This window comes from Bacillus rossius, chromosome 11 (assembly GCF_032445375.1).
Source record: "Bacillus rossius redtenbacheri isolate Brsri chromosome 11, Brsri_v3, whole genome shotgun sequence".
Classification (NCBI taxonomy): domain Eukaryota; kingdom Metazoa; phylum Arthropoda; class Insecta; order Phasmatodea; family Bacillidae; genus Bacillus; species Bacillus rossius.
The window spans coordinates 6,464,355-6,752,712 of NC_086338.1; the positions used below are offsets into that span (position 1 = coordinate 6,464,355).

Genomic DNA, 288,358 nt, shown 5'->3' on the forward strand with positions numbered 1-288,358 from the left:
GACTCGCTCGCTCACCGCCTACCGGCCCATCTCGCTGCTGCCTATGTTGTCAAATGTGGCGGAGAGGATCCTTCTTGGCCGTTTGCGAATTCTGGCCGACCAGCTTCAGCTCTTGCCGCCGACTCAGTTTAAATTTCGCCAGCGCCACTCGGCCCTTCACCCGGTCGTTGTGGTGGTGGATGACATCACTGCTGCCTTCAACCGTCGCGAGCATTCGGTCCTTGTTCTGTTGGACTTGTCCAGGGCCTTTGATTGCATCCACCACCAATTCCTGCTTTCAAAACTCCGCTCATTTGGCATCCCGGAGTCTTTCTTGGCTGCCCTGGACAGTTTTCTCGCAGATCGCACTTTCCGTGTCAGGGTGGACTCGTCTCTGTCCACTGTGCGCGGGGCGGGGGCTGGGACTCCTCAAGGTGCTCTGCTCAGCCCTCTGCTTTTCAGCTTGTTTATTGCCGATCTTCCCACTCCTCCATCTGCTCGGGTGCTGCAGTATGCGGATGACACCGCCCTCTTGTTGTCTGGCCGCGATGCTCAGTCCTTGGGCGCCAGGACCCAGAACAGTCTCCGCGTGCTGAGCAGCTACCTTCAGTCCTGGGGCATGCTGCCTAACCCCAGGAAAACGGTCGCCATGTTCTTCACCAAGCGCCGCTCCAGGCCGCCCGCCCCTCTGTCTCTGCTGGGCACTGTTCTTCCCTGGGCTGCCACAGCCAAGTATCTGGGCGTTCATCTCGATCCCGCCCTGATGTGGACCAGTCACGTGGCGCAGATGTCTCAACGGGCCCGCACTGCGATGCGCGCCCTGCAGCCCGTCCTATCACACCGCTGCCCGCTGCCGCTGGAGCTGCAGGTCCGCCTTTGGCAGACCCTCGTGCTGCCGATCCTCTTGTACGCGGTGGGCGTCTGGGCTTACGTGCCAGCCTTTACCTCTCGCCCAGCCCGGTCGACGTACAACTGGTGCCTGCGCCGCCTGGTCCGCTGCCCCCACCGCACGGCCGTTTCCCGCCTGTACGAGATGGCCGGTGTGGACACGCCCGCCTCCATCATGCTGCGGATTGCCGACTCTTTCTTTCGTCGGGCCGGATGCCACTTGAACCTGGTCATCAACGCCCTGGCAGACTACGACCCGTTTGCTGCCCACCCTCACCGGCGGATCAAGGACTACGTCCTCCACGAGCCCCCGTAATGATGGGGCCGTACACCTGGCTGATCATCGGTTCCTTTTGGCCCACACTGAGGACCCTTCTTGTATATGTATATATCTTTTTGTTTTTCTATGTGTAACATGTAATCTGTTTTTATAATGTATTTTGTGTATTGCTGCTTACTTTGTTATTAAACTCCATATTTGCTTAATATTTATATTGTAATTGTTACTGTTTGCTGCACACAAGCCTTCTGCTGTGCGCTAGGTTTTTTTTAGTAATAAATACTTTTCCTAGCATTAAGAGTTGATGTATTGTATGTTTATGTATTGCTGTGTTATGTTTAAGTTATTAGTCTGTAAGCGTGTTAAAGCGCAGTGCCGCTGGGACACGCTGTCTCTTTGGCTGATCGGGCTAAATATGTCTGTAAATTATTAGCTGATAGTAAAAAAAAAAAACTTGGGAGTTCGCTCTAGACTCTCGTCCCCTGGAGTGGCCTTGGGAGCTCGCTCTAGACTCTGTTCCCCTGGAACGGCCCTTGGGAGTCTGCTCTAGGATTCCTACCTCCCCACCCCCTTGGAGGGGCCTTTGGGAGATCGCTTTAGGGCTCCGACTAACACCCCTTGCTCGTTCCTTACCTGACCCCTCCCTTCCATAGCCCCTCCCAGCATAGGGCACTACCCCCCTGCAGGAGCTGTTCGGCAACAACGTGTGAGCTCACCACACAAGAGTCTAGTGGCAGCACCGCTATTTCCTGCAACTGGCTGCAAATATCGCACCGCTCACGCTCGTTCCGGGGCCGGCGGCGTGCTCGGACGTTCAGCGAGAACAATGATGTTAATGCAGGATCTGACACTATACTGAAGTATTTTCAATTTAGTTTACTAAGCTTCATCAAACACCGACCAGTGTGGTGAAATTGTTTTCTAAAGTTTTATTTTAATAAATTGAATAATATTTTATAAATACTTTAAACCATTGTGGACGGTTGATTTGGTTAGGATAGCTACATTAAAGATACTCTGAAATCATGTAAACGTTTTCCTAGCCCTGGATAGCTACATATTAAAAAAGTTATTTGCTAAGAAACCATAAAATGATTTTACAGTATTTTTAATGTAGCTATACATACCTCATATAACCAACCATCCACAATGTTTAAAAGTATTTATAATGTAGCTAACCTATCCTAATCGACCCTAAAATTTAATGCCACACCGGTTTATACAATGAGATAGAACGGAAAAAAAGCGAGTATGAACTTCGGGTGTGGCTCTCTCGTCTGTGAAATGAAGGCTTCCCATAGCTTAACACTTAATGTAACAACTAGAAAAAAACATTGGTACATGATGAAACATTTAGTAAAAAGCACGCACACTAAACAGTCTGTGTAGCTTTTTTTTTTATACTGGAGAGAAAAAACGCGCGCGTAAAAATAAAAAACATCCAGGGGGTAGGCGCTCCCGATCGGCCAACTTCGGAAAGGCTCGGCATTTGTAGCCAGTTGCAGTAAGTAGTGGTGCTGCCGCTAGACTCTTGTGCACACCACACCCAGGAGGTCTTTCACCCCACCTCACACCACTCCAGCACTGGACGCTGTTGCCGGGACACGTTAATTTATAATTATGTTTCGCGGTGCATCACATGTAATCCTGAACTCCCCACTTCTCTCGCTTGGTCTCACCAGTCGCTGCTCTCCGACCCGGGCCTCCGTGCACGTCCGCCTCATCTCATCGCCAGATGCCTACTGCCCCTCTCCACGCGTGTCGTCCCTCTTTCGCCCGTCCTTCCCCCACTCTGTGACACGCGCAGCGCTTGGAGCGATTCTGGGTGTTGGCCTCGGCTTCGTCGCCCGGTGGACAATGTTATTTAAATATTTGACATATTTATGAAAAACATACAATTGTTACCACAAACGGAATATTACATAAATAACATTAAACATATTACATATAGGTATGTTCTTGTTCCGTCGTAACATTTTTAATACACAATTAAACACAATAGCACTTAACACACTGCATGGGGCAGGCGTGGGTCAGGAGTTGGCATAGCATAACGGTCTTTATGAGCAGGGGAGACAACTGAGTCGACGTCAATTTTAAATACTGGTGTTTATTTTCAGTTGTTAAAAACTAGCATAAACGAGGCTGCAAACACATGACTGCTTAATCTGTTGGCGACCACTTCAACTATTTGATAGTTTATGTCACAATCTATTATAGCATCCAAGAGGTTAAGGCAATGCTCGAAGTTTGTTCAATATTTTCAATGGAACTATAAAAAATTTCTGCAATCCAGATGTTAAAGTTGAGTGAGGAGTTGTAGTATCAATTTTAATTATTAACATTAAAAATACCGCACAATCAATGCCTAACCTCTTACATCTATGGTTGAGCCAACAAATCATTTCAACCTGACAAAAGTAACAACCTTAATCCTTCTCGAACAGCCCTCGCTGGGAATCCGGGCCGAGAGGCATGCATGCCTGTCAGGGCAGGGCTCTGGGGGCATGTACGGTAGCTTTAAGTCTAGATTTAAATAATAATAATAATAATAAAAATAAATAATAATAATAATAATAATAATAATAAAATAAATGAAAAATAATAAAAAATAAAAAAACTGGACGAGGGCATCTCTCTGCTCGAACAATAATAGAATAGGACGACCTTCATTTATTAATTTCACTTTCTATTTTTCAGGTTTAGAAGACAACAGCCTGGGGGCTAGCTACAGCAATACTGGTTTAGCCTAACTTTACCGAACTATATTGGAACGCAATAGTTCGGTCCTTCAGGCGGCCAGTGGTTTACTAATCTATGTAATTTCTTTTACCGTATCACCAACACGACCACACGATGATATGCCTGTGCGAGTGACGGCCTGAACTACCTGTTGTTACATGCAATAATGGGCTAACTACCCTAGCATGTTTCTGTGTTCCCAGGGGTTCGTAGGAGCGGCTTGCACAGCTTTACACTACACGCCACACTCGAATTTAACTAGGTCACTTGAAATTACAGCACACCGACAAGCCTCTATTGCACACCAACACGACACTACTTCACGCCAGTTAGCCGATCTAGCTGGCGGGGAGCTTCTTTCCCCCGCCGAATTAGGTACACGTAACTTTTCTAGCATTACACAACCTACCAGCGCACACACAGGCCCGTGTGCCAAACTTATCCCACAAGACACGCGCCCCGCCCGTTGATCCAAGTGATTCTACAAAAGTGTGGGGTGCACCTGATTTACAATTCACTAAGCGAGTTATAGAAACTTCGGTTTCTGGTCTCGCACACACTAACTGCCCCGGATGGCAATATGATGGATCGGCGGCTTCTCGAACATTGTTGTCGCTGGTTGCCACAGATTGAAAATATGTATTAATTTGCATGCTTTACGATCATGTTGCACCAGTATTTATTGGTTAAACTTTAGAATATTTAATATTAGATCATTGGTCAATTGATTGATATGCAGAATAGTACGTTCAGAGATTAAAAAGTATACAGGTGGAGAATTAGCCATCAGACTGTTACATTTTTATTTCATAAATCACCAACTACAGTTACATTTGATCAAGCTATGCGGCCATCTTTTTCCAACTGGCCTCAAGTCCACAATGCGGCCAATGTTACAGACTTAAATATCCCACACTCATCCACATAACCATTTGGAAGAAGAATAGGTATATAAACCAATACTAAAAAGAGAGTACAAATACACTAGAGAACACAAACCAGTCACTCCCGCCTACATTACAAAGAGTACAACAAACGAATACATTGTTGCCAACAAATGTCCTACACTGCAGATAACACACTATACATCAGTAACCTTCTTTGGTACTCTGTCTCTCATCGGGTACCTACGATCCTTAACAGTGCTGTTGCCGAGTGAAGACGCCTCTACAGGAAATCCTTTGAATTGCTCGTCCTCCATTCTGCCTGCATATGACGTACTGCTGTTTCCTAAAACCTGTTGGTCCGTACCGCTGTCACTGTCAAGCACACTCTTCCCCCTTCCTATTTCACGACTCTCACTGACCATTGTAGCTGGACTGAACCGCTTGAAGAAGGCACTACCATTCGCACCAGTAACTATCCCTGGTGTCACACGCTTTACTTTCCCAACAGTATCACGTCCCTTGGCAGTGACTGACTCTGAGGGAGTTCTTGTTACCCTGAGGCGCTACTGCAGCCCAAGTACTCGTGTCACTGTCTACGCCGTGCTGGTCGAAGGGTGGCACAAATGTCTGAAATGGGGAAAATAATCTGATCTGATCCAGATGACGATGGAAAACACCTCCTCCAATACCATTTACCCTGTATGTGAGCGGACCCAGTTGGTCAACTATGATGCCTCAGTCCCACTTGTTCTCTCCGCGCCCATAGACTCGAAAAGTCACTGCACTGCCAGGCGCAAAAGTGTCCGACCTGCACCGAGGTGAAGAAGCCGGAGGTGGTTGGTGGGTAGCAACCGTGGCTGCTACGGAAGGCGTAACCAGGGAGAGTCTATTTCGCAATACCCTGCCAAACATCAAACTGCTGGGACACTCTCCAGTAACAGCATTAGGTGTCGTCCGGTAGCTCAGAAGGAACCTAGGGAGTGCCACCTCCATTGACACCCCAGAGTGGAGAATGGCTTTGATCTTCTGCTTGAACGTCTTGACCATGTTCTCAGCTTGCCCGTTGGTTGCTGGGTGGTATGGTGGGGAAAATGTGTGTCTTATGGCATTCTGACGGCAGAAATGTTGAAACTCTTCCGATGCAAACTGGGGGCCATTATCCGATACAAGCCGCTCCGGGAGGCCATGCGTTGCAAACCACCCACGCAATTTGTTGATAACGGCTGTGCTGCTAGTACTTGTGAGTTCACACACTTCAGGCCACTTAGAGTAGCTGTCCACTAACACCAAGAAGTTCTTTCCCAGGAAGGGACCAGCAATGTCCACATGTACTCTATGCCACAGCTTGCCAGGCCATACCCATGGCAGAAGGATAGACTTATCAGGCATAGACTTCTCCCGCAAACACGACTCACATGATGTTGTGACCTTTTCCAATGTATCATTTAACTTCGTCCACCAAACGTAAGACCGTGCTAGAGCTTTCATTTTACACACACCAAAATGGCTGGAATGCAATTCCTGCAAAATTTTACTCTGTAGAGACAACGGCACGACCACTCTGTGGCCCCACATCAGCACTCCCTGCTCGAGAGTCAATTCCAGCCCTCTTGTGTAAAATGGTTTCAAAGCCTCTTCAACCTCTGACGGCCAGCCATCACGAACGCACAACAATTTTTTGCTCAAAAACTGGTCACGCTCTGTAGCAATCCTAATGGCTTGTGCCGTCACTGGTAAAAACTCAGCCTTTGCAACGTGCAGATATGAAAACTCTTCTGAAACCTCTACCCGGTGCAACGGCAGCCTGGAAAGGGCATCTGCATTGGAGTTTGCTGAACGTCTCACATACTGTACCTCATAGTCAATTCCTTGCAACAAAACAGCCCAGCGCTGTAGGCGATTTGCAGCTAATTGAGGAATGCCACAATGTTTGCCAAATATGTGCGTTAGGGGCTGGTGATCGGTAACCAGGCAGAACTTCCACCCATACACATACTGGAAGAATTTCTTGATGCCAAAAACAATTGCTAAGGCTTCCTTATCTAACTGCGAATAGTTCTTCTCGGCTTCTGACAATGTACGAGAAGCAAACGCAATTGGCTTCTCCGAGCCATCCAGATACACATGACTGATCACCGCCCCGAGGCCATATGGGGAAGCATCACACGCCATCTTGATTGGCAACTCAGGGTCATAGTGGGCCAGTACAGTAGATGAAACAATTAAATTCTTAAGCTGCTTGAAGGCAATATCGCACTGCGAGGTCCAACTCCAACGACATCCTTTCTTCAAAAGCCCATGCAAGGGTGCGAGGATTGTAGAGAGGTTAGGTAAGAACCGAGCATAATAGTTTACCAACCCCAGCCATGCACGCAGCTGCTTAAGGTCTTGCGGAACTGGTGCACCCACAACTGCACTGACCTTATCGCCGCAAGTATGTAGCCCCTCTTTGTCAATAGTGTGCCCCAAAAATGTTACTGAAGGCTGAAGGATTTTACACTTCTTCATATTTACCTTGAGACCATATTTGTCTAGACGCTAGAATACTGTACCCAGATTTTTCCAGTGCTGCTCCCTTGTCGGACCAGTAACTAGAACGTCATCTTGAAAGAAAACCACTCCGTCTAGGCCCTGAAGGACCTGCTCCATTGTACGCTGAAAAATGGCCGGACAGGACACAATTCCGAATGGTAGTCTGCTGTATCTGAAAAGACCCCTGTGTGTATTGATTGTGCACAATTATTGAGATGCCTCATCTAACTTTAACTGCTGGAATGCCTGAGACAAATCGACTGTAGAAAATTCCTCACCACCCTTCAACTTTGCAAACAGCTCTTCCACCCTGGGTAGTGGGTAATACTCTGCTACTAATACAGGATTTACAGTTATTTTAAAATCAGCACATATGTGTACACTGCCATCACTTTTTGCCACTGGCACAATCGGTGTAGCCCATTTACTGAATATTACGGGGTGCAGAATGTGCAGCCCTAACAGTCTGTCTAGCTCCGTGTCCACCTTGCTTTTTAGTGCGAACGCAAGGGTCCTGGCAGGCAAAAACACAGAAGGGACATTTTCCTTTAGTCGTAAGGAGACCTGCCCACCAGTAAATGTTCCCAGACCCTCATCAAAAAACAGTGGATATCGCCTTACCAAGCTGTTTAACAACTCCCACTTTTGCTTCTCTGATGTCTCGATATGATACAAGTGCGGTCGTGGTAAATGTAAAGCATCATACCAGTCTCTCCCTAGCAAGGGTGGACCACCATTTGGTACTATAAAAAGATCTAATTCTGCAGTCTCAGGCTGTCCCTTTACTTTCACAGGCACCCTCAACGTACCACACGGACTCATCACCTCATTTGTATAAGACTTCAATCTGATATTGGTAGGCCTCAAGGGATGGGTTGCAAACAATTGTTTGTAAGTATGTTCTGATATAGCGGATATAGCAGCACCGCTGTCCACTTCCATGTCTAATTGTACTTCCCCAACCAAAACAGGTATTACCCATGGCTTTGGTTTTGTTCCAGTCGATATACAAAACACTGATGTGAACTCACTTTCCCACCGATCTACGAGGCCAACTTGGTTCTCTGCACCATCATGTACCACAAAGTTGTGTGCTCTCGACTCACCCTTCTTTGACATCGCTTGATTTGGACACATACGCTGCAAATGACCCAGCTGTTTACAATTGTTGCACCTATAACTCTTAAATTTACAGTCTTTCACCACATGGTTAGCCCTACCACAGCAAAAGCATTTCATTGTTCCTAACCCTTTTTCATCTACCTTCCTGGGCCTAAACTTGACTACATTTACGGCCTCGGTCACTGGAGGCGTCTGACAAGGTACCTCACTAACCTTCAAATCTGCCACACCTAAAGATGCATTATCCATAGCCGCTTCATACGCAGCTGCAAGTGCTACAGCATTCTCAAACGTGATGTCTTCTGATTCCAAGTATAACATATGTGTTATATGTTTATCTCTAACCCCGACCACAAATTGGTCACGCAAAGCCGAGTCTAAAAACGTCCCAAAATTACAATACCTGGTTAATTTCCGTAACCCAACCACAAAGTCAGAAATTGTTTCACTATCTTGTTGCACACGCTTGTGGAAATTGTGCTGTTCAGCTATGACCGATGGCTTGGGAGAATAATGATCACTCAACAACTTCAAAAGTTCCCTGTAACTCACGTCCTGAGGTTTCTTTGGTTCGCACAAATTCCGTAAGACTTTGTATGTTTCTTTGCCTAATGACGATATCAAAATTGCGCGCCGCTTCCCTTAGTCCTCTTCTTTATCACTGACGCCATTGGCAATAAAACACTGTTCCAGCCGCTCAGCGTACGATTCCCACGAATCCTCTCTGCAAACAAAATTTTCCACTTTGAAACCTCCCATTTTAACAACGCTGAATAAACGGATTATTCTTTCCGGTACAACATCCCATCCTCGTCGCCACGTGTTACATTTTTATTTCATAAATCACCAACTACAGTTACATTTGATCAAGCTATGCAGCCATCTTTTTCCAACTGGCCTCAAGTCCACAATGCGGCCAATGTTACAGACTTAAATATCCCACAAGACATGAATCCATTTTCCCCTCCAATTTATTCTTTTTTTCACATACAAATATGGTGGACCTTTGTTTACATTCATTTAAACTGTTTTGGCCTGCATTCATTAACGACTTTCGTTAAGCTGTTTTTGAAGAAAATTAGATTAATATATTATTTATTAATAAGTTTATATATTAAAAGTCCAAAAAGAGTTTTCATAATACAAATGTAATTATATGAGTTGCATTTTTCTTAATTTAACCTCCAATACTGGTACAGGTGAAACGTTTGTAAACAAAATTGGCGCCCCGTTGTTATGTGTTGTACACTGTAACCCACCCACCATTTTGTTTCTTCACCCTCTTCTGATAGAATCAGACCTTATGCTCCATCTGTACTTTTCACATATCTTTGAGTACATCTAGCTACAAGTTTTTCAATATTTTATTGTAAATATATACATTAAATATATTCTGAATTTAATTACAGCTTTTAAATACAACAATTACACCTGTATTTTAATGTAACATTAATAAACCACGCCCGCATGATATTGTTTGAATCTTGTTCCTACATATTTAAAAAATATTTAATATCAGGAGAGGATATATCTTAAATATGTTTCTACATTTCTAATTGTTTGCGCCAGTCTGAACGTACAGATTTGCACGTTTACGCTTGGAGCGCTAAACTCAATAGCAGTATTGTACGATGTCATTGCTGGTCAATATTTACGTTTTCTATTCTATGGGCTAGCGTTTAGTGGCAATGGAGTCAGTTGGGTTGTGTCAGATTTGTTTGTTGTGACAATTTGTGAATTAAATGGGAATTCATCATGTCCCAATGGAAACGAGTGAAGGATAGGGAAAAATATGGAATAGGTGAAACTTTCTTGATTTGTGTCTTTATTATTTGTATGCTTTTTTGTCTGGTTGCTATTTCGTTTTATTGGATAAGCAATTCCTTAAAGAAGGGTTAAGTAATCGTTGACAGACGAATATTTAAAAACGTTTATTTGTCTAAAATTGCCTGTCTTTTAATTAGTAAGCGGTTTTAAAGGATTTGGTTAATTGTTCCATATTTTGTATCCAGTTTATATGAAAGTTTTATAATGCACTTTTTCAAGAGAATATATAAATGGGTTATGGTAGTTTCGCATCAAACATACTAACCTTAAATTTAGTTTATATTTTTGTGTTGAAATACTATTGGATACACAGAACAATTTCTCCCCGGAAATATTAACCTTGAAAGATTTTTAAGATTATTTTCAAAATCATATATATTTTTGTAATTATCACGATCATCATCACAGGCACAATCAATTACTTTTCTTTGATTTAAAATTTTATTTTTAAAATACAAGCGGATATGCAAAAAGGAAAAATTACCATGATTTAATTACAGTGTTGACGTCATACAAACTCTTAGTAATTTTTATGATTGTTTGTAATAATTTGTAGGCCTATATTAAGGAATATACAAGTGGGAAGGCTCTGAAAGTCATTGGGAAGTTGAGGGGATATCCCACAAAAGGGTCAAGTAAACTACATAATACTATACTTCACTATTGGTTGGTGAGATAGTGGGGGAATGACATTGTGGGATTTGACCAATGATAACAAACTTGACTGGAGGACTGAAGGAAAATATAGCATCTAGTATTGGTAACAAGGAAAGTCAAAATAGGTCTGTGAAAATAAATACGAATATAGTGTGAGTTTTGGAGCAAAAGTAGTGGTCGTGGTGAGAGTAGGAGTGATGTAATAAGTGAAATGGAATATTTTTGTAAAGTGAAAAAAGAAGTAGGCCTACACAATAAATATTTAGTAGGTAGTATTAGTTTATTGGCAAATGTGGTAATGAGTGTAGTAATCACGATAGAAGAGCAAGATCGTGTTTATTTGTATGGAATTAATATAATGTTAGAGAAATACTTAATGTGTGGTTGTGATTGCAGTAGTGGCCAGGAAAGCAGTAGTTAGTATTTAGCTATATACAATAAATTAAATGGAAGAATGGCAATTTTTCTGCAGTGAATTAATATAAATAAGAGATAGTAAAGATTATTGCCATAAAACAAAGAAATTTACGGGTTTTTATGACTTATAAATATTTTTGTTTTATTTGCATTTCGTTTGATGTGTTTGGTGAGAGGTGTGGTGTGTTTGTTTCATTTGCGATGTTAGGTGAAATATTTCATTTGTTAGGTGAATTATAAAATTTATTAGTGAAGTAATAAAAAGGCTTGTTTTCCTATATGTTAGTTTTGCAATTTGCCGAAGTGATAAATATAAGGTGTAAGTTTTGGTGAGGGTAGAGCAGCTAATAAAAAAATATGTATATGTTGACATCGCAGTATGGTAGGGATATTGATGACTTTGTAAACAAGGCTGTGCTAAAGTAATTAGGACCAGTACAAGCGTGGGAATGGGCATTTTGGGCGGGGAAGATTCACTTGCTTGTTTTGCACAAGATATTGTCGAGAAAATAAAATCAGAGTAGGTACGTGATGTGTTCTATACTAGAATAGAGCAGGTGTCAGTCTGACACCTGGAAGCTGCGAGGGAACACGTCCATCCAGCTCTCTTCAGGTCTAGAGCGGCCATAAAAATTTCTCTAGATTTTTTAAGGGCGAGACACGGCGTCATAGGTGGCAGCGTCATGATTGGGTTGTTTGCTGATAAATGAGAGCTGTCATGTAGCGGAAGGAGTTATTGCTAAGGCTGTAACATCTCGAAAGATGGTTGGGTGCTGCACACAGAGCAGATTTTCTGTTTCTGAAAACTTTGTTTGGAAACTGTGTTTCATGTATGCACCATTAAGTGCAGAGATTTGCTGCTATAGTTTTTCCAGTCATCCTAGTTGGAATGGTCAGTATTACAAACTTAACACTTAATGTAAGATTAATATTTTGTGGTAGATAGATATAAATTTTCCACCTTATTGATGCAGAAACCTTTCACATCAAATATGTTTCCATTTAAATTTAAAAAAAATTGCTTGAAAATAAATGGCACTATTTTTGTTGTATAAACTTCAACAAAAGAAAACTTATTCCTATAACTTTTAAACCTATTTTCCACAATTACTAATTTATGCTCGGCATGTGTTGCTATGCCTCTTTCAATTTTTTTGTAATTGGTTTGAAGTAGTCACATATGTACAAAGCATCTCTCTCTATCTCTTATCTGTCTATATATGTCCCTCTATAAGTCTTTATATTTTCTCAATATATAAAAATCTCGCTATATCTCTAATAGATCTCTAGCCATATCGCTCCATATCATACTATATTGCCCAGGAATCTTTTTTTTTTTGTGTGGTGGGGGGGGGGGGGGGGGGGTGTATGAATTTTTTTTTATGAAGGAACACCGGTTTCAAAAATAAAGAGGGGGGCCCGGGGGTCCTCTCCCGGGAAAATTTGGATTTCTAGGTGAAAATTGGTGCTATTTAAGAAGTTTTTGCATCTAATTATTGAATATACTGCTGGTAGAAAAAAGAAGAATAATCCTGAAAACATGAGTTTTAGTCCTTTTCACTCTTATAAAAATACATTTTAAAAAGAAAAAAAACAGAAACAGAAGTTTTGATCTGCCCTTAGCTCATTCTTAAATTATTTTTGTAAACAGACACCATTCTGATGTCTGGGGCAGTTTTCTAATTGTTTGGTTTCTTCTGAAGTTCTTCCAGCATTGAGTGCCGGCAGGCGGGGCCCTTAATATCTTTGTCCAGCTCCAGGTTGAACAAAATGGAGGAGAGAGCCATCTCCTTGTTGCACCCCAGTTTTTTATCTTGACTATTCGTGACAGTTCTCTGCTGGTCTTGACCTTGGATGTGGTGTTTTGAGGATCTGTTCGATGAAGGTTGTGTGTGTTTGGTCCGCAGCTCGTTCTCAAATCACTGAGAACTGAGGAGAGAGTTTGGTGGTTGTTGAGTCTCAAGCGTTCTTCAAATCTACGAATACCACAGCTATGTTTGTGCTCCTCACCTGTTTCAGTTGTGGAATGGTTTCTGGGTTGAAGGTCTGCTTGATGCAATGGTGCCTGCCCTTGCACTGTCTCTCCGCAGTGTCCTTCAGCGTCCTAGAGAGCACTTTGTAGAGCTGCTGGCAGCTGTGACATCCTGTCGGTTGCAGCGGCCGTCCTGTCATGTGGCGTCCTGCGTGTCTGACAGGGTCCAGTTAGGCCCTCCGCCGGCCTTCAAGACCTCTGGAGTGCTGCCCTGCTCTCCGGGCGACGTGTTCTGCCATCGCATGCCGGATCAGCTGATATTAAATTTGTTCTATCTTCATTAAATATTTCAGATTTTTTTTTTTCAAAATATTTTCTTGCATATCTTCTTATGAATTAACATGTACCTAATTGTTTTATTTTTTATTTTTAGAATTTTTATCTTTAAAGAAATGCATATTTTAACTGAAATTTTTTAATCCATTCAATCTTTGAGCTAGCAGACTTGCTAATGGGTGAAATTAAAATTTTTTTCCCTTATTTTTTATCATTAAATAATGTATAAAAACAGAATAAAAGGAAACTGTTTTAATGTAGTGGAGATTAAAGGATTATATGTGAGTTACCAGCGATTTGTGAAATCCAAAAGAGGAGTGTTTGATCCACGTGTGCTGCTATGGCAGCACAGCCCCTGTTGCTGTGAGCTGTAATGAGGATGTCCTGTCCACGCGTGGAGCCAGTAATGTGTGCATGTCACACCCATCCCCTGTCCGCCTCGCCACTCTTGGTCCACACAAAAGTGAAAGAATGATAGTCACAAATTAATTGCTAGGTGGGGGATTCACTTTTGTACTAAATGAAATTTGAAATAACATTTCAACACCTTTCTTACTTTATCCCAAAATTTTTGTAAAGATTAAAAAAAAAAAGCATAAAAACATTACAGTGAAATACAAGTTCAAACATTTTATAGGATGCTGAAGAAATATGGCATGCATATAAAAGGTTAGCAATAAAGTATTGTAACTGCTAATCAGAATTTTAATGCATTGTGTGAAAGTGCATAGATAACATTTTGTTTTTTAATTTGTTTTGAAAATAATTTGTGCAGACTGTCATTCACAAAACACATTTTTAGTCGATTCCTAATTATTTGTCCGTTGGCCGGTGACTTCCAGCTTTATTGCTGCAATGTTTTTTTTTGGTGAGTGGCAGTTCACATAGCCGTGGGTTCGGCGTCAACTAAACAATTGCAATCTCCCAAAGGCACACACGTTACCGTGCGATCGCAGCAGGCACGGGTGCGCTTGGCACGATCGTTACTGGATCGCATATCCAAAATAACACATCTGTAATTGCCATGCAGATAACTTTTCTAATCCATATTGCACTCTGTCAAAATGCTGCTGTTCCGTACTGGAACACAGCAATGCGTTGGGGTTGGGAATTCCAGGGCCACAGGTTTAGTGTTAAAACTAAAACCTCCTGGAAGACCACGAAGCTATCGAATGCTAAAAAAATGTCAATGCAGTGAGACGGGTATGACCCTGCTGGGAATTAAATCCGGAAAGAGGTAGGAACGCTTTCCTTGGCACAACAGGAAGGGAGTGGAATGGGTTGGATGAAGAGATGATAGGGGTGAAAGATACAAAGGATCTGAGGAGAATGCTAAAAGGGGGGAGGGGGAAGTGAGTGAAAATGGATGACTCCTTGCCACCGGGTGAAAGCCCAATTGCAAGCGTAATATTCAATTAAAAAATCACCTTGGTGGGAGGCAAGTGTTCCGACCACTCAACCACCGTGGCTCCCAATCTTGTCATCATTTATTCAACATTTATGTTATATTCAATCAGGTACTTACGTATTAATGCCACCGCAGCTACCTTTACATATTGTGGATGGTTGGTTGGGTTAGTATAGCTACATTAAAAAAAAACTATAAAAAATTTTTCATGGTTGCTGAGGAATTACCAATTTAAGATGTGGCTATCCTGACCCAACCAAAAGTTCACATGATTTCACAGTATTTTTAATGTTGCTATACTAACCCAACAAACCGTCCACAATATTTAAAGGTAGCTGCGGTGGCGTTAATAAATAAGTACCTTTAATCAATATTTGTTATGAGATTTTTATACTGTGGCATTGTGTAGTGTTTAAATAACAAAAAATAATTTAAGCAGCTCTAATCTGATACAAAAAATATAGGTAGTAATGAAAAATCTGGGTCAAGTTTGTTAATGGGCACTACTATCTGACCAAAGGGGTAGAAATGGGTAGGTTTTTTGAAAAACAGAAAAAGAGTATTACCAAAAACATTCGTCTAAATACATTTTTTATACCACCAACCATAACTGCAAGGGATGGAAAAAAAAAAGGGTTTGGAAACAAAAAAATTCATGATTCCCTTTGTAGATACATCTTTAAATCCTTTCAAATTGTTTGTAAATCTTATTATTTTTATCCAAAACTTTTGTCTCAAAATTTCTTGTTAAGATGAACCATTGTTGTCAAGGGGTATAAAATTAAAAACACAGGGGTAGAATTAAAAAAAGAATCATAATTTCCATACCATGAACTTGATAAAATCTGTTGTAATTTATTGTAAAACCATTAATTATTATCCACAACTTTTGTCTAAAATAATTATTATCACTAACCATTACTGCAAGGAGTGAAAAAAACAAGGGTTGGAGGACAAAAAAATTAATATCTCCCGTTGTAAGCACACAATCAAATCTGTTAAAATTATTTGTAAATCTTATAATTTTTATCTAAAACTTTTGTCTGAAACAATTATTGATACAACTAACCATTGCTTCAAAGGGTAAAAAGAGGTGTGAAAATAGAAAAATATATTCATAACTACCTTAGTAATCACATCATCAAATCCGTTTTGATTGTTTGTTAATGATACAATCTTTATCTAAAACTTTTGTCTGAAACAGTTTTTGATACAACTAACCATTGCTGCAAATGGTGAAAAGAGGTGTGAAAATAGAAAAATATATTCATAACTACTAGTAATCACACCATCAAATCCGTTTTGATTGTATGTTAATCTTACAATCATTATCTAAAACTATTGTTTGAAACAATTTTTGATTAATTGAGCCATTGCTGCAGGGGGTTAAACAAAACAGCGGTAGAGAAAAATTAGAATTTCCATACCATTTAACTATTCGATTTCTTCTTATTTATAGAAAAAGCATAAATTATTATCTACAACTTTTGTCTGAAATAATTTTATAAATTACTGCAAGGGATGGAATAAACTGGGATTGAATGACAAAAAAATTTATAACTGCCTACACTATCAAATTAGTTCAAATTGTTTAAACCCTACAAATATTATCTAAAACTTTTGTCTAAAACAATTTCTTGTACAACCAAGCATTGCAAATATAAAAATACAAAATAAATTTGTAACTCCTTTAGTAGGTACACCATCATAGCCAATCAAAATGTTTGTAAATCTTAGAAGTTTTATCCAAAATGTTTGTCTGAAACAATTTTTGATAAAACAAACCCTTATTGCAAAGGGTTGAAAAAACCTGGTGTTGGAATAAGAAAACAAATAAAACTTCCCTACCTTGTACACTATTGAATCCATTTTTATATTTGTTTTACTTGCTAAATATTGTCTAAAACTTTTGTTAAAATAAATTTTTATGTAACTTATCATTACTGCCAGGGGTGGTAAAAACAAGGTTTAGAAGTAAAAAAAAAACTTATTTTTATAGATTTACTGTCAAATCAGTTATATTTTATTGTATAAATCCTAAACTTTGGCGGAAACAATTTTTGATGAAACGAATTATTACCGCAAAAACAGGGGTTGAAACTTAAAAAAAATGCATTTAACTTCCTTAGTATCAAATTCATTCAAATTTAATTTAATCCTTCCTAATATTATCTGAAACCTTGGTGTACAGAAATTTTTTATATGACCACATTATTAGTGCAAAGAATTATAAATAGTTACAAAAAAAAATATTCAATAACTACCTTTGATGGCATAATATGAAATTTGTTCAAAAAATTTTTGCTTCATGGTAAATGAGAAAATGTTAAATCAATCATTTTGTAATATTGGAGGACATAAAGATGTTATGTACATTAAGTTCTTAAAAAATTCCATAAGTTTATAGAAGTTTCAGAAATATTTCCAGAAGAAATATGTTCTGTTTAAGAAATCTACCTACACCTATAGGCTGTGCGAAAAAATATTTTTTTTTTTATCCGCTGGGTACATATACATGTGTATTGAAACTACTTGTACTGTAAGAGAGTGTTGGAGGTGTCGTGGCATGCCTGCTTGCAGCGATACACAACTTCAGCGAGGATGCGACACAGAGGCTCAAGCTGACGGTGGGAGAGGCGGTCCACATCCTGGAGGAGAATGGGGACTGGTACTTCGGTTACCTGGCGACCAACCGCTCGCTGCGCGGGATATTCCCCAAGAGCTACGTCCACCTGTTGGACGTCGTCGTCGACAGATCTGGGTAACTGACGCGGTCGCTGCTTCCCGGGTTCTTGAATGTTGGTTATGTTTGTGATTTGAGGTGATGGTTTCACTTGGGCTTATTGAGGAAGTATCATCAATTATTTTGCCTCTTTATTGTATGTTTTTACATCATGATTTTAAATAAATTTATTGTTACCTACCGTATTTAATTGTTTATGAAAGTTTTTTTTTTCTCCTGCAAAAACCATTATTTAAACGGGTTTTATCAACTTAAAGGCAAATTTTAATGTCAGTCTTAGCATGTACTGAAAGAATGAAATCATGTGGTATACCAATTTGGCTTAATCACTCATAGATGTAGCCTTCATGTTGAAACTTTTTATTTTTAGAGCATCATTCATTTAATCAATAAAAATTAAGTTTTTCCAAAACCATTGAAACCCAAGTTTTTCAGGGCTCTGAGAAAAACTAGTTTTTATTAATTAATGATTGCAACAATTAATGGAAAAACTCTTACATTAAATTATAAATTTTTTGAATATTTACTGATGTCTAGGAAAGTTTTTAAGCCATTTCTTAAATCTATTTTATTTTACTTAGTAATTTATTCTCCAATATTTTAATTCCCCTGAATAAAACTAGTTGGCATGTAAGTACATAGTGGTTTTACATGCCTGTTTTAAATATGAACATTTTTGAGGATAAAACTAAGTCAAATCGTATATAAATACATATTGAAACTCTTTTGTGTATTAGATACACGAAACCCTGCTATTGCATTAAGTTTTGTACCTTGAAACCAAACTTTATAAAAGAAAGCCTTCTAAAATTAAACCCATGAGCAATGCCAAACACAGTAATTTTTTTTTCTTCAGGTGTTTAGAAATTCTGTACAGGTTTGTCCTATCTTACAAACTCTGTGTTTTATAGAAACATGCTTTGACATAAGTTTTTGAAATAAAATATATATACATATGTTTTCACATCGCTGATGACATGCAATCAAAACGTTTTGTAGAGATCGTAGCAAACCATTCTGTAGCTACATATGTGTAAACAAAAAAAAAAAGAATTAAGTACGGTATTTAAGTAAAATATATAAATTTACTGGCATGAGTGTACATTTAGAACTCTAGAATGTAAAAAAAAATATTATAGCACCTAGTATGTACAGAATTTGTTAGATAAATTTGTTGGTGGTGTCATGGTCGCAATCTCTCTGAATTGGTGCAGGTTACACTTAGAAGGTAAAATGTAATAATTCTGGCTCTCTGGTTATAGCATTGGACACATATTATTATGTTTTGTAGAAATATTACTGGTGTCAAATTGTGACATTTTTCATTCTCAGTTTTGATAGCTGACAAGAATTTTTATAACACCAGGATGTAATTTAAAGAACTGTCATTCTATCAAACATGGAAGTTTTCTAATGTTGTAGAAAACAAGTGGGGGAAAAAAAACTAGCTGTATTTGCCGGTCAGAGTATTTGCAAATAAAAAAAATCTGAATTATGTATGATTTCGTAGTTGAATTATTAATTTTTTTTCGTTTGGTTATAATTTTTAGTAGTGATTAATGTTAATCATACCAGTAAACTTTTGATAGGTATGTATAAGCAGCTCCTCTGAGTCAGAATAATTGTGTTTTGTTGCAGGCCCATAGAGGTGGTGTCGACGAAGCAGCCGTCGGTGGTGCAAGAAATAACCTCGGTGCTGCGTGAATGGGGTCAGATCTGGAAGCATCTTTATGTCGTGAGTTTATGGCTGTTCTTTCGCTTATTTGTAATGGACAGTCGTACATCTACTAGTTTCTTTGCTTACTTTTTGATGGACTGTTGTACATATACTACTGATTCTTAGTGAATTATTGTGATTTTTTTTAATTTTATTTCAGACGCACAATGAAAATTTTGAAACAATCAAAAATAGAATCTATGAACTTATTGGGTACCGGAGCAAGATCCTCTCTGGCACACTGCCAATCGATGAGCTCAAAGAGATTAAACGTTTAGTAACTTCAAAAATAGACATGGGAAACAAGTAAGTATCTGAGCAAATTAATTTTTGGTATGTTTTCTTTTTACAAGTATAGCGACGAAAGTTATTAATTGTGAATTTCTCTCCTTGAACAGGAATTGCATTTTGTTCTAGTTTCTGTTTTGAGTTTGTTTATGGTTTTTGTGAATGTGTTTTTTTTTGGGAAATGAGTCTTCAAAAACCTTGCTCTTTGTTTAAAATTTACATGTTAAATCAGGGTGATCACCTGACCGGGAAAAACCGCGGAAATTTTGAATTAGCCAGAAATTTTTTTGGTGTTGGGAAAGCCATGAGAAACCTGTGAATTTTTAAAGTCATCAGGAATTATTTGTTTGCCGAGCAAGTTGAAAAGAGTTAAGTTGAAAAACTGCTTGTCATGCCTACGAACTGCATTACTTATGCCATTTTCAAGCACACTTATGTTTTCATAACTTGACGTGTTATGAAGGTTAATTAAAGTAATACGTGGTAGGTTTTAGTTATTTTATATCAGGCATTATAATCATAATGTTTACATCCTTGTCCAACAGATTAACGCTGTACAATATATTGTACTGAATATATATATATATAATAATAATATGCGAACCTGGTTGAGTCACGCCCTACACACACACACAGTATTGAATAGCTGCGGTGGAGCTGGGTCAGAACGAACGGGGAACGAAACGTCCCGTCCAGGGCTGGCTGCTCGGCGATTGCCCAGCGTCCCGACGGCCGACACTCTCGGCACTGGGTGTCGGCGAGACTTGACACCGCTCCTCGTGGCGATAACAGAGGTGACCGCCGCTGTCTTGCCCTTGCTCCTGTTCTAACCTTTGAGGAGAGTGTGCCATCGGCAGTGTCTTGCAGTTTCATGGCTTGCTGTCGTTGCACGTATTGTTGCGACAGACTCCTTGCAGGTGTTTTGCATCTTGTGGCGATGGTTGTGGCATAAGTCCCTCAAAACAACTGTATGCCTTTTTTTTTTTTTAGTACTGTTCATAGCTTAGTTGAAGAACTACACCCCGCCTACAAAATGCGTCATTTATACCATTTTTGAGCTCTCTTTAGTGGTGTGGTGAACCGCCGCTGCGGATGTGAGCTACTGGCGGCGATGAACTGTAGAGAGAGGAAGTCGCTGCTCTTGTCTCGTTTTTTTACTTTTACATCTGGAGATTTTAACGGCTGGTAATATCAGAAGCCATGACCTAAAACTATTAGTTTGATTTGTCAGATGAAAGACTAGAGGCTACATTGCAGGATAAAACAAAAAATAAAAAAAGTTGAACATGGAAGAAACTAAACTAGCAGATGGTGCCTTGATTCATTTTTTCATTTAGTATCTTAATAAATATGTTTTTTAAGGGATACCAAAAGAGAATAATATATATCTGGTTATTTATATCTTACTGTTACAATTATTTTTTAGTTACATTTGTTCTAAAGCCATTATTAAAATGATTTTCAGTGAATAGTAAAAAAAATAAGACAAGTAGGGAGGTTTACAACTCAAAATTCAAAATGTGCATTTTACTGTCATTGAACAATGCACAGTACATAACCATTAGAAAAATTATTTTACTGGGGACTTCCCTGAAAAGCTGTCTTGCTATTGGCTACAGGGCTTGTCCTTAAAGTAATGAGTCTGGCTGCTCCACAGAGCTCCATTCGCCCGGAGGGCGGTCCCTGGCTGGGGGTTTAAACTGAGCCACGGACCTAGTGGCAGTCACATCTGAGCTCTGACACAGTGAGGATCACAAGCTGTACTTCAGTTTTTGTCACAGCAGAAAACATCCAAAATGAAGCGTTCGCTGGAGCAGTAGTGCTATGCAATTAAATTTTTGCTTTCGTCTGGGTAATACCGCTTTCAAGACACTTGCCTTGGTTAAAGAGGCTAACAAAGACAACGCCCTGTCAAGGGCCCAGGTTTTCCGGTGGTTCAGTGAGTTCAAGAATGGACGGGAGACAGTTGAAGACATGGAGCGATCTAGACGTCCTTCAACGAGTAGTTTGGATAAATATGTGGCCAAGGTAAAAAAATCTCCTGGACTCCGATCGTCGTTTTGAGTGTAAGATTAATCGTTGAAGACCTAAACATGTACAAAACAACAGTTCACAAAATTATTTCTGAAAATTTGAACATGTGGAAGTTTTGTGTGAAATTGGTGCCAAAAGTGTTGTCATGAACAAAAACAATGACAAATTGATGTTTCCCATGAGATTTTGGAGCAGTTGGAAAATGAACCGAACTTTCTAGATGACGTAATAACAGGTGATGAATCGTGGGTGTTTCAGTACGACCCCAAAACATTACATAATTGGTATTTATTATTAAATGGTTAATTTGGTTTCACCTCTGATGCAACCAAAATTTTTAACTAAGTTACATATATTTTTATTAACATAGTATTTATTTATAAAATTTTTTAGAAAACCGTAAAAATTCTGAATAACCTGGAATTTGGTTCTGCCAGTAAGGGGGCCACCCTGTTAATTTAGAATGGGGAGTGCACTTAGCATTGTTTATTTGACAAGTCTTTGTGGTTAAACTCACCCATGGGTGTCTGATGTGTATGAAGATTACAGTGAAATGTTATTTCATCATACCTGAAAAACCCACAGTTTTGGTGCTTAATAATAACTGTACTTCTACTAAACTGTTACTAAGGTAAAACATCTAGTAGGGTGCTGAAAATATAGAGTGAGTAATCATTTTAGTGAAGATCAGTGATAGACTTTAATTCAGCATGTTCAGGTCTAGGCTCTGCTGGATTAGTGCTTCGGTGGATTATGCTTAGTTTTAACTGGAATACCAAGGTTATTCAGCGAAGTTAATGTACATGGTATATGAGGCATAATAAATGATTGTATCTTACACTGGTTAAATATTATGGTGTTTAGTGGTTTCTTACAGAAATGTTGGACAGTTTGTCAGTGACACATTAATTAATTTAAACGCACAACTGCATATAGATAAATCAATACTTTGGAAGGCTTGTACAACATCTCACATTGCCAAAGAAAGCATAAATGTGAGTTGTGCCAAACTTAGTTCATTTTAAACAGCTTTTTGACAGGAAATAAGTAATTTTATTTAAAAAATAATTAATTTTACTAGCTACATATTTTCCGAACACAAAGATTTCATGTAAGAGCATACTCAGCAAATTTTCGTCACAATAAATAAGCATAAGCATAGAGTGATTATGTTCACAAAATTTTGTGTGAAATGCTTCAAAATGGAAACTGTTGTGTTTATAAATTGATTTTATTAGGTACATGTCTCCCGAGTAATATAATACCATACAAGGGCAAATACAACCTTTAATTGTTGACCAAAAGAAAAAGCATAAACAAGGACCATGCCTAGCTTTTAGGAAGCAACCAGCATGAAGTCCATTTTCAGTACTTCGTTGCTAGAAAATATGAACTTTTACTGTCGAACCATAAAAATAAATTTTGCTAGTGACATGCCTTTGAAACAAAATTTTATCAAAGACTGGAATATTTAGCTTCTCATTATTATGAAATTCTTACATATTTTCATTACTGGATAAAGCATGAGTTTTAGTGATGCACTTGCATTTCTTTTCTGTGGCTTGTTACAGTAAAGTTCATTAATAAATTATGGCGATAAAAATTTGTTTCAGTTGATATATGCTTAGGGAATAAAGTAACACTGCAAAAGAGTAAATAAAAAATTCTTTAGGTGTTGAAAATACGTGTAAAGCAACCTGTGCCGGACCAAGTTCATGTGTGCGACAATGAATGCTGAGCATGACTGCTGCAGTTAACGTGCAACTCGAGTGGGAATGGAGATGTAAAGGAAATAAGTCAGTAAGACCGCTGACGGCTAGGTCCTCTCTTCCATCAAGTGGAGGAAAGGGATGAGCGAAGAACAAGGAACCCATTGTGGCATGTCGCTCTGGGGCCTGTTTTCTAGGTGCATGGCGGAACGAGTAGTGTTTGTGGAGTCATTCTAAACCACATGGACTGCATTTTTTAAATTGATTAATTTTTCAATTTAATTTTTTTCTTGTACTGGGACACGAAAATGAAGGATAGCAACAATAAAAGCACCACAGTTTGTCGCTCTCCTGATTCCTGCTGTGGGTGCGGTGGCTGTGGTCTCCCCCCGTGCAGGGGCCGGGGAGTGGGGTGGCGGGTGGCTCAGAGGTGTCGACGGCACTGGTGTGGTGCGAGTGGGGCAACGTCCCGCCAGGTGCAGGACTGCCCTCCTCTGCGAGCCAGGCTATGGCAGGGCACACGGCCGGGCGGGGCAGACGAGAAGGAAGAGGCTGGCTGCTGATGCCCGGTGTGGCAGTGTTCCTGACCGACCACTCCGTCCTCAGTCCTGCCCGAGCGTTGGGGATCCACACTGGGTTGCACTCCAACCACTGAGCACTGAGCCGTGGTATGGTCGGTAGGGTGTCGGAAAAGTGCCTTGGCAAGTGAGAGACAGAGAGGTATTGCCCTACCAAACAGAGCGGGCGTAAAGTCAGTGGCAGGTGTTTATTACAATAAGTAATACACCTGCCTCTGGTGTACCTTGGAGGATGTCCTTGATTGCCCTAACTCACTACCGGGTAATGTCGGCGGTGGGGCATGGTGTCGGTAGGCAGCGGGCAGTGGGAGCAGGGAGGTTGCTGTGGCGCGCCGGCGTGCCTGGGGTAGGCTCCGCTCACCCCTCTTCACAGGCACGAGGGGTGGCGAGTTGCCGGCCTCTTGCTCACGCAGGCCGTGACGATGGGGGAACTGACTTGGTGGCCTCTGATTGTGGCGCAGGCAAGCGACTACTTCATTGTTTTCAGCTAGCAAATTTTGTTCAATCACCTTTCATGTGGTTTTGTAGTTTTTTGATTAGATTTAAAATGCCAATCCACCCCTTTCCCTTCCCCCCAAAATTTTTAATGCAAACGACTCAATCGGTGTGGGTTACAGACACTGCAGAGTCTATGGAAGGGTGTCTTCTGTGCTTAGTAAAGAGGTTCTCCTCTTCATGAATTTCATCCTAAAAAGGAAAACATTGTAATGCAGTTGAGAGGAAATTGTAAACACCTTAAGGGAAATTCACCTGTCATTTTGGCAATTTACCATTGCGAAAACCCATGTATGGATGTTTTGACACATCTTATACCTATAGTGTACTTTATCATATCAGAATAGACAATTTGAATAGTTTCTTTATAGTGTTATTCCTTTAATAGAGAAACAGATAACTGTTTAAAATATAGTTTCATTCTTTACTTGATTATAAAATCTTCACTAATTATTAAGAAATTATTTACAGGTACTAGTTAAATGTATTATTACAAGTATATTTTAAAAAAATTATGTTTATCATGATAGCTATATTTTTTGATTCCAGTAATTATTTCTGGTTACTATATTGTAGTTTTTCTTTGTTTTAGTCTTTGTCTTTAGAATTGTCCTTGTTATGATTGTTTTGCATATGTATATGTTGCATTATGTTTTTCTTTCTTTTATAGCTTGTTGGTAGGCATGTTACAACTTGGAATTAAAAAAATATATAATATTTGAAATATTCATAAACTAGTAAGTTAAAATGTACATGCATGGTCTATTTTAGACCATCCACACAGTGCAAGTTCAACAGCTATTTTTTTTTTATAGGTTACTGGACTTGGATATGGTAGTAAGAGACGAACAAGGCAACATTCTGAATCCTGATGTGACATCTACTGTTCAGCTTTATTACCAACACAAAATAGCTACAGAAAGGATAAAAAGGGAATCTGTAAGTTTAAACAGAGGTTTACCATAAAATAATATTATAATAGTTATACAGTAGTTTTATTACCATTACGTACAATTAGTATCCCAAGAAAATCAAAACTAACTTTGATGGATAATTAGAAGAACCCAGTTTTCCGGTAAATAAAATAAAGTTTTTGTCATAAAATCTTCTTGATTTCATTATAAACAGTCTCATATTACTTTTAAAAATTGTATATCATAACACTTCATTTTAAGTTTGTTAGGTAAAATAATTCTGGCATAGTCAAGTTAACACATTTTTACCGGTCTGTTTTTTAATTAAATTTGTTCAGGCCTTTGTTTGAATTCATAAATTTATTGCTGGAAATTTACAGAAGTGTACATATGAGCAAACCGCAAACCTAACAGGGTAACAAACTTAAAAAAATGCCTTGCTAAGCAATAAAAGTTTACTGAATTGCTTAAATCGTATGAAATATTTTACTATGGATCATTTTTTCACCACTGTTTTGAAAAACAGGATTGGAAAAAAAATTGTGACAAAGTTTATTGAACAAAACAGACTCTATTTGAAATATTATAATTGAAAATGTTTGTATTTGTTTCATCATGCCATGCCACTAATTGAAAGAAATAATAAACGTCTACAACCATACAATACAATGCAATGCAAAACACTGATACCACTCTCTGATACCATATTACTCTGCCATGGATGTTCAAACAAGTAAATGTGATAGTTGCAGTGGTGTATAAATTTATACTCACAATGAATCACTCTACCCCAATGAGATACACTTGCTGCATTCATATATAGGCTAACATCCAGATGCTGATTCTTGCAGATATCTGTTTTTTTAATGATATGATTAATGACAGTGTAATACATCACTGCTGGGTAGCCAATCAATAATTAGCCACAGTTACCTTTAGTTAAATATATTGTAATTATTATTTTTTTTTAACAAATTTTAACCATATTTTTTAAAGTGAATCAAACATAATTTGAAAGAAAATGATGTGAAAAATGTAAATAAAATTGGTTGCCATCTCAGTCAGCTGCAGTCTCTGGGTTGCCAGGTGAAAACAGGTATGTTATTGTTTATTATTTACGCTTATCATGTTTTCAAGAAAATTTCATACTAAATGAAAGTTTAATTTTTCCTGTACACAATAATACATGGTTGCTTGTAAAAAAATGGCCGTAAGTTGAGGATGCCATTATTTGAATTTATTACTCTTGCTCTAAATGAGTGTGAGGGAAAGACTCAAAACCAGAATCCCTTACATCAAAGTTACCATTTCAGACAACTCATATAAACCAGTGGCACCGAAACTAATTCTTATGAGGAAAGAAGTATGCCTGAAACAGCAAACCGAGGAGAATTATTGCAAGCATCCAGAATTATATTACTACAGTTGTTATAATTTAATTAATGTCTGTATTGCTCAGAAAAATTGCTGAAGTACCATGAGTTTATTAAATAATACAATCTCTCTTGTAGTACCATTTCGTAGTATCACAATTTATGTTTTGACTAAAAGAGTGTAAAATATTCTTATTCTCCTATTCCGCCATTTTTTTACTTTTGTGATTGATATGTATATTATTAATGAAAAATAAATTTTTATTGGCATTTTCTGTTTGTTTTTAATTTAATGTTTGCATTTAGTTTGTTTGCGTAATTATTGCTGGGCTCAGTGGGCAGATAGTTTTGTAACTAGCAATAAAAATGATTTATGTACAAGATTTTTTGCCCTTATTTTTTTAAAATGTATTTAATAAAAAATAGAGAAAAAAAATATAAAACTAAGAATCTGCAACTAAACATTAACCAACCTAAACAAAAAAAAACCTAACTGTTCAGTTTGTCAACAATATTTACATGCGGGGTTTAAACAGGTGAAGCAGAGTGCAGTCAAAGAGAGAACATACTTTCATTTTTATGGTAATAGTTTTTCATAATATGTTTGGTATATTTTAAATTTCATTCAGTGTAAGAGTATATCTTCTCATGTAATAAGATTAAGTTCATAGTTAGTAATTTGTAGTCCATGCAACCTGGCCTAAGAAGCCCAAACAGAATGCATATGTAGATCATTGTATAGGAAATTCAGTTTTGTAATTCCTAAAAGAAGTTAATTTTTGTTGTGTTGGTGCAAGAGCAGTGGGGCTATTAGGACTCATACGTTGCTTTGCAAAAAAAAAAAAAAATACAGAGCTAAGTTCATATTTATCGTAAAGAGAAATATTGCAAAAAGAAAAAAAATAGAGCTGCATTACACAAATCCATGATATCACAGTGAGTTGAATAATAGGACTAAAATGTAAACATAGGTGTGTGATACTTCAAATGCATCCCAAACACAAAGAATTATAGCTACATTGGTGTTATCAGTGATTGATACACAGTTTAGCATGTTAAGGAAAAGGCACTCAAAGTACACACATTTTCCATGTAATCTGGAGACTCACCTTCCAGCTTGTTCTGCGTCAGCGCCATTGTTTCACGTGAACTGGCCACTTGCAGCAGCAGGAGCACGGGCTGACGCGGGGTAATAACTCTGCTGGGAAGTGAAGTGCAAGGTCGGGTTGTGGTCGCGGAGGTGATCTCAGTTAGAGACTCACCGACACTGATCACAAGGAAGCTATTAAAGCTCTCTTGTTAATAAGCCGGGTCAACACAGTTTCATTCGGGTCCCCTCTGCTCATTGATTTAGCTTTTCATCCCAGCGTAATGAGTGTTTCCACTTGACTGACACCTTGCATACTTTGCATACTTGTATTTCCTATCAGTGTTAAATTTTTATTGCTTACAAAATTATAATGTAACTAGCTGGGTGTAAGGTAAGGTCACAGTGTCATTATAAATTATTCAAGTATATATTGTACGCTAAAGACCTCTTCATAAGAAAGTTTAATAAAAGCTTTTAGTAGTGTATTACAGGATGTAAAAAAATGGTTTAATGTTATATTTATTCAATGTCAATATTTAATGTTTTATTATGTAATGTAAGTTATAAATTGAATTTTTTTGTTATTAATTTCATCATAAAATGACAATAGTAAAAGAAATAGCTATCATGAAAACAAAATGCAATCGCAGAACGAAACCTAAGTCGAAAAAAAACAAAAATTGCAAGATCTGTTACAAAGTTCATGTCTCATATAGTTATGAGAAACTGGGGTATTTTTTATCTTTGATGGCACAACAATTACCTTGCGAGTTGATTAAAAAATTTAACGGTATTAACAAATATGAAAATGGGAGTATATTTATTTTTGAACTGGTTTCAACCCCTCCAGGAGTCGATTTTTAGAAAAAAAATATCAGTAGTGGTGGATTTTTATGAGTATGAGAAACATTTGTGCCAAAGATCAAGTGCATAGGCCTTTTGTTATATAAACAGTTAACAAACGGATGTTTGTTCAAATTTTTGTTGTTAAGAAACAAAGAAAACTGAAGACTTTTTAAAAATATTTTTTTGAGGTTCCCATACGATTTATTGACATGATGCATAGCTTATCATTTGCGAAACTATATAATCTTACTGTATTCCAAATTTCATAGCAATAAGTTATTCCATTTTTGAGTTATAAGTGCACATGCAGATAGACAGACAGAAATTTTAAAAATGGAAAAATTGGGATCAATGAGTCACAAAATGTCTATTTCAAACAAAATTGGTTAAATTACTGAAATGTACAGATGGATGCTACAGATTTATAACTATATTAGGGTAGATAATATGCAGCCTTTAATATAAATTGTTTTTGTGCTCTTGTGTCCATAATATCACATGCAAATAGTATATGGGTGGGGGTAGAGATATAACTTGATTGACATGGATGAATGCCTTTAATAAGGTTCAGCTATTGAATACAATGATTTTTATTTTATGCAACAAATTCCTACATATATTAGTAACTTTATTCTTGCACATCAGCGGCATCCTTTCAGCAGGTTCTCCGTTGAGAAGTGTTCCAGCGATTTGTGCACGAGCACGGTTGTACGCGATGTCGATCGCAAGTGTTTCCGTTTGCGCAGTCGGCGGTGGAGCGGAAGCCCGTGAGAGTGGCGACGCACTACTCGCACATATTCTTCGTGTGCGTGAGGAACTTTGTGTGCAAGATGAACGAAGACGCGCAGCTGCTGATCACGCTGTACGACTCGAGGGAGAGCCGCGCGGTGACGGAGAACTACGTGGTGCGCTGGAGCCGCGAGGGACTCGTCTGCGAGATCGACCAGCTCCACAACCTGAAGGTGCTGTTCACGGTGAGTGCCGGGCTTCTCCTTCCCTACCTGCCCTGCCTGCCCTCGTGTCTCGTGCCCCTATGCCTCGTCCAGAGAGCCCTTCGAGTGTGTTATAAGTACTTGGCAGCTGGTTCTAGATGTTTATCCGCTGCACCCTGGTAAGATGACGGAGGATTCGATTCCCGGGGAGTGACTCCGGGGCTTTGATCGGCTGAAAACTCCCAGAGCTGTGGTCCTTAGAAAGGGTGGCTCTCAGTTCTCAAGGTTTTTATCAAGGTGATCCTTCTCCCCTACTGGAGCGTGGAGTAGCTTGGGCTTATTCTATGGATTGGAAGGTTCCTGGGGTTTCCTATGTGTGTGGGCACCGGAGTCGGAAGCAGATCCAGACAGCAGATTTGTGGAAGATAGGTGGAGGGTATACCTGTTATGTTACAACGTTAATTGCTACTAGGTACATTATTTAAATGTTTTAAAGTAAAATTGTTACCTTTTAATCACATCAAATAATGTTAAAACATTTTTAAAATTAAAAATAAATAAATAAGTTTAAAGTATTGTTACGATTTATGTAATTTGTGGAGAAGACTGGGTTCGTAAGGGATAGCCCAATTAAGCTTTATTACACAGTTTTATTGATTACTATCAAGTTACATAATCCGCACTCATCACGGAACTCTCGCCCCACCTGCGGCACTCTCGCCACCAAAACTGTCACGGAACTATCGCCACCCCAAGAACTTCCACGGAGGCCGGTTTCCCAGGTTAAATCGTCCCTGGTGCCCTTCCAGAACTGACGAGCACAGCTGGAGCCCGTCACATCATCCCGCACCGACCCGACGCCGAAGCGTCAAGAATAGCATCTTCGCTCGCTTATGCCACGGCCAGCAGAATTCCCAAGGCCGCTCAGCGATAGATAACGGCGCCCAGGCAGGACGTTGTGCGGAGAGCAAGGGGGGGGGGGGGTAGTTGCCACCACATGATACGCGCATGACGCCTGTAGCCTGGCAGGGCCGCCAGAGAGAACCAAACTTGGCGCACGCTCCAAATTGGCCTCTCACGTTTGTAACATTATTTTGAAAAATTTGTGAATAAAAAGTTAGACGACTTCTTTTTGATTTAAGACACTGAAATATTTTGAAATTCTATGTTACATAAATTAATTAAATAAATACTCAGTATACAATATTAATACAAAAATGTGTATAAAATAATTTTAATGTAGTTAAATAATAGAAATAAATCTAAATTAATATAGAAAAAAATATACTAAACTCTAACTCTAATTTTTTAGTTTTAATATTTTTTAAAATATTAAATAATCAATTGTATTAAGAAAATAACCTAAATTACGTAAATACGCTTGAAACTACACTTGAAAAATTTTATGAACACAATTTCTATCACCTATAGCCACAATAAATAAATGCTTTTAATTATGTAGACCAGTAATCATTATCAATCAAAAATTTCTGATGTGACTCAAACGTAATTCCTCATTCGCCGCTAGATTTTGCTACCGGAGCAGCTACATTGACTTTAGAATCATTCAATTTTTCCAGAGCGAAAGGTTAAACTATATAATGAAACATCTTCTTTTGCAGTAATGGTTGGTTAAATAAGTTATTTCAGATGAATGTTGTAGATAAAAACTTAAGGTTTTACAATAAAACAGACCGGATCTATTAGTGTACGTAGTACGTAAATTATGAATTTTTTCAAATTCTACTCCTTTATTTTTTTAATCTTCTGTAACAATGAATGGTTCATCTTACCAAGAAACATTATACAATTTACAAACAATTTGAACAGATTTGAGAGACTACGTACTAAGGGAGTTATTAACTTTTTTAAAATTCTACCCCACATTTTTCATCCCCTTGCAGCAAATGTTTGGCTAATCAAAAATCATTTCAGACACAAGTTTTAGATAAAAATTTTAAGTTTAACAAACAATTTGCACAATTTCTATGTTGTGCCTACGAAGGGAGATACAATTTTTTTTTCCAACCCATTGCAGTTATGGTTGGTTGTATCACAAATTCATTCAGACAAAAGATTTTGGTATCTCTCCTACAAGTTATAATATGTTCAAATGGGTGTGATATGTTCCATAGTTTAGAAGTTTTTTTTGCTCCATTGACATTGGACCAGTGACTTGTAAGCATGGATCGTTCATGTGAAACTGTTAGTGTCACAAACATGAATATTTTACTTTTTCAACAAATCTTACACTAATGTTAAGTCATGCCTCAAACATTTCCTTGATTTACTGCCAACTTGACAGGGTGTAAACCTTGCTCTGTTATATGAAGTTATAGGCAGTGACTACATATTTGCCTAACTGTAGTTAAAGTACCGTAATGCTTACCTCAACAATTTTGGACATTTGATTGTGAGTTTTTGTGCCCATTAATGTTAGTGGATCTCAGTGTGATACTCTCTGAAGATTCCTACTAAAAGGTACAACAAAACTTTGGCTAGATCAACCACCAAAACATGGCTGTAGGATGTAATATTTATTACATAAAAATTATGCGAATACTTGGTATAGGTATAAAATTCTAACAAATTTTGAACATCCTTTTTTATTTTAAAAATTACTATTTTAAAAAAGTTAACAAAACAATTATTCTTAATTTAAATGATTGTCCATTTGTTTCAAGTGAAATAATTTTTATATTAAGAAGTCAAATATATTTTCTCAAATAAAAAAAAACTCATAATAATACGCTCTTCAATATAATTTATATTTTCTATATTGAACAAGATAACCTTGAACATAACACAACCTCTAATATGACAGATAGCCTCAATTGTAAAACAATTTGAATATAGAATTCAATATGATACCATCTTGAATGTAAGAGACACTCTGATATAAGTTAAGCGCTATTATAACATGACCTTAAACAAAATATCTTCAATTTAAGATATTACAAAATTCTAGTGATTTGATTATTTACTAAGATTTCATTCTGGCTTTGCTCACACTTGAAAAAATAAATTTCGTGTCTTATTTTTGAAGTTAGCGAATTTCATAATGTTTTATTTTGAAATCTTAAGGAAGTGTAAATTTTATTCACAATAAATTGTTAAATACGTTTACGGAATAGCAAATACTGTGTAATGTATTCATTGAATAAAATTTTTTTATCATATCCTTAAGAGTATAGGCAACTTATAGGTGAACTGCAGCAGAATGTTTTAGTTGCTGTGACAGGATGGTTGACTGTCGCAGGACCTGGGCAGCAAGGACCTCCACCGGGACCGAGTGTACCTGGTGTGCTACGTGGTGCGCGTGGGGGCCATGGAGACGCGCGAAGCCGACCACCGCCGCAGCTCCCACGTGCCGCGCAAGCCGCAGCCCGACGCCGTGCGCCGCCCCTTCGGCGTGGCAGCCATGGACGTCACCCCCTACCTCAGCGGGCGGCTGGACAGCGACGAGGAGAAGCAGCACTTCATTCCCTTCCTGCAGTGAGCACTTGCCCTCGTCGTCGCTGCTCCCGCGCTGGTCACTTTTCTCCACTCCTTCCCTTGTCGTCACCGCTCCTTCCCTTGTCACTGCTCCTTTCGTGGTCACCGCTTTAGTCCTTGTCACTGTCCCTGCCCTTGTCACTGCTCCTTTCATTATCACCTCTCCTTTCATTGTCACTGCTCCCGCCCATGTCACTGTTCCCGCGCTTTATGTAGGTAGTATTCCCGTATAAAACAATGTATTTTAACGTTGAAATCTAATATTCATTAGGATTAATGCTTACTTAATTAACAGAAATACTAATGTTGTCTGATGTGTAAATTTTCTTTTAAAGACGTTTTCAAACATTATGATTTTATCTGTTGTCTTTGTTGCCACTGTGTACCACTTACAAAAATGTAGCCAGTGCTATTTGTCATCATTTGTGTTTCATTATGTTGATTCCCGTATAGAATGTGCACATGTAGATGAATATTGATTTCAATAGCTCGCCAATTGCATACAATGCGGGTGTCTGTGTAGTGCCGAGTTAACTACATTTGATAGCCCGCACTCTTTCGTGGTAAGAGTGTACTACGACGATAGTCATGTGTTAGTTCTGGCTCACGTTCGGGTCACTGGTTTAATTTTTATATTTAAAGTTGAATAAACCAAATCAGGGCTTTTTTGGTGGTAGAAACTTTGATAACCGGTAAAAAAAAATAGTGTTTTTTACAATTGCTGTTGTGTGTAGTGTCTTGAGGCTAACTGTAAAAAGTCAGGAATGTGTTAATAGCTTAAGTGCTATGTGTTATTGATTATATCTGGGTTGGACATTGTTTCCCTTATACTTTGTAATGTGAGTTGTAAGTGAGAGAGACACGTGTTAGTGGGAGCCAAGACTATGCCTTGACTTGGGACCAGCACGGCACAGACAGTCCTCACATCTTGAGCATGCGTGGTGACGAGGCGTGCAGTAAATATGGTCTGCTAGTTCTTCAGAATTTTCTAATTCAAATTGTAATATTTGATATTAGATTAAATTTTTGAATTCATTTTTTAATTATTCATTAATCATTACAGATAGGTACAGGAAGTGGAACTCAATCTATAAAAATATTAATGAAAAAAGTGTGTAACAAGAAGATTTATTTTAAAACTTTGAATTATATTCTTAAACACAGTATATAAATTACCTTTGTATATAAGATATAATTTGTAATTATTATTTATATGTTTTTATTTTTAAATTAACTGTATTTTACATTAATTTAATTTGGACCTGGAAGAGTAACAAAATTAGTTTCAGTGCATATTTGTATTTGATGAGTGGAGACAAGATTTTAGGGTTTTATTTTTAGTCTAATTAGGTTTTTCAAACGAGAGGATTTCAGTATTCTTATTTTTTTAATTTTAAAATAAGCTTTTTTGCAATACTTACTCCATCAAAATAGTGGTAAAATTATATGCTGCATTTTTATGATAAATATGTAATAAATTGGTCTAAAACATATACATTCAGAACAACAAAAAATAAATTAGCTAGCATTTATGGCTTGAAAATGATTCTATAAGAGATGCACAGTAAAATTAATTGAATTAATTTTTCTGGTCCGTGCACTTTGGTACAATTTTTTGACCGGAAATAACGACATTCCTTGAATCTTAAACATTTAAAGTGTACTGTTTTTGTGATCTGAATTAAGTTTTGGTTAAATGCTACTTAATTCCATTATATAACTTGCATTATGGTGCTATGTGGTGTATTAACTTGCATTTCGACAGGCTTTTGGGTGTTGTCTCGGCTTTATCGCAGTTGACGGTGTGATCTGGTCCCCACTGATGAGAGAACTGTGAACGGCAGTGTGAGAGCTGCGCGGTGTGTCGGCAGGTGCTGCGAGGGAGACAACCTGGACGGCACGCTGCGCAGGATCCTCACGCTCAAGGAGCTGTCGCAGAAGGACCACAAGGGCAACGGCCTCTACACCAGCTTCCGGCTGCTACACGGCGACCTCAAGCAGGTCCGATAAACACTGTGCCCTGTCAACATAACTAAACTAGATGTAGGCTTTTGGACATACGCCATTGCTAAGCACATGCATGTCTGTAGAAGAAAACTACAAAAGAATTAAGCAAAAAATTGCTGTTGTCAGGATATAAACACCACACAATACTCCACAACAGGAATATTCCTTTCACACTTGCATACTTTTATACTTTCACAATTGCATACTTTCACACTTGCATACTTTCACACTTGCATACTTTCACACCCGCACACCTTCTCACCCGCATAATTTCACACCAGCATACTTTTTACTTCTATCCTTGCGCAATAGTATATTTAGCGCTTGTCTACTTGCTTGTATTTTTTTTTAATCTGCGACCTCAGTCCAAGAGCATTCGTTATGTTCCCTGTACCTGATAACGTAAAGAGCGAGGAGTGTCGCTTCTGTGGCACGAGCCGGACACTGTGGGCTTGCTGCAGGTGCGGGAGGAGAACCCCCACCTGGTGCTGGGCAACATGGCGGTGGCCCGCAAGATGGGCTTCCCGGAGGTCATCCTGCCGGGAGACGTGCGCAACGACCTCTACCTCACCCTGGTGAGCGGGGAGTTCTCCAAGGGCAGCAAGTCCACCGACAAGAACGTCCAGGTCACCGTCACCGTGTGCAGCGAGAAGGGCCACAGCATCCCGGTGCGTGGCTACATAGTTGCTGTAAAACATTATTATATTATATAATTTTTTTTAAAAATGTGCTCTCTGAATAAAAAATGTTGTACATTCAGTATTAAAGTATTTAAGCTAGTGATATGTTTTGGCTCCAGTTCTCGGTTCTTGGTTCCACCAATCCTCAGAAAATGTACCAACAAAGAGAACCATTGATATAATACCGATACCACACCACCTTTCCCGGTGAAAATATATTAGACTCCCGGTTAAACCCATAAAACACAGTTGTAAATTGTCGGCGACCCCAGCATACACTCTAACTCTTTCTAACTTCCTTTTAAGTCTCTCCCTTCACTCAGCTGACAAGTGAATGTAAAGGTATGTATCTCTTATAATTGGTCTCCCCTTCCCCTCCTTCGCCTACTTGCACACAGTCGTGGTGGAAAGATGACCAGAGTGTGGCCAATAAACAAGAGTTATTTGTGCCCATATCATGACTGTTTGCAACTTGTCACTGGAGACAGGGATGATCACTTCAACTAAAAGTAGATCAGTGGAAAAATAACACAGACTTAATATACTTTTAAAAATCTTACGTTAAAAATGAGTTACCATGATTGATAGTGGGCTACTAACGAACTGTAGGCATTTGCTACCACTTTTCCAGCCCTAAATCACTTTTAACTCAAACAACAAATCTTGCGTATTCTTATTTAACAGACATTTGGTAACGTGAGGGTTACATCCTTTGCCAATTATAATACATAGATAACATGCATTTGCCTTGATGTGTGGCTATTTATTTATATTTTTTTATAATATACTTAATCTCTTGTAAACAGTATGCAGGTGTGGCTGTAAATTCTGCGGAGGGTAACCTGGAGAGAAGCAGAAAGACACGGTGATGCTGTTGTGGCTGCAGGGAGTGATCTCGCTGGGCGGGGGCGCGGAGCCGATGAACGAGTACAAGTCGGTGGTGTACTACCACGAGGACAAGCCGCGCTGGCAGGAGATCTTCAAGGTGGCGGTGCCCATCGAGGAGTTCAAGGGCAGCCACCTCAAGTTCCGCTTCAAGCACCGCTCCTCCAACGAGGCCAAGGACAAGTCCGAGAAGCCCTTCGCCATGTCGTACGTGAAGCTCATGCAGAACAACGGCACCACCCTGTGGGACAGCCAGCACGAGCTGCTCGTCTACAAGGTCTGTTGTCAGCGCGAAAATACTTCTGTTCAATTCCACAATTTTATACCGTGTTTTATCGCATGATTGTCGCACATTTTATGCTAACATGAAGTTGGAAAGGTGGGGGTGATATTTTCATGCTAGAAGAGCATTTTTGTTGAGATGGTTTTTTCAAAAAAACAAACATATTGCTTTGGAAGTATGTCTAATTAAAAATCAGAGTATACAAAAGGATGCCAAACAATTTATATTAATCATTCATGCAACAAAAAACATATTTTATTCTATTTAAAATATTAAAATGAAAACTACGACCCGAACGTGAGCTGGATCTAACGAATTGTACCCGTAACTATCTTCGTAATACGCACTAACCACGAAAGAGTGCGGGCTATCAAATGTAGTTTTCTCTGCTTGAGCCAGAGCGCGTGCGTTGCATGTAATCAACGGGATATCAGTATTCGACTACGTGCATGCACTCTATACCAAACATGAATGATGCCACCTACCGCTGGCTACATTTTTACACTCGCTACACAGCAGTGACAAAAAGTTTAAGGTTAAAATGTTTGAAAAGTCTTTAAAAGAAAATTTACACATCGGACAACTTTGTATTTCTGTTAATTAAGTAAATAGGCGGTAATGTTCTAACAAATAATGGATTTCAACTTTAAAACACATTGTTTTATATTGGAAAAGAAGTTAGTGGACAACATCTTACATGGAAAAATTTAGTGATGCACCGATTATACTTTGCCGATTACGATTACCGATTACAGATTATTACACTAATAATTGCAATTACCGATTACGATTACTGATTATCAGTTTTTGCGTCATTTCTTGTGCTCTTGGATCAGTGGGCAAGTACTTTATTTTTTTTGATACCATGGCTGGTAGTGTTGTTTGTGACAGTGCACGTTTTTCAGGTGGTTTAGGAGTGACATCAGGATCATCTACTTCACTTTCCCAACTTTTATTTATTTTTGCTGAAATCACTTCACTGGAATTAAATTTTTTTGCGTGGTTCCACATGTTTGTAGTTGTGTACGGCTTCCGGTTCCCACAACTGCCTCGTGAGATGAGTGTTCCACATATTAAGCATTTTGCTTTAGATTCACTTATTAAATCCACCGAGAAAAATTTCCATATGTCACTTTTCGATCTTGAAGACGTCATTATGTTGATCAACAATCAAAATACAAAGCTAAACTACAATGTGTTTACATTAATGGCCATTGTCTACGAAAAAAAAACTGCAGTATTCAATATTCATGACTTACTATTGCAGTGTTGCTAACTTCAATTCTGATCGTCACTTGTGCAAACATTATGGTTGCAATTTGGTATTTTATTTTAGTAACTCCCGTTAATGACTAAAAAGTAAAAACTAAATTAAAAAAAAGCCAAATAATCAACATTTCAGTTAATTAATTACTAATTAGCATCACGTGAGCCTACTTTTCTCAATCCTTTGAGAAAGGGAATTATGTAGCGGCAGTGGAATGTAAACCAATGGCGCTATTGTGTATTTGTGTGTGTTGTCCGTTCCAACCTCACATCATACATAACAAACATGGCCGACATGGTAGGCAGTGAAAATTAGTTAGGCGCACGTTTCTACGATACCATGTCCAATTTTTTTTTTCAGACGTACATTTACTAATATAAGTAACATATGCCATATTGTGAATTGTGACAGCTTTAAAAATGCATTTATTTTCTTAACTAAATATTTTGTGCGAAGAAATTATGTGTGTAATTTGGCTGTGGCCATGGTAAATATTGTGACAATAATACCATTCACGACGTTAACTTAACAGGATAAATTGTACAGTAAGTAAATGAATTGAAAGGGGTAAATATTGTAAATAGTAATACGGGGCAGTTATGTATGTACGAGCACAACTCACGAAACAAGCAAATATTATTAGGCGAGTGTATCTATGTACACTCCGAGACGTTGACATTCTCTACCTTCCACGGTCATATTCGTTAAGATATTTCAGCCGTTTGGAGTTTCAATTTAAGAACTTATTAAGATTTAAACTTTAATTGTATTTTCTTTTCTTTCAAGTCGTATGGGTTTCAGCAACAAATTTTACAATAATCGGCAATCGGTTATAACCTAACCTGGTAATCGCAGATTACGATTAATCGGCTTTGGGTCAATAATCGCAGTTGATGATTAATCGGCTGCATAATCGGTGCATCACTGGAAAAAATTACGTATATCTAATGGAGAAAATGGCGGGACCGAAACTTTTGAACGTTTTGGAAGAGAAATCGTATTGTGCGGGTACAAAATGGATACATCTTAAACAAATTGTACTGTAATTGTAATTACTGTATTTTTCCATTATAACTACCATATTTCCTGACAGCAATGTGAAAACCAATTGCTGTAGCACGGTGCTTTCTCCCTTGATCTTTGGCAAGGTCAAAGCGCTTGGAATTTTAACAGTGGGACCAAAAACATAATGAGACTTTTATGCGAGAATTTCTTTTCTCCAATATTTTAACGCTCTAAAATAACAGGGTGACGGCTATGCGATAACACACGGTATGTGTGGCATTGGAGGAATTGTGATGCGTGTGTAAGGGTTGAAGTAGAAGACTAGCGTGGTAGCTGGGTGTGTCGTCGCTGCAGATAGACCACAAGAAGTTCGACGAGAGCGACCTGGGCTACCTCACGCTGCCGTCCACCAGGAGCGAGGTGGTGGTGGGGCAGAAGCCCCAGCTGGGAGGCCTCAGTCTCAGCTCCAAGGACAGCTTCACCATCCACACCAACGTGTGCTCCACCAAGCTCACGCAGAACGGTAGTGCAATCAAATCTCTGTTGCAAAAACCTGAAGGGACCATAATTTTTCAATAACGAGGTTTTTATTTACAAATTTTTCATATGAGATTTAAGTCAAATCCAAATAAATTTAATAATGTTATAAAAATAATATATTTCCCTGTATCACACTTAAAAAGTTTTAAGACAAAAGAATACAGCAAAGATATAGATTATTACCTACAAAAAGACGTACTACCATCAAATTTTGAAGGAAAAAACTGCAAGCTTTTTTCCCCAACCTAAAATGAACCAAATAAATGTCATCAGTACAGATTATTTTTGTTGAAACTTCACATGGTTTCTTTGCATTACTCAGGGATATTTTTACTAAACATTCTTTAATGGATGTAATTGTCTATCCTTGGACCAAACATAAATTTGTATTACATAATAAACGTACTTCTGTATCAAACAAATTACGTAGCACTATAACTCCTATATGATTTTTAGGGACTGTGAAAACACCTTGTATTAACATGATTTCTATGGCAATCCTTTTATAATATGTATTTTAATATTGTGCACTCCTGCTGATTAAAACAATTTTTTAAATCTGCAATTGAATATATTCATTGTCTGTTACACAACCAATATATTTGGCAGTAAACTGATGAACTAATTTAATTTTTTTCATGCTTGCTGGTCTGAAATTTTTTTTGTCTCCAAGATAGGAAACCCTGATAGAAATTTCTGTATAATTACTGGAGACTATAAATTATTTTAAGCGTTTTACATAATTCAGTTTCCAGTCATTTTTAACATAGCACATTCAGTAAGATATTAAGTTGTGCTACCGCTTGTTTTGATTTGCAGTCATTTTGACAGGTTTATATTCATCGAGGGTTTGAGGGTTTTCAGGTATGCTTGAATCGACTGTAACTAGGTCTGTGCAAATATCAGATTTTTAAATTTGAGTACTGATATCAAAATATTCTGGAATATGAATATCAAGTTCATGAGCAAGAGCGGAAAAATAATATGGTTTCTAACATTTTATGACATTTCGAAAGTCGTATTTCAGTGAATACTTATAGATGGTTTTGTGCAACAGCAATATATATTTCAGATGAATGGTGGTAATAATAAAAAAAAAACTGAAATAAGTAGGTATTGAAATTTATATATATATATATTTTTTTTTGTTGCTGAGGTTGCACAACACTTAATGTTTGCTTGTTTCGAAGTTATTGGATCCCTAAGCGTATGAGCGTGCTCACTGAACAATGCAGTATGGTATGTGGTATGTGCTGGAGTATTGAAGCGGAGGGTGACGTGCCGTGGCAGTGGACCTGCTGGGGCTGCTGAACTGGGCGGGCAGGCCGGCGGGCCTCGTCGACTCCCTCACGGCCCTCATGAAGGTGGACGGGGAGGAGGTGGTCAAGTTCCTGCAGGACGTGCTGGACGCCCTCTTCAGCATCCTCATGCAGAACTCCGACTCCGACCTCTACGACAACATGGTCTTTGAGTGCCTCGTGAGTCTGCCGGCCGCAACTGTTTACATTTTCCTGCTAAAAAAATTAATGGAAAGTAACTGAGTGAATAAATGTGTAAGAGAGACTGCTTGTTTATCTTTTAATTAACATAAAATGAGAACATCAAAACATACATCATACCTGACCTGATTTACACAACTCCGTACAAGTAAAAATGGTACGTACGTACAGTATAATCCCGCTGATGCGACCCCTCACGGTTTCCAGAAAAACGGACTTATAAACGGAATGGTCGCAATAGAGAATTCGGGCCAATTTTACCCCCCCTCCCTCCCCCCAATTATAAAGTGAATTTGCGTCACGCGAGTTCGGCTATGCTAGCCGGCTGGTTGTTATTTTCGTTCAAAACGTGGCGAAGGAACTTGTGTGGATAAGGTAGAAAACATTCGGCTATAAACGAAAGATATAAGAACAATGCTATCCTGAAATGCTGTGACATGTTTTTGGAGTAGATAATCACAGCGACAGACCGACAGGATGCGCTCCTGTCCTTGCCGTCAGCGATGTTTATTTTGACAGCTCAAGCAATTATCTTTTCCACGTCCCTTCACAGCGTAAAAAAAAGAAAAAAACACGTGTGAACGGGTAAATGAGGGGAAGGAGAGCGGAACTGCTGGCTGCACACGCATCTACTCGCCAGTCGCCACTGTCTGGCGACGGCGCGCGAGCATATGTGCGTGTGTGCGTGCGCGTGTGTGTGCGAGGCTGGCGACCAGCAGCATCGTTAGCTAGCGAGAGTGTGACGGTAAATGTCGACCTTGAACTTGCACTTCCGCTTACTGCAGGGCTCGCCCTCTTGACCTTCTTTATCTTATCTCTCACGCACACTTGAAGCACCTAATACGTCGCGCCTCTCAAATTTTTCAATTGCAAATTGCTGCCTTTCTTCTGTACTGCATTTATAATTTCTTCTCTCTTTTTAAGAATCATGAAGAGAGTAGACTTCAGAATGCCATATTTCTGTGCTATCTTCGTCTTGGAAATTGTTTTCTTATCCACTTGCTGGATAATCTCATAATTTTTCATTAGCGACAAACTGGCTCGCTTTATACTCATTTTCACGAATCCACGAGTCCGTGTAAATTGAAAAACGAGTCACAATCGTCAAACGGGACCGGGACCGGGACGGCATTAGACGCGCGCGTAGATGCTATCAGGTGATGCGCGCAGTTTACCGGTATTGGGTAGCATGGACAGTCTAGAGGGGTGGTATCTAGTTTTAGCCGTCTTTTGTATGCCTGCCTGCTTACATTACAGCGCTCGCCAAGATAAACGTGAACACACAGCGCCCAACAAAGTGTAACCGACTTGTTTTTCAGCCGATTTACTCAAATTTTCGACTTTATCTGCTCATAGGAAAGCTTCACTATAAAGAACATGAAGGGACCAAAAAATAGTTGAGTTTGTTATACTGAAGTTCTTTATACTGAAACATAAGCATTGTTATAAATATGTATACCGATAAACACATTAAACACCTTAAGTGTTTTAAGGTTCAGTATCTCAGTCATTAGTCTATGGCCGCTTGAAGAACCTGTTCACATACTCTCTGCTGATGCTTTGTCTATGGTCAGGAGACACATTGTAGGCAGAGCTGCCAACCTCAAATCACACCCATCAGTAATGACAATTATATGAAAAAAGTACGCGTAAATCATGCACTATAAATTTTTCCTGAGGAATTATGACACACACAAGAGAAAACAAAGGACAATAATATGCAAAAAAAAAAATGAAAAATGTAGGCCTATGTATATGAATACAATGAAAATTAATGAATCGAAGAAAAAAAACTATTTGAACAATACAATCATCTGAATATGTAAGAAATGTCATTAATTTTACAGGAAATTTTCAACCTTCAATTCAAAGTATTCAAAGTTATACTTTTGAACAACAATTGTCTTTTTATTTGCTTCTTTTATCCTGGTTGGATAAGAACTGTCTTATAAACAAACAACAGAAGACAAACAAAAGAACTTGTAAACAATAACTCTGCGTTCGTTACTTTCGTTTTTTCAGATGTAGCGAAAAAACTACGATATTGATTTATTGCTCGTCATGACTATAAAATGTTCTGCCTGTTTCTTTAATTCAATGTGCCCTCTACAGTCATCCCTTCCACCATGTGCAATCGAAAAGTCAAACGTGCATACATTACAAAACGCGTGGTGTTCCAAAACATTTGAAGACGACAAGCATGGCCATTATTTTGAATAGTTAGGTCTTAGGTCGAAAGTTTTGAAGAATTGCGTTCTTTTTTTTATCCCCCAGATACACGCTTCATTTCTACAACCGGCCGGTAGCCTACAACTCACGTAGTTTCGGTTTCCTACCACGTTCGTGCAACTTTGGATTTCTCTCAAAAATTGAAATTAAAAAAATCGAAGGGTTGGGTTAGGTTAGTCACAACATGCTTGTTTTCGTTGATTTAGCGGCTGAAATGGCGTTAATACGGAAACGCAAAACTTCGGAAATCTTCGGAAATTCTTGCAGGGAACCGAAACTACGTGAGTTGTAGGCTTCCCACAACCGGCACTGAAGAACACAACACTATTGAAAAAAGGAAAAAAATTTCACGTCTGTAGACACGACAAAAACAATATGGTGAAAAAAATGAATTTCAAGAAATAAATTAAAACAACACAGGTTAGCCAAAGTACCGTACAAAAATTATCGTGATGTAAGTAGCCAACAAACTAAAAGTCCGAGAATATGTACTATTTGTATCGTACAACGGACGTAATACTATTCCATTACTATTTCAAAACACGAGAATTAATCTACTCATGTCGACAGTACATGCGCACACATACTAGTTCCGTTATTGTTTTTGTTTACGTACACGCTGTTACGTTTGAATAAGAAAATTAAAAATAAAGTACAAGTTTTTGGATGGTAATTTTTTTCAAATTTGCCTCAAGGTTGTTCGTTCAAGTGAATATTTTTGTTTCAGGAAGAAACGGACCGTCGTAAAATTCGTTAAGATGAAATAAAATGCAAGGTCATTATATACGTTTTTGGCGGGACCAAACAATGAGTTCGGTTAAGTGAAGTGTTCGTTTAACTGAAGTTCGTTGTACTGGTGCTTTCCTATTTTTCACGGTTTCTCAAAAAACGGTCGTATAAATGGAATGGATGCATCAGAGGGGGGTCGCATCAGCGGGATTCTACTGTAATAACAATATGCACAAGAGAAACGGGTATGTTTAGACGAAAATTATTTATTACGTTTTTATAATTATTTTTCGGCACTCGGTTGTCCTCTCACGTACAAATACGTTAACGTAATAGTTAAAAGTAACAATCACAGGGAGTATTGTTTTCTACACATTTGACAGGAGAACTACTTCATTTCTCTCAGTTATTTTTCACCTCTTTTCTTCTGAGTGTGCTCCTTCTATATTGATCATTTCTTGAACTTGTACAGAACCAGAACAGGTTTGTGGAAAGGTATTCGTAAAGATTTCATGAATTTGTGAAGAAACAACAACAACAATAATAATAGTTGCCATACAATGTAAGCTACATTAATATGTTATGTAAGTGTGGTCTAGCATGCCTAGCAGCACCTGTGAATTGTGAAAAAATGATTTCACTGTATTTTAAAATTTGCTTCGAAAAATATTCTATATTCGTGAATATTGCGATATTATTTTCGATTTGAAATTTGATTCAAATGGAAAAAAAAAACAGTATGCACAGAAGCCTAGAGACCATGCTGGTCACTTGATCCTCCAGACTAGCGACTGTGTAGCCCGCGGTCCTCTCTTGTGGCAAGAACTAGAACTACAGCCCCTCCCTCTGGGTCCTTCAGGGCGCACATAACTACATACTGTTCGGCAATCTCAACACCTTAGCGATCCTCTTGGCATAACATTTGGTGAAGTCATCTGCTTTAAAGGATTTAGTCGGTGATTTAGTGAAGGGATATTGATTCCCCCTTTTTTTTTAACTTTTTAAAATGGTCTTCACTGTTTTCACCATGACTTGATTTCAGACGACCTGCATCATTTGTTAAATGGATGAAATATCATTCTAAATGCTCCCTGAAGAATTTATGTTTCTTCAAATTTATTCTAGTATCTTTTTTGTATAATGCTTCATGGCACGTCTGTGGAATGGGTCCAACAGTCCACATCGTACATTAACCTCCTTTCTGCTCTATGTCCGCTTCACCTCCTTCCAATTTTCCAGTTTCCACTCAGTGCTTTGAGGATGGACGCTTCCAGACATATCTCCAATCTTAGCGGCTGACGTGCCATCTGCTGACTCTGATAAGGACTGTTTTTATTCTCATTTTTGAAATATCAAGATGTATAATCGCTATTCGTTTTAAATCCCAGATTTTATGAAATTGTTGATCTTCATGCCCTTTTACATCTAAAAGTTTGTAAAGGAGGCCGCCTATTTAAAATAAATTTATCAACACTAACCCTTCTTCCGGAAGTAATGCACGTCTTAAAACAAATAATAAAAACTAAGTTCAGTATATTTTCCTTTATTTCTTTTATTTAAACTACCTTCCAATTTATATCTGTATTCCTAATAAGTAAAACGATCAAGTATGGCATGTCACGTTATTTGCATTTTAATAAATTCATGGAATTACATGTAGCCAGTGTACCAAACCTCTGATGAATAATTTTTAAATCAAGTTAAATATAAGTACAAGAAAGGCCAGTATGCATCCACCTATCTAACTAGAAAATGTTTTGGAATTACCCAAACATTACCTGGCTACATGATGTGAATTTATGTATTTAAACATATCAGTTACGTCCACCATGATGCAGGTATTTTGACAGATCTATTTTCTAATATACTCAGCTTGTATGCATGGTTTATATCTAGGGATGGGCCGACACTCTAAAACTCGAGTGGAGTCAGCGAGTAGCTAAAGCTCGACTTGACTCAAAGTAGATTAAAGATTTCATTATACTAGATGATCTCATACATATGTGATATTAAGGGATGGTTAATTACACTGTTCTTGGATTCCAATTCTAATTCAACAATTTCTCTTGATTCCAGGTTTGATTCTGATTCTAATTCCCAATATTGCTTTCTTTCTGAATTAAATTATGTAAATTCAAGCAGATGGTTAACCTAAAGAATATACGTACATGTATTTACAAAAAGTATGCTACTGAACTGTAGTTTTAAGATATTGAACTGAAATTTCCACAGAGTATTCTCACGATCGTCGAAAAAAGGGCACAATGGCCTTTTTGCGGATGCCGCCCCATTTGTTCCCATGTTGAGCCACTTATTTATTTATTTTACTAGTTTCTTGTACTGCTTTCCAGGAATTCAAAGATCTAGGTCATACATTTTTGTTTGCTTTGTCATAAAAGATTGATTGCAAGTTACAGCCCTAAAATTAATAAATGCTAATAATAATAAAATTAATTATGTTATATTTTATAAAATGTTTAATTTTTCTATTTAGTATTTATCACATTTGTTTTGAATAATAACTTTGAAAAAGTATTTATGTGTACATATTGTGTTGTGTTTATGTTCTTAAGTATGTAATTTTACATTTGTATTTTGTAATTAAGTATTTCACCAGATATTCAGAACTGTTTTCATTAGGCCTGTGCAAATATCAGTTTATTAGTTTGAATTGAATACAAATACAAATACCAAATTATTCTAGAACACAAATATAGAATTAAAATACCTAGTAAGAATAAGAAATAGAATCCCACTTCAATTTTTTTTTCACATCATGGAACATATATATTCAAAAATAAAAAGTAAATGTTAAATGTAGTGGCTTCTGTGAAGTTTGACAAATGGCCATCACAATGGATTGTCCGTGCTTTTGTGATATTGTAGCCCTTGGTTGTTGACTTATTTATTTTTTTCCCACTTCTGGTACATGTTATGAATCAAATAAAACTAATAGTTTGTGTTAAAGTTTTAACATGTCACAAATATGCAGTGGTTATAATCGTTCACTCAATTATTCTGCTACTGTTTAACGAGACAGTAGCGAAAAAACTTTGAATACTTTTATCACGTTTCAAACGTCCATTATTGTAAATGTTTTTGTTTAAGTTAATAAAATCTCATTAAAACATCAAAAAGGAGTATTTATATCCCGAAATGACTTAACTTCAACAGTGAAATTTGGTATACAACAAACTCAAATGATGTGCTATGTCTATGTCCAATATTGATAAACAAATGAATTTTAGTTATTTCAAAGTTTTAGTATTCGAGTTCAAATTGAATACGAATAATAAACTATTTGTATTCCAAAATTTGAATATTTGCACAGGCCTAGTTTTCATGGAATGTGTTTTAACGTTAACATTTTTCTGTTCTCAGCTGTACATCATTGGATTAGTCTCGGATAGAAAATATCAACATTTTCAGCCTGTCTTGGATCTTTATATTAAAGAGAGTTTCAGTGCTACATTAGCCTACAGGTAATGCATATACAGTGAATTTAATTTATTAAGAACATGTAGAGATCCAAAAATTGGACACTATCTTAAAGTGTTATACTTCAGACCTCAGCTAGTTCAAAATCAGTTTAGATTGTACATACATAAAAACTGAAAAAGTTTGAATGATTAAAAAAAATATTTAAGTTTCCAAAATAAATGTTTTGCGGATGATTGATTACTGAAATAACATCTCTCAGACACTAACTGATTTTTACTGTTTTTTATTTATCCTTTATGAAAATTCACAAGTCAAGGCGGCTGTCATCTTCCGACTACAAAAATGAAAATAATAACAGGTTGCGCAAAACATCTGCACTGTTTTCAAAACACAATTTTACTGTTCGTTGATACCAAAAGATGAAAATTACGTACTGTTTGCAAGTAAACCCTGTGATTGTTTGTAACTCATGGTACAAGCCAAAGGACTCTCTCATCAGAACAATGATGAAGTTACTCAATTATCATTATGGGCTGTTTGTTAGGTCTGACTGCAGAGTGGTGGTGTGGTGGGCAGATGGTCTGACTGCAGAGTGGTGGTGTGGTGGGCGGACGGTCTGACTGTGGAGAGGTGGTGGTGTGGTGGGCGGACGGCCTGAGTGCAGAGTGGTGGTGTGGTTGCAGCAAGCTGATGGTGGTGCTCAAGTGCCACATCGACAACGCGCCCGCGCTCTCGCTCTCCGCTGACCCCAAGGATAACCTGCTGCTGCGCACCATGAAGTCCATCCAGTACTGCATGCGCTTCATCGTGCGCTCCCGCTTGCTGTTCTCTGAGTGAGTCGCTCACTCCCCTGCTTATCTGTAGTTGCAAGGCTTCAAACTCTGAGGTTAACTATAAAAATATATTGTTAAAACAGAATTTTCTTTATTGAAAATTAAATGAATGCCAAACAAAGGGTCGTGGAAGTATCATAAATTAAAAAAATTTAAATGAATTTGACTTATATTCTACTTACAACAAAATAATTATAGAAAACCTAATTATTAATTTAAATTTAATAAACTCAAGTAGATATTTATATGCATGAGATATTGGATGTTTGGTATTGCCCACTACCACGAGGAGGGGATTTCCCTAATCCCCCAAACCTATCTTCTTCAGAAAACTGGAATTATTATTGTTAGCGGGTCGTGTGGCTGGGGAAATGTGGTTCACTGGGGTGAAATGACTGAGGCTGGTGTGGATCAGGTGGTGAAGAAGGGCTTATGAAGAGAAACACATCCTACCACACAAGGAGTGGTAGTAATGAAAAAAACTTGGTTTACCGACGACAGAGAAATGATAGAGTTGCCGTGATGTAATGGTCATCGACTGTGACCTTGTTGTTCCCTTACCTAATGTACTTTTATAGCCACATTTATTTTCTTCAAGATAAAAATATCTGTAAACATGCAATATAATTGTTATTTTTAAGTTGCTAGTTTTTTTGAATTTGCTGTAATTACCATATTAAATTAGGGGCCAACCTCTATATTAAGCAGACCCTTACTTAAGAATGTCTCTCTCGTCCACTGAAAAAGAAAATTCTCCATCAAAATCACTTTCATTACTATAAAAAAAATTTTTTTGGAACCTGAGATGCATTTGTGCTAGTTTTTTTTAACACAACCACAAAGAACAGGTAGATAGTTGTAAACCTTATGAAAAACTAAAATGTAAAATTCTGGTTTGTACAAGATGTTTACCATACAATTGAGGTAAACATTACATTTAAGAAAGAAAATATTTTTAAGGGTGAACAAGCACACCAACATGAGAAATAAATATTCATACGTAGAATGTTTCCCTTGGCTAAACTTGTGCGTCTCTTGTCCCCCCCCCCCCCCCTCCCTGACTTGTAGGCAGTTGAGTGAAGACACTCTGTTCAGTTGCCATATTATTTTCTCATAGGTTGGTTTTACCACAGAATAAATAAATGTATCAGAAGCGAAATAGCAAGTCGGCGCCTTTGAAGTCAGCGAACTCGGGCGCTTATTGGCTAGTGATGTCCGCCATATTGTAACTGCGTTCTCTTGGTAAACAACTCATATACGATAATGTATTTTCGTGTGAAATGTTTATCGTCAAATGTGCATTTGTAGTGTGATTCTGACGAATAACTACACTTTAATAAACACGCCCAAGCTTACGGTTCGTAATATTAAAATTTTTTGAAGAAAATTATAAAATTTCTGATAAACTCGGTATTTCATTAACCTGCGTAGCTGATGTCGGCTGGTCATTGTACGTGAATAATTACATGGTTTCATGGAAGACAAGTTTTTTTTATGTATTATATTTGGTTTTGCAGGAGGAATAGAATTTGTTTTTTGGATTGGTGCAATTATTGTGTAGTGCGACAGGTACTTTATTGCAAATATGCCCACTTATGAAGTTTCCAGATAGCATGATCCTGTACAACTGATACCGTGGTACATGGGGAGGCGCGTAGTGCCCATGCACGATACCTGATGTAAAAAATAAATTACGTATAAGATAAATTACACACCTCCCCACTGATAAGCATCATGTACCACAGGATCACGTGTACAGGCTCATGCCATCAGGATCAAAGGGTTAACTTGGAAGCGCAATACGGAACTTTTACCAGAAATTTAAATTCTAAACGCATATATAGAAACATAACACAGGTTCGACAATTATAGGTAGTTAGTAGGGCCTATTGCTATAAATAGGTTATGCATTCTAGTAGTTATAGTAAATGTAGGCCTACCTGCAATTAGTTACATGGTATTTATATAGTACATACAGTGGATATCACAGCAAGGGAGTGTTCTCCAGCTTCGCATTGAAAGTGTCGGTTATAAAAAATGATTGGCTTGATAAAACCCTAGAATAGGAAAGCTGGCCTAAGCTGTTTTCACACCATAAAAATGAGATAAACAAAAGTAGTCCTACCCTAGGCGAAGTTTTAAGGACAACAGTACTTACTGCAGTAAATAGAATATAAAAAGCTATTTGTACATTTCCTCATGATTCAATCACATCAGTTTAATATAACCAATACATGTACAAAGTGTAGGACTGTTACAAAAGTCTCACGAAAGACTTAAAACTAAAGAAAAGTCGGGACTCTTCCAGTTCGCGATACCATAACAATAACAATGACATCACCAAGATGGCGTCGCTTACGTCACTACCACCCCTACGTGGGAATATGGGGGTTTTTGGCGGGGAACTTTAAAAACACTGCTTTTCTATGTTCCTGAATTATTTTATATGGTATCGTTAACTGGAATACAATCCCCCCGCTCAATTATATTTTGTGATACCAACGGTATCGTAAGAGAATTGACCGGGTGGGACAATATTCCAATTCACGATACCGCGATTTTATTTTATTGAAATATCACGATTTCAATAAACTAAAATCCGGTATCGCAAAATAGAATTCACCTGGTGGGACTATATTCCAATTCACGATACCGTGATTTTATTTTACTGAAATATCACGATTTCAATAAACTAAAATCCGGTATCGCAAAATAGAATTCACCGGGTGGGACTATATTCCAAATCACGATAAATAAAACACAGTATCGTGCAATAGTGTCTAATATTATAACATTAACTTACCTTCTATTTTATATTCCACCAGCTTCCTTCCATCAAACTTCACCATGTCACATTATCCCACCTCCTTTCCCCGTCGTTTCAATGGTTGTTTTGTGTCTCCAATCAATATAATAATGTTTATAACCTATCAATATTAAGTTTATCTTAATTATAATTCTTAACTCCTACCCGATTTCAAATTTTATTTTCTACTTTCTTGCGCCACTCCATAACTCACACAAGTTCAAAGCACACGTTTCTACAACTTCCAGCCAAAAACTAACAGTTTTTTAATGTCACATCCCGCAACTGCAATTCCATCAGCCCATAACTAAATGGTTAAATTTCACACCCCAACACTTCACGATTTAACATTATATTACAACACCTCTTTTAACATTTCCCAATACTTCAATATTTACCTTTTCTTAATTATATTTTATACTATGTACCAAAAGCCCCACAATACTTCTTTTAAAATATGTTTTTCTCTCTTTCAGCGACAACATCATAACTTCCCGTCTTTGTTTGACGTCACGGGTATCGTATTTTGGAATAGAGCCAAAAAGTCCTTACATTTTGACTATTAAAAAAGCTTTCTTCCAACAGCACAACTATTTCCAATATCGGCACCTATCTTATTTATTTATTGTCACAGAATGTCTTAAAGAACATAAATACGTGCTTACAGGAACTGTACAAGTAAGATTTAGGGTGTAAGTGGGGAGGATAGGGAGTTGTTTTTTTAGTTCACATAGTTAAACAAAACTTTTATTAATTTTTGTTATTTATTTATTACATCCAAAATTCAGCTCTAGGCTGTTTTACAATTGGTACATGTTATAAACACAAGTTACATGGTAATAAAATTACATTGTGTAAGTTAAATACAATACAATTAATAACATTACATTATGTGAAAACAATACAATTAATAACATTACATTATGTGAAAACAATACAATTATGTGAGTACTTGAGACATTACAAGTATATCAGTTTTCTTTGATTTTACATAAACTTGTATATTATTGATATTTATTTGGATTAAGTTTGGTTCTGTTAGATAAGGGACTTAAGCCCATCCATTAAGGTATGAAGCGTGGCCTATTTCAACAGAGTGGCTACCCGAAATCTCAAATGAAATTCCCTAACTTTTCCAGATTTTCCCTGACCCTTATTTTTAACTTTTATGCAACTTCACTTCTAAAAATTAATCATCACTATTTTTTCAAACTGCAAGTATTCTACAGACAAATGAGTAAACAAAGTTTGAACTAATTTTTAACCAAGTTATGGCAATATTATGTTATATGTATTTCTAGTGGTTATATTCCCCATGTACGAAATTCATCAAAAATAAAAACATGACATTCTGTAAGAAACCTAATGAACTTTAGCAGACAAATTAAGTTACCAAAATAAGACGCAGTAATTCTAATGAAAGCCACTTTTTCGCAAAAATTATAAAAAAACAAAATGCATAAATGCTTCTTTTTATATGTACTTCCTGATATGTTTTCCAATTATTATCTAAGATGGCATTGTAATACTAATAGTAGTTTACCAGTAATTGGTCATGTTAGGTATTATTATTATTATTCTCTTATAATTGGGCTTCCACCCGGTGGCAAGGATAACTCCCTCTCAACCTTAACTCCCTCTCTACTTTATACCTCTACATCTCTGAGCCTCCTCCTTAAGTCCCTCCCTCCCTTCCCATCTAATACTCTCTCCTCAAGCTCATTCCAGTCCCGTCCCGTTCTCACCAGAAATGCCTGCTTCCCCCTTTCCGTGCGTCTCCACTTTCTATGTATTTTCCACTGATGATCTTTTCGCCCTCTATACTCTCCTCTGCTCAACCTATCACCCAGCGTTCCCCAGCCCCCCTCTCCTTCAATTACCTTATACAGTCTCACCAAGCGCTCAATCTTTCTCCTCTTTTGCAGGCTTTCCCACCCTAGCTTCTTCATCATTACAGTTGGCCTGTGTGTCTCCCCTTCTCTTCGCCTCCACATTCCAGTCACCCACCTCGCTGCTCTGCGTTGCACTTTTATTTCCTTTCCTAGATACGGGTCCCAGATTGCTCCTGCATATTCTATCACTGGTCTCACCAGCGTGGAATATGCTTTTTCTTTCACTTGTTCCCCTGTCCCCTTTAGAGTTCTGGCCACTAGCCCAAGCCCCTTCCTTCCCTTGCTTATCACCCGCTGTACCTGTTTCCCCCAACCCAGGTTGCTCTGTAGGGTAACTCCCAGGTACTGTATTTGTAATTCTCTGCTACCTCAAACTCGTGCCCCTTCCAGAAATACACTCTCTTCTCCACTTTCCTCCTCCTCGTGAATCTGACTAACTTCGATTTTTTCACATTTATGTCCATACTATTTACCCTTGACCAATCCTCCAACTTCCGCAAATCCTGTCTCAGGTGTGACACAGCCCCTATGTTTTCGTAAATTACACAGTCGTCCGCAAATAGTCTTAGGCAGCTCTTTATGCCCTCCCCTATATCATTTAGCATGATGAGGAACAGAAGGGGCCCCAAGACGCTCCCCTGTGGTACCCCTGACGTCACTCTTCCCTCTTCAGAACATTCCTGTCCCACCTTCACCCGTTGCTTTTTGTCCCTAAGAAAATCTCCAATCCAACTCACTACCCTGCTGTCCTCTATCAATTTACCCACCTTTACCATCACCCTCTGGTGTGGCACCCTATCGAAAGCCTTCTCAAAGACTATAAATATCGCATCCACCTGCTTTTCCTCATCCACCGCCCCTACCAAGTCCTCCAGCAGCCCCGCCAGCTGGGTTTCACATGAGAAATTTTTTCTAAACCCATGCTGTCTCTCCTCTAACCAGCCCCGCTCTTCAATTTTTCCCATTACATACCCCACTAATATCTTCTCCATGATCTTTCCTGCACACGAAGTCAAACTAACCGGCCTATAGTTAGCTGGTTTTGCCTTATCCCCACCTCCCTTAAAGATAGGCACCACCACTGCCTCCTTCCATTAAAAACCCTATAAAAGAGTAAAGATGTTTGGTTAATTTCAGTTAGCTACATTATAATGGTAATTCATAACCAAATTTTCAAAAAATATATCTCAGGAATTTTTATATGCTCAGTTACCCTTAGCATACGGTACAACCTCTAAGATATTCTAAACATGTCAAAGATCATACTTAAGATGTGATTACAACTTACAATTACAGCAAAACCCCTTATTTGCACTTTTCATGGGGACAAAGTAAAAAAGTGTAAAAAGCGGGAAAGTGTAAATAAAGGGAAAAGCATAAAAAGGAGTACAGTTTACCTTATTTAGAATTTTTTTCCTTTTGTTTAATAGCACATACTACAATGCAGGTACAAACACACTAACAACAAATTTTACTTTAGTATTTAATCAATTATTAATTTACCACATTTGACAAAAATAAAAAAAGAATGAAAGCCAAAATGTTTTTCTGATTACTTCCTAAAAAATAAATTTGAAATTTTCTTCTGCTTGCTTTTTTGGCTGTTCAAGGAGATTATTTGCCTCTCCAAATTATAAATACAGTTGCAACCGGCAGGGTTTATAACAAATACGGGCTACATACACATTGCTCACAGTAAAAAATTTTTTAAGAAAAGGCCGCAAATTGATGAATATTTACCGTCAATAGCGCGCCAAACGCGGAGAAAGGTCATTGTACTCGGTCAGCTGCTGTAACGACGCGGCGGCGCATGCGCACTCTATGCTCCGCCCAGACTCATGACGCCATCAGCCGCCAACCAATAGATGCGAGCTTAGCGGAAAAAAATATAAGCTCCACCTCCCGTGTACCAATTTTATCCAGTTCTAATACCAGTTTATTGGTATACGCACCAGTTTTCTCGCTGCCGTGACATGTTCAAGTTTACGTTTATCATGATGTCTTGATACCAATAATTAATTATTTACGATCCCCAGAAATAAATGGTTAGTTTAAAAAATATGGCGTCAACTGTACAATACTTCCCAAATTATAAAAGACGTATAAAACAGTTACCAAGACACCGCTCATTTTATCTTGTGAAGTTTATGTCTCGTACCAGTATTTCGGCTAAGTTGTGACATAAATACAGTATCAGAACTTACAAGCAGCCATGTTTGTACATTCATGAGTTTACGTTTTTCCCTCGTGCATTTTAGATTGTCTCCTGCTATAATTACTCGTACTTTTACACGCCTAGGCTTAAATTATTACATGTTTAGAAATAAAAGCAACTTTTCATGTTATAAAATATGTATATTTTGCTATTTAAAATGTTCATTGCCTACTAGCTCCACGGTATTTTCTGGTTGTTTATGGTTGTTCGTGACGTAAATAGCGGGATTGATTCGATTTTTGAGACGTAATTCGCGGGAAAGTATTGTATTGGACTATATGGGAACCAAACGGGACCTGAAGAATATAGTGCAAATAACGGGAAAACGTAAATAACGGTAACGTAAATAAGGGGTTTCGCTGTATATTGCCTTAGTACATCTGTGATAATTATGAGTACAATGTATACACAACTAACTAATTAATTAGAACACTAACTTTAAATCCCAAGATTAATGTGCACTTCTATGCCAATACATATAAATCATGGAAAATTAAATTAGTAATATTTAAACATATATGCTTTGAAACACAAACCACACAATGGGGGAAAGAAACACAAATTCCAAATAGGAGTTATCAATGAAAACAAAATGTATCTGTGTTTTACGACACACTTCCTGACAAGTTACTGGTACCTCTTATGTACAAAAAACCAACAATTACCTATAAATATTCACATGTATTAAAAAAGTAATGTAATGGAGAATAATCACAAAAATCATAAAATGAAAAAAAAATTTTTCATGAATTATTTTATGGTAAAGAGAATCATTGGAATTGATTATTAATTGTCTATACTGCACTCTAAATGTTTACTGCTTATAAGACAATAATGGAACAAACACTGTTGGTGCAGTAGCAGATAAAGTGCAACAATCACTTGACATAAATGCAGAATCTACATAGATACATAATAAGGTACTATGAAGATGCTCAACTAATTGATGTAACTGTGCTTTGCAGTGTTCAAAATTTGAAAGACGAAGTGTATCTCATTAGAATCTAACAATGATACAGTACAGTAACAGAAAATATGTAGTAGTAACTAGAGAAAGACGAAGTGTATCTCATTAGAATCTAACAACGATACAGTACAGTAACAGAAAATATGTAGTAGTAACTAGAGAAAGACGAAGTGTATCTCATTAGAATCTAACAACGATACAGTACAGTAACAGAAAATATGTAGTAGTAACTAGAGAAAAATTAACAGTACCACAATTGGCAATTTCTTTCATATGCATGTAAGCCAAGATTACATGCACATACACAGTTCCAGCCCTATTACTTGTGTAATACTTTATTGGCTTTCCTGTTTCTTCTCTTCTGAAGTAGTTGAAAATGTATGTCTCTGTTGTACCGTTTCACAGAATGGTATATCTTCATTCTTAGAAAGAGCTTCATAATAAATGATTTTGGAAAACTGGGGCAAGGATGGCAGAAGTCAACACACTGAAATGCTTGTAAAATAGTGTGTGCAATTCCATGTGTCTTATGTTTCTCAAACAACAGCTGGAACAATTCATCAAGTTTAACAATAAAACTAACAAAATCTTCACAAGGCATCATCAAACCTCCAAAATCTCCACGATTACTGTCATATGCTCTGAAATAACATAACAATTGTGAACTGTCAGTTAAACTGGCATTACCACTTGCATAATTTTCACATACTCCACAAGAATGTCGCATGAGAGCTTTAGACATAAGATAGCCACAAATGTAAACTAATGCATTCTGCTCTGGAACATTCAGATGACGGTAATCTTGATGATTAACACAACAAAGACTTGAATTTACAAGTTGAGATGAATTTGCATCAACAAGTACCTTTTTGGATAGATCTGCAACATTTACAATCCATTTATCAGAATCCCACATACAATTGCTGGTGGGCGAGCCCTGCAGTTCAACCTGTACAAGCAATTTCTTGAAAATACAAGAGAAAAGGTAGGGTGTAGGATTATCACAGTTTCCACCTTGTTGACGAACAGTGCTGAAGTAGTTTTCCAGTGCATCCTGATTCAATCTCCTGGTGAACAGAAACTGGACATTCTCCTGTGTTTTCATTTGTTCCCAAATACCAAGAATTGCACGAAGTGAAATCCTCCAGCCAGATAAACACTTGATAGTTTTGGTTACATCTTTGCCTAAACAATTCCTTACTACCAGATGGTCCAGGAAAACGAGGAACTCTGATATGAATTCCTTATGACCAGAGGTTTCTGTCAGAGCACATCTATATTTCTTTGGAGACTTCAAAGATGAACTGTTTACACAATCAAAGATAGTGTCAAACTTCTGCAACAGTTCAGCAGTGCCAGAGGCAGATGCAGGAAGTAAACCCATGGCAACACTTGTATTAATGGCTGCCACACACGTATAACTTAACACTTGAGCTGCTAATTTCACTCGCATTTTCGAAAAACCATTCAAATAAATGTGGTTGTCTGTGAGTTTACTTGCCAGTCTGTTGTAACGTGTCTTATCCTGCAAATACATTGTCTCTATGTCTTTCCAACATGCTACTTTACCATCAAAATGAAATGTGTGCTTCATAAGGTTGTTCATGGATGACTTTTGTAAATGTGATGTGTCAAAACAATAAAATATTTTCTGACAGTCCAGTTCAAAATATGGTTTTTCTGGTGTGACGGACAGTAATTTAGTCATTTCCAGAAAGTTGGACCCCATATCAGAAATCACTACCCTGACAATCAGACCAACTTCCTTCAACTTTTGGACCAACGAAAACAGAATTTCCTTTACTTTCTCAGCGGGGCATGAATCTGCAACAAAGTGATAGGTTAAGGGCTGTTTCCAATTTTGAAACAAACCCTTCGCCATGAAAACAAGTGCAGATGTAGCCAATTCTGGTTTGCCTACTGTACCAGTCCTAGCAAATCCTACAACTTCATCTTTAACAGGATTGTATTGAAGATGCCGCTTCAGTGCCATTTCATCTACACACACAACACAGTTCTTGTCCCTTGGACTCAGTTCACTTGCTTTTACCTTCAAAACACTTGTTACCCAATCTGTAGACCCTTCTCCAACAGAAACTTTTGATAGCAATTTTTGTAAAAGCCTTGGTGTTGGAAGTGGCAAATGATTTCGCAAATATTTGTATGTTTTTGGACTTAAAAAATGGACAGACAGTGCAAAACTCTTCAAAGATTCAGAATACCGGTATTTCTTTTGTGTTTTGAACAACTCCATGAATGTTTTCAATTTCTGTGGTAATGACTGGCAAGAACAAACAGATGACACGTTGGGGAGGTTCTTGTGAAGCTTCTTCTTCAAACGCACAGTCCTGCACCTCCATTTGCAAGCCAGTTTCTTCAATGCCGCCTTCCTTGGTGAATATATTGGCCTGCATGGTGTCTGTTTAGGTGAACTCACTGGCTGAGATGATGGCACTGGAGTAGCGGTCCCGGCTAAATGGGGATCACTTTGTTCCACAGCCATACCATCTGCAGACAACAATTCCAATGTTTCAAAAACAGCAAAATAACGCTGTATCATAAGGCAATCACAAATAAAAGCATGTAAGGTGGGCAGATAAAAAAATTGGAGAATTGGCAGCTCTACATTATCAGGTATTCCAAAATACATTACTGTGTCCGAGATACAGTGCCATATTCAATCAATGTTTCATATTCAGAATGGTGCGCACACTAGCACAAGTGACAGGAAATGGGAACGGACTCACCCACTGCCTTTGTTAAAGAATCATCATGTTATATGCATGGAGTGAACAGGGAAGCCATGGAAAACATAAATCAGGATGGCCTTACCACGAATAGAACCCTGAGTTCTCCTCAATGTGAGGTAGTCCAGGTTGTAAAATTCTACCCCTTCTAACCCCATAAATTTCCGAATTTCAACACAGATGAACGCAGTACTAACGTAACATATTGGAAAATTACATACCTGCCAACCTTGACAATCCAAAATCTGGAGGTTTTCCCAGGGCAGTATTCACTTACCCACCCCCCTCCACCCAACCCAGCATGTTTATTTGTCTAAAAATCATATATATGACCTGGCCATGATAGATTATTTTGAATATACATAACCAGAAACTTTACAGTTTTTAATTAATTTATAACATGGTTATTAATTTCTTGTAGAATTTGGTAGTCATTCTTTTATTTTCCTTAATGGCAATTTTTTTCTGCAAGTTCATTACCAGTTTATTTTTCTTAAAAGTGTGTGTCATTACTTTTTATTTTTACTAACATTCATAACATGTCACCCACAAGAGGAAAGGGATACTAGTAGCCTACCTCCAAATTTATGGTGTAACTTACTGCTGCTTATAAAATGTGTGTTGTGCTTTTTTATCTCAATTTTTCAGTGCAGTTTTCCAAAATCGTTATTTAAAAAAAGGCAATGAATTGTAATACTACGGTATTATCAGACTAACTGAAACTGTTTGTTATTGCTTTACGTTCGAGGTTAATACCGCTTCCCAATACTTTCGGCAGTGTTTTGTTTTGTTTCACGCATGGCGGCGCGCGCAGCTCGTGCTGCGTCGTCATGACAACTGCTAAAATAAATAATCGCGCGGCGTTTGGAACAGCTTTAACGAGCCTATGCTTGATTGATATTGACATTTCATTGGCCTAATTAAAAAGGACGCTAACGTGTCGCGGCCGTGATTGGCCCTTTTCAATTAACAATTTAATTTCGGCAAGAGAGAAGAAAAAGAGTGGAAAATGACGCCATTTAGTGTGTGTGGTAGTGTATTCCCTCTGGGAATATTTTATTCGTGGCGATGCTAATTTCGGCGTTATTGGTCTGGAAATTACGTCAAAATACTGGGCAATATTAATTGACGCCCTGTAATTGAATGCAGAAGAATCGCATTCAATTCACGTGAGTGACGAAGTATTTTACGAACGACCTTAATCATCCAGAGTTAAGGTATGGTCTGCATCATCGCTATATAATAAAATTGACGTAAATTTTACCGTCAACGTATGCGAACTGTAATTGTATAAACTTTGGATTATCATAAAATTAGTTGAACATTGACTTTCGGCGATTAACGGCAAATTTACTCACATTAGCACAAACTATATGTACACAAGTCCAGAAGTCTTTAGGTTAGGCGTTTCATGCTCGAGCAAGCCGGAGCAAAACCCCAAAACTTTTACTCAGTGAACAATTTCAGGAACTTTATTTATTTTGTATTATTTTATTCAAGAGTCAGGTTATCTACGACATCCCATAGACTTTATTTAATATTTGTTTGTTTGGTTATTATTTCCATGACTCGAGGTTTCTCATTATGGTTAAAACAATAAAATAAGTCTTATTGTGTTATTTTGTTGTTAATTCTTGATTACCTCTGGCGCCCTATTATTAATTCCTGGAATAATGTTCCGAGTAATTTAAAAATGGAAAATCTTAGTTTCATCAAGTACACATTTGTGTACAGAATTGTGTGCTGTTATGCATGAAATTCTTAAGCTAGATATAATATTTAAGACATTTCAGTAGGCCGATATAATATTTAAGACATTTCAGTAGGCCCTAGTACCTTTGAAAAAGCAACATGAATTCTCCCTTACATGTTAATAAGATTACCATACCTGCTGGTGTAGTAAGGCTGACAAGGATTCTGGCAGCTTCCAGCTCCTCTAAGGTCAGACTTGAAGCAGTGTTCTCACTCCCCATAGCCACACAGCTATCTTCAAATCTGCTGCATTTACCTGAAAGTTACAAAACATCATTGTTCATACTCTGCAGGAAAACATGGAAAATTTCATGACCAGCAGATAACCAAATTAGTACTTATTACAATGATACTTTAAAGTTGCAATATAGTGTAGTTCAGCAACTCATGTGCTAGGAAAAAAAAAGTGTGACACTGATCCATTGGGGTGTTGTTCATATTGTTGACACATTTCAAACAAAATTAAAGAAATATGAAACCTACACACAAAATTAGGTCAATGAAGTTCAAGCAGTTTGTGGGATGAAGGCAGTAAAAATTACTGTGTAAACCAAGGAAATGTACAAAATTAGAGCACAGGTTGTTAGTTTATAAACTAGCATTACCACACAAAGTGTATAGTATGTCACTGCCCTCCACATAATTAGAAAATTTGTCCATTTCATGTTGAAAACCTGTTCACGTGCAATACACATTACATTAACACACATTCTATTGACCAACTGTTAAGTACGCTGGTTAAAATTTGATGTCAAGATAAGAAAATTTGTGGGTAGATCAATGAAGTTCAGGCCAATTGAGTGCTAAAGCCTGTGAAACAGTATGGAATGCACTAAAATGCACAAAAGAAAAAAGATTATTTACACTGGCTTCCCCAAATTGTTAGAACACTATTTTCATCCCCACAATGGGTTTGATGTATTTGTTCTTTCCAGTATGCATGCTTGTATTCACTTGAGTAAATACAAAATGTGTTAACATGAGCAAGGCACAATGAAATATCACATGTAAATAAATCAAATTTATCCTAACCCCTTTTCAACAGAAGGTGGAGGAAAACACTGTAATATAAAAGTAAGTAAATGTAAACTACCTCACGAACTATTCATACACATCAGGAAGACATGTATCTTCTAGGATCAACACATGTAAGCACAACAGACTTAAACATAATAATATAATGAGACAACAGCTGATATTTGTTTTTATACTTCAATCACATCTTGACTAACAACACAGTTTAAAAAATCACCAATTTTGAGATTAGCCTATATGGACATATCCGGTTAACAAGACTCTAATGTTAACAATGGTATGTAGAACAAAGACACACATTCACCTATTGTAATATCATCCTAGATGTGCTGTAGGTAGGCCTAAAATGAACAATTGTAACAATCCAAACAAAATTATTAATAAATATGGGACAGTATCATAATTGGAACTCATGTGCATGGAAAGGGCTCTACATGTATCTCCTAACTGAAAAACTTGTGATAACACTCACTTGGAACCGAAGATATTTTACTGTCCACAGATACTCGCTTCTTTGGCAATTTTCTCTGGGACTGAATAAGTGGAGGTGGGTTTGGAACATCAAATTTTGTAGGGACAGCATGACTGTGAAGTCTGTTCTTCAGATCATTCAAAAACATACAGTCTTCAAAGTGATCACTGCATATTGTACAATTCTTATGCAGATACTCAGCAGGTTTGTTGATCAAATCTGCTCGTCTGCAAGCAATAACCCATTTCTTGCATCTGCAATGATAAAGAAATAACATAATTCTCAACTGTACAAACACAAACCTATTAAGACACACTATCTTCCAATATATTAACACATTGCTTGCATTTTTTTACATAACTGTAATAATTTTATTATAACTTTTGAACACTCGTATAGTACATTACAATAGATAGGCTACTGTTTTGAGCAAATATACTTGCTGTTTATTTATCATATGGAATATTAATACATTGTAGTGTAGGATAAAAGTTCCATATTGCGTATCCAAATTTATCCTTTGCTCTTGCTGGCATGATCCTGTACATTTAGATCTGTGGTACATGGTGCTTGCTGTTTTCATTTAGTACATCGAAAGACCCTGAACACGATCAATAGTTGTTGCAAGTTGAATACAAGATATAAATTCCTTTTTATTCTACTTAAGATCATAATTTTTTAATACCATGAATTTTTTATGCAGGATCTTTCTAAGTACTGAATTAAAACAGAAAGCATCCTGTACCATAAGAAATATTTACAGGATCACCATCAGAAGCGAGGGATACACTTGGATACGTGATACGGAACAATTACAATAGGGTAATGTCCCAATTGACATTTCAGTAGAGAGAGACTATTCCAGATTCTCTAAGACTTCAGCAAGTAATAGAACACAACACAATTTTCCCTAATATGTATTTGCGTATTAAGCTGTAGGCCTACCTGTACTGCCCGTATTATTTTATTTTGTGTACTTGTTAGTTTGCATTGTGTTAAGCTTAAACCTAGTCTCTGCCATGTCCTTTGGGGGTCTTTTGGCTTACACAATTACGGATGAACTCTATCTACCAATTGCGGATGCGTTACGAACTTTCCCACGTTATTCATCAGTATTAACAAATTTACAAATAGTGAACGCTAAAATAACTTACCTTGCTGAATCCAAAGGGAATGAGAAAAAACTTCTTTTCTTCGCTTGCCTCCTATTATTCGAGCAATTAAATGCTGAGCAGTACGTTGTCCCACAGGGCTTACGTTTTTCTTTTTCCATTCTTCGAAGAATCAAGTGAATGGAAATTCTTGCAGACAAATCTTAGTAATAAATCCGATCGCACAAAATCACCACAATATTATACAACATCTGCCGCTCATATACAGCGTACGACTACGTTGGAAACGCAGTTACAACATGGCGGCCGTCATAAGCAAACCAGGTGGAAGAGTTCGTGTTTGGCCGGTGTAGTTCGCTTCTGATACATTTATTTATTCTGTGGTTTTACTATAACAAATTATTAGGTTTACATTTTTCTTCCATTTGTTGACAAAGGAAAAAATAAGCACATACCTCAGCATAATAAATTATTTTAACGCTGTTTTATGGATGTTTTAGTTATATTCACCCCATTTTGCTTTTTAAATGTTAATTTCTCTTTGATTTTGTTGAAGCTCATTTCAGGCAACGTATCGTTGCGTGAGCCTCTGTTTATGAACAAAACCTTGGCCCTTTTTCACGTATATATGGTATACTCTCTCTGCCTACTGCTGCGACTTGAATTATACTGATGTGGAACAGTAATAATCTCATAATCTCCTGCCGTCATCCTGTTGCATCCGCATTTATCTGTTTTACTATAAAAAAAATGGACTGCAAGAAATAACTGAAATTCACTGATATTCGTGAATGATTCTGAAAATAATTAAATACACTAAATTACGAAGATACTCACAAGTGATTCACAAGTCAAAAACACCTGAAATCATATTTAACTTTCATTGAAAGTTAGGGATGGATCAATTTCACATTTAATCAATTCTGATTCGAGGATTTCCCTAGATTATAGGTTTGATTCTGATTCCAAATTTTACTTCCTTACAAAATGAAATCATGAAAATTCAAGGAGGAGGTAAAAACAAAGGTTTACGCATAGAGAGAATGTTGTATTTATGAAATTAAGTTATATTGAAGGGAGTTTACAAGGTTTCTCCTGCAGGTAAAAAAAAATAAATTTGTTAACATATTGTTACCGATAAATATGGGTTATTATGGTCGTGCACTTATCAAGTTATATACCATGTATTTTGAATATTATTATGTACGAAGCGAGTTGTGAGCTTACTGGCTGTGAAATATGGCATATTTGTCAACAATTATTGGTTTTATTGAGTGAAAATATTTTACATCTAAAATATTGACTTTTATTACTACGTACCATTCTAAATATGATATGATTCCGTATTTGGTACAATTTCTGACAGCTTAAGAATCAATAGTTCTGATTCTATGTAGAATCTGTGAAATCGAAGCACCCAAGAGTCGTCATTCCCATCCGTATCAAAAGTCATTTTCTATTGTTTAATAGTGTTTGGTAATATTTTTCAAATTTGTGTCACGATTATCTGGAGTATCTACTAAGCCAGTAGGTCTGTACAGACATTCAATATTGATTTATATTGGAAATCCCCTTTTAATTTTGTTTCTCCCTTATATTGTGATGTTGACTTCGGAGGTCATCTTACATTCTATGTCATTATAATTAAGGTTGTATTATGTTCATGGTCATGTTATGTCTGAGTTGCCTTATTTGATTATTTTATATTTTTTGGCAGCTTGTATTCTAGATAATGCTATAGAACTGAATGCAAATACTATAACCTATAACATAACATAATTTCTGACCCCTGCTATTGATAACATTTGAAATGAAAATGTTTTATGTTACTCATGTCCTCTTCATGTTTTATAGTTTATTTCTACTCATGTTTCTTCTATTATGCATAGGCATTTAAGATATTTTGTTTGTGCTTTAATATTAATTATTAATTTGTTTTAGGTTTTACAAAATATGATTTTTTTTATGTTAATTTTATTTTATTTTTATTTCTTCTTCGGACTTGATTAACTATAAATTCGACCCCAAGCGTCATCAGCAGCCCAGGGTGACTGTATCACCTAACTTAAAAGATTAAGTAAGGGACTTAATTTTTTTTGTAATGGAGCAACGAGCTACACTGAATGTGTAATAAATCGTCTGGATCTGTTGTGTAAGTTTTGATTTGCTTTTGTTTCGTGAGAAGTACTAATAAAACAAAAGACTGCTCTAAAAAACCTTTATTGTAAAGACAACTAAATACCACCTTTTTTCTTATGGGAATAATTAATCCTTAATGTTGGCAACAAAACAAACTTAAAAAAAAACTTTTCAGGTGATAAAAGTGTCTTGTTACTATTCTGGGTTGCTTAGCTGGGACAACCTGGAATGCAACAATACTTAGAGACCTGGAAAAATAACGAGATATTAATTTGCGAAAAAATTCTAAACACTACTACTTTTAATGAAAGTAAAATGTGATTTTGTTTGTTTTTGACTCGGGAATTACATTGCAAATGATTTTATTCACAAATTTTTATATATATTCACGAACGCCCACAAATTTGTAGTTTTTTTAAATTTATAAATAAGAAAGACATGAATGCACAATAACTATGGTATGTTAAACCATGTATATGGTACATTATGTCAAAAATTATGGTACACTACAAGCATTTAATGCTACAAATTATCTTACATTATGATTATACCTCAAATTATGGGGACATAATGGCCGAAGATTATTACCGTAGCGCTCCAGCGGCACTTGGAGGCAGAGATAACAAGCATTTAAAAAATAAAATAGTATATCACTTGATCACAGTTATTATAGTCGTTAAAATCAGTTAGATAGCAAGGAAACTTTTTAAAGGGGATCAAACTGAACGTCCGTCACGCATCACTGTTCTATTGCAGAAACCGCCTTCAAGCAGGAAGGAAAATAACCAAGGATCTTGGCGGCACGAGCTGATTCAACCCTCGAAACAAAAACTTCCTTTGTTATGTCCACTCACCCTTGCTGCCAAGTGTTCAAGGCCACTGCAAGGTCAGAGTTGAAAACTGACCTTTACTTTTCATTGTCTCTCTCATTCCTTTAGCACTGGCTAGTCGAGTTTCTACATCACTCCCACCCCCTTTTCTGATAGGATGTGTTTTCCTTCACATGCCCTTCTGTCCCTGCCCGGTCACGCCACCCTCAGCTCTTCCACCCCAGGCAGCTGTGTATTTCCCAGCCTCAGATTTCCAAGCCAAACAACCCAATGACAATAATTATTCCAGTGTTTGGTTGGGCTGGGGGGAAATGTTTCCTGCTTTGAGGTTGTGGGGGTGGGTTTGGCGAGACAAAGAATTATTTCACTATCTCATTGATATGAATGTCTACTTCCTTTTATTAAATATGTATTAAAATGAGCTTCTCTAAAAAAGTTTTTGTGTGATGTAGAATGTTAGTGGGATTGATCTATTTTTATTTAATTTATTACCATACATAAATTTGCATGGCCCTTTGTTTGGTGTGCTTGTCTTTTTCACTACAGAAGTTTCTTTTTACTTAAAGTTTTTCCCAATTTTACCCAAGAATTTTTGTTTGTGTCACCCAAGTATTTGTTATGACTTATCTAAATTTTTTTTTTGTGAAATAAAGATATGGTGTTATAAGTTGGTGCTCTGCGTATCAGGTGGTTAGCAACTGGGACAACAGGAAATCCTGGAAAAGTCAGGGGATTTTTCAGCAACAGGGAAAAGTCTTGAGAATTTTGTAGATATGTAGTTAAGAAATATTTTTAATGATGAAGTTACTGAAAATAATTAAGTAAAAGCAGAGATTTATTTTGATCAGTACCAGTTCCAGTTTCTTTCATCTTTCCAGCCCGTATCAAAAAGTGTTGACATAAAATTTCCCTCTTATTCAGCCATGGACATTAACTTCAGGGCTATTGAAAGTAGTGCGATAAAGAAAATTTATAGTTGTATGTTGCAATACTGAAGTTCCGTAAGCCTGGAGTTGTTGTTGGAAAAGCTAGTTTAGTGGGCTGGAAGCGTGGGAAAGTCGCAGGTGTGCAGCGAGTGGGTAGCGGAGAGCGGGGAGCGTGCGCGCAGGCTGAACGAGGGCAAGGGCCAGCAGCAGTTCGAGGCGCAGCTGAGGCAGCTCCTGCAGAGCATCACGGGGCTCATGTGCTACGACACGGACCACACGCTGGCCGTGCAGGGCGCCTGCCTTAAGTACCTGCCCTCCGTCATCCCCGACGTACTGCTCGTCTTCAACTGCACCCAGCTCAGGTACCGCCGTGCACTGAGTCAGCCTCTCATCACGTCGTTACCGGGGCCCCAGGGCGTGAAGGCGTATGCTAACAGCGTTAGCGCTTGGGGTGGGGGAAGGGGGTAAATCCCTCATGAATTGTTTTCACTGGTCACTAGGCCTGTGCCAGTTCTTCAAACAAATTATTTATTATTTGTATTCATGGCAGTTTCAAATACAGTGCAGTGCTGTTGATCCTAACCCAGCTAATCAAAAAATTTGGCAAATCCAAAACAAGTTTATAAATATTAAAAAAAAATTTTTTTTTTTTTGTTTTTTAAAAATAATTTTTGTCTTGGCCCAGTCATCAACATGTTTGTGATATCATGCTTGTAAAAATATTTTAAGCTTTGTTATGTGATAAATAAACACTTATAGAGATGAATTTTACTACATACTGATTGTGTTATGGCCATTATTCTGCTAATCTGAAATTATGGTAATTCAAAGAGATCTCTGCCCCAATTATTCAAAGAGTAAGTGAAGCTGTTTCATATCACCTCATGTGACAATTTTCATTTTTGTACAATATGTATATACAGTATGTCTACATCACAGTTTCAATTTATTATTGAACCCAATATAATTACCCTATGTGCAAAGGGAATACCAGAACTGCTGAGTTCATACAGGAATATATTCTGAAATATACGTAGCATTTTTTTATTAGTTAAAAACAAGGAAATCATACACTAAAAAATTTTCATCAAAAAAGAAAATTCTTAAAATATTAAAGCTTTGAGTACTTTTGTTATATTTGTGAAACTTTGACTAACCGTCATTCGTTTAGCCGTAAATTTTTGTCATGAGTAAATATAAATAGTTTAATTAAAATATCTCGGCAGTGAGTACTCAGCCGGCACCGGCATGTGACGTGTGACGTGGCTGTCTGCCTCCAGACTGTGCCGCTCGGCAAGAGGGGGGTGGGGGGCGCGTGTGCGTGCATGGTTCTCCCTCTCTATCTCGTCTTTGTAAACTGGCACCGTACACAATCATCATGTCTATCTCAACAGGTTTTTGTGATGCAACTGTGTCCAAACATTGTTTTTGTATGAGTTTTCCTACGCTTTCTACCCCAACATTTCATTCCTGACAAATCTGCTGTAAAGGATGTGCTTTTTTTTATTGAAGAAACTGACAAAAAATGGACAAGTAAATAGCCTGCAGTCTTTTCTCTCTCGGGAAAGACAGGAAGGGTATAATGGGTATAAAAAGTAGCATTATTTTCCTTTTTATATTTTGTTAGGTAGTGCTAGTGTGATGGTGGAGTGGGAGGAAGGGCCATAAAGAATGAAAGGGGAAAGGTGAAAGGTGAAGAACAATAGTGCCATTTATTACATGGCAATAAGCTGAGACACTACCATAAATACATCACTTGTATTCTATTGGATACAGTTGTATGGCATGACTCATATTCGAGGGCTACCCTTATGGTAAAAATGTTAGATTTTCTTTCCCAAAATTAAGGGTGCGACCGATATGAAGGGGCACGAAGGGGCGACCCTTCTGTGCGTAAATATAGTACTAAAAAAATACATGTACACAAATAATAACATAGCAAACAAAACAAAAAAAAACATTATAAATAAAGTCAAGTAGCTTTTCTGAATAAAATAATAATATATCACAATTATTTAAAAGAATATTAAAAGTATAAAATACAAGTATGAAAAGCTAGGTCACTATGACCTTGAAGCTATATAACCAGCTGATCCATCTAAATGACAAAACATAATATTTATTCTTCTCAAAAAAATTATTTTATAAAAGCTGGGTGGGCACAGGACCTGCAATGCCACATGGGCCAACACGCTGCCTGTAAACTGCATCACTCATGCCACTTTAGTCCGGGGCATGACATGAGAGATGCAGGATGAAGGAGACGGTGCAGACGGAGTGTGTCACTGGGTTCTCTCTGCTCTTCTTCACTGTGGCAATCCCTCTTTGTCCTCCAGGGGACCACCATTCTTTGCTTTCTAAAGACCAGCTTTTGACTACAGTCATGAAATACCATTTTTTTTTCTAACTGCGTTTCCAGAGAGACCATGTCACTCTACTGATGAAAGTGGCACTAGAAAGGGTCTTGTTGACATAAAATAAATTTGATAATTTAAATAATTTTCAAATGCTATGTACTTAAATTGCTATGTATAATCCCTAAAGTCTTTTTCATACAGTCATAATCAAAAAGTTTGAGGTCCCATTATATTCAGAGAGACATTTTTTGGGAAATACGGTATTACTCTTTTACTACATAGGAGGAAAGGCTCGAGGGGCTCAGTGGACGTTTAATCCTGGTCCGGCCAGTGTGATTGCTGTGGATTCCCATCAGATGAGTGTTGTAATTGTGCCTTACTTGACGTTATTTTGTTCCTGGTCGCCCAAGTGCTTATTTTGGCAACTGCTTTAAACAACTAGTTCCAGGTTTTGTTGGTAACTGCTTTAAAATGTGGTTAGATACATAAAACTTGGTACTGGAATTTTTGGAATTTTTATTTTTAAGAGTTTTATTGTTTGTTGAAAGCATTGTGTGTTAGTTGCTGACCAATTTTTGCTGATGGAAGAACACACATGCTAAGTTTTAAATTTGGTTCGTATTCCTCGAACAAATTGTTGAAACCAATGTGGCCGTTTTCATTAAATGTACAACTTTTAATTTATTTTTTGAATCCTTAGTAGGTATTTTTAGTGTTGTTGTCTTTTGTTTCACACAGACCAATATATATATTTAGTGCTAGTGTGCTCGGTAGTGACGCGAGTGTTTGAGAGCCGTGCGGGGGGAACCGTGCCGTTGCTTGGTGGTCGCAGCGCGCTGCTGACGGACCTGGTGAACAAGATGCCGCCCGGCCGACTGACCAAGCAGAAGATGGCGATGATCGACGACGTGGTGCACAGCCAGCTGTTCCTGTGCTCGGACTGCCGCGCCGTGCTGCTGCCGGTGGTCACCGTGCGCGTCAAGGAGCTGCTGGACGCTCGGGACGAGGTGGGTCGTCCGTGGCCCGCGGCCGTGTGACCGCCGTGAAGTGCCTGCGAGCTTGGCCCGTTTTAAAAAGAAATATTGCAGATTTCCCTAATTGTTAATAGTAAGTTCATTTTTTTTTAGAATTAAAATTATATGGTTTCTCTTAAGGTATTCAGTGAAGTCCAAAAAAAGTTCTTTGTTTTGAATTTAGTTTCATTGTCTTGTATGTTCACTGTAAACAAAATAAAAATTTTTTTTCTTAACCTCATTTCTGGCTCTTCTTGAAACCTAAGTGAGAATTTAAGAAACAAATTTGATGTTTTTTTGAATTTTTTTAAGACAAACAATTTACTTAAATTATATTAATAGATTATGTAATCTTTAAGTACCTGCAGAACATAAGAATATTCTAATTAAAGCATTATCTGCCATTCATGCTGTATTGCCTGTGAATAACTATAATTACATTTTGCAGTTGTACAGTGCAGTCAAATGTGCTTTAGTGTAGTTTTGCCTGTGCTTTTTACTTAGTGTTGTATGTACGTTTTGTGTTTTGCATGTTTTAGCATTTGTAGAAATTGTGTAATCGGCAACAGTTGTAGGTGTTTGTAAAAAACGTTTTTGAAGGGGAAGGATAAAATTAATGTTAAATCTAGGGGAATTGTGGAAGCAGGAAGTTATTTCTCAAGTTTTTATTTAGGGCTGTGTAATTGTGATTTTTATTTTCAGTTCAGTTCCAGTTCCATTTTACATCTTGAACCTCAGTTCTCTGTGCCAGTTTCTGTTCTTATAGTAGGCCTGTGTGAAGCTTTGACTGAGCGAACCAAATCAAAGCTCTGTTTAACATTCAATTTGACTTGCCAGAAAATTTACGATTTGTTTTATTTGAAACTTTGAATGTGAGGAAAAGCTTTCCGACTGATGTAAAGCTTCACATTGTTTCGAAGCTTTAAAACACCGAAAACCCATATATTAGAGGTGCACAAGTACTCAAAATTTTGAGTCGAGTCTAGTTTTTAAGACCCAACTTGAGCCTTGTTTAAAAGCTCAAAAAAATCTTGAGTAGTTTACTGTTTGGTCTAGGGAAATAATAAAACACACATGAAATATCAACCTATTTACATGATTGATTTTTTCAGCAATGTTTGCAGTTTTTTGAAGATACATTAGACATTTAAACCACTGCTAAACTTTCACTAAAGTATACTTAACAGAAAACATTTTTACCTTTCTAAACTTTCAAGAGTAACACCGATTTTGGATACATGTCACACAGTAAGTCATAGATTTATAACACAGCAAAGAAATTTCAAAAACGTTGTAATTTTGATATTGATTTCTTTCTTTTAGAGTAGCAATATTGGGCCAATGTAATAATGTGCTGTGTGTAACAACAAGAAAGTAATTTATTTTAGTAATTGTTTTAATAATAGGGAAGCTTGTTGTTTATTACAAATTTTAATACAATTTTCACAACAGATTTTGTGACATTTTTCGTACTACTTACGTGACATTTGAAAATGCTCAGTAGGTACTTTATTATTTAAATGGAAAAAAAAAATCTTTGTTAGTCATATTTTTACGATTTGAAAATAATGATTTTTTTTTGTGTGTTTTATGTGTTTTGCGTGCTTAAAGTGGGTTACTTACAAAAAAAATCAAAAGGTGGCACTCAGGTCTGCTTTTATAAATGGTTAAATTTAATTTTATGCATGATTATTAAATAATTTCTATTGGCTGGTATACAACATATTGCTTTTATAATCATTATAAGTACAAATATTATTTTTCTTCTTCATTCTAGTATTGTATCAAAATAAGTGTAATACAGCCTTCCTGAGAAACATATTTTTCAATTAAATTTAACTTAGTGGATATTTTAAACGTGAGCTTTGATATTCATTTTGCATTAAAAAACTGGTATTCACACTTAACTATCCTGTAGAAAAATAAGTTGAATTTCCTATAGCAATCTGAGCCAGTCCTTCAGCACTCGCCAGTGATGTGTGAACATGTGACCTCGGTAACAAGCAAACTCATGTGTTCTTTTGTTGCAAATAAACTTATAATACGAAACTCAGACACCAAATTTAATGTAGAATTCTTAAAAATAACCGGAGCATGATAAATATACAAAGAGTATTCATTTTAAGAAGATGGTACTATTAATCTCTCAGGACTAGCCGAACAACAGGAGTACCGAACGCATCGCATGTAAGTACCTCAACACTGAACATGTGACATTTCCCCTCGATCTGAACTATCATTGCCTGTGTTTTTGAGGCTATACTTTAGGTGCATTGAGAAATAAAACGAAATAAACGTACATTACACAACGGAAATTTAACAGTTTGAAAGGCCAATGTGTATGCATACAGAAACTACTATAGCCACGTGCCGAAGTTGTCAAGATTGTAAACTTGAATTGTCATAAGAAAATATAATAGCAACTTGAAAAATTGCTTAAATTTGTTAGCCAGGAAAATTGTTTTGGGATGAATATGGTGTCAAAGATATTTAAAATTTTGTGGGTTCTCTAAAGCATTAATAATGTGGCGGTATCTTTTAGGTATTTTTCAAACTAAAAGTTGCATTCCAATAGATCACGGCTTTGGACTTTATTTTACACAATATTTTTTATTAAAAATACTGCCTATCTTGTTAAAATTCATTAAACAGTTAATACTATAAAATTTCCATGCACGTTAGAAGTTATTATTCTATCTCATTACTAAAATATTAACCTGAAAGATTTTAAATCGCACATTGTAATACTAAGTACTATATCTTTGTAAATTTGTTTTTGCTTAAATGACTGAAATCAGTCTATAAATACTCCCTACAAACCACCCTTATGCTTATTGAGCTGATTTAACATTATTATATTAATTAATTTTACTACAATAATATTAAAAAATTAAAAAATAATTTCCCAGTGGCGAGATTTGATCCCCGTTCCTTCAGATTAACAAGCGTGCTTCCTACCACTATCCGGACAGTTTGATTTTAGGGAGAAGGCTATGCATTATCAGCAGTGTAGTGTTATTTTCCTAACATATTTTAAAACTTTGATAACTGTGTACTATGACTATTTTCCTTCACCAAATATATTCCAGGGTAGTTTCACTATCATAAAGTTTTATTTGGCACACCAGTACGTTATGTATTCTAATCATTATGAAATGGACTATGTACTGGTTTATGTTGCTACACGTGTGTCCACCATGTTTGTATCACATCTACATTTATCGACTTCCGTTTCATTTTCACAAAAGTACTCCTACCAAATGTTGTATACCGAGAGTTAAGATGTTTACACATCAAAAGATTGAATTTGGTTTGCTAGGTCATGACTTAAGAATTATTCAATAACCCAGATGAGAGGGTACATTTTTTAAAACTAACCTTAAACAACAAAATATGTTGTCTAATAGTTGTTGGCATCCAGATTCTGACGGCGAAGATACATTCTCATTTTCTGGTTAATCTTTATTGACATTCATTTATATATTTTTCATACAATTTGAATGTAATTTGTTCATAATAGTGTTCATTTTAAGTGCTTTGTTTTATAACACATGTCATGTTTCACTTGCATGCTTTGTTTATTTGTAGTGTGCCTTTTATGTATGAATGGCCAGAAGTGGTTACATTCAACTGATGAAAGTACTACCAACTTATGAGAGGAACTGAAGAGACCATATCGATTCCAATGGTGTTATGCAAAAGCAATCTTATTTGCATTAAAAATTGGATTTTTTTTTTGTTAAAAAACTGCACACTTAGGCTTAAAACATCACCACCCAGCTACTTTCAACCACAGCCACTACTCAGTTTGATTTTCTGTACTGTTTTTGCCATAGTAAAATGTGTGTTGCTAACACTTAACAGGAACGTAATGCTCAAAATAAACTACATTGTCTAACAATTACCGTGATTTTTTCCCCGTCTATATTTTCTTTTATTTGTGCAAAAGGGTTGGGACAAAAAGGTTATAAAAACTTAAAAAAAACCAAACAACCTGGTTTTTTACTACACGAGTTATTTTTTGGTTCTGGCCAGTTAAAATGAAAGTCATACAACATCGTGCTTTCTGTAACCAGAAACATGATAAAATGAAAGCTAATCTGCACATCTGATTGGGTCTTAACCACAGCAATGGTATTTCCCCACTGGAGGAGGATTCTCTACAGGATGGGTGTTCCCCACAGAATGGGAATTTACAGTACAGTCGGGGATTTCCCACAGAATAAGAACTAACTATTTAATATTTTTAATTTTAGAGGCGTATTTAGCTGGGTATGATTTACAACTTATACAATAATTTAATTGATAAGTTCTTGATTAGTATGTAATTTTTTATTCTTGTAAATCACAAGAAACATTAATGACCAAACTTATAACGGTTCGTTACATACAAAAATAAACAGATGTTCCGCCAATTTTAGTTTTTGTTACATTTTTTCACGATAGAATGCACAGACGAATCCAAACACTTCCAAAAGAGGTTACTCACTCATTTCACATACATCTGCCCGTCGAAAAATGCCCGCAGTTCGCGTGATGAGAATTAACGAAAAAAATAGCGTCCTTCAGTAATGTTTTACTGCAAATACATGAAATTAGTGCGGCCTCAAACGTGACCGCACCCAGCGAAAACGAATTTCGCCACAAGCCAAAACGCCGACGAAGGTGGTCACAATTTCTAATTTAGTACTGTTCGAGAGAAAATAAAACAAATTAGGTTGACTTAATACTCGGCATGGCTCTGACCACCAACGTTAAATTATCTCTTCAAATACTTTTACATAATTTGCGAGAAGCCACCGAACGCGACCTACTTGTGCGGCGTTCGACTGATGACTGGTGAAATCCTGCCACTGTCTCCTCCACGCAGGGAGCAGACGTCACATGACCTCACCAACCAATCACACGCACGCTTCGTTCACGCTTACAGATACAAGCCAATCAGAGAACAAATTACAATACATGAAAAACCCTGTACACATAGAACTCGGGGCTTCCCTTGATCTGTCTTTTTTCAATTTTACATCAAAATCGGGGACTCCCATTCTCGTTCTCTCTCCCACACCGTGAGACAGCAGTTATCACTCAGTTCCCAAGCAGTGGGGGAATTCCCGTCTTTATCTATCTCTGAGGGGAATTACTGTTTCTTTCTCACTCACACTTACATGTCTCTTTCTACACATCACCCCAGCCCAGACATAGTCCCGTGATCTATAATTATATTGCAACACGTTAATTAAAATTAAGAACAGTAATCATAATACAAATTTACTTTACAAAATTAAACTTATTGAGAAAAACCTGAAAAAGTAGGCCTAAACAGGTAAAAATCTAGTACAGCGACTTCTTTGTGAATAATTACATAAAAAATACTGATGATTTAAAATGTCTAATAAAATACAAAATACCTTCTTAAAAACAGAGCACGTGCAAATAACATATATTAATATTCATAACGTTTGATTTTACTGTTTCATAACATATACATCACTCAAAAACATTGACTTATTTATATTAACTTATACAAAAATAAGTTTAAAAGAAAATTATTTATTTAGGAGGGCAGGGTCTTGCAATGTTACAAACTTTTGGTGTTATTAAAATGGAATTAGACTTTTCATAAAAAAAAATCAAGATGTTCTATTTAGAAATACATTATTTAAAAAAAAACAGTAGTTTTTAACCATTGTGGTTAAAATCGGCCAACCCTGGTTTGCGAAAAACCATTGTATGAATTTAGGAGCTGGCGCAACTTGAGGGTAGGTTTCAAAGGGATGTTGTTGCCAACATTAGTTTCCTGTAAAAGGGGGGGGGGGGGGAGTATTAGTTATTAAAAACAGATTGTTAAAGAGCATTGGTGGCACCTGCGTTCATTTCGTGTGTGCCTGTTGTTTGTTTCTTGCATGCTCCCACCTCAGAAGTGCCAGAAGTGTTGGGCGGTGAGGAAGAGCTAGAGGACTCAGCGGGACGATAGGGGAAGTAGGAGAAGTAGTTGAAGTAGGGGAAGGGATAATGCAGCTCTCTTCCTCCGTGTCTCAAGCGGTGCCACATTTGTGTGTTGGCATTTGGCACTCGGTCAGTTGATGTTGCATGTATGTGAGTTCAGCATTTTTGTGGAACTTTTTGTTGGCATGCATATGTGATCCCAGTATCTGTATAATACATTCTAAATGTTTAGTTTGTAGGAACTGGTACCAGGTTTTGTGTGTGTGTTTTTTTTTTGTTTGTTTACAAATGCATGTAGTGTTTATATATTATGAACTATTTTTTTGGTAAACTGGTAAGTGAATTATGTGTGTGTGTATAAGGTAACAAGGTAATGTTTCACTGTTTATTTCTTAATCTATATATATAAAAATTTAGCTTCCGTATGTATTTGGCCGCAAAACTCGGAAAGTATACGATGGTTTGGATTGAAATTTTTACAGAACATTGCATCTTAACAGAAGAGTGTTTATATGAAATAAAAGTTTGGGAAAATCCACCGGAAAAGTCGGAAAAAAAAGTTTCTATAACTAAATATCATGGTCACCCAACTTAGTTGTGACCACGCTCGACGATGCTGTACCATATTGTCGAAGTTCAAGCACATCAGGCTACTCGACCATTGTGCCTTGACGACTATAATTTACACAAATATGTATATATATATATATATTTCAAGAAAGAATAAAAAACTTTATTTAATTTGAAAGTATATTCTTTCGACTCTATTGATAAAAATACGTTTAAATTAAAAAATATTCAAATTTTTGGAGCACAGTAAAAAAAATGCATTTAACCACGAATATGCGAGTTAAACTTCAGAACGATCCAACAGCAGTCATATTTTCAAGACAATTAATTGAAGTTGGTAACGGCACTGTACCTACAAATCCAGAAACAGGAAAAATCAGCTTATCATCTGATTTATGCAACATCGTAGATTCAAAAGAGGAATTAGTAGACAAGGTATTCCAAAACATCGAAACAAAATTCAAAAATCATGCATGGTTGAGCGAAAGAGCCATTCTAGCGGCTAAAAATGTTGACGTACACGATATGAACAATAGTATTATAAACATAATCGAAGGTGAAACAATGACATACAAATCTATTGATTCAGTAGTGCACCAAAATGAAGCAGTGAACTTTCCAACGGAATTTCTCAATTCACTCGATGTTCCAGGATTACCACCACATATTTTGAATTTGAAAATTGGTGTGCCAATTATATTGCTTCGAAATATCTGTCAGCCTAAATTATGTAATGGTACACGATTAGTAGTTAAAAAATTAATGGATAATCTTATTGAAGCAACAATTTTGATTGGACTTCATAAAGGTGAAGACGTATTACTTCCACGAATGCCACTTATTCCGACAGATATGGCGTTCGAGTTCAAACGACTTCAATTTCCAATACGCCTTGCGTTCGCTATGACCATCAATAAAGCACAAGGACAATCTTTGCAAGTGTGCGGTTTGAATTTAGAAAATGAATGCTTCTCTCATGGACAGTTATATGTCGGGTGCTCCAGAGTCGGTAAACCATCTGATCTATATGTTTATGCAAAAAATGGGAAAACAAGGAATGTAGTCCTTCCATTAGCTTTACAATAAAAATATTTAAGCTAAACACATTTTTATTTCTTCTATTACATTCCACAGCCATGCACAGTAAAATATTAAATTAAACAATGAATTAATATTAAACTGTGCCACAGCAAAGCGTGGCCGGGTTTAGCTAGTCTCATACTATTTGTTTGCCATTAAAATTATTTGCGCTATATATGTATTACATTTTTATGCCAAAAATCTGTTTTCATAACGTTTATTGAGGTCTTTAATTTGTACTTTTCAAAGAGTAAGTTTTACCCCGTGTATGTATTTATCTTTTGCGTCCTGAATTTTATTTTATTTATTTTTTTTCATTTTGTGTACTAGCTGTAAATGTTAGCACAGTAGAAACAAATTTTGTGATTTCTAAAAAAGGCCACACAGCCAAATTTATCTTATAGCTAATTTTTAAAACAAAAAAAAAAATTATCAAAATTTTTTCACCCTTTTTACTTATCTTTGATTTTAGCTTTTTTTACTCCTATACCTTCATTGTTTTATTTTTACTTAATCTCATAGTATTACACTTCTTCATAATTTTCACATTTGCTTACCCTGAAACAAACATTAGCACATTAAATTCTGTGGCCCCTTATTTTAAAAACATTTGCTCTAATTATTTATAGTCTGATACTTGAAAAAAAATTATTAACAATATTTTCCTAGAAATGCTTTTAAAGTTGTATATTTAATTGTTAAAGAAATCTGTTAACATGACCAAAGTGTGTAGTTAGTTAAATACGTATCACTTCAGTTCATATAATTTATTTATGTCAGCAGTAATTTAAATAATTAAATTTTTTGATGATAATTAGTACAATTTATACATACATAGTTTTAGTCTTACTGTGTAGAGAGGTTTTTTTTTGTAGGCAGTCAATGTTTCGTGTGTGTGACGTTCATGCATGTAAGTGTTGGCAATCTTGGCACAGTGTCATGGCATCGTAGATTAGTTTGTGCTGTGTGTGTGGGTGGTTTGACACGAGCGGTACCCTTGCATCTGGTCGGCACGTGCGCACGGCGTACTTCTCTCCTCAAGGGGCACAGAACTGTGGTAGTGAGTGAGCCGGTGAGGAGAACCAAGCACCAGCTTTGTATCGGTGTCAGTTCTTTTGCTGCTGAATAGTATAGTATAGTGACTAAAGCCTAAATAAAGCTGAATTCAGTGTGCTCATTACTTAAGAGATAGGTTTATATATGTTTGAGTTTTATAAAAATTGGTGCAAAAATAATTAACATTTTACTAAACATTTCTTAAAGCATGTTTAAATTTGTAGTTTGTCATCTAACCCCCAAGAGTATTGCAGTCTTATAGCATGTCTTTTTTCTTTCTTGTTTTCTCAGTGACCAATCATCTCTGCAAGGTAATTTTTTTTTACTTCTGTCACTACTTGACCAGTAATGTTTAGCTTCCTTGAGTTTCTCATAAAATGTAACAATCATATTTAAAAAAAATACTTTTTTTATGGTGAGTGTTTATAAAAGTATAAAGTAGGTATGCCAATAAAAATTTAGTGCATATATTGGAGAGTCAATTTATGGCAAGGATTTATAAATAAATATACTCTGGCCTGGTAAACTGTAATTTTTTTTACGATTTCAATTTGCATATTTGCTATTGCCCCCTGCCTTTACCCCTGAAATACCAAATTTGGGCCATCCATCTTGAACCTTGATTACATTTTTTTAAACGTTTGAGTGTAGGAAGTAAGAAAAACTGATATAAATTTACATTTAGCCATAAAAAACTGATTTCCACCTGCATTTTTTTTTTCCACGTTGCACCATCAATTCATTTACTGTACCATACATAAATTTGCCTGATTGTATGATTGGGGTAAATTGCATACCTCATATTTTGTAATGGTGGCCTTTTTTCGCATCACCAGTATTTTGTCGCATCACCAGTATTTTTTCGTAGGTTCTTCCCTGCTGTTTATTTATCACAGATTCCTTTCTGCTTCATGCACTTATTAATGGCACTGCACCTGTCATTGTTATTACTGCACGAATGCTAGAAGGGTCTTGTCATTGGGAATACAGAGTTGGAATGCACCAGAATCAACCTAATTGCACATGTGACTCCTGAATTTTTGAACTTATACTTCTTTAGGCACATTACGAAGAAGTAACGAGAGTGAATTTTTACAATGTGCACGCTGCATGCAACAAAATTTTTACAGGATGAATAAAGAGACATCTAGGAGGTAAACCGAAATAAGCCTGAAAAAAAGTCTACATACAATTAACAATTTAATATGTTCTTTGAAATCATATACTTTAGTGGTTGATATTGAATACGGGTCCATATCATTAAAAATATTTATTTATTCTGAAAATTAGCGACTTAAACTGTGTTTATAAACTTTTTCAAGTGTATTTATATAAGTGAGTTTAAGTTTCCATATGCATAATTTATTTGCATTATAAATTATTACATTATTATTTAATATATAATTCAAATTGATAAATTCGACTAAACATTCTGCATATTTATTGATTTTAATTACTCATTAAATTTTGTCTTTATTATTTTACTAAATTAATTAATTTTATACATGTGTTTGTAGTAATTTTGAATAGTAACAAGAGTTTATTTTAATATTTTTATTTTATTGCATTTATACTTGAGTAATCGATTCATAATTTATCACTCCATTCCTTTAATTATTTGCATGCAAAATTAAAGTTAGTTTTTTTATCACACCAAGTAAGTATATCTTTGTGAAGTCCGGGTCAGTAATAATTCTGTCCTAACAAATATTTGCCTTCTTTTTTTTTCTTTTTTTTTTTTCAGTAAAAGTCTGGGAAAAATTTTTGCAATCATTTGTTTCCTTTGCTAATTATCGGTTAAAATGCTTTACACAGACCCATACTAGATGTTCAGTAAATCACTTGTTTGAATGAACCAATTTTGTCACTTATTGCATGTTTTTGTCTGTATTTAAGCTCGATCTATTTGCAAAAATTTACACAATGTATAATAATTGAAAACATGAATAGGTATACAGTATGAAGAAGTAAACTAAAATTTTCAGATATATTTGTTTTATACAATTTTTGTCCAATTATTTTGTTTCGGATAAATGATTATTTATTATAAAAAATGTTTTACCATTTTAGGAGTGGACTTTTGGGACCAATAAAAATGAATTGATGGTTATTCAAATCCATTCAGTATTAAATACATTTAGTAATAAACATACAAACATCCAAACTTTCACTTAGTTGGATTCAGTTGGATGGAACATGTTTTGAGATGACATTTTAACAAACATTGCACTATAGGTATTTATGGAAGTATTAAATATACGAAACACAACTATATATCCCATTTCTTTGTTGCTGTAGGAAGGCTTAAATCTGTACAAAGCAAGGTATTGCTACCTCATTTTCACAGAGTGATATTATTTATTCTTGTTGGAACAGTTTTAATTGCCACTGCACTGGCTAGGAATCCCCAACTGTCTCATGCTGAGAATGTGTTAAGGGTTTTGCTGTTGGTATCGTTGGTCCCGTTGCAGACACCAATTGGTCAAGCTCTAGAGCACAAATTCTTATTGGCAGGGGCGGGTGGTCTCGTCGCTGCGACCCAGTTAGGCTTTGGTTTAGTCAAAAAACAAATTGCATTTTTGTATCTATAAGTAAACAATGCAAAGAAAATAAATTTAAATGTTTGTTTTGTACATTTAAAATTTTGTGTCGCTTGTTTAAGCTTTCTCATTAGCTTAATGTAGATTTCAGAAAGGCATGTGGAACTGTTTACCTTTTAAGTGGTTTTGGTTTTGTAGCTTGCATGATGTTTGTGTTGGCACATTCATGCTTGTAGCATTATGTCTTGCATGGCTTGATAAGTATCCAGTACTTTTTGTTGGGTTGTGGAATTCCCCAGAAAGGATTGTATTTTTGGTGTCTTCTTCCATGTACTACATGATTTATGGAATTGTTTAAGGGTGATATAACATTTAACAGTGAGTGAGCAGCTGCCTTGTGTAAACATGTTGGCATTGTATGTTTTTCATTGAAATTAAGTTGGTCACCTTTCATTCAATTCTAATTAATTGTTTTATTTTACGTAGTCAAATATTTTACTAAAAGATGCATGACATATATAAGAGGCTATGGATTAGGTTGTTTTCTGTTCTACCAGTGCTTTGCAGTATTTTTAGCAGTTGGTTGTAACAAGTGAGCTGTTTCGTAAAAAAAAAAAAGCATTAAAATGGTGTTGGTCATCCTACTACTGAACAAGCTATTATAATAAATTAATAAGATACAGTTCCTATTTCTGAATTAATGTAAATTGTTTTGTTTAATTTTTTTATTGCAAAACTAACATTTTGACAGTTTGTTCAGTTTTGGTATTTTTTTTAAATTTAATCGCCAAATTTTACCATGACTTACAAGCTAACAATTGCCTACTTAGTGTGTACGTAGATTTAAAGAGCCACAAACTTTTAAACATTTTTATCAATACAGCTCTATTTTATCTCTAAGAATGTATATTTTTTTCTGTTATTTATTTAGTTTTCTGTGTTGCCTTTGTTAATGCATTTTTGGTGCCAGATTTATTTCATTAGTGAAAATAAATTTTTGTCCATGCTGTCAAATACGTATACCAGTAGGTTCAAATATTGTGGGTGATAGTTGTTTTCTGTTATTCTGTGACTGAAGTGTAGTGTATTACACACAGTTTGCACCTTGGTGCGTCTGGAATATTTAATAAAACCTCTCAGTGCTAACCGAGCAGTGCTGTCGTGTCAGTGAGGCGCAGCATTCTACTGCATGCTTACAGCCTTCCGAGTTTTTTGAATTTAAATTATTTGGGTGCAACGGGAGTAAAATTTCAAGACTGAATTTTAACGCATTTTCATGAAACATTGTTGTGCAACTTTTCTGACGCAAAAAGAACGGAGAATAGGTTGCGGACGGTGCAGAGAACTTGTCGGGCCTCGCTCCCTTGAGCAGGCTCCACGTGGCGGCGTGCGGCTCAGGTTGAACCCCGCCGTGCTGCAGGGACAGGCGGGTCGCGGCGGTAGGGATCCGACTTGTTGGCCTCTAGTAAGGAAGTATCTGGGCAGAGGGAAACAACATGGTTTGAGCTTATTGTTGTGCACCGCGCCACGGGCCATATACTACAAGTATATATTTTTTAAATTACTTGTCTAAATCAGTATTGTTAAACAGTGTTATATGAGTATTGTTTTAGGTGTGTGACTAAATATTTTTTGATATTCTGAGCAGTTATATTGAAGTTAGTAATAATTTTTTTAATTCATGTTAATTTAGAAAATTGTCTACATCTCTTTCTCTCTCTCTGCCGATTTACCACTTAGGATTTATTTACGAGTCAAGGTTTGAAATGCGTACTGAGTTACACACACACACACACACTTTTTTTTGCAATCCATACTACATGATAAGTTTGCAAAGATGGCGGACCCCCAAGTAGCAACATTGATACATATTTATTTTATATTTTATGATTCAAACCTTGAGGTTTGCATTGAACGTAACTGTGTGTTAAATGAAATCATAGATAATATTTTAAATGTCGTTAAAGCTGATAAGAAGTAACCTATTCTTTATAAATGCATAAAACATTTACGTAAAGTTTTTTATTAATTTGTTATGCATTTTATAAATGTCTACGTAGTTCAGTGTAAATGTGTTTTGCGCAGCTCAACATGCGAGAAATACTATAACCTTCAGAAATAGCTTTAATTATTCATTTTAAGTTGGTTATAAAACTGTACATATTGCAATGAATTATTTTTATACTTAACTGCTCAGTCAATTGACTTGGTTTTTTTTCGATGATAGCCTTATAATCTAGGATTAAAGTAAAGATAGTATAGAAAGAATGGTAGTAAAGAGTAAGTTTGAACCTACTGGTAACTGTTTGCAGTAATAATCTTTGTAGTTAAAGCTGTGGAGTACACTGAATATTAATTTGGGTTAGGCAGTGAGAGAGAGGCGAGCTGAAGTGCAGCTTGGGCGTAGCTTAGTGGAGGGTTTGCTCACCTTCTGTGTCCCTTGTCAGGGCAGTGTTGCCTGTTGTGTGGTGCTCAGTTGCCAGTTGTTGCCAGCAGGGGTACGGAGGCGTTGAGTTCCGTAACAAGGATAAGTCTGTGGCCAAGGTTGCCAAGGTGTTAGGTGAAGCCAAGCACACACTTCACTCGCACCGCGGATACTCCGAGGAAGTGAGTATGACGGCGACTGAACCTTACTTTATCACTTCCTTTACACCGTACATACACTTGCCATACAATTAATATCTGAGAAATACAGTATGTCCATAAATTAATGTCCCTGTTATAAAATTTAATTGTATCAACTGTAAGGGTTGTAGTGTGTTGGTTCAAGGTCACAGTTAACGAGTAACTCAGTTATTAAATAAGCACATGCACGAGTATTGCTTTGTTATTTCTCGCTTGCAGCGGGAAAGGATGGCTCTTCCCTAATTATCAGAGGGTGAACATGTAGCCTTTATTTGGCAACAGGATGGAGCCCCTCCCCATAGGAATCTCTTTGTACGAGAGTGGTTGAACGTCGAATTCCCTGGCCGTTTGATTGGTCGTAATGGTCGAGATGACAGAGCTGGCCTCCATGTTCATTTGACATAATGCCATGCGATTTTTGCCTTTGGAGCTTTATAAAAGATTGAGTCTATGTTCCGCTGATACCTAATGATATGCCAGAGTTTAGTCCATTTCTCTGGACTTCTTAACCAAAGTGTTGGAAGAATTGGCCTTTAGGTTGGATGTTTGCTGTATAACTAAAGGTGCACATATTGAACATTTGTAAGAAAAACTAGGTTAGTTTACCTTTAATTTGACGTATGATTTGTTGTGAATAGTCTAAATTAACTGTTATAATATACCATTGGAGCAGGGACATTCTTTTATGGATACTCTGCAGAATAAGTAACAAATATAACATTGCTCACAAACTTAGTGTCGATAATTGCATTAATGCAACTTTTTTCCTTAAATTTCTCCATTGTTTATTTAATCGGTTTGCCTCTTGAAACAAAGTATGATCTGGTTGATTCACGGAGGGAATTTATCACAAGGTAATATTTTACCCAACCTCTTTGTATCTCTAGCTTGTGTTTATTTCACACGTCACATATGAGATATGAAGCTCTAAGACTGTCTTCTGTTCTGCTACAAATGGCAGCTTTGAGTTTGTCATGTTTTGCATATTTTTTTCCTTCCAGAAGTGTGTTTCAAGAGGCAGAACTTACTTTTCTAATTGTTTGTATAGTTATGTATGATTATTTCTAAGTACAGTTTTCTTCTTTGAATTTTTTGCAGTTATTCTTAGTTGTGCCAAACTTAAAATTAGAAAATTATAAATTGATAAATTGAGGTTTGGTCGTGCTGCAACTATGCATACAGTGTTTGACTTACCAGTGTACTATTTTTTTTACAATGTTTGATCTACATGTGCATTGCAGTAACATTACTCTGTTTTATGATTAATCCTCTTGTATTTTTACAGCAATATTTATTTTAGGATGTCACTTATGTGTCTGACTATTTGTGTTGCGAAACCAGTCTATTTGTTGGTAAATATTTTTTTAAAAGTGAAATATTGGTTTAAACAAAGTTATCTCATGATGGTACCTTAGACATACAAAGAACAAACATTTTTTTTTGCATGTCTGTGGAAAAAGTGTTATTTTTATGTGTGCTGTATGTATGTCTACAAGTACCAGCCTTTGGTAGTTGTGTTTCAGTGATATTTTCTATTTAATAAATGGTATAGCAACCTATATTTTCCTGATAAATACATAATGTACCTTAAGAAGTAATGACTTGTTACACTAGACACTAAACACCAAAATTTCAGTCTATTTCTTGGTATCAGCAGGGCTTTGTAGTGAATTCTGCTGCCATTTGTCTGCATTATTGGGTTGTTTTCATTATGTTTCTGGAGGATTGAAATTTTTTGGTCGTGAAACTTTGCAATGTATGTCTTTTTCAGCAGTTTACTTTTGAATGGCAGGATGCTAAAGTCATCCATATTTTGTCAATGCCATTTGCGCAAAAGAGGAAATGTCAAATTGCCTCCACATGTTAGAAGAAGATGCTTTATGGATGTCTAAGCTGTTTGTAGTGTTAGTAGTATGGTGGTAATGTCTGTCTGGAGTACATTAGTCTTTCTTTATATTTAAATATTTCATCCAGCTCTTCAGCTATCAGTTGATTTCCTCTCAGAGAGTATTTTGATATCACAAAGTACTTTATGTGAAGTGTCATCACTTCAGTTATCAGCACTTGAGTTCTTACATAGTATGAGGCTTTAATTCAGATGCGAGAAACTAAGTAGTTCTTTAGTTCATTGTGCATGCCTTTAAACAGTAGAGGTTCTATTTTCTGTGTGGTAAATATGAAGAGATTTCATGAATATTTATAAAAAAAATCATCTAGTACCCATGTTTATGATTCAAAGTGAAGGAAACATATTCTAATCGTGAAAAGTATTCTGTATGTGTTCATTTCATGTTTTTTGGCATCAGCTTTAACTGGTAGTGGCATATGTCCTTGCACTCCCCTGCCATATTGAAACATACGCCAGGCCTTTCTAAACAAAAAACTTGAATTTTCTGTCTCCTGCTGCATCTCACCCCATGCTGCCACATAACACCGCTCCCCGAGGTCAAGGGAGGCTTCTGAGCTACAGCAGCTACAGCAGCTACCAGGGAGGGTCTTGGTTCTATTCACCAGGCATACTGCCTTGCATTTAGGCATTTAGTCATGTAATAATTTCATTCCAGTGAGGTTCTGGTCTTAAATACAGTGGTAGCTCCAGCAGGTAGGCCCGGGCATACCCAACATTTTCCAAATTGTAAATTGGAAATAAGACTTTTTATAAAAATACACAATTTATATTAATTGTTAGGCACATTTTGAAAACTGTGAGAAAGGTAAATCTCATTTTCATTACAAATGTAATAGTATGCCCTTCTGAGAAGGGCAGATTGCAATGAAATGAAACTATACATTCGCCTGGAGATTTTCTAACATTTTACATTAGCATACACATTGTAATATTCACCTTATATTAACACAAGATTAATCCTAACAATTAATTTTGTGACCTTTATAGGTATTAAAGTGTATTTTTTTTGAAATACAATTATACGTTTATAATAATTGTTATGATTAATATGTTATACATATTGGACTTCAGAAATAAATAAATTACCCTCAGAAATCCACAAAACTTACCATTTTACATTTGAATTTTAAATATTCCCTGGACCACCTTTTGATACGGGGGCCAGACATCCTGGTGAAGCCCGGACTCCAAAAACTGTGCATACGCCCCTGCGGTACATTCCGGGCCTACCCAAAAATAAATCCTGGAGCCTGGAGCTGCCCGTGCTTAAATATCTCCAGGAATCAGTAGGAGAAGGGACATTTACTTCTGCCAAGGCAGCTGAAGGCGGCACACAGTAAAGGCTCTTTATCACTTATCAGGCACGTTTGGGGCGACGCTCGGGCCGGATTAGTATTTTACCATATCATCAAATGTCAATATATGTTATTGGGAACACCAAATAAAGGTTAATATACAGTACAGTGACATTTTAAACAAGATATATTAAGGAACTCGCTTAGTCAAGAGTGTATGTGGTAATGAGGCGGGATGATGAATGCGACTCTCGCTAGTGCTTTTAGTGCGGTGTCGCCTCTAAGCACAAGGCTTGAACTGGCGAGCAGTCTTTTTGTCGTGTGTACAACTACTATGAGATTTGAGCGATAACCGTAACATTTTACGTGGAGAAATGTAGATAATGCCGTAATGCAATTCTCTTGGGTGCTTTCTTGAATCTGTACTGGGTGTTCATGCCCAAAAATTATGAAAAACACACTCTTTTTAAAATACAGTTTAAAAATGAAATACAGACACAGAACTACTCATCCACACTCAGCATATTCTTGAATGCTTTTCATAAACAGACCCCACTGTGATATCTGAAGTAGTTTTCAAATGGCTTCTTCTGAAGCTGTGCACTTACAGGTACCGTACCTACTGGCAGGCAGGGGCCTTAAGCGGCTCTGTGGCGAGATAAAATACACATCACCACTGAGTGAACTAACAACCTGGCAGTCTAGGTGAAAAAATGCTCAAGTTCATCCGAAAGATTCGGAATGCCTTATTACAGAATGTGACAAATGCATATTAAAAAAAGTGCAGACTGTAATACTGCCCCAGCAACAGTGTGAACAGTATTAAGAATTTCTTTTTTGGTAACTGAACTTAGTTTGGTTGTCATCACTGGGTTTCTACATATGTATATACTAAATAAAAATCTTGCAAGTTATTCAGTTTTGGTTGTGCAACATTTTATCCTCTTCTGCAGTTGATTGGTGTTGCCATCCTCAGAAATTCATTTGCAGGTCCCACAAAATCTTATATACTCTTATTAATTAGATATGGTGCTGCCTCCCATTACCGGTATTTCATCTTTGTATACTATTTTTTTTCTATGTATCTAGGATTTGGTGAATCTGATTTCATTTCTGGTTTGGCTAAAGGTCAGCTAATTTGTCAGGCGGGTACTTAAAGTGAGCACTTCATGATCTTACTGCGAGCCCTGTGGCCTTATAGGACGATGGCCGCAGGTATCTGCAGGCATCTCTAGAAGAAGGGTTTGAATGGCAAGTACTCACCCCACTCATTGCGTGGTTGGAATGTGCAACATCCATATCTGAATGGTGTCAGATATTTGGGAGGGAGGAAAAGTTAGAATTTTTTTGATGGTACCTCGTTGCTAGCATTCTGCAGGCTGTGACAAATGGCATTATATGATACATGACTGGTTGTGTGTTTCCTTGAAAGCTAGTGATAATGCCAACCTTATTCCTTATTCATGTAAGTACAAGGTAGGGATAGTTTTTACTTTGCAGGATGTCCATGTTCTGTAAATTCAGGGAAAATCAGGAAAAGTCGGGCAGTTTACTTTAAATCCTGGAAATGTCATGCTCCAATCTTCCGTCACCCAGACTGTGAAAGCATTTTTTTTCAGATGGGGTTTTATTGTGTAGTCACATAAACCATGAAATGGCATGAGCAATGTTGTGTTTTATATAAGACGTGGAAAGAGATCTGAACCAGCTATGGGTTTTGTGGAGGCTGCATTTATCTATTTCTTTCTTTCAGGAAATTGCAAAATACTTAAATTATAAAAAAACATCAGTGTTGGTAGGTTTGCTACAGCACGTGATTTTTTTTTTTGCGTAAACAGTCTCTCGTGGACCATCAGGTATAATTTGAGAGGAAAGAAATGAAACTCACTTTTTTGTGAATATTTATTTATATTTTTTCTGGTTAATCTTAAAATGATATTTTACATTTATAAAGTGTAAATAAATATTTACTTTACTTTACATTTAATATATTTCCATCCTAGCCTATGTGCTGGTCGACACAATCGGTACCCCTACAACAGTGCCCAACGCTACAAGTCTACGGTGCTCACGAAGTTGCGTCACTCATTCTATTAAGTTCTGGCACTCGTTTGATTCGGTACTAACCGGCCTGAGTGTTTGAGCCTTTTCCCGCTGCTTCTGGTGCTGAATACTTCTGTAACTGCACGCAGCATTACCTGAAACAAACAATTTTATAACTTTTTGTGAACTTTCACCGAGCACATCTTTTCACAACTTTTCACTCTGCAACTTATTTTTTTTTCTTTCTTAGCTAACCTTTTAGAGCACCTGAATATCCACACGATGACACACAAATAACTCGTGTAACAGTTTCCTTTGTGAAGTTATGACTAATTCTTTTGTCGTGCAGAGTAAATTTCGAGGCTCTTTTTCAGCCCCCCCCCCCCCCCCCCCCTCACCAACCCGGCCCCCACACTCAATGGCGTAAGTACACTATCAGGCAACGTGCAGTAGTCTATTTTCACAATATATACAACATTTGGCAATACAACCCGTGAGTCACGAGATATATTAAAATTTTTGGTAACAACTAAAGTGTTTCATCGCCAACTCTGGTGGGACCTTAGTATGGAAGCCTTTTTAAAAAACGTTTTATGGTTAAAAAAAACTAGTCAAGGAAATTTGACATTTTGGTCATGTAAATTTTAGTTCCGATTTGTATGCAAATTTGCATTATTGATTACTTGTATTTGCCTTACACTAGTGGTTATTGGCAATTCACTTTCTGTGTAAAGTAATGGTAATGTGTTTCAGCCCTGTGCGGGCTGTGACAATAGTTGTTAGTTGTTATATGTCAGTGCTCTGCTGACAGTGTTTGACCATGAAGAGGCAGTGACAGGGCTTGGCTGCTGTCACACGGGCACAGATGGGGGAGGCGCTGATGGAAGGATTAGGTGGCACATTGTGATTGGATGTTGAAACGATCGGTACTGTACAGGATCCTGGGAACTTGGTTGGTGAGGTACATGATGTTTATTGCAAGTGCCACCATGCTCATCAAGTTAGTGGATTACACCTGCATTTTTTTTGACCACTTGTATTTTGTATTTCTCTTTGCACTTGTGCTTCAGCTTGATTATAGCATTTCACAGAGTTTCCAGGATTTTATGTTGGAAACTGTATTTTTTTGCATGACATGAAATTTAGGCAAAGATGTTATCCCAGGCTTTAGTTGTTGTACCATGTTAGTTTTTGGGTCTGCTTTAATTAATTTAAATTATTGCCATTGTTTATATTTTTAACGGACTTATTATTTCACTAACATGTACTTTCAGCTTTTAATGATGTCAGAAATTCTGTTTTAAATAATTTATGTAATATTTTTTAAAAGTTTTCTTTGATGGTAGATTACATGGATTTATTAAGAAACATGATGTAGCTATCAAGTATAGTTTCCATGCATGCCCTAGGAAACTTGCGAGTGACACTAACTTCTCTTTGAAAAGAGAGTACATTTGTATTTAACTATTGTGTTGTTACAGATGGAGCTGTGTGTGAAAATCCTGAGCGACATCATGGACTTGTTGTTCCGCATGGACATTGGTCCAACCATCCATGATATTACCGAGATAATGCTCACCGTACTAAGGACCATAATCCAGACTACCATCTCCATGGACAGAGAGAGTCCGTTAGTGGTGAGTGGCTGCTGGTTCTCTTGATCCTGCTTTGGGCAAGGTGACTCAGTCTGGAATGCGGGTCGTGTCCAGAGTTGCAGTCTGTGGCACTCTTACATCCCCGACACTCCACCAGGTCTTCAAGTCGCACTCAGCGCGATCAACTGCAGAGAGGCAGAAATACACAACCACAGGTTCCTACATGGTTCCGACCAGAGATACTTGAAGGGTGTCTCCAAACTGCAAAGACCGCCATGCTTAGGGAAACAACGAGTCGCGCTTCGGGCATGTGCGAAGAGGAAGGAGGGAAATACACACTCTGGTGATGGAGGGGGTCAACATAACACCACAGTCTCTCCCAGGGCGGATGTCCTTGAGGCCAGAGCGCACAGTTTGAACTCGTCGAGCCTTAAGCTCCGTCACCAGCTCAGGTTTATAGTCGCCCGCGGAAATTATGACGGAAAATGCTTTAGCTTTCTAACTTAAAAATTGGATTGGTACATTTCTGTGAATTTAGACAATTTTGTATTATATTTCCTTAAGTATGTCATATTTTTAGTTTTGGTTATACTTATGGTTATGCTTAAGGCAATGTTGATTTTTCCACCTGATGGAGAGATACTGCACATGAATTGCAAGCAGGCTAGGTAGCGCCCGTCCCTCTATCACCGCTACACCCAATCCTATTAGCAGCCGCGCCTCGCTACCCCCCTTCCCTTTCCCAAGTGTTTTCCCATTGGGCCTGGAGAATTCTCTGCTGTTGTTGAGGGTTTGGCACATTCACAGAGCCCTGTCTGTGTAATTATTAAATATTTTTGCTTCTGTCTACAGATAGGCTGCTCAAATCCTTGAATCCTCAAATCCCAACTAATTTATAGTGTTTGAATTTTTTTGAGATTTAAGGAAAAAGATTTAGAGGAAATTTAATAAATTTAAAAATTTACACTCACTTCTCTGAACTTTATTAGGTCTATTTATGTTTTTCTTAATACGTAATCTATTAACATCTTGCAAGATTTGGTATTAAGAATAGCTTATTACGTAAATAAAATTATGATATTTATTGATTTGGGAAATATAGCTTACGAAACAAACATTTAGAAGGTTGAATGTAGATCGTCATATTTTTGACCCTTGAGACCTAGAATTGGATTGAAGGGGTAGTAGATTCAATTTACACCATAGGATTCAAATTGGGGAATTTTATTCGAGAAAATCGGAATTCGACCCATCACTACTTCCGAGATAATTTCATGTACCATATTCGGCAATACATGATTGTTTTGCAGCATTGCGGTATCTGTTTGTCCGCAGGGCAACCTGATAGCCGTGATGGTGGCGGTGTTCCGGCAGATGACGGCGCACCACTTTGAGCGCTACATCACGCACTTCATGACCAGCACGGACCTGCTGGACTTCCTCATGGAGATCCTGCTGGTGTTCAAGGACCTGGTGTCGCGCCCCGTCTTCCCCCGCGACTGGTGCGAGATGATCATGCTGCAGAACTGGTCAGTCCCTCCTGGTGTGGCTCAGGCTCTGTTAGATTCTCACTCCATTTCACTCCGTTCTGTTCAAGCTGCAGTTCTTTAGGCTGGTCTCACAAGCCAAGGGTATTTTTTTTAGAATTTTTTTTTTTAAATAATGACTTTCATTTAAGCACCTTTTTTAAATTTTAAACTCAATACCTTGAAATTTTTGTTCTGCCACAAGTATTTGCAACAGATATTCATTTTGTGTAATATCATGGGTGTGAAATGGCGTGCAAGTCTCAATAATTATCATCACTTGCTCTAACTGTAGAGGGGGGGGGGGGGGGGGGTAGTTTTCCCTGCCTCTGAATGAGAATGGCCTCTGCTGGTGCTGGTTACTCGCGGGCTCCTGGTTTATAGTTACGATGGGTGGCACTTTCCTCACTGGGGTGTATGCAGGCGGGGCTGTAGACAGCTGCGGAGGTTCCCCGTGGCTTCCTGGAAGTGATACGCGAATATTTTGTATCCTGATTGTTGGTAGGTGTACAGCCTCTCCTTACAATCTGACCTAGGATCTATCACTTCCTACTACTTAGCTAGGCTGCAAGGCCCGATTCCACTACTTCCATTTTCAGCGGTGGACACATTACATATGTAAAGAGTAAATTAATTAGGCTTTTGAAGGTTCCCACACACCTCAGTCTGCCCGATATAATTGCACATGGTCACGCTCACAGAAGAAACAACTATTCCTATTTATTTACAACATACGTCCGCTCTCCCTCCAGATAATTTTGCACAGTTTAAAAGCCGGTGGTATGAATCAGTTTAAGAGTTGGTCCAGGAAACCATTTTTGCTGGACAGAATCAAAGTTCGTAGAGCATGACAAAAAAATTCAGTTCATGAATAAAAATAATAATTACATGAAGCAGTCTACTACCCGAGGCAAGCCCTGAAGTTATGTGAAAGAGATTTATAGAATTTAAGCGAACAGATGGACGTGGATCAGTGAATTACAAAGTTTAAGATGATGGTTGCGTGGAGCTCCTTGCCTCGGGTAGCGGCGGCGACACTGGACTCCTACTAGCGCGTCCTAGAGGCAGATCACGGGCCCATTTCCGGCTGATGAACTTTACAAACATTCAGATAAGTGTGTCACCGGGAGAAGAAATGACTACACTCGAACCTTAATTACACTTATCCCAATGGCTGCAAACCATAATAATGATTAAGTAAACTATTTAAAACAATCAGAATATTAATTTAAATCTGCTTCGGGACTATTGGGCAATGTTCGGTCTTGGAATATTTATTTTGTAATTAAACGTACCTGTCTTGAAGTGGTCACTCTATCCGCTAAAAACACAAAACACTAGGGAAAAAATAAAACAAGTTACATATCAATTTATCTACTTAATTTATGGGAACGAAGCACTGAGATTACTGCATCCTACTGCAGTAGTTTGTGGCGTGCTATTCAAACTCACGAACACGGCAGGCAGTTTGGGCCAGAGGGCGATGGTGGGAGGAGAAGGGGTCTGAAGCAGCGAGGCACATTGCACTTAAGGAGTACTTAGCCGTGGATGACTTCAGATTATTACCATAGCACTCCAGAGGTACTTTGAGTAGGAGATTATATGTTTATCTTCGTTACTGATAACAAGCGTTTGAAAAATAGAGTATACCACTTGTTCGCAGTGTTTTCATATTTATGAACTCTATTATAGTCTTTTAAAAACCAGTTCGATAACAAGGAAACATTTTTAAAGGGGCTCAAAATCAACGGTCAATCTCATTATCTCCATCGCTGGTGTATCGCAGAAACTGCTTTCAAGCAGGAAGGAAAGATAACCAAGTATCTTGGGGGCACATGCTGATTCAACACTCAAAACAAAAACTTCGTTGGTTATGTCCACTCACCCTTGCTGCCAAGTGTTCACTGCAAGGTCTGATGATGTAAAATCATATAAATATGTGTGCTTGTTTTGGCTAAGAGAGAGCATAAAGGTTAGTTGCTGAACTCTTAGCAACCTGCCAGTGAGAAGAAAGACTTTCACTGAAAAATAATAGGGACGTGGGTCTCTTCATGATGTGAGAAATGCCAAAATATATGCACATCACAACCAATGGAGGAAGGACATTGAAAAATAATATTCTTTCCCGTTATCTGCATGCCTTTGGTAAGTGATATCTGTGGCGGAGCGGAATGTCGGAGATGGGGTGTCGTCTGCTTAAAAAAGAGGTCCCTTACACATAGTTCATTGTTGTTCCATAGATTACAGCACTCAACAAGGCCATATATACGTACGGCAGAAACATGAAGACATTTTGTTTATTGCCAACGTTTTCTTTTAGTCGCCTGTTTCACATATGATGACTATCAGCATTTTATAATGTAGAAATATTGAAGGATTTTTTTTGTTTGGCTTAGTAACATGTAAAAATACTTACCTAAAATCCTGGTCTTGAAAAACCAAAAGTTGCAATTTGAAGCATCCATATGATTAAAAATGATATAGTATTATGGATTTTGTACACCCAAAAACACTATGCTGGGACTAGTTTTCATAAAAAAAAATCTATAATTTTCTCCTAGTGAATAAATAATTCTATAAACACGCAAAATAAATAAAATTTAAATAAAAAGGTTGCAATAAGTTTACTTAAAATTTTTTTTAATATTTTTTGTACAGGTCCTATGACATCATCTGCAAGTTTATTAACAGAAATCAGTGTAAATGAAACATAGTTCATCTCACCCTTAAATTATATATGTATATAAAATATTGGTTATTTATGCTTTATGTGATACTATGTAAAGTGGAAGGAAAATTAGATATTTCAGTGAATCATACAAGTTAGGTTATTAAGATTTAGTCATCTTGAATGACATAGATGCAAGAAGGCTAGCGCTTAGTTCTGTACTCATTATTTTTTGTGTTGCTGTTCATACTCATTATTTTTTAAGTGTTTCTGTACCTTGAATCATTCAGCCAATAATTTATGTGAAAAAATTTTTCATCACTTATAATATGTGATTATTATGGTATTGTCTGTTTTACGCAACTTTTTCTTGAATTGTAGGGACCCCTGAAAATGTTAAATAAAACATGCCAATAATGTTAGTGTAAAAATCCTAATCCTTGTCAAATAAATTGAGCAACATTAAAATAAATTTTTGCCAGTTAAATGTTGTGTAAGAATTCTATGTTAACTTCTGAACCTTTGTGAATCCACAGTTAAATGTTGACAGTTCAATTGGATGTTTTGTTTAGAATTTTAAAGCAAAGTATTATGAGCAGAGATTTCCTAAACCCTTATTTTTTCTTTGAAGGAAACTATTTTCCTGTCTCAAAATTCCCAATCTTAAAATTTTTTTGCATACTTCTCCCCTCCCCTCCCCTCTCCTTTCATTTCCCCAAAAATCCACCCTCCTTATATTTATATTTATAAATTTAAATTTCTAAATTTATATTGTATATTTAAAAACAAATAAAGTTTTTAACACTGAAAAATAAGGGAAGCAGTGTGTTGGTTTTAGCACAGTAGTTTGAGAGAAATATTTAATGAGTTAGTATTGGCATGTTTGTTTTTTTGCATTCCCCAAACAAATCATAATTATGCACAAAATAACAAAACTAGTAATATCATGATACCTATGCCCAATAAACTTAACAGTTTAGAATTTCATGGGTCCCTTAAAATTTAAGACAAGTAATTATGCTGTACTGTCCCAAATCTGAGGTTTTTTTGCAAATGAAAATTGAAAACTTAGCAGGGAAGTGTTTTTGTTCAACTTTGGAAAACATTTATGGGTATTATGGTAAATGATATTTTCTGACATGGGAAAAAGATAACCAAAAAACTTTTTGAAGCAATTTTTTTACTTCTTGCCTCATGCCTAGCAGTCATAATTATCATATTTTCCCACACACAATATAATATCGGGAGCAGTAGCTCAACATATGCATTACTTTATCTGGCTATTTTTTTTTAACTATAATTGTAAAATATTGATATTAAAGTTAATATTATAATTTTGTTTCTGTGTTTGTATTGTATTTGTATTCAGTGTTTGTCTAGCTAGTTCATTTTGCCTTAATAACTTTTTTTTCTGTCTAGTGCTAATAATGTGCATTAAAAAATTTTGCTATGGTGGATAGTTAAAAATCTCTGGTTGTGTATCTTTATATACTAGGTGTTATTTTAATCAGTGGTAAAGTAACTTAAAGAATTACATATACATACCACACACACATGCACACCAATACATTTGGATGCTGATAGTCAATCAGGAAGGAAAGCTTATATGACATTTCAACTATTTACTTCAAAGCAAGTATTATTTGGGGCAGTACTATTCATATGTAAATATTATTAGATCAATAGAATGATAAAATTTTGTGACTGTGGAAGAAATACAAGTAATGTTACTTGTTATCCTGATTTGTTTTTGTTTTATAGTGTTATTTTGAAGTCGCTACGGTTTTTCTCTCATACTATCCGGGACTACTTCTTCAAACCATTTGAAATTCAGGCATGGAATAATTTCTTTCATTGTGCCATTGCATTTCTGACCCAGCCGGCACTACAACTGGAGACATTTTCCCAGAACAAGAGGAGTCATATCATTGGTCGATACAAAGACATGCGACGAGAGACTGGCTTTGAGATTCGAGCCATGTGGTACAATTTAGGTCAGTGCATTTGTTTGGTTTTTGCTGTGTTTTTTTATTGTGGTTTTTGTTTGTTTTCTTTTCAGTTTAATTGTTTTTTACAGTTCTTTTTAAGTTATAGAATTATGAAATGCTCCATTGAAATGAAAGTTTAAATGCCCTTTGACAATGTGTATGCATTAAAATCAGTTTATATGTCAGTCAGGCATAGGTGGGCACAGTTAATTCAAAAGTAAACTAAGTTAATCATTAATTTGTTGGTTAAAATGTTAACTTTGATAATAGTCAAAGTATTAAAATTTAGAAAATTTAAGTTAAAGTTAATCGTCCAAAACTTATGCTGCTTTTTTGGGCTGGAAAAAAAAAACTGGTAGGTAAATTAATTATTATTGGTACTGTAGAATGAAGAATTAAACACACATTTATTTAGCTCTAAGCTAGATAACAATAGTGTAGTATGAATAAAAGACTATTTATTATTGATAATAATTTTGCATTAGCAGGGTGGCCACCCGTCCATGAAAATCAGGAAACCTTGAATTAGCTGGGAATTTTTTTAGTGCTTGTAAAATCGAGAGAAACTCGTTAATTTTTGAAAGCCATCGGGAATTATCTGTTTCTCTAGCAAGTTGAAAAGAGCTTAGTTGAAAAAATGCTCGTCATGCCTAAGATCTGCATCACTTATGCCATTTTGGAGCGCTGTATGCCGTTTCTTTTTGAGCGCCGTTTACAACTTAGTTGAAAAATTTCACGCCATGCCTACGAAGTGTATCACTTATACAAATTTTGAGTGAACCTCAGCAACGGATGTGAGATATGTGACACGTGTTAAGATAATTCTATGGGTTGCCAGTGATAAGCCTTAGGGGGTGGAAGTATCTACTCAATTTCTTTTCTTTCCTTTCTTCTCTGGTTTTTTTTTTTTACTTTGTGACTTGCTCTTTCTCTACACACCTCTTGGTAAGGGAAAATTACGAACCAAGAAATTTGAATTCAGGTGTTCCTTTGTTTAGCTCAGAGAATGATCAAACATCATGGTGTTTAGAAGGAAAATGTGGCAAGTGCATGGTACATTTCATTTAGTATGCCTTTTGTAGTGAATAAAATATAAATATTTTTTTAATGTACTATGTTATTTCTTTACGTGGTATTATTACAAGAGTATTAACTCATCACTACTGCCTTCCCCTATTTTTATGTCAAAGAGACATTAAGCTGTAACCTATCACCATCAATAACAATAACAGCTTGGCTTAGTACTTTTACTGTGGAATGACACAAAAAAAGTCAAGAAAAAGTCACAATTTTATTTCCACAATCCAGTAAACACCCTGTAAAATGTAAAACATCTTTTAGTGTTATGAAATTATACTTTTTAAGTGACAATTACTTTCAAGTGAACTACTTTGTAATGGTGTTCTACTAGAAATTTTGATGAAATATTTATTAATATTTTTTAAAGATAATCTTACTGCTGTTCACAACTGAAATTTTTACATTTAAAGTTTGCATTCTCAATAATAATATGATAGTGTAATCAATTATCACTAATCTGTGACTGAAACTCAAATAGAAACTTAATTATAATTTGTGTGCTTTGTACTAATGATTTACTCATAATTTATCTTGTATTGTTTGTTGAATGTATTTTTAAATGTGATTGTTATGTTTTCAGGTCAAAACAAAATATTTTTTGTTCCTGGACTCGTGGGCTCGTTTCTGGAAATGACTCTAATCCCGGAGACAGAGCTGCGGAAAGCAACCATTCCCATGTTCTTTGACATGATGCAGTGCGAGTTCTACTCGTCCCGGTTCGGGGAGGGTTACGGCGACACCAAGCGAGACAGCACGCACATCAAAGCTAACTTCAGTGAGGTAACCTTCACAACACACCGCCACGTAACTTCCTCTATCTCGCCTGGCCAGACAGTCCCTCTCCTGGCTACCCGCTGGAACACTTGCACATACTGCGTACTGTGTGTTCCTAACTGAATATTGTTAATGAATTTTGGAAGTTGATTAAACAGGATGTCTATAGGTCACTAAGTACAGGGAAAAGCAACCAAACGGAATTTGGGTTTCCAGCTGGTTTTTGCCAACTTCCCTTGTTGTTTCTTTGAAGTTTAACTTCAGTTTTTAGCCCCATATTGAATATTTTTACCTGAACGATCAGTATTGTCGTTCGTAAAGAGCTGCGATACATTCGTAGATTCTTAACATAAACAAACATCTGAAAAATAATATAACAAGGACTTGAAAAAAAAAAACACTTTATTCTGATCTTTCGCAGGTAAACTACGTACAGTAGAATCCCGCTGATGCGACCCCCCTCTTGCGTCCATTCCGTTTATACAACCGTTGTTTGAGAAACCGTGAAAAATTTGAGCAGAGAAAGTCGAAAATTTGAGTAAAATTGGCCGAAAAACAAGTCTGTTACACTTTGTTTGTGTTCACGTATATCTTGGCGAGCGCTGTACTGCAAGCAGGCAGGCATACAAAAGACGTCTAAAAATAGATACCACCCCTCTAGACTGTCCACGCTAGCCAATACCGGTAAACTGCGCGCATCACCTGATAGCAGATCTACGCGCGCATCTATTGCCGTCCCAGTGCCTCTGTCTTGCGACTGGTTAGTGTGATCTTGCCAGCTGCATCTCAGGTGTCACTGGCCACACAAAGCTGTTTTCACTGTGTTAACGACGTCGCCAGGTGTTTGGTTCTCGGCTATTTTTTTATAACATCGCTGACTTCGCACATGCGCAGCTAAACAAAAAAAATTGCGTGGAATTATGCTATATACCTCGGACTCGCATACCCCGAACAATGGGTTCCGATAAATACTTGTGCTAAGTGAACTCGCGTCACGCGAGTTCGGCTATGCTAGCCGGCTGGTGGTTATTTTCGTTCAAAACGTGGCGAAGGAACTTGTGTTGATCAGGTAGAAAACATTCGGCTATAAACGAAAGATATAAGAACAATGCTATCCTGAAATGCTGTGACATGTTTTTGGAGTAGATAATCACAGCGACAGACCGACAGGATACGCTCCCGCCCTTGCCGTCAGCGTTGTTTATTTTGGCAGCTCAAGCAATTATCTTTTCCACGGCCCTTCACAGCGTAAAAAAAGAAAAAAACACGTTGGAATTCAGTCGGAAAAGTAACTATTCAGTAAAATAAATATATTTACAGCCCTGCTAAATTTTTCTATTCAATAAAATTTGAGGTATTAGTGCTTTTTCAGCAGAAACTGCTGTGTGACTAATAAACAAATTGTATCATAATAACTTATAAAGTATTTATTAACGGTGAAGGACAGTCATATAAGCCCATAAAAATATTTATTTTACCAAGAATGGACTATACAACCTGGCTTTTGTCGCACGTGGTGTGGGAGGGGAGGAGGATGCTAACAGTTTCTCACGCAGAAGGTTGAAATAAGGGAGGGAATCTGTTGAAATGTGGGGGGGGGGGGGGGGGTGTTTTTACATGGTTTGTGGCTCTGGGATGGTTTGAGCCTTGAAGAATTAGCAGGGGATGGAGAGGTAAGCGTCACGTCACGTATGACGTCAAGCCGCCGCTACCGCCAGCCTGGACGGACGAGTTTCTTACGCTCTCGCAGAAGCTACCACAGCGGCTTTTCGTGCGGGCGGGTAAGATAACATGACAGCTGAGACGGCTTTTCGTGCGATAGTGGACGCGCCGAGCTCGGCTAGACTCTGCCAGAGCGGCATTCACACAATGTATCTGACGATGCGGTGACACCCCGAATTCTCTATTGCGACCATTCCGTTTATAAGTCCGTTTTTCCGGAAACCGTGAGGGGTCGCATCAGCGGGATTCTACTGTAATTGGTGATTGACAGTATCATTACAGCTGTAGTCATTCTAAAAACACTAATTCAATGATAATGGCCAATTATTTCACATGCAAAACTATTTTTAGCAACAGCCTGTTACTATTAAAATAAGTCATACATTAAACCATGTGCTGTTCTCAAACACAGCGAAAATGTTAGTATTAAATTATTAAAAAAAAGGTGGGTCACAAAAGCATTTATAACGAAGATGGCAAATTTTAGTTCTGTCTCCCTACAGGTAAGATTTAATTTATGCTGTTGAGAAAATACAACAAAGAAGATGCATATTTCCTAATCTATCATTTAATATTGCCCATTAAACCATACAAATTTTAATTTTTTTTTTTTCAAAATGTTTTATGAATTTAGAGAAATTTATTTTTTTCAGAAACATTTCAAAGTTGAGTCTTAAAATAAAATATTTGTGCTCAATGGCCTTTATTTTGCCTCAATGCACTCTGAAACAAGGACAGCACTATTGGCAGAGAGAGAGAGAGAGAGAGAGAGCGTGCGAGTTAGTGAGTGCGAGTGTGCGAGTTAGCGAGTGCGAGTGTGCGAGTTAGCGAGTGTGCGAGAGCGAGAGCGAGTGAGCGAGTGAGTGTGCGAGTTAGCGAGTGCGAGAGTGCGAGTGAGCGAGTGTGCGAGAGCGAGAGCGAGTGAGCGAGTGAGTGTGCGAGTGAGTGTGTGAGTGAGTGAGAGTGCGAGTGAGTGAGTGAGTGAGAGAGTGAGTGAGTGAAAGTGAGTGAGAGAGTGTGTGAGAGTGAGAGAGTGCGAATGAGTGTGAGTGTGAGAGAGTGCGAGTGAGTGAGCGAGAGGTGCGAGTGTGCGAGAGAGTGTGCGAGAGTGTGTGCGAGAGTGTGCGAACGTGTGCGAACGTGTGCGAGAGTGCGAGAGTGCGAGAGAGTGTGTGTGAGTGTATTAACTTGTTCTACAATATGAAATAGATACCTAAATTTATGGCAAAAAAAAGTCCTTGGTTTCAACGTAATTTTTCTTTTGGTTTTTTAAGTTTGATGTTATTTTGGCCTTCGGCAAATTGTCATTAGTCAGTCTTGTGGTGGGAAAGCCATGTGAGGGCGTGCTCGAATTAGAGGGTGCCACCGTATGGAAAGGGCACACATACCCAGCGGAGACTCCCCACGTCCATGTGGGGGCGAGATTCGGACCTGCCACTTGCCAATACCTGGCCCACCCTTAGCGTGGGGCACGCTACAGTAATGAACACAGTGGGCTCTTAGGGTGTCCCACATGCCACCTCGCTTCAGGTGTTACACCCGTCTACAAACAAAAAAAAAAACAAGGACTCAATTTCAATTTATTTATAACTTACAAGTTCCCGAACACGTATTTTCTTAAGCAGGTATAAAGCCCCAGGGCATGAATTGATTTAAGTTACGGTGAGGTCCACACATGTGGCCACACAGACATTATGTAACCAGTGATCAAGGACTCGTGAAGAGTGGATAAAGTAATTATTTAAACGGTCCACCGGCCTAGAGTAGCCCCATGGATAAACATAAACGATTCAAAAGACTTAATTAATAAACAGAAGCTACTTATCAGTGCAGACAAGAGATGAAGTCTCCAGGGAGCGGGTGAATCTACTCTCGGCCGGTGGTGATGATGGACTGGAGCGAGCGAGTGCTCTCCAGGGGCAACATGGCGTCATTTGCGTAGAATGAGATTACTGTTACATTACCACGATTATGTGCGAACGAAGGTTAAACACATAACAGACTAGTAAAATATTGCACACTTCCTTGCGGCTAGATCGCTTAATAACATATAGTAATTTAAAATTTAGGAGTTAAATAAAGTCTTGGCTTGCACTGGACTTCGTAGCGTTTCAGGAGTGAAGGTGCCGTCTTTATGTCGAGCAGATTATATACAAAAATTAATAAACAAAACCCTCCTGGCCGATGCACCTTGACACAAAATCTGTGGGACAAAAATTAAAGTTAAAAAAAAACTTAAGAGGACGGAGCACTGATGCTACAGTGCCCTCTTGTGGTAGTCTGTGGCGCGCTATTTAAACACACCTCTGCGTACATATCGGCGGTACTAATGCCAGGCAGGATTGGTTAGGGCCGAGATGGGAAAGCAAAAGGAGCGGAGTGTGACCAAGATTAAGGGAGTGAAGCCTTGGTCAACGTAAATTATACTTCTTTAGACACGTTATGAAAATATTATGATGTAATTTTTACGATGTGCATGCACCATAAAACAACATTTTTACAGGATAATAAATAGGCTACATACAAAATAAGCCTACATACAAATACCAATAAAAATTATATATATATATGTATATAATATATATATATGTGTATATATATGTATAAGTATATATATGTATATGTATATATATGTATGTATGTATATGTATGTATATATGTGTATATATGTGTGCTTTTAAATCTTATACTTTAATGATTGATATTGAATACTGGTCCATATCATTAAAAACATTTATTTATTGTGAATATTAGTGGTAGAAATTGTGTTTATAAACTTTTTCATCCATATTTTCAAGTGTATTTACATACGTGAGGTTATGTTCCCATGTGTATAACAATGTCAGGTTTCATGTAAGGTTCCAGTGTCGCTGGCAGGGAGTGTATGTGGAAGGTTTATTAGTCTCGTGGCTGTTTTCATGGGAGTGTTTGTGAGGTTATGTTCTTGCATGTATGAATTGTTTGCATTAGAAATTGTTATATTATTATGAAATGATAATTAAGCTCTATCTCAATTATTTTACTAAATAAAATAACTAATTTTATACAAGTGTTTATATTAGTATTTAACACTAAGTATTTATGAAATTTTTTTAATTTGATTAAATTTATACGTATCAACCATATTTAAAATATCACTCCATTACTTTAATGGTTTGCTTTCTATTAATTATATGCATGCAAATTTTAAGTTAGTATTTTACTGCGCCAAGTGTATATTTTGTATTTTTGGTTATTCCTTAAGACCTTAGCATTTAAGGTTTGATTAGTGAGGAAAAAATAAATCTTGTCAGTCGACGGTGTTTGAAGTGGTTTCAGTGGCACTGAAAAGAAACACTGGTTGCAGTTTGAGAACGAGATGATAGCCAAGCTGGACATCCTGGTGGAGGGGGGGCGAGGGGACGGCCAGTACAAGGAGCTCTTCTTCAGCATCATGATGAGTCAGTGCGACAAGCACTGCACCATGAGAGAGCAGGTACTTGCGTGCGGATGTTCTTTCCAGCTTGAAGTGCATCGAGTGCTTAGTTTCTTTCATATACCTTAATATTCATTGGAATTTTCTTAGTTTTTTTAATAGAGTTCAGCATTTTGTCATTCATTAATATCAATAAAATATCAGTTCCTAATTAATTAAAATTAAAATAGTTCTATACATCACCTTAATTAATTGATGCAAAAAAAAATTACCTGTAAACCTCAATTATTCAAGTGCTAAATCTGATGAATTCAAGTCGTATTTAAAACCTAGATCGTTGTATGCTTAATCCTGACTGTTTGTATGCAGGACTGTCAAGGAAAACTAAGGGTTCAGGGGGGCAGACAATTTAGTCTGGCCCCTTCTCATTACTTAATGTGCAATATTTTGAACCCCACAATAAAAAAAATATCTAATGTCTAATAATTACAGTGGCTATAACTGTAAATGTGATTTGAAAAAATTGCAAAACTTGTAAGGTTTACAGTGAATTTCATTAGCAATTAGCGAATGCCTGCCATGCATTGCAAATCCTTAATAATTTTTTTTTGCAATTTGTTTGAAGTAGGTACACATATACAAAGCATCTCTCTCTAGCTCTTTCTTTCTGTGTGTGTGTGTATATATACACACACACACACACACACACACACACACATACATACACATGAGGGTATTTTTTTTAAACCTCCGACTGGCTATAAAAAAGACAAATTTACGTAACATAATAATTTAACCAGCAAAAGTCCAGCAGGGTGTTACTTACTTTTCTACACAATCACCAAAACTATTGGAGCATTTTTCATTTTGTAAAAAAAGTTTTTTTGATGTCTCCTTTGAAGAAGTTAGAGATACAGGGTCAAGCGCCTGGATCTCCCTCTCCGTGATGACACTTCTGTCCACGCTATTAGTCCATCCGCCTCACAGCGGTGTCGTGAAGGGGAGGAAGCTCCAGATGCTTGACCCTGTGTCGCTACTCACTGGCGGCTAACGTTCTTCGAAGAAGGCATCAGGAAGCTTGTGTTACGATATGACAAATGCCTCAATTGTTTTGGCGATTATGTAGAAAAATAAGTAAGACCCTGCTGAACATTTTCTAGTAAAATTGGTGTATTATTTAAATTTGTCTTTTTTTTTTATAGGCCATCGGATGTTAAGAAAAAAACAGCCCTTGTGTATACCTCCCTCTCTAGCTGTATGTGTGTCTCTATATCTGTTTATATATATCACCCTCTGTATATCTATAAATGTCACTCCATAGCAATGAAAATATTAAAAAATTATGTTTTTTACCCATTAGTATTTCATCTAGTATATATTTTTACCTGTCACAGGTGTGACATATGTATATAAAAACATGTGCATATTCGAACACTATGTTGTTTCAAAATATCAAAGCAGTTGGTGAAGAACTTACGGATATTTAACATTTTGAACAAAAAAAGTTACATTTTTATTTATACAGAAGATGGAATTGTATATTTCGATCCTACTATCAGGGTATACACAAGCATAAATAATATGTTAGGGAATTCAGCCGGGTGTCCATGGTGCTCGGGCCATGGGGTTCACAGTGTGGAAGCCCTTGGGTTCACAGTGTGGAAGCCCTTGGGTTCACAGTGTGGAAGCCCTGGGGTTCACAGTGTCGAAGCCCTGGGGTTCACAGTGTCGAAGCCCTGGGGTAAACAGTGTGGAAGCCCTGGGGTTCACAGTGTCGAAGCCCTGGGGTTCACAGTGTCGAAGCCCTGGGGTAAACAGTGTGGAAGCCCTGGGGTTCACAGTGTCGAAGCCCTTGGGTTCACAGTGTGGAAGCCCTGGGGTTCACAGTGTCGAAGCCCTGGGGTTCACAGTGTCGAAGCCCTGGGGTAAACAGTGTGGAAGCCCTGGGGTTCACAGTGTCGAAGCCCTGGGGTTCACAGTGTCGAAGCCCTGGGGTAAACAGTGTGGAAGCCCTGGGGTTCACAGTGTCGAAGCCCTGGGGTTCACAGTGTCGAAGCCCTGGGGTTCACATTGTGGAAGCTATGGGGTTCACATTGTGGAAGCCAAGAGGTTCACAGTGTCGAAGCCCTGGGGTTCCTCATTGTGGAAGCCCTGGGGTTCACAGTGTGGAAGCCCTGGGGTTCACAGTTTGGAAGCCCTGGGGTTCACATTGTGGAAGCCCTGGGGTTCACAGTGTGGAAGCCCTGGGGTTCACAGTGTTGAAGCCCTGGGGTTCACAGTGTTGAAGCCCTGGGGTTCACAGTGTGGAAGCCCTGGGGTTCACAGTGTGGAAGCCCTGGGGTTCACAGTGTCGAAGCCCTGGGGTTCACAGTGTCGAAGCCCTGGGGTTCACAGTGTCGAAGCCCTGGGGTAAACAGTGTGGAAGCCCTGGGGTTCACAGTGTCGAAGCCCTGGGGTAAACAGTGTGGAAGCTATGGGGTTCACATTGTGGAAGCCAAGAGGTTCACAGTGTCGAAGCCCTGGGGTTCCTCATTGTGGAAGCCCTGGGGTTCACAGTGTGGAAGCCCTGGGGTTCACAGTGTGGAAGCCCTGGGGTTCACAGTGTGGAAGCCCTGGGGTTCACAGTGTGAAAGCCAAGAGGTTCACAGTGTCGAAGCCATGGGGTTCACAGTGTGAAAGCCATGGGGTTCACAGTGTGAAAGCCAAGAGGTTCACAGTGTCAAAGCCATGGGGTTCACAGTGTCGAAGCCCTGGGGGTTGGCTCCTCCCTCTCTCACCACCCTCGCTTGTATGTACTGTATTCCTCAATGTCAATTTATAATACTTGTGCATCACTTCATCCTTCGTAGTATCACAGCTGATCTTTCTCTTTGTCCAAGTTTTTTCCTTTATTTTCTGATTTACATTGTTTTAGATTAAATATTGTTTTATGTTAAGTGGTTGATATAGCACTTAAAACTTGAGTATCTGAACCATTTTTTTGAGACATATTTAATATAAATTTTTATTCTTCATTACTAGTAGTTTATTACTTATGTTGTACATAGAACATAAATTTACAGGAAAATAAATAGATTTTATATTTGTGTAATGCAAGTTTCTATAACTAAATAACACTAGAACACTATTATTAAAATGTATTCATGTGCTTTTTTTTACAAATATTTTTGGTTGTACATATTTTAAAAGATTCATCAAATTTAAGTTTTTTTTATATTGAATTTCTTTAAAGTTTTTACTTTTTCCTTCCTGAAAATTAACCTAAACATATTATATTTGTTTGAATGTAAATTTGTGTTCAGTTTCGTGTACTGTTTTCGCTTACTAGTTACTAGTATATTGCAGGTGATTTGTAAATGCTTATCAAGCAAATTTTTTATTCTAGGCTTTGGCACTAGCTATAATAATTCTCCTTTATTATTATTCTCCCTTTACAATAATTTTTGCCTTTGTCTTGATGCTTTTCAAGTGTTGTAGAAGTAGGAAAAGTATATCTCATGTTTATTAACAGGTGATATAATTTGTGCAGGGAATCAAGTTTGTGAAGACTGTGACGCGGCTGATGGAAAGGTTACTGGAATACCGCTCGATCATCACTGATGAAAACAAAGAGAACAGGATGAGTTGCACTGTGAACCTGCTGGTAAGGGTTTTAAATATGGCTTTATTGCATTTATATATAGTGGAAAAAAATTTAGCTCTCTTCTCCTTACTAGTGGAGATAAATTGGCTGTTGATAGTCTTATACTGGTTCATCATTTCATCTCGCCACTCACCTATGCAAGGCTACTTGACTATAACAGTTAACAGCATGAGACACATTTATTCACTACACCTTCATCAAAGTGTCGAACTGGACAGCTTCAGCTGTGCAATGTGATGTTTTTGCTCTGATAAAAAAAAATAGAGTTTTACAGTTTTATTTTTTGATGAAAAAGTATTTTGTGAACCTCAGCATCGTGCATGTAGTCAAAGCTGGATGTACATCAAATCTGCCAGCAAGTTTTTGATATAACTTCATTTAAATCACAAATTCACCTTAACCAAAGAGCACCTTTAAAGATCTTTGTTAAAGGTGGACCTATTTCTAGGCATGCTCGCACTGCATTGTGTGCTCTGTATGCATTGCCACACACACTGCGTTAGTCGCGTACTGCTCAGTGTTTACACTAGGGTGATCTTAGTTGCCCTTTTATGGTTGGATTATATTCCTGAGAGGTTGGTCTACTGAAATAAATTTATATCTTGACGACAAAAATCTTAAATTTTCTTGTAAAAAGCCATTGAAAATTAACTTTGTGCACATTCTGCTAAAACTTTTAATATGCCAGTTGCTTGTTAAATTTTGTTTGGAAGATATGCCACTAGCAAAATTATTGAATATTTGGTAGGCCTGTTCGAATATTCGGATTTTCAATTACAAATATGAATTTATTAACTATTTGTATTTGATTCAACCTCGAATACTAACACTTTGAAATAACAAATATTTGTTTCCTTACCAATATTTGACATAGCATACCTCATGCGTTTGTCGTATACCAACGTCCACTTTTGAAGTTAAGTTATTTGTGCAATATAAATACCATTTTTTTGATGTTTTAATGCGACTTCATAATCAAAAACATGAACAATAATCAATATTTTAAACATGCAACAAGTATTCAAAGTTTTTTTTGCTACTGTCTCACCAAACAGTATTGGAAAAGTTATGTGAATAATTCAAAAAAACATTGTGTCATTTCAAATTATTAAAACAAAATATTATTTGTATTCATTTTGTCACACCAAATATTGTGGTTATACACACCAGAAATGGAAAAATAAATAAATAAATGTCAACAACCATGGGCTACATCACTACAAAACATGGACACTCCATTGCAGTGGCCATTAAAAAAAGTAAAATGTCATAGTTTCAAAAGTGTATAAATCTGTAATTACAATCAATCTGACACCATGTGACACAGTAGCAGCTTCCTTGCTTTGTGTATGTGTGATGAAAAAAAGTTGTGACTTAAATATATATACACGCACATGCACATGTACACTCACTCGCACAGTCACACTCACTCACGCACACTCACTCGCACTCACTTGCACTCACTCACGCACATGCTCATGCGCATGCATGCATGCACGTGCACAAACACGCGTACGTGTAAATAATGGTTTAAGATTGTAACGTTGCTAGAACCCTGCCCTCCTAGCTAAATATTTTTCTTTTAAACTATTTTTATGCATGTAAACATTTCTTAAAAAGTCTCTCTAATGATATTTTACAGTTTTTATACATTTATGGGTTGATATTTGCACTTGCTATGTGTTTTAAGAATGTACCTTGTATTTTAACAGACATTTTTTATCATTAGTATTTTTTATGTAATTATTCACAAATAAGCCGCTGTACTAGATTTTTGCCTGTTTTGGCCTACTATTTCAGGTTTTTCTAAATAAGTTTAATTTTGTAAAGTAATTGGGATTATGATTGCTGGTACATAAGGTTCTAGAACAATGGATTTGGTGTGGGATGTATTAGAGAGAGGCATAAGAGGCCTGTAAGTGCAAGTGAGAAAGAAACAGTGATTCCCCGCCAACAGAGATAAAAGCTGGGATTCACCACGGGTCGTGGGAAATGTGTGATAACTGCTGTCTCACGGTGTGGGAGAGAGAAAGAGAATGTAAAGTCCCTGGCTCTATGGATAGAAAACTGTTTTCAATGTGTGTTCTGGTTTCCTATTGGCTTGTGATGTGTAGTGTGAATGAAGCGTGCGTGTGATTGGTCGGTGAGGTCATGTGACTTCTCCTCCCTGCGTGGAGGAAACGGTGACATGACTTTGTCAGTCGTCCGTCGATCGCTGCACCAGTAGGTTGCGTTCGGTGGCTTCTCGCCAAAAATGAAGTAAATTGCTGGATAGATAATTTAACGTTGGTGGTCAGAGCCATGCCAAGTATTAAGCTAACCTAATTTTTTTTATTTCATTCAGACAGTAATTAGAAATTGTGATCACCTTCGTCGGCGGTTGGCTCGTGGCGAATTTCGGTTTTGCTGGGTGCGGCCCTGTTCGAGGTCACGCTATTTCCGTGTACTTACAGTAAGATTTTACTGAAGGACTCAAACTACGTTTGTTTTTTTTCGTTAATCTTCATCGCCCGAGCTGCGAGCAATTCTCGACAGGCGGATGTACGAATGGAATGAGTGAGCAACATATTGTAAGTGATTGGATTCGTCTGTGCAACATTCTACTTTGAAAAATGAAACAAAAACTAAAATTGGCGCAACATCTTTTTATTTCATATAACGAACCGTTATAAGATTCCAGATGAAATCAGCAGAAATTGTGTTTATAATATTGCTGAACCAAAATGCAATTTACTTGACTGTGTTAAAAACCAAAACTCGTGAATAAGTAGGGTTTAAATATTATCTTTGAAATATTTGTGCAATTGGAGTGGATGACTTGGTGTAAGCTTTTCAACATACGCCATTGCTAAGCACATGTATGTCTGTAGAAGAAAACTACAAAAAAAACCAAAAGACAAAAACACAAATTAAGCAAAAAATTGCTGTTGTCAACTGGATATAAACACCATATAACATACAAACTTCAAAGATAATTATAGAATGGAATATAATTTTAACAGGAATACTAAATGTGAAAATGAGGAATGGAATCGGCTATAAAACAGAAACACCGTATGGAAATAAAAACAGACAGGAACAATAAAATGTGAGTGAACTAAGAACTCAGGCAGAGCATTAATGTGACCTGGCACCAAGGTTAACTGTTGGAATTCACTTGTAAAGATCTGAACAAGAGCAGCTCAGTTGCTGCTTGATTATACAGTATGTCCATAAAAGAATGTCTCAGTTATAAAATCTAATGTAAGCATTGTAGTGGTTGGTTGAAGGTCACAATTAAAGATTAACTCATATATATGCACAAGTACTGCTTGCCACCGACGCAAAATTTTGACTGTTGAGCATAAAATATTTTGTGTTTTGCAATTTCCTAAGAGTGAATCTGTAATTTCAGTTTGACGTGCATTGTGTATAATGTTTAATTGTTATTCCCCATGTGGCAATAAAATCCACTGATGTAGGCAATTTGAGATGAGCTCTTTTTCGCTGGCCTCCACGTGCACCTGACATAAAGCCATGCAATTTTTTTGTTTTCGGGCTTTATAAAAAATTGTTTATATGTTCCGCCGCTACGTAATGATTTGTCAGAGCTAAGACACAGAATTGAAGAGGCTATTGCTTCTGTTACTCCGGAAGTGTTAACCAAAGTGTGGGAAGAATTGGATTTAGGTTTGATCTGTGCTGTATAACTAAAGGTGCACATGTTGATCATTTGTAAGAAAAACTAGGTAAGTTTTTCTTCAATTTGATGTATGATTTGTTTTAAATAGTCCAAATTAAACTGTTTTAATATACCATTTAAACTGTCGAACCTTAGAATGTTGTAGTGCAATGACACACATGTTTTAAATCCAACATTTCATGCCAACTGTGTGTTCCTATTAATTTCAGCATTTTTTTTGAGAGTTGTTTTGCCTGACACTTGCGGGAAACGGATGACGGTGGCAGCGAGCGCGTGTGCCTGCAGGACTTCTACAGCGAGATCAACCGCAAGGAGATGTACATCCGGTACGTGAACAAGCTGTGCGACCTGCACCTGGAGTGCGACAACTACACGGAGGCTGCGTGCACGCTGCGGCTGCACAGCAAGCTGCTCAACTGGTCGGACGCCGTGCTGCCGCCGTTGCTCCGCAGCAACAAGTTCCCGCTGTGCCAGACGCACCGCCAGCTCAAGGAGGCCCTCTACTACAGCATCATCGACCACTTCGACAAGGGCAAGGTGCGTCAGATATCCACCCTACGCCACCGCAGATGCCTTTCAATACTGTGGACGGTGGCTTGGGCTGGGTTTGGTTTAGCTACATTAAAAAAAAAAAACTTTAAAATATTTATTATGGTTGCTGAGGAATTACCAATTATAAGATGTGGCTATCCTGAACCAACCGAAAGTTCACATGATTTCACAGTATTTTTAATGTTGCTGTACTAACCCAACAAACCGTCCACAATATTTAAAGGTGGCATTAATACGTAAGTACCCATTGATCAATCGCCTGCCAAGGATTATACAGTGGTCTGCTACACTAATGGGTAGCGAACCAGAAAATAAATGGCTCCAAAACCAAAGTTATTAACTTTATAGTTATTCCACTCAACTAGCACCACTCAGTGCTCACTCACGAGCAACTTAAAGTTTAAATCACGCAAATCGGTAGGGCTGTGCAAATCCTCTATTTTCAGTTCGATTCGATCCCGAGTTGAATCCCTACCAACTATTTGAAATTCGATTCCAATTTCGAATCTTTTCTTTCAGTTTTAAGTTTTATTATCATAATAATTTGCATTAAGTTTATATACTCATATTACTGAAGGATAAATAGTTTCACAAACAATAGAGTTGACAATATTATTTTATTACATACAATTTACAGTTGGCGGTTGTAGAAATAAGAATTAACTTGAATGTAAGAACTTCTTTAAATGCTATTTGTTACTTTCATATACAACATTCACAGATTTATATAGGCTACACTGCTACAGTTTACATACAAAATAAAACACTTTGACATAAGATTTACGGTAGGCTGTATATACATACATTGAAACAAATGATTTTACAAAATTAAGAATTACGTAGACCTACATGTTAAAGCTACTTACAGTGAAATTCCGTTACAACGTATTTCAGAATAACGTATCTTTCAGTTCAACGTATGATTTTAAATTCCCGCTCAAAATACCAATGTAAACAATGTAAAAATATTTCACTTTAACGTTAAAAACGTATCCTACCTTTCAATACAACGACCATTCTTTTCCAGTTATCAGGAAAATTTTACATAATAGTTACTGATTTTGCGCAGGGGTTCTTTAATATAAATGTACATTACGATTAATTTTTATCACTTTCAAGAATCGTTAACAAGTATAAAACGTAAACAAACATTGTATTAACGATTCATAGAATCATAGTACAGTATAACGCACCATACGTCGTCCTCCATGGATCACACACTTTAGTGCACGAGACGATCTAAACAATCGATTGCTGTCTCACCCATTAAAACAATTGTTTTTAGCTGCACCATCTTTTGGTTATTTATAGAGCACGTTTTAAAAGTTTCAATAACCGCAGAACAAACGTTAAATAAAAATTATATTTTTAATTGGATACAAAATAGAAAATCCAGTAATGTTAATTTTTGCAGGTTTATTTTTTGAACTGTTTGGTGTCACAACATGGCCGACACGATTTAATTGTTTTGCCATGAAGGTCGGAATGTTGCCTGGCACAGCCATGCTCTCGACGCGCACTACTAGTGCAGAGCTATGGTTATCTATGGATGAGAGGTTTGTTTACGTTTGCGGCACGAGGAAAACAATATTGTTGATTGATTATTTTAATCAGGATGGAGGGCCAAAAAGATAAAAAGAAACGCAAGCATTTTACTTTGAAGGAAAATGTGTAAATTTTAAAAGAAGTCGACTAAGGCAGGGAAAATGCAGGTGTGGCACGGTCGTTGGGTTTGGTGTCCACACTACACTGTCAACAATAATAAAATATCGCGAAAAAATTATTCAACTGTATGAACAGTCATCTTTATCTGCTAATCGCAAGAGACTTCGCCAAGGAGATGACGAGGGAATTCTATCCCAAAAAATGTACATATCTGCAAAATAGTTTAACAAATTGGTCATTTTGTGTTCAACAGATATAAATTTTGTATATTTAGGCCTAGAATTTAGGCTACTGTATTGGTTAAGTTCAGTAATTTTTTTTTAAATTCTTTTTGTTTTACAAATATTTGCTTCCAAGCTAATGTAACATTAGATCCCCTACTACTTTATTTTTAAAAATTCAAAAATACTACATTTTAAATTAGGGATGGGGCGAATCCTGATTTCCTCAAATCCGAATCCTAACTCAAATCCTAGACTGGATTTGCCGAATCTCGAACCCAAACCCGAATCTTTTAACAGATGATATCCACATATCTAATGTAAGTGAGAGGTATTCTGATTGCACTAAAAGTCCCTTGACTTTATTACATGTAGTTTGGTACATTTCTGGTATAAGTGTATATAAAGACAAAAAATTTTTCTTGAGAAATTTCAGTTTTAGTACAGATTAGCGGTTAGGATTTTTTCTATAAATAACTAGAGGTCTGCGAGCCTAAGAATTTTACTTCAAGCCGAGCTCGAGCTTTTGTGGTACAGTTACATTTTTGGGAAATTATTTTTATCTTAAACTTAGTATAATGTTTGAATAAAGTATTAAAATGAAGTGGGCTTTTTAATTTTGGGTAACTATTCACAGTGTGTGTTTACATTTTGCACTGCTAGAAAAAAAATAACATTTTTTTCCATTGAATCTTACCTGTTTCCATTGGTTCATTAGTAACTGATATCATCCAACTAACATAACCAAGTATATGTTTGTGTAAATGTAACATATCTTTGGAAAAATTTCATCCTTGTCAATTTTTCTGGAGTCCTTACTGAGCTTCAACAAACTTAGCACCAAAAATCATGTTGTTTGAAAAGTACATTCACATTGTTTTAACATTTCCACTTTTCCTCACAATAATTCTGAGAGAGATTGTCACAGAGTATTAAATTCTGTTCTTTAATCTATAATGCAGAACAATAATTTGTTCTGCACGTTCAGGAGTTAAATTAGCTCTACGATTGGAGATAGTGTTTCCAGCAAAAGAGAAGCATCTCTCGCTGGCAACCTGCGTGACTGGGATGCTTTAGTAAAATTGCTTAACCTCAAAATTAGTGTCATAAATATCTGTAACTGGTCATTAAAGTTTAATAAATTGAAAGTAATAAAAATAAAAGCATTTTACTTAATTCAATTTACACTTGCAAAAAAAACATACACACAATAAACCTACATGGAAATTAAAGTCTTTTTCAATATCCTGAAGTCTGAAATATGTTTACTCATGTCATCAAATGTAGAGCTGTACTGAAGAAGCCGATTTTGCCAATATTTAGTTTAATCGGCATTTCTGCCGACTTCCGATACAGTACGCTTGTTAATTTTCGGCCGATATTACTGAAAAACGAAAGAGACTGTCATAACCTAAAAATCCACGATTACCATTTTTACTTTTCGTAGTAGTACTGCATTCTTTCAGATCACATTATTTCTTAGCAACGTGTGCCAACCGTACATATCAAAGTTTAACATCCTTTTTTTTTCCAACAATGTTCTTTAATTTAATATGTCATAAATAAATAATACATTACTATCACGGTAAATATACATCTCGGTTGTTACGGTAACTATAGTGCAAATATGGTAGCTATCTGCTTCTGTAGTAATTATGGCATTCTACAAAGAATATTGTTCTTTTTATGGTAATTATCTTAAAATAACTATTGGGTTTGTACTGTAGTTATGGTACATCATCCATATTTTTCCGTATGTTGTTGTTCATTTGTTTTTTCTTCATATTTACGATTTACGTGTGCCATTATTTGAGACAGGAAGTTTCAGAAAAAATTTTAACGGACTTTATATCACACATTTAACGGCGTAAATGATGAAACCTCGGGCAATTTAAACGATTTATACGGGAAAACCTACCATGCGGGACTTCGTAAGCAAGTTTTACTGTATTATTTTTTCCGTAAATAGTAAAAAACCGAATCCTTTGATGAATCCTATATCAGACCTGCCGAAGCTTCGAATCCCTAGGATTCGGCGGATTCGGCGGATATTGGATTCGGTCGCCCCATCCCTATTTTAAATGTAACTTTCAGAATAAAGTACTTTCATTACTAAGTATAAAAGTTGAGGCTTTATTGATGTACTTTATAACGAGATTCTACTGTATTCCTTTCACAAAAAGCTAAAAATACAGGCCTTTTTTTAATCTTAGAGGTCTGCGAGCCTAAGAATATTACTTCGAGCCGAGCTCGAGCGAGTCTACTTGAAAGTTCTCGAAGCTTTGAGCGAGCTCGAGCTCGAGCTTTTGTGGTACAGTTACACTTTTGGGAAATTATTTTTATCTTAAACTAAGTGTAATGTTTGAAAAAAAGTATTAAAATGAAGTGGGCTTATTAATTTTGGGTAACTATTTACAGAGTGCATTTACATTTTGCACTGCTAGAAAAAAAAATTTTTTTGCCATTGAATCTTACCTGTTTCCATTGGTTCATTAGTAACTGATATCATCCAACTAACATAACCACAGTTTACAAGTAAATGTTTGTGTAAATGTAACATATCTTTGGAATAATTTCATCATTGTCAATTTTTCTGGAGTCCTTACTGAGCTTCAACAAACTTACACCAAAAATCAATTTGTTTGAAAAGTACATTCACATTGTTTCAACATTTCCACTTTTCAGCACAATAATTCTGAGAGAGATTGTCATGGAGTATTAAATACTGTTATTTGTTCTGCACGTTCAGGAGTTAAATTAGCTCTATGATTGGAGATAGTGTTTCCAGCTGAAGAGAAGCATCTCTCGCTGGCAACCTGTGTGGCTGGAATGCTTTAGTAAAATTTGCTTAACCTCAAAATTAGTGTCAAATATCTGTAACTTGTCATTAAAGTTTAATCAATTGAAAGTAATAAAAATAGAAACATTTTACTTAATTCAATTTACACTTGCAAAAAAAAAAAAACACACGCACAATAAACCTACATGGAAATTAAAGTCTTTTTAATATCATGTAGTCTGAAATATGTTTACTCATGTCATCAAATGTAGAGCTCTACTGAAGTAGCCGATTTTGCTAATATTTAGTTGAATCGGCATTTCTGCCGACTTCTGATACGCTTGTTAATTTTCGGCCGATATTACTGAAAAACGAAAGAGACTGTCATAACCTAAAAATCCACGAGTACCCTTTTCACTTTTCGTAGTAGTACTGCATTCTTTCAGATCACATTTTTTCTTAGCAACATGTGCCAACCGTACATATCAAAATTTAACAACTTTTTTTTTTTTTCAATTAATGTTCTTTAATTATAATATGTCATAAATAAATACATTACCATCAAAGTAAATATACATCTCGGTTGTTACGGTAACTATAGTGCAAATGTGGTAGCTGTCATGCTTCTGTAGTAATTATGGTATCTACAAAGAATCTTAAGTTCTTTTTAGGGTAATTACTAATTATCTAAAGATAACTATTGGGTTTGTACTGTAGTTATGGTACATCATCCATATTGCTTCGTAAGTTGTTGTTCATTTGTCTTTCTTCATATTTACGTGCGCCATTACCATTTAAGACAGGACCTTCCAGAAAAATTTTAAACGGGACTTTATATCACACATTTAATGGCGTAAATGATGAGACTCCTGACAATTTAAACGCTTTATACGGAAAAACCTACCATGCGGGACCTCGTAAGTGAGTTTTACTGTATTTTTTTCCGTAAATATTGAAACACTGTCACAATGCTTTCCGGCCAAATAACATGCTGCTGTTGAAGCTTGAAATTTTCGAGACTAACAATTTTTTTGATCTGAGCTCGAGCTTGAGGTAAGTACTCAGCTCGAGCTTGATTTTCGATTACTCGCAGACTTTTTTTTTTTCGATTCTAAGCATTTTGAATCCATTAAAATTAATCGGGTCGAGTTCAGGTATTCATGGAACTGAACCAAAATCGAAAATTTCGGGTACCCGCACACCCCTACACATCGGTACATTAAATGCAAGCAGATGATTGGTCAAAAAATATATTGTAACAGCATGTAGCGTGCAGCTTGCAGCAAAGATTTTATGGTCATGTTTGTTATTGTTTTGAAACAATTGTTTAAAAGTTAAATGATAAAAATAGTTTAAGAGTGTAAAGATAAACTTTATTTCATTATTTTATTTATTTTTTATTTATTTATTTGATTTTTGTTACATGCCACACCAACAGCACAAGGCTCCAACGGAGGGCATAACATGTAAGACATGTACAAAAAACAAATACAGTAACAGAACAAAAATAAGAACAAAACAATAAATTATAAGAACGACAAATAGTAGCACAAAAACAAAGACAAGACAACATAACATACAAATATCCATATGAGTGCTTAACTTCTGAAAAGTACTTAAAATAACAAAAATGTTTCATGAGAGTAATAAATGTATAAGTACAGAACATATTATATTATGTGGATAAATACAGTTGGTATCCTTAGATTAATACATCTGGTATTAAATAATTTAGGTAATAACATTAGAGCATAAAGATAATTAATCTTTGGATGCCGAAAGAATAATTTTTTTAACAAGTTTTTTCTCTTTGGTAGGTTGTAAGTGATTAACATACATATTAAAATTGTTAACAAGTCTATATATAATATCATTTGTATTTAAAAGTGTGCACAAAAAAGGTGGGTTACGGCTATTAAAAGAAGGAATTTTAATGCCAGTAACATCAAATATATGAGGACATATAAGATTACCATAATAACAATGGAAGACAAAAATGGCATCTAAGATCTTTCTTCTAGTTGATAATGAACCAAGGAGGGAATTTAAATCTATGTTATTGATGGTATTTAATTTTTTGTTAATATAGTCAGATACTTTAGATTGAATCCTGTCAAGCTTTTCAATATCAGTGTTATTGATGCTATTCCATATAATAGAACCATATTCAAGTTTTGATCTTATTAGAGCTGTATAGAGGGAGAGAATAGAGTCAATATTGGAGGTGTTAAAGGTGATAAATTTAATTAGACCAAGTATTTTGTTAGATACCGAGATAATGTTTTCAATGTGAAGATGAAAAAACAGTTTTTGATCCAGTAAAATTCCTAGGTCTTTGACATGTTGAGATTTTTTAATAGGTGAGTTATCAAGTTTGTATTCATATTGCAATGGGTAGGTTTTTCTAGAGAAGGTAATGATAGCAGTTTTTTCCATGTTTAGATTGACCAAATTATTTGTGCACCAATTTGCAATTTCTGTAATATCACATTGTAGTAGATAGCTGTCATGATATGAAGAGATTTTTCTACATATCTTTAAGTCATCGGCAAAAAGAGTGCCAACTGAGTTCTGTAATCCAGATGTTATATCATCAATGTAGATATTGAAAAGTAAAGGAGATAGTGTGCCACCTTGCGGGACGCCAGAAGGAGTTGGGTGGAGATCTGAACTTATATTCTGTACTGAAACATAAAATTTTCTGTTATTTAAATAGCTTGTTAACCATGATAAATATTTATCACTTAGCCCAATTTTGGAACATTTGCTTAGTAGTATTTGATGATTAACAGTGTCGAAAGCTTTAGCTAAATCAAAGTAACAAACATCTACTTGACCACGTGTGATGACTTCTGAATAAATAGGATTAAGAAAGGAGACTAAGTTTGTCATGGTTGTTTTACCTGTTCTGAACCCATGCTGTGAATCAGACAATCTATTATTTACGTTAAACGCTAAGTGTTTAAATATTATTTTGTCAAAAATTTTGGCAAATCCATTTAACAGGGATATAGGCCTATAATTTGAAACAATAGAAGTTTTGCCCTTTTTGTGTACAGGAATAACCTTGGCAATTTTCCATTTATCAGGGTAGATGCTATTTAGAATACTGAAATTATATATATGCTGTAAGAGAGGAGCAAGGATTAAGGAGCAACCTTTGATGATAAAATTTGGTATGTTATCATGTCCTGTGGACAATGTAGATTTTAAGGTTTTTATACTCCATAGGACTAAACTAATCGAGATATTAGACATTGGAATATTGTATGAACAACAAGGAGATATGTTTTGGTTATTTGTGTTATTTGTAGTAACATAGACACTTGAAAAATATTCAGCAAAGGAATTTGCAATTAAATAATTATTATCCGTAATTGAGTTATTAATTTTAATTGAGGGATGCTGACTATAACCCTTTCTCATTATTTTAACATAATTCCAAAAATTTTTAGGGTTTTGCTTAATTTTATTGTTAATATTACAAAGCCAGTTTGTTTTATCCCTACACATAAGTGATTTAGTTTCCTTACGGTAATCTGAGAATAATAAATAGTAAAAAGGATTCAGATTTCGTTTATATAATTTATGATAGTGCGATTTCTTCTTAAGAGATTTTATTAGTTGGTTGGAATACCATAGGGGATATTTTTTAGCCTTTTTAATAGTAGTAGGTACAAATAAATCTATAAGATCATTTATTGTACACGTTAAGTAGTCAACCATGGTATTTATATTTTTAGAATTGTATAAAATTGACCAGTCATGGTCCCTAAGAGCAATAAAAAGGCCGAGATAGTCACCAATCTTATAGTTTTTATATGAAGACGATGTATTATCGTTTATTGACATATCAAATTGGAAGTTTATCTCTAATGCAGGATGAAAGCTATCTTCTTTAACTAGTGGTTCCAGAGCTTTGCTAACCAGACATGATTCAATATTAGTGAGACATAGGTCCAAGAGTTGGGCCGAAGGTTGAGTTTGATTAAGCTGAATTAAACCTCTTGCTGATACAAAGTTGATTAATGATCTGGCTTTCGACTTAATATTTGAATGAACTATATTTTGGGTATGTAATTGAGGCCAGTCAATGCCTGGAACATTAAAATCACCAATTATTAATAAAGAGACATCAGAATTCACAAACTTATCTTCAAGGGCTTCAAAGTATGAAGTGTAAGCTGAAGGAGTTGTTTGAGGGGGAATATAGATATTCCCAATGATTAAAGGTTTATCATGTGTTTTTATATTTATCCAGACAGCTTCTATTCCTGGATAGTCATATTCATGCGTAGATGTTACATTTTTGAATTTATGTTTATTAACAGCAGTCAGGACACCACCACCTCTACTCTTCAAAGTTAATACAGGATCCCTATCAGATCTGTAAATAAGGTAATTATTGTTGAAATAATGAGAATTCAGACTATTATCGGTGAACCAAGTTTCAGTTAGACATACTAAATCATTATCACTACGCGAGATGTTTTCAAAAAATTCAATTGCTTTGGTTCTCAAGCCTCTTACATTCTGATAAAATAAAATAAACTCCTCATTTTTAAGTTTCACACTGAACTAGTGAGAAGCCCCTCCAGGCGCTAAGGCAGAAGTAGGAGCAGATGTAGGCTTAGAAATAGCAGTAGAATTAGTTGCGATGTTGCAGGTAGAGGTGTTTAGTTCCTCGGTAGTGGATGAGTTGCTCAAGATTTGTTCTGGGTGTAATTTACCATAGAAGGGGCTTATTAGGCAGCCGCTGGGCCAAAACACAATGTTATTAATTCGACTGAAGTCCTCTTCTAAAACCTGAACATGGAAGGAGGCATATGAATTGAATTTAGTTTTCATCTTCGTTACTTTAATATGATCTAAGTTCAGTTCACTTGAAATGTATTCTACAATTTCTTGTTCATTTACACTTGGGTCGAAACGAGTCACAAAAAGAGCTTTCATTCTTTTGGGTGCTGGTTTGGGTAACATTTTAAGTGTGGAAATGTTACGAATCCCAATTATCATAGGAGTTTTCTTCATTTCCGTTGAACGTTTAATGTCACTGGTATCTCTTGTGTTGGACTTGCGCTTGTGTTCCACTAACGTGAATGGTGTACTGTCGGCACGTTCTTTGTCATCGTGTCTCATGACGCATCGGGATTCCTGCTGACTGGTAAGTAGGTCACGCGGCTGGCTGCGGTTTACCGTGTCCCGTTGAGAAATTACGCGTTCCGCTGTCTTGTGAGTGGAAGAATTCTTAATTACTTGACTATAAGTTGCATTATGGTCTTTACCTGATGATAAATGTTCCTTTATTTGTATCATTTCTTGCTTAATTTTGACAGTTTCTTCTCTGGAATCAAGGAGTAGCGTTTTTAACACGAGGTTCTCACTTTTTAGTTCATCAACTTTGACACTTAGAGAGTTCACTAGATTATATAGAGCTTCCATATTTATTTGATCTGACTTTAATGGTTCGATACGCAGCTCGTACATAGGTTTATCACATGATCCCGTCGCATTAGTAGGAGTTTTTTTCGTGGGTGATCGAAACATACTCGGATGAGTTAGATCGTGATTAGAAGTACACGCATCATTTAGGGTTGAGGGGAACCCCAAGAAGTCAGACTGATTAAGTAGCGAATTATTAATACTGATTTTGTCACAAAACAACAGATATACACGGAGCACGATCGCACACACACGACCGTCCGCTTTGAACACACAGCGCTACTGTACACACGGCGGCTACTGATCCCTTAAATGATGATTGTTATATCTGCGAAGCATCTGTAAACACAAACGTTTTGAATGGGATAAATTAACATAGGGATATATGGAAGTTATCAAGTAAAAAGTAATCATTTCAACATTATAAACAGAAAAACGTATTATGCTGGACGTTTTACTGTATTATTAATGTGCCTAACTTAACCCCACTCTTATTACAATGACCACATAGAAAATAACTGGGAAAAAAAGTAAGGAATTATGTGTGTGTGTGTGAATGTGTGTGTGTGTGAATGTGTGTGTGTGAATGTGTGTGTGTGTGAGAGTGTGTGTGTGTGTGTGTGTGATGTATGTAAGGAATTTTATATATATATATATAAATATATATACACACACACACATATGTACAATGTATATATATATAAATTTTTATTTTTTCTGGAAAGATCCTTTTTCTTCAAGTAAACAAAAATTGTTAATTAAAATTTAATGCTTATTGAATTCAAATTTTAAGAGAATAAAAGTAAAAAATGAACATTTTATACCAAATTCTAGAAGTATCATAAATTTTTAGCACTGATTTTTCATTTATTTTAGTACCACAATTTTGAACCTTTTTTTGCCTTATTTTAACATGGCTTTTGGTCAGTTTTATTTACCCTTTTCTAGGATACCTATTAATAAGTAATAACTAGGGACCACAAAAAATTACAAATTAAACTGATCAAAATCTGTCAAAATTTTGACAAAAGGGTGGGGGTATTGAAGTGATGCAAAAAGGCTACAAAATGTTCATTTTAATTCTTTTACCATAAAACTTAGCCTATGTATCAAAATGTAAGGATTTTGTTTTTGTAATAGCACTTTTTAAGTTCTGAAAACTACCCCAAAACACCTCTTGAAAAATTAGGCCTACATCTACACTTTATCATCTCTATATCATTAAAAAATTTAATCAAAAACTAAGATAACTTGCAGTTAAATCAGACACATGGTAAGTACTAAATAAAGCAGCAAATCAACTCCTATCATCAGGCATGAACAGGGCAGAACATTAACAATGTGTATGTTTTTAGATGTCATTAAATAAACTTGATTAATTGTAAAAGAAGGGCTATGGTTAAACATACATAAATAATATTTTAAAATTATTTCAATTAATAAATTTTAATATTTTAAATATAAAATTATTAATTACTTATACAAAGTTATAAACACTGTGGGAAATTTACAAGTTCAGCTTTCTTACTGTCACAATATATATATGTCTCCATAACCGATAAACCGTCTTTGCTGGCGCCATAGACTCTCACATCTGTCTTTACTTTACCACAACACTATCTAATGTCCTAGGAATACAAAGAGAGCTTCTAAATTAAAACAAATGTAAAATATAGTCATGATAATCCACATATAAACTGAATAAAATATAATTTTTTTTGAAATGTTTTGTATACTTTGCAGGTCAGGTTGTCTTTTAGCTGGACCGATCTGAGTTGCTATAAGATTCATTAGTTCTCATGTGCTATTTATTGATTTCAGTAATTGTATCAACAATGTGCAAATAAAGGTTTATAGGCAATGATATTATTTTTGTTGTGACTGCAGCAGTACATTTTAAATTTAATGAAACATGATCTTATAATTCGGGAATTAACATCAACAAAATGGGTGAACTTGAATCATAGATGGTACTTTCACTTTACTACCCAAACAAAAAAAATAAATAAACATGATCTAACCTCTCTGAGCAGTTTGTAAAACATGGATATGACTTCAGACATAGATAAAGTATTCAGGTACCAAAGCACAGTGTTTGAAAGATCATTTAGTTACCTGGCATCATCTCCCTTTGACTACTGTGCACTGCGGATGCCCAGTCTCGTTGACGTAGGTGTGGCACCGGAGGTGTGACTCTACCCACCTGGTCATCAGAACAATAATTCTTGAAATGCGGTGTACTATACAATGTAAGTTTTGAAGTATTTGAATTGGCTTATTGTATATATTAAAGTGTTTGCATTACATTATTTTTAATAATGGAAATGGTTTCTGTAATTTTATTTTTAAAAAATGTTTTTAATTTTTGTTCTGTGTGAAAACACTTCTAAAAATTGTAATCTAACCTACTGTTTAATTATTTTTGTGTGTGTAAAGAAGCAAATGTATAAGTAGAGACCTGCAAAATTTGCGGATTCATTCGGTGATAGGCTAGAATTCAAACAGTTACCTCTTAAATAATTTTGCTATTGGCTTACTATTCATCTGGACGAATCTCAACCAGTTATAAACCCTCAACCAAAGAAGGATCGAATCACAGACAAACCAGCTGAGACGACTTACAAGTCGGCAGCCAATGAACTTGTGTTATTTGCCCGAGTGTACAGGGGTGTGTGCAGTCTATCCTGAAGGCCATCGAAACCGCGAATTTTGCAGGTCTCTACGTATAAGTGAGTGAACTAAGAAGTATTAGTGAGCGCTGTGTTGCGGTGCTCAGATGTAGGGTTGGGAAAAAAACAGTTTCTTTAAAAAAATCAAAAAACATGTTTTTTTTATTGTTTTAAACTGTTTTTTTGTTTTAAACAGTTTGTCATGTTTTAAAGAGTTTTTTGAGTTTAACCTTTTTTTTTGTTTTTAATATTAATTTTAATCAAAACCACCAGAATATGTTTTGCACATATGGTTTCAGCAGAAGTCTCATCAGGTGAAGGTATATTGCTACACATTTTTGAATATGGAATTCCCTGACATTGCCCGGTTTTCCCTGACTGTAGCCATTCCGGATATTATTAAGTACAAGGCAAAAATTTCACCTTTCAAGGAGTACTTATTCAGTCCTGTAACACTAAAAGAGATTAAACCTCTAGTATGGTGGATGGCTTTGGAGAAAAGTACTCATCAAGCAACTTTGAACCTGGCACATCAGTTACACAGTGCAGTGGCTTCGTCAGCTGGTATTGAACGTCTTTTCTCCACATTCGGGTTTGTGCATAGTACTGTAAGGAACCGGCTAGGAACAGAGAAGGCTGCCAAACTTGTAACTGTTTTCCGTGCACTTAACTAACAAAAACAGATTTTAATTAGGTTAGATGAACTTGGTGGAACTGGCACCCTAAAAGGTATGACTGGTTTGACCCCAAGCAGTGCTGGTATTTTATGTTTACGTGAGGAATTTGTTTCACTTCAAAACTTCTCATCCTAGTCTCGATATTTATCACAATTGGTGACTTACAATGAGACAGTGATGCTTTGCGATGAAAATGTTAATATGCAGTTTTCGTTTTCGTAAGAAATAAAACTTTTTTTAAAATACATATAAAAAACATGTTTAGAACAGAATGTTTGAAACTTGTTTTATTCAGAGTGTATTGTTTAAAACGTGCCAACCCTGCTCAGATGTGGGAGTGCGCGCTGAGCGTGTGCCAGGAGCTGATGGAGCAGTACAAGGAGGAGACATTCGACTACATCCAGCTGAGCGCGCTGCACAAGCGCATGTCCCAGTTCTACGACAACATCATGAAGCAGATCCGGCCCAAGCCCGAGTACTTCCGGGTCGCCTTCTACGGCAGGGGCTTCCCTCCGTTCCTGCAGAACAAGGTCTGTCGCCAGCACTTTCCAAATTGGGTTGAGAGATAGACACAGAAAGATGTCAAAATGATTTCAACAGTGTTTATGTCATATATATATTATATTTAATATTGGATTTTTACCTTTGTTTAGGTAGAGATCATACATTAATAGATTTACTTAGACTATAACATCGTGTCGATTGACATTATTACTACAATTATCTTCTAACGGCGAATGCATAACATTTATAGTTGTTTTATATTTGAGGTTAACATAAATTAGAGCTTGTCTTACTTTTTATGGAGTCTTACAGTCTAGGTAGTTTTACATTCAAAGTAGGCTTACATTTTAGGCAGTCTTAAATTTGAGTTTGTCATATAAACGTGATTGTATTGTGTTCAAAGTCTTTTTTATAATCGAGAACTCCCTTTTATCCAGGTCTGCTTTAAGTTGTAAGTTGTTTTCTATTTGAGGTTCATATGCATCGAGGTAATGTTGTTCTTACGTTTGAGGTTTATTTTTATTCGAGCTAGCCCTACAGTTGATTATTTAAATTTTAAGGCATCTTATCTTTGCTGTCATACAACACGACTGATTGGATGTGATGTTTGCATTAAACAATTAAAAGATATATTAAAAATATTAAGTTTTTTCTTTGGAAAATAATTGATGAACTCTGTACTAGTACAGCAATTTTATATATTCCCAACAAACATTCATTGCACACTAAAATATTAATTTATCTTAAAAATCTTTATGTTATTGCTTATTGACATTGTTTGAAATAATATCTCATCAAAATCTAAAATGAATGTTCCCAATGCTTTGATAGTGATTGCAGTACCAAGTGTTACCATAAACTTGTTTTGCTGTGGTGCTTTCATGGCCAGGTTATTTTATTTGTAGATTTTTTTGTCTGAACTTGAATGGCATTTTGTTCTAAACAAATTTATTTACAGTGCAGTATATACAGGGTTAGTGTTTTAAGATAGGCTTCGTGTAACATGGTGAACGTAATGAGTGGTTTAGTAAGTACAGTACAGTGTGACAACAGGCTTAAAGGGGTTGCAGAAAGTGTCCACCAGGACATTTCCAGAACCTCTTCCAGGTAAGTTCTTCTCACACTGTACTGCAATTACTCATCACTCATTCTTTTCACACATGTTACATTGGGCTTGCCTCTTTTAAAAGTCTCAGCCTATGTCGTAGTGCCTCTGAAGATGGTTGAACTTGAAACGATGTTCCCCTAGTCTTGCTCAGTGACTAGGCATGTCATGTTGGCAGGTGTTTGTGTACCGGGGCAAGGAGTACGAGCGACTCAGCGACTTCAGTAACCGGACGTTGAATCAGCTGCCGAACGCGGAGCGCATGGGGAAGCTCAACCCTCCGGGGGAGGAGATCACGGAGTCGCCACATCAGTGTATCCTTGTTCGTCTGCAGGATGCTGTCCCGAGCCTCAGTGTCAGGGGAGACACATCTCGCATTCCAGATCATGTTCCAGCCATTTTTATTTTGAGTTTCCGCGGTTATCCAAAATCCCTCCAAGCAAATGCTGAGATGATTCCTTGCAAAAGGTCACGACTGTTCTCTTCACCACTGTCCCTGTCCCTTTATCATTGTGTGTTACCATCCTTAATGACAGACTTATAACATATGTGTATGATATAGGTAGTTTGTTAAGTCTGTATAACTTTTTGTGTCAGTATTGTCTTCAACAGTTTTCTCACAGTCTTGTTTATGTGAAACTAAGCTCCTATTAAACAAGTAATGTGCATCTAATCACAAGTAGCAGACTAAGTAGCAAAACATGGCATAACACAATTTTTTTTTATTAGGAGAATACATATTTCACTTTAAAAAAACTTTCCCTAATTATTAATAGTAAATGTTTTGCTGGTATTCATTATAAAAATCAAAGGGAATGTGAAAATTTCAGCTTCATAAGTAGGAGGTACTATTTAAATGCATTTACTTTTTTTAATTGAATTCATACCTCAGGGTATTGAAGCAAATGTTGCTCCTTGACGAATGTGTTTAGATGTACAAATCAACAGTGTTGAACCACTCATGGACGAGCGCAAGCAGAGGCTATCTGGGAAGCCAGTCTGTGATCAAATTCTCCGCTATCACAGGTAAGCCTCTTCTTATGTACCATGTTTTATCGCATAATCGTCACACATTTTATAGTAAACTGATAAGGGTGCCATTTTTATGCGAAATTTTTTTTTTATTTGTTAGCTAAAGTTATTCATAACAACAAAACCCATTCATGGAAAGTACGTTTATTTAAAAAGTAGAGTAAACAAAAGAATTCCAAACAATTGAAATTAATAATTCATGCAACAAAAACCTTTCTTCAACTTTAAATAGAAAAACAAAATGTGTGACCCGGATGCGAGCCTGAACTAATGAATAACTATTGTTGTAGTACACACTTACCACGGAAGAGTGCGGGCCATCAAATATATTTAACTTGGTACTTGACAGAGAGCGCGCGTTGCATGCAATCTGCGAGATATCGATATCCGACTACATGTGCACGCTCTATACAGGAAGCAGCATAACCAAACATAAATGATGCCAACTAGCGCTGGCTACATTTTTATAAGCGGTACACCGCGGTGATAAAGACAAACAGATAAAGGTTATAATGTTTAAAAAGTCTTTATAAAAATTTACACATCAGACAACTTCGTATTGTAGCATTGCACAATGAGGATTTGTTATATACATATATTTTTTTGGGTCATAAGAATATTGATTAAGAATAAGTTTTATATGAAAGATAATAATTATTTAATATGTAGATAAGGGTAATTGTTCATAGCTGTTAAGAATTGTTATTAATTACTTTGGTTAAATTTCATTGAAAGCCTTAAAATACTTATTTCCTTGAGATACTTAATTATTAATTTGAGGGTTAACTCCAGTTCATAATAATTAATTTTTATATTTGATAATTAATGTCAGTAATTGTTTTGTTTAAAGCAGTATAGATTATAATTTTACAGGACATAATTTTTAAATAAAAGTTTCTAATATGGTATGAATTTCAACTTTGTTTACTAAATTTTGAACATTGTATTTGAATTTGTTGGGTAATGTTAAATTATATTGGATATTGCTAGTGTAATATTTAGAGAATAGTCTGGAAGGTACAGAAGGAAGAGCGGACAGGCGCGACACTCTGGTGCCAGAAAGTTATTTTTCACTTTGTAAATGCGTGTTTGGGATTTACGCGTCACGTACGCACAGCTGTAGCGACCGTCTGGAAGGGTCTCTGGAGGCTACCACTAGCCAGCTAATCAGGGCGAGCCCTGGCGTCAAGTGATGTGCCTGTACGAATTTCCTTATATGGTCATGTTTTAGAATTATGTGTGCTGATTGGTCATTTGGCCCACGGGGTTGCCTCCCTTGTTTTCACCTTTACAAGGGAAGGTAATCTCGTCGACCAAGTCACTTGTTGCTCGATCGTCGCCGAACTGGGTCGCGTCGTCGGCAAGTCGCAAGACAAATGGAAAATTACTAAGAGATAATTTAACGCCTAGGGGCTAGGGCCAGGCCATATTTTTTCAACCTAAGTTCATTGTTTTTTCGGACTAATTAACTAGAAATTTAGGCCCTAGGCGTCGGCATCGGCCCGACTTCGTGAGATTACGGTCCGCGATCGACGGTACCTTGAGTTATGTAATTAATTAACCAAGGGACATTACTAAGTTTTTTTTTCTTTGACGAGTGACAAGACTCCTCGACCATCAACGGCAAGATGTATGGTGCTGTGGTATGTATTTGGACATCGTTAAAATTTGTATAAGAAAAGACAAAACTGTGCAAGTAACGAAGTTTTTCTAATTTCATCTGTAAAATTGTGTACTGAGGCCATGTAACGATGAGAAAAAAACATTTTTTTTTTAAAGAAATAAACAAAGATAATTTAATAAACTCTTTTATTTCCAAATAACGTAGAACCACCGTAATGAAAAATCCCTAAGGAACATTGTTTGTCTTTGTTTTGTTACGTTTCTATGTGTGCTTAGCCGGGCCAAAACATACAACGTAACAGTATTTCTGTTAATTAATTAAGTAAGTGGTAATGTCCGAATAAATATTAGATGTCTACTTTAAAATACATTGTTTTATATGGAAAAATTACCCACACAAAGCACTCGGAATCTAATAGCGGGACCAAAATCGTCATGCAACGTTTACGCAGGAGGTTTTTTAATCCAAATTTTGACGCCCTAAAATATTGGTGTAACGATTATGCGCGTGCAATTATTATGCGATAAAACACAGTATTTTTTGTTTAGTTTAGTTTTTATTTACATTTTCGAAGGTCTTCATTGTGAGATTTAGTAATATATTGAATTGAATCATAAGTCTGGCCGCCTAAGATACTGCAAGTTCCTGGTAGGTCGGGGTGCTTCAACTGACATAGTGGCCTCCGTAGTGACTGATAGGCCATTGGCTAGTGTTTCTGAGCACGTGGGGAATTGTAATGGAGGGCCCCTCAAGCATTTTCTTTTATAACACCCACATAGACTTCATGAAAAATGTAATACCTACTAGCTGTGCTTAAAAAAATTCAGCCAATAAAAAATCACTTTGAATTTAAATTAATCCCCCGAAGACCTTCGCAATTTTTACATACTGCTGTATTTCACCATTTTGTCATTCTCTTTCACAGACTGATAAAGTGTATGACTTGAAAATGGAATAGTCCATCGTTTCGATACTTTATTACTACTTTTCACTTATTGCTTAAAGCCTACAGAACAGTCTCAGTACCAAACCAAAGATAAAAACACAAATACAGCAAAATAAATATTGGAACTACCAGAACACACATGCTAACCTAGCCAACAATAAAAAAATATATAAATATTGAAACTTTAATTTTCAAAAATTAAATAATTAACTATCAAATGTTATTTAAAATATCACTTACAGCAACATAAATTTCTGAAATGGATATTCATAACCCTGAACTCGTCTGAAACATACAATCTGCTGTTTTAAATTAAATATTTGAAAATACTTAGTGACTAGAAGAAACATAGAAGGGAATATCCTATTTAAATAATGTAAGAGAGCAGAAAACCTTATTTGTCAACTGGTATAAATTTTAAAGGGTTTTTATTTCATGCAAGGACTCACCTGGATTCTGTACTGATTTGGTTAAGGTGAATAATCTAACATGAAAGCCGTATTCCAGTAAGTATGCCAGCATAATGTCCTCATTAGCCTCCAAAAGAAGTAACAGTTAGAATTAAAATATTGTGTTGCTTGCAAGTATTTTGTGTGCAGGGTGAACGACGTGCAGAAGTTCCGCTTTTCGCGGCCGTTCCACCGGCGGGACCTGGAGGTGTCCGCGGACGCAGATAACGAGTTCGGGAGCCTGTGGTTGGAGCGCACGGTGCTGGTGACGTCGTACCCGCTGCCCGGGATCCTGCGGTGGTTCCCCGTCACGTCCACGGAGACGTACCTGGTGAGCCCGCTGCGCAACGCCATCGAGACGATGGAGGCCACCAACAAGGCCTTGCGCGACCTGGTGGTGGCTCACAGCAGCGACCCCTCCCTGCAGCTCAACCCCCTCAGCATGAAGATCAACGGCATCGTCGACGCTGCCGTCATGGGCGGCATCACCAACTACGAGAAGGTGGGTGGCCCACCTGGGAGTAATGTCGTAGCAGCATATCAGTAGATCTAAACACAGCATGAACAATTTACCGCAAATATAAAGTTGTTACTTCATTTATTTTGTGAATTATTACTTTATATAATTAAAGGTGCAATTTATCTATTAATAATGCCCATTAAAAATTTTATATTGCCTTTTATGCTATTAAAAAGTACAGGCATGCTTATTCATGAATTTGAACATTATTATTTATTAACATTGTTAACCCCCGAGCATTGCAAATGTGATGCATGGACTTGTGTTTACTTGTACTGCGCGTTATGTTAGCGGTAATTGTGCGCAACTGCATTCGTTAACTCATCACATGTGCTATCATCACCTAAAGTTCCGAAATTATTTTATCACTAAATATGACTTAGCGTATTGTTGCCATCGTTCCAGTGGCGATACGGCAGTGTGATGGCGTCGGAGCGTCGGCTGGCGTAGTGATGATGTTGGGTGCGGTGGGCACCGGCGAACTCTGCTCTTACTTGCTCTGGAGGGGTTTATATACCCTTAGTAGATCAGTCTTCTAGGTAGTCTCAGCGACGGCCGCTGGTTGCCCGGGCGACAGTGCGAGTGTTGCGGCCGATGCCCGCAGGCCTTCTTCACGCCGGAGTACGAGGAGGCGCACCCGGACGAGGCGGGCTCCATCGCCAGGCTGAAGGAGCTGATAGCGAGCCAGATCCCGCTGCTGGACCTGGCCGTGCAGCTGCACAAGCGCCGCGCCCCGCCCTCGCTGCTGCCGCTGCAGAAGAGGCTGGAGGAGTGCTTCGGCGAGATGCGCGCGCACGTCGAGGACCACTACGGCAAGAAGGTGTCGTTAGGTCCAACCAAACTGGCATTATTATTTTTTTTCCTAACCTAAATTAAATCTTAGTGTGTTGGGGAGGGAGACTAAGCGCGTCTCAGGCCGAAGCCCACACGCTCTAATCATGCAGGGTATCAGCCATGCAGGAGGGGTAGCATGCATCGTGTGCTATGAGGGGATTGGCCAGCCATGGCAGCGATTGGCGCCATGACTAACTCCCCTCACTGACTATACTAGACTAAACTACTAGACAAGTTGAGCCCAGGTAAAACCTGCATAGACACAGGGAAAACCCTGGGCTCTGACATGCGGGATGCAAAATTTCATGCATTAATATCAAGCAGGAGGCTTACGGGAAAACAGGAGGATGGATCTGGAAGAAGAGTTGGACAGAGTAGAAAAGAGTCTACCATGCGGGGGGGTTGGGGGCTTGGACATTGCTGTCCATCAAACTAGGATATGACTTAAGAAGAAATTAAATTTTGATATGATTTTATGACCACCTAAGTTTAGGACATGGGAAACAAAAACCACTTAAATGATGCCTGATGTTGAAAAACCCAATACAGATACAGGTTTCGATAATTAATATATTTTGAGTCCAACACCTAAAAATTTATATTTTTAGTGGTTTTTAAAAAATATTCTGTCACATAAGTGCATTGAAAAAACTTGCACCAGGAAAATTTCTTTTAACTATAATGTTAAACCTAAAGACCTTTTTAGAACTTCATTTTCAACATTTTTATGATTCCCTTAAAAGTTTTCTAACGGAAAATTTACTGGAATGCAAATATGTCTGGTAAAACGCAACTGTAGACAAGAGTTTACCAGTAGTATCTGTAATTATTTCTCAACTACATTATTGTGTACAGAAGAACTGGACTGAAATGGCACAGATAAAGCTAGGTAACAATTCATTAGAACATTATGTTTTTATATTTAAATAATTATGATGATGCTCAGTCATTATTAGTAAGAATAAAACTAATCACAGTACAATAAACAAAAACCTGTATATGCCACTGGATAAACTTAATATCAACAGGGCCTTCTTACTCACCAAGTGGATTTGGTGCTCTGCATTTGTGGAGAAATGTGTTTTTCAAACAGACAGCTTTTTAAAGAACAAGTTAAATACTTTTTGATGGGTAGAAACCTGGAAAATTCTTTATCATGATAAAGTTCAAAAATAACATGCTTTGTGATGTTTTGAAGTTCAAACACGATTTTCTAATTGATTTTTTTTTTTTTCACCTTTTACACAAATTCCTACAGAAAATTTTCTGGACTTTCTTGTCAAAAGTATTTAAAAAACTTTGCATCATAGAGAAAAATGCATATAATAAAATTCTTTCCAATCTGATTATGATAAAGAAAAGTCTTTACTAAATGTAAACTGTTCTAATTTTATTGGAAAACCTCAACATGCCCTGCTGTTCAGCCATGTTGTATTTCATCCGCTGTAACTCTTAAGTGCTTTACACCTTTCACATAATGTACTATCAGCTATGGGAAGAGCGTAGTGGAAAGACTACATGCTCTTCTTTTAAACTACATGAAAGGTGTGTGTGGAAAAGGGAGAGATCATGAGAGAAAGCACAAGAGAAAGTGTGAGTGTGAGAGAAAGCATGACTGAAAGTGAGAGACAGTGAGAGAGAGAGAGAGAGAGAGAGAGAGCCAGAGTGTGAGAGAAAGAGTACATGAGAGTGCAAGAGAGAGAGAGAGGGAGATAAAGAGAGTGCCTAAGGATGTGAGAGAGTGTGTGTGTGAGCATGTGAGGAAGAGAGAGCATGAGCATACAAGAGAGAGAGAGCGTGAATGCACGAGAGCAAGAGGGAGAGTGAATGTGAGAGGGAGAAAGAGACAGTGAGCATGAGCAAATGAGAGATTGAACAAGTGCGGGGAAGAGAAAGAGCAAGTTTACAAGAGAGAAAAGGGAGAGCGTAAGCACATGGTAGAGAGAGAGAGAGAGAGAGAGAGAGAGAGAGAGTGTGAATGCAAAAGATCGAGAGAGCATGCTAATGGAGTTGTTGCTGGGTCTTTTCCATTTCCTTTTTATCTTCTTCCCTGTGTCTGTAAAGACCGCACGCACCCTCCCTTCTTTACTAACCCGTCCTGGCAACCACCATCTATCACTGTATTTTACTTTTTATATGCTTTTCTTCTGCAACAGGCAAAAATCAGTATTTTTTCTTTACATCTACCACTTTTTATTTTAAAAATTGTGCAAATCACTTGCACTGACAAAATTGGCTCCAGAAAAGCTCTCGGAAATACAGCAAACCACGATGAAGCCAGTTTTGAGGTATTCACTGTGGTGTTTTTTGCAGTATTCAAAGTTTTTTTTTTTTGGAAATGGAATTAAAGTATTCTTTAAAAAATGAAATTTTACTTTTTTGACAAAAAAAAGCTGAAATTTGCATGAATATTTGCATTATCGCTTATTATCATTATTAAATTTAACAATTTCATAATGGTGTCAAATTTAAATGAAGTATTAATTAGTATTTTAGCTTCTGTTAATGTTTGAATAATGAGTAATTTAATTTTTACTTTTTTTAAGCAGTAATGCGTGAAAAGAAAGTCTGAAACAGAGTTGGAATTAAACGTAGAGCAAGCTAATTTGCAGTGTATTTGGTAGTGCTCTGTGAGAGAGTGCCTGTGTTGCTATGGAATAGAGATCTACTGTATTTACCCGCAGAAGGGTCGACCCTACATATGGGTCGCATATATAAATTTGGGCCTAAAAACCTAATATTTTCACCCTAAGGATTGCCCTTGAAAATGGGTTACCACATATATCTGTCTCCAGTAGAAGTCAAGTGAAGTATTTATGGCCCGTGTCTCAGCTTATTGCTGGAGAAGAAACACGCTAGCGCTACTGATGTCGACCCTCGCTGGACCTTCATTTTCCCTCTTTCCATCCTTTATGGCCCTTCCTTCTTCCTCCTCCTCTCCTCAAAGGAATAGAATAATATTTTTTTATACTCATGTTTCCCTTTCCATCTATGGTTTATTTTTTTTACTTTTCATCTTTCCCAAGAGAAAAAGATGACACACTATTTCCTGGTCAGTTTTGTTTTCGTCAGTTCTTTCAATAAAAAGATCATGGCCTTTACAGCAGTTTTGAAACAATGTTGGGACACTGTTGTGTCACAAAAACCTGTCAAGAGAGAAATGTGGCGATTGTGTACGGTGCCAGTTCATGGACATTTACGATGAGAGTGGGAGGGAGAACCATAAACACTGCTGCACGGCCACACACACTTATCACACACACATGCACACACGCACACACCCTCCCCTCTATTTCACCCTCTGGCTGGTTTATTTTAAATTTTCCCCTCTCCTCAGATGCCAGCACGGCAGCAGATGGTCATGTAACTGCTCGACAGGCGACAGACTCGGTGCAGTGGCGCAGTTCATGATGCTTAACACACTCAGCCAAGATATTTTTATTAAACAATTTATACTTACCCATAGCATATTTATAAAAAAACCAACACAGGCTAGTTATTTAAGCACATAGTCAATAACAACATTGCAATGTAAATTGAATTTTACATACGCACTTAAATATGGTTTGCATGTTTGTTTTTTTTTAATTCAACCTACTAACGTTTGTTTATGTCCATAATTTTTGGCAACACATTCACATTATTGTGAAATAAATTTCTAAGTTTAGTATTTCTGAATTTTTGCTACCCTAAATTTAGTTTTTTTGTAGCCATTTATTAAGTTTTTTTTATAGGTAAACCTTAAACATTTAAAAACTATGTGTATGACACGTTGCTTTCTTTCATGTTGCAACACCAGACGACGGACCTGAAGCTGGAGGTGCCGTACAGGTACAGTCCCAGAAGGCAGTTCAGCGCGGGCAACGTGGAGGACAACCGGCTGTCGGATCTCAGCATGACCCCGTCTGAGTGAGTACTGACTTATCCTGACACTATAGGCTATACTGCTGTGCTGTGTGGCCTCTGAAACCTGGGATTGCTAGCATCTGCATTTAATGGGTAGGGACAAGATCATACGGTTAGTTATGATAAAAACCAAGTTAACACTGAAAAGCGTGTCGAAACACAGCGTAACACCTGAATACAAGGTAATACACCTTATAGCACCATAATGCAAGTTATAAAATGGAATTAAGTAGCAATTAACAGAAACTCAATTCAAATCACAAAAATAGTAATCCTTTAATGTTTGAAATTCAAGGAATGTCGTTATTCCTGGACAAAAAATTGTACCAAAATGCATGGACCAGAAATATTACCGGTAATTCATCTTTTCTTATTGTGCATCTTTTATACAATTATTTTTAAGCCATGAATGCTTGCTAATTTATTTCTGGTTCGTATTTTATCACACCTTTATCGTAAAATTGGAGCATATAATTTTTACCACTATTTTGGCGGAGTAAATATTACATAACTGCTTTTAGAAAAGTACAAAAATAACCCTGAAATCCTCTTGTTTTAAAAACGAACCATAAGATCTTGGGCTCTATTAATGGGCTATCTTTAAAATTATGCAACACTCTATAGTGGTAGAATTACAAGAAATATCCCTCTCTATATCTTTCATATTAACAAGTTTCTTTTGAATTTACAACTTAAATATTTCCTATGAATGCTGATTATGGCTTTCATACACAGACTTGTATTAAATGGCAATCGTTGATTACACAACTGCATGTTAACCCAGTTAACACGTCACTGTGAATGATAAAGAACATTCAGTCCTGTAAAATACAGTAAAATCCTGTTAAGACTTTTTTCAAGGGACTGGATGATAATAACTTATTAACTGGGAAAACGTATTAAAAGGGAAATAGTACAGATCAGTTGCTACATAAAAAAAATCATTAAAATAACACATTGCTTCAGAGGCCCTGGTGCAACATGTACAGTGTTTGCCTCTCTAAATTTATTTTATAATTGGTTGTACACACCTGTAGGAAGGCCCTTATGTATTAGCTCTATCATTACCAATGGCCAAATTGGGTGGGGAAAAATTAATGTTTGCGACAAATACCTTGAAAACCACACATTGGAGGCTCTCGGAGGGACTGATGCTACCTGTGCGGTGGTCGACTCTTGAATTTTATTTTTTAATGTAGTAGACACCTGTAGGGAAATCCTTAGGTCTATCGGCACCATTGCAGATTTTGATGTAAAACAAATAAAAACCATGACAGAACTTGCCTTAGTAGCATGGAGTCATGTGGGCTGTTGTCCCAAGCTCTGTACAATGTCGCACTGGGCGATAGATACAGAGATTTAGAGCTGACTTCAGCACAGTTAGCATTCTTGGTACTGGTGTTAACCTCTGTGGTTATATTTTTGCAGCATTCTTTAATTTTGCTTCAAGGGTATTACAAAATTTATAAATATTTTCAGTACAATTCTTTGTTGTAAATACATGTATTTAAAGATACCTGGTATTACATATTTTATTTATTGATTAACTCTGAATAATAACATGACTACCGTGATGGACCGGAATAAAAATGTCATCAATGTAATAGCTACCGATTGCAGCTGTTTTGTTTACATCAGTAAAGCGCATAAACACATGGGTCACGGACAACCGAATTCAATGCTATGTTAGAAAGATTATAAACAAAATACATATATTGAAAATTGCTGAGGCAGCACACGCTACAAATTCTCATCTTTTAAATAAACTTTTTATTGTGATACCATCACTCAAAACCCATTCCACCCCCTCCCCCTTCCCCCTCCCCCTCCCCCGTTCTAAATTCATACGATTTTCCACGACTTTTTTTCTACCCAAGGCACAAGTTTTCATATCCTGAGCTTTCTTTTAAACTCATTCTAGAATTATTTTTCAGTAGGCGTAGATAATCGCTACCGTAAACCTTCGGCAATCATTGCAACATTATACAGAAAAACAAAATCACAAAGCACAATCAACATGCAAGATGTCCGTCGTTCCTTTAAGCAGTAGCAGGTCAACCAATTGTAGAGCTTGGAGAAACCTGTGCATAATGCAGCGTTGCCATGCAGCTTTGTCAAGTTTTGAATACGCTTCGTGCCATGATTTTTCAACACACGTGTTACAAAAAATTGTGCACAATTTATGGGTAAATATGGCATAAGTCCGGCCAAAAGTGGAAATCATAGCAAGACGAATAAACTAAAATGTTCATCATTACATCCACCATGCAAAATTTTTAACAAAGTGCTCAACAAACAATGAAACCGAATTAGCTCCTCATATTGCTACACCAACCAGTTTCATCACGTGTCATGCAATCAGGTCAACAAATGGCTAGTGGTTTATTTTTGTTCTGTATTTGGCAGACGTTATGCCTCGAAGGAGGGAAATGGTGTACAGATGGAACAGCCTCACAAAGAATGTGAATGCAAGCAGATGATTGCCGCATGCACAAGCTGTTACAATATATTTTTTGAAGAATGGTTTTGACAGTCACGTTTGTTATTGTTTTGAAAAAAAAATGGTCTAAAGGTTTTATTATGAATAAAGTTTAAGAGTGTAAACTTGATTACATTATTTTATTCCTGAAATGATGAACGTTATATGCAGGAAGCATCTATTAATGCAAACATTTTGAATGGGAATAATCAACATAGGGATATATGGACGTGATCAAGGGAATAATTATTTAAACGTTATAAACGTGAAGGACAATGTATTTATGTATATCCTGTGTATAATGTTTCACGAATTATGAATTTTCTGCTTATAATTTTTGCTTCTTACTCATGAAATTCAATAAATGCCAAAAAAAAAAAAAATATATTAAAACCATATTAAAACCTTACTATTTTAAACTGTGAAGTTTAACACTTTACACCGTACTCTGTATGTGTGGATTGTTCCAATAGGCATATATATGCAAAAACAAAACGAAAGTGTGTCAGAACACTAGTGCTACACGTTAACCCTACCTTACGCAGTGTATTCAACATATAAAGAAGGTACATACTTGTGTGTCGTTGACACCTTCCTCTTGGAAGGTCCTTCTGTTCCCTGCCATTCTGAGCACATGTTCAAGTGGGGAAGTAACTGGACATGAGCATTTCCATTCTAAAAGTCGCGAATCGTGAGCCAATTTTACAGAAATGTGGTGGTGTTGAAGAAATATTGTTGGCTTGGTTCAAGCAAATTTGAGTATCAAGAGTACCCATCCGTGATTTTAACATGAAGTTTGTCTACATTCAGCTATAACAGTCAGACTGACTGCAGATAGTACTTTGGAATGTGTGGAGGAAAACAAAACCAAAGTTGCCATAAATTTCAGCCTGCAATGTGACAAAAAATTAAATAATGCATATTATTTTAATGAATCTGCTTGGATACCTGTTTTAAAACAGTCACAAAAGTTTTCTCCTAGTTTACACTTTCTCATGATTAACACTTTTTTCAAGTAGTATTCCTTTGAAAAATGTATGTAAGGTGTCTCACTGTAATTCATAAATGAAAGTAAAAATTTTTAATGCAGGGACTTGTTAACATAAGTTTCACTCCTATCATTCCCGTATGTATCTATTTTCAAACAAAAACAGCTTGATAAATCCATCATTAAAATTTTCATTTGCTTGCAAGTACTTATTTGATATTTCATGCTTATAATGTTTTCCTGGTTATAAATATTTTTATTCCCTTGAGAAACATTATAACAGGGTTCTACTGTGTGAATTGTTTTTTCAAAAGTTGGTTTCAACATATTTTTAGACCATTTTTTTTTTTAAATTTGTACCTCTTATACTCACATTTAATTTTGCATTGCTTTCTAACGTTGCCGTGGAAGGGGAAAAAAGATAGAGAGATAGCCAGTGAGTGATTGTTTGATGGCAAGGCAACATGGCAGCAACAGCATGTGATTTCATATACTTTCACGTACTTTCACAACTCATTCGCAACTCTAAACTCTCAACACTGAGATTGAATCCAGTGTTAGCATTAAAATTTTAAACTTTTTCTTTCTTTCTCTCTATCTCTCTCTCTCTCTATATATATATATATATACACACCCACACCCACACACCCACACACCCACACACCCACACATACACACATACACATACACATACACACACACACACACACACACACACCGACACATTTCCAATAGGGTTATTAATCATAATGTTTAGCTTCATAAACCCATTGATTCATTCTTAGACTCCATTGAAGACATGGGCAGACTCTAGTAAAAGTCTATTTACAACACATGGTTACGAGTGTTTCACATATTATAAACCCTAAAAAATGTTCTATCCCCCTTATGTGTGAAGTTGCACTTCTGACACGTATGGCGCCCACGCTACAATTTGTTTTTCATAATTTAAAACGAAGGCAATCTTCGCAACTTATCATATTACTTTACATTTGCTTGCTTTCACTCATAAGGGGAACTGTATGTAATCAGAGGTAACAGAACATCACTTGGTAAACACACCTACTAAGTTCAGATAGCCAAATAAAGTAACATGCTGGGTTTAACTGGTGACGAGCACAAAAAATTGCTATACAGTTGTCTAGATTGCATTTGACGTAAACTAACTGCTATCAGCATTAGGCGCAACTTTGAGTTCATTCATTTACTATGGTATGCCTGCTTACGAAATTTGTGATTTGATTGAATTTATACTTTACCAACCATATCTATGAATATCACACCATTCCTTTTATTATTTCATGTATATTAGTTATTTGCATGCAAAATTAAAGTTTTTTTTTTATCATGCCAACTTAGCTTAACTTCTAACGCTTGTCCATAACTACACACACCCATTTTTTTTATACCATTTAATGTACGTGTTTAAAAATATGCATAATTTAATTTAGTGCCTCACCACAGGCTGATATTCATGGTATCTTTGGTTTTGTTTTTCCCCACACATTCTGTATTGGGTATTGCTATATGCAGTCAGTGTGGCTTTCTGGTTGGATTGGGCTTGGCGCTAAACAACTATGTCTTCCACGTACGTGTGGGCAGTGTTTGAAAGTGACTTAGTGGTTCTGTTTGGAGGCAGAGCGTGAATTTTTTAAATAATCACCCTAGAGACTACCTAGCACTGTACACATGTGCCTGTGAGGCAAAGTGACACCAGTGCTACAGATAGAAATTATAAATTATATTTTCCACTGTCTCTAGACACGGTATAAAATATTGTATTTACATTATCATAAAAATATTATTTTTCTTTATTTTCTACCGTAATGAATTTTACAAATCACGGGTATTCTTTTTTCAATTTAATGAATATGCATAAGGCTAAGATCCTGAGTTTCTCCCGAGCGCGCAAAGAAAGAGAACAACACATGTAGTTACAAAATTCTCGATAGAGAGCACTAGCTGTATGGATGAGCTATGGTATTATGAGGGGGGTGGTAGTGGAGGAGTAGGAGGAAAGAACGCACTTTTCTTAGAATTCCTTATCGCCCAGCGGGGTGTCATGTTCTTCAACGAGCCTTGAAAGGGGGGTGGGGGAAGCCAGCCAACTGCCTGCCTCGGAGAGAGGTAAGATTTCCGCTCGATTTTCTCTGTCAATTCTCCCCAGACATCTTCGACCGCTCGACCCTCAGCACGTAAGAGGATAAATATTACTATTTTCAGTACATTTCATTTCTAAACCCGTAAGTAACCGTATGCAACCCAGCAGAATTATAATAAATATTAATTTTGTGCATACATATGCAAACAAATATAAAGAACACTTCATTTATGCGATAAACATATTGTACATTTTACCGCGGTGGGTTGGTGGCGAAACTGTTAGATTTGGTCTCTTCTGCAAGTTACGCAAGATCAAGTTTTTAGTTATTTATTATAACATATTCGACTAGTTTGACATGCTTATACTAAATAGGCTAATCCTTGAGATGACACAAGAACTCTTGTACACAGCTGACCACTACAATCAGTGAGGTTGGCCAGTAATGCAGTTTTCCTTCCAGTAAAAAAAAAATGTCTTGTTATATACTGTACGAAAAAGGGTTTGCGCTTTTACAGGTTTTCTTGCTTTACACATTTTGCCACAGATATATGATTGAACATCTAATTACGTGACTTTCTGTTGTAAAGTGGTATTTTTTGATATATGATTAAAATTTATAGTTTTCTGTACGACAATATAAAAATGACCTTTTTATACAATCAATTTATATTTATAGGTGAATATATGTCCACAAAATATTGCAGCTTATTGCACTAATTTTAGTTTGAATGTATTATGCATGTAAGTATGTATAGAAGAGGATAGAGCTGAAGCATTTTTTGTTTGCTTTTAGCCGACCTGCTGCTTGTGGCTTTCGATGACCCCTTCTTTTTTATTTATCATGTATGATGTTTGAAATCTATGTCATTAGTTGCTCAATGACCCTGGCATTCGTCAAATTTTTTTCTTTTAAAATACGTAATTAAAATTTACAAAATATGGTCTCGTGTAGTAATTTATTATTGCAACATAAATATTGGCTGTGGCGTCTGACGAAATGGAGAGCGCCTTCATGCTATCCCTACGGTTGACATCAACCATCACCGGTAGTTCTCCTTGTAGGTATTTATGTACTGCAGGTCGGACAGGCATGAAATAACATATGTTGTAATTAATATTAATTTTTCTATAATTAAAATTTAACTCTGAAAGGCTCACAGACCTTTACCACAAACCGCCTTCGCTACCCAGTCAGAAGTGTCTGAATGAACATATGAAGGGAGTAGGCTAATCGTCATAAGTAACAAAATAATATTTCAGAGGTAGCTAGATAAAGTGATACGCGAAGAGAAGTAATTTCCCCCCTTCCCAAACCGCTAAAAAAACAATCGACACGTTAACACATGCAAAACACTGCTTCAGATCTAGGAAAAAGGCGTTCATAAATTACGGCCACTGATGTAATACACGAAAATCAACCAGAGTCTAAGTGATTTGGAGCGAGGAATTCTAGTGCAATAAATATAAGTAATGGACGTAGTTTTATAGTAACTTATACTCACGCTTTAGAAATTGTATTGCTGCATGCCAAATTTACATTTTAAAATTGCATAATAAAGAAAAATTGAGAAACAGTAAAAATCAGTAAGCTTAGTATATAATTAAATGTCTTTGGACAAATGAAAATAAAACAATTGGAGGACAAATTATTTATTAAATAGCAATGTATTAGACAAATTTTGTAGAAAAATTATTACACATTCATTGCAAATTAATGAGAAATATTATAATTTTTCTTAGATATACAAGTATTATTACATTACATTTTCGGCAACTGGTACACATAATTATGCTATGGGCCCTGTAAATTATACATTCTCACTTTTTAATCAAGAATACATACGAGCATAAACGTATGAGACAGATTGCTCTGACGTCACGGTGGCCATTTTGTGTCAAAATTCCTCAAAAATGACTCAAAATTCCTGTTAAAAATTCCTAATTCGAGGGAAAAAAATCCCGTTTGAGGGAAAATTTCCCGTTTTAGCCCTCAAAAATGTCAACGGCTTGTCAATTCCTAAAAGCGGCTTAAATTCATCAGCGTCAAGCCACTCTAAACCGCCGAGGTCATGACCTTGACAATTAGGATGACATCATCGTCATTGTGAATTATGTCGTAACTGTTGCAATTATCACTACGCCTACCATTTTGAAAATACGTAATTGTTATGCTAGAAAATCGGGAAAAATTTTAAAATTTTTAAAATAATTTAATTAGCAAAATTTAAATAAAAAATATTTAAACACACCGTTGCAAATATCGTTACGGCCACCATATTGGATTCTAGAAATGTTGCATGTTTCGTTATGCCCGCCATATTGGATGTGTATAACGCCATCGTTGCACTTTTCGTTACGTCCGCCATCTTGAATTATAGATCTTTGCGATTTTTGTTACGACCGCCATATTGAAAAACCGTAATTATTATCCAAAAAATTCATTGTTTTTAAAATTTATAAAAAATAAAAATTTAAATAATATCACTTAGCCATCTTGGATTATGAGATCACTACCATCATCTTGAAAATCCATATTTATTTTCAGATTTTAATAAGAAAAAATTTAAAATTAATAAAAAAATTAATCAAAATTTTAATAAAGTATAATTAAAAAACGCACTTACAAAATGAAGCTCGGAGTCCTCGGTTCGAACCCGGTGAGTGCAAAAAATAAAAATTAAAGGCGACCGATCCTTCCTCCATGTAAGCCGCAATCAGAATGACTTCCCGCCACTGATGCTAAGGTGTGTGTGTATGTATATATATGTATATATGTTTATAAATGTGTATATGTATATATATATACATCGCCAGCTAGTATGACGTCACGCCCACCATATTTGATTATGACATCACATTCGTCATCTTGTTTACGTTTGCTAGAGTGCGCTACCGCCATTTAGTTTAATTTTTATACACACGATAATTGCAACAGTTACGAGATAATTCAAAATTGCGGTGATGTCATCCTAATTGTCAAGGTCATGACCTCGACGGCTTAGAACGGCTTGACGCTAAGGAATTTAAGCCGCTTTTAGGAATTTTAAAGCCGTTGACAGTTTTGATAACTTACACGAGAAAGTTTCCCTCAAAACGGGAATTTTTCCCTCGAAATATGGTTTTTTTTAGGAATTTTGACACCAAATATTGCCGCTGTAACGCCAGAACAATAGGTCACTGACCCCATCCTCAATCCTCAGCCTGAAGCCTGGGCTCGGAGCAACCAAACTATAATACTACTACTAACATGTTTATTTAGGCCGATCCGAATTCAAGTATGTAGTTATGAGCTTGCAACCTTACGTACTTCACTTGCCCTTCACGAATCTGGACAGATTCATTGTTTGGCTCTTCACACGGTACTATCTAGCCAAAAGGGATGTTTACATTTTATTTTTGCACATAATTTTTATCGACAAAAAAATTTTTAGCCGAAAATAGTCATTAATAACACTTAATTGCTGTCCCGCGAATTTACAGCAATTAAATTTATTATTTTACCTACGTTTTGTAGTTACCAACTGTAGGCTGTGTATGTGAATGTATTTGTTAAAACTTATTTGTAAGAGTGTATAAATAAGGTTTTAATTAAATTTATAATAAAAAATGTTTATGTTTTTAAGAGTTTTTAAATTTTTTAAATCAAATATAACCTACAAATTGTTTTTCAAAATGGTGACGTGTTTTCAACTGGAAGTAGTCCTACGTGAGAAGTACACAGATTTGTTTACTTGCGTACTTGAATATACTTCATTTCTAGGGACACCTATATTTCGCGATTTCATTTCATGTCAAGGTATTTCACAAAACACTGTATCTTTTTTCTAAGAGTGATGGCAAATTGTGAGGGTGCAGCAGTACGGTGACCACATTCTCATTGGCCCCGTCAAGAGCGGGACGACACCTCTCACCGACATCAGCCAATAACCACATGAGAAAAGCTGCAGTGTTTTGTGAAATACCTTGACACAAAATGTATTCGCGAAATACAGGTGTCCCTATTCATTTCCAGTTATGCAGCCCTTGTGATGTAACTTCCAGGGACAAGCACATATAGTACAGTATTATATAGGTACTTCAGGCGAATACGGACACGGCCTTACAATCTTCAATTTATCTAGAAGAATTAATTTAAATTTAATAGAGTTTAAAATTGATTTTATGAAACACGAAAGGCTATTATAAGTTTAAAACCACTGCAGAAACACTTGCTGAGGCAGTATTTTTTTTGCTGTTCTCTGCATGTGCATTTTTTGGTTGTTTCTGGATTGATAATGAAGTATTTTTTTCATGTTATTTTGATGTATAAAATGGATACAAAGATAAAAATACAAGGAACGGGATGAATCTTAACTACTCTTCGGTAGTGTCTAAGGTGGTTTATTCATTTAAATACTTACTGTTCATTTTTTTATTTGAATTTGTTTATAACTCTAAAAATTAATGCCGCAATTAATACATATATATATATATATAACATACACACACACACACACACACATATATATACAGTAGAACCCTGTTATAATGTTTTTCAAGGGAGCACAAGAAAAAAACATTATAAGCAGGAAATCTCAATTTAGCACTTAACAATGTTTGAGCTTTGTACCAATGGACTCACCAAGCTATGTAAACAACTTTAATGTTAAAACCAAAGATAGTATACTTGATACATGAATTTTCTGAAACAAGCCAACAATTTTTCAACTTCGTCTTGTTCCCTGGTTAAATTTAGTTTGTCTTTACAGATACACTGCCACAAGTTTTGTAAAATTGTCTCACGATTCATGATGACAACATTAAGAGTGAGAACGTCTACTCCTTCGCCACCTGAAAATGTTTAATTTTGGGATTCCTACGTATGAATGAAAAAAGAATTATTTGTAAGCAATAGAAAACACTTTTAGTTATGCCCTCACTCAATGGTTGCCAACTTAAATATCGTAGGACTATGTACGTGCATCTGAATACCCACTGGAATGGCAAGGAAGAGAAGAGTTGACTAAGGGTGCCAACTGACACGTAACTATGAACATTGTGTACCTTCAGTATATTGCAAAAAATTGTATTTTAACAAACTTCATGTATTGTATGGCAGTGATTGTAAACATAAACATACATAAAGGAAACTTTTTATCGTAAGTGTTGGAATAATTTGGTTTTAAAACATTTTTTCCCCATTTATTGAATGTTAGAAAGCAAACATTATAAGCAGGAAATTACACTATTTATGAACGTTATATGCAGGAAATAAATACATTGTCCTTATGGGGGAAATATTGGGACTTTAAAAATATGACATTATAAGCAGGAAAACATTATATGCAGGAACATTATAACAGGGTTCTACTGTGTGTGTGTGTGTGTATGTGTGTATGTATGTATATATATATATATATAACATACATAAATTTTTATGAATACGATAACTACACAATTTTGCACAAAGCATTTCCAAATTAATAATAAAAAAAGAGAGAAATCTTGGTCGAGTTTGTTAATGGCAAATATCTGACCAATGGGGCAGAAATAGGGAAGGCTTTTTTTTAATAGGTCAATTGCTATAACCCCCGCATCCGTATGAAGAGTTATTATACATCTATATAAATTTATACCAAAAACCATTTTGTCAAAATAACTGCAAGGTTAAATAAAAATGGCTTAGAGGACAAAAAATTTCTTAACTTCCTTAGCAGGCACGCCATCAAATCAGTTCAAATTGTTTGTAAACTTTAGATGTGTTCTAAAAAAAGGTTTATAAAGCGATTTTTGATAAGTCTAAACATTGTTGCAGGGAGTTCAAACGATTAGAATTGAAATACAAACAAAAATTATAACATTCTTGCCACATAAAATATAAAATACATTCTTATTTTCTGCAAACTTAATAAATAGTATCTAAAACTTTCATCTGAAATAATACTTTATACAACCAACCAATACTGTAAGGGATTGTAAAAAAACAGTGGCTAAAGAATAGAACATTTCTTAACTGCCTTACTAAATTCACTACCAAATATGATACAATTGATCAAAAATCTAAATAGTATCTAAAACGTTTCTCTGAAACAAACTTTCGTACATTTGAGAATATTTGTTTTTTTAAAGTAATTATGTTGGCGTCATTCCCAAAGCAAATGAGAAACACATTTTTACTTATTCTTCCGCAACATTCACGTACCCTATTCAATAAAAGGACAGGACAATGCTTCTTTGGGCAACCCCGATATTTGCTGTTTGGATATCAGAATTAACAATGTGGACCTACATCATCCAGGCTATATGCTTCATGTCATTAAGATAAAACTGAAATAATTGGTGTGTTTTTAAACTATTCCCAGTTAAAATAATGTTTTCATTCCACATTATATTTTGATTAATCGTGTCAAATCGTGTTAGATGCTTTACAAAAAATTCCTATTGATTCATCATCAATTGCCTTGTATCGTATCGGTATCTTTTACAAAAAAAATCAGCAAAATCTGTTTCAGTGCTTCTGGCTGTTGTAAATTTGATAGTATTTTATCATTTTCATACATATAATTTTAACACATTGTTCAAATATTATTGCGAAACTGGACGTAACTGCTATCAGACGATAATTTTATATATTTGATTTATTACCTTTCTTATGCAGAGAAATAGTTATTGCAATTTGAAGATATTATGGAAAGATTCCAGTAGTAAAAGATGAGTTTATTATAGGAAATAAAGGAAGGTATATACCATTAGAAAACCATCCAACTATAAAAAAAAATTAAATTATAAAAATTAAAAAATACTTTAGGCCTACTACACAAAAATCACAAGTTTTAAATTGCCAAAATTACAATAACATTCAAAATATTGCGTGACCTGATACAGAGCGGACCATGGGGCGAAAGAGGACGCTTGTTGCTGTCAAAAGTAAAATAAACAAAAGACATTTATGCGGTTTTGAAACCAAATAATTAAAATGTGTTAGCAAACATTGCACGCTTGTAAGCGCACAACTGCTACGTTGGTATGACACAGTTTTGCTAGTACTTCTTTCAGAAAAGATACCTAGTTTTATTATGTATAATATATTTTGAATGTATATTATATAATAGGCCACGTTTGATTCACGAAATATGACTATTATTATAAAAACCAATAAATTTTGCCATGATAGATAATAAAATGTTTACAATTAAAGTTCTACAGAGTATCGTTAAATCACATCTGTGAAATATTAGGAAATAAATGTTTTATTGCTCAATATAGTTCGAAGGAAATGGAAGAGTTTTCGTCAATTGGCTTCTTTCTATCTTCAAAACACATTTACTTACTGTCACCGAAACCAGTTTTGAAGTCGAACGTTTAAAATAAATTTTATTCCCGCAACAACTCCTCTGCGATAGTTGGGACATCTAGCGGGCAAACTCTAAACTCATCGTGCCTGACATCTAGCGGCGTAATGCTGAACTAACACATCATTCGTCCATTTCAAGAGCTACACGCGTCCGTTAAATAACAAGTTTTAAACTAAAATTATTTAAATTCTGTACGTAATGTTTCAGTTTTGGCCTACAGGAATTGTAAAGGATAATCAATTTGATTTGTATGTAAAATAAAGACAGTGTACAGTTCTTATAAACATGAAATACTTAGTTTTAAAAATTTCTTAATTAAAATTTAGTAACAAATAAATTTTTGATATAATTTTTTCTACCACAATTGCAAAAATCAAAGTTTGATTTTATAATGCTGTAATTGACATTTTTTTTACCGACAGTGCTATTCATAGGATAAATAATTTCCCTCGCGCCTGCAAAACTATGGATCTTGGCCTTAAAAACTACAATTATGTTTTGGAACACTTATAGATTATAGATATAAAAATGTATAATTTAGTCCTGTATAATTCATAGTTAATTAATTTAATTTATAGTAAATAGTTTAATGCACATTTTGTATTTTTCCTTCTTTCCTCTTATTTTCTGGTTTTGGTGTCACAGTCTTTGGGGCTCTCTTTTCTGTAAAAGCAGAGGTATTTGCCACTAGTGTTACTGGATACTGACGTCTGGGGCTGTGCCGTCTGGAAACCTGCTGCCACCCACCCTCTTTTTGCAGAGATCTCTCTTGTGTTCCTACAGTGTTGGTAGCCATGCAGAGGTGCTGGAGGTGTTATTTACTCTGTTCTTTTGTATTTATTCATTAGGATCTTAATGCTCTAATAGTAGGGCTTTTATTTAATCATTACTTTTCTTAATTTATAACTTTTGGATGGTATCATCTAAATTAATTCACGCTTTCGTTAATTACATATTTTAACATTGCTCACCTGGCTAAAGGCTGTATAGCAATTTGATGATCATATTGATGATAATGTAGTTTAACACTTAACGGTTTGTTTATTTACATGTAATATGTATTACCTTATTTACATTTTTATAGTTTTCTACTAATGTATTTTGTGTAGTATTTAAATAATTGTACGTTCACACGACCCGAGTGCCGGCACACAGCATCAGGCCGTTCCTTGCCGACCACAGTTCCCGACCGCCAGCGGGAGCAGTCATGCTCTGCTCTCGGCTCCGCCATTGCCACACACCTCGCGGCACGGTCTGACTGCCCCTCTTCATTATTTACATGAGCTGATTAACTCTTATATTTTTACTAGTAGAAACGTAATGTGAATAATAATGGTGCAATTTCAGAACCACGTGTGCGCTTCTGCATCTGACCACGTGGCGGTAACCTTCGGGGAGCGAGTCGCGTGGGACCCCACAAGTGTCCAAGTGTATAATAGCTGAGAGTGGGTCAGATCCCTCGTGGTGTGCAGTAAGAGGGTCACACGAGAGAGTCTCCGTCGGGTCAGTGCTGCCCTTGAGCTCTCTTTGGGTATTCAAAAAATATTTGATTTCTATTCAACATTTCAAAGCAAATAATTGTTTTGATTATTTATTACAAATATATACAGGAAATTGGAGTAACAAAAAATTGAAATGAGAAGATAGTAATATGTATGAAGCCAAGAAGTTTTCTACAATAAATAATTTGGTTTTGTTTTCTGCAACAGGTTTTGTGTACATAATTATTCATATGTAAAAAAAAATCTGTAGTTATAATTTAAAGTATAATATATTTTTTTTAATATATAATCAGTTTGGTAAACACAACAATTTTCAAACTTAAAATTTCCCTAATTTAAGTAACTGCATTGCCAGATATTTATTTTTCTGCATTTCCACCACTCTCATGGTCCTGTACATATTTCTCTTTATTTATTTTAACATATTTTCCATCAGTGATCTTGGATCCTGCCAAATGTGCAAAAAAAATTGTCACTGTACGTATTTTTATACTCTATTAAAATATGTCCAGTGTTCGTAAATTACATATTAGATTATTAAAATTGGATTAGAACAAAAATTGTGCGCAGAAACCTACTCGAACTAACATATTTCTCACAGACATTGCGGTCAGCATACTCCTGACAGTGATAGTTGTCTCTCTGATCGTTGGTCATGAGAGGTGCCATGAAGACCCCTGACATAATAATTGTGGTATATGGTCAATTAATAATTGTGGTATATGGTCAATTATTAATGTCTTAGGGACGTCAAACCTCGCTGCGACCCTGGTAATGCCTGACTTTCCCCCTCCTCTTCACCCCTCTCCACCCTCCTATTCTACAAGTACGTGGGCTCTATTAGCGAGCTGCTCTCTGTCCCGCGGAGCCCAGGAGGGGGGGGGGGATCACCTGGTACATTCTGTGCATCCCGAGAGCACAGTGGTGAGAAGGGCGTTTCCGCAACTTAGATTGTCTGGGATTACGATGTAGGGCTGCGAGACCTTTCCAGAGAGGAGCTTCCTAGGCATGTAAGACAACGCGGACCTCTGGCAAGTGAGTGACTGTCTGGTGTTGATACCGGTGAGCAAGTGCACATCTGGTGAGAGCGATAACCAGTTGACAAGCGCGCTTCGTGTATCGGGGACTGTGTCAGGACGCTAACGAGTGAGTAAGTAGTGCGAAGCATTATGTTGGGACATAGGTGCGTGGAGAGTAGAGAGAGCCACTGTGGACCCAAATTTCCATGGAGAGAGCGAAAGTAGACATAAATTAAATTGTTGTAATAAAATTATATTGTAAATATTATTTAATAAATAAAACTGTAATTTTTTTTTAATTGGCCCATTCTTTTTGAACCAGTTTTGCCCACATAATATGTATAAAGTATAAGGTACTATGTGCTCAAATTTTTTTTAAAAATATATTCCTGGTACTCTTAAAGCTTTAAGGTGGAAAGAGAAAAATCTATCACTTTTTATCTATATATAGCCTTTTATATTTCCTACTATATCTCTATCTCTACAGTATATAGATATCTATGTATCCCTCTTATCTCATTCTACCGTGTTTTCTTGTATAATCGTCGCACATTTTATTCTAAAATCAAGTTTGAAAAGTAGGGGTGCGATGATTGTGCGTAAAAAAAATTTTTGTTAGGTAAAGTTATTCATAAAAACAAAACCCGTTAATGGAAAGTACATTTATTTAAAAAAAGGTGGAGTATACAATAGCATGCCAAACAATCTATATTAATAATTCCTTAAACAAAAACCTTTCTTCAACTGTAAATAGAAAAACCAAAACTCTAACGCGAACGCGAACGCAAGCCACTTGAATCTGATGTGAACGAACGTGTCGTAGTACACACTTGCCACGAAAGAATGCAGGCTATCAAATGTAGTTAACAGAGAGCGCGAGTTTCATCCAATCGGGGAGATATTGATATTCGACTACGTGCGCGCGCTCTATACGGGAAGCAACATAACCAAACATGAATGATGCGCTGGCTACATTTTTATAAGCGGTACGCCGTGGTAACGCAGACAATAACATAAAGGAAATACAGTTTAAAAACGTCTTTAAAAGAAAATTTTCATGTCAGGCAACTTAGTATTTCCATTAATTTATTAAGTAAGATGTAATGACCGAATAAATTTTAGATTTATACTTTAAAATACATTGTTTTATACGGAAAGCGCTCGGCATCTACTAGCGGGACCAAAAACATCATGCAACGTTTACGCCAGAAGTTTTTTTATCCCAATTTTAACAGCCTAAAATATGGTTGCGACGATTATGCGCGTGCTACCATTATGCGATAAAACACAGTATATAATTCTCTCTATCTTCTCTTTCACTATCTCTCTATATATCTTTATATCTCTCTATCCCTCTCCAATACTCTTTTTCTATTACTCTTATCTCTTTTTTATATTTAATTCAATTCAGTTCTATAGTGTGTGCGCATGTATCCAACGAAAACACACGAACTGCTACTAAACTATATAAAATAAACACATTTGTTGAAACGACTCACGCACCACCATTGTTTATATCACAGACAAACTGAAATGTCACTGTTTGAATTTGATTCAATACAGTTTTGTAATGTGTGCGCATTCATACACTGAAAACACACAATCTAATGCTAAACTATTTGAAATATGCACATTTGTTGAAATGATTCGTGAGCCTTCTATTGTAAAATGGTCATACTAATTCAGAAACCTTCGGGGGCATGCGTATAACAACTCACCAAAGATTCATTGCAATCAGATGAATAATATAGGAAAGCATAGGGAAAAAACAAACATATATATATATATAGACCTTTATACAGCTATGATTTGTTTTGCTAGCCAGTTTCTGACCAGTTGACGTCAACTTCAGAACATATATCCACTCCATAGACATATACCTCCATGGATACTACTCGCGTACCACAATTATTATTCAGACCATAGAAAAGAGGAACTGTCATAAAATATTTACTGATAATTATCCTATAGGAATCGTGCGCCACCATTATTATTCGGTCTGTAGAAAAGAGGAACTGTCATAAAATATTTACTGTTAATTGTTCGATAGGACTCGCAAGCCACCTATTGTATGTTATCTCACCTAGACAGACAGTAACTTTCCTTGTGTTTCAAACCTCAAGTGATCAAAATTTCATAGAGATCGGTTGAATGGTGCATTAACAATGAAATGGCGAAATATCAAGAATAATTAAATTTTGCTTTAAGGGTTGGCTTCATCGAAATCTCACCTAGACAATGACCTTCTTTGTGTTTCAAAGGTCAAGTGGGCAATGTTTCATCACAACCGGATGAATGGTTTAGGAATGTATAAGGAGCAAACAAACCAATAAACAAATATAACGAATATATATATATAGTTAAGATATATGTGGGTATAACTGGATTCGTAAAGAATAGCTCAATTAAGTTTTATTAGAGTTTTATTGATTACTCTTCACTGGAGCTAGGCTCGACAGTGGTTCGCCCCTTACCTTGCGCCTTTCCACTCAATCTGCGCCACTCAGTCGCACTCTCAATCCCGTCGCTCCGCATCGCGCAATCTCGAGGGGCTCTCCACCCTCTTCACCAATGTCGCACTTTCCTTCACTCACGGAACTCTCCGAACTTTCGGAACTCGTTCGGAACCGTCGGGGGACTCTGTTGTCGAACTTCCGTGGAGGCCTGCGTCGCCGCTGAAGTACTTGTGACACCCTTCTCAAACCGACAAGAGCGGCTCTGACGAGTCGCGTCATCCTGGGCCGACCCAACGCTTGAAACATCGAGAAAGGCTTAGCTCATTCACGCCACTCCGAGCAGCGGCCCACAGGATTCCCAAGGCCGCTCAGCGATAGATAACAGTGCCTATGGAGGACGATGCACGGGGTGCACAGGGGGGAGGGGGGTAGCGACGACCCTTGTAATAATCCTGCCAGGCACGTGTGGCATGCTTTACGTGAGTGGACCGCACGTTACCTGGTGCGTGATGCCAGTGGCCATGCAGGGCTGCCAGCCAGAGCCAAACCTGGTATTGCATTCGGGTCTCTTGCGTTTGTAACAATCAAATAATGATTTTCTTTTAAGTTGATGTTCTGTTAGGCAAGGTTATTTTTGTAATCTTTACTGTTTATCATTAATATAGGTATTCTTGCTTTTAAAATGGATGTGCTTTGTTGTCATAATATAAAATATGCTTTGGGAGCAGTCTTATTTAAAGTAAAAATGCATTTTAAAACAAAACTGTGTATTTATCATTTGTGATTGTGTTCTTAAAATTTACAAATTAATATCATCTCCTCGCTAGTTAGAAACTTGGTTACTGTATTGTCCGAATATGAATTCTTAATTTTTGTGTCCTTTCTGTGGGATACTACTGAGACTTCTATTAAAGTCTTATTCTTCTTACGTGTTTCCGTTTTCTTAATGGTACGTATGTCCATTTTAAACACTTAGTTAAATTTCCATAAGCTATTACTAATCAGTTAATGCTGTCAAACAAGTTCTGATAAAGGGATATTGTAATGAATTGTGTTGCTTCTTCCTGAACAACATTAGATAAATAATTCTGACTCGTGCATGCAGGGGCTAGAGTGTAATGTTGTAGTGCTTGTAAGCTTATGCGCATATTCTCGAGCAACACAACTGGCCTTTTTTTTCTTGTGGTTGTGTTGCATGGTTGGTGGTCCATAGAGGGAATAGGTCACGAGTGTCCAGTCTAACACGCTCTCAAGTTGCAACCCTGAAAACCTTTGCCACTTTCCATTTTGCCAACATGAATGCGAACTCGTCCATAGGAAGGTAAGAGAGCGGCGAGCTGTTTAAACACTTGTTTTTTCCCTTCAAAAACTTACTGTTATGTTCTGCAAATGAAAACTTGAGTAGTTTAATTTGGCTCACATTTACATACTGCAAAGTATTTTGTGATGGTGGCGAGCTTTATTCCACACAATTAAAGGTGGCCAGTTTAATATTCTGAGCTCTGGTTTTGGTAAAATATCACAATTTTTCATTTCAATAACTCATTTGAATGCAGACCTGTAGAAACTACGTAATATTTCAGATTTTTGACGTTAGTGTTTAAGAGGCCAATACAGATTTTGTGCAGTTATAACTTGTATATTGGGTTTACATTAGATAAGTACTGACACTTGTTAACCTAAGAGTTGAGCTAATGTAAGCTTTTGATTTGATCGCCTCAAAAATTTAGCTGATTTTTACTATTTTTGCCAAACTTGGCTCAGTATTCAAGACTTCTTACTTGTCTTATTTTCCTAATCCATCACAAACTAAATGATTCGTCTGCATTGACAGGTAGATCATGTTTCTGATTTTCACTTTCTGAAATCTCATGCCAAATTTGTATACATGCACAATAAAATTACTTGGTTTTAAAATTTACTTATATTTTTTAACTGATTCTCAGATTTCCCATCAATTTTCTTTGGTGTTGGTTATTCATGCATGCAACAAGACCTTTGTGATAAAAATATAAGAAAATGAAAAAGTACAATAATTGTTATGTATTCACTGAGCATGTATACCCATGTACATAACCTTTAGATATTAATTCCTATCTTGCTACTGAACTTTGTAATTTTTCTATCTTCTTTACTGACTGTTTGTTTGTATTTAATGTATGACCAGTAATGAAAGGAAACAAGTTTCTTAAATTGTATATCTTTAGATTATTTATGGCATTTTGTGAAACAATTTGACTTGAAATGTTTTATGGACGATATAATGGTATTAATGATATTAAAGTTTTAAAGTTGGTGGAGCAATTTTTTTGCCATTTATTATTTTTTACTCAATTTAATCTTGATACATTACATGTTCATTAGTACGTATTGTTTTTGAAGACCAAACTCATTTCATTCAGTTAGATGACTGGATAATACAGTCTTTCTTGATTCTTTATTAGGTGTTCATATGTATTGTTCTGTTGCTCAAACCCTAGTGTTTTAATGGTTTTTAAAGTGTATTATGTAGTCGATCATAGTTTAGTAGTTGGTAGTAGTTTATAGTGGGGTATAACTTATTAACTGGTAGTTGTGTGATGATGTAGTGGGTGTAATGGCGGGCTGGCGCGTCTGTTCTCCTGTGGCGGTCGTGTGACATTTCTGTGTGTGTTTCCTTTCTAGGAGCCAGGGTTCCCCCCACTCCTCCTCCAGCTCCCCCCTCACCCTGCCCTCGGTGAAGCTGACCCCTCACAACATATTCTCCTTCTTCCACCACAACTAGCACAGGCCGTGCTGCCGCCTGCAGCGCTCCTGTGTTCCCCAGGGGCGTACCGTAGTCCCGTCATGTGGCACAGTCATAGATTCCAAGTAGTTGTCTTTTTTTATCTACGTGAATTTTTAATATGTACATACCTACAATGGCAGCAACACTTGTGTAACGCAATGCAATGAATTACCAATACGACAAATTAAAATATATAGTTTTCCCATTCCCTAATAGCTACTTTCTTTCTCCATTGCCTTTTTATGTGAGACCAATTAAAATGTTACAATGATTTATATTACATAGAAATATTTCTGATGTCAGAATGTTCTCTCGATGTTTGTTTCACGCTGTCGGTACTCAGCTGCGGTTCTGAGGGTGAAAGGCCATGTGCTTTCAGGGCAGTACATTCAACGTGCTGTGCTAGGACCAAGTCACTTGGTTAGCAATTCAAGTGTTGAAGTTGGCCAGCATGCATTAATAAACAAAAGGGTCAGGAATTACATTATCTATTAACAAGAAAGATTCATTTAACATGTAAATGTAAGGTTTATAAGTATTTAATCTTATTTGACATTGAAATTTGAAACAGATCTTCTATATTAATTAACAAGCTTTTATTAGCTTCACTTGTAACTAATTAACTATGTAATCAAATTTTGGAAGTTGGTTTTAACGTACTTTTAATTGTTGTATCGATTTGAAACTTGGCAAGTATATGTAATTTTGATGACAGTGCAATAATTAGGTACCATCTGATGATGGAGCCAGGAGTTGGATAGTGGAACTCTTCAATGTCTACTAGTAAACCTCTTGAGTTTGGGCTCATTTGGTTGGTTTTAACGAGTAACATACATCAAAACTTGGTGACGAGAGTCATCCGGATTACTCATATCATGTACTTGCAAGGTTTCAAATAGATAGGACAATCTCAAAAGTATGTTAAAATTTACTTCCAAGATTTTTTTTACATAGTTAGGTTTTTGGTCGGGTGTCTTGATTTTCAATTGTCATTCGCCCGAGACACCCGACTAGTGTGTTTTTTAGATTAAAAAAAAATATTATACATTGATTTGGAATCCCATATATGATTTTAGTGCTTATTTAGTAAAATATAAAAATATGTTATAAAAATAATTCTTTTTAATTTTTTTCTTTTAAATTTTATTTTTTAAATGTAATCCAAAAGTTTGTATCATCGTATTTTAAATGCATTTCAACATATCATTATTAGTTCAGATTTATTTTAACTAAAGCAGTGTATTTATTGAAATGGTAGTGGGTAATAGATTATTTTGACTATCATACACTCTTACGGAAATAACATGTTTGATGAGCTCTGTTTTGATTAGTGCATTAGGTCATTATATCGCGGGGCTGGAGATTTTCTTAATACACTATCACATTTTGGTTCTGTGTGGATGCTAAAAGCAGTATGGTTCCGCAGCTAAGAATTGTTCAATGTCCCGATTTAGTATGTGACTTTGACACATTCCATTAACTAGAAGAGATTTAGCATTGTAAGCTGTTTTCCAGCTCACTCGTGTGTATACGTACAGGGTTAATCATACCTGTGTATATATGTATGTATTTACATATGTACACAGATTTCTAATAGCCTTTAAATAATCTACAGTGACACAAATAAAAAAAAATAATTTTTCAATCATTCAAATATTTATAAAATTAAATTGTATTGTAAAATCATTGATCAGTGACAGTACCATTTTTTTTTACCGCTAATTGGAAATGGCAATATTTTTGAGAATTAAATAAATAGACTGCTTATAATTATTTTTTTTAATTGTATGCTAGAAACTCTCTAAAGGCATGCATTGTGCTAGATTAGTATAATCTGTAAAACTATAACTGTTTATATAATATTTGAATGCTATTGCCAAAAAAAAAAATATTTTTATAAAGGTATTTTCAAAAAAGATAATGTGAAAGGGTAAAATTCCAGCCATGTTTTTAGATTCTTTAAAAAAAAAAAAATTCCACATGCTTTATGGACAGTTGTGATATTTGCTATATGTAACTGAAATTTTACCAATACATTTTTGTTGTTAATAAATATTTTAATGGGTTTTCAAGTATGTGTTCAACAAATTTGTTATTGTGTGTATATATACATATTATTTATTTATGTACTTATTTATATTATGGATTTTGTAAGTATTTGTGATTCAACTGTGTTTTTACATACCTGCATACAATTTATAGAAATTATATTAATTGAAAAAAAAAGTGGTTTATTGAAGATAAGAAATAGAATATTACGTTTATTTCTTGCTATGGATCTAGTATTTCATTCGTAAACCTTCTAATGCTTTGTGTGAACTTTTTTACCACAGCTGATCTTCAAGCAGTCCACGTTACTGAAGTAGTGCGTCTAATATAAAAGTGACTGTAACTTCCAAGTGCAACGTTAAGAGCTTAGTGTTGTATAACGAACAGAAATTTATATTTCGTCTACTTACAAACGTTTTGATAAATAATGTATAATCGTCTCCAGCAAACTAGCATTATGTATTGTCTCCGTTAATGTTCTCCAAGCCTATGCTCATTTACACTATGTAATTGGAGATGACATGGTGACGTAGTGACAACCGAAGAGTTTCCCAGTCATTTTGCGCGGCGGCGGTGACGGTGGCGGTGCGGTCTGTGGTGGTGGTCACGTGGTTACTGTCCCTCCCCCTCCCCCTCCCGTCCTCCTGACCCTCCCTTGGCTTCAGCCCGCAGCTCGTCCTGTCTGGTAAATATACACACACGTTGCTTGCTTGCATGCACCCGTGTACCGTCAGTGGCCAGTCCCCGTTCTCTGCATGCGACCCACAAGTCCTGTCTGGTTTTGTCTTGTCATCTCGTGGTCTTTGAATTCTCCGTCTGTACGTGCAAAAACAACATACATATGATTGTAGACGGGAAGTCAGTTTGAAACTGTGCACGATCAAGAGAAGTATTAATTTTGTTAATTAGGCTTATTAGTTCTAATTAGTTAACCACTAGCATGCTAATTTTTTTTTGCATTAAGTAGACACCCTTAAAATATACTTTCTATACACCAGTAGTATTACTTAAAAAATTTATTGTTTGGTTTAAGATTTTAATTTGTCACCGAGCCTATTTATTTTACCAGATTATTACCCTGTAAAGTTTTGTTTATCTAAAGCATCTACACAACATTTGAAATTAATTTATTGAGGAATTTTTCTCTCAAGTTTGTGATTGAATTTACTTCCTGATTTCTATTATGTTAGTTGTGTGTGTCTTTTGATCACTATAGGTCATGTGGATCATTTGTTTAATGCTTACTGTAGCTATTGTGTGTTGATGTGATGCTATGCAGTAACATAATAATTATGTCTTGAGGGATTTGAAGTGGTTTTCTGTCTGAGTAATGCATGTTATAAAATACAAAACATTTTAAAGTAACAAAAATTCAAATTTTTTTCTCATGAAATATTTATGTTTGCTGGAAAAAAGCATAATTCTGCTAGAATAATTATTTTATAGTTAACATTTGATTATGTTTGTTTGAATTTTTAATTTTTTATAAATCAGTGGTTTGTAACTTGTTCATGAAAAGTGATCTCCTTAATGTGTTTTTAATACAGATAATAATACACAAGTTAATTTTTGAATGGGAAAGGGAATTCAAGAACAGAATTGTTGTATGGAAAAAACCTTATTATCAAGATTTAAAACAAGTAAACTTAACATTAATGCAGAACTGGTAAAAATGAAACTGATGCCTTCTTTATTACTTCATGGTTCATTCAGATATATTTCTTTGTTCATCGTTGAATCAAAATTTTCGATACCCTTAAAAAAAATCTTAATTCCTTTCGTTCCATATTCTTCTAGCAAGCATAAAAATGAATGCTACCTTAGGTTCTACTGTTTGCATAGCTAAACCCATCATAATCTTGTGCTGTAATATTGATAGAAACCTAAATTTTTTAATAGTTTGAGACATCCATCAACCATTTTTAGTGATCAACAAGCAAATTTAAAAATAATTCCTAAGACATTATAAACGTTTTTGTCAAATTAACTGAATGTTTATGTGAAAACATTTTATTTTTGAAACATGTTGGAAATGTTTGAAAGGTTGACTAAGAACTAATATCAGACTGGGCTATTCAGGTGTGTGTTGGTAGTGTTGGCAGTGTTGGTGGGAAGGCATGAGCACGCGCGTGTGTCTGGGCTCGGCAAGAGCAGCTTGCGGGAACGCGGCGGGGGGTGTGTGCTTGTGTCCGTCAGAGCCGCGTCCTTCGCGCAGTCCCCGGGAAAGTCGGCGACGGCCTCCCCCGCGGTGTCGCTGCGGTCGGGAAGCGTGTTCTCCAAGTCGGGCGGGGGCGCGGGCACGCCCAAGGGCTCCATGAAGCGGGAGAAGAACAAGGACAAGCGGCGCGGCTCCAAGAGCAAGGGCGAGGCGGAGGGGGCGCCGGCGGGACCGCAGTCACCCTCCAAGGGCAGCACGTGGTACACCTCCACCTTCGAGCAGGAGGCGCCCTCGTGGCCTTCGCTGCAGGCCTCGGCCGCCACCATGGTGTTCGAGCTCAGCCAGCAGGTGCGTTACTGCTTATTGTGATACTCCTTCAATGACGGCTTGCAAAAAATATAGGTGTTTTGTTTTTGATATGCATCCAACTGCATTATGAGTAAAATAATCAAGTAAAATATTTCACAAGTGAATATTTACTCAAATAAAAGTAACAACGAAAAGCAGCTCTAAACACACTACGGCATGCCCTTATTGACATTTTTTTTTATACTGGTGCATATGTAGAGCATTGCAGTTGTTTGACAGTTTGCTTGCGACGATGTTGGAGCAGTCATTCGATGTTGTCGCCTTGTTAGGTAGCGTCATGCCATATATAATTTTGTTTGCATTGCTTTTATGTTAATACAAGGAAGTCAACTACAATCAGATAAAATGTCGCTTCGTGTCATACCTCATTCTGTGTGTGCCTGGCCTTACACTTTGCTGTAATATTGTCCCTAAGCTAAGAAGCAGTTGAAGCAAGCAGCAACTTTGAATTATACTAAGGTTTAAAGAATCTTCTGACCACAAAACAAGTACATGTCGAAAATACAGATTGGTCGCACGAAACAACTTCACTGATTCCTGGACACAAATTTGCTTTCCATAAATACAAAAAATTAATATTATGACCGTTGTCAAGTAAATCCCGTGGTTGCTTGCAACTCTCGGTACAAGCCGAAGGTCTCAGTCCTCGGAACAAACACAAAGTTACTCAATCATTGTTGTGGGCTATTACCGACAGCTGCGGTCTAACGAATTCTATATTAATGTCCAAAAAGGTTTCAAGTTTGGTGTAGCCTGGACCACAGTTGCAATATTCTCTCTTCACAACATTGACATACTGTTGGAGAGTCATCGCCCAACACACGACCTTCTGGTACCTCGTACAGACGCTGACTGACGCCATGACCCACCTTGTCCCCAAAGAGAAAAGAAAACTGCATTCACGTGACGTAATTTACACCCAGTCACCAAATTACTCAGCATTTCCAGTCAATCATGGCACATGGCAACAAGCACTTTGACTAAATCCAGAATTTGTTTCTCATGCTCAAGCAACCTCTGTCTCTCTCTCTCTAATTCTTACATGCCTACTAACACACTCTCGTGCAAGCGTGCATGCATGCATGCACGCACGCACTCTCACCCACGCACAACACTCCAGTAAACATGAAGCGTCTGAAAGCAGGTGTTGGAATCTGTGTAAGACAGGTGGCAGCGATGGCAGGCAGGCTTGCAGTTGAAGGTTGCAGGTGTCTGGAAGTGCAGGAGTTCCAGCACTTGTTTGATCTCAAGCACGGACCCAGATGACAAGTATACATTAACACTTTTGTTATACATTCGTTCTGATGTATAGGATTCAGTATGATTGGGTAAAAACTTATATCATTATTCAGTACTGATTATAGACTTTACATAAAGTGATTCAGTTGGTTGATTTATGTGAAATATTTTTACCATGAACAATTTTGAAATATACTGCACAGTTTTGTGGAAATAAGTTACTGTGTCTGAGGGGTGTATATTTTGGTAATATTAAATTAAAATAAATGTACTAATGATAAACTCTGTCACTTTTGGTCACATTGCCTGTCTGAATTAAAAAAAAAAAATTGGATGCAATGAATATTTATTTAATATATAATCTGCAATATATGGAGAATGTAGTGAACCGATGGACTTTCTGGAGGCACTCTTATTTGCTACAACACTATATTCCATAGTTGCTCTGTTTTACCCATCTCACAAAGACTTGTTCCTCTTTCAAGTTGATGAGAAGTTTTTTGTCAACTATATTCTCCCACGTATGGGTCGTACATTTTATGCCGATTTTTAGTTTAAAAAAAAGTAGAGCAACCCTTAAAAAAATTACATTTTACTGAGTAGTTGAATAGTAAATAACTAACCTATGTTGGTTTTTAATAAATATAACTCCTCGAGTAAATTTAATTAGTTTGATTGAAATATCTGAGCAGTAGTGTGGAACTCAGTGAACAGCGCAGTTATTCCATGCCTCCCGGGTTGGTGCCGGCAAGTGACATGTCAGCTGTGCTGCGCAGGTGCAGAAAATGTAAAAATTAAACCAGCTGGAGAGAGAGAAAGAGAGCAAGATTGTGTGTGCATGTGAGCCTGTGCATGAGGCCGAGTGGCAGCGACGGTTCTCCTTCGCTATCTGAGTTGTTCATGTCCCGTGAAATACCGCCCAACAGAATCTCGACATGTGTTTATGATGCAACTGTGTCCAAACTCTATTGTTTTGCGTCAGATTTCCGACACTTTCAACTTAACATTTTGTGATAAAACTGCAGCCATCATTGGTGTTTATAAGTGCACCTTTTACATTCCTGCAGCCCTGCACAAGTTGGCTGGTAAAAGGCGAGCTGGTTCGAAAGAAGGAACTGACAAGGAAAGGCTTGTTGCCTCTTCTCTCTCTGCGGCGAGGGGATGGGTAAAAATACTGAAATACAGTAGACGGAAGGAAAACAGGGGTATGAAAAATAGAAATCTTCTTCTTTGACTGTTTTTAGGTAGTGCAGGAATTGGGGGGGGGGAAATATGGGATCGGGAGGGGAGAGAGATGTGGGCAGGAGTGCTGCCTCAAACCCTATCGTAGCAAACACACAAAGAAAAACTGAAGATTATTGCCAGTTCTGTATTTCTTACACGCCAGTTAGCTGAGACGTGGAACACAAGGACTTCACTTGTATGCGTGGTAGTCGAAGTCAGACCATACACTGGGGCGACCCTTCTGTGGGTAAATACGGTAGATGAGCGACCTAGAGTGACTCAGGTGTCAAGTATCGTACCGCCTCTTGTGTCGCTGTGCAGCTGACCTCTACACGGCCCCTGCGCTCGGAGGTGGAGCGCGAGAAGAGGCTCAGCCGGCCACCGAGCGGCCAGTTCACGGCCGGCCGACTCGTTTCCACCACCTCCATCCGCCTCAACGGCTCGGGCAGCAACAGGGACTCCATCGGTGAGTTGGCCGTGGCCGGTCGCCTTCATCCAAACACTTCTTGTGTCTACATTTTAATCCTGCGAGACAGATTTTTTTTTTGCTCTGGCCTACAAGAAGAGGTGGACCATATTTTTGTAAAATAATTTTTAATACCCTTAAGGCAGTGTTTAATATTATATTATATTTGTAAGGTATTAATCTTGTGCCACATTTAGCAAAATTGCCAGAGCAGAAGCAATTAAAAATACAGAGAAGTGTCGAAATTATCAAATTAGGCATAAAATAGCCGAGAGATATGAGCCAGTGGGACAAGATGAGCCCCCGAACGAGGCACGAAATTTGCTCTCGAGCGAGAAGCGATGGGTTGGTAATGGTCGTGGATATGCTCTCTGATTATAATGTTGGTATGGAGTCAGTTGGACCAGTGGTTGTGAACGATGGGCTGAGTTTGTCGCCGTTTGGTTTCACAATCTTTCTGGTGGCCCGACCGTCAAGTAAGACGTTTTTCAAACATATGTCAAAAAGCAACATCAATTTTGTTAAATTATTTTATTTATTTAATTTACAATATTCCCGTTCAGCATGATAGAAATTCGTGAAACAAACTCCTGGCGGCTGTAGTCCAAAATACAGCCTACCCAGAATTTTTCCGGACTGACAGTTTTCTTACATAGTGTTGGTGGAAATGGTATGAATGCAAACTGTATATTGTGTAGGAAAACATTTTGTAGTCCATTCTGCTCGTTACTTATGGTTGTTGAAATGTGTTTCGATGATAATGTATATTGTAATATATTTGTTACCTTATCAGATGGCGTGGTGGGACAGGGAGAACTCAGGGAAGTTGGCTGATGTAAGAGCGTGTGTCGGCAGGAACCACAGACTCCACGGCCAGCGAGGAGGACGGAGCCCCACCGCCCCTGCCCCAGAAGAACCGCGACGCGGACTACTGCAACTTGCCTGGAGATGACGATGCGGAGAACGAGCCGGCGAGGCCACCCACCGTACCAAAGATCAGGCACAAAGTAAGTTCGGCAGTTGCACAGCTTGTGATCTATCAGTGATATGTCATGTTTTATCTAGGTTCATAGAGATATCTCTTCTTGCATGATAAAATTTTTAATTGTTTATACTTTTGCAGCTGCAATACCCAGCTCCGCATATGTAGATACAGATTTTAAAACACAGCAGGTTTTATATTAAGAAATACTACTTGAAACTGATGATCAAAATTAATGTCAAGATCAAATTAATTTTTGTTCAAAGTAGCTTGGCTTCGGGTTGTAGCCACGTCCTTGGTGAATAATTATTCGCCAAGGACGCGGCTACAACCCAGAAGCCAAGCTATTTCAGACAATGGCCGTGAAAGCCTGCGAACATTATTAATTTTTTTAGTCTGGGTTTTTTTATTAATTTGTATTTAACCAATACATTAAAAAACCCTGTTGTTGCGATGGCCCCTCACGGTTGCCGGGAATAGGGTCGTCATAGATTGGGGAGGGGGGGGGGGCATAATAAACAATTTGGACTGACCAACTCCCCTCCTCCCCTCCCGCTCGTATCCTGTGCATCAAAATACATATGTATGTCATTTTCCACAGAGTCCAAGAAATTGACAGGCTTTCAAAACTAAACCTACTAAACTTACATCGCAGACGTCACTGCGGCACGGCGCGCTACCCGATAGAGCACACCAGCCACCAGCCAGGTCTCTGTTGTAGGGAGGGGGGAGAGACACCTCACCTGCAGTGGGAGTCAGAAGGGCGACTTGGCCTAGTGCAGACATGGGCAAACATTTTAACTAAATACATTTTTATAAGTGATACATTTTATTTTTGATTTTTATATCACACACACCTTTATGTTATGCTACAATGTAACTGGCATTTGAGCTAGCTTTTGAAAACAGCTTTTGCTGACCTGACAGTTTTTTTTGTGTAGAGCGCATATGTTTTGCTTCCGTTCTTCTTTGATCATAGTTTCATAAGTGGTGTTGTTCTGTTTTGTCATAAAGTATCTTGAGAGGTTGAAATCCTTGAATACAGCTACAGATTCATTGCAAATGAGGCACACAGATTTACCCTTAATAGGTGTGAAAAAGTATTCGCAAGTGCACTCATCTTTAAATCACAACATTCTGAATCAACTTTACATTTTTACTTGCCAATGTAAGGATAAAAAATGTCAAAAAGCACTACCAAGAAAGCAAAACTATAGAAATACAAGCCAGACTCACAGCCACGAAGGTGACTTGACACTGACTACGTGACTGTCCGAACTACACTGACCTTGAGAACAGACAAAACTAAAATGGTAGCGCCCGATTCGTTCTGAACTCAGCCGAGCAACACCGTGCGCTCTACAGGCCAGGCACTGTGAACACCAGTGTACTCCACATCGCCAGGCTACCGATCTACAGACATCTAGTATGGCACTACGCCTAAGCGAGGTTGCGTGCAAACTCAGTTAGTATTAAATGTGATAATACCATACTTAAAACGCAATGAAAAGAAAACTGTTATTCTATTCTAGTTACGCAGAATGTGTAATTGTAGGGGTTTTCAAAACCATGCCGCGGGCCGGATTGACTAGCCCGAAGGGCCGCACTTGGCCCACAAATGGCCTAGTGTGCATGTAATTTCATACCTTAAAGAAAGTATACAAACATCTGTGGAAAGGGAGAAATTTGTATCCAATAGTGATGCTTACTAAAAAATTTTCCAAAGAATTCACAAAACCTCAATGACTAGTAAAGTTAACAAGGAAACATGCAAAAAAAAAATTGATTAAATGCACAACAAATAGAGACCCCGAAAAATGGTGAAGCGCGAAATCGATGAAATAACGCGAAAATTTGATACTTTAAACGAATTTTGCGACTTTCCTTTGATTTCGACATAGTCGCGAAATTCACGAATTTTCGTGCAAAATTCACACTTTTTCGTGCGAAATTCACGAATTTTCGCACAAAATAATGTCCTTATGTTGCAAGTTCTATTTATTTACGCCATCATAAACATAGGCTGAAAGACTAGTGCCGTGATATTATCTTCGTTTTGACACGTTACTGAAATCCACGTACGGTAGAGCTTCATTATAAAGAACATGAAGGATGAAGGGACCATAATTATGGCAGTTTGTTATAATGAAGTTCTTTATACCGAAATCACAATGATTGCCTAATTTGGGGTTTTTAACATAACTCGATCTTGTTAACTTAACAAAGTAGAAAATCTAATACCAATATGAGTGGTACAAGCATCAATTACTTAAACAGCTATACTTTGGGATCAAGATACATACTACATACATACATACTAGTATGTATATGTACTATACAGAAATACGTAAGTTGTTTGCCAAAACAGTAAGCCTACCTTTGTAATCAAGACAAGCAGTTTGGAAAAATGCTGTAATAAATCAAAAATATAAAATTTAAAAGTTAGGAAAAAATGTTTACATTTTTAAATTGTTGAGAAAAAATCCTGTATACGTGACTGTTTTTTAATGTTGTTAAGTTCATTGGCCACATCTTTTTCAATGTTTCTTAAGACGGGCAGGTGATGTACAAGCTTTTCAGTTGTCATAAAGAGTCTTTCCAACACATTTAGTGCATTACAAACTTCTTCCCGCCGAGGACGTTTAACTTCGGTTTCACTGTCACAGTCATCAGCATCTTCATTTGGTAAGCATCTCTCCTCTTCCGGTTGGCCAACCTCTTCTGACACTGCAAGGCAAGTGGCTATGTGATTATCTATGCCAACAAAATCACCGAAAGAAGACTGAGGAACATCAAACCTTTTCTGAACTTCAGCGCAACTAGGCTCATCACAGTCATCTGATTCTTCATCGTGAGGATGTTCAGTCTTGATAGGAAATCCTGCCTTCCTATAACAATTCGCAATTGTGGAAGGCTTGACTCTATCCCAGGCCAAACACAGCCTGTGCATGGCCTGAAGAATGTTCCACTTCAATTCGCTGGAGTCTTTCCCACTCTCCACCTTCCATAGAAGGTATTGCACAAGTTGCTTCTTGTAGTCCCTTTTAACTTGTGCAATAATCCCTTGATCTAGGGGCTGCCAAGCACTGGTACAGTTGGGTGGGGAAAAGAGCACTTTAACATTTCTAAGTGAAAGGTTAACGTTGTGGGCAGGACAGTGGTCAATAAACAACAGAACTTTTCTGTTCTGTACCCCTATCTTGGCATCAAAACTTTGTATCCATTCTTGAAAAAGGGATGCTGTCATCCATGAATTTTTGTTGTTTTTATACTTGCAAGGAAGATGTTTAATGTTTTTGAAGCATCTGGGTTTTCCATATTTACCAATAATAAGTGGTGTCAGCTTTTCGGAACCATTACTGTTAACACACAGCAGCACAGTAAAGTGTTCCTTGCTCTTTTTGCCTCCGTGGCATGTTTCACCTTTCACCTCCAGTGTTCTGTCAGGAAGCAGATTGTAATAAATGCCTGCTTCGTCGGCATTGAAAATGTCTTTTTCATCATATCCTGATAACAGTACATCAAGTTCTTCCTTCCACTTGTCTTGAACTTCAACATTTACTGCTGCAGCTTCTCCACACACTTTAAGCATACTTAAATTCCAACGTGCCTTGAATCGGTGAAGCCAGCCACCAGAAGCTTTAAAGTCGGTAATTTGTAATTTTAAGGCCTCTTCCTGTGCCTTTTGTTGGAGAATGTCCCCACCAATGGGAATGTTTGATGCCCGTGAATGCATCAACCAGTCGAACAAAGTCTTTTCAAGAGCATCGTAGCGGGCGGTACGCAAACGTTTTCGATCTTGTGACATTAAATGTTTATTGTCTTCCAAACTGGATCGCTGGGTGAGAATTGTCGATAATGTTGATTTGGAGATACCGAACTTTTTAGCCACATCAGTCTATTTATTTCCATCATCTACTGCTTTTAACATTTCAAGTTTAATTTTCACATCAATCGCCTTTCGTTTCCTAGAATACATGTTCAGTAGTACTGTTTTTTAAACTATAAAAACAAATGGACCCGACACATGTAAAATTAAGTTATACTCGTAGTATAGCCACGTTTCTCAAACAATAAACAAGGAAATGACCAGAGATGTGTGTGTGTGTAGCAATAGCAAAACCCTTTATTTGCACTTTTCATGGGGACAAAGTAAAAAAGTGTAAAAAGCGGGAAAGTGTAAATAAAGGGAAAAGTAAGAAATACGTTAAAGTTAATTAAAATACAGTCGCATCCTGCAGCGTTCATAACAAATACGGGCTACATTACACATACGCATTGCACCACAGTAAAAAAGCTTAAAAAAAGGGCCGCAAATTGGAAATTTACCGTCAATAGCGCGCCGTGCTCGGAGAAAGGTCATACTCAATCAGCTGTTACGCGCGGCGTAGCCGCCTGCTGGCTCTCTCTGTTCTCCGAGCTGCGCATGCGCAATATAACTCACTCAACGCTCCGCCCAGACTCGTGACGTTCCATCAGCAGCCAGCCAATAGATGCAAGCTTAGCGGAAAAAAATATAAGCTCCACCTCCCGTGTACCAGTTTTGTCCAGTTCTAATACCAGTTTATTGGTATACGCACCAGTTTTCTCGCTGCCGTGACATGTTAAAGTTTACGTTCATCTTGATGTCTTGATACCAATAATTAATTATTTACGATCCCCAGAAATAAATGGTTAGTTTAAAAAATATGCATCAACTGTACAATATTTCCGAAATTATAAAATACGTATAAAACAGTTACCAAGACTCCGCTCATTTATCTTGTGAAGTTTGTGTCTCGTACCAGTATTTCGGCTAAGTTGTGACATAAATATAGCATCACAACTTACAAGCAGCCTCGTAAAGTCGTAATATTCTCGACATTCCCGGTACGTTGGTACGTTTATACATTCGTGAGTTTACATTTTTCCCTAGTACATTTTAGATTGTCTCCTGCTATAATTACTCGGACTTTTACACGCCTAGGCTTAAATTATTATATGTTAAGAAGTAAAAGCAACTTTTCATGTTATAATATGTATATTTTGCGATTTAAAATGTTCATTGCCGACTATAAACGTTACGTTTTTCACAATGTTTTTAGGCCTACTATGGTTGTTACGTGACGTAAATAGCGGGATGGATTCGATTTTTGAGTCATAATTTGTGTGAAAGTTGTATTGGACTAAATGGGAACAAAACAAGACCTGAAGAATCTAGTGTAAATAACGGGAAAACGTAAATAACGGTAACGTAAATATTTCACGTACTTTAATTTAGAACTTCGCATCTGTTAAACACGTCGTGCGAGCATAGAACAAAGAGTAATGTCAGCGAACACCACAATGCAGCGCTTTAGTCGCTACACCAGTTTTGTGCATTAATTTCAACACTAGTCCATTGCAGTCATCTATGGCGCGTATCAAAATAAATAGGATGGCAGTTTCTGGACGAATGGCAATGATTTTATCAGTTTGTCATTAACCGTGCCGGGCAGAAAAGTGTTCGTTCAAATGAATATTTATAGAATATTTTAAAAATTTCAGCGAGAAAATTCGTACTAGTGAAATTTTTTTACGTTATGTTATATGGACGTCTGACGGGACCAAAGGCATAGTTTGTAGTAATGAATTGTTCGCTCTAATGAAGTTCGTTAAATAAGTGTTTTACTGTATTTTTATTACTCTGTTTACAAGCAGTAAATATTGCCATCGCAATTGAAAACAAAATGTAACAAATGTGAACAATCGATATGTGCGCACTACCAACATAACAAAATTGACTGTCCACAGTTTTCGTGTTTTGAATAATGGTCGTTTCTGCCGCAATGCGCACTGGTGTCGATTTTTCTAACCTAATTTAATCGCATGGAACTAATATGGCAGTCATTTTTGCGTGCACCTATCTATGAGTGTTTACATATACCATCCACATTTTGTAAGTTTTGTGATACATTTGAATTTATGGCTAGGATGCCGAAAACTTCGACAATGTTTGATCGTGAAAGAGAGATGAAATTGGATAGATTTTATATTTTTGGTCAGCGGGACAAAATTATGATGTGCAAGTTCTGCAACGTGCGGGTTGATTGGACACGCAAAAACACGTGCAAAAAGCATGTGGCAAATGACACACACAAAACAAAACAAAAAAGACAATTATTTTGTCAAGCAAATTCTACCGTGTCTAAACAAATCTCGTTAGGCGACAGCGTGAATAAAGAAAACAAGCTTGAAAGTGCAGAAAACAAGAATTTGTTTCTGATTTTGTTAATATTATGCTGTAAGTTAACATTCCTTTGGACAGATGTAATTAAGGTGATCAGGAGGTTGAAAGGGAGAAAGGCAGCTGGGCCAGATGGTATAGGGAATAGTCATTTGAAGTTGGGTGATAGGGAGATTGGGAAGTACCTGTTGGAGGTTTTCAAGCAGTCTCTGGAGGAGGGGAAACTACCAATGGAATGGAAGGAGGCAGTGGTAGTTCCCATCTACAAGGGGGGAAATGATAAGGCGGAGCCAGGAAGTTACAGGCCGGTCAGTTTGACGTCCTGTGTAGGAAAAGTGATGGAGAGGTTGGTAGGAAGGTACGTAAAGGGGGAAATGGAAGATCTGGGGTGGGTGGATAACAGGCAGCATGGATTCAGGATGGGGTTCTCATGCGAGACCCAGATGGCTGGGCTGTTGGAAGACCTGGTGGAAGCGGTGGACGGGGGGAAGCAGATAGATGCAATCTTTATAGATTTTGAAAAGGCGTTTGATAAGGTCCCCCATAGGAGGTTAATGGAAAAGGTTGAGTTGCTGGTGAGGGATGGAAGGGTGGTAAACTGGGTGGGTGATTTCCTGAGGAATAGAAGACAAAGAGTGAGAGTGGGTGAGGAAAGCTCCGAGGAGGGGGAAGTGACGTCGGGGGTGCCACAGGGGAGTGTGCTGGGGCCTCTGTTGTTCACAATTATGATAAACGATCTGGGGGAGGGCATGAAAGCCAGATGGAGGCTATTTGCAGATGACTGTGTAGTGTATGAGGTTGTGGGGGAAGGGGGATGTTTAACAGAGGACTTGATAAGGTTGGAGCAATGGACGGAGAAAAATGGAATGTCCTTGAATGTTGGTAAGACAAAAGTTGTCAGATTTACAAAGAGGAGGAAAGTCACACGAAATGTATATTACTGGAAGGGGCAGGAGATAAGAGAGGCAGCAGGATATAAGTACCTGGGGGTGACACTGAAAAATGACCTAGGATGGGCGGAGCACATAGAGGGGGTGGTCAGGAGGGGAAGGCAGGCGCTGGGGTTGCTTGGTAGGACCCTGCAGGGAGCTGGGAGGAGGACAAAGGAGAAGGCTTACTCCACATTGGTCAGGCCAATGTTGGAGTATGCGGCGGCGGTCTGGGACCCCTACCTGGTGACTGAGGTGAAGGAGCTGGAAGGGGTGCAGCGCAGAGCGGCTAGGTGGGTGATGGGAATGTGGAGAAGGAGGGAGGGGCAGGATGGGAAACTGCATAGCCCAACGGAAATGATTAAGGAGTTGGGGTGGGAAACGTTACAGAGGAGAAGAAGAGTGGAAAGGTTGGTCAGGATGTTCAAGGTGCTGAAGGGGGAAGGGGGATGGGGGCAATTGGGAAGCAAAGTACATAGAGGGGAGTACAGAGGACGAAGAGACCACAGATGTAAGCTCCAGAGGGTGTGGAGGCGGACAGAGAGAGGGCGGAACACCTTCCTGGTGAGGACGGGGAGGGAGTGGAATGGGCTGGGGGAGGAAATGGTGGAGGTCAGGGATGGGAGGGAGCTGAGGAGAAAGCTGATGGAGGGGGGGGGGAGAGGGGAGTGAGTGGGAGTTCTTGCCACCGGGTGAAAGCCCAATTGCAGGTTAAGTAATAATAATGTTGTTATTCAAGCTGATCATCCAGCTATGAGGGAATGGTTTAACACTCATGTTGAAGGTTAGCCTTATTTATTTAGTAATGTTTTCCCCCTCTAATAAAAGTTCATAAGCATATGTAGGCCTACAATATTATCAATTAACTTACCTTTAGGCCCAACTTACCTTTACTTCAAATAAATATGCAAGTACCTCAGATTAACAACCACGTAAATAGGATGGATTGCATTGTGAAATGGTGAGCACACCACAAGATATTTTTGACTGATTGATTGATGGTTTGATTCTGTAATCCAGCAGTAATCTTGAAAAGGTTAGGTTAGGTTAGGTTTGGCTAAGAATTGTTTTGAGTAAATTAGCCCATTAATATTTTCAGCGATAACCTTATAAATGCTACCTATTTATAAGTATATTGTAAGTTATTTATACGTTTTAGGTGCAGGGGATTTGCCATCAGCCAACACTCTTAGAGAAACTTATGTCCGAAAAATTGGCCAGGCAAATAAGGAAGCAGTAAGGCACGCTGTAGAAGACAAACAGATTGTATTCTTGTGTGATGAAACGACAAAGTGGGCCGATGTAAGGAAGAGTCTGCTACTTTGTAGTGCCTATGAAAGATACTATGGTAACTGTTGTGTTACACATTTGTGTACCAACCAAACTTGCCTGCAGAGGAGAATTTCTAGTATGTACACTGAGATAGACTATAATTGAATTTGGATATTGAAATACCTTGTATTGTAACTTAGGATTGATTTTTAATGGAATATCTTGAATGTTTTTACTTTGTTAAGACATTTTTAGTCTTTGTAAAGCCCATGTTCTTTAGTTTACAACAAATTTTTTTTTTTTTTTTTCAAAATGAGACATCACTTTGATACTGTATAAAAAATACTGACTTACAAAACAGGTTTTAAAACTGTACCAAAGTACCATGTGAGAATAAGTATTTTCTTGAGATGAGTAGTACCTAGGTATCATTATGTGAAGTATTGTAATCAAAAAGTATAACAATGTTTAGTTGAATGAATCATTTTAACAAAGTTTTTACATTTTTCCTGTTTATGTAAAGATTTTCATATACAAAATTTAACAGCTATTTATAATTTTTTTTTATGTACAATATAACATATTCGTAAACACTACTTTCCTCATATATATGTACCGCTATGAGTTTTTTTTTTTTACACTGCCAATGGCATAATTTTTTTCAATTTTTTGGGGTCTCTACCGATTGCTTATTTTTACACCGATATTTTGCACCGCTTGCTTATTTTTACACCAATTTTTTGCACCACTTTTGTCATTTTTTACACCGAAATGAGCCAGTTTTATTTACCATTTTCTGGGGTCCCCAACAACAAATAATGTGAATAAAAGATTTTATAGATAGTAAACAGGGCTATGAATGTTTTACAAAGTTGCAATTCTAATTCGTATGCGTTCAAAGTGTTAGAAAACAAAACTTCAGGCGATATTTCGAATAAATACTAACAGGAACCACACAGGACTCGGAAAAGTGAATGCCGCAACACGTGACCTTTGGTGCGTAAAGTTTTGCAGTTCAACACCTGTGGCAAATACCAAGGATCCTCGTCAAAAATGCCAAAACTCTGCACTTAACGAATGACATGGCAACTAGTGATGGGTCGGTTCTTGGTTTTTACCGGTTCTCGGTTCTCACTTTAAAAGTAAGATAAGTAATATCACCACTTTTTATGCAGTGTTTCAAGTAATAAAATATTTATTGCTTCAGTTACAAAAAAGAGCATTAAATAGTACCTATATATTCAGACTTACATTTTTAAAAAATTGTTAATTACACTAAAAATAGAAACATGTTTGATTAAGACTGTCCTTGGTGTTTTTATTATGTGCTAAATAAGAATTGGTTTGGCTAAATTTTTCAGTTCTTAGCTAGGCCTATCAAAGCAAATTTAATGTTTTTAGATACTTCTCAAGCTACATTGAACAAACCTACGAACTGCATATATAAATGTATTGGTGAAAAGTAATACTAAATAACATAGAGAAAACAATAGGAATGTGCCGATTCATGAAATAACCGATTCCAATTTGAATTGCTGATTCAAAGATTGGCCGATTCCGATTTTGATTTATTCCGATTCAGATTATTTAATCAATTACTGGTAAACATTTGGAACAATAATTTTTTTTTGTAATATTTAATACCTTGTATATGGAACTTTATCAGTTAATGTAGGTACTTACATCATTTGAAGGCGAGACTTTTATTTATTTCAATTTTTCTTGTTTTATCCCAAATTATCCTTCCTCCCACATTTTAATACTTATAATGAAATTATTTAGTCCTTGCATTGACATTTTTTTAATTGGCCTGGGTTGAATAGGCCTACTAAATATAAGTGTATGCAGCAAAGGGAAATAAATTAGATCTAAAACACTATTTCCAATTATTTTAATTTTAAAATAGGTTGGAAAAATCTCATTTTCTAGATAATTATCAACTTATTATCTTTGAAAGATTTGTGCAATGGGAGTGCATGACATTATGTAAGTTTTTGGACATATGCCATTGCTAAGAACTTTTTCTGTTGAAGAAAAACTAAAAAATAAAAAATAAAGAAAGAAAAATAAAACCACAAAAAGACAAAAAACACAAAATTAAGCAAAAAAATTGCTGTTGTCAACAAGAATATAAACACCACAAAATATTCCGTAACAGGAATATGGTCAACAAAACAAAGAAAAAACAAAGAAAAATGTACTAAGAGAACAAAAAAAAACCACAAATGATGACGACACAGAAATATTGAACCCAAAAAATTCAGCACAGCGGTTGAAACGAAACAAAAACATGACAAAACGAAAATACGAAACAAACACAATAGTTTTCCAAAACAGAATAGAACGATAAAAAACCCCACAAATGTTGACAACACAAAAATATTGAACCCAAAATAATTCAGCACAACAGTTGAAACGAGACAAAAATATGACAAAACGAAAAGACGAAACAAACGCAATAGTTATACCAAAACAGAAACAAGCGACGTTTTGGGAACTGCTATCTGCTCCCGTCCTCAGGCAGAGACGCACATGGTACGGAAACACAGTCGCACCTGTGTATCTCAGTCCAAAGGAAAGATTATTTCCTACTAGGTTGGCCTATATCCTCTATTTTTACTTAAAGTATCATTAAATTATCTATGTTTGTTAGGAAATGAATATCCATGAATATAATTTATAATCATCTAATGTTTGCGGCAACTTTTTGATGAATTTTAAAAAGGTGGGCAGTATTTTAATAGAATTTCTTGTAAAAAATCAAGTTTAAGCTGAGATTTTGTATTTTTTTAAGTTTTTACTGTTTTTATCGGAGACATTTCATAATATAGTTTAATTTTTCGCTCTGCAAATCAAATGATTCGATAGTTGACGTAGCTGCTTTGGTAGCAAATTCTATCAGCGCATGCGGAACTACGTGTGAGTCATGTTCAGAAATTCAGTTATTTATGTTCAATACTGGATAATTAAAAACATATATTTATTGTGAATATTAGTGATATAAATTATTATGTTTATAAACTTTTCCAAGTGAATATTAAAGTGTAATTATGTAAGTGAGATTGTGTTTCCAGATGTATAATTTATTTGCATTGTTAATTAAAATTATAACAATTATTGTATTAAATAAAATAATTAATTTTATACACATGTTTATATTAATAATTTTTCTGTGGTAAATTTTCAAAATAAAGTGTCTTTAAATCAAAAAGAAGTACAACTTATAATGTGTGTACATAAAGTACACATACTTTTTTTTATATGAAACATTTCACAAACATTTCATGTAAATATTTGCTGTATGGAGCAGCATGTGTAAAAAGTGTTGTTGTAGAGTATGTCGGTGAACTGCACGTGGTTGCCCGCTTGTTGCAGCCGCCGTGCCCGCCGGAGCCCTTGGAGCACGGCCTGCCGCCCACGCCTCCGCCCAAGAGGGCTGTGCTCAAGTCCCCCCAGCTCTGAGGTCCGGCTGCGCTGCGCAGTACAAACACGCACACACTTCAAACATCTCATATTTATGTGGAGTCGAGGAGGTTCCGAAGGTCTGGGGACAGGTCGGTTCCGACTCTTCCGACTCCCGCGTGTCTGGTGTTCTCGTCCACGTTCCCTTGTGCCATAAGCTGATGCTTTCTGGAATATTGTTCTTGAGTTGATAACGCTCCATGTAACATTAACCCAAGGGACAAGTGAATATTGTTGACTTATAATTAGAGACAAGATTCTATGGTTTGAATTTAGTCCAAATTTCATTTTTAAAACAGAACATTTTGGTTTTATTGGTTTTTATTTTGATGAAAGCTGGTTGGTAATACTTACTCCACCGAAATAGTGGTGCAATTTATTTGCTGCATTTTTACAATAAAATAATATGTATTGATTTAGTCTAAAATATATGCATTCAGAACAACAAAAATAAATTGGCTATCATTTGTGGTTTAAAATAATAAGAGATGCACAATAACAACAAATTAATTTTTTCTGTTCCATCCACTTTGGTAAAAAATTTTGTCTGGAAATGAGATTACTTGAATTTCAAACATTATGAAGATAATTTTTTTTTTTTTATCATTTGAGTTGAGTTTTGATTAAATGCTATTTAATTCCATGATATAACTTGCATTTTGGTGCTACATGATGAATTAACTTGCATTTCGGTGTTATTTCAGTTTTGTCGCAGTTCACCATAACATCTTGTCCCTACTTATGTTGCATCAGAGTATCTGGTGTTACAAAAAGTTAGTGTAAACTGAGTAAAGTATTTGTCAAAGGCTGTTAAAAGAGGGTTCGTACTTGTGCAAAGCAGGGGCAGTTTTCTTGTGTGTGTATCGCTGGCACAAATGCAACAATGCGTTTCTCCAGTTTTCACTTCTGTGCCTGAAAAAAAAAATACATTAAAAATAAATTCTGCTTACTGAAAGAAATATCTATTTTTGACTATGTAATGTGAGATTTTTTTAATTAAAAAAAAATCCAGAAAAGTAAATACCACATATTTCACACCACAGAAAATTTTCCAGTACAAACAAGTCAGTACAGCAATGTTATGTGATGTGATATGATTGTGAATTGAAGACATGTTTTGTTGCATCTTCATATGCTTGCAATTTCAGGTTAATTGAAAGTATTTCAGAGTTGGCTGTTTTATTCGGTGGAATGCACTCACCATGCAACATTGCGTGCTGTAGATGCCAATTCCAGTTTTGAGCAAGCTGAATCTATCTCATTTTTTATACCTAGAATAGTTCTGGTGTTTAGTTTTTGAAAACTTTGCCCCACTTTCTACTACCCTACCACTGCTGTTTCAGTATCCTCGAAAGCTGTTTTCTCAGTTCGAGTATTGATAAGCAGAAGCTGTTGTCCACTGTGTAACTGAGAGTTACATCCCTACTTTGTTTTCTGTTGGTGCCCAGTTTCATTTGAGGGACCCAAATGTTAAACTGCAAATAAAACAACTGTTTCAGTGGTTATTGATGTAGGAGAGATGCATGGTAAATCCTTCAAGGTTTTATGAAATGTTATTGTACTTAGCAAGTAACCATTTTAATTTGTGTTAATGTTTTTTATGGTTTTTAGTTAGTAAAATTAGTTTTTACATGTTATGTATTTGTGTAACATAAACCTACTGAAACATTACCAAATGAAATGTTTGTGGTCAAAAAATTTTATTAAAGCTTATTTATAGAATAGGCCATGATGCATTCAAAAAGTAGTGTAAACTTACTACTAAATTTATTTTTAAAAACCGAGAACCAAAAACCTGTTTTTATAGAAAGCATGACTACTAAGACCAAAATGAAAAGTGGAACCGATATATCTCTACAGCATAAGGACTTGTGGATGAGAGGAGTGGTACAGATCTGTGATCATTTCTCCTTCACCTTTTCTCACTTCTTCCATTTAAGTACTCAGTTAGTATTGTGTGGTGTTAAAATTAAACTTAACATTGTTTGTTAGAACACTAAATTATTTGACATCACAGTGTGTTCGTAAATAAAGACAACTTTTGGTTTGTGTGTATTTTTGTGTAAAAATGAGTGGTCGTCCAAAGGCCTAGTTTTATTTTTTATTTTTTAATTTTTAGCCAAAAAAATTTATATACATAAGTAAAATTTGTGTGAGTGTTTTACAAACCAATTTCTGACCAAAGGTGTACAATAATTTGTATGGTTATTGTTTTAATAATTATGTAGAGGATTTGTGTTAGATACCAAGTAGTTTAGTGTGTGTGTATGTGTGTGTTGTGTTTAGCATAAATGTAGCCCAATAAGTATAACTGGAATGGTACCTGCTTTTTAAATTTAGTGTCAGCACCAGCAGTGTTCATGTCACAGTTGTTAAGGGTCTGAGCTGCTGTGAAGATTGTTTAAAGAACAATATATGCTTCTCACTCTGTTTACTTTCAGTGTAAATTGTGGTGCATTTATGGAACTGTTATGTTTGTTGTATACTACTATACATTTTGTGATAGCAGTGTATAACAGCATTCAAAACCAACCACGTGCAAAAAAAACTGCTCTAAGTCCTGTTTTGTCAAAGCTATATTCCTAGAATATCCAAATTGTAGTGAACACCAAATTTGTTTCTTATCGTATTCATTCAAATTCAAGACATTAACAATTCTAAGTTGCATCCTTCTTTTGGTCCTTAGTTTCTCTAAAAGAAAATATTTACGTAACATAATTATTTGTATTAAGTGAATGGTAGTAATTGTGCGTTAGTTGTTTTATGCATTTTGCTAACCCCACAGCTTATTTAGGCTGTACTGGTCGAACTTGCATTTACTGAGCGGCTTCAACCTTAACGAAGGGTATGCTAAGTGTTACGTTTCTTTCAGGAATAAGTACAAGCCTTGCTTACGTGTTGCGCTTGTGGTTATCTGCATTTCATCTTAATGTAACAGTTGACTATCCAAACTCTTATGCCGCATCCCGAACTACAGTCTGCTACACGACGTGTTCTATTTAGACTTGTACAAATGTTGATGGGTTGACCCGCAAGTGTAGGAATACTTCGATAGTGTGATTGGCACACCATTTTCAAACCTTAAAAGCTTAATAAATTACCAACAAATAGATTCAGTGAATGTAAAGAACCATTGATTTTAAGACGCACCTCATTTGCATAGCTCAAAAAGTCGCAAGGCATATTTAATTTCATAATTAGATTCTGATTTCCTCAAAATACCAACAATTAGCATTATATTATGTCATTTTGAGTGAAAAAAATACATTTTGTAAATGTAGTGTTTTGCAAACTTTGGTTTTTACTGTTTCTTATTACAGTAGAATCCCGCTGACGCGACCCCTCACAGTTTCCGCCGGAAAAACTGACTTATAAACGGAATGGTCGCAATGGAGAATTCAGTCCAATTTTTACACACACACACACACACCCTCCCCTCCCAAATATATCCAAATACATAAAAAATTGCCTTTGTTCGCATAGATTTCATATTCAAATAGTCTATGGTGTAAAAAAGACAACTTTTTAAATTCATATTACAGTATTTAAATAGCATGATGTCTACCGAAAAAAAATGATACCCTAGAAAGCAATATTGGAGCTCCGTTGCCGAGAAAAAAAAATTTCAACACAGTGCAACGTGTCCATTTTCACCATCTTGGTATAGAAAAATCAGACGATTTAGTGTTCAAATGATAACTTTTTATTAATGGGTTATTATGTCTCTTGCGGGCTGTATTAGTGTGGCATTTGAAAGGTTGCATCCCGTGACACAATAGCAATATGTAAGTGACGGGTGGTCTGGCGGCGCTTATTGATCTGGTCTGTCCGGCTGACGTGCAGGAATGCGAGAGGTAGGGTAAGTATAGGAGGGGAGGGGTGTGGACGGGTAAGTGAGGGGAAGGAGAGCGGAGCTGCTGGCTGCGCACGCATTTAGTTGCCACTGTCTGGCGACACAGACACTTGTATTTTATTCACTGGCTGACGATGGGAACGTAGCAAAGTAAATGTGTTTGTTGACTTGGGCAGGCAGTAAGTTGTTTAGGCACTAGGCCTGCGTGTCAGTTAGGCATGGTCTGGCAGCGAAATTTGACTTCGGGCGGGCTCGGGTGGATAATTGTCCAAACTTTTCAGTCTCGGGCAATCTCGGTCGGCCTTGAACACTACTGTGTGACTGAGCATGTGCCGTGCGTACGTGTGTGTGTGTGTGTGTGTGAGGCTGGTGACTAGCAGCAACGTTAGCTAGCGACAAACTGGCACGCTTTACACTCATTTTCACGAATCCACGAGTCTGTGTAGATTCAAAAACGAGTCACAATCGTCAACAATGCTTTGCAAAATCAGGCAAAAATTGTTAGCAAATCAAAATCCGTGTAAAACTACGTGTGTCAACGATCGTTCATAGAATCAAGCCAACAATGTTACCAAATCAAAATCCAAAAACAAATGTGTGTGTCGTCAACAATTATTCACAAAACCAAACCAGTAGTGTAACCAAATCGGCGTCGAAGAAACAAAGCTAAATAAGTCGTCAACAATCACTAATAAAAACCAAGAGAAATCCGAGTCAACAAGCGAGGGTAGCGTATCCACAAGCAAGAAGCATGAGCAAGATCACACTAACCAGTCGCACGACGAAGGCACGGGACCGGGACGGCAATAGACGCGCGTAGATGCTATCAGGTGATGCGCGCAGTTTACTAGTATTGGCTAGCGTGGACAGTCTAGAGGGGTGGTATCTATTTTTAGCCGTCTTTTGTATGCTTGCCTGCTTACAGTACAGCACTCGCCAAGTTAAACATGAACACATAGCGTCCAACAAAGTGTAACAGACTTGTTTTTCAGCAGATTTTTACTCAAACTTTTGACTTTCTCTGCCCGAATTTTTCACTGTTTCTCAAAAACCGGTCGTATAAACGGAATGGATGCATCAGAGGGGGGTCGCATCGGCGTGATTCTACTGTATTTTAATTTTTAATTTGTTGTAGGAAATTCTTGTGTGAACATGGTGCTAAAGTAAGCCTGTGAGAATATTACAATTTTGGAATATGAATAAAAATAGTTTATTATTCATGTTCAATTTGACTATGAATGCTAACACTTCAAAATAATGATTTTTCAATGGTGTACGAATAATTGACAGGATACTTTGTAAGTTTGTCATATATCAATGTTTATGTGATTTGTGCTATAAAAAAATACCCAGTTTTGATGTTTTAACCAGACCGCATAATTAAAAAAACATGAACAAACTACATATACTCAACATTTTAAACACATAAAAAGTATACAAAATTATTTCACAGTAGCATAAAAAATCACGTGATAATTGAGAACAACAACAACAACAATAATAATAATAATCATAATATTTGGCATTTTAAATTCAAAACAATCTATAATTAATTTTTGCCACGTGTAATTTTAGTGTGAAAAATATTAAAAAAAGTCAATGAACATGAACTACAACACAAAATACAAACATGCCTTTAAGATAGCCATTGAAACGCATTAGTGGGTTTAAATGCAAATAGGAGGTATTTTTTGTTACAGCCTTTTTTGTAAATAATCTTGCATTCTTCATGAAATTGATGGGATTTTGCTGTATTTTTCAATTTACGAAAATTTTCTGAATCAGTATGTAGAGTAGCATTTTCTGAGAAATAAGCAAATAATAACTGAAGTGTAAAGTTGGTTAGGTAAGATGCATGAAAACACATTTTTTCAAGAAAGTAAAAATTTTAACAAAGATTTTACATATTTGTTAACTGCCCTATCCTAAACAATCTCTCACTAAATTATTATTTGTCTAATTTTCTGAAGCCACTGCTCTTCTTATTTACTATATCCTTTTCCAACTATTTGTCCGGTATGAAAAACAAAAAAATATTTTAGTGAAATTTCAACTGTTTTTGAGTATGAATATTGAATCGAAATAGTAAGAAAAGAAATCATTTAGTATTCACATTTTGATTTGTGCTTAAAAGGTGTAGTGCTATGCCAATAATGCCTTTCTCCTGTCACAAATTAACATTGTGCCTGTGCTTTTTTTATTTATGAGGTAAATGATTATAGCATATAACATTTAGAGTTGATATGTCATTCTTTAGAATATTACCAGCAATTTTACTGCTGAGCACCGTTCTTTCAAAAGTTGTTAGAGGTAATACAGCTTATTGGAGATTGTTTGTTTTAAAGGTGAAAACCAGCAGCTTTTTGTCATATTTTCAGCCAGATTTTGTGTTTTAATTTTGTGATATCTGTTCTCTAGAACCTAATTACTATGATTGTATTATGTAGTACGTACTAATAATGCAGGTTATTATAAGTGTGTCAATCCAGACCACACTGGCTAGGTATGGCCAGTGGCATAAGCAATACTCTGCAGAGCTGAGGAGGACAGGGTTGGGCAGTGCTTCAAGTGCGGACCAATTGCTTCGTCTTTATTGTAGGGCAACATTGCTGCTATAGACCATTGAGATTTAAAAAAAAAAGAATTCTACTTATAAAGTTTATTGTGCGAATTAATAACTCTTTTCCATATGAATAAATAAATTGTAGATACTTGAAATAAAATAAAATAAATATGGTAGCTTCAATAGTTAGCCTTCACGAAAACTGAGGAGTAGACAAACACAAGCAGCATTATGCAAATTCCGTAGCATCACTGCTGCATCATTTCTACCTCTCCCTTGCCGTTACAACTAGCATATAGCCATGCGTTGGAGTGGCGTCCCCGCTGACGCACTCTCCTCTACCGGTTCCCCTCATACGATCTGACTCTTCATAACGCTCAGAAGTTGTAACCCCCTCATCGAAGAAGTTTCACTTCAACACGTGAAATAATTGCAGTATCATTTGTCCAGAATCAAGATGATTGCACTCAGGTGTAGGGTTTGTGAGTATTCAAAAATTATTTCGTACTCATGAATAATTAACTTAACATTGACAACCTGAATATAAACTCATGTAGGTAGTGTGTTGACACACTTAACTTTTACACTTCCACTCTTCTAGATTATTGGTGAAGTTTAATAATTATGTCACAAGAGATCTCATTTATGGTCAGATATTATACTTGTGTGTTGGTGTGTGTGTGTGTGTGTGTGTGTGTGTGTGTGTGGTGAGTTGTTTATTTTGTTGTGTGTTTCTAATATACATAGATACTCTACATGCATTTAAATGTATAGTAACTGTAATCTGCTTGTGGTGGTTTTGACTGAGGAAATATCTTGGAGCAATACCAAATGTGTTTTCTGCTAATGTGAATGTAATTTTTATGTATTTAATTTACATGTATTTAACTGTCTACGTTCAAAATTCCCTTCAAACGTATAAATCCAAATTATAAACTGCCAGTAAATATTTTTAAATCATGTATATTTACCTTGCTGACTTTGGTAGTCTCAAAGCAGTTGATTGTCAGTTGCCCAATTTTGTTACATATACTTTGTGCCTACTCATTTTTTCAAATATGTTCTGTAAAAGGCTCTAGTATATAGTGCAAAAATAATACACTATACAGTTAATAGTCATCTTCTAAAACTGATGTAGACAGCATTTATTGTAAATTAGATGCATTTTTGTTAATAACCATGCATCTTGTTTGGATGAAAAAGGGAAGAATTGAGTTCCATCTTGGAAATATGTCACAAGGAACTTAAAACCTGTTGGTTTGTTAAAACAAAGAAACAAACACGTGAATGCATATGAGACGAATAAATGCCAGAATAACATGTGTGAATTTTATGTGTTGTCTGTCTGAAGAATAAATGAAAGTTAAGAGTTTTATGTTACCAAAAGTAATCTAGAAATGCCATGTAGTGTAGAATATTATGAACTATGCTGTATGTGCTAATATTATGTCACCTCACACATATTATGTTTACGCACAATGAACAATTCCCTTTAATGTGAGCTTCCAAGTACCGATTCATAAAGAGAGATGTACAAAACTGTTGTGTGCTAATTTTTCCTTGCAGAACTTTCTGAATGTGCTATTTTTATGCAGATATTTTGAAATTGATGTGTTTTAAGTGTTGATATTACAGAAAATCATTCCTGCTAGTTTGTTGTGTTATTGGCCAGTTGAACCGTGCATAGTGTTAAGATATTTGTAATATTTACACGTGTGGCTTGCATCAAACATATCCTTTGTGACTCCAGTAAGAAATGTGACATATCAGAAGCATACTCAGTATTCTGCCTGATTTCACATTTATAGTTTTTTTTTTATTGAACTTATTAATGAGACTTTTAAAAAATTTATTAATAAAAAAAGGTTTTGTCATTTTAAATTGTTCATTTATATATTCTTAAAAGTATTAATATAATATAAACACTGTCAATTGCTTCATGATGTGAATGTATGTGTTCTTTTAATGTGTATTTTCGTAAATAAGCCTGGGAATTTTTTTATTTTGAAATGTAATTTTTTTCTCTTTCATTTTGATAATTTTACTGAAAACCATTAAATGAATGTTACAGAGACACTGGAAGAGGATTTCATGGTGTTCTCAAAACTAAAGGGAAAAAGGGAAAAAGGGAAAAAATCTGTCAAAAAACTACTTGCAATTAACATTACAAATAATAACTACAGTACAACCAGTTTAAGATGACATGACTTAAGACTTCTTCCTGCCTAAAACTCCAGAATAATATAGCACCAAAATCTTCCCATACCATTAACTTTAACAACTATCTTTTATTAAGTTTTGGAGTTATTAGATTTTCTCGTTTAGTAAGCATCAAGTAAACACAAAAATATAATTTTATATTAAAATATTCCTTGCCTACTACTTTGTCCAAATGCATCCTAACCACTGTGAAAACACGTGTGTGTTAGTTATTGATGTTTCAGTCCCGGTTCTCAGCAAATTAACTGGCACCAAGAACCGTTGATTCACACCCGCCCCTCGAAGGAACGCTGTTCGATTAGCGTGGTTTCGAAGTAACAGCGCCAATAAATTACGACATGATTTAATGTAGCGTGATCATAGATTCGAAAAAGTGCTGTTTTCATGTGAATTTGTATTTCTCTTAAAGCATTATGGCAATGGCACTTGCGTAGCATTAAATACAATGCAACGAATTAATAATGTGAAGAATCAGGAAACAATATTTGGTTTTTTCCTTAATAGCTACTCGCTTCCTTCATTGCATATTTATGTTCGACAATGCCCGTGTGTTCGGCCAATGATTATTTTCGCCATCCCGTATGTGAGCAGCAGCTCTGGAGTGAAGCCTGAAGCTTCCAGGGCCAGTGTACCTCGCACATACCAGGATGCACTAGTGGCAGATCATCATTTCAGTTTCAATTTATTTCCATGGATTCTTTTAAAGAGAACATTTTTTTATTTGGGCTGTTGTAACCCATTTCACTAAACTCACCTAAATGTTCCAACATCTGAAACCTTGTTGTGCAGAAGGAAAAACAGTTTTCGTTCTCTGTGACACAGACCAGCAATGGCGAAGTGGGGTGTGCCTGAGTGAACTCTTTTGAAAGATGCACTTCGTTTTTGTCCATAAACACTTAAGTCCACTGAATGGTACAACTATTATTGTCACCTACCTAGTGGCATGAATCTATGCACTGAACACATTAAGTTTTGACAGCGTTACAAACGTTTATTAATGAAAGTTTTTCAATTCTGTTTTTATTGTGCATAACCATAAAATCAGTGTTAGCAGCCAAAAGTTTATCTTTTACAATAATCAGCCAGTTTCAGTTTTAAAAAATAACTAACCTGTTACAATTTCTCGACTGGGTGACAGTCGGAGAGCCACAAAGCTAGAGTGAGCTGGGTATGGAAAGTGATGTTTTTAAGAGGTTGGTAGGAAAGGTGTTTGTATTAGCATGAACCAGAAGTGAGCTTAAAATTGGATTATCGATGAGTGGGTGAAGCTAGCTGACTTTTCACATTCTGTTGTCACACTGTTGTGTAGGGAAGAAATATTGCCTGGTTGTTGCCTGGCAATGGTCTGGTTTGTTTGGCCTCACTTTCACTAGGAAATGCTTCATTTGGACTTTTCCAATATCTTTGAGTGTTAACACACTTAGTTCCCATAACACACAGGCTCTTGAAAATCTAACATTAATTTGGATAAGAAATATATATAACATAACATGCTAGTTGTACAGCTGAAAACACTAAAAGGAAATATAACATAAGAAATGTTCAGTACTGTTGTTACCAAAGTTTTGAAGGATACTTTCCTAGTGCTTGGCTTCCCCCTATCTTCCCGCACGGAGTGACGAGTATTCCCCTTGAGCCAATCACATCCTTGCAGTCACAGGCCAGCAAGGTACCAACCTTCCTGCAAACATTCAGCTGCCTATTATTAATTATTGGTGATCTATCGTGACGACTTTGTGAAAGGTGATTTACATTACGTAAGTTGTATGGGTTGTTTTATTTAAAACAGATTAAGAATGTTAATATTCATTCATATAAGATTTTTTTTAAACCTGTATATTTTGCTTACTATTAAAATTAAACACTTCTGACATATTCATAGCATACTGCTTACTCCTTAAAGTTTAATTTTTTATTTACTCTTATTTTTTTATGGGTATAAAATTATGCTGGTCAAATAATGTTCCATGGTTCTGTGTTAAATTTTTTTTTGTATGTTAAATACAACTTTTGGCTTTGATGTTTGTCACTCTGAATTAGTTATTTAGAACCTTATTGGACAAAAACAGGGTGTTTTTAGACTGGCACAAAGCGTGGAGGCAGTGGGCGGCATACCCGTTTTCCTCCCCTTCTTCCCCTCAACCCTTCCCCCTTCCTGTACAGGGTCTACCTTTCCCTGTTGTAAATAACAGGCAACAGCAGTAGGCATCTAGATACTAGATATGAACTATATGAGAGGAAATGTCAACCGGTAAGCATTGAGTAGGTGTTGGTCCTGGCAGACCGGGCATCTTACGTTTACGAGTTCTTGGCAGTCGAGCGCACGCGACTTTTATTTATTGCCTGTGCAAATATATGAATTTTTGAATAAGAATAAAAAACTATTCCTATTTGTTTGAAATAACAAATATTTGTTTGTGTTTCAACAAATAGATTGCACTGGATTTCACTGTATTTTGTGGTCCACCAAAATTTTCTGGATGAGTATGTAGAGTAGCAGGTAGTGGAAAATTAGGCGAATAGGAAGTGAAATTAAAGGTTGGCTGGTATGTTAGGTTAGGTTAGTTAGATTAGGTTAGCTGCATAATTAAAGAAATTATTTCATAATTTAAATTTTTTAATAAGTATTTTCCATATAATTATTGTAGCTGACTTGACTTAACCAACCTTTTACTTTATTATTATTTGTCTAGTTTTCTAGAAGTTGTTACATGACATGAAAACAAATTTGTAGTGGGATTATAATTCTCATTCTTACTATTCTAATTTGATATTCATATTTGATTCGAACTAAAAATTGGATATTCACACAGGCCTACTAATAAAAATTTCCTGGAGAAACTCAGTTAAAAGATTCAGATTTGAAAACGGTAGTAATTTTCTTCCTGTAACATTCATTTTAATTAGAGATGGGGCGACCAATTCTTAGATCGGATGTAGGATTTTTGTCAAGATACGTTTATATTTTATTTAGTACTGACTGCATGTCTGCATGTGATTCAGCAGTAAGTTATGTTAGTTCAAATATAATTAACACTGGTTTTTTCAAGAGATTTTTGGATTCGAAAATGTAATTTAATAGTGTGTCGTTCTTTGAATTATTAGTTTATGTATTAACAGTGTGCTGATTTTCATATTTTGTGGACCATAAAAAGTAATAGGCTTGGATAGCATTTTTTAATATTCGGGTTGGGATTTGAGATTCTGTAATGTTAGATAAAGATTTGAATATGGATTCAGATTCTGAAAAAAATTGTGTTTGCCCTATCTCAAAATTTTTAATGTATCCAAATACGAAACTGCACTATAATCATTCATAATCAGTGTATATGAAACTGGTTTTATTACATATATATTTTTTCCATCTTCCACTAATCTCTGTGTGTTACCAAAAGAAAGGCATTCTGTAAAAAAAAAAAAATGCTCTATTGTTTCAGTGTATCATTTAATTAGTTAATGAGATTTCTAAGCAAGTTTTTTATGGTGGGTGATAAGTTTGTTTCCACATGTGTTTCAGCAGCCGTCCTACCCCTGCTGACTGCCGTTAGTAGTCACAGAACACAAATCACATTACTAGTGGGGCCAAACGTTACATTCTAGTGTTGGGATGCGTGTAATTGTTTTGCAGTGAGCTGTTTCCTATGTGATACGTCAATGGGGTGCTTGTTTTTTGTAAGTCCTTGTCAGAGCTGAAGGGAACTGCTCTTATTGGTCAGTAGTGCTCGCAGATTGGAGTATATTTTCATTAGAAGAAGACTCACTTGTTTGCATACAGTATTCAACTTGCTATATTCAGTGTTAAAATAGACTTATTTTTTGGCAACAAATATTGTACCTATTTTAATTTGTTGCAAAAAAAAATGTTTTGAAAATTAAAAAAAATAATACTAATTTAGTCTAAAATAATTGTGGTGCTTTCATTTTAAAAATAATTAGAAGATTCTACAATTTGAAAATGACAAAGATTTTATTGCAAAATGTATTACAAAATATGGTTTTTAATGTATGAAAGTTTAATGTGGTTTTAGATGTGTTGTAAATATTACTTTGTTATATTATTTGGCCAAAGATAATTTAAGGCCACTGTAGTGTTATGTTAATGATGTGTTTACATTTGTTTCTTAATTGCGAGATTGTATACACTTGCTGCAGAAAGGGTGTGCTATTGAATTATGGCAGTAAAAAATACATTAAATCATTCTTTATATTTATTTTTACTAGTTTCATTTCAAATATGTGGTATTGTAACAGTGACAATTTTAGAACGAACTAAATAGAATTGGCTGTGCGAATATTCAAATTTTGAATACAAATACGAATAGTTTATTATTCGTATTCGATTTGACCTCGAATACTAATAATTCAAAATAACAAATATTCTTTTGCTTTTGAATATTTAACACAGCAAACCTGGAATTTGTCATTATACCAAGTTCACTGTTGAGATTGTCATTTGTGTGATATAAATACCTTTTTTTGATGTTTTGATGGGATTTCATAATCAAAAACATCAACAATAAGTAGAGACCTGAAACTGGCGGTGTTATTTTTGGCCAAAAGCGGTATTATTTTTGCCAAAAAGCGGTGTAAAAAAGCTGTGTTATTTTTTTATCTGGATAATTAAATTAAATAGTTGTAACTGTATAGGCTTAATATTTGTTACGTAATTAATTTTTTTGGCATAGCTTATAATTATCCTAATTTAAACACACACTTTACATTTGCTTAAACCAAACATAACAATGAAAACATGAAATTTCCAGTTGTACATTAAAATTGCTCAGCACTGACTGTGAAACTTCCATACAGAAATTTTTTAGTCACTTGTTAGCTTAATGCATTGTTCAGTACATAACATAAGAAATTAAAGTACTGTTCATCATATGAAGAACCACAGAAAAAATTTCATTTCACTAATGGACACTATGTGTTAAAAATTCCCTTGTAAAAATTTTACACACACATTAGTTTAACATACCTGTTGCATAAAATTCTTTTTAAAAAAATCGTCAAAGGAGAGCATTGTAAACACTTCAATATTCTCTTCTTTTAAGTTCTGCCGTCTATCTGAAACAATAATATTGTATGACTCAACAACCTGACATCGTACAGCCGAAGGCCACCCCAAAGCCCGACCTGCACCCGCTTGTACTCGGCTCCGCTAACGGAAAGCACCCCTAGCCATGGCCCACCTGAGTCAAGTGAGCGGACCGCAGCCCAAGGTAGAGAATAGCGAACCATATTAATTACACATGCAACGCACTCCCCGTGCCTACAGAATTGCCCACACAATAATTAATTAATCAGAAACAAACAAAAGCCCCTAACTAATATAGTGCGACGTAGGAGTGCCCGGTGCTTTCTACTAAAACAGCTGTGAGTGCAACCCTTGCGGCCTTCAGCCTAAATTCAGTAGTGAAATGTGTGATGTAACGCAAACCTCCCCAAATTAGCATTATCATTCGCCACTGGAGTAGTTATCAAGAAACAGACAGTCTCCAGCTTGACTCTAATATTCAAACTTATTTTAGACAAACTTATTAAATGTCAATTCTAAAACATATATAGATATTAAGTTAATCATTAAGTTTTATTGTATGAATTTAGAGCCACTTGCTTTTTATTATTAATGTAATTTTTTACGAATAACGGAACTTTAGAAACTCTGGCGTGACAGGGAGCTCACCCCTCCTCTCGCATCAGGGCCAGACGCCAGGACAGCGCGACTCGCGGACCGGGACGGACGCACGTCCCACGGGGAGCCATCATTTCTTTGTGTTCATCGAACGTCCATCTGGTAATTATAGTCACAACCGAAACCCTTTTTTAAATACTCCCCGTGTGCGCCCGGTCCTTTTCCCGTGTAGGGCCTATCTCAGCCGCGTCAATTTAACACGCCCCACACAAAGCATTACGTGGGGCCGTGCAGTATACGGTACGGGCCGTCTCCCGCCACCCCAGAACTTTAATTAATCGCCCAGTGCACAGGCACAGGCTACATCCAATCGTAGACGTGTTTATAATTTAGTAGCGAGCCGCGGTCCACACAGGTGGGCCCGCGCGTCGCAATTTACCAATTACGGGATTAGCCGACGCTAATCGAACGCTCTCCCTCAACTGCGACTGGCGTGAGGGCTTAATAAGTAAACACACGTAGAGGCACGCAGGTGTCCCTCTCAGATCACGTGTGGAGTGTAATCGTGTTCGTAAGAGCACCACAGGGTGCCGTTTTGTGAAGTGTAATTGTAATAATAGTGTAACCAAAACTTCTACGTGTTTCGACGCCTCACTGGCAGTCATGTACCGCCGAGTAGACCTCGCGCCCAATGTAATGAACCAGTGTAAATCGTGAGCCAATAAAACGTCCACCCCGCACCTCCGGTGCGCGACGTGCGACCCGTAGAACAACCAGAACAGTGCATGTAAATTAACCTAAACAACCCAACCTAATCAGGAAACAAATTCCATCACCGCCAACGGTTCTAGCGGGCCACGCTGGGGCAACGAACCCACGACCATTACACGGTTAGACACCAAGCTAGCCTGGCGCCCCCCCCCCCCCCCCCTCCCAGAACAGAAATCTCTAAGAAAGCCAGCCACCCCGCTAGGGCCTGCGCCCGACCTTGAACACGAGACCGCGGCGGACGGCAAACCTCTCGCTCTCAACATTATTTGAGGGCATCCATATTGATTTAAGCACAGCTGAAGCAAACTGTTGACAGTCAGTTGTCAGTGCAGTGAGAATTTTCATTACATCAACAACTTCACCAGCTCTGCACAGTGACTCTGCTGCATCCTTTAGAGACTGGTACCCTTTAAAAAGGTCAACACTGTCTATCATCTTCAGGTCAGCAATGGATTTTAGTTTTGTAACTGTGTTTTCACTTTTCAGTATTGTTAAGCAGAATGTTCTTAGGGTTGAAAAACTGGTTCAATGACATGTAAACATGTGCACAAGGATCACTGTTCATGAGTGTCTGCAGTTTGTTCATGCACAGTGTTGTGGCTTTTTGGCAGTTGTGCTTCACATGTGCAATGTCAGTGGTGTTCAAATTTTTGAGGACACTACTGTTTTCTAAAGTATTGGAAAATATACCCTTTGCTGCACAGTCCAAACCTTTTTGTATATTTTCCAGATCCCCATACAGAGTATGTGATATAGGGTAGAGGTGGGTTGTTACAGCAATTTTCGGTATCTGTTCCTACCTGATACTGATACAGTAATGTACCTAGTTACAAGTCTCTGATACTTTTGTATCAGAGCAGTAGCGGTCCCTAGGAAGCTACAAGGTATCAGCATTCTTGTCATCACCAGCGTAAAAAAGTATCGGTGTCTCTGATACATTATTTATCACGCCCGGTAATTCTCTACTTCTGTTACTCTCATGCCCGCCTGATACAGCCAGTATCAATCAGTTCAACATTCACTGCAGTTCGTCCTGGCCGTGTATTAATTACCACCATGTACATTGTTGCGGGCTGTCATGCTTTGTAGTTAGTATCTTTATAGTGAAATAAGGAATGGATAAGTGCAGGAAAAAGACTTCATTTGTGTGGAATTTTTTTACGGAAAATAATGAGTTTGCTAATTGTAATTTGTGTAAACAAAAACTGAGTTATAAATCATCATCGACTAATCTGAACGAACATTTGAAACGTAAACATTGGTATAGTATGCTCACTAATGTACGTATCTGTTTTTTTTATTTTTTATTTTTGATAAAATCGTAATCTTTTAATGTATGAAAACACTAGTTACTAATTGTTTTCGGAAAAAAAAGTCTATATGTTGATTACATCTGTTATTAGTGTAAATTGAGAATTTATTTGCATTTTCATAGCTGTTAGGTGCACAAATTGAAGGCTTCCATGAGCTTCATAGGAAAGTGTCAACAGGTGAAGTACTTTCACGTGAACCTTCAACTGCGTGTAACACAATCCTTAAAAACTAATAAAATAATTTGAGCTGAGTAAACAGTGTACAAAAGGGTATTCTAATTAATTAGTTAATTAAAGCCAAGGATAGATGCAAAGGTTAAATTAGCAAGTATTTACATTAACTCATTTCGTTTAATCCTGGGCAAAAGCCTCATGTAAATCCTCATACAATTGTATTACACCATTCATATATCACATATAAATTAATACTGATTAACTGATTAATACTGATAGCAAGAAAAGCACTAGTACAGATGTCACGGCAAAATACGTGGACGTAAATATTATATTACAAATACTTTAGTATTTACTTTAAACAGATAGTATTGGAAGGTAAAAATAATACTTTATAGTTAATTTAACGTTAACATACAGCGACCATGAATGTCGTTAGCACAGACAAATGCCTCATTAGAAGATACAAAACCCGTAAATGGACAAGCAGGCGACCGCGGCCTAACCTACACTAGGCAGTATTAAACGTATTTTAAAGCATAACATCAAAAGAAAACCCACAAATTAACACATTAATACATTACGTAAAAGCGAAAGACAAGTCCTAATGAAGAGTGAAGACATGACGGGGAGAAATGTCAAACAAACTACACGTAGCAAAGAGAGCAATTAATCAAAAAAAGAATAGGGTAAAATAAATGCCAAATAGAATTTAGAAGGTGACGGCCGAATAAACAATTTAGAGTTTAGCTATTGCCAGTTACCAATTACATGACTGCAAGGGTCACCACCTTACAAACACTTATGTGCATTCTCTCTGCTGTCACACACTCTCTAAATCAACTATCTGACCTACGTGCTTAATTCAGCACGTAACCAGCACCGACTGGTTATCACGACCAATCTACCTGAGTGCTAACGAACAAGAAGAGCCTTCAAGGCAATACACGCAGTTTTAAGTAAGAAAGAGGGCGCCACGCGCATGCGCGGACACCTCAAGAGGGGAAGTCAAGCACAGCACTAGACGCAGGGAGGGGGGGGAAAGGGGGAAGGGAAGGAGTGCCAAGGCCCGCCGCGCGGCGCGAAGTTCAATCACAGCGCACCGACCACTTCAAAATATAAATATTATATCTTGTATTAATGTACTTTTTAATATTAAAATTTCATTAGTTTTATTATTGAACAAGACTGTGCACGCACTGCGCACTGAGCGTGCTTTGATGTGGGAAAATAACCAAACGACTCGTAACAATTTCGCTTTGCGCCTCTCCTTCAACGCCTTCCCCTGCGCTTCCTCCCCTACATTATTTCCCTTCTTTATCCCTTATTCGTCGTTCCTGCTCCCTCCCCTTTCACAAGCTCCGCCCAAGTGACCGTCATCTGCAATCGGGTTCTGCGCACATTGGCAGTGGTGTTGTTCCAGGCGAATTCTGAACTGATACTAAAGTACTTGATACTTTTCAAGTGTACTCGTTTGCCATTCTGATACAGGCGCGTATCAGTGCCAAAGTATCAGGTTTAACTTTTCGACCCACCTCTAATATAGGGTACTTAGACTCTTCAAGTTTCGTTAGCAGATCCATTATTTCAGAAGCATGCTGCTGTACAAAAATACACTGTGCTAAAATTACGGATACTTCTTTGTCTGAAAGCTGCCGTCGTCCGGGGTCTCGGGCTCGAGTCCCGGTGTGGCTCCTAGTGGGAAAAGGCGATTCTTGATCTGTGTTGTCCGGGTGGGCGCCAGACTAGCTCGTATATAGTCGTGAATTTGGGGTCGTGGATGTATGTGCCCCTGCGTGGCCCACTAGGGCCGGCGGCGGTGTTGCGTGAGATGATTTTAAATAAGAGGCGTGGAGTTGAGGTGGTGGTGTCGTACCTTTTATTCATAGGAACGAGTCGTACACAATACAACACTCTACAGAGGTCCCGGGGGGGGTTTTTTTACTCGTTATTCCGTGGCGCCGTATTGTTTGTGTTCCGCGTTACGTGTCCTCGGACGTTGTTATGTCTCAGACGTCTCGCTGGGTACGCAGGTAACGTAATTTCGTAACACAAAGGCAGGACACAAAATACACTGAATTAAGGGGGCGCGCACAGGTTACGTGGCACTCGTTACTCGGGTAACGTAAGTTAGCAATACAAAGTACGGGATACAAAAATACACTGGATTAAGGGTGCACGCACAAGTTACGTGGCACTCGTTACTCAGGTAACGTAAGTTAGCAATGCAAAATACGGGATACAAAAATACACTGAATTAAGGGGGCGGGCGATTGGAGACGGCCAATCCCGTATGCAAATGTCTCGGCGCGGGTGTTGTGCCCACTGTGGTGAAACACGCACCGCAATTAAGTTTGTCCAAGTTCCCTTGCGAGTTTGTGGTCAGCGCCGTGCGCGTGACCTTAAATAAAGTTCTGTAAGTTGCGGGAGACGGCCCGTGCCGTATACTGAAGAACAGCCCCGCTGACCAAGTGTGGTGCGGGGTGTCTTTAAATTGATGCGGCCGGATTAGCTCCTAGACCGAAAAAAGGGACCGGGTACTCACGGAGAGGTTAAGTAATAAAAGGGGTTCTGTTAATTAGTGACTATATTTACCGGACGTTACTTTCGATGAAGACAAAGGATGTTGCCTCTCCGTGGGACGTAGGTCCGCCCCGGTCCGTGAGCTGCGCTGAACTGCCGAACTGGCATGGCGTCCGAGGGAGGCTCGGCCTCTCTCGCGCCAGGCGTGACCTCATTACGCTAGACTCCAAACGGGTGTGTCTGGAAGAGATTTTATTGTCGCTAAAATCCTAATTTAATGTTTCAGGAGGAATGGGTACGGTTCTTCTCTTGTCTACTCAGGTTTCCGCGGTTTTGCCTTTAATTGCTGTTCGGCTCGCCTGACTCGGGTGGGCCATGGCCAGGGGTGTGTTCCGTTAGCGGGAGCGTATACTGGCGGGTGCAGGTTGGGCTCTGGGGTGGTCGTCGGCCAGACGACGTCAAACGCCCCCCCCCCCCCCCTCCGAAGCCCGACCTTGCGCCGCTTATGGTCCCACTAACATGGGGCCACCCCTAGCTCCGGCCGCTCCATCCCGGCGTGGTTCGCGGCTCAGCAGCTGGTTGGCTCCGCGTACTGGACCTGGTGATCGTGGCCGCCTGGGCCAGCGTGCGCGCCGCCCCGGTTGCCGTCGTGGCCGGCGTGCCGGGGGCGGCGTCGTGGCGCCTGTGCGGGGTCAGCGGCTGGTAGGGCCAGCGCACTGGACCTGGTGATCGTGGCCGACTGGGCCAGCGTGTGCACCGCCCCGGTTGCCGTCGTGGCAGGCGTGCCGGGGGCGGCGTCATGGTGCCGGTGTGGTGTCAGTGGCTGGTAGGGCCAGCGCACTGGACCTGGTGATTGTGGCCGACTGGGCCAGCGTGTGCGCCGCCCCGGTTTCCGTCGTGGCAGGCGTGCCGGGGGCGGCGTCGTGGCGCCTGTGCGGGGTCAGCGGCTGGTAGGGCCAGCGCACTGGACCTGGTGATCGTGGCCGACTGGGCCAGCGTGTGCGCCGCCCCGGTTGCCGTCGTGGCAGGCGTGCCGGGGGCGGCGTCGTGGCGCCTGTGCAAGGTCAGCGGCTGGTAGGGCCAGCGCACTGGACCTGGTGATTGTGGCCGACTGGGCCAGCATGTTAGCCGCCCCGGTTGCCATCGTGGCAGGCGTGCCGGGGGCGGCGTCGTGGTGCCGGTGTGGGGTCAGCGGCTGGTAGGGCCAGCGCACTGGACCTGGTGGTTGTGGCCGACTGGGCCAACGTGTGCGCCGCCCCGGTTGCCGTCGTGGCAGGCATGCCGGGGCGGCGTCGTGGCGCCTGTGCGGGGTCAGCAACTGGTAGGGCCAGCGCACTGGACCTGGTGATCGTGGCCGACTGGGCCAACGTGTGCGCCGCCCCAGTTTACGTCGTGGCAGGCGTGCCGGGGGCGGCGTCGTGGCGCCTGTGCGGGGTCAGCGGCTGGTAGGGCCAGCGCACTGGACCTGGTGATTGTGGCCGACTGGGCCAGCGTGTGCGCCGCCCCGGTTGCCGTCGTGGCAGGCGTGCCGGGGGCGGCGTCGTGGTGCCGGTGTGGGGTCAGCGGCTGGTAGGGCCAGCGCACTGGACCTGGTGATTGTGGCCGACTGGGCCAGCGTGTGCGCCGCCCCGGTTGCCGTCGTGGCAGGCGTGCCGGGGGCGGCGTCGTGGCGCCTCCTAGCTCCGGCAACAGCTCCACCTGGGTGGTGCTCGCGGTGGCCGCAGTTGGTAGGGTCCGAGCACCTGTCCCGGGTCGTCCCACGCCGAACATCCGGGGGTCGACTCGTCGAGATGGCCTTGCGGCTGACGGACTCTGCGCCCTGGTCCCAGGTCGTAGTCGGCTAGGTGAGCTGGAGGTCTGTGGGCCCGTCGGGGTCGTTCCGCGGGCTCGCTGGCGGGTTCGCTTGTCCCCGGTCGATGTCCCGGTCCGCGGAGGTCCTCCTTCGGCGGCGATTGACAGTTCGTGGACTGGTACGGAGTCCGTTCCCGTTCGGGTATGGCGGCTGAGGCTGAGGCGGCGATCTCCGGGTCGGTCTCTCCGGGTTGTGTGACGATCGGCGTTGGCCCGTCGTCGTTGCCCACGTCGGATTGACCTATGCTGTGTGACAGCTCGGCGATCTCCACGGCCTCTGCTTCATCGCCCCGTGGGTAGTATTGCGGTGGGGGGCTCTCGTACACCCCGTTCCCTTCCCAGGGTACTACTGCCGTCTCCGGTGCGTCCTCGTGGACCTCTTCCGGTTTGTCTGGCACGTCGTGGGTGGGGTCGCCCCCGGTGTCCCCCGTGGCTGTGCTAAGGGCGTAATCGTCGAGGCACGTGGGCGGGCGCCGCCACCGCCGTGGCCGTGGCCTCGCCTCGTCGTCTGACGCGGCCTCTGCGGGTGATGTCCCGGGCACGTCCGCGGTTTCGTTTCGGGGCCTGTCGGACGTGGTGTTCGTGAACACCAGGGTGCGGTATGGGCGTGGTTCGGTTCGGCTTCTAGCGGGGGTCGCTTCTGGCCAGTCGTCCTCTTCCTGGACGGCGTCGCGCTCCGGTGCGTCCTCGTGGACCTCTGCCGGTTCGTCTGGCACGTCGTGGGCGGGGTCGCCCCCGGTGTCCCCCGTGGCTGTGCTAAGGGCGTACGTGGGCGGGCGCCGCCACCGCCGTGGTCGTAGCCTTGCCTCGTCGTCTGACGCGGCCTCTGCGGGTGATGTCCCGGGCGTGTCCGCGGGTTCGTCTCGGGGCCTGTCGGACGTGGTGTTCGTGAACACCAGGGTGCGGTATGGGCGTGGTTCGGGTCGGCTTCTAGCGGGGGTCGCTTCTGGCAAGTCGTCCTCTTCCTGGACGGCGTCGCTCTCCGGTGTATGGCGTCCGTTTTCGTCCGGAGTGGAGGGTCCTGCGTCTCCATCTGGGTTCCTCTCCCCAGGTAGGGCGGTGAGCCGGATGTCGTCCCTGTGTACTTTCTTCAGGCGCCGTCCCTCCGTGCGGACTAAGTACGTCGTCCTGCCTAGTCGTCGCCGTACCGTGTATGGCCCGCCCCAGCGCGGGGCCAGTCCTGCGCAATAGTTGCGGGGTGCGGCTGAGAGTGGGTGTAGTCGCGCGAACACCTGATCGCCGACCTGCACGGCGGGTGGAGGATGGTCTGTGGTTGAAGTGATCCGGTTGGCGTACCTCTCCTGCCTACGTCTTGCCTCGTCATGCAGAGTCACCCGTCGTTGGTCGCGTTCCTCCGTCGTCTCATCGGGGTGTGGAGTGCCGTGTGTGGCCCACTCTCCCGGTAAGGGCAGGTTGTGGCCCTGTATCATTTCGGCCGGTGTGCGGCCGGTTGCGGCGTTGGTGCAGCGCCGTACACAGAAGAGGGCGTCAGCCACGTGTAGATCCCACTGCGTGTGGTCCGCCCCCAGCCGGATCCGGAGCTGTGCCTTCAGTTCCTGGTTCCTGCGCTCTGTCGGGTTCGCTCTCGGATGGTAGGCGGGCGTCGTGTGGTGCTCGATCTGGTGTTCGTCGCACCAGCCCTTCCAATGTCGCCCCAGGAACTGACTGGCGTTGTCCGTCAACACCGACTGGGGGTATCCCCAACGTGACAGGAATTCCCTGGACAGCAGGCTGATGATGGTAGGTGTGCGCACGTTCCCGCATGGATACGCCTCCGTCCACCACGTGAAGAGGTCCGTCACGACGAGGAGGAAGCGTTTGCCGCGCGGCGTGCGGGGGTAGGGGCCCATTACGTCTAAGGCTATCGTTTGGAAGGCGGTGGTGGGTTCCCTGGGTTGTTGTTGCTCCTCGCCGTCACGCCGCCTCGCTTTCCTCGCCTGACAGATCTCGCATTCGCGCACGTACGTACGTACGTCGTACGTGATGCGGGGCCAGTGGTAGTGCCGGGTGACTTCTCGTCGTGTCTGATCGGTCCCCGGGTGTCCAGCGAGGTCGTGGTCGTGGAAGAACCGAAGGACCGCTTCTCGGGCTTCCGTCGGGACGTAGGTCCTCCAGTCTTCCTGGTGTCTGGGTGTGTGAGTCTGAATCAGGCCGTCTTGCACGCGCCACGCCTCATGTCCGGCGGTCGCTTGCTGGCGGCGTCTTGCCGCGTCTATTGACGTTTCCTGTGCTCGACGTACCCGGTCCTGGACGTCGGCCACGGTGTTGGGTGGGTCTTCGTCCCCGTCCGCGTCGCCCGTGATGCGCGCGCATGCCGAGTCGTGCGATGCGTGTCCGTGTGGTGTGTCCGGGGGTAGAATCTCCTCCCAGTCGTCCTCGTCCGTCAGCTCTGTTCGGGCGTCGGGTTCCCGCGACAGTAAGTCGGGGAGCTGGTTTTCTGTGCCGGGAACGTGCTCGACGTCGAAGTCGAACGACTGGAGGAATAGCGCCCATCGTATGAGTTTGCCTTTCCGCCCCTGCATCGTACGCAGCCAGGTGAGGCAGCTGTTGTCCGTCCTCAGTGTGAAGCACTTCCCCTCCAGGTGGGGCCGGTACTTTTTCATGGCCCAGACTATGGCTAGGCACTCTTGCTCGTTGCTGTGATACCGGCGTTCGGCCGGTCCGAGCTTCGCGCTAGCGTAGTCGATGACCTCGCGGACCCCGTTCGGGTCCGTGTGGAAAAGCACCGCGCCCACACCGAGTGCGCTGGCGTCGGTCTGGAGGTAGAGGCGGCGTCCGGGGTCGACTCGTGTGAGGGTGTGACAGCGAGTGAAGGCGACTTTTATTTCTTCAAAGGCGCGTTGTGCGGGTTCGCCCCAATGGTACCGTGCCCGTGGTGACAGGAGGTCAGTCAGCGGTGCGATGGTACGGGAGAAGTCGGGAATGTACCCCCTGAGCCAGTTCACTAGGCCGATAAACCGTTGAAGTTGCTTCCTCGTCCGCGGTGGTGCCGCTTCAGCGATCTTGCGCAAGTGAACGGGTTGGGGTCGGTTGCCAGCCGCGCTTACTAGGTGGCCCAGGAATTCGACCTCCTGGGTCCCTATATGATACTTGTGGTGTGCGGCCGTGAGATGGTGTGTGGCCAAGCGTTCTAGGACCAGCGCCAGGTGTCTGGCGTGGTCCTCCCACGTCTCGGAGAAGACGATCACGTCGTCGAGGTACGCGATCGCAAACCGGCTCAGGTACCCCTCCAACACTCGGGTCATCATTCCCTGGAACGTGGCCGGTGCGCACTTTAGCCCAAAAGGCATGGTGCGAAATTGAAACTTCCGCCCGTCTGGTATCGTAAACGCGGTTTTTCCCCTGTCTTCCGCTCGTATGGGCACTTGCCAATACCCAGCCTTCAGGTCGAGCGTACTGAAGACTTTTGCACGGCCGAGTCCGGCTATGGCGGCGTCGACGCTGATTTGAGGTGGGGGTGAGCTAATCGTGATCGCGTTTAGCGGCCGAAAATCGACGCAGAAGCGTAGCGAACCGTCTTTCTTTGGGGCCAATACGACGCAAGCATTGTAATGACTGTTGGACGGTTCGACTACCCCGTCGCGAAGCATGTCCACCACCTGCTCCCGGATGGCCCTCTGCTCCCGGAACCCGTAGCCTCTCGGCGCCTCGTGTACTTGGTTGTCGTGGGTGGTCGGGATGTGGTGTTCGGTGATGGTGGTGCGTTTCAGTGGGTCGGCTACCGCGAAGACGTCCTGTCTTTCTGCCAACACGCGTTCCACTGCTGTTCGGTACTCGTGGGGGACGTTGTGGCGGAACTGGTCTAAGGTTACTTTCTCCCCCTGACTCTCGGGGGTAGTGCCTATGGCGTACACCGTGAGTCGCTCGCGGGTGCCAATGTAAACTCGTCTGGGTTTCATTTCGATCACCGCATCTTGTCTCGCTAACCATGGTTGGCCTAGTACTATCCCTTCGTGTAAGTCCTCTACCACCAGGGCGGTTACCGTGGTGATGTCGTCCCGAATGCGTACCTCGAGTTCGGCTTGCCCCACTGTCCTTCCCGGTTGTGTGCTGGTTGCTAACCGCAATTCGGCTTGGTGGGGCTGCAGCACGCCGGGGGGTACCAGGTGGGGGGCCACGAACACGTGGCTCGCGCCCGTGTCTACCAGGGCCGCCGTGGGTCGTCCGTTGACTTCCACTGGGATGCGGAGTAGGCCGTCGCGTGGGCGGACTAGCTGGTTTAGCTGCGGTGCGGCTGTTTCCGCGGCGGGTGTGGGTTGGTTCGGGTTGCTCGGAGGCGCGGGTTTTACCGCCGTGCCCCCGGGTGGGCGTTTCCCGACGTGTTGGTGACGGGTGGTGTTTGCCGGCGTGGGCAGTCGACATGCCAGTGGCGGGTACCTGCGGGGCAGCCCAACTGGCATCGCGGTAGTGGGGGTTCCTGTTGTGTCGATGTCCCATCGGGCCTACCAGGTGGTGGTGCGTCCTCGATGACTCGTCGCGGGCGGTCGGGTGGGTAGCCCCCTGCTTCCCGGTTCTGGACGCTGGCTATTCTTTGACCCATTGGGCGTCTGGCCAGGTCCCGGTCGGTGTTCGGGGGGTCGTAGTGCCGCAGTCCCCGGATGTTCCGTTCCGTGTCTATGGCTTGTCGGACGTAGTCCTCGACTTCCTCTGCACGGTAACACCGCATGAACGGTTGCAGTTCGTTGTGTAGGAGGGTGGTAATGGTTGCGAGCGCGGTGGTTGGCGCGGCACCGGGTGCTACTCGCTTGAACAGCTGCATTTTCTTGGCCAGGAACTGCTCGAAGGGTTCGCCGTCGCGTTGGCGTTCGCCATAGAACTGTGTCGTGCATTGGACCAGTGCGTGTTCCGTGTCAAATCGGCGGTTGAATGACGTGGCAAACTCCTCCCAGGGCATGCCGAAGCGTCCCCAGATGTTCCACCATTGGCGGGCGGTCCCCTTCAGCTGTTCGCTCGCTCGCCCCGACCATTCATCGGTCGGTATTCCGGACCGTGCCAGTCTGACCTCGCAGTGTGTTAGGAAGTCTCTGGGTACTTCGTGCCCTATTCCGCTGAACTCGGGTAGTGCTAACTTCCCTGTGCATGTCCTATACCATGGCAGTGATCCCGTCAATAGGTCTATTTCCCTTGGTAATAGGCAACGCGTGCACACGAGGTCTGTAGGTGGTGCCTGCATGTTGAGCCGTATGTTGTACGTTCGAGTTCGCCGTCTGCGACTAGCTGTTTGTAGTCTGTGCGCGTGTTGTATCGCGCGGGTTTGAGATCGGCGGCGGGCAGGTGCCCGGACAGCCGCACAAAAGGGAACGCGAAGAGTCCGTGCGGGGTGGGGGTATCAGGATGGTTGCCCGAAGCGGAGAGCGTGAAGAGGGGTGGCGAGGTGGGGGCACGCGCCCGGACAGCCGCACAAAGAGGAGGCGAAAACGGTCCGCGCGGGGTTGGGGTGGTGACGTCGCTCCGTTACTCGCCTCGCCGTGATGACGTGCGGGGGTGGGGGTGGTTGGAGTGTCCTTTGTCCGCTCGCCTCGTCGCGCCGGTCTGTCTGGCTTTCGACCCTTCCTGTGTCCAAAATGGCCGTTTCGTGTCTCCGCTGTCGCCTGTTGGTGAATTTATCTCGAAAATGTCCAGGTGGTGGAGAAAAAAAAAAATTCACGTTATTTTCTGCCCCACGCAGCGGGCGCCAAATGCCGTCGTCCGGGGTCTCGGGCTCGAGTCCCGGTGTGGCTCCTAGTGGGAAAAGGCGATTCTTGATCTGTGTTGTCCGGGTGGGCGCCAGACTAGCTCGTTTATAGTCGTGAATTTGGGGTCGTGGATGTATGTGCCCCTGCGTGGCCCACTAGGGCCGGCGGCGGTGTTGCGTGAGATGATTTTAAATAAGAGGCGTGGAGTTGAGGTGGTGGTGTCGTACCTTTTATTCATAGGAACGAGTCGTACACAATACAACACTCTACAGAGGTCCCGGGGGGATGGGGGGGGGTTTACTCGTTATTCCGTGGCGCCGTATTGTTTGTGTTCCGCGTTACGTGTCCTCGGACGTTGTTACGTCTCAGACGTCTCGCTGGGTACGCAGGTAACGTAATTTCGTAACACAAAGGCAGGACACAAAATACACTGAATTAAGGGGGCGCGCACAGGTTACGTGGCACTCGTTACTCGGGTAACGTAAGTTAGCAATACAAAGTACGGGATACAAAAATACACTGGATTAAGGGTGCGCGCACAAGTTACGTGGCACTCGTTACTCAGGTAACGTAAGTTAGCAATGCAAAATACGGGATACAAAAATACACTGAATTAAGGGGGCGGGCGATTGGAGACGGCCAATCCCGTATGCAAATGTCTCGGCGCGGGTGTTGTGCCCACTGTGGTGAAACACGCACCGCAATTAAGTTTGTCCAAGTTCCCTTGCGGGTTTGTGGTCAGCGCCGTGCGCGTGACCTTAAATAAAGTTCTGTAAGTTGCGGGAGACGGCCCGTGCCGTATACTGAAGAACAGCCCCGCTGACCAAGTGTGGTGCGGGGTGTCTTTAAATTGATGCGGCCGGATTAGGTCCTAGACCGAAAAAAGGGACCGGGTACTCACGGAGAGGTTAAGTAATAAAAGGGGTTCTGTTAATTAGTGACTATATTTACCGGACGTTACTTTCGATGAAGACAAAGGATGTTGCCTCTCCGTGGGACGTAGGTCCGCCCCGGTCCGTGAGCTGCGCTGAACTGCCGAACTGGCATGGCGTCCGAGGGAGGCTCGGCCTCTCTCGCGCCAGGCGTGACCTCATTACGCTAGACTCCAAACGGGTGTGTCTGGAAGAGATTTTATTGTCGCTAAAATCCTAATTTAATGTTTCAGGAGGAATGGGTACGGTTCTTCTCTTGTCTACTCAGGTTTCCGCGGTTTTGCCTTTAATTGCTGTTCGGCTCGCCTGACTCGGGTGGGCCATGGCCAGGGGTGTGTTCCGTTAGCGGGAGCGTATACTGGCGGGTGCAGGTCGGGCTCTGGGGTGGTCGTCGGCCAGACGACGTCAAAGCATGATCAGTTACTTAATTCCTGCATTGTTAGTTTCCTGAAAGTCACTATTTCTGAAAAAGTTAATGATTTCCAAAAAATATTCAGCCAGGTAGAACACTGCACAAAACCATGAATTCCAACGAGTATTGACTGGCATTGGAAACAGTTTACCTGGTTTCACAGTTTCTTCTCGCAAATATTGCAAATATTGGTGTTTCCTCTTGCGAGTGTTTAAAAAGGCATACTTTACCTTCACTACGACATCGTTTACCTCAACAAGTTCACATGACAACACATTTCCTACTAGGGCAACTTTGTGGGCCCAGCACTGAATATGGAGTACGTGAACTCCATACAGAACTTGCAAGCTGTTGACACACTTCGTAGCGAGCTGAGTCTGTAACCAAGCCTCTGATGTTCTTGTATGAAATTTCATACTTATTTACACATTCTGAAATTTCTTGTGCACATGTGGTCGCATCTGCTTTTGGAAGAAAATTAACGGATCTACTAGTACTTGAGGTTCGCCTACTGGTTCTTGGAGCACTAGAAAGAGTACCACAAAACACATCTTCCCTGACTGTCTGTAGTCTCATCCGAATAGATAAAAATTAGTTTATCTTTAACAATTTCCATCACGTTTTCAAAGTGGTATTCAGCAAGTTTAGGAACATAGTTTTCCCTCAGTGTTTTGACACAAGGCATGTCTCCAGAACCTGCCACAAATTCATTTAGCCATGCCCTTATGTTAGGATCATCCAATTTTTGAAGAGGTATGTTAGCTTTAGCGAAGGCCTCTGTTGTCCTCAGTACCAAATGTTCGACGTCTGCTTTTTTACGTTTAGCACTGCCAAAGCACTCTGCAACAGAGCTCTGAATTTTTTTATCAGCACACCCATCTCGTAATTTTTTCTTTTTATTATGTGTTTTTTGCTCTTAGGGCCGGTTTTACGACCACTGGCTAAATCTAAAGGTTAGCTAGCCCTCAGGTTAGGCTAGCCTCCGGTTAACGAACGAGGGGTGTATTATGACCCATACTTAGCCTGCGGTGTGCTAACCGGAACCTGATGAAGCGTGTGTTGTAATAATGGGTGTGTTGGTAATGAAATAAACCAGAATTCGGTAACTTTTGTTGCAAGACAGTTTTTTTTTCTGGTAGAATGTTACTCAGCTGTTTGTTTGTATTGTGAATCGTAACGTTTACAGCTGCAGAAAAGAAATATGCCGCGAACTTTATCATGTAACAGATATATAATTAAATTAAACAAAAACAAGTTCGACGTTAAACTTGCTTTGAATTAAACCATAAAATTACAATTTAAGATTCAAAACCGTGTGTTTACATCTTTACTCTTGTATTTAAACTCATGATTTTGTTAGGTTATATATTAAGCCAAAACTAATGAAGTAATTCTATACAAACAAATAAATAGGGATAAGACATTTTTTGCTAGAGAACACTTATTTCTTTCATAAATTTATTTCAGAATCAAATAATATAGACCCTGTTTCGGGAAAATACTTGTCGATTTTCATTTCACTGGTGTAGGTTTAATTTTTGTACTAATAGTTTCGTATCACATATCCTAATTAATCCGATCCTGATGGAATTAGTTTGTGGTATGGATGCTTGCTGTTTTAATTTAGTAGGTCGAGCGATCCTATACATATTCACTGGTGAAATAATTATGATTGTAAAATTTATACGAAAGAAATATATTTTTACAAGACCAGACATAATTTTTTTGCATCGTGATATGTTAGGTATTTTGTGTTATGTACAGGATTTTTCAACATTCTAAATTAAAACAGAAAGTATAATGTAAAACAAGACCAACATAAAAAGGGTCATGCCGATAGGATCAAGGAATATACTTGGATATGGGAAACAGAATAATTCCAGTACTGTTTTCATTTTGCACTTGCGTGGCAGGTAGATAATAAGTATCAAAAGGTTTGTCAGATAGGGAAGGGATAATTGGGTAACATTTATTTTCACATTCAATTGTATTCATTGAATTAGAACCACGTCTGAAGTCGTATGAAGTGCATTTCATTCCCGGCATATGTCCACTGTATTACGAATAAAAATTCACAGATACAACTTCCACGAAAACACGCATTTTATAGGTAATAATAACCCTCGTTTAGCAATTTTAAAATGCACTAATTTACACATATTCTTAAGCAGGAACATTTAAGTCTATATACATTGCATATGTTTATGTACTTCGTGATCAATTATACGACTCCACGAGAATCGAAAGGTGTTGACTACACTTTCATGTAATTTTTAATAAAACTTTGACGAATACGGCGAAGCATTTTATATTTAGTTATAAATTATTCCATCGCATCCTGCAAATATTCAATAGAATTCCTCAAATAGTCATCATCACTATCAACAACTAACCTCGCCTGATACATCGCCATTTTATTTTCTGTTGCTTAGCCTCCGGTTAAGCAGCTAGCAGCCGGTTCATCCACCCACTAGGTTAGCCGGAACTTTAACTGGAAGGTAGACGTTAACAGGGAGTCATAAAACCGAAATAAGAGCTAGCCTGCGGTTAAATTTTAGCCGGGACTTTAGCCGGAGGTCATAAAACCGGCCCTAACTGGAAGGTAGACGTTAACTTGAAGTCATAAAACCAAAATAAGAGCTAGCCTACGGTTAAATTTTGGCCGGAGGTCATAAAACCGGCCCTTAGGGCTGGTTTTATGACCCCCGGCTAAAGTTCCAGCTAAAATTTAACCGCAGGCTAGCTCTTATTTCGGTTTTATGACTTTCTGTTAACGTCTACCTCCCAGTTAAAGTCCCGGGCCCACCTAGCGGGTGGATGAACCGGCCGCTAGCTGCTTAACTGGAGGCTAAGCAACAGAAAATAAAATGGCGATGTATCAGGCGAGGTTAGTTGTTGATAGTGATGATTACTATTTGAGGTATTCTATTGAATATTTGCAGGATGCGATGGAATAATTTATTTCTAAATATAAAATGCTTCGCCGTATTCGTAAAAGTTTTATTAAAAATTACATGGCATTAAAGTGTAGTCACACTTTTCTATTCTCGTCGAGTCGTGTATTATTATTTGACTTTAATTGATCACGAAGTACATAAACGTATGCAATGTATATAAACTTAAATGTTCCTGCTTAAGAATATGTGTAAATAAGTGAATTTTAAAATTGCAAAACGAGGGTTGTTATCAGTGGCGTAGCGTGGGTGGGGCGGAGGGGGCGGCCCGCCCCGGGCGGCAGCCCGCGGGGGCGGGTCGCCGGTGAAGCGGGTTGAGATCTGATCTATGATTCATTCATTACATGTGTCAGACACACTATAATGTTCCATTTTTATCTAAAATTTTGCGCACCAACTATTTTTTAATATTTATTTAAAAGAAAAACTGCGAAATCACTGACAGAGCTCTTTATAATGTTTGTTTGTTTACATACGAACGGCAACATCGCATCACGCCGCGCCGCCCGGCGCGCGCGAGCCGAGTTGAGCGGCACTCCTTATTATGTTAATTACTCATACAAAATCTTTTGTTTCACGCGTCGGCCCGTGTCAATGCCTCTCTTTCGCACTCATTGAATTTAGTACTACGCATTGTACTGTAAAGTTTGACATTATCAAAGGTAGCAGCTGTAGCACACATGCTACAGTACTGATCTTTGTTTGTTTTAGTGCATCGTGAAGTACCGCTACGCAATCACGCTTTACTCGTATGTTTGTTTTGCGAGAGTTTCGGATACGGAACGAAAGTCATTTTGATTATGTTTCGATCTTTTAAATACTGTTAAATCTTCTTAAACTAAACATTTAGAACTTTACCCAATCTTTGAACTAGTTTTTGAAAATGAAAAGGAGTCAAAGAAAGCGGTGCGGAATTCCGCAAAAAAAAGGGCTAAGAAAGAAGCAGATGCGCAGAAGTCTCAAGGTGCATTACTGAAATATTTTAGTTCCAGTTCTGGTTCGAAAGCCACGTTAACGTCTTCGGTGGCATCCTGCAGCAGCGGAAGTGATTCCAGTGTAAGTAGGTATATGATTCCTCCATCTAGAATCATGCATGGCCTAGAATTACTCCAGTTATTTATTATTATTATTTATTTATTGTTTACAAAAGTTACAATATTTCTTACATTAGTCTCGCAAAACCTATTCACCTAGGTTTGTCTGTGAGTACGGAGTCACACTCGTTCATTAAATCTTATTTTATAATACACTTAAAATTGCTCTAATAGCTGTTTGAACATTGATTATTGTTTTAAAAGTATGGAGTATATTAACATAAATTACATTGAGTTAAGGTACATCTTTTTAAGTTTACGACTGAATTTTGTCCTGCTACTTGAATTTAAAACTTCAATAGGGGATGTTTTGTAAATCTAGTAGTAGTCTAGGAATGTTCGTTTTGTTTTTGGATAACATGATTATTTATGGTACCTGTCACAAAGAAAACATAATTTTTCATTTAGCTCAAAAATGGCGCCAACGATTTTTCTCAAATTTCTCGTCATTTTATCTTTTAATAACATCTATAACATGGCTTACTCAGTCAGTTTTTACCGGGAAACTCTAAAAAAGGTAGCTGCCATACAAAATCAAATTTGTTTGTAAATTTTCCTATAAGCCCGGCAAACCGCGCCGTCACCAAAACCACTTTTGCTTTGTGATAGATAAAATACTTATTTGAAATTCTAACGTGTCCTCCGGCCAATATTCATGGGAATACATAACTTATTTTACAGGTACAAGAAGAAGACGTACCTGCCGTCGCAGTTGGAAGTAGTTCTGGTCCCACCACAGAGCAGGGTCAAGACGAAGTCGACTCATCAAAAGTACCTCAAGCATCTAGTCATAAGCCTGCATAAAAAGTGAATGTTGCCAAAGAAGACATAATTGAAATCGTGCCTTCTGCTCCTGCCGAAATCAAAGATGTGAATCTCGACGATGTAGGTTGCTGGCCTTCTCCTATGACCGACGAAGTAAGAACGCTTCTAGTACGTCGCGGATCTGACTCAGTACAGCACATCGATTCCAAATTTGCCGATGTTGTTCGCTCAGGGACTTCAACGAAAGGCGGTACCCGAAAACTAACCAAAGAGTGGTTCTACAAACCATTATCTAACGGCGAAAAGGTTCTCCGAACATGGATGGTGTACTCACCTTTGAAGCAATCCTTGTATTGTTTTTCTTGCAAGCTGTTTGGCAATTCCGGCTCTAACTTCGCATCTGAAGAAGGATTCAACAAATGGTGGAAGCTAAATCCAAGAATAGGAGACCATGAAAATAACCTGGGCCATGAACAGAGCTTCTTGAAATGGAAGGAGTTGGAAGTTCGCCTGAACTGTAAAGCAACCATCGATCAGAAACAACAAGAAGTTTCGAAAGTGAGGAGAAGAAGTGGAGGGATGTACTGTACAGGTTGCTGAATATTATCCAGTTCTTAGCCAAACAGAATCTGGCCTTCAGAGGACATCGAGAAGACATTCGAGGAGATGATAGTGGCAATCGCGGGAACTTTCTGGAGTTAGTGCACCTCCTAGCTAAATACGACCCTCTTCTAATAGAACACCTGACAAAGATAAAGCTGGGAGCAAGAGTCTCAGTTTCGTATCTATCTCCAGAAACCCAGAATGAATTTATAAACTTACTGGGACAGCAAGTTCGATCCACCATCATCCGTCGTATTCAAGAAGCTAAATATTATTGCGTAATCTTCGACAGTACACCAGACATCTCCCACAATGACCAAATGAGCCAAGTTCTGCGATATGTACATATCGAAGGAGAAAAAGTCGCCGTGGTAGAATCTTTCACTGACTTCTTCGAACCAAAAGGAAAAAATGCAGAAGATCTCAGGAACGATATAATCGCGAAGATAACATCAGACGGACTGGACATACAGAATCTGAGAGGACAGGCTTATGACAATGCTGCCACAATGTCAGGGATCCACAATGGAATTCAAGCCCGGACTAAAGCACTGAATCCGAAAGCTATATTCGTTGCATGCACAAACCACTCACTAAACTTGGCTGGGGTACACGCTGCTTCTGAATCAGTGGATTCCGTGACGTTTTTTGTAACTCTGGAGAAGCTGTTTGCCTTCTTTTCCGCATCAACTGTTTGATGGAACGCTTTGGTTGCCGTCACAGGTCAAGCAGTAAAACGAGTCACTGAAACGCGCTGGAGCGGTAGACATGTAGCTGTCAAGATGCTTAAAAATAAGTTTGAGGTAGTTCTTGAGGTACTGGAAAAATTAACAGATTCATCTGAAACTTCCGAAACAAGATCGGTAGCCAGTCTTCTCCTGACAGCCATGCAGTCATTTAACTTCCTAACTTTTCTTGGCTTTTGGGCTGCAGTGCTACCTGAAGTAGATGACGCACAGATTTACCTGCAGCAACGAGGACTAAGTGTGGATAAGTGTGCTCAGAAACTCTGCGCTTTGAAAACCCTCTTAGTGGAAAGTTGAGACCGTTTCGTGCAAGAAGCAATTGACTTTGCTAAGACTCTCTGCGAAAAACTCGGAATCGAACTCAAAACGAGAAGAATTCGCAGGAAAAAACGCATGCATTGCGATGAATCTTCTGAAGATTCAGCTTTGTCTCACGAACAGGAAATCCGTCGAGAGATTATCGCATCATTCCACAAGATCATTCAAGAAATGACGACTCGATTCCAGCAAATTCAAGAAATATCGGACAAGTTCGGATTTTTGATGCCAGCGAAACTTTTGGACAGCAAGTTCGAGTGTGATCTTTCCTCCCATGTATTAGAAGACATCGACAAGGACGAGTTTCAGATGGAGCGGAAGCGTCTTCAGCAGTTTGTTGTTGTTGCCTGTTCTGAATCAGAGGAAGATATAAGTGGTAAAGGACCACTGGAGCTCCTCCAGTTCATTCAAAAACTGAATCTCAGAATTTCGGTTCCAAATATAGTCATCTTTATTCGTATATATTTGACTTTGGCGATTAGTGTTGCAAGTTGTGAGAGAAGTTTTTCGAAGTTGAAGCTAATAAAAAATTACCTCAGATCTACTATGAGCTCCGCTAGACTATCAAACTTAGCTATATTGTCGATTGAACAAGAATTGGCTGCTAATATTGATTTTGACAAAGTTATTTCTGACTTCGCTGCTCATAAGGCCCGTAGAATCCGCTTGTAAAACCGCTCATCCTATTTTAACTTCAATAAAAGGTACCTCATTGCATGTGAAATTTAATTTTAACTAAGCACCTATAGAATGGGGGCGGCAAAATTGGTCTCCCGCCCCAGGCGCCGAGATGGCACGCTACGCCACTGGTTGTTATTACCTATAAAATGCGTGTTTTCGTGGAAGTTGTATCTGTGAATTTTTATTCGTAATACAGTGGACATATGCCGGGAATGAAATGCACTTCATACGACTTCAGACGTGGTTCTAATTCAATGAATACAATTGAATGTGAAAATAAATGTTACCCAATTATCCCTTCCCTATCTTACAAACCTTTAGGTACTTATTATCTACCTGCAACGCAAGTGCAAAACAAAAACAGCACTGGAATTATTCTGTTTCCCGTATCCAAGTATATTCCTTGATCCTATCGACATGACCCTTTATATGTTGGTCTTGTTTTACATTATACTTTCTGTTTTAATTTAGAATGTTGAAAAAATCCTGTACATAACACAAAATACCTTAACATATTGACATCGGCCCAAAGGCCTCCTTAACTCTTACAGGCCTATATGTCACGCCAATGCCTTCTCCTGCCGAGTGGTGCTTCGTGGAAGTGTTTCTACTCGCCGAGGGTGCAGTGTAGACTTGTGTTTCCTTTTGTATGTACTTATTTTGTATTGTATTTCATTTCAGATTAATTTGTTTTTATAGTTCATATTTTATTTATTTTATTCGTATTATTCACCAGGCGCCTAGGCAGTGGTTCTCCGCCTGTGGCCAATCCGCGCGTTCCGCGGGCTCGCGGAGGAGGGGAGTCAAGGTCGCGGCACGTGGGAGAGCAATCGCACTCGAGAGACGCAGGGAGACGTCGCTCCACAGCTAGGCCTTTTTAGTCGCGATTACAGTATAGGTGGGACGTCGCTTGCAGTGTGCGGGGAAATTAAAGCGCGCAGAACCGGGCATCGCCCTTATTGAAATTGCCACAGGCGGGACCGCGGTAGCCCCATATAAAGGGTATGTTTTATCGTGCATAAAACCATAAAAACTTCATTCGGACTTTATTTCCTGAAGTCATCCTGGGCAGGCTAGATCCTTTAGGCCACGAGGCACGAACCCTAATCTACCGCCCCTGAGCAGCCGGAGACACGCCACTAATAACAGGGACTAGCCGCGGCCCTGTCAATTGGCGCCCTTCTCGTGTGGCAACGACTTACAAACTTTCAAATTTTCTCAAATTAGAAACTCAAAATTTTTCAAGTCGGTAAAACCCAGTGACGCGACAGTACCAACGGGGGAACAGGAAGACGGCGCGGCGAGTTACAGATAAGGGATGACCTGAGAAGCTTCTTAGTTACGCGTCTCACGCTCGCATCTACGCGCCTTATCGCAACTCGACTCCGCTCCGCGCCTTATCGCAACTCCGCTCTGCGTGTAACCCAACCCAAGTCGGCCCGTCAGCCGCGCGCGATAATGTCGAGAAAACTACCGAACATTGTGAGAGCATTATTGTGACATTGTTAGGACTGTGTGAGTCGGGTGACGTCATGCAGGACATACGGGAAGTTGCTGTGGACATGGAGGGCAGGTGCGGATGGTGTTCATTGCCGCGAGCTACGAATGATATCGCGGGAAGTCACGCGGGAGAAATATGTTCATGTTCACTGAACATTAAAACGGAGTCAGATCAGCAGAGAGAGAGGCGCGTGCAACAGGAATCTTGCAGTGCGGCCGGCTGTCGCGGGCAGCCTGGAGAAACAGCTAAGTGCCATGGATGCGGGATAGTGAAGCATCGCGCGTGCACCGATCGGGGTGAATTTCTCCAGTTCCGAGATGGAATTTTTATGTGTCACAGGTGCGAGTACGAGGTGGTGCAACAAGGACACGTACAGGCACAACCGATAGTCCGATCAGTTGGGGCACCGGCGGCACTACCGGAGTTTGCGGGACAAGCCCACGAAAATCCGCGAGTCTTCATTCAGGCATGTCGCCACCGCGTCTTGAACGTGCCAGTGGAGTGTTTGGTGGAGCGGGTCAATGGTCAGCTCCGGGGCAGAGCCCAGGCCTGGAGGGCCAAAACGGGGGACATTTACGCAGGCTGGGAGGAGTTTGCCACCACAGTGGAGCGACGATTTCACGGACCGAGAAACGTGCGGAGGCGCAACGTCAGCTGTTCTGCCGCCCACAGGGGAAGGAGAAGGGGTCGAGGCCTTTATCTACAACAAGGCTCGCCTACATCGGTGCTTAGGGGGAACCGAGCTCATGAGCGAAGTCACGTCAATCGTGTGCGAGCTGGTCGTGCCGGAGTTGCGACCGTTCCTGCGAAGCGCCACAGGGCTACCACTAGCAGACTTCGTTGATCTGGCCAGGGAAATCGAGGATGATCTATGTTCGGCCGGGGCCGTGCGCAGGGCACCACCAGTGCCGAGGTCAGCAACACCCTGGGAGGCAGTGGCACCAGCAGACACCCGAGCATTAGTCCCTTATGGGGGCCTGCCGCCTCTGTGGAACCTGCAGCCCCCCATCAGGCCGCGACAGGAGCGAGCGAATCGTCGTGAAGAGCGGCGCCCAGACCAGGAGGAGGGAGGGGCCGGTCTGCCACCGCGGTGCCGGTACTGCAGGACAGAAGAATACCATTGGCACAATGCGTGCCCTACCAGGTCCGAGGTATGGATGAAGAAGGAAGGCAGGGAACACCAGACGGGAAACCGCAAGTAGGGAGCAGTAGATCAGCTGGCCATTGCTCCCTTACTACATGCCCAGCACACACGCTTGCACCGCTGCTGACTGCCACGCCTGACAGCCACGGCACGCAACACCTGTCAGCATCCCATACCAGGTCGTCGGCGAGCACCACCCATCAACAGGCACCACCGATGGCCTCGGTCGCACCTGCGGTTCCTGACTACGGACCGTCCAGGCTGGGATGACTTGGGGACAACACCGGCATGCTGCTCCGGGTGCCCGTCCAACTGAACGGACATCCAGTTCAGGCCTTGGTGGACACTGCGGCCAGCCACACTTACGTCGCGACCCACCTGGTGCCAGAGGGGTACCTGGAGCCCGGCAAGGAGGACATCCAGCTGGCCACGGAGGGGACTTGCGTGCTCACGTCTGGGCGCGCCCAGGTAACTGTCACCGTGCGAGATCAGTCGAGTCGAACAACTGCCCTGGTGGTACGAGGCCTGAGGGATGACCTCATCCTGGGCCTACCATGGTTGGTCCAGGAGGATGCCACGATCGATGTCAGAGAGGGTAAGGTGCACGCGGGCTGGCAGGGCCGGAGGACCATGTATTGCCTGGGACAGCCAACCCCCCCCACAACCCACACACCCTGTCTCATTGGCCGATCTACGCAATGAGGTCCCGCTTGAGTTTGTACCAATGTTTGAGGACGTCTTGGCCCAGCAGTCCCAGGTATTTGCAGCCACTGACATGTTATGGTGCACCAATGTCACTGAGCATACCATCCCCACCCGCCCCCACGAGCCCCGGTTCGTGAAACCACTTGGTTTCGGGCCCAGAGAGAAGGAGGTGATTCAGGCTCAAATTGACGAGATGCTGAGAGATGGGGTCGTGGAACCAAGTGAGTCACCATATAATTGCTTAGTGGTAATGGCAAAGAAAAAAGATGGCTCACTTAGGTTCTGCATTAATTTCAAAACCGATAAACTCAATTACTGAACCTGCACCACCTCCTTTAATTAACATCACAGATGCACTGACCGGGTTGGGGGATGCCCGTATCTTCTCGTCACTGGACCTGAAGTCCGGATATTGGCAGGTGCTCGTACGCCCAGAAGACCGTCCCAAGACCGCCTTCACTGGCCCCGACGGTCGCAGATTCCAGTTCTGTGCCATGCCGTTCGGGCTGATGGACGCCCCCGCAACTTTCCAGATCATGATGGTCCGCGTCCTGGATGGGTTTGTTGGCAAGTTTGTCACGGCCTACCTGGACGATGTGATCATCTGGTCACGGACATGGGACGAGCATGCGCAGCATCTTGCCATGGTTCTCGAGCGGCTGGCCAGACACGGCCTGACATGTGCGCCACACAAATGCGACATCGGAGCAGCAGAGTTGGAATTTCTGGGTCATGTGGTCAATGCAGAGGGGTGCCGGCCAATTCCGGAACAACTGGAGGTGATTGAGTCCAAGACTGCTCCCCACACACGGAAGCAACTGCAGCGCATCATAGGATTACTTAACTGGCTTCATCCCCAATTTTGCCACTGTCACCGCCCCCATGACAGATCTCCTTTCCCCCAAGCACAAGTTCTGGTGGACGCCAGAAGCTGACCGCGCCCTTGCCCAAGTCAATCAATTGTTCCGGGAATGCCACACCCTAGCTCGGCTGAGGCCAGAATCACATATTTACCTCCAAACAGATGCTAGTCAGGTAGGCATGGGGGCGGTACTCTACCAGCTGGGTGAGGATGGGAAACGGCACGTGGTGGAGTACACCAGTGCAAAGTTCGGGCCAGCCGAACGCTGCTACCACGCGAACGAACAAGAGTGCCTTGCAGTCGTGTGGGCAGTGCAGAAGTACCGGCACCACTTGGAGGGGAAGAGGTTTATGTTACGCACAGACAGTAAGTGTTTGAAGTGGTTCGATTCTATGCAAGGCAGTAAATCTAAGTTCACAAAGTGAGCAATGACACTACAGAATTATGATTTTTGTGTGGAGCATGTGCCGGGACGGGAAAACCAGCTAGCAGATGAGCTTTCCCGTCACCCAGACCCAGACACCACGTACCAGGATGACAACAGTTGGGAGGAACTGTTGCCTCCTCAGGGTAGTGCACCGACACCACCGGAAAACCCGCAATGTGCAGCTTTGTATGTCACCACCCAGGCAAACCCCGAGCCAGACAATAGGCCCCCAAACACTTTGTCAGACTTACTGCAGGCCGTGCGACAAACTCAGCAGGGCGACACGGCAACGCAGGAGGCTGTGGAGGTCTGTGGCCTGCAGGTGCTTCCTTATCAGCGGTGCATAGATGGTGTATTAGACACACGCATGCCAGAGGATATGGAGGCCTGGCGCACCCACATACCCAAGGGAGCACGAAAAGCTACCATAAAGTTTTTTCACAATCATGACTTAGCAGGCCACCCAGGCGCGGAAAAAACTCTGGACGAATTGCGTAAAACATTCCACTGGCCGGGGGTTACTCGGGATGTCAGGGATCATGTACGTGAGTGTCAAGCCTGTCAGCAGAGTAAGGCACGTCGTGCTGACGGAGAGGAGCAGCAGCGCCCTCACAGGCCCCAGAAACCTTTTCACACAGTAGCGTTGGACATTATGGGCCCCTACCCCCGTACGACACGGGGAAAGCGTTTTCTTGTAGTGATAACGGACATGTTCACACGCTGGGTTGAAGCTTTCCCCGTCACTAACATCCGAGTGGGAACAATAGCGGCCCTGTTGGAGGGGGAAGTCTTTCCCCGCTACGGCTATCCCGCAATCCTTCTGACAGATAACGGCTGTCAATTTGCTGGCAGAAGATGGTGAGAGAATTGCCGTAGGTGGGACATCACTCACCACACCACCCCCACCTATCACCCCCGTGTCAACCCCACCGAACGGAGGAATCAGGACATCAAGGTCCAACTCCGTCTCAGGTTGGGGAAGGATCATTCTAAATGGGATATCCACATTCCTCAGCTCTTGTACTGTCTCAGGAGGCGTACGAACAATGTCACAGGTTATTCACCGGCAGAGTTGTTACAAAGACAGACTCTAGCTCTTCCAGGCGAATGCCGGGTAGCGGCAGTAGCCACTGTGGGCCCCCTGGGAATAGATCTCAGGGCAGAAATAGAACAGCAAAGGGAACAAGCACGACACAACCAGCAACAGTACCTAATAAGTCACACGCCACAGACCGAACGCCCACCCCCTCCTCTGGAACCCGGGGACTGGGTATACGTCAGGCAACATCACCTGTCATCGAAAAGACGTAATTTCTGTGCCGGGCTGGCACCAAAGTGGTCAGAGCCACGGCTGTTGTTGAAGCAAATAGGACCAACTTCATACACAGTGCGCACACCGAGTGGCAGGCCGGCCAAAATTCATAGGGAAGACCATCACCTAATAACATACAACCCACCATTCACGAACAGCAATGCAGTGGGAAAAACCCCACCAGGTTTCGAACCTGGGAAACAAATAACTGACCAGGAGAGAATCTAAGCACGAGAGTATAACGGTCCCGAGTCCCCGAGGGAAGAACAGCTGTTATTGACAGGTGCAGTGCCAGCAGGTACGAGTTGTCAGAAGGAGGGGAACTCACCCGCGCCACGGGACGAAACTCCGTCAACCGATGTAGAAAACCAGGGACAGGACACAGAACACGAAACCCTAGGTAGCCATCTACCGAGCCACACATCCGAAACAGTGGCGTGGCCGGATTTCACTGATGAGGAGTCAGACTCTCAGGAGCCATTTAAGGGGTGGCCGCCAGATTTTAGTTTGTCAGATGCCATTTTTAAGGTCACGGTCACGGAGTCAGATTCGGAGGGAGAGGAGACTGAGATGGAGGGGGGGCATCCTCACCGCGAGGGGCGGGCGCAGGCCAAGTGGTGTTGCCGAAGCATCTGCGAATCCGTGGTCCGGACAGTGGCGGGAATGTCAGGGCAGGACACTCTTAAGGGGATAGAGGTAACATCGCAGGGCCAAGCAATGGCAATGATGTGTTTCTCAGGTCGCCACCCAACGACCAATCCGGAGGGACAGTTTCTATTCCCAACCCCGTCACCCTTCGCCCATCGCGAACACGTAGGCCCCCCTAGTACCTTCAGGACTATCAGTGTCATACAGTGCCGAAAACAACACAACCCCCCAACAACGGACCCCGCTGTAGTGTCATGCAATTACTCCCGTACTTCAAGTGGAACAAACACACTAGTCCAGCCCCTACCCAACAGGTCACCCACATCACCCTGCTGCCCCAGTGCTTCGACATGGAAGACCAAAGTGAAACATATAAATGAGAGGCATTGGTGTGCATATTGGCCTCGTCGGAGGGAGGGGGCGATTTTGACGTCGCCCCAAAGGACTCCTTAACTCTTACAGGCCTATATGTTACGCCAATGCCTTCTCCTGCCGAGTGGTGCTTCGTGGAAGTGTTTCTACTCGCCGAGGGTGCAGTGTAGACTTGTGTTTCCTTTTTGTATGTACTTATTTTGCATTGTATTTCATTTCAGATTAATTTGTTTTTATAGTTCATATTTTATTTATTTTATTCGTATTATTCACCAGGCGCCTAGGACGTGGTTCTCCGCCTGTGGCCAATCCGCGCGTTCCGCGGGCTCGCGGAGAAGGGGAGTCAAGGTTGCGGCACGTGGGAGGGGAGTCGCGGTCGCGGCACGTGGGAGAGCAGTCGCGCTCGAGAGATGCAGGGAGACGTCGCTCCACAGCTAGGCCTTTTTAGTCGCGATTACAGTACAGGTGGGACGTCGCTTGCAGTGTGCGGGGAAATTAAAGCGTGCAGAACCGGGCATCGCCCTTATTGAGATTGCCACAGGCGGGACCGCGGTAGCCCCATGTAAAGGGTATGTTTTATCGTGCATAAAACCATAATAACTTCATTCGGACTTTATTTCCTGAAGTCATCCTGGGCAGGCTAGATCCCTTAGGCCACGAGGCACGAACCCTAATTTACAGCCCCTGAGCAGCCGGAGACGCGCCACTAATAACAGGGACTAGCCGCGGCCCTGTCAATATCACGATGCAAACAAATTATGTCAGGTCTTGAAAAAATGTATTTCTTTCGTATACATTTTACAATCATAATTATTTCCCCAGTGAATAAGTCTCGGATCTTTTGACCTACTAAATTAAAACAGCAAGCATCCTATACCACAAACTAATTCCATCAGGATCGAATTAATTTGGATACTGTCATGTCCACCATTTTAGCCTCGGCTGGTATGATAGCACAAGCCCCAAGTGCGCCACCCACCCTACATAATCTATGGGGAGGAAAGTTAGTTCGCCACCCGCCCCTAGATGGCAGACTAAGGGGAATGTAAATTAAGGAAACTTTGTCTACCTGCCCAGCCTAATTCAGAACAAATATGTAAAGACCCAGTATTGTAACAAGAAGCCTTTACATTATACAAGTGAATGTCAATATTATTGTAATTCGAATATGTATGCACAGGAAGGGTACAGATGTGCCCTCCCTGATGAATATGTACATACCTTGTATATTGACTCTGGCTGAGCTAAGCCAGGCAGAAAGCTCTTCCTAGTAATTCTGGGTAAATAAAAGTGGCAATAATACTTGAGCAGTTTTATTTAGGCAGCGACCTCTCTGAAGGACTGCTCCTCCTTCCTACCTCTCCCTGCTCTTGGGCAGCAACCCCACCTCGGGGACCGCTCCCGCTCTCTCCCCCCCCCCCCCACCCTCTGCCCGACCTCTCCCTGCTCTTGGGCAGCGACCCCACCTCGGGGACCGCTCCCGCTCTCTCCCCCCCCCCCTCTGTCCGATCTCTCCCTGCTCTTGGGCAGCGACCCCTGCTTGGGGACCGCTCCCGCTCCTCCCCTCTGCCGAACCTTCCCCTGCTCTTGGGCAGCGACCCCTGTTCGGGGACCGCTCCCGCTCCTCCCCTCTGCCAGGGACAAGTCAATTTGGCGCCCAACGTGGGGCCAGTCAGCTTGGATAACCTGAGGACCACGCCCTGCCTCTACGAGAGCTATCAGCACAGTCAGATCTACATCCACTTCCAGGAGTGCAGAAAACACCTGGTGGCGCCCAACCCAACTGAAGGATGTCTTCTGGATCCTGTGCCGCACCTCGCTGCAGTGCACCGGATGGACCCAGCATTCCCTGTGTATGCTGCAATGCCCAGTTTCACCTACAATGCCTTGGTATCGTGGAACAAGTCAGTGAACAGGCATATATCCACATATGCCAGCCCTGCAGACAACTTCTGGTAGAAAAGAAGCCAACAGTTCCAGCTCCCCGGCGCTGCTTCGCGCCGAACTGCCCGGAGACAGCCCTAGTCATCGTCACCTGCCAGGCCTGCCATCGCGACTACCATCTCGCCTGTCTAGGCTGGGAAGATACACCACTGGACCTTGCTGGGATGTCGTTTACCTGCGCCCAGTGTAGAGTGAGTCCCACGTTACCTTCAAGTACAGGATCTGCAAGTGTACCTCAGCCCTTTAGAGGGCAGGATCATGAGGACCCTGTGCAATCTGTCCACCAATGGGAGCAAGCCCTACGGGCACATGCAATCCACCCCACCGAATGGGTGGACCAGATAGGCCCATTACTACTTGGGGAAGCCTCTAGATGGTGGAATAACCATGAAGGGCTGTATGACACCTGGGAAGAGTTCACAGGGGGCTTCCTGAACCATTTTGGAAACCAATCAAGACTGGCAAAGCTTACTGCCCAATTATATGGTACCAAACAAAAGGAAGGAGAGGATGTCGAAAGTTTCTTACTACAGAAAAGGAAACTTTATAAGAGGCTACACCCAGGGAGAGACCCAAATGAATTTCTTCCTACCTTGTTGGAGCTGGTGCGGCCCAACCTACGGCCATTTCTACGGCATCCGCCTCCCGAGAATTTATCCGAACTTATGGTTCGAGCCACTGCCGTGCAGCGAGACTGTCTCGAAACTAGGGGCACTGTAACAAGTAAACCTTGTTCACCACCAACCCTGGTACAAGAATATGCTACCCCCAACAAAAGGTTGCCGAAGTGTTGGCACTGCCCTGAACAACACTTTCACCAAGACTGCCCAGTGCTCCGCTGCAAACAGTCTGAAAGGAACAGCCTCAACACAGTAGACCCCTGGAGGGAAAGAGTGGTGCCAACGAGCCCTACCCCTACACCGAAGGTAGAAGCTCAACTCCCAATCTCGGCTCGAAGGTAGACCGACCCCGAGCCTTATGTGCATACAGCACCACCCACAACAAGAACTGCCAAGAGTCAAGGTGCAACTGGACTCACAGCCCATTCAGGCTCTTATCGACTCAGCCGCCACCACTAATTATGTGCGCGAGAGTGTTGTGCAGATAATAGGGACCCCTATTAATTCCCAACCCCAAATTGCACAGCTTGCCACCCAGGGATCCACCATGACCTTACTGGGCAATGCTGTGGTACAATGCTGCATAGCCGATGTGGAGATGGAGATCCCATGTCTAGTCGCAAAGGACCTTCGAGAAGAACTTGTGCTGGGCCAAGATTGGCTCACGCAGCAGCAGGCGATATTGGACTTTGAAGATCAAACTATACACTTCGGACGAACGTCCCGCCGGACTCTTGACTGGGGCACCAAAGGAATGGGTGACCTGAATGCCCCTAATCAAAGTGGTGTTAACCCTAATCCTGGAATCTGCACTGAACAACACAGAGACCAACCTATGGTTGTGTTGACACAAGGGGACCAGAGACCTCAAGAAACTCCTTCCCTTCGCTCTGCCACAACCAAGCTAAGCCAAAATAACTCGGGCAGTGGTTTTCAGTGGTGCCAGAAAGGAGGAACCCCAAAGGGGAAATCGACCATGCAGTCATGGAGACAGCCGCTGAGCGGCGCCCTCTCAAAGGCAAGATGCCACTGGAAGAAAGAGCCTTTTCCAGACCGAGGAATATGGTTTCCCCAGAACAGGATTCACCTGCAGCCATGGAGACGGAAAACAGATCTGTCCAAAAACCCCGAACCCCAGGAACCTACTAGCCCCTCTCCACCAGGACAACTACCTCCAGGACCCTACGACCATGGGAACGGCTGGGCAGACCAGCCCGCGACCGACTAACCTTCGCGAAGTGTAGTGGCCAGTGTAGAGGAGCCAGCCCTGGGACTGAAGCCCAGCGTGCTGACTCCTGGCATGTGCAACGATCCCAGCCAAGGACACAGAGGGAGGGGGGCGAATTGTCATGTCCACCATTTTGGCCTCGGCTGGTATGATAGCACAAGCCCCAAGTGCGCCACCCACCCTACATAATCTATGGGGAGGAAAGTTAGTTCGCCACCCGCCCCTAGATGGCAGACTAAGGGGAATGTAAATTAAGGAAACTTTGTCTACCTGCCCAGCCTAATTCAGAACAAATATGTAAAGACCCAGTATTGTAACAAGAAGCCTTTACATTATACAAGTGAATGTCAATATTATTGTAATTCGAATATGTATGCACAGGAAGGGTACAGATGTGCCCTCCCTGATGAATATGTACATACCTTGTATATTGACTCTGGCTGAGCTAAGCCAGGCAGAAAGCTCTCCCCCTTCTGGGTAGATGGAGTGCTCTGGTTTCCCTTCAAAGGCATAGAATTGTTCAGGGGAATTTTTGCAAGCCATTTGAAGCAAATCAGTGCACTTTCGGCTTTATACTAACTGATTTCCTTTCAGCGATTTTAGCGAGCCGCCGAGACTTGCTGCTGCAAGTTCCTGAGTCGACCACCAGGAGTGCTCTTGTCGTAGATCTAGCTCTTAGCACCTAGATCCTCTTCTTGTGAGTGCTGTGCGCTACCGAATCGTAGCCTATAGGGGAGGTCGAGGGGGGGATCTGGAATGGATCCCCACCCGACGACGCCGAACCTGGGCGGAGGCGATCTCGGTCCGAGGCCTTCGGCCGAAGCCACCATGTTGACCGACCGACCAACGCCGACGAAACCTTATGGACGACCAGCGAAAGCAACTGCATCTTCGCAACCATCGACGACGAAGCTGACCGCGCCTGGTGTGGTGGCCTCTTCCGCGTCGTTGGGGGGGGGGGGGCTCTGCCTTCGCCCTCGGCACCGGCGGGGGTCCGCCCCCAGAGCGCCAACATCAAGGTCAGCGACTCGAAACACCTCGCCGGCATTGACCTGTCCACTATTCCGACTGCTACCTCGTCTCCTACTCTGTCCGTCTACACCACTACCACCACCACTGCCTCTATCACCTCGCCCATCGTGACTGCCGCTCCCTCCTTACCCGTTCTCGTCGTTGACGCGCCTGTGGACCCCATGGACACCGCCGCTCCAGCTACTTCAGACGACGACTTTGGGTTCGTGAAGCCTCGGAAGACCACCAAGCGGCCTCTCCGCGACGTGCTCTCTTCGGATGACGCCGTCCCAGTGGAAAACCGCTACGGATCCTTATCCTCCTTGCCTGACTCTGACATCGACGACGCCGCCTCATCTGCTCCTCCTCTCACCGCCAAGCCTCGTCGTACCCAGCACCCGAAGAGACATAAGACTGTTGCCGCGCTGCCCCAGCCTCAACCTTCTACATCTGTCTCCCCTCCGCAACCTCAGCCATCCACGTCTCAGCGGCCGGCCACCTCTGCTCCGTCTGCACCTAAGCCGCCTCGCATGCCACCCACTGGCATTCGCTCCTCGCCGACCGCTCAACCCTTCCTCCACATCAAACACTTGCAGTCCTTGCTCACCGGTCCACTCACCGCCACCTCCATTAACGACCGTACGTCTTTCTACACTGCTAATCCTCACGACCATCAGTTCCTCTACGACCACCTCAAGAGACATGGCTACCAGCCCTACACCCACCTGCGTCCCGACGAGCGCACCGACCGTGTTGTGGTCAAGCGCCTGCCCTCCTCCACCACCGCGGACGAGGTCAAGGAGGCTCTCCTGGACCTCGGCCTCCCGGTGGGCACCTTCTTGCCGCTCCGCACCTCCGCCGACTCAACAACCCGGCCCTTCCTCGTCTGCACCAACGGACTAGGGGAGGCGACGCAGTTCCTCAAACTGAAGACGCTAGGCTGCTGGGTGGTGACCGTAGAGCGCTACCGGGGCTCTGGGAGGGTACCCCAGTGCTATCGGTGCCAGTCCACCGGACATCCATCGACACGCTGCGAGCGGGACCCCAGGTGTTTCAAATGCGCTGGGCACCACTGGTCGCGAGACTGCACCTCTACGACTAAAAAGTGTGTCAATTGCGACGGGCCGCACTTTGCTACCTCGACGGACTGCCGTGTCATACAGGCATACATCCGACGACACCCGCCGCGACCTGCTGACCCGACGATGACGACCGACGCTCCGCGCCCGTCTGCTCCGCTCCCTTCTGACGTTCGGACTTTCCCGGCCCTGCGGACTCCTGCTTGGCAGGGCCACGACCCGCCTTCCTCCTCTTCCCGGGCACCACCTCTTGCTCACCTCCCCTCATCCTCTTCACAGAGGCCACCCGCCACGTCATCCACTTCCACTCGCCCCGCCGATGCCGACTCAGACGACACTTCGCTGACATCCATGTTGAGGGAACTCATCACGCTCATCCGCCACTACCTGCCACTCATCCGCCAGGTCCTGACGGCGCTTTCCCGTGCCCAGACCCCATCGGAGAAATTTGAGGTGCTCCTCCAAGCCCTCCTCAATTTCTTTGATGAATCACGCCCCACCCCTTAGTATCCTTATCTGGAACACCTTCTCCCTTCCTCCCAAACTCCACGATCTTCTCCACCTTCTCCGGGTGCATTCTCCCGATGTCGTGTTCCTCGCAGAAACATGGCTCGACCCCCCCACACCCCTCCATATTCCGGGGTACGCCGTTCACCGCGCCGATCGTGATGGTCGGGGCGGAGGGGTGGCTTTACTCGTCCGCGCTACCTTGTCCCACCATCGTCGTCTTGTTCCGTCTTCCCCCGTGGCCGAGGCTGTCGGCGTGCGTTTGCACGGTTTTCCGTACTCCCTGACTTTGGTCTCCCTCTATCTCCCGCCCCAATTCCCCTTCCCTACCGACGACATTGTGGCCCTCGGGCGGCTCGACGCCCACGTCGTGCTGGCCGGGGACTACAATGCGACCCATCCTTTTTGGGGCTGCGCTGCCGCGAACCGGCGGGGCAGCTCCCTCTGTCAATTCCTCCGGCGTACTCGCCTTTCTCTTCACGCACCACCCACACCGACCTTCTATCCGGCCCAGCGCCATCGCCGCCCTAGTGTCATCGACCTCGCTCTCTCATCACCCCTTCCCGTCATTTCTCACCTTCGCACCATCACCGCCGGTACTTCCGACCACTTGCCTGGCCTCGGCTCGCTCCACTTCTTTCCTCACACCAACCCTCACCTCCCCCGGTACGACTTCATCCACGCCGACTGGTATGGCTTCCAGGATTCACTCTCCGATGCTCTGGACCTCACGCTTTCCTTCGCCACTCCTGCTCAACTCGACGACCGAGTCCTCTACTTTTCCGACGCCATCTCTACAGCCGCTTCTTCTCACATTCTGCTCGCGCCTCCGCGCCCTCTCATCGTCCCCTTCCCGCCGTATCTCCGTGACGCCGTGTCCTTGCGCAACCGCTTCCGTGGTCGCTGGCAGGCGAGCCGCTCCCCGCTGCATCACCGAGTTTACCTGGTGCTCCGGGGGTGGTGCCGCCGGTTGATCGCGGGGTGGAGAGCCCGACTGGAGGCGCGGCGCCTCGGCTCCCTCACCGCTACCTCTGGCTCTCTGTGGTCTTACGTCCGTCGCCTTCGTTCCGTCCCCACCTCCATCCCTCCCCTCACTCTTCCTGTCGGGGTGGCGGAGACGGCTTCGGAGCGGACCGAGGCGGTCGCCGCCTACCTCGCCACCACCTTCGCCTCCGCCCCCCATCCCACCTTGTCGTCGGAGTCCTCGGACGATGATGATGCTCCTTCCCCCTTGTCCCATCACGTCACTCTCCCCCTCCTCCCTGATGTCCTGCCCTTCCCGCTTGCCACGCCTTCTGAAGTCACCTCTCTGCTCTCCCATCTCAAGTTTCGTTCGGCCCCCGGCTCCGACTCCATTCCCGCCCCCGTTCTGCGCCATCTTCCCCGTAAAGCCACTGTTTTTCTCACTCGCATCATTAACGCCATGTTCATCCTCTGCCATTTTCCGTCTCCTTGGAAACTCGCCATCGTCTCGCCCATCCCCAAGCCCGGCAAGCCTTCATCCTTACCTTCCTCCTACCGTCCTATCTCTCTTCTCCCCATCCTCTCCAAGATCGCAGAGAGAGTCATCCACCGGCGCCTTCTTCTTCAAGTCAACACCCTTCACCTGCTCCCCCATCACCAGTTCGGTTTCCGCCCCCGTCATTCCACCACCCACGCCATTGCTCGTGTGGAACTCCTGGTGGTGCAGGGGTTCGCCAGGCGGCAACACACGGGCATGGTGCTCTTGGACCTGTCCCGTGCTTTCAACTCCGTTCCGCATTCCCAACTCATCTCTCGCCTCTCCGCCATCGGTCTTCCACCGCACCTGGTCCGTCTCCTCTGCTCGTTCCTGGGGGGTCGCTCCTTCCGGGTTCGAGTAGAGGGGACGCTTTCCGCACCCCGGCCCATTCTCGCCGGCGTCCCCCAGGGCGCCATTCTCTCGCCTCTTCTGTTCGCCCTCCACATTTCCGACTTGCAGCCCCCGCCTGGGACCTACCTGGTGCAGTACGCCGACGATACCTGTCTCCTCGCCTCCTCCGTCTCCGAGCGGCTGCTCGGCGACCGCCTTGCCCGCGGACTCACCTCACTCAACGCCCAGTTCCTTGCGCACGGCATTGGCTTGAATCACTCCAAATCACGCTCTATCATTTTCTCCCGTCTTCATCCTCACCAGGACCGCCCCCCCCCCGCATCTCCACCGTAGTCGTCCCCTGGTCGCCCACCCTCCGCTATCTCGGGGTCACCCTCGATCGTTCGTTCACTTTTCTTCCGCACCTGGAATCCGTCCGCAACAAGTCCCGCGCCATCTTGGCCCAGCTGGCCACCGTACTCAGGCCGTCCTCTGCCGTTCCGCTCCCAGTTCGCCTCACCGCATATCGCTCATATGTCATCTCACATTTCATCTACGCCTGCCCGGTCTGGGTTCACTCATCTCGTTCCAACCTTCGACCTGTCACGTGCTCATATTTTCTTGGTGCCCGCCTTCTCCTCGGCCTCCCTCGCGCCACGCTCCGCCAGACACTGTTGGACAGGACGGGACTTCCGCACCTCCACCACCTGCTCTGTCAGACGACCGACACTTTCCTCTGTCGTTGCCGACGTAGCGACAATCCGTACATTCGGCAGCTGGCAGAGCCGCCGCCCGACGCACCGCACCCGCGACGTCCGCTTTTCAGTTACGATCACTTACTTGCCGAAGGACAGCCGGACGACGTAGGCGCGGCCGGTGGACCAGAGAGATGACCTTGGGGCCTCCACACCGACTGGTAGCACTGTGGGAACCCCATCCTCCTCGGCGCCGCCATGATGATCTTCTCTCCGCTGTTCCGCGCCGGCCCATCAACGGCGCGGCACCATCCGAGCCTTGAGGACCCCCCAGCAGCCGTGAAGAACTCGCCAATCAATAAGTAGCTGAGCATCAAGGACGACCTCGTCGGGGAAGCTCTGCTTTGTTGAATAAAGACTATTGTCACCTTGCAGGCCTTGTGCCCATGTACCAATCTTTTATTGTACCTTGTGCCCTTTTTTATTAAATGATGGATTTTTTGGTGGGTGACTCCCTTCAGTGGGAGTCCCCTTTGTAAAAAAAAAAAAAAAAACTTGAGCAGTATTATTTAGGCAGCGAACTCTCTGAAGGACCGCTCCTCCTTCCTACCTCTCCCTGCTCTTGGGCAGCGACCCCACCTCGGGGACCGCTCCCGCTCTCTCCCCCCCCCCTCTGCCCGATCTCTTCCTGCTCTTGGGCAGCGACCCCTGCTTGGGAACCGCTCCTGCTCCTCCCCTCTGCCGAACCTTCCCCTGCTCTTGGGCAGCGACCCCTGTTCGGGGACCGCTCCCGCTCCTCCCCTCTGCCAGGGACAAGTCAATACGTGATACGAAACTATTAGTACAAAAATGAAACCTACACCAGTGAAATGAAAATCGACAAGTATTTTCCCGAAACAGGGTCTATCTTATTTGATTATGATTAAATTTATGAAAGAAATAAGTGTTCTCTAGCAAAAATGTCATCCCTATTTACTTGTTTGTATAGAATTACTTCATTAGTTTTGGCTTAATATATAACCTAACAAAATCATGAGTTTCAATACAAGAGTAAAGTTGAAAACATACGGTTTTGAATCGTAAATTGTAATTTTATGGTTTAATACAAAGAAGGTTTGACGTCAAAGTAGTTTTTGGTTAATTTAATTATATCTGTTACAAGATAAAGTTCGTGGCATATTTCTTTACTGCAGCTGTAAACATTCCGAATCACAATACAAACAAACAGCTGACTAACATTCTACCAGAAAAAATAACTGTCTTGCAACAAAAGTTACCGAATTCTGTTTTATTTCATTACCAACACACCCATTATTACACCACACGCATCGTCAGGTTCGGGTTAGCCAACCGCAGGCTAAGTATGGGTCATAATACAAGCCTAACCTGAAGATTTAGCCGGAGGTCATAATACCGGCCCTAACCTCGCCTGATACATCGCCATATTATTTTCTGTTGCTTAGCCTCCGGTTAAGCAGCTAGCGGCCAGTTCATCCACCCGCTAGGTTAGCCGGAACTTTAACTGGAAGATAGACGTTAACAGGGAGTCATAAAACCGAAATAAGAGCTAGCCTGCGGTTAAATTTTAGCCGGAACTTTAGCCGGGGGTCATAAAACCGGCCCTTAGTGTGCTATATCACGGTGTCTTTTCTCTCAAATGCGACTTTACAAATTACAAAATTTGCACATTAAGGTCGCCGTATAGGGTGCATATAGCCCGTCGCTTTTGAAATCGTCGGCACGTTGCTGCACACTTGCAGCATTTTTCGGCATATTTTTACACAAACTAAAGTTATTTTATTTTAATGTTCCCATGCAGCAGTGAAATACGATACATTAAACGAAAGAAGTGGCAACACTGCGATGTGAATGCTCCGTCTCTCTCTGTTCCTCTCAGCGTTGCCAACCGTACGGTCCTGACCGTACATGTACGGCAATTTCACTGTGTGTACGGACGTACGGTGTTTACCTTATACTTCAGCTGGAATCGCGTTACAATCACATAGCATTGATCCATAGAGTAAGTAAAAGCATTGATCCTTACAGCAGACGTGCGCACGACCGCCGGTTGTTTGTGGAAAAAAAAAAGCTGATTCTTCCCAGCATGCAATCTTTTGTGGCATCACAAATTGTTTATTTCTAAAGTTTATTCCATAACAGCATTGTGTAAGAACAAGATTTTATTTAGTTTATTTCGTAATTCTATTTCATGGCAAAATTAAATCACGAAATTATCATTGTGCAATAGTTTTATTAATATAATCGTAAGAAAAATTTATGTACGGACCTGGATCGGGAAATACAGCCCAAATGACATTTTCATACGGACATTTCTTACTGAAGGGTTGGCAATGCTGGTTTCGCTTGCTCACAACCGTTGCCTACGAGATTGGGAAGGCCTTCGCATCAATGATTTCAATGTGGAACATTGAATGTAGTTCGCATAATGCCGCTAGAGCGCAGGTGTTTATACTGTAAATTAACACATGGCTTATGACATTAAATGACGAATTGTTGATGAAAGAACATTTTCTTGGAGTTTATTTGTTAGCCGTGTGCAAGTAAGTTGACTTTACCGGTTATAAGTTGCGAGAAATGAACTATTTCGGCTATTTTGCAGGTACTTTGGTAATATAATATTCTAAAGAGTTATTTGATATAATGGTGCAAAATGATGAAAACATTGCATTTATAAACGCTGTGCTAGTTCGTTAGGCTATGGATTTAATGATTTTGATGTGTGGAACTCTTTAGTATCGCTGAACACTGTAAAAAGACATACATTTACTTATTTGTTTATATTTTAAGATGGTGTATTGTTGTGTACCATTTTGCAAAAGTGATTCCTCACAGGTGACTGGCATTTAATTTCATCAGTTTCCAACAAATTGTGATTTGCGTGACAAATAGCTTAAAGTCATTTCTCGACAGGAAAGTCCTGATAGCAGTGATAAATGGCAGCCTTCAGCTAGGTCAGTTGTCTGCAGCAAACATTTTATTAATGAATGCTTTAGTATTTCTACTAAAAACAAGAGACTACTTCCGAATTCTGTCCCTACTATTTTCCCTAAGTATCCATCATACATGGTTGAAAACAAAAAACAGGCCCGTAAACTTCCCAAAAAGAGGACACACGATTGTGCATTCCCTCAACAAAGGAGTACTATTACAGAACAGTGCTGTAACTCAGACATTGCAGATAGCGATGTGAATTTTAATGCAAATTCTGTTTCAGTTCAAGTTGATCTAGACAAAATCAAATGTCAATGTTCACATAAAGTGGTTGCAAAGAAATATTCGTCACACATCATTGTAAAAAAGAATAAAATAATCACCAAATTACGAGCAAAAAATAAAGAACTAGGAAGACAGTTAAAAGAAAAAAAGAAAGTTTCCCATGCTGAAAAAATGTATTCCAATTTAATCGCAGCTAAAAATGCTAATAGTTATAAGGTGAAATTTATATTGGAGTAACTGCGGATGTTTGGTAAAGGAAAATGGCCATATTCAGAAGAGACATTAAAAATTTCCTCTCTTTGGGAATGTGTTCACCGAAAGGTTACAACTTCGCAAGAGAAATGAACATATTACACTTGCCACACAAATCCACCATAAAAAAAATATGTAGGGAATTGTTCTGGTCAAACAAGAATCACTGATGAAATCATACAGAGACTGATAACAGAATTTGAAGCACTAAGCACAGATCAAGAACGGATTGGTTCACTCATTATTGATGAGATGTCAATTCAGCCCAAGTTGTTATACGATAGGCAGCTTGATCAGTTTCATGGAAGGAACGAATTATCAGACGAGAAAATGGACAATGGTGATGAATTGGCAAATAGACTTCTATGTTTCATTTTTAGAGGAATTTCTGCCAAGATACGAATTCCTGTTGCATTTTCTTTTGCAAGAATTTAGATGGCTCGCAACTGTACACAAAAACTCTGCTAGTAATAGAAGCCATTGAGAAAGTGGGATTTTGTGTGCTGAGAATTGTTACTGATAATTCCAAGGTAAATGTGGCAATGTATGAGAAATTATGTGAAGGGTCTGTCACATCAGTGATACATCATCCTACAGACAAGACAAGAAAAATATTCCTTAGCTTTGACCAGAGTCACATAATAAAAAATATCAGGACACAGTTTCTGGAGAAGACATTCAGGCTAAATGGGACTCAGATAACAGGAAAGCATGTGCAAACTTTATATAAGTTACAGAAAAACTTTGTGTTTACCCCTGTTCGGAATTTGTCTCGGAAGATGGTATATCCTTCAAATTTGGAAAAAATGAATGTAAAACGAGCAAAACTGTTATTTTCTGAACCAGTGACTGCTGCACTTGAGACATGCAGCACACTTTCAAGTGATCACTTTCCCGACAAAGACAGTCTACAGGCAACAGTTCACTTCATGAAAATAGTGAGAAAGTGGTTTGACATTCATGATGTTTGCAACAGAACACAAGCCTGTAGATCAAAGAATATGGACAAACTGCACTTCTTTTCCGTGAGTGATGAACGTCTTCAGTGGCTTACACAAACATTCCTGCCTTATGTAGCTGATATTCAACAACTTGGTCGAAACCGAAACGAAACCTTCAGCTCAGAGACCTATGAAGCACTTGTAATCACTACAAAATCAACAGTTGCCTGCATAACATATTTGCTGGACAATGGTTTTCACTATGTCTTAACTAGAAACTTTTCGAGTGACGACATTGAATTGTTATTCAGTCATCTAAGGCAACTTGGAGGTTTTAATGATGCTATGGATGCTCGGTCATGTTTGCATGCAATACAAACAACCGTACGCACTGGTATTATACGAGCATCAATGTATGCAACTGTGGAGAGTGATTCAAGCTTTTCATCTTCAAAACAATGCCATGCAAAGCCCAACTCTTCCCAGTCGACTGATGTTCTACCAAATTCTGTGCTGGAAATCCTGAATCGTCCATTGATACCCAATCTTAATTATTAGCGAGTAAAGTTGTTTTTCATTTTTACATTTGGCGAAATTTTCTTTGCAGCCTGTCCAGCAACAATGAAAACTGCATCAGTTGCTTTTGTTTGTAGCTATCTCGTAAGAGTTGCCGAGGAGAACACCAACTGCATTCACTGCATGGACTTACTAGCCACAGTATCCAGTAATTCACCGTTAAATATGCTAATCCATAATCAAGACAAAGGTGGCTTGAGATATGCTAAGGCTTCGTTTGTTTCTCTTGTGATGATCATTGTGGAATTTTGTGTAAGTGCATTAAAATTTTTGCCGAGCAAAGGTGTACGAGAATCGCTCACACAATATTGTAAGACAAGATTTATTGACACTCTTAAGTGTTCGAAATGTGACAATAAGAAACTGTGCTTGTTGTTGTTGACGAAGCTGCTAAATCCATTGTTGAGCAACATTGCGATGAGATGTACAGACAAATACTATCGCGCGAAACAGTTCAACAGTAAACCTTTATGCAGAAAGTTACTGAAACTGTGAATAGTATAGGTAACTACATTTCTCGGGTCTGTGAATATTTTTTGTCGGGTAATTGTTGTAATGTTTTAAACTGCAAGAAGGAATTTTCATGGTATTCGTCACATCAACAAGAAAAAAATTGGTGAGTAGAATTTGTAATTCATTATTATGATGCTTATTTTATTATATATTTTATATGTAAATGTAAAAGTACATACACATTTTTTTAAAGTGTAAACATCAACTAATTCCCGCGTTAGTTTATTTTTTATGTTAAAATTTACAAATTTTGAATATAACTCCCATATACGACAGCGTAAAACTACAGCGTAAAACCCTGCCATCTTGCGGCGATTTTGGAACTACAGTTGTATCGACACTTTTACATGCGAAAACCGCAGCGATGCGAAGGCCTTCCCAATAGTGATGGGCAGAACGGTTCTTTTGGCCGAATCGGTTCTTTTGGATCAGTTCCGTGAAATGATTCTTTCAGAACGATTCGTTCATCTCGGTCAATTCGTTCTTTTCTGTGTATGGGATCTGGCTCTTTTATCAGGTGTCGTAACTCGTTCATCCTTTAGAGTATTAGGTACGTGTTTTTGTATTTGAATTTGTGTCGTCGCCTGGCCGACTAGCCCCTGAATGGTAGTATTTAGCCGGCTACTCAGTGTTCGGTAGAGAGGGTTCGGGCCGCGTGGCCAAGGGACTAAGTCACCAGGATAGTCATTAATACACTCAAAGACGGTTTCCAGGTTCTTTATATACGAAAACAAACCCTTTACAAGGGGCTACCGCGTTCCCGCCTGTGACCGATCCTGTAGGGCAGAGCCCGGTTCCGCGCACTGCTGCTGTAAGAAAAAAATACGTGATGTCCCGTTCGTGATGAGCAAGACCCGAAAATTACCGTGCAAACGAAAGCGAAAATCCAGCCCGCAAAAGAACTCCGCGACTCGTAAACTGCCGGAGAAAAAACACGCACGCGAAAGCAGTGCCTGACTGCACGCCGCGACTGAATGACACGATGACACACCTAACTGACCACACGACTGTGACAGAGGAATCACTTCCTCTCGGCACTGCATTAACTGCAGCGAGACACCGCGCCCGTTCTCACCGCCTCGGAGAGCTCTCGTAGACACATCTCTCGCCTCCTGCGTCCCGCTGCCGACTGACTCCCCTCCCCGCCTCGCGCGACCCAGCGCTCGCGTCCCACCCCTCCTCGCGAGCCCGCGGAACACGCTGATTGGTCACAGGCGGAAGCCGCGGCCTAGGCGCCCGGTGAACAATTAAAAACATTCAAAATACAAAACCCTTCAATATAAAATTAATTAAAAATAAAATATAAGCAAAAATTATGTACAAAAACGTAAAACAAAAATATATTTACAATAAAAAAAATATGTCATACCCTGTAAAGAAACACAAGTTCACACGTCACCGTCACTTGCGTCGCACCACACACTCAAGAGATGGCGCTGGCGAGGCATAACGGCCTGGAGGAGCCGGGGAGACACTTGGGTCGACTTCAAATGCCCCCCCTCCGACGAGGCCGTTATGTCTGGCAGCGCCACTCATTTACCCGCATGGACGTGATGCATTGGGTCGCTGTACTGGAACACTGACCTGGCGTGTCCGGCGTCGTCGTGGTGTCCGCGCTGACCATACCTGCTGCCATGGGGGCGGCCGAGGAGGGCGGCGGCGGCGGTGTGGCGGCACCTTCCGCGGCAGGTGTCGGCGCGCCCCAGGTGGCTCGCGTGGCGGGCGGCGTTGTGCCCCAGGTGGTGCGCGTGGCAGGTGCCGGTGTGCCCCAGGTGGTGCGCGTGGCAGGTGGCGGTGGTATGTCGGCACCTTCTGCATCAGGCGGCGGCATGCCCCAGGTGGTGCGCGTGGCGGGCCGCGGCGGTGTGGCAGTGCCTTCAGCGGCACGTGTGATGGGTGTAGGTGGCGCCGGGTTGACTGTGAATGGCTCGACAGGTGGCTGATTCCCTTGAGAGTGTTGCAAAATCGTCGTTTTGCGATGCCGTTCCGTGCCAGCAGCTTTCTCAGCACCCGTGGGCGGCGCCGTCGGGGTAGTTCCTCCAGGTGATCTTGTGTTGTTTTGTCCTCTGGTGGACGTGGCAGCACGGCCGGTTCGCACCGCGTCAGCCCACTGTGAGTCTTCACGGCAGTTGGGGGCGTCGGCGTCGGTGGTGGTGTGATGACCACGCCATGGTATGGCGTTGACTCGGCAGTCTCGCAGTGTGTTGTCTCGCTGACGATGTTGCCCGACGTCGCACTAGCAATCCACTGGTCAGCTGGGGGCGGCGACGTCGGAGGCGGCGTCTGGAGTGGTAGCGTCGGTTGCGGCGGCGTCTGTTGCGGCAGCGTCTGGTGTGGTTGCGTCAGTTGCGGCGGCATCTGGTGTGGTTGCATCAGTTGCGGTGGCGTCTGGTGTGGTTGCGTCAGTTGCGGCGACGGCGTCTGGTGTGGTTGCATCAGTTGCGGTGGCGTCTGGTGTGGTGGCGTCTGTTGCGGCGGCGTCTGGTGTGTTGGCTGTTGCGGCAGCGTCTGGTGTGGTGGCAGCGGCGTCTGTTGTGGCGGCGGCGACTGTTGCGGCGGCATCTGGAGTGGTGGCGTCGGCGGCGTCAGTTGCGGCGGCGTCTGGTGCGGTTGCGGCGTCTGTTGAACTGTAGTCTCACGCAATGGCCACGTGTCGGCGTCCGCACAGTACAACTTCATTCGGCACGGTTCACATGTAAAGCCAAACATCCACGCCTCTTCACGAGCGGTCGGATGTAGACATTCCTCGTGCCTCAGATTCCCACACTCCTCGCAGAACCACCCATCAGATGTCCCGCCGGGGCATGAAGGCGCGCAGCATTTCGTCACGCCGTACATCCGGTATTCGAAACAAAATCCACATTCATAATTGGTAAAGTGCTCGCAACTCTCGCCTGACTCTGGAAAGTCTGCGTCGGCCCACGACTCATATGCTTCCTGGTAGTCGTTCATGATTGTCACGACGTGTAGCCTCTGTGTCGTAGTCGCGATCGCTCAATCTCAGTCACGTCTCGGGGCGTCTCGCTCAGTCGCCAGCAGGTTCCCGTTCCACTCTCGACTCGTGCACGTCTTGTCTCGTTATCCACACCACTCGCCCTGCTCGTAGTTATCTGCCATTATCCGTTACTCGTCTTCCCGGCGTATTTAATCTCCGCCTTATCTCTTATCCTCCCGCGACTTTATCTCCCCCAGGTCGGCGATCTCTTCCCGTCGCGAGATACCTGATCCGCGCGGCCAGCGATAAGCCGCGCTGCTCCGCCGCGCAAAATGCGATACCGGCGTGAGACGCCCCGCGTTATCTCGCTCCCGTGCCGCTGTGTCGCGCCCGTTTCCTGCGCAGCTGCTCCCACGTCTCACGACTGTCTCCGCGTCTCGTTTCGCCCCGCACACAATGTCCGAAAAAAACTATGTCCAATGTCCCGCGCACTACGACTTTTGCCACTGTTCAATGTTCCGCATGCGTATTCAACCTAGACAAAGTTCGAAAACGTATTATGGCTAGGCCACACTAGTTAGGGCGCCACATGTCGTCGCCTGGCCGACTAGCCCCTGAATGGTAGTATTTAGCCGGCTACTCAGTGTTCGGTAGAGAGGGTTCGGGCCGCGTGGCCAAGGGACTAAGTCACCAGGATAGTCATTAATACACTCAAAGACGGTTTCCAGGTTCTTTATATACGAAAACAAACCCTTTACAAGGGGCTACCGCGTTCCCGCCTGTGACCGATCCTGTGACCCGGTTCCGCGCACTGCTGCTGTATGAAAAAAATACGTGATGTCCCGTTCGTGATGAGCAAGACCCGAAAATTACCGTGCAAACGAAAGCGAAAATCCAGCCCGCAAAAGAACTCCGCGACTCGTAAACTGCCGGAGAAAAAACACGCACGCGAAAGCAGTGCCTGACTGCACGCCGCGACTGAATGACACGATGACACACCTAACTGACCACACGACTGTGACAGAGGAATCGCTTCCTCTCGGCACTGCATTAACTGCAGCGAGACACCGCGCCCGTTCTCACCGCCTCGGAGAGCTCTCGTAGCCACATCTGTCGCCTCCTGCGTCCCGCTGCCGACTGACTCCCCTCCCCGCCTCGCGCGACCCAGCGCTCGTGTCCCACCCCTCCTCGCGAGCCCGCAGAACACGCTGATTGGTCACAGGCGGAAGCCGCGGCCTAGGCGCCCGGTGAACAATTAAAAACATTCAAAATACAAAACCCTTCAATATAAAATTAATTAAAAATAAAATATAAGCAAAAATTATGTACAAAAACGTAAAACAAAAATATATTTACAATAAAAAAAATATGTCATACCCTGTAAAGAAACACAAGTTCACACGTCATCGTCACTTGCGTCGCACCACACACTCAAGAGATGGCGCTGGCGAGGCATAACGGCCTGGAGGAGCCGGGGAGACACTTGGGTCGACGTCATTTTAACATTGCTTTCCGTAGCCAGTGAAACACAGTTGCGTATATGAAACAAGATTATTTATATATTATTACTTTTTAAGTTACAAATATTAATATATAGGCTATTTACACTCTAGTGACAGTAAAGTGTTTACATGTAGACCAACACATTTAGAGAAGAAAAGACAAAAATTTAATACTACTACTGCGATTCAGTATGAATAGAAACAAATGAAGTACATTAATTAACCCAAAAATGGTAAGTGTGAACATTTGTAGTTACTTTCCCTGTTATTTTTAATTCATACAGTTTTTTTAAGTTTTTTATTTCCAAATTTGTGAATGTGAAAAAGCAATTTTAAACCACTACTTAGGGCGGTATTCCAAGACGTTTGAGTAAGGTAGCGAATATGCACTGCCTTGTTGGGCAACTGCCGTACCCTAACTCTCGGGTCATATTCCAAAACGTGTCCTAACTGAACCCCTGTAAGGTATCAGATCGGCAGCCGTTTTAATAAACGAGGACTTGTGCGAGGCTATTAACAGTTGTACTTCGTGAAATCCATCGTAATTTTAGCTTATTTTTTAAAACTATGGAATTATAATGTGAAATAAAATATTTAATTTTGGTTGTACAAGAATAAACAATGAATTTTTGGCCGTATTTATGTTTGCTGTTTTTTAAGATATTAGGGGGGGGGGAATTGTAATTGTAAAAGTTCCGTTAAAGTTCATTAAAAAGGAAAAAAATGTATATAGTTATGGATTAAATCGGCAACAGATAGGACACCAAAAATCAGTGCCCTAAAAATAAGGGACTGGCCGTGTCCTATCGTGCACTTGGAATATGGTTAGGGTACAGGTATTGCATATTCAACACCTAAACCCTTATTTTTGTGTCTTGGAATACGGCCCTTTAAGTTGACATTTTCAGGTAGGTATAGATACTTTTCATGTTACCCTATTTTATTTGATCAGTTATCATTTGCTCTTGTGAACATGCGCACGTTGTGATTACTAATTCTTCAGACTCCTGACGTCATGAATCATTTTACGAACGAATCAGACCGGGCGCGTGGCCGGTTCTCCCATCTCGTTCTCTCGTTCTCTCGTTCTCTCCGCGTTTTCGTTCTTCCGAATCTTTCAAGGTACCGGCTCTCAAAGAGCCGGTTCTTTACATCGCGAACGAATCGCAAGATTTCGTTCTCTCAAAGATTTGTTCTTTTTGAACGAATCGTTCACGAACGACCCATCACTACTTCCCTCTAGTGATGGGCAGAACGGTTCTTTTGACCGAGTCGGTTCTTTTGGATCAGTTCCGTGGAATGATTCGTTCAGAACGATTCGGTCATCTCGGTCAATTCGTTCTTTTCTGTGTATGGGATCTGGCTCTTTTATCAGGTGTCGTAACTCGTTCATCCTTTAGAGTATTATGTACGTGTTTTTGTATTTGAATTTGAACATTGCTTTCCGTAGCCAGTGAATCACAGTTGCGTATATGAAACAAGATTATTTATATTTTATTACTTTTTAAGTTACAAATATTGATATATAAGCTATTTACACTTTAGTGACAGTAAAGTGTTTACATGTAGACCAACACATTTACAGAAAAAAAATAAATATAGTTTAAAAAACTAAAGAAACATGCTTTTAAAGATTATCAAACTAAAAAGTAAAAAATAATTTTAAAATTAAATTTATGACAATAGTATATAAGCAATACTAGTATAAATGAGAAAAAAGCTTGAGGCGCTTTGTGCCATATTTTTTGAATATTAAGCGCCCCATGCTTTTTTCTCATTTATACTAGTATTGCTTATATACTATTGTCATAAATTTAATTTTAAAATTATTTTTTACTTTTTAGTTTGATAATCTTTAAAAGCATGTTTCTTTAGTTTTTTAAACTATATTTATTTTTAACTTTTTAGTTTGATATTCTTTAAAAGCATGTTTTTTAGTTTTTTAAACTATATTTATTTTTAACTTTTTAGTTAGATATTCTTTAAAAGAATGTTTTTTTAGTTTTTTAAACTATATTTATGTATAATTATCATAGGGAAATGAGTTACCGACACTACCTATTACCATCTGAGATAACTATTTGGAGTTGCAACGTCACAAAGAAATGGTAAAGTCTCTACGAATCATTTGCAGTTAGATGTATGGATATAATATTAGAATTTACCGGGGGAAAAAAACATTTTTTTTCGGCGTGGCCGGGAGTAGAACCCACGATCTTTGAATCCGAAAGCTGACGTCACAGAAGTCACGCGCCTTAGACCGCTCGGCTAACGAACATAATGAAATGGGTGGGACATTTTACTGTGATGAGTCACTCACTCTTAGTCGAAAGAGTTACAGACGGACAGACGGAGTTACAGACGGACAGACAAACATACAGGTAAAGCTAATATAAAGCATGTAAAAAGACAAAAATTTAATACTACTACTGCGATTCAGTATGAAGAGAAACAAATGAAGTACATTAATTAACCCAAAAATGGTAAGTGTGAACATTTGTAGTTACTTTCCCTGTTATTTTTAATTCATATGGTTTTTTTTTGTTTTTTTTTTTCCTCCTAATTTGTGTATGTGAATGTGAAAAAGCAATTTTAAACCACTACTTAACAGTTGACATTTTCAGGTAAAGATACTTTTCATGTTACCCTATTTTATTTGATCAGTTATCGTTTGCTCATGTGAACATGCGCACGCTGTGATTACTAATTCTTCAGACTCCTGACGTCATGCATCATTTCACGAACGAATCAGACCGGGCGCGTGGCCGGTTCTCTCATCTCGTTCTCTCGTTCTCTCGTTCTCTCCGCGTTTTCGTTCTTCCGAATCTTTCAAGGTACCGGCTCTCAAAGAGCCGGATCTTTACATCGCGAACGAATTGCATGATTTCGTTCTCTCAAAGATTCGTTCTTTTTGAACGAATCGTTAACGAACGACCCATCACTACTTCCCTCCCTTGTTTATGCTTTACTCTATGGGCAACGTCACAACTTGCCGGCTCGCCGCCTCCTTCCAGCCATTATATAAACAATATCGCTTACGTATGACGTCGAATTGTGGTTGCGTACATTATGTTTATTTTGTGTTGTGGTCACATCCTAGCAGCAATATATTTCGTTCTTCCATACATACATGTAAAGTATGTGATTTTCGAAACGTAAACAGTGGCAGGCTACCGCTAAGGTTGGTTAGTTTTAGTTCTGACAATGGCGATGCCGGTGAACTCAAGATGAAACCAAGTTTGTTACCGTACATTACTTAAAATTTCGCGTGTATACAGAAAACTAAACGAAATCGTATTGCTTCGCGATTATCAATGAAATTCGCGTTATCGCGATCGCGAAAATTTTAGTTGTCTAACAATAAGTGATTACTGTAAGTAATTGAATTTGATCTTTTTGCAGATAAGTGTAAATAAATCTGATAGTAAGGTGTTAAAAAATCAATACAGGTGAAATTAAAGTAGTTTAAAAATGATAAAACATTTTTGAGTAATATAAGTAAAAAATCGATTTAATTTTCATAGTAAAAAACAGTCCATTTGTTAACACACGTTGTACTGTATAAGACAACGTCAGATTAATAATATTATTGCTCCTCCATTTTAAAGTTCAGTTCCCCATGGAAATCATTGAGATCAACACTAATATTTGGGCTAGTCGTGAGGGACTAGTAAAAGTCATGTCAGAACCTAGGGATACGATGAACATGTTTTTTAAATCCTTCAATTTGGCCTCTGAAATTGGTTTTCCCTTGGCCCACAAAGGCATGAGCTGTCAACATAATATTCATTACCCTGCTTGTATCACTATTTCATCTTGGACTTTATTTCATCTAGTTTGTGCTCGGGACCATCAAAAGCACAGCACACAAGGAGTAACATAGGATCTTTCTAATTTAAAACCAGCTTACTTCTTTGCTCTCAATGGTTTTTTTTCCGGTTAGTTATGAGTTTTTCAACCAACTTAACCAGTAGACATGAAATCTTTATTTTCCATTCTTCTGTGAGGTTTCTTTTTTTGGTTTGCATTTTTCATTACTGAAGAATAATCCTCTGGGCTGTACAAGTGTTGTCATCTTAACAAATTTTCTATCCACCCAAAATCATCGTTGTTTGGAAGGAAGCTGTGTCATGGAATGGGAAATTTATGTGTGATTTTCTACAAAGATGGATGATCATCAGGGATTGATTTTTACATTAGCTCAATCTTTATATTTAGATTTTGTCACCCATACGAGTCAGGCAAGAACTGACTTCCTGTGCTCGACCTGCTTTCCCTGCAACACAGGTGTATTCTTTTTTCTGTATTTCCAGAACGTGGGTAAATATGTAGAGTCGCGGTATATGCGAAAAAAAATTCTAAAAATCCGAAAATACTTTTATTCTATGCTCTTTCACTTCCTCTTTTCAATAAACCCGGCGGAGATAAGAAATTCCAAATACTTTAGGAGATATCGAATTTTTATTTTCCATCACAATACCGACCATTGTTGCTTGTTTACGTTTATGATTTTTTTATTTTCGCGACGTAGGTAGAACGACTACATCATTTTCTACTAATGGCAAAGGAATTGTACCCGCCTCTAACGTATGTGAGTTTTTAACGTTTCAAATTTTAATGTTTTATTTGTTGTGCAAGTAATAAGTAAAAAAAAAATTACGTGAGTTCCTACTGTTCATCCTTTGTCCCGGTTTGTTAGGTCAGGTCAGCTACATTATAAATACTTTAAAACTTAACAACCATTAAAATTAATTTATATTATTTTTAATGTCTGCTTAGTTTGAAAGTATTAATAATGTAACTGACCTGATCTAATCGACCATTTTAATTAATTAGGCATTCACGAACGGTAAATCAAGACGCACATAAAGTTCTGCCATTCCCGATTAAACCCGAACCATTTACCTTCGGCCAACCTCGGGTTTATTTATTAATATTTATATTTCTCTGTTTATTTTAATGTAGCTATACTAACCTAACTAACCGTCCATAGTGTTTTAAAGTGTTTTAATGTAGATAACATAACATAACTATAATAAAAGTATTTTCAGATTTTAATAGATACTCCTAAACAAGCAACAATGAAGTCGTTCACCTACGTCGCGGAAAAAAAAATCATACTCGTCTCGTAAACAAGAAACAATGGTGGCCGCCTGAATTCACAGGTATTGTGATGAAAATTTAAAAATTCGATATCTCCTAAAGTATTTGGAATTTATCTCCGCCGGTTTTAATGTAAAGAGCAAGTGAAAGAGCATATAATAAAAGTAATTTCAGATTTTTAGAATTATTTTTCGCAAATACCGCTACTCTACATGTTCAAAATTTATAAATTCCATATCTCCTAAAGGGTCATTCCATGTGAAATGACCCTAAATAGAATATTTTTTTCTTTTTTTTTTAAATTTAAATTCTATATAAATTCAATAACAGTATTCCAAAGATTATGTGAAAAGTAAAATGTAATGCTAAATTTGAAAACTGATGGCAATGGTCTATTTACAAAGTTTTGGCAGTTAACTGAATTTGTTACTCTGACAATAACCCAGAAGTTGGTTACACTGAAAATTTCACTCTTAACAAACAGCTGATAGGTGGCAATTGGAATGGTTTCTCCAGGCCTAGAAGAATATTTCCACAGTATATAAAAGTTGATTGCAGGTAAATATATACATTTTATTCACATTTAAAAAGTTACTTGTACCACGTCACACCCGTAACACTGTTTAGTACTTAAAGTTTGAAACAAATGAAACTAAAAGTAATAGGGAACTGAAAATTTATATGCACTAGCTCAGTCATATAACCTACAAATTTCAATCACATTTTTTTTTAGTAATACTGCTAATAAGAGCTGAAAATACTGTTACGGGTGTGACAATGCATTAATAATCAATGTGTACATAGCATATCAGACATGTTTGGTTTAGATACACTGCACATTTCTTAGAATTTTTTTGGGTGTTTCTTAATACTCTTAGAGTACCTACCCATAAGTTCATAATTTTCTTGATACATGTGTACCTACTCATCTATACATTGGTAGTGCTAACTTAACCTATAATTAACATAACCTTGCTAATTTTTTCCATTAAATTAATAAGTTATTACATTTAAATTATTTATTACTATTTAATAATGATATGGTAAGTTTAAAGTGCTTATGGCAGTGATCATGTACAGTAATATACTATAAGATAATGACTGATTGTCAATACTGGAAAATGTTACTAAGACAGCTTATTTTTTCCTTTGTTATAGCCTATATAGTACGACTAGATGTCTTCTACTGAGAGGGTAAAAAAGTATCGGCAAAAGTTACACCAGAATAAAGAAGAACATGAAAAACATTTGGAGAAGGAAAGGGAAAGAGACAGAAAAAGACGCGACAAAGCAAGAGAAATGTGTCAGATAAGCAAAAAAGCATTAAAACGTAAAAGGCTGAACGATGCACAGACAAAGAAAACACAGAGAGAAAATAAAGAAGAGAGGAGCAGCAACAATTTCAACAGGACTGACACCTGATAAAGAGTCATATTCTTGTATCCGTTCTTTTGGAAGAGCTGTTAATAAAGTAAGAAAGCACCTTCCGTCTAGTCCAAGGAAGAAAAGTGCAGTGGTTAAGAAACTTTTGTTAGAGGTACTACCTGAGGTAGCTAAAAAAGTTGCTAATATTTCTAAAACAGGAAAACATTTACACAAAGAAACAGAAGAAAAAGTACTGGAGTTTTATGTAAGAGATGATGTTAGTTGTCAAAAACCTGGTCAAAAGGATGTTGTTATCATTAAAAATCTTCAAACAGGTGAAAAAGAATATTTTCAAAAGAGAATTATGATTACAACAATAGGAGAGGCATACGAGCTGTTTATTTCTGAATATCCAAATCTAGAAATCAAGAAGTCCAAATTTTTTTTCCTTGCGACCCCCATATGTTCTGCCAGTAGCAGAAACACCACATAATGTGTGTGGCTGCAAATACCATTGCAATATGCAGTTATTAATTGATGCTGTGAGCAAAGCTGTTACGTTCCCTTGTCAAATGGATGATCTTCTAGTTACTGCAGTATGTGATGAAGACAATTACCCTTGCATGGCTAATTTTTGTGACCAGTGTAGACACTTTCCTATAATTGGGCTCATTGATAAAGACAACATGGACATAGATGTCAAGTGGCAACAATGTAAAGAAGTCAACCTCATAGAGCATACAGGAAAAATACACAACTGCATACAAGAAATTCAGAATCAATTTCCACAATTTAAACTGCACTGTTACATTAAAAGAAAGCAAGCAAAGCATTTTGAAGCTACAAAATTAAAAGTTACAACAAATACTGCTGTTCTTCAAATAGACTTCGCAGAAAACTATACAGCAGGGTTTCAATATGAAATTCAAAGTGCACACTGGCACAAACAACAAGTATCACATTGGCACAAACAACAAGTATCACATTGGCACAAACAACAAGTATCACTTTTCACTGCAGTTGCTTGGGTTGGTGTCTGCAGACGTTGTTTTGTAATAGTCAGTGATGACTTGAACCACAACAAATACAGTGTCTGGGTTTTCTTAAATAAATTGATCAAAGTCTTGAAAGAAGAATTTCCCAGCCTTGCACGGGTTCATATATTTTCGGATGGAAGTGCAGCTCAATTTAAGAACCGTTACATAATTCTGTCTTTGACATATTTTCAGCAAGATTTTGGTACTGATTGCACTTGGAACTTCTTTGCTACATCTCATGGCAAAGGGTCTGTAGACGGTGTAGGAGGGACAGTGAAACGTACAGTTTGGCGTTTAGTCAAGTCACGTCAGTGTGTTGTACAGTGTGCAGAAGACTTTTTTGACTGTGCTAGGAATGCCTTAAAGGGGATAACAATCCTCTTCACATCTGCCATTAAGATTATTTCAATGTATGAAACTGTGTCCTCAAGATGGGTTAATGTTGATCCGGTTCCAAGGCTCCAAAAACTTCACAGCTTCCAGCCTGTGACTGAAGGCGTTGTTAGAGTTGCTATAACATCTTATGGTGAAAACAGTTTGGTTGTAAACTTGAAAAATGCATATAATGAGTGTGAAGTTAGTGATGCTCCACAACCAGGCCCATCTGCATCAGTCAGCATAGAGGGCACAGACAGTATTGAAGTTGGCGACTTTGTATTTGTGCAACTTAATGTAATGGGTCTTGGGACCAAAACCACTAGCCGGAAAGACTATTTTGCTGAAGTGCTTAGTATTGACATTGAAACTAACCAAGTAGTTTTAAAATACATGCATCCAAGTGGGAAGATGTGGATCTGGCCAAAAGAAAATGACATTTCAACTGAGGACATTTCTGTTATTGTGAATAAATGTGAACCTCCCAAACTTGTCAATAACCGTGGACAGTTTACATTTAAATAATTTCTTTTTAGTCAAAATGAAGTTTAAAGGATGGTTAAAGTAGGTTTTTTTGATTTTAAATAAATAAATAATTTTTAAGAATTGATTTTACAAATCTATCATCATTAAAATGTTTTGTCACACCTGTAACGTCACACCCGCAACATGTAGAAAATTTTTTAAAAATTATAAAAAAATAGTTGTGCTTGTTTAAAATTCATTTTCAGATAATTTTAATCATCAGAATACACTTAAGTTTTTTTTAAGAATTTAAATTATTTTTTCCAAAATTTTATTAACAGACATTTCCAGTCAAAAACACCGTTGTTCATAAAGAGAGGTATTTTTTGTCACACCCGTAACAATTTTAATTTTAGCACCACGGTACCTTAATAAAGAGTTTAGATATATTTTAAGCATTTGGTTTGTGAACTAATCATTTAGAGAAGAGTACATCCACTTTAAAAAATTATGCTTACTTAAAATTTTTCTGGACATACTGTTTTGCATTGCAGAATCTACCAATTTTGTCACACCCGTAACAATGGAATGACCCTAAAGTATTTGGAATTTCTTATCTCCGCCGGTTGATTTGAAAAGAGGAAGTGAAAGAGCATAGAATAAAAGTATTTTCGGATTTTTAGCATTTTTTTCCGCATATACCGTTACCCTACATATTTACCGCAAAGTTTTTCCAAATCAAAAGTTAAGCATTCTACCTTCTCAGAAGTGGATGCTTCTGCCATGTTCCCTTTTAATCTTGCAGTTACATCCTCGCACACATACAAGTGCTTATCGTGTTCTTGTATAGCATTCTTTTCCTTAAGATTATCAAGACCAACGGTAAATATGTAGTTGAGCGGGATTTGCGAAAAAAAATGTTAAAAATCCGAAAATACCTTTATTATATGCTCTTCAATGTCCTCTTTTCATTAAAAGCGGCGGAGGTAAGAAATTCCAAATACTTTAGGAGATATCAAATTTTTTATCATCATATGTAGTTCAGCGGTATTTGCGAAAAAAAATGTTAAAAATCCGAAAATACCTTTATTATATGCTCTTCAACTTCCTCTTTTCATTATAAGCGGCGGAGATAAGAAATTCCAAATACTTTAGGAGATATCGAATTTTTAAATTTCATCATAATACCAGTGCATTCATGTGGCGTGGTACCTACATTGTTACTTGTTTACGAATATCTATTTTTTTTTTATTGGATAATATGTCAGGTGATTGTTCGTGATAGGCCAGAATTCAAATGAACCAATACGTGATTATTTAGTTAATTTATTGTTTAAAACGGTGTTTAATTACCGCCTCCAACTTAAGTGAGTTTTTAACGTTTCTAATTTTAAAGTCTTATTTGTTATTTGGTTTATATTGTTGTGGAAGTAATAAGTAACAAAAAAATTTTACGTGAGTTGTTACTGTTCATCCTTTGTCCCGGTTTGTTAGGTCAGGTCAGTTACATTATAAATACTTTAAAACTAAAGAACCATTGAAATTAATTCATATTATTTTTAATGTACGCTTAGTTTCAAAGTATTTATAACGTAACTGACCTGACCTAATCGACCATTTTCATTAGTAAGGCATTCACAAACGCATGGCAATATAAAAATGGTATCGGTCGAACGATTACACAGGTCTTGTATAGCAAAATAAGAACTGCAATATCTCCTAAAGTATTTGGAATTTCTTATCTCCGCCGCTTTTAATAAAAAGAGGAATATGAAGAGCATATAATAAAGATATTTTCAGGCTTTTAACATTTTTTTTCGCAAATACCGCTGAACTACAATGTTGAAATTTAAAAATTCAATATCTCCTAAAGTATTTGGAATTTCTTATCTCCGCCACTTTTAATGAAAAGAGGAAGGTAAAGAGCATATAATAAAAGTATTTTTGGATTTTTAACATTTTTTTTCGCAAATCCCACTCAACTACATATTTACCAGACCAACTTGTTTTGTTGTGTACATGTCACACTTGTTACATGTATCTTTTTTAATGGTTTGAATTTCAAATTGTAATTGGTATAAATATTATTTTGAATGTGGCTAGAAAAAACAACTACGTCTGATGGTTTTTCATTTACATGCAACTCATACATTTTGGATATGGTCATACCTGGGGGCAATAACAATTATTTAGTTTGTGAACGACAGTAATGTGAAATACATTTGGGGATACTGTCAATACATTGTGTTCTGTTCCTCTTTGTTTTGTTTAATAATAATTCACTCAACACATTGTACTTATTGTCTTTATTCACTACATCTTATTACATATTACTTGATCCTCTCACTCCATTTCCATTGTGACCTCTGCCCATTACTGACAACCTTCCCTTCGTCATTTCCCACCTTAATACCAACCTCAACCTCTGAACTCCACAATTCCCTCACTCATATACATATCATACATCTCCCTTCTTTACCCCTTCCAGTTGTCCAACTTCTTTTATATGACCACTACATTCTCGCGTACACTCAGACAACCACCATCTTATGTTGCAATGCTACACTCACCACAAGGATTTGTACACTTTCCACAATCTAAGGCACATCAGCTTATTCAAATATTAAGTTTCTGTGACAGTACAAATTGTCTACCAGTCCTCGTCCTTTTCCCCTCAGTGAGACCGACACCCCTCAGCTCACCCCTGTCCACACTTTCCGCTTCATTTAGTGTAGGAGGTCAGCAGTCTTAATGGCCTCTCTGTGTGACTCCTCTGCTTCTGTCTCGGTGAAACCCTTGAAGCTTTTCAAACAGCTGGCGTTTCTTCTGCACTCCTGGTGTGTTACCTCATCCCTCACTCTATAGGACCTTGGAGTATTGTACGTTCCCATGACCACTGTCTTGTTCCAGCACTGCAGTTTTTGATCTCTTAATAGCACTGCCTCTCCTTGGTGAAATTCTTTTTCCTTTCCAGCTGACCTATCATATTTCAGTTTGCTTTTATTCTCGCCTGAATTAAGTCTTGACGTACATCCTTAACTGTTGGCAGCAGCAGCTCTTGTTTAAGGGGTAGTCGGGTCCTAACTTGTCTGTTCATTATTAAGGGAGACTGGGGAGGGTTGATACAGTTTTTAGAAATTAATTTTTATATTTTTAATAACTAAATTTTAATGCTTTATATATATGTAAACTGGGTTATAAACTTTAAGCAACTGAGACTCTGTAACTTAGAGACCTAAAAAAATATTTTTAATGTTATTTTATTGATTATTATGGAGGGTGTAATTTGTATCAAACCTCCCCATGCTAGGGAGACTTGAGACAGCCTTGGGGAGCATTGATACACATGTTGGTCTGAGGGTTGATACAGGCCTAAGTTATTGTTAACATTTTATTCATAATACTTATATATATATAATTAAACAAGCTATAACAATTTTACAGTAAAATTACTCAAATTTTTAATTTTAAAATTGTGTATGGAATATTTGTGCAACCACCACTTGAGAGAAGGTATCAATAAGAATATATCAACCTAAAAAAAAATTCTTTTAAATCTGCACAGTGCTACTCAACAATAATTCCATGAATCCCTTCATTAAACTCAAAGCACGTTATCCTGTCATTTTTAATATGAAACTGTGGTGCCATTAATCGTTTTTCCACCTGATCTTCATCAATCACGCTTACATCTTCCCTTTCTGGCCACTTAAACTTACTGTCCTGAATGTGCCGTGCAAATCTCACTTTCCACTCATCATTAGACACTTTTTCTTCAACACAACCTACAAACCTGCAAACAGACTTTTTCTGGCGATAAGTAACTAAAATCCAATCTCCTTTATCAATAGGGTGCACAAAATCATCCCCATTAGATGACTCAATTTCAACATCCAAAAATGAACTGTTCAATTGAAGTATTTCTTCATCTTACGCATCATCAATACAACAAACTTTCTCCTTTGTAGAATGCTGAACTGGCTTTATTTGTCTACTAAACAAGTTAGATCTTGGTTTTTTAATTTGGGATGTGACTTTGCTTGTGCGTCTTCTGAATTCCTCTTCCAATTTGTTTTTGATTGGCGTGTCAGTTAGTATAAGAGATCTTTTTCGTTTTCTGCCTCCTTTCCTTCTGCATTTTCTTGGTCCAGCTTTTGGATAGGGGGCAATTTGTTCTGGTGATACAATAGTTTGTGATTTTTCAGCTGTAACTTCAACTAGCATGTCAGTAGTGAAATTAGGCCTACTTATGTTTAAAGATCCGTTATTCGAAGTTCCTGGTTGAAACTCTACATATCCAGAACTACCTCCTTGAAAGATTGACTGTTTGGGTGCAGGTTCTTCTACAGGCAAGGTAGGATTAGGTCTGTCAGTTACTGAAGCTCTTAGAAAATCATCATCAGTGAATATGTTTTTATCAAATGGATGTATTCCAGTCACTCTGAAACCTGACACAATATTTTGAGGAGTGAAAGCCTGAGGAAATGCTTTTCCGATAACTTCACCTACGTTATAAACAGTCATAGGTGTACCTGAATGATGGATCATCCACTGCTGTGCCGCTTTATTGTAAGCATTTTGGAAAGGAAAATAAACAGAGACATCTAGAGGTTGCAGTTTATGGCTACAGTGGGGAGGAAACGTTAGTAGAATAATTCCATTGTGTTTAGCAAGCTGTAGCGATTCTAAAGAAATGTGGGACTCGTGGTTATCCATGAGCAATAAAACTTTATGCTCTAAGGAACATTTAACATGCTTGATGAAATGGTTTAAAAACTGCACAAAGTTTTCTTTAGTCATCCACCCAGAATGTTTTTGATGCCCAACGCCCACCGTACCTGGAGATGCACCGACGTACATTAATTATTTTATGTTTACTCTCGGAAAAACCAAGAATGGTGGTATAAAGTTGCCTATTGCATTTATTGAATTACATACTGTAACCAAAGTGCCTCGTTCTTGGGATGTTGCTTGACCCACCTGTTTGACTCCACGTTCAGCAATTACCTTAGTAGGTTTGTGGGTAGTGGTAACACCAGTTTCGTCTATGTTCCATATGTCTTGAGGACCAAAATTTTCTCTTAGAAGAATCTTTTCCAAATTTTTGTTGAATTCTTCCACTGTTGTTCTATTAAAGGCCGAGGATCTTGCAATGCTTGTAGCTTCTGGTAACCGTACAGATAATTCTCAATTTCGTTTCATGAAACCACGAAACCAGTCATAACCTGCTATTTTGTTCTGATCCCATTTCTTAGGGTAAGTTTTCTTGTTCCTAACTGCATATTCAAATGCAAGTATGCGACAATTAACTGTATCAAGCCCATGAAGTTGCGATGCCTTTTTCAAATAACTGGCTAGCAGTGTTTCCTTTTCTTTTGTGAACACTTGAGAGACACTGTAGTTAGGTTCATAAACTGTTGAAGTATTAGTTTTTTCATCTTTATACTTTCTCACATATCTATGAAGTGTTATTTTATCAATGTCAAACTTAAGTGCAGTTTTTCTTAAGCCTATGCCATCTTCAACTACTTCCTTAACAGCAGCTTTCATGACATCATGGGGTACTTTTTTTTCGTTGTTTAGCTTGCGGGTTTGGTTTATAAAACATCAGCATCTGGAACAAAAAGTTACAGGAGTATAAGCAAAACAGAGCTGTTTGTTAAGTACTAGCTACCCATTATTTTTAAAAGGCCTACTATAGTTGATTATGTGATTAACTATGAAAAGCATACATTACATATTTTTAAACAAATATTATGTCAGTGAGGTGGCTATCATAATCTGAACTATATACCTGTTATTTACTGATAGGTTAACACAAAACCTTTAAAAGTAAGATTGAAATCACTGAAATCCCTCAACAATAAAGATTTCCATCTAGAAAATTGTCATAATAGCCTAGGCCTACTATATGCATAATAATAAACAACGTCATGCACGTATCAGGTCTCTCCAACCATAGTGTATGAAGTGTCCCCATACTACTGTACATTCAATTAAAAAAGTTAACATTTATATTATAAATATTAATTTAAGAGCACTTTACACTTTAGGTTAGCTTTGTTAATAACTGAAACTTGTGAAGTACAAAAAATATTTATGCTACATAAATTGTTGAAAAAGTAATAATAGTTTATAGAAACAATGTTTTACTTCCTCTGAATGCTGAATCACAGTTATTTTTTGATTCTTCCTAGAATATTTGCTTCTTGGCCTGTATCACAACAAACAATATGGAGGTACCTGTAACAAAGAACTAAAAAAAAACTAAAATGCAGGAAAACCAACACAGTAAAAATTAAACCACTTGTATCAAGTCTCCCTATGTATCAACCCTCCCCAGTCTCCCCTACTAGTGCTGGTGATATCCTCACATCACTTATGGGAGTAGTGCGATAATTCAACAAGAATAACGGCAAGTCCTGTTTGGTGTAATCAGATTTTATTATTGTTTTCTTTGCGATTCCTACTGCCTTTTCTGTTAGTCCATGTCCTTTTGGATAATGTGGACTTGACGTGATTATTTGAAAACCCCATTGTTTTGCAAATATGGTCATTTCATAACTTCCAAATGGCATATTGTCCGTGATTAGTTTTTCAGGGATTCCCAGCCTACTGAATATTCCTGAGAGTATTGCAATGACAGATTTACTTGTCTTATTGTGCAACTGTTCTACCTCAAGTAGGGTTACCAGATACTGATAACAAAAAAAGAGGACATTCACCTCGCAAAAGGAGGACATTTCACTAAAAAAGAGGACAATATATTTAAAAAAAAAAAAAAGCCATGAATTAATTACAATGGAGTACGATATTTTACAATGTTTTGGCATTTAATACAGTTTCAGTATAAAGAATCAAACAAACTACGCATATACAGCATATTAAAAACACGTACTTCTGCATGTGCTGCTACCTGTCAAGCTGTCATAGAACTACTTACTAGTGGGGTGACTGCGGACAGCGTATTAGCGCGCACCGCGCGCTTTACTCAGAGTGTAACTGCAGGAATTATCTCACTTTATAAAAAAGCCGGACATTTTGGAGCATTAAGGAAAATCCGGCCGGACGCAAAAAAAATACATAAAAAGGAGGACATGTCCTCCTTTTGCCGGACGTCTGGTAACCCTAACCTCAAGCCACCTAGATAAGTCTACTACTACTAGGTAGGATCTCCCTTCATGTTCTGCTATGTCCGCTGACACAACCTGGAATGGGTAATCAGGAATCACAGTAGACAGAAGTGGTTGTTTGACATTTTTGTTACTGAACCTCTGATACACGTAACATGATAGTATAAAGTCAATTATTTGCTTTGTGATGCCTCACCAATAAAAATGTGATTTGACTTTACTGACAGTCTTGTTGCATCCCTCATGTGTTTCATGAAGTAATTGAAGAGCATGCTGTCTAAGACAGCCCGGAACAATGAGCCTTACCTTAAAGTATACTAGCCCCTTTTCAACATAAATTTCATTTCTAATGTTGTAGTAATGCTTTAGTTCTTCCCCTTCTTCCATTCGAGTGGGCCACCCATTTTGTACATAATTTAAGACTTTACTTAAATGAACATCCATGTGTGTTTGTTCAACATACTGTTGATATCTGTCCCTTGAGAATACAACTTCAGCCATCCCTACAACATGAACTACTACTTTCATTGTTGCATCATCTTCCACTGTTGTGACTGGAAAGTTTCTAGATAACAAATCTGCAATATGCATTTCTGCTCCTGGTAGATAGCATACATCTAAACTATACATCAACAACTATAACCGTAATCTCTTAAGCCAAGTATTTTTAATTTGTACCATTTGCTTTTTCATCAATGTTACTAGTGACTGGTGATCTGTATACACTGTTATTCTGTTGCCATTTATGTAATAATTTTTCACATGCATAACTTAAGGCTAGAAGCTCTTTTTCCACTTGTGCATAGCCTTGCTCGGTTGCCGTCATGGATCGAGAAGCAAAATGTACCGGCTGTCTTGCAATAAACAGCAACCCAACCCATTTTGACTTGCATCTCTCGTGATGTTTTTACTAGGGTCAAAGCTAGCTAATGTGGGAGCTGTGCTGATTAACTTTTTTACATTTTCAAATGTGGTCTGCTGTCTGTTGGTCCATGTCCATAAAACATCTTTCTTGAGAAGCTCTCTGAGTGGTGTAACCACTTCAGAAAAGCCTGGTACAAAGTCCCTCAGATAGTTCATGCCCATGAGTTGCTGTAACTCCTTTTTACTACGGGGTTCTTTCAAGCTCTCTATAGCTATCACTTTGTCCGGGTCTGGGTGCACTCCTTCCTTGCTCACTAGAAATCCTAAGTATTTAACCTGGGGAACACAATACTGAAACTTTTCTGAATTAAACTTTATGTTATACCTAATAGCCCTGGCCTACACTCTCTCGAAGATTATGTCATGCTCTTCTTTGGTATCAGCACAGATTAATATATCATCAAAGTAAACAAACACTCCAGGTATTGTCACCAAAGTACTTGTTGAGATTTTGTGAACGTGCATAACTAACTTACTGAACTCCTCATCAAGTGGTACCTGATAAAATCGTTCCTGTAGATCAAGCACTGAGAACCTCTTCTATAGTTGGAATGGAACAATATTCTCTCGACACATACCTGTTAAGGTCTTGAGGATCCAGACACAGGTGAAGCGACCCATTTGGCTTCTCTACAGCCACTAATGTATGGACCCTCTCCATCGCTTCTGAGCACCGCTTGATGATATTTTTACTCTCCAGGCTCTCTAAGGTGTCTTAACTTACTTTTGATTGAGAGTGGAACCCTTAGACTAGGATTGGCTACTGGAACTGCATTCTCCTTTAATTGTAACTTATACACATCTGGGAAACATGCCACTCCTTTAAAAGCTTGCTTGTGCTTGTTGACAACTTCCTTTTGTTCACTGCCCTTCGCCCTATCTGAGTCGATTGTCCCTACTCTCTGTATAAGACCCAGCTCAACACACGAATCCAGCCCCAGTATTGGACTTGCTCCCTCATCTGGTACAACCATAAACTCTGCAAGAACTATCTTCTTGTTTGTTTCACATTCCACTACTAGTTTACCTAATGGCTTCACCTGAGACCCCCCAAAGGTTTGTAGTCTGACTGTCGTTTTGCTCAACGCTCACTGCTGCTTTCTACACCATAACCTACAGCAAACATCTTCCTGTCCCTCCCGGTGCTTTTGCGTCTGTCTTTTCGCAAGTTAAATTTGTCTTTATTTTTACATGCCACTGCGAAATGATTAAAGCCTTGGCACTTATTGCATGGTTTCTCATAAGCCGGAATTCCGTACCGCGTGTTTTCTCATACACTGAGTAAGGTAAATGTACCAGTAGTCGTCATGCTAAGAAGAGTTTTAGAAAAAAAAATTGTGTAGGGAAGACTGAGGCACGACGAGTCGCAAAAATTCTAACTATCAAATTTATGTCTAAATATGAAATTATAGGTTCACTATTGTGTACATAAATAAAGAAAGGTATATATTTCAACACACATTTATGTTAGTTAGCCTACTTCGATTAGTATTTCATACAAAAATTTTAATATGGTTTTTTAGAAGTGACCGATAGTGCCCCATACTTGGGGCACTATGGGTCAGTATCTGGGGCACTATGGGTCATTCTTATGAAACAGAGTTTTGGTCTAAAACATGAAGTTGAATTGTTTTTAAAATAGGTTTAATTAAATAAATATGCTTAAAATATTAAATGAACACAAAATATCAATTACAGTTACAGCAAAAATATGAAAACCCGCCATAAAAATTACACTTTATCCATAGCAAACGATTTAGAAATAGCCACTTGTCTGTAAGTAGACATTTTAGCGCATGTTGAATAAATCAAATGACACAGCAAATTTTAAAAATGATCTTTGGCGATCAGTTTTGTTATCACATGTTTCAGGCCTTGGCAAGACAAACAAGATATTGGAGCGTCCCGCTATCGAAATATATCTTCTTGTGGAAAAATAATGGCCATTCTCCCATAATTGTAAACTTTAGCTGTATAAAATTTTGATTTATAAAAGTCATTTTTTATGCTGGTTTTGATTATATCTTAACTCGTTATATATTACAAAATAGGAACCAGCACTTGTACGCAAACTTTAAAGTTAAATTAATTTTTAACAGCAGTTTGAATACAATAAAAAAATTATAAGATGTCACTACTGTCCCTTCAAGTAGGCCTCATAAATATAACTGTAAATAGTTATTTGCTGCTACATACAGGGTGGCCTTGAATATGTGTTACAAATTGATAGGGATGGTAGATGTAGATGCGTGGAAAACATTTTATTAAGAAATCCATGTCCGGAAATGAATCCTTATACCTGAAAACTGCGCAACAAAGTAACAGAGGTAAGTAGGCAACCTGGCAGGGACGGTGACGTCGGATGTCAATAACGACACATGTGTATCTGTGTTTATGCAGGTTTAATCATACGCTTTACATTTGCTGCTCAAAATGTCCTCCGCTACACCCGATACATGCAGTGCAGTGCCGCAACAGGTTGCGTCGCACATCGGCGAAGACAGCTGGTGTGTTTCCTATGGTCTGAAACGCAGCATGTATCCTGCCCACCAGTTCATCCCTGATATGTACAGAAGTGGCGTACACAAGGGACTTCACATGGCCCCAAAGGTTGAAGTCCAAAAGCGAGAGGTCGGGGGAATGCAGTGGCCAGGCAATGGGACCACCCCGTCCTATCCACCGCTGTCCAAATGCTCTGTTCAGGTGGTCACGAACACAGAGGGCGTAGTGAGCTGTTACTCCATCACACTGGAACCACAACGATGCGCGAATATCAAGTCTGACGTCATCCAACATGTCAAGTAAAACATCGTGCAGAAACCGCAGATACTCTGCAGCGTTGAGGCGTGGTGGCAAAATGTGTGGCCCTAGTACACTGTCATTTAGTATCCCAGCCAAGATGTTCACTGAAAATCGCTGTTGGTGGCGGGTTGGATACGTCGTGTGGCTGTGTTGGTCGGCCCAAACGTGAGTGTTACGGTTATTGAACAAGCCATCCCTGGTGAAGCAGCTCTCGCCTGTGAACAGCACATGCTGTAGGAACTGTGGCATATTTTCGCAGCACTGCAGCAACCATCGGCAAAATGCATGTCGTGCAGGACAATCAGCTTCTTGTAAAGTCTGTACCTTCTGTACATGATACGGGCGCAGAAGTTGTTCCTTTAATACCAGTGCAACAGATTGACGGGAGGTGTGCATGGCATGTGCTATTGCCCGTGAGATGGCCGTAGATGGTGTGTCCTGAATTTGTTCCAGCACCTCTTCCTCAAAGCTAGGTGTCCGTATTGTCCTTCTCGAACCACTTGCTGGCTTCGTGACGTGCAGCGAACCCGTTTCCCGCAAACGGCGGTCAATGCGTGCGAACATTGTGTGTGCAGGGTTCCGTTGGTTAGGGAACCTCTCACGATACTGTCTCTCCGCCTCTCTTCCATTGCCGCCAGCTGCACCATACACTAAATGCATATCGGCTAGCTCTGCCAGTGTGTAGCCATCCATGTCGCCTCTGCAACTGCGACAATAGCGAGTGTAACACATGCACGGTGACTCGTGCGGTCACTGATCGTCAAATCGGGTAGTAGGTAAGACAACACAACATGTTTTCACTGGCTTGTCGCCTAGTTGCCTACCTACCCGTTACTTTGTTGCGCAGTTTCAGGTATAAGGATGCATTTCCGGACATGGGTTTCTTAATAAAATGTTTTCCACACATCTACATCTACCATCCCTATAAAAGTGTAACACATATTCATGGCCACCCTGTATATAGTATTGTGTCTTAATATATTAATATATAATTTAATTAGAAATAGATAAGTTATACAGGATAGGTGCAGAGATTAACATTAAAAAAAATAGCCATTCGAAAGTAATAACAAAAACTTGATAATTTTATGTTACACGGTATTGCTTAATTTATCAAGGTCCAAAATCAAAATAAAATAGCACTTATGCTGTTCAATAAAACACAATAAGCTACTGGTTATCCCAGTATTAAAAAAATTGTGTGCAGTTAAAATGTACAATATTACGCTCCTGTACAATAAGAATCAACTTATGAATGAGCTAAAACATGTTGCCATTTTCTGTCTATTTCAACATCACTTGCGATTGTAAAATGTCTTGAAGACACAGGGCACGGTGCAGCTTCAATCAAACACAAGATTTCATCTTCAGGCACTACATGACTGTCTGGTTTGGTAGGCCAATAAAACCGCTTTCCAGCTCGGGACATGAAAGTGATCGTCACCATGTTGCCATCAACATCTTCAACTAAGCCTGTAAAACCCAATCAACTTTTGTAGAATTATTTATGTTTGACTAATAAAATTAATTATTTCTTACTTAGCTGAACTTACCTGGATACCACTGTTCATCATAAATAACTGCAACCCATTTTCCAACAAGTGATGTTTTACTGTCATTTCTTTTAGATTTATTTACAAGTGTTGATCCATTGCAGTCATTGTCTAAATGCAGAAAATTGAGGAAAATAACTCAATGGAGATACATAGATTATGTGATGCAAATCAAGTAAATTGTGTACTGTGTCTCTCATTTAAACTACAGAACAACAATCTCAATAAGAGAACTGTTTAATAGTAACCAGGAAGTTGTTAAAAACAAATGTAATATGAACAGAACATAACTACTTACATGGAGAATAACATTACATATAATGCTTTGTAAAAGGATACTTGCAACCAAAGAGTGATGAAGTAAATCTACAGATGAGGGATTTAAGCTAAAATGTTTGCATTCTTTGTTGGTAGCGCACATGAAACAACTCAAGTATCGTATCTGTAGCTTTGAAGGATCATTTTTATTCCATGTAACTTGGTGTAGTTTCATTGTATTAGGTACTTGAATACAAGAACTACTCAGTTTTATTTCATCAACATTTGTTATATCTGTTTCTTCTACTTCAAAAAGTTTGATATTAAGATTGCAATTTGATAATGTTTGTAACAATCTTTTAGCATCTATTATGTCTGTTCCATATTCTACGGCCTGATCTGCTGTGTTCTTTAAAACTCCCCCTATTCCATCTGCTGGACCCTTTCCATGTCCACTTTCAGTAAAGTTCCATGTAACATTTTCTAGTTGGAATTTGCATGCAAAATAAGTCAGAAGAAAAAAATTAGTTCTGTTCCTATATTGAGTTGTTGGCCCATCACTTTGAAAGTCTACTGTGTTGACATCTGGAAACTCATCTTGAACAACCTGTAGTATCCTATGCACATGGGCCCATACGGCACAGGCATCATGCCTCAAACACTCGGATATTGTACAAAGAGACATCACAGAATAACCATCTTGGTTTTGTGTAACTACATTACTGGTTTCTTTAACTTCCTTGTGAAAGTAAATTACACCTGTGTGTAGTGTAACCTGATCTTTAGAGGCTCCAAAATGTGCACTCTGAACTTCATTACACTTGCAAACGTAATTTTCCGAAAAATCAATGACAACAAGAATTTCATTTGCATTAAGTGATGTTTTAAGCTTCTTAAGTGTAGAAAATTGATGCCACCAATTGAATGTGTGCTTTAGAAAACTTGCTAAGTTTTCTTGAGCTTTTGCAATGAGCTGTTGGATGTCACAAACAATTTTTTCTTTCTTTGTTAATTTAACGTTGATTGTTTTCCCATTTTTGTCAATTCTTTCTTCGGTTTTTGGAGTCCATTGATAATAAAATGTCTGTTCCGACAGTTTTCTTTCTACTGTTTCTATGGGCAAAGCCTTATTTTCACGACTGCATTCTCGGTACATACATTCTTTGGAAAGTTTACTACAACAAACAAAGTTACTCACGTCACTGACATTTTTGACTTTCAGCAGTTTATGATAGTGTAGCTTATCTATCAAAAATTGTTAGTTTGCATGTTTTGTGCATAAACAAGTATCCCTGTCGGACACTTGAGGATGAACAACCCAAAACGGTTTCAGTTTACAGAAGGTTGCATATGATATGCTAATGTTGTTTGGTTTAGTTTCATTAAATTTCCTATGTAAATTCTTCAATGAATCAAGAAGAACTCTTTTTTCTTTTTGGTTTTGTTCTTTGTGACACTCTTTTTTACCAGGTGTTGATATCTTCCTCATAAAATCTACAAACCATATCTTTTGTTTGTTGCGACATTGCATTTTGTTTTTGTTTTCTTTTGACAGGTTGTCTTCCTATATGAAGTGTCTGTCGAACACTGAGAAATCCTGTTTCGTGTAAAAGTCTGTATTTTTTTATAGTTTTACCAGAAACAATATTTGTGAGGCGTCGCTTATCTTTCTCTGTAGAATGTTTTGCAGTGTTGGATAGCTCAGACATAAGTACTTCACCAAAAAGCAGTTTTTTTTAATGTCTTTCTGGGTGCCTGATTATAGCATTTTCTTCACTTTAGAATTTGGTGATGGAGAACCCATTGTATTATTTTGTACCTTGATTCTTTGAAGTCGTTTCTTTAGTTTCTCTGCCTTCCTCTTGTATTTATCAACATCTTTCTCACTTCTTTTAAGAGCTCGATACACTGCACTTCTATTCTTCCTTACTTTTTTCCTGCCTGATTGCCTTCTCTTGTTGGGAATTGTTCTGTCTTGAATTGGTGGTGGTGTTGGTGACGAAGTCTCTAGAAAAGCTACCACTTCATCATGAGCTTTCTTAGTTTGTCTGTTTTTTCTTTTCTTTGTCTTTCTCTCCAGTCTTTCCTCCTTTGTCGCTTCTCTCTAGGCGATAAATCTGTGATTAACTTTATTTTGCCTTTCTGCTTTCTTGTCTGGTAAATTTCTCTCTCTCTTTGTCTTGCCTCAGGATCCTGTTTCATTCTTTCCCTTTGCTTTCTTTTTTCTCCCGTTCTTTCAAACGTTTTTCTTCTGTTGTTATCTTCTTACTTTTTTTTGCAGATGATATCTTGTTACATAACACTTTTGTACTATGGCACAATGGCACATCAGAAGTAGGCCTAATGTCATTGTTTATGGCAGTGATGGCCAACTGGCGGCCCGTGGTAACGTTTTATGTGGCCCGCAAAAACTATCCGTCGAGACGAAAACACACTTATGCAACGGTTTTACAATAGCTGGAAAAATGTTAATTTAAACTACTGGCAAATACACAGTCGTTGCTACACTCATTCTGCTTTGCATTGGCTTGCATTTCATTACAAACTATACAAATGTCATAGCTCCAACCAAATTAATATTTTTATCGAACACAGCTGCCGAGTAAATATGAGAGTTTGACATATTGCGTGACAAAGAAGCGTAGCGATTTACCGGCTGAGCCAGCAACCTTACGTATTTATTTCGAATGTCAAAAGAGCGCAGCACCATGACTCATATGGCATCATAATAGCAAGGTAACTCGCGGCACACAGATTATGTACTTGTTTACGTTTCGCAAGTTATTTGATGTTGTAGTTAGTTTGAAATGTTTTCCAAATTTAGGAAAGTAGACCGTGAGAATCGTGTTTTCAAAGAAGAATGGGAACTCAAATATTTGTTTATACTTAATAAGGACATGAAACCTCAGTGTTTAGTTTGCCTTCAAGTGCTAGCTCTATTAAAAGAATACAATCTCAAACGGCACTTTTTATCAAATAATCAACACAAATATGAAAATTGTTCAGGCGAGTCATGAAAACATCTTGTTGAACAACTGGAAAAAACTAATTTCTCAGCAAAAGAGTGTATTCACCAGTGTGTCAAGAAACCAAGAAGCATGTCTTTTAGCCTCGTACATTGTTAGCTACGAGCTAGCGAAAGCGAAAAAACCACTTAGTGATGGGGAATTCATCAAAAACTGTGCATTAAGAATGGCAGAATCATTTAATGAAGGTAAGGTGGCAAAAGAGTTTAATTCTGTGTCTCTGTCAAAACAAACTGTTACTAGGAGAGTTGAAGATATTAGCAATCAAATACTGACAAACCTGAAAGGTTCTATTTCTGACTGTTCGTATTTTTCGTTAGCTCTCGATGAAAGCACAGATGTTACCGACCCTAGTCAGTTGTTAATTTTTGTAAGAGCCATCCAAAAAGATTTCAGTATTATTGAACTATTAAAAGTATGTTCTTTGCATAACACAACCAAAGTTCTAGATATTTTTAAGGAAGTTAACAATGTAGTTGAAGAACATGTAGGTTATGAGAAACTATTTTCAGTTGTCACAGACGGTGCTAAAGCAATGGTTGGAACATTATGTGGCTTTGTTGGACTTTTAAAACAAAAAAAAAAAAGCTACCCTGCCCACTCTGCATTGCATTATACATCAGGAGGCATTGCGTGCCAAATCAGTAAGTGTGTCAGGCACAATGGCTACTATTGCCAAGATCACCAATTTGATAAGATTGGGGGGGGGGGGGGGGGAGTTTACCGCTATTTAATTCTCAGAAAATTTCTGACATTTTTAGAAGAATTGGATTGTGCTTATGGTGATTTATTATTAGACACGGAAGTTAGATGGCTTAGTCGAGGAAAGTGCCTAGTCAGATTTTTTGAACTGCGGAATGAAATACTTTCCTTTTTGAGTGACAATGTTCCACACTCAACAGATCTCCAGGAAGTACTGAAAAATGTTGATTTCTTGAAAAATTTAGCTTTTCTCAGATATCACCCAACATCTGAATATTTTGAATTTGCAGTTGTAGGGAAAAAATCATACTGTTATCGAGATGATGGGTTTCGTTGATGGATTTGGAAAAAACCTCAAGTATTTAAGTCTGCACTGGAACGAAATTACCTCTTCCACTTTCCAAACTGTAAGAAGCTCTCAGGTGAAGAAATGGTTACTTTCGTGCAGTTTGTGGAAAATATTAACCAACTGGCTTCAGAATTCGACAGGAGATTTCAAGATTTTGAAACATTCTGTTCTAGCATGGAACTATTCAACAATGCTTTGAAGTGTAGCATTCAGTTTCAGCCAAGAGAATTGCAGCTAGAACTCTGTGAACTCCAGTGTGATCCCTCTGTTAAAATGTCCATAGCACCTGAAGTAGATTTTTGGAAATTACTTTCGTATGAATGTTATCCTTTGATAAGGAATTGGGCCCTGAAACTGTGTTCAATATTCTCAAGTACGTACATTTGCAAAGCAGCTTTTTCAGCATTGAAGCACATAAATTCAAAGGGTAGGAATAGACTTTCCGATGACGTGTTATCACATTTGCTTCGTGTGGCAACACCAAAAATATATGTGGATTTTATGTCGTCGGTGAACAGTGTCTAAAAGCCAGAGTGCTCTCACTAAGTACTAGAAAAAAAAATGATAAGTGTATTTATAGAAGGTGTCTGTTTTTTAAGAAATTCTTCGAATTATTTTTCTCTATTTAGTCAATTATAATAGAGATCATAAGTAAAAGTAAACAGAACATACAAAAAATGTGTTTTTTAGAATTCCGTAAAATTGTAAAAATTATGTCAGTGTGTGGTTTGGCCCTTGAGTGTACTTTGAAGTGCTATGTGGCCCCTGAAGTCAACAAAGTTGGCCATCACTGGTTTATGGTATCTGATTGCACTTTTGCTTTCCCTTTTTTTACTTGCTGATTAGATGTGATCCCCAAACTTGTTGAAGGTGCATTATAGTCAAAAAGATCCATGTCACCTTTGAAAACCAGTTTCACATGTATTAAGATGTCAAATTTCCATTTGCAATTAAACCATTTTATTTATTTCCTAAAAAAAAAAAAATAATAATTGTAACATACATAGTTACATAAAAATACTAATTAACATATATGCAGAAGTCACTACTGTCCTGTTGTTGTCACCACTGTCCCCATGACGACAGTTGCTTTTAAGGGACAGTAGTGACTGGGACAGTAGTGACAATATTATTAAAATGGTCACTTTTAAATAGGTTAGAATTTACTAGGAAAGACACTAAGACCTTTGGTAAACAGAAAACAAATCTGTTTCATGCAACTAAAATATTTGTATACCAATTAACACTAATACATAAATAAACATTAGGGACAGTAGTGACAATAATAAACATACTCTTACCTTTTAATACATTTTAAAGATAATAAAATTGCTGTGAAACATAACAACCATGAATTGTGTTTCTTGCTACAAACAATATGGCTTCCTGCACTTGAAACTGCTGTGGTCAAGGCTAATGAAGCATCTCTGGTGAGTATTTGAGGAACTATTTACATAGGGACAGTAGTGACTATACAAACAAGGGACAGCAGTTCAATAAACCCAAATAAATTACAAAATTTTTTTACTAGTAAGTGGACATTATTGTATTATCTTTTACAATGATTAATTTTAGAAAAAAAATTGTTTTCTGTATTATTTTATAAATTACACTTGTAACAGGACTTAACATTCATTATTTTGGGTTGGGTATAAGAGACAGTAGTCACTTTTGGGTTCTTAAAATTTTCCTGTAGCCAAAGTTATTTACTCTGACTTTAAAAATGTCATAAAAATAAGAAAAACACACACAACAAAATAATTTAAGAACATAACCATTTATGCTTAACTAATATGAACAATATAAAATTCCAGGGACTGAAAATTTACACTTATGGGAGAATGGCCCATAAACTTATCAAGGGTTTTCTTTGAACTTCTCATAAATTTCACCTCGTATTCTTTTCCTTCATTTGATTCATTTGTAATCATCAACACCTGTCCAACATAGTGCATTTTACTTTTCTTATCCTGAAACTCCACAAGAACATAGTCACCTTCATTTGGCTCTGTATCGCGTGAAAGAAATGATTTATGATTTTGCTGAGTTTGGATTTGGGATTCCATACAGTTATAACAATCACTGTCTGTTGGGCTAATCACTTTGTCTTCACCTTCGGTTTCTGAATAATCTTTCTCACTAACAAAAAGGCGACGTTTCACTACTGCTGATTTTATTTTATTTGTTTTTTTTTTATCTTTTTCTTCTTGTTTTTATCTTTTCCCCAACAGAATTTCTCTCTGTGGTGTAGCAGTTAAAATCTTGCTGCTTCCCAACTGTCTGCGTTTCCTAGTGCCTGTTCGGTGTTCTGCTTTTGGGTATCCTCGAAATTCTGTAGGACTTTTGAAATGCCGTGGAGCACTATCACCTATTTCTTCATCATTCACAAAACTTGTCACAATGCATGATGTATCATTACTCGCCACATATTGCACAGCTTTTGGGCAAGCTTGTGATGGACCCGGAATGTCTGTTTCCTTTGATGTGAAATTTGATGACTGGGACAGTTCTGAAACTGAGCTAGGGAGGAAGTCATCACTAAAAACATGTGGATCATGAGGGAAAATTCCAGTCTTTTTAAAAGTACTGGTGATGTTATTTGGCGTCATAGCACGTGGGAGGGATGTGCCAACAAATCCACCTACATCGTAAATTGATAGGTACTGTTTTTCCTGGGTGAGTCAACATCCAAGAGTCAATAGCAGAACTGTAAAACTTCTGAAAGGGACCATACAAACCAACATCCAGGGGCTGCATCCGGTGCGATGAATGTGGAGGAAGTGTCAAAATGTGAACACCATTTGCTTTTGCTAATTCGAAGACTTCTAAATTAATGTGGCTCTCATGGTTATCGTATATCAGCAGACTAGGATTATCTTTCGTGCTGTAGGAATATTTTATGAAATGTTTAATTGATCTTAGAAAGAGTTCCCCAGTCATCCATCCTGATGGGTTGGCTAGCCCCAGTGTGTTTGGTGGTGCCCCAATCAGCATGTGATCACGAAAATGCACTCGAGGAAATATTAAAATGGGCGGCAGATAATTGCCATCTGCACGGACAATACAACATGTTGTAACCAAAGTGCCTTTTTACAAACTTTTGACTTTACATACAGCTTTGCAACCTTTCTCAGCAATTACTCTTCCACTATTTTGAACAGTCATTGTTTTGGTTTCTTTTAAATTGAAAATTCGTGAATGGTTTCCAAGCTGTGGTTCTTTCAACAACAATGCCTGGTAATTTTTAAAAAATGCCTCTACATTAATACGATTGAAAGCAGTAGCGCGAGCAAGACTACAGCCCTCTGGAGACCGAAGATCTTCGTGTCTTTTAAAAATATCCTGCTAACCAATCTTCACCTGCCATTTGTTTTGCATGCCATGACTCGGGACATTTTACACCATTAACAACAGCAGTTTCATATGCCAGTTTGCGACAGTCTTTTGTTGTCAGTCCATAGAACATTTTGCAGCACTTTTTTAAATATTCAACAATTAAAAGTTCTTCGTCATCACTAAAAACTTTTTGATGGCTGTAGTTTGGTTTAAGTTCAAATTCTACTGGAGTTTGTGAGTTCATTAACTTACTCTTGCGTCTTAGAGTCTCTCTTTTGACACCACACTCGTCAGCTGCACTTCGAATGCTCCTTCCTTCTGCGACCAAATTAAGTGCTTTTTGAAGATCAGCTTCGCTGAATAAGCCCTTTGTAGTCTTAAGTTTGTATGTTCGAACCATGATCTAAAACAAAAAAATTAATTAGGCCTAACTGTTTTGTATTTGATCCTTTCTAGTATAGCTAACTTAAACATTTAGTGGCGACCCATGGTGCCCCAAGGTTGCCTGACCCATCATGCCCCAAAGTGCTTGTAACAAATAAAATTGTTGAAACATAACCTAAAATAAATGAAATGAAATTACCTGCAATTTATGTAGATGCGATAAGATACATATACATTTGTGCTGCTCAGTCAGTATTTGTATCTTATAATGCAAACAGATTAATAAAACAATAATAACTGGTTAGCAAAATAGTTTATCATGTAGATAATAAACACAAAACACACACTGAGAAAACAGAGACTGAACACAGATATATAGATACAATATGTGGGCCACTAAATGGAAAATATTTTATGCAAGTTTCGCCAACCTAAACATTCTGTATTGCTCTAAACAATTGCTGACCCATGGTACCCCATGACTCATGGTGCCCCGGTCTCCCCTACATAACCTCTTAGGTGTATTACTGCCCCCTACATGTTTGTTTTTAACCTCAAACTTTACTCTACAATGCTATCCAACACTCTTCCATAAAAACAAATTATTTTTGTAGATTTAAAATTTTGAAAAAAGTGTGATTTCGAGCCAGTAGTCATCATGCAAATTTTCTTGTTTGCCAGTGTTCGTCACATGTTTGTGCCAGTAGTCGTCATGTGCGATTTTGGCTGCATTAGTTTTTATTCATGGATCCAGAATGATAGTATTGTACTATTTGGGGCTCAAATTTTATTTGGTACTATATTTTAAACATCAAAATGGCAATTCATAAAGATCGTTTAGTAATATAATGAATAATCCTCATTAAATTTTGAATTTACTTCCAGCACTCACGGAACAAAGAGGGACAGCACAACTAACATGAAAATAAGTAAAGCTACAATAAATGAAACATGTTTAAATTATACCAACTCTTGCATGCTAACATTGAAAAAATATAATTATAGCCATATTAAGACAATTTAAACATAACAAATGTAAAGTAGTATCAAAAGTAAAAAGTAAAAATGCCTATTGTACCTATATAACATTATGCTTAAAAAACGTAATTATGAACAATAGTACATTACAAAAATATATTACTCCAACTACGACAATTTATGCTCATCAGTTATTGAAAACACCACTATAGTAAAAAAAATGCACACACATATATATATATCTCAAAAGTTCGTAAAATTTACATTTGTAATATTACAATGACTTTAGAAAACATTAGAAAACAATCACTTATTCAAACAAAATAATAGTTGTTTCTACAAGAATAATAGATCACTTTAGGGTCGTCTTTTTTTTTTTTTACCTAAACAGTATAATTAAAGAGAGAAAAAAATTCAACTATTTTAAATGGATATTGTACGGAAAAAAAAACACTTTAAGCACAACTTATATCTCAGCACAAAAATCTAGAAACATCTTACAGTACGTAGTTATTTACATTTCAATTAAAGCAATTTACAGCTGATTTTAGATTGTTACTAAAAAAAAAAAAGAATGTCATTTAAAACACATATGAAAACTTAGCACAAAAATCCAGAAATATCTTACAGTGAATCAATTGTCACATTTCAAACACATCAACGGGAGGTCTGAAAATGTACCTCATTCTGGCTCCTTTCTGCACCATTAGTGGTGAAGGTAGAATACCGTGAACTTGGCACACATTAATGTACGAGACATCATCATCTTTTGCTACAAAAGTCTTTTTGGAACTATCGGTAGACTTCATACCCATTACTTGAAGTTCAGTTCCTTCTACCTTTTGTATGATGAATACATATCTGTATTTAGTTAATTTTCGTTTCACTCCCTGAAATGTGACGAGGGCAAGAATCCTGGTCGCAAGTTATCTTTGTTTGGCTCTTGAACATCAATAATGCCATCTTCACTGGATTCGCTGCACTCGCCTGATGATTCTAGACATGGAGGATCATCTTCTGATTATGTGTCCTGTTGGGATGATCTCTGAGCCTGAGCTGTAGCGGCCATCATAACTTTTTCCATCGTCTTCCAATTTATTTCAGCAATCCTCTCTTCCTTTTTTTGTTGTGCTTCCTTCTTTTTTTCTTCTTTTCGCATATAATATTCTTGCCATAGTTTGGAACTTGCCACAGTTTGGAACTTGCCACTGTCGGGATTTTTTCTCTTTGTACTCTTTTACTTTTCTTATGTTGAGGCCCAGGCCAAAATAAAGAGCGCTTGAAAGGAGAGGGGATTATCTTCCCACTTGGAGTCACAGCAGGCAATGGACCTGAAGAAACAGAAGGGCCAGGTACATAGACAGATTTTGTGACTGCCTGATCAATATTTACTGATGATATTGAAGGACCGGGTTCAGCAACATTTGTTACAACTGTCTGATCAACCTGTAATGGTAACACTGAAGAAGACTCATTAGGTTTTGTAGCTGCCTTTTCAACATGTTCTGGCAAGGCTGAAGGACCAGGTGAAATAAAATGTGTGGTTGCCTGATCAATATGCATTGGTGAGACTGAAGGATCAGGTACATTATCAGATGAACCTGTCTGAGCACCAAGTGTCAAAGAAAGAAGTGAACTTCCTGCTGCTATGCGATCTTCAAGTGGTGGTGTATTGGAAGTGGTATTTTGCTGGTCATCTTCGTTCGTAAGAGTTTGTAGATACTTCCAAAATTGGAATGAGGAAGTATCCTCAACCTCCCCAAGCCAGACATCTTCAGTTTATTTAAACTCATGTAATTTCTCTGCTCCTAGGAAAGTTTCTAGGTGCTGTGAAACTGAACTAGTAGATTCCAACTGTGATGCTTTTGGAATCACCTTAGTGACATCAATTGCTGACACATCCCATGGAAACAGCCCACATGCTCGAAAAGCACTTTCCAAGTGTTTTGGCTGTATGCATTTGTTGATGGTGTCGTCTAGCAATTTCGCAAAGTCTTTATTATTAAGAGTTGTGTCTTCGTTGTTTGAGATTCTTTCTATTCTCCATTCGTGAACTGCTTTCTTCCACCCACTCTTCAAAGGTTTAAAGACACCAACATCCATTGGTTGAAGAATGTGTGTGGAATTGGGCAATAATGCTACACAAACAATACCGTGTTCTGCACAAAATTTACTAGTGTGTAGAGTCAGGTGCGATGAGTGTCCTTCAATGAAAAATAAAACTGGCAAAACAATATTTTCCTCTACCAGCCATGGGTAAAATATGTTGCTCATGTATTCAAAAATCACCTCTCCCGTCATCCATCCATTGGGAGATTTCCGAATGCCCCAATGTGCAGGCATTGAGGAAACAATGTCTTGAGGAAGACGTTCATACTTGAAACAAACTAGAGGGGGGCATACTTTTCCTGCTGCATTTCCGGTGATCAAAACGGTGAGGCATTCCTTCTCATCTGTATTTACTTGCTGGTAGATACTTTTGTCACCCTTTTGAGCCAAAACCTTGCTGCCTTTTGGATTTAGAAAAAATGCTGTCTCATCTGCATTAAAAATTCTGTTTGTGTCTAACAATAATGTTTGCAGCCCATTTTCATTCACATAACTGTCAACCTCCTGAAACCAAGCCTTTATATTTTCATGGGAAACACTCGCCCGACTTGCTGTTAAATTTTGGGGCGTTCGTAATGAGAGGGTAGGATTTCTGTTGATAAAAGAATCACAACATTTCCTTCCTGGGCGGCCTCCTTTAAAAGGAAAGTCTCGTTTCAGTTCCTTCACTAGTTGCTGAACACTGTTCTGCAAGTCCTCTCTTGTGACAGGAAAATCTGCTTTAGCAAGTGTAACTGCCCATTCCACTAACAAACCCTCTTCCTCTTTTGTTAAAAATGAATCTGGGCCCATCTTCCTACCCAAGGGCGATTTGCCTTTGTGTTTATCGGACAATGTGTTTCTTGGCACACCATATTTTTCCGCTGCTCGTTTTATACTCAAACCATTTGCTACATCTTTAAGAGTAGCTTCCATAGCTGACTCTTCATACAACAGTATTTTCCGTTTTGGCATTTTGCCCTGTAATTAAAGAATGTGCAGCGTGGGGGTATCCAGTTAAGCATACCACCAGGGTGCATCCATGCGCCACCAAACACTCCTACTGATTATCCTACTCATGCAAGCGAAGTGTATGGGGGCACAAGAAAATCGTGTGTGGGGTCTTTGCTAGAAAAGACAGTTAAGCAGAAAGTGATAAATCATAAATACAAATAAAGAACATGAGTCGCACTCAACAACGTTATAATTTCGCAAACTTAACACATATACATACACTGTCAACGGATTCGATGCCAGCTAGAGGCATGTGCGTAGCAAATACAAATTAGCATACATTTAATGAAGTTTATTCCCTTCACAATGATTTTCACTCCTTATGTCTTTACTGAGTCCTTACTTATGGAAAAAACTAGGGTGAACCTTGTGCCCAATGTACTCTGATTCAACAAACAAACTACTACTGCGTATCTCTTACAGTCGTACGAAACAACAAGCAACAAGCAACAAGTTAATATTCTTTCTCTCTCTCCGTTACAAGTTGAATTTCCTAGGCATGCCCTGGATCATGCAGTATAAAACAGTCGCCTCTGACAATGGGGATAGACATTTTCTCAATTTCTGTGCGAAATTATGACTCAGTTACCACACACTATAAGAGAGGAGAGAAACCAATATTCAAGTATACGTGCGTACGCATTACGTTACGGCCCGGAGGCGAGCGAAGACCAAAATCATAGTGAACATTATGTCATTACACACGTGATTCACAAGACGTACGTTGCTGTTAACAACTTTAGGAACTGACTCAATATACATACAGACTATATGAGCGGTCCAAACACGTGTAGGGGCAAGGAATTATGTACTACAAAATAAACCAACACCTAATATAACGTTAATTGTGCACTCCTCGAAAAAAACATATTAAATATCTATTACTCATAGAGAGCGTAGTCCCGCGGACAGAAATGCAAGCCCAAGAGAGAAGCGAGGGATCGGTTACATGGTTTGTTACAGCTACAATTTTCAGTGGGTCTCGTCATGATGACATTCACTGCCAAGGCTAGGTAAGCGTAATACAGAGAAGTGCTCAAACAAAATATGCTAGATCACGGGGGGTATGCCTTAACCAAATGGCTCCGGTCGGGGGTACAGCTGGGAGGAAAAGAAAGAGGGCAAAATCGAGGCAAAACGATGCGTAAAATTACGTCATACGGAGCTGAAAGCTCTTATGAAAAAAAAAATACAAGGGCGGCATCGGGCACTTAACGTGCTTACTTCTAAACCAAAAGCAATCAAAGCGTGGTCTGGATGCCGTTGAAATAAGTTAAGAGTCCACTGCCGACAATGCAAGTCGCGCAGCAACTAAAATCAAAACCACATGCAGGAGGGAGTAAGCAAATGCTTCCAGCAGAAAGAAGAAACAAAAGAAAATATTACACAGAAAATAAATTAAGTGAAGGTCAAAGTCAAAAGGGATGGCTACATGAAAATCAAGGCTGGCAAGCATATTTAATATTTACGTTACTCGCACGGCCATCGTGTGCACACACTAACTCCGTCTCCTGAAGAATTTTACCTAGACGAGCTGCCCCTCGACCGGGCCAGAGACGACCTGCTTCCACCAAGAGAGACCCACGAAATAGACAATTAAAAGTTATACGCGCTCATTTATACTATTCGCTAGATGGCGTTGCAGTCGCTACAATTGAGGAGAGGCTAGGGGGAAAGAAAGGGAAGGGGAAATTGGCACCTTGAGGCGGAGAGGGGTTAAGAGGGGAGAAGGAAAGGAAGGCTGCGGCACGGAGATGACGTCACAGAAGCGCGGCGGGCGCTTCAACCCCCACCCCTTACGAAGTCTTCTGCCCTGTGAGCCCGAGCTTAAAGTCGTGTTGAAGTTCAGTGTTTGTGACATGAGCCAACTTCTTGTATCTTGCGAACGCCTTGATTCAGACGATGTAGAAATGACTTGAAACTAGCCGGATCGTGCCGCTGGAGGGGGCAGCAACGTGTTCGTTTCAGCGGTGCGACGGGTGGCAGCTCCAACAGGGGACCGCGATCTCCTTGGTGCTGCACAAGTAGAATACAGGCGACTCGCGTCCGACGTGTCGCTGACAGGTCCCCCTCCATTTTTTCTGAAGTGAAAGAGAGAAACGATAAGCGCCGTATCAGGTGACCTATTCTGGCGGTACAAGGTTGCAAGGGGTTCAGGCAGCGCTCGGCGCTTTTCCTCGTCTCAGCCACTCAGCGCTAAGTGGCGGACATCGGAACTCTGCAGCATCCTTCCCGCAGACGTCTTCTGGCGGGCCGAGAATACCTCTAGAGCTGAACCGCGGCGGCGGTGGCGTCCGAACAGCGGAGAGTCTGTCACCAGATCTCCACGCCGTCCAACAGTCTCCTCACCCCGCAGCAGTCAAGGGCTGGCGGCGTAGGGGGCGGAGGGGCAGCGGCAAAGCAGAGACGTAGCAGGCTTCTCGTAGAGTTGTCCGCGCACAGCCCAAGGGAGGGGTAGAAAGGAGGCGCGCGCGCTTGAAGGAAACTGTAATCATCAACTGAACTGCGACTGAACACTGTATCCTGTTACTAACAATTCTACAATCTAATTAGAAAACATACCTAAAGTAGTAATACACACACCAAAAAAAAAAAAAAAAACTTAAGTATCTTAAGGTTTCCACTAGCCGCCAAAACGTTGCATTAAATCACTGAATGAAACGCTTTAGCTGTGTTACGTGTGCCTTACGCCACTTACGTTTATTGCTCATTAGCTGTAACTGAACAGTGTTAGCTGCTAAAAACTTAGTAATCAAAAACGGCCCGTCATAGGGCGGCAAAAGTTTGACGTTTAGGCTAGCCGCTAATGAGGGCAAAACGTAAGAGCGGCAGAGCACAACGTCGCCAACAGCGAATGAATGGGCTGCCCTTTTTGCATCATAATTTCGTGCCACGTTTTCCCTAGCCTTAGCTAAATTCTTAGTAACGTCTTCCAAGACACGATCTAACTCTACACTTGACAAACTAGAGTCGACAGGTGGCAACCCCCACTGGTTGAGCAAGGGTAAGGTAAGTTCCCTCCCCAGGAAAGGCACGGAGGGGGGATGCCCTGTAGAACTGTGATGAGCTGCGTTCAAACCAATATTTACAAGTTCAAGATCGGCGTCCCAGAGAGTCTGGTCGGCGCGGTAGAACGAAGTGAAAATTCCCTTGAGAACCTTGTTGGTTCTCTCACTCATATTTCCCTGTGGAAAATACGGTGAACTGTACACCGGCTTTACAGAAAATTCAAACAAGAAATTTTTGTATAAGTTCGACTGAAAGTATTTAGCGTTGTCTGATACTACAATACACGGCGGGCCTAAGATTTTAAACACCTGTTCCTTAAGAACTTTTACTATGGACGACGCCTTCATGTTTTTAAGGGGGGTTAAAACAACAAATTTAGTAAAAATATCTAGAATTACTAATAAGCATACGTTGCCTTTTTTTGATCGCGTCAGCGGTCCGAAAATATCAATATGCAGAACCTGCCAAGGGGCGACGGGAGCGTCGGCACAGTAAAGCCCTACTTTAGCATTGTGTGGGGGCTTTGATAGCTGACAGTCAATACAGGCGCGTACAAAATCGCGCACGTCTTGACACATTTCTGGCCAGAAAAAATGTTGGGCAATTTTACGATACGTTTTATCTATTCCCATGTGCCTACCCACAAGTGAGGCATGGAAATATGTGATAATCATACCCTTAAGTTTTTCAGGGACGACAACTTTCTGAGCTCGTCCTGACGGGCCAGCATACACTAACAACCCATCCTTCTCGGCAAAGGGTAAGGCCATTCCACATTGCAAATCGTTCCGGATTCGAATACATGCAGGATCATCCTGCTGGCAGGCTTTCAGGTTTATGAAGGATTCGGGGAAGATTTTGCACACCGAAATAAACTCAACCGCATCCGGGGGGGAAGGGTTATCAATTTCAAAATCATCCGGGTTGAACATTCTAGATAAACTGTCGGCCACAACGTTCTCCGCACCTCTTAGGTGATGGATTACAAATCGGAATTTTGACAACCGCAGTATCCAACGCCCAAGCTTCCCGAGCTGCGAGGGATGATTGCACAGCCAACTTAAGGCCTGGTTGTCTGTATACAGGTCGAACTCTCTACAATCCAAGTAACACTCGAATTTTTCGAGTCCGAAAAGGCACGCAAGGGCCTCCTTCTCATAGGTGCCCAAGCGGCGCTCTGACTCTGAGAGGGTTCGACTTGCGAAAGCAATTGGTCTCAATTTTCCGTTCTCCATGTGTCCGAGGACGGCTCCAAGGGCTACTGAGGAAGCATCAACCTGCAGGGCAAAACGTTTATTGAAGTCGGGGAGAATTAACACGGGGGCGGAACACAAACATTTTCTTAGAGATTGAAAGGCCGTTTCCTGTTCCTCACCCCAAACAAAAGCAGCGTTTTTCTTTCGCAACCGATTCAACGGCGCGCAAATCGTGGCAAAATCTGGGATAAAACGCGCATAATACCCCAGCATGCCGAGAAATTTTTGAATTCCCTTCAAAGTCTTTGGACGCGGAAAAGTAGCCACGGGGGCGACCTTATCCGGATCCATGTGAAGTTTCCCTTCTGAAATTACATAGCCTAAAAATTTTACTGAGTCTTGTGCCAAGGAAATTTTATGTGGATTAACAGTAAGATGCGCGTTTCTCAGACGTGCCAAGACTTGCTTAAGGTGATCAAGATGTTCTGAAAGTGAATTACTATATACAATTATGTCGTCGATATAGTTAAAAACAAATTTGTATTTAAGGTCGCTTAGCACATGGTCCAGAACACGGCTCATGGCTTCGCTCCCGAAACTTACACCCATCGGAATTCTGTTGAATTCGTAGTGGCCAAAAGGGGTTGAAAAGGCAGTGTATTTTCTACAGGCGGGATCAAGCAAGCATTGATGGTAACTGTCGTTGAGGTCGATGATGGAAAATATTTTGGCTTTACCCAAGTGTTGTAAGGCGCTCTCTACCGTCGGTATTGGCCAAACTGGATGAATTACCTTCTTGTTGAGAGGTTTAAAGTTATGCACAAGGCGCCACTCAGAGCCCCCCTTCTTAGCAACCAAAAAAGTAGGGGTGCAAAACTCGGATGTCGAAGGGGTAACGACGCCGGCAGCGAGTAATCTGTCGATAATGGCGCGCATGGCCTGCAGCTTAGGGGGAGAAACCTTCAAATATTTGGCAAAAACGGGCACTTCGTCGGTAACATGAAAACGAAAAGGCAAGATGTCACATCTGCCGATCTTACGTGTTATCACGTCAGGAAACTCCCGCACGAGAGCGGCGATGGCTTGATCGCGCATCGCGTTATCGGAATCATTGCAACTCATAACTATGGGTTCGCGGACCTCATGACGTAAACGAATTTTTACAGCAGGAGCGAAATCAAATTGCAATTCATGGTTGGCGGGACTGAGTCGACAACGTGATTTGCCCAAAAAATCTAAGCCAAGGATTAGATTCGGCAAAATCCCGGGGACAACGACAAACGGCCAACTCCAGGAAAATCCATGGATTTTAAAATGAATTATAATAGATTTACATGTGCGTATGCCTTGCCCGTTAGCGACAACGATATTCCTTACGGAATCATCCGATACAACTCGTTGTGAAAGTTGAGGGTACAACTGCACTAATGTGATGAAACATTTTTCACTAATAACAGACCGGGTAGCACCGGTATCGACTAAGGCTGGAAATAAATGTTTCTGAATTTTAATTGGGAGGAAATGTAAATGAGTGGGTTCAGAGGATTTTTTGAGTAGCCGACGGATACGACCTCTTTTCCGTCCCGTCCAGATTAGTTTTCCGCACGAGGCTGTCTCTCAGTTCCCGTGCAGTCGCTCCTATAATGTCCCACTGCCTTACACCGAAAACATCTACGTTGATTTATTTCCACCCGCGGAACAGTACACTCATACGTGACGTGTCCAAAGGCGCTACAATTGGCACACCTGCCGGCTCCGCGGCGGGTGTCCAAGGTCACTAGCTGCCGTGACTGGGTCAAGGTCGCGGACCGCGAGCCCACGGGCGGGGTTACCTCAGGCGGTAAACTCATGGCCGCGCGAGCTGCGGCCCGCGCCTCGGGCCCAGGCGTGAAATGGGCAGAACGCTCGCCGCGAGGCAGGCTGTCAAACACACGAGGCGTGGAGGTGTCTGCCACGTCACGGAGTTTCGGGCTACGGGGAGTGAGAACGGGGGGGGGCGGACTGCGACGTAAAAATACGTCCGTCAAAACGAGAGTCATTTTTCACCGAGCTGGGGCGCTTTGCCGGGAACTCAGCTTGATACTTAGCAAGAGAAACAAGGCGACTTTCCACTTCGCCCGCCCAAGTCCGTAGGCTTGCGAGCGAGGTGGGAGGAGCGAGCATCGAGCAGTTCTGCCACACCACGGGGGCCAAATTACCCAAAATAAGTTGGACAAACTCCTCTTCCGGGGTACCCAGCTCTAAGACTCCCGCGTACGCGGTAACCGACGTGACATATTCCATAATGGTTTCATCTGGGTTTTGGAAGCGCCACACTAGCTCCCTCTTACAGGCATCTAGAACCCTAGGCGGACACACTGAACATACCAGTGATTTTTTAAACTTATCAAAGCTCGTACCCTGAGCAATGGCCTCATTTAACAGAGGTACATGGATGTCCGTAACTTTACTTAAGAGTGCTTTCAGAAAAGCCTCAAGTGGAACTAAATTTAATTTATGCAGGCTCTCAGCCTTAATCACAAAATCTAAGATCTGCCTGGGATCACTTCCACCCAGGAACGGGATGGTTTTAAGGGCGGCAAAAAAAGGTTTTACGTTAAATGAGGACGAGGAAGGACTCACATCAGCTGGGGGCTGCCTGGTCGTGACTTCAGATGCGGCTCCTGCGGATTTACGCAGGTAGTCAACCAAACGCGCCCTCATCTCGGCGACGGTATCGGTGTCCGCCAAGGGCAGACCATTTTCCTCGAGATGCAGCGCCAAATCGGTCTTGTGCAACTGGTAAACCCAGCTCACGGAGACGGCCATGGTGCACCGAAACAAACAATACAAACGGATTTATCACTATAATCTGCCTAAAAAGCAGAGTAGCGCAGTTTTGCAGCGTGGGGGTATCCAGTTAAGCATACCACCAGGGTGCATCCATGCGCCACCAAACACTCCTACTGATTATCCTACTCATGCAAGCGAAGTGTATGGGGGCACAAGAAAATCGTGTGTGGGGTCTTTGCTAGAAAAGACAGTTAAGCAGAAAGTGATAAATCATAAATACAAATAAAGAACATGAGTCGCACTCAACAACGTTATAATTTCGCAAACTTAACACATATACATACACTGTCAACGGATTCGATGCCAGCTAGAGGCATGTGCGTAGCAAATACAAATTAGCATACATTTAATGAAGTTTATTCCCTTCACAATGATTTTCACTCCTTATGTCTTTACTGAGTCCTTACTTATGGAAAAAACTAGGGTGAACCTTGTGCCCAATGTACTCTGATTCAACAAACAAACTACTACTGCGTATCTCTTACAGTCGTACGAAACAACAAGCAACAAGCAACAAGTTAATATTCTTTCTCTCTCTCCGTTACAAGTTGAATTTCCTAGGCATGCCCTGGATCATGCAGTATAAAACAGTCGCCTCTGACAATGGGGATAGACATTTTCTCAATTTCTGTGCGAAATTATGACTCAGTTACCACACACTATAAGAGAGGAGAGAAACCAATATTCAAGTATACGTGCGTACGCATTACGTTACGGCCCGGAGGCGAGCGAAGACCAAAATCATAGTGAACATTATGTCATTACACACGTGATTCACAAGACGTACGTTGCTGTTAACAACTTTAGGAACTGACTCAATATACATACAGACTATACGAGCGGTCCAAACACGTGTAGGGGCAAGGAATTATGTACTACAAAATAAACCAACACCTAATATAACGTTAATTGTGCACTCCTCGAAAAAAACATATTAAATATCTATTACTCATAGAGAGCGTAGTCCCGCGGACAGAAATGCAAGCCCAAGAGAGAAGCGAGGGATCGGTTACATGGTTTGTTACAGCTACAATTTTCAGTGGGTCTCGTCATGATGACATTCACTGCCAAGGCTAGGTAAGCGTAATGCAGAGAAGTGCTCAAACAAAATATGCTAGATCACGGGGGGTATGCCTTAACCAAATGGCTCCGGTCGGGGGTACAGCTGGGAGGAAAAGAAAGAGGGCAAAATCGAGGCAAAACGATGCGTAAAATTACGTCATACGGAGCTGAAAGCTCTTATGAAAAAAAAAATACAAGGGCGGCATCGGGCACTTAACGTGCTTACTTCTAAACCAAAAGCAATCAAAGCGTGGTCTGGATGCCGTTGAAATAAGTTAAGAGTCCACTGCCGACAATGCAAGTCGCGCAGCAACTAAAATCAAAACCACATGCAGGAGGGAGTAAGCAAATGCTTCCAGCAGAAAGAAGAAACAAAAGAAAATATTACACAGAAAATAAATTAAGTGAAGGTCAAAGTCAAAAGGGATGGCTACATGAAAATCAAGGCTGGCAAGCATATTTAATATTTACGTTACTCGCACGGCCATCGTGTGCACACACTAACTCCGTCTCCTGAAGAATTTTACCTAGACGAGCTGCCCCTCGACCGGGCCAGAGACGACCTGCTTCCACCAAGAGAGACCCACGAAATAGACAATTAAAAGTTATACGCGCTCATTTATACTATTCGCTAGATGGCGTTGCAGTCGCTACAATTGAGGAGAGGCTAGGGGGAAAGAAAGGGAAGGGGAAATTGGCACCTTGAGGCGGAGAGGGGTTAAGAGGGGAGAAGGAAAGGAAGGCTGCGGCACGGAGATGACGTCACAGAAGCGCGGCGGGCGCTTCAAATGGACACATTATAATGTTTAATTTACTTATTAATGTCAATATATATATATATCAAATGACCCCTAAATTAATGTAAACAACAATGCCTACACAATTTCTTCAATCAATAAAGTAAAGTAATTTCCGACCCAGAAGTCGTCATACACATGCATCGGAAGTCGTCATAGGTGACGACTACTGGATCTGATCATAATAATGTACTTTGCCTATCAACAACAAAGAACCAATATTATTTAAGAACTCTAGGGTATAACTTAGCTCAACTTTAAATAAAATATTAAATGTACCAGTGCTCGTCAGGTATGACGAACACTGGCAATACAAGGTTTTTATTGATCCAGTTTTCATCACCCTAACTAAATCATACAAAGAAAACAAATTTTTTTAAATAAACACTTTCACCTCTTCAAGAACATTTAATCAACACATTCAGCACAAAACATCACGAATAAACATGAAAAATTACAGAATTAGAAGTAAAAATGTGCACTTACCTCCTTAGTGTTTTAGTATAGGAATTCCCCTATTTATCTTCACTGTTCTACCAACTTTTGATGCATGGACTTTTTTTGATTGAAAATAGGGTGCGTTCCGAAAACTATTGTGGTAATTTCAGCTAGAAAGTCGACCAAATTTTTGTCAATATTAAAGTTGGCAATATATTGAGCTACTTCTCTATTATTTACATTTGAAGTTGTTAGTGACGACCATTGGAGCAGTGACGAGTATCGGTGCAATTACCTTACACTCAATGGCCAAGATACTTTCAACTGTTTCTTCCCCGCCGTTTTCTGTTAGTTTCATTGCACTGTAAACTTTTAACGCCTCTGTTCCCATCAGATTCTTAAGTCTGGCAACTTGAACTTTAACCGACTTTATGTCCGTTTCTATTGCTAAGAAGTACACTTGAACCTCCTGTTCAAATAGCTTGAAGTTCTGTGCCACATTCCCACTCATGCTCAACGGACTTGGCTTGTTATGAACTCCATTTCGTGGCAATGGCGATGTGCTATTCCTTTGTCATTATTTTTCTACCCTTCGGATCCTGCCGACTGCGCCAAGCTCTGTTCCTCTTTGTTTTGTTTAATAATAATTCACTCAACACATTGTACTTATTGTTATTTGCTATATCTTATTACATATTACTTGATCCTCTCACTCCATTTCCACTGTGTCCTCTGCCCATTACTAACGACATTCCCTTCATCATTTCCCACCTTCATATCAACCTTGAAGTGTTTTCAGAATTTTCCCTTTTCTTCTGTTATTTTTCAGACAGCTCCAAGGATGAGCGACCAAAATTTCAAAAGGGTGTGCCACCGTTGGGTGATCAAAAATCCTATAAGTATTTTCAGAATTACTCTATGGAGTATATTTCCTAAAATGCCAATATCTATAATGTAAAATGTGGTCTAGTTGGGCGCCGTGAAAACTCTATAAAGTACTAGTGCTGTGATTGTGTATGTAGCACAACTACTAACCTCTACAGAATATTAACTAAAATATGTCTTGTTATGTTGATAGTGAAAATAAATTATTCTCAAGTTGTATGTACTGGTGTAGTTTGACTCAGTGTGAATACCAAACAATAAAATGTCGTATAATTCCTTAGCAGTATGTCTCCTTCTCTTTGGTGTAAGTATTCTGACCTTAAAATCAACAAATATAAGTAGTGTGTTTAAAAGCATTAACTTCTCTATGACTGCTGATCTCAGTGTAATAAAAACTAATTATTCTTTCAAGACAATCCAAGCTAAATATTTCTGTCTATCTGGTTTAACATACACATGATATGTAAGTATGGTTATCAATCGGAAAAATAAAATATAATGAAAATTTAACTTTTTACTAGGGTCAAAATCATGGTTGTATGGGTGACAATACTCTTTTGCAACATATCCAACTGTAACACGAAAAGTGACAGAGTCAATGATTAGCAAGCAACATACAAATACCTTTGAGACAATTATTCATGTTTAAATAGGTTTTTCATTAAACAAAATTTCAATATCCGTTATACTTAAATGTCTTTCAGAACTAATTACGTTTTACGTAATTGTATCACTGAATAATAGTTTGGTTATCAGTCAATATTTTAAATATTATTGAAACACATTTTAACTGGCAAATTAGTCTTTTCTTTGTTTTTACTAGCTCAGTCTCTTTCGGTAGATCAAACTGTCTCAAGACTTCTGGACCTGGGGCTATTCTTTAAACATTCAAGACAATTAATGACTTTAACAGATTTTAACTTTGATATCGTACATATTACTGATCAATGTCAGTTAACCAGGTCCAGTATGTACAAGCTACAAGTCTTTACGTAGTTAAGTAGTATTAAGTTGTTTTTGCGAGTTTCAAATTAGGTCTTGATCGTAAACATCATAGTTTAAGATATCTTGCCATTAAAATAGGACAGTTAACTACTCGCTGTTCTTGTTAATTCGGGGATGGGGCAAACAAACCTCGTCGCGTCGTTACAATACCAAGAGGCTGTGGAAAACCTCTCCGAACCCCTGTCTCTCCTCCGATGTTGCTGGTTAGATCTCACTCTCCTCCGATGTCGCTGGTTGGGTCTCCGTCTCGATGCACCTCCTCTCGTGCTGCTGGTACTCCAGCAGGACTGGCGTCGGTCACCTGGAGTCGTCTAGAAGGATGATGTCCTACGGTACACCGTCTACGATGCCGTCTACCGCTGTCGAACTCCTTCCATCTCGAAGATTGATAGTCCTTTTCTTCTTTTCTTCTTAATTCGTCGTTGATCCAGTTCTATTTATGCTGTTAGTCAAAACTTATCGTCGTCGTCGATTCTTTAGTAGAGCTTCGAACATCGGTAACTACCTCTTCTTCATTGTGTAGTTCCGGTATTTATTATAAAATCATCAATTTCACGTAGATTCTAGCTATTCAGTCGTCGTACCAATGTTTTACGTGATATTCTTACATTCATTTATGACTAAATCACGGAGCTCTTTCTCTCTAATCCTTCTCCCATGATAGTAGAACAGAAACTCAAGTTCCAATTGGTTTCAAACAGTCAAAGCTTTCTCTATTGAACACTCTCCGAAATCACACTGGAAATACTAAATTCTTTAAATAAAATATATGCGCAGTCGAGCGTCCAATCACATATACTCTTTCCTCAGTAATGACCCAAAAACAATATTAAAAGGTGTAAGCTCATTTCCTATTCGTCGCCGTTTAACAAATGTTTGCAAAGACATTTCATAAAATTATTACTTAGATAAAACATGAAAATACTTAAAGAGTAAAACCAAATTGACCTGACCATAGAGATACAATACTGGTAAATATAATTCATAACAGGACTAAGACAAAGTCATAGAGGTAAGAAGTAAAATAATAAACATAAAATTCATTTCTATTGAGGGCTTCTCAAATACCTCTATAGAATAGTCCCCTTCAGAAATGTGACTAACGAACTATACTCTGATATAGGTCTTAGGACCATTTCTCATCATACAAACATCTCATCTATATTCTAATTATTTGCAGAAAATTTACATTTCATATTATTGACCTTATTTACATACTTACTTGCAAACATAGAGTATTGTCACCGATATATGTCTTCAAACGGACATATGTGTAACAGTGTATACTATTCTACAGGAGTGTAATATTTCCTCAACTGCGTTATATTATAGTGTCCTATTACTTGTTTCGTTTTAATGTCAGACAGTTCGTAACAGTTACTTCTAATAATCTTCGTGATCATATATGGTCCATCGAAGAGTAGAAATAGCTTCTTAGTAACGTACTTCCAAAATTGGCTTACTGGATTCGTTCTCTTGAGTACTAAATCTCCACAATTAAAACTCATCTTGCTGGAATCTTTCTGGTATTTTCTCCGAAGATCCGCCGTGGATGTCAACTTGGCTGCGACCAACTCTTCAGTTTCCTTCTGTATCTCGACTAATTCTTTATTTTCTGCGGCCAGAGCTTCATCGTGATGTCTCGGTAGTAACGATGACGGTATTATCAATGATCTTTTTCCTGTTAACGCTTCATATGGAGTAACACTGGTAGAACTGTGTACAGTATTATTCAAAATGCATTCAATGAACGTTAATTTACTCATCCAGTTCTGCTGTGTATCGTGGCAGAATGTCCGCAACATATTACCAAGTGTGCGCATTTGTCTCTCCACAGGATTACTCTGCGGGTGTCTCACCGAAGACGTGGTGGGTACGATTTGCAGTTTTCTGAGTCCTTCTTGCCAAACTTGACTCATGAATTGTGTGGCATGATCTGAAATAATTTTCTCCGGTCGACCCACTTCCGCGATAAACTGTTTAACTTTCTGGAATACTATCTTGCTGGTGGCATTGACTATGGGATACAACTTGGTGTATTTTGTAAATAAATCTACCATCACGAACACATATTTCACCCCGGCTGTTGATCTAGGTAATGGTCCCAATACATCCACTGATACCAACTGCAGTGGTCTCTCCGGAAGGATAGGTTTAAACTCACCTTCGAGATTTTGTTGGGCATGTTTCGCTTTCTGACACAAGTCGCACGATCGAGTAATGGCGGCGACTGACTTGAGCAGATTCGGAGAGTATAGCTGCCTAATCAATGACTGTGTCAGCTTCTTTGAACCAATATGCCCGCAATTCCTATGAACCTCCCAAATAATCGAGTTGATGTTTCGCTTCGGTATTACCGGCTTCCATGGCTCTTCAAATCTGGCTTTTCCCTTGCTATGATTGAACAATACTCCCTCCGACATGCAGTATCTCTCCTCTAACCTAGTTGGAACCTCTGAACCCTTCAATTTATCTATTATGACCTTGCAGAATTCATCTTCCTGTTGCAGTTGAGCTATCTGGTCAAAAACATTCTTGATTGTTGCGTTATCTTTAAGTTGTTGTGTCACAAGATTAGCTACCAAAAATTCCTTGGAGTTCTTCCTCGGTGTCAATTCATCATTCAATACATCGGGTATTCGACTTAGGTAATCGGCGACTACATTCTCTTTCCCTTTAATGTGGCATATTTCCAAGTCAAACTCTTGCATCAGCAAGCACCATCGTGTCAGCCTGCTACCAAAAATTTTGCCTGCTTTTAGACACATCAGGGCTTGATGGTCAGTCATTAGCTTTATATGTTCTCCCAGAAGCAGGTCTCGAAACTTCTGCAGAGCCCATATTATTGCTAGTGTCTCTTTCTCCGTGACCGTGTAATTTCGCTCTGCCGAATTCAATGTTCTACTCGCCATCGCTACGGTACGTTCTACTCCCTCATCGTCCATTTGCGCGAGCTTCGCCCCTAAGGCATAATCAGATGCGTCTGTGTATAGTAGAAATTCCCGACCTAACATGGGATGATAGATGACTCGTTCTTCGAGAAAGACCTTCTTGAGTTCTTCAAAAGCTTCCCGCTGTTCTGCTTCCCATTTCCACAGCTTGTCCTTCTTGAGTAGATCAAACAATGGGACTGCGATCTTGGCTATCTTGTCGCTGTAATTTCGGTAAAACCCGATAACTCCCAGGAATGTACGTAGTTGTTTAACATTCTTTGGTGTAGGGAAGTTGGAAATACTGTTCAATTTTTCAGGATCGGTATGAATTCCGGTCGGTGTCAGAATATGCCCTAGAAATGGTAACTCTTGTCGGCAAAATACGGATTTTCGCAGTTTCACCGTCATTCCTGCGTCACGTAGTTTCGTTAGGACAATGCCGATATGCTCCAGGTGTTCTTCGAATGATGACGATGTAATCAAAATGTCGTCGACATATGCTCGCGCGAATCCTTTGCACTCAGATCCTAGCGTTTCGTCCAGACAACGAGTAAACTCAGCTACCGCATTACATAAGCCGAACGGCATGACTTGGAACACATACTGCGAGTTCTTGAATAGGAATGATGTGTACTGTCTAGATCTTTCTTCTAAGGGTATTTGCCAGTACCCTGCCGACAAATCAAGTGTGGTTAGAAACTTGACACCCTGATATAATCGCAGAATATCATTCGTTGGTCTCGGACTTTCCCGATCTCGAACAGTGATTTTGTTGATCTCCCTCGCGTCAAGGCATAAACGTACTGTTCCGTCTTTCTTTCGCACACAGAGTATCGCATTCGTGAATGGGCTAGGCGCTCGCTTTATTACATTCCATTCCAACATTAAGTCTAGATATTCTTCAGCCTCTTTCAAATATTTCGCCGGGATGGGATACGACTTTTTATGGAATGGTTCACCGGGTATGACCTGAATACTAGCTGTATATAATTTGTTTAACCCAGGTTTTTCGGAAAATATATTTTGAAAATTTCTTAAGACATGAAGAAGATTATTTCTACCGGTTTCATTTACCATGGTAATTCCCTTTACAGCTTCTATTAAATCAGCTCCGGTCGCCATCAAATTTATGTCACTATTAATACACGAAGTTTCCTTATGAATGATTGCAATGCATTTTTCCGAAACTTCCCAATTTTCAGTAGTTTTCGTATTTTCTGTGTCATCCATAGCAGTTACCATCCAACCTGCAAAATTCAAAATTATTTTATGGCTAGTTAGAAAGTCTACACCGAAAATTACTGGTTTAGCCAATCCTTTTACGATTAATACATTAATGTACTTGGTGCTACCTAAACCTTCTACTTCCAATAAGGTCTGACGATTAATGATGGGACTAGCCCTTGATGTAACCCCTAGAATCTTTAAACTCGGTACTGGCATTCTCGGTAATGATATTCCGGTGCTCTCTATCATGGCTACGCAGTCTTCGCTGATGCAGGATATCTCTGCGCCGCTGTCTAATAGTACAGGCACTTTAACTCCGTTTAAAGTTAACGATATCTCCGGACATAGTGCTTGTTTCGCTTGAACTTCGGTTTCTGTGGGCTCGCTGAGTAAAAATTCACGCTCGTTTTCTTTGAACATAATGGTGTGTATGCTTCGACAATTATTCTTGTCATTTGCGTCGGGATCCAATTTTATACTAGCCCCGTCTAACTTACAATTAGGGACTGACGTGCGGAGCGGGTTTTCGCCATCCCTAATTAGTTTACCGCACTGTCCTTAAATCCTCTAATTTGCTCTTGTGACAAATTAGCAAATCCATTATTTGCATTCGGTGAAATCAAAAATGTGTTATTACCTCCTTGGTTTGTATCTGAGCGTCTGCTAGATTGCATGCGCGGCCATTCCGTGTTGCTTTGCTCGTGACTTGGCGCTATAGAATATGAATTTCTTTCTCCTTGTCGCGCGTCGTGAATGGTGGTGCTAAAGCTGTTCCCTTTTTCAGACGGTACAAACGTTTGTGCATTTATGCTGTACTGACCTCCGGAATGATTATTGTAATTTGCAGATCGTTCTTTCGTTGTTCGATTTTCGCCTGAATTCTCTCTGAAATTAACTGTCCCCTCCTGACGTTTATTCTCCCACTGTGATTCATTTTCGCGTCTGTCTTGTCGCTTCTCGTTTCTACGACGATAGTACTGTGGTTTATAAAATCCGTTACCATATCGCTGACCTCGATATCCATTGTGATACCAATTACTTCCGCAGTTTTCAACGTTCAGTGTGTGAATTTGAGGTTGTTTGTGTCCGCTGTTCTGCCTTTCATTTCGGTTACGCCAGTTATTGTATAACGGTGTCTGTTGGTTCGTG

The 288,358-nt window shown here is 39.3% G+C and overlaps 5 protein-coding genes across 12 annotated transcripts; 2 read left to right on the forward strand and 3 right to left on the reverse strand.

The window, feature by feature from the left end:
- The first annotated feature begins 10,099 nt into the window (after window positions 1-10,099).
- On the forward strand, window positions 10,100-190,855 carry LOC134536605 (dedicator of cytokinesis protein 1). 7 transcript variants are annotated; one of them, XM_063376379.1, is made up of 35 exons: window positions 10,105-10,231; window positions 17,628-17,808; window positions 19,429-19,525; window positions 19,668-19,813; window positions 25,427-25,550; window positions 29,581-29,808; window positions 33,026-33,261; window positions 35,133-35,262; window positions 35,730-35,936; window positions 36,835-37,110; window positions 39,743-39,911; window positions 41,219-41,406; window positions 47,767-47,867; window positions 48,510-48,659; window positions 67,735-67,914; window positions 70,742-70,916; window positions 84,608-84,721; window positions 91,468-91,623; window positions 92,917-93,110; window positions 97,537-97,769; window positions 99,424-99,623; window positions 104,686-104,814; window positions 108,284-108,397; window positions 112,365-112,616; window positions 126,414-126,614; window positions 127,872-128,007; window positions 128,626-128,719; window positions 131,895-132,246; window positions 132,869-133,084; window positions 136,898-137,007; window positions 156,100-156,207; window positions 161,899-162,208; window positions 165,014-165,158; window positions 166,014-166,165; window positions 177,922-190,855. In XM_063376379.1, the coding sequence occupies exons 1-35, from the start codon at window positions 10,186-10,188 to the stop codon at window positions 178,006-178,008; spliced, it is 5,937 nt and encodes a 1,978-aa protein (XP_063232449.1). In that variant the 5' UTR covers window positions 10,105-10,185; the 3' UTR covers window positions 178,009-190,855. The 7 variants fall into 7 exon arrangements, with proteins under 7 accessions (XP_063232453.1, XP_063232449.1, XP_063232450.1 ...); XM_063376380.1 differs by having other exon boundaries at window positions 10,118-10,231; window positions 84,611-84,721; XM_063376381.1 differs by lacking the exon at window positions 156,100-156,207 and having other exon boundaries at window positions 10,118-10,231.
- Window positions 190,856-236,747: 45,892 nt separating this feature from the next.
- On the reverse strand, window positions 236,748-237,448 carry LOC134536542 (testis-specific gene A8 protein-like). Its single transcript, XM_063376275.1, has 2 exons — window positions 237,391-237,448; window positions 236,748-237,097 (listed from the first exon to the last, which is right to left on the reverse strand). The coding sequence occupies exons 1-2, from the start codon at window positions 237,446-237,448 to the stop codon at window positions 236,748-236,750; spliced, it is 408 nt and encodes a 135-aa protein (XP_063232345.1).
- A 4,471-nt stretch (window positions 237,449-241,919) lies between these two features.
- On the forward strand, window positions 241,920-251,826 carry LOC134536608 (uncharacterized). Its single transcript, XM_063376400.1, has 2 exons — window positions 241,920-244,594; window positions 245,195-251,826. The coding sequence occupies exon 2, from the start codon at window positions 245,923-245,925 to the stop codon at window positions 247,336-247,338; it is 1,416 nt and encodes a 471-aa protein (XP_063232470.1). The 5' UTR covers window positions 241,920-244,594; window positions 245,195-245,922; the 3' UTR covers window positions 247,339-251,826.
- Window positions 251,827-255,816: 3,990 nt separating this feature from the next.
- On the reverse strand, window positions 255,817-259,718 carry LOC134536611 (uncharacterized). Its single transcript, XM_063376403.1, has 2 exons — window positions 259,691-259,718; window positions 255,817-259,610 (listed from the first exon to the last, which is right to left on the reverse strand). The coding sequence occupies exon 2, from the start codon at window positions 258,867-258,869 to the stop codon at window positions 257,751-257,753; it is 1,119 nt and encodes a 372-aa protein (XP_063232473.1). The 5' UTR covers window positions 258,870-259,610; window positions 259,691-259,718; the 3' UTR covers window positions 255,817-257,750.
- A 10,768-nt stretch (window positions 259,719-270,486) lies between these two features.
- On the reverse strand, window positions 270,487-282,286 carry LOC134536610 (uncharacterized). 2 transcript variants are annotated; one of them, XM_063376402.1, is made up of 2 exons: window positions 280,452-282,286; window positions 270,487-274,310 (listed from the first exon to the last, which is right to left on the reverse strand). In XM_063376402.1, exon 2 carries the CDS (start codon window positions 271,784-271,786, stop codon window positions 270,503-270,505), a length of 1,284 nt encoding a protein of 427 aa, XP_063232472.1. In that variant the 5' UTR covers window positions 271,787-274,310; window positions 280,452-282,286; the 3' UTR covers window positions 270,487-270,502. The 2 variants fall into 2 exon arrangements, with proteins under 2 accessions (XP_063232472.1, XP_063232471.1); XM_063376401.1 differs by lacking the exon at window positions 280,452-282,286 and adding an exon at window positions 278,653-280,445.
- Between the last annotated feature and the right edge of the window lie 6,072 nt (window positions 282,287-288,358).

Coding starts and splice junctions, on each gene's coding strand:
- LOC134536608 (XM_063376400.1), top strand. CDS start 245,923: ATGCAGTTATTAATTGATGCTGTGAGCAAAGCTGTTACGTTCCCTTGT.
- LOC134536610 (XM_063376402.1), bottom strand. CDS start 271,786: ATGCCAAAACGGAAAATACTGTTGTATGAAGAGTCAGCTATGGAAGCT.
- LOC134536611 (XM_063376403.1), bottom strand. CDS start 258,869: ATGTGTTACACTCGCTATTGTCGCAGTTGCAGAGGCGACATGGATGGC.
- LOC134536542 (XM_063376275.1), bottom strand. CDS start 237,448: ATGAACGACTACCAGGAAGCATATGAGTCGTGGGCCGACGCAGACTTT. Junction 237,098..237,390: donor CGCAGACTTTCCAGAGTCAG/GCGAGAGTTGCG, acceptor CAACCGCACCAG/ACGCCGCCGCAACTGACGCC.
- LOC134536605 (XM_063376379.1), top strand. CDS start 10,186: ATGTCCCAATGGAAACGAGTGAAGGATAGGGAAAAATATGGAATAG. Junction 35,937..36,834: donor AGAAGGGCCACAGCATCCCG/GTGCGTGGCTAC, acceptor TTGTGGCTGCAG/GGAGTGATCTCGCTGGGCGG. Junction 37,111..39,742: donor ACGAGCTGCTCGTCTACAAG/GTCTGTTGTCAG, acceptor TCGTCGCTGCAG/ATAGACCACAAGAAGTTCGA.